Source organism: Eschrichtius robustus, chromosome 3, assembly GCF_028021215.1.
Source record: "Eschrichtius robustus isolate mEscRob2 chromosome 3, mEscRob2.pri, whole genome shotgun sequence".
NCBI lineage: Eukaryota > Metazoa > Chordata > Mammalia > Artiodactyla > Eschrichtiidae > Eschrichtius > Eschrichtius robustus.
In genome coordinates, this window is record NC_090826.1 from 40,140,410 (window position 1) to 40,407,129 (window position 266,720).

Genomic DNA, 266,720 nt, shown 5'->3' on the forward strand with positions numbered 1-266,720 from the left:
CTATTAAATAGTGCATGTGCAAAGTGAAACTCTGCAAAACTGAGCAAAGAATGATTAATACTGTTTTAGTACCAACACCAGACAAAGACACTGCAAGAAAAAAAAACTGCAGACCAATATCCCCTATGAAGATTGATGCAAAAATCCTCAACGCAATACTAGTAAACAGAATTCAGTAGCATATTAAAAGGATTATATAATATGATCAAGTGGGATTTATTCCTGGATTAAAAGGATGGTTCAATACAAAAACTTGGTCAAAATAGTATATCATATTGACAAAATGAAAGGAGAAAAACCACATGATCACCTCAACTGATGCAGAAAAATTATACGACAAAATTCAAAATACTTGCATGATAAAAACACTCAACAACTAGGAATAGAGGAAAACTGCCTCAACATAAAATATATGAAAACCCACGGTGAACATCATACTCAGTGGTGAAAGATGGAAAACCTTTCCTCTAACATCAGGAACAAGGTAAGGATGTCCACTTTTGGAACTTCTATTACACATAGTACTGAAGGTTTTAACCAGAGCAATTAGGCAAGAAAAATAAATTAAAAGCATCAGTATTGGAAAGGAAGAAATAAAATTATCTCTGTTCACAGATTATATAATCTTATATTATAGAAAACCCTAAAGATTCTACCAAAAAAAAAAAAAAAAACCGTTTGAACTAATAAGTAAATTCAGCAAAGTAGCAGAAGGCAAAATCAACACAAAAATAAGTTACATTTCTATGCACTAACAATTAACAACCTGAAAAGGAATTTTTAAAAATATTCCATTTACAACAGCATCAAAAAATATAAAATACTCAAGAATTAACCAATGAAATGAGTGACTCGTTCATTGAAAACCACAAAACATTTCTGAAAGAAATTAAAGAAGACGTAGACAATTGGAAACACACCATGTGTTCATGGACTGGAAGACTTAATATTGTTAAGATGTCAATACTACCCAAGGCAAGCTACAGATTCAATGAAATTCCTATCAAAATCCCAATGATATTTTAAAAACCCATTAAAATTCAAATGGGACCTCAAGGTATTTTGAATAGCCAAAAAAAAAAAAAAATTGAAAAAGAAGAATAAAATTGGAAGACATGCTTCATGATTTCAAAACTTACTACAAAACTATAATAATCAAAACAGAGTGATACTGGCATAAAGATAGACCAATGGAATAGAATAGAAAGCCCAGAAATAAACCCTCATATATATGGTAAAATGATCTTAGAAAGGACTGCCAAGACCACTCAATGGAAAAAGAGTCCTTTGAACAATACTGCTGGGAAAACTGGATACCCACAAGCAGAAGGATGAAGTTGGACCCTTACTTTATATCACATACAAAAGTTAATTTAAAGTGGATCAAAGACCTAAATATAAGAGCTGAAAATAGAAAACTCTTAGAGGAAAAAATGGGGAGAATTTTCATGATATTGGACTTGGCAATGATTTCTTGGATATGAAATGAAAAGCAAAGGCAAAAAAAGAAAAATAGATAAATTTGACTACATCAAAATTAAACTTCTTGCATCAAAGGACACAATTAACAGAATGAAAAGGTAACCCATAGAATGGGAGAAAATATTTGCAAATCATATACTGATAAGGATTAATATCCAGATTATGTAAAGAACTCTTAAAACTCAGTAACAAAAATAACAAGTACACTATTCAAAAATAGGCAAAAGTTGAATGGGTATTTCTTCACAGAAGATATACAAATAGCCAGTAAGCTCATGAAATGATGCTCAACATCGCTAATCATTAAGATGCAAATCAAAAAACAATGACATACCACCTCATACCCATTAAGATAGCTACTGTAAAAATTTCAGAAAATAATTTTAAAAAAAGCAAATTAATGTTGGCAAGGAAGTGGAGATACTGAAACGCTTGGGCACTGTTGGTTAAGAATGTAAAATGGTACAGCTTCTGTGGAAAACAGTATGGTGGCTCCCCAAAAAATTAAAAATAGAATTACCATAAGATCCAGCAATTTCACTTCTGGGAATATATCTGAATGAATTGAAAGCAGAATCTTGAAGAAATGTTTGGACACCTGTGTTCAAAACTGTATTATTCATAGTAGCTAAAATATAGAAGCCACCCAAGTGTCCACTGATGGAACAGTTAAGCAGAATATGGCATAGACATACAAAGCAATATTTTTCAGCCTTAAAAAAGAAGAAAATTCTGATATATGCTACAACATGGAGGAATCTTGAGGATTCTATGCTAAGTGAAATAAGCCAGTGGTAAAAAGATAAGTACTATATGATTCCACTTATATCAGGTACCTAGAGTAGTCAAATTGAAGGACATAGAACATGGAATGGTGATTGCCAGGGGCTGGTGGGAGGAGGAAATGGGATTTATTTCTTAATGGGTATAAAGTTTCAGTTTTACAAGATGAAAGGAGTTCTGGAGATGGATTGTGATGATGGCTGCACAATAACATGAATGTACTGTACACTTAGAAATGATTAAGGTAATAAATTTTATGTTACAGTATTTTATCACAATTTTTAAAATTAGAGAAAAAGACTAAAGACTTTAGCCTAAGTTAATTCAGTGTGTGGAATGATATGACAATTTCAAAGTTCATCTAACAAAAAGTTACTTTGTTTTTCATGGTAAAATTAAAATTCTAGTTGAATAAATAAAACTGTATGATGGAGAGGTCTCAAACTACAAAAATTATGCTCAGATAAATGTAATTCTCCCATTCATTTTATGCTTTCATCTTGTTATCAACCTCATTAGTCCCTTATTTACAATTTATCCCATAAATTCTGGTATGATTATTAATAGTCTTTTAATAGTTTGTATTTCTATTTTTTTAATTGATTTATTTTCTCTTTGGACTAAGATTGGAATAGGAAAGGCTTTGAGGTATTTTTTGTTTTTTCAATTTTCCAAGTTTTTACAATTTGTATATTTGTGTAGCAGTTTCTTTTTTTATGGCTTTTTATCAGCCAATTTGTTCTCCCTTTCTTCTTCAGAGAATTTAGCAAGACTTTTATTTCAGGATTAACACAGAATCAAAAATGTAGCCAATACTCAATAAATGGTAGCTATAATCATTATGAATTTTAGACAAGCTCACTTGTCACTCTGTAGGTGTTGGATTAGATGATGAGGTTGGCAAATATTTAGTTAGGGAGACTATTTACTATATAGATAGTAGGTGACTGTTACTGTAATATAGTTGAGAAGTTGTGGTACACTCAAATGCATACATGACTCCATGGTATACTCATTTTGTAAGTATTCCACAAGGTCTTTAAAAGAATAAAAATAACAACATCCAAAAATATTCAGGGCCTCCTGTTTGCCAGGTATTGTGTCCAAGGTCACACAGCCAGGAAACAGTAGAACTAGGATTAAAATTGAAGATATGTATGACTCAGTTCTGTGCTCTTTCCATAGTACCTGGCTTCCTCTTTTAAAAAAATCATACTTAAACAAATCTCTCCCCCATTTCCCCATAAATTTTTCCACAAGGTATACATACCTTTTCATCTTCTGTCCACCAACAATTAGTAAGTAACCATGGATAACACACACACACACACACACACACAAACATACATGCATGCACACATACCATTCAACACACATTTTCCCACTTAATATGTACAACTTCTGTGTAGAAGTTTTCTTTGAAATCAAGACCTCAGACAATTTATTTACTAAGGAGAAGGGGAATTTACCCAGCAACTGAAAAAATGTATCCTACTAAACAGGATATAAAACCACACTTGCAATACCTATTGGCACAAAACTATAGAAATTGTCATTCACAGTGAAAGCATTAACAAACAGATGTTAGGGTAAATCCAAGGTCTATACAGAATAAGAGACAGTACAGAGCTTAGAGTCTCAGAATCTGTTTTTGGAATCCCATCATGTGATCAGGGATAACACATTCTATCTTTGAGTCTGTTTACTTATTTTTGTAGTAGGGATATAGATATCTACCTTACAGCCAAGTCTCTATGTGCATGAAAGTACAGATCCTCACGTCCTTTTCCAGACTTACTGAACTGGAATCTCCTGAAATGGAGATGAAGGAAAGTCAAATATTTTCTTAGGAAACTAGATTCCTTAGGAAAATGGATAAAGATACAACAATCCCTGGTAATATAAAAATATGACAAGGAGGACCTTCAAGATGGTGGAGGAGTAAGACATGGAGATCACCTTCCTCCCCACAAGTACATCAGAAATACATCTACATGTGGAACAACTCCTACAGAACACCTACTGAACGCTGGCAGAAGACCTCAGACTTCCCAAAAGGCAAGAAACTCCCAACATACCTGGGTAGGGCAAAAGAAAAAAAGGAAAAACAGAGACAAAAGAATAGGGACGGGACTTGCACTTCTGGGAGGGAGCTGTGAGGGAGGAAAATTTCCACACACTAGGAAACCCTGTCACTGGTGGAGAGAGGGAGTGGGCAGGGGGGAATCTTCGAGCCATGGAGGAGAGCGCAGCAACAGGGGTTCAGAGGGCAAAGTGGAGAGATTTCCGCACAGAGGATCGATGCAGACAAGCACTCACCAGCCCGAGAGGCTTGTCTGCTCACCCGCCGGGATGGGTGGGGGCTAGGAGCTAAGGCTTGAGCTTCGGAGGTCAGACCCTAGGGAGAGGACTGGGGTTGGCTGTGTGAAAACAGCCTGAAGGGGGCTAGTGCGCCACAGCTAGCTGGGAGGGAGTCTGGGAAAAAGTCTGGAACTGCCTAAGAGTCAAGAGACCATTGTTTAGGGGTGCAGGAGGAGAGGAGATTCAGAGCACTGCCTAAACGAGCTCCAGAAAAAGGGCGTGAGCCGCAACTGTCAGTGCGGACACCAGAGACGGGCATGAAACGCTAAGGCTGCTGCTGCAGCCACCATGAATCTTGTGTGCAAGCACAGGTCACTATCCACACCTCCCCTCCCGGGATCCTGTGCAGCCCACCACTGCCAAGGTCCCATGATCCAGGGACAACTTCCCCGGGGGGAACACACGGCTCACCTCAGGCTGTTGCAACCTCACACTGGCCTCTGCCGCTGCAGGCTTGCCCCGCATTCCATACCCCTCCCTCCCCCCAGGCCTGAGTGAGCCAGAGCCCCATAATCAGCTGCTCCTTTAACCCCCTCCTGTCTGGGTGAAGAACAGACGCCAGAGGGTGACCTACGTGCCGAGGCAGGGCCAAATCCAAAGCTGGACCCCAGGAGCTGTGCGAACGAAGAAGAGAAAGGGAAAGTTCTTTGTGCAGACTCAGAAGCAGTGGATTAAATCTCCACAAAAAACTTGATGTACCCTGCATCTGTGGAATACCTGAATAGACAACGAATCATCCCAAAATAGAGGCGGTGGACATCGGGAGCAAGTAGACTTGGGGTTTGCTTTCTGTGTCTTATTTGTTTCTGGTTTTATGTTTATCTTAGTTTAGTATTTAGAGTTATTAACAATGGTAGATTTGTTTATTGATTTTGTTGCTCTCTTCCTTTCTTTTAATATACATATATATATATTTTTTCTTTTTCTCTTTTTGTGAGTGTGTAGGTGTATGCTTCTTTGTGTGATTTTGTCTGTATACATTTGCTTTTACCATTTGTCCTAGTGTTCTGTCTGTCCGGGTTTTTTTTAGTATAGTTTTTAGCACTTGTTATCATTGGTGGATTTGTTTATTTGTTTGGTTGCTATCTTCCTTTTTTTTTTTAATCACTGTTTTATTTTTTTACTTTAATAATATATATTTTTATTTTAATACGTTTATTTCATTGTATTATTTTTTTCTCTCTTTCTATTTTTTCTCCCTCCTCTTCTGAGCTGTGTGGCTGACAGGGTCTTGGTGCTCCAGCTGGGTGTCAGGCCAGTGCCTCTGAGGTGGGAGAGCCGAGTTCAGGACTGGCCCATCAGAGACCTCCCGGCCCTATGTAAAATCAATCAGTGAGAGCTCTCCCAGAGATCTCCATCTCAATGCTAAGACCCAACTCTACTAAACGACCAGCAAGCTACAGGGCTGGACAACCCAAGCTAAACAACTAGGAAGACAGGAACACAACCCCACACATTAGCAGAGAGGCTGCCTAAAATCATAATAAGGTCACAGACACTCAAAAACACACCACTGGACGTTGTCCTGCCCACCAGAAAGAAAAGATCCAGCCTCATTCACCAGAACAGAGGCACAAGTCCCCTCCACCAGGAAGCCTACACAGTCCACTGAACCAACTTTGCCCACTGGGAGCAGACACCAAAAGCAACAGGAACTACGAACATGCAGCCTGTGAAAAGGAGACCCCAAACACAGTAAGTTGAGCAAAATGAGAAGACAGAGAAATACACAGCAGATGAAGGAGCAAGGAAAAGACCACCAGACCAAACAAATGAAGAGGAAATAGGTAGTCTACCTGAAAAAGAATTCAGAGTAATGATAGTAAAGACGATCCAAAATGTTAGAAACAGAATGGAGAAAATAAAAGAAACATTTAAAAAGGAACTAGAAGAACTAAAGAGCAAACAAACAATGATGAACAACACAATAAATGAAGTTAAAAATTTTCTAGAAGGAAAAAATAGTAGAATAACTGAGGCAGAAGAACGGATAAGTGACCCGGAAGATAAAATAGTGGAAAAAACTACCACAGAGCAGAATAAAGAAAAAAGAATTAAAAGAATTGAGGACAGCCTCAGAGACCTCTGGGACAACGTTAAATGCACCAACATTCGAATTATAGGGGGTCACAGAAAAAGAAGAGTAAAAGAAAGGGACATTGAAAATATTTGAAGAGATAATAGTTGAAAACTTCCCTAGTATGAGAAAGGAAATAGTTAATCAAGTCCAGGAAGCACAGAGAGTCCCATACAGGATAAATCCAAGGAAAAACATGCCAAGACACAAATTAATCAGACTATCAAAAAATAAATATAAGGAAAAGATATTAAAAGCAGCAAGGGAAAAGCAACAAATAACATACAAGGGAAACACCATAAGGTTAAAAGCTGATCTTTCAGCAGAAACTCTGCAAGCCAGAAGGATGTGGCAGGACACATTTAAAGTGATGAAACGGAAAAACCTACAATCATGATTACTCTATGCAGCAAGGATCTCATTCAGGTTTGACAGAGAAATTAAAACCTTTACAGAAAAGCAAAAGCTAAGAGAATTCAGCACCATGAAACCAGCTTTACAACAACTGTTACAGGAACTTCTCTAGGAGGAAACACAGGAGAAGGAAAAGACCTACAATAACAAACCCAAAACAATTAAGAAAATGGTAATAGGAACATACAAATCGATAATTACCTTAAATGTAAATGGATTAAATGCTCCAACCAAAAGACATAGACTGGCTGAATGGATACAAAAACAAGAGCCATATATATGCTGTCTACAAGAGACCCACTTCAGACCTAGGGACACATACAGACTGAAAGTGATGGGACGGAAAAAGATATTCCATGCAAATGGAAATCAAAAGAAAGCTGGAGTAGCAATTCTCATATCAGACAAAATGACTTTAAAATAAGGACTATTACAAGAGACAAAGAAGGATACTACATGATGATCAAGGGATCAAGCCAAGAAGAAGATATAACAATTGTAAATATTTATGTGCCCAACATAGGAGCAACTCAGCACATAAGACATATGCTAACAGCCATTAAAGGGGAAATCGAGAGTAACACAGTCATAGTAGGTGACGTTAACACCCCACTTTCATCAATGGACAGATCATCCAAAATGAAAATTAAGGAAACACAAGTTTAAATGACACAATAAATATGATGGACTTAAATGATATTTATAGGACATACCAACCAAAACCAACAGAATACACTTTCTTCTCAAGTGCTCACGGAACATTCTCCAGGACACCTCATATCTTGGGACACAAATCAAGCATTGCTAAATTTAAGAAAATTGAAATTGTATCAAGTATCTTTTCCAACCACCACACTATGAGACAAGCTATCAATTACAGGAAAAAATCTGTAAAAAATACAAACACATGGAGACTAAACAATACACTACTAAATAACCAGAGATCACTGAAGAAACCAAAGAGGAAATCAAAAAATACCTAGAAACAAATGAAAATGAAAACATGATGACTCAAAGCCTATGGGATGCAGCAAAAACAGTTCTAAGAGGAAAGTTTATAGCAATACAATCCTAACACAAGAAAATCTCAAATAAAAAACCTAACCTTACACCTACACTAATTAGAGAAAGAAGAACCAAAAACCCCACCAAAGATAGCAGAAGGAAAGAAATCATAAAGATCAGATCAGAAGTAAATGAAAAAGAAATGAAGGAAACAATAGCAAAGTTCAATAAAACTAAAAGCTGGTTCTTTGAGAAGATAAACAAAATTGATAAACCATTAGCCAGACTCATCAAGAAAAAAAGGGAGAAGACTCAAATCAACAGAATTAGAAATGAAAAATGAGAAGTAACAACTGACACTGCAGAAATACAGAGGATCATGAGAGATTACTACAAGCAATTATGTACCAATAAAATTGATAACCTGGAAGAAATGGACAAATTCTTAGAAAAGCACATCCTTACAAGACTGAAAAAGGAAGAAATAAAAAAATAACCAGACCAATCACAAGCACTGAAATTGAGACTGTGATTAAAAATCTTCCAACAAACAAAAGCCCAGAGCAGATGGCTTTACAGGCAAATTCAATCAAACATTTAGAGAAAAGCAAACACCTATCATTCTCAAACTCTTCCAAAATATAGCAGAAGGAGGAACACTCCAAAACTCATTCGATGAGGTCACCATCAACCTGACACCAAAACAAGACAAATATGTCTCAAAAAGAGAAAACTATAGGCCAATATCACCGATGAACATAGATGCAAAAATCCTCAACCAAACACTAGCAAAGAGAATCCAATAGCACATTAAAAGGATCATACACCATGATCAAGTCAGGTTTATCCCAGGAATGCAGGGACTCTTCAATATACGCAAATCAATCAATGTGATACACTATGTTAACAAATTGAAGGAGAAAAAAACATATGATAATCTCAGTAGAGGCAGAAAAAGACTTCAACAAAATTCAACATACACTTATGATAAATAACCCCCAGAAAGTAGGTATAGAGGGAACTTACCTCAACATAATAAAGGCGACATATGACAAACCCACAGCAAACATGGTTCTCAATGGTGAAAAAGTGAAACCCTTTCCACTAAGATCAGGAACAAGACAAGATTGCCCACTCAGGAATAAGAAAAGATTGCCCATTCTCACCACTATTATTCAACATAGTTTTGGAAGTTTTAGCCACAGCAATCAGAGAAGAAAAAGAAATAAAAGGAATCCAAAGCAGAAAAGAAGTAAAACTGTCACTGTTTGCAGATGACATGATACTATACATAGAGAATCCTAAAGATGCTACCAGAAAACTACTAGAGCTTATCAATGAATTTGGTAAAGTAGCAGGATACAAAATTAATGCACAGAAATCTCTTGCATTCCTATACACTAATGATGAAAAATCTGAAAGAGAAATTAAGGAAACACTTCCATTTACCATTGCAACAAAAAGAATAGAACAGCTAGGAATAAACCTACCTAAGGAAACAGGCGACATGTATGCAGAAAACTGTAAGAAACTGATGAAAGAAATTAAAGATGCTACAAACAGATGGAGAGATATACCATGCTCTGGGTTTGGAGACTCAACATTGTGAAAATGACTATACTACCCAAAGCAATCTACAGATTCAATGCAATCCCTATCAAAGTACCAATGGCATTTTTCAGAGAACTAGGACAAAAAATTTTACAGTTTGTACAGAAACACAAAAGACCCCGAATAACCAAAGCAATTTTGAGAAAGAAAAACAGAGCTGGAGCAATCGGGCTCCCTGACTTTAGACTATACTACAAAGCTACAATAATAAAGACAGTATGGTACTGGCACAAAAACAGAAATATAGATCAATGGAACAGGATAGAAAGCCCAGAGAAAAATCCATGCACATATGGTCACCTTATCTTTGATAAAGGAGGCAAGAATATGCAATGGAGAAAAGACAGCCTCTTCAATAAGTGGCGCTAGGAAAACTGGACAGCTACGTTTACAAGAATGTAATTAGAACACACCCTAACACCATACACAAAAATAAACTCAAAATGGTTAAAGCCCTAAATTTAAGGCCAGACACTGTAAATCTCTTAGAGGAAAACATAGGCAGAACACTCTGCGACATAGATCACAGAAAGATCCTTTTTGACCCACCTCCTACAGAAAGGGAAATAAAAACAAAAATAAACGAATGGTACCTAATGAAACTTAAAAGCTTTTCCACAGCAAAGAAAACCATAAAAAAGATGAAAAGACAACCTCAGAATGGGAGAAAATATTTGCAAATGAAACAACTGACAAGGGATTAATCTCTGAAATGTACAGACAGCTCATGCAGCTCAATATCAAAAAGACAAACAACCCAATCAAAAAAATGGGCTGAAGACCTAAATAGACACTTCTCCAAAGAAGATATACAGATTGCCAACAAATGCATGAAAGGATGCTCAACATCACTCATCATTAGAGAAATGCAAATCAAAACTACAATGAGGTATCACCTCACACTGGTCAGAATGGCCATCATCAAAAAATCTACAAACAATAAATGCTGGAGAGGGTGTGGAGAAAAGGGAACCCTCTTGCACTGTTGGTGGGAATATAAATTGATACAGACACTATGGAGAACAGTATGGAGGTTCCTTAAAAAACTAAAAATAGAACTACCATACGACCCAGCAGTCCTACTACTGGGCATATACCCTGAGAAAACCATAATTCAAGAAGAGTCATGTACCACAATGTTCATTGCAGCACTATTTATAATAACCAGGACATGGAAGCAACCTAAGTGTCCATTGACAGAAGAATGGATATAGAAGATGTGGTGCATATATACAATGGAATATTACTCAGCCATAATAAGAAACGGAATTGAATTATTTGTAGTGAGGCGGATGGACCTCGAATCTGTCATACAGAGTGAAGTAAGTCAGAAAGAGAAAAACAAATACTGTCTGCTAACACATATATATGGAATATAAAAAAAAAAAGGTTCTGAAGAACCTAAGGGCAGGAGAGGAATAAAGATGCAGACATAGATAATCAACTTGAAGACACAGGGAGGGGGAAGGGTAAGCTGGGACGAAGTGAGAGAGTGACGTTGATATATATATATACTACCAAATGTAAAATAGATAGCTAGTGGGAAGCAGCCGCATAGCACAGGGAAATCGTCTCAGTGCTTTTTGACCACCTAGAGGGATGGGATAGGGAGGGTGGGAGGCAGACGCAAGAAGGAGGGTATATGGGCATATATGTGTACGTATAGCTGATTCACTTTGTTATACAGCAGAAACTAACACAACATTGTAAAGCAATTTTACTCCAATAAAGATGTTTAAAAAAAAAAAAAAGAAACGAAATTGAGTTATTTGTAGTGAGGTGGATGCACCTAGAGTCTGTCATACAGAGTGAAGTAAGTCAGAAAGAGAAAAACAAAGACCATATGCTAACACATATATATGGAATCTAAAAAAAAAAAAAAAAAAAAAAGGTTCTGAAGAACCTAGGGGCAGGACAGGAATAAAGATGCAGATATAGAGAATGGACTTGAGGACACAGGGAGGGGGAAGGGTAAGATGGGATGAAGTGAGATAGTGGCATGGACATATATACACTACCAAATGTAAAATAGATAAGTTAGTGGGAAACAGCCGCCTAGCACAGGGAGATCAGCTCGGTGCTTTGTGACCACCTAGAGGTGTGGGATAGGGAGGGTGGGAGGAAGACGCAAGAGGGAGGAGATGTGGTGATATATGTATATGTATAGCTGATTCACTTTGTTATATAGCAGAAACTAACACACCATTGTGGAGCAATTATACTCCAATAAACATGTTAAAAAAACAATAAAAAAAGAGTTAATAGTTAAGTACAAGTGCTCTTTCTCCCAAGCTTTTGACAGTAATGTTGCCTCTTGGTACTGACAAAGATTCTTTGCTTGATCAAACTTTAGTCAGGATCTTGAGCCTTTCCTAGGCCTATGTGTGCACGTCCTTGTAAAATCCAGTTTTAGCAAGAACCCTGCTAAATCAGTTAACCAGAAACCCCCAACCTCGATATGTGATATCCTCAATATCTGATGAGGTTCCTTATCCTCCACCATCCCCAATATGATGTCTGATCACTCTGACCTGTCTTCATTCAGCAAAAATCCTGTTAGTTGGTTTAGCCAGAATCCCCCTTACTCTTGATGTTTCCTCTTAGAGATTTTCCATTCACTGACTTCCATCCTGCTCCTTGTTTATAAATTCCCACTTGCCCATGTTATATTTGGAGTTGAGCCCAATCTTTCTCCTTCACTTTAAAATTCCATTCCATCCTACTGGATAGTCCTGAATAAACTCTGTCTTGCCATCTTTAAGAAGTGTCATTGAATACTTTTTCTTTAACAGTACCATGGTGGTTCCCTTGGAGAGAGAGTTTGGGACTTAATCCCAGTGGTCTTCAATATTTTGCTTACATATCCTCTAAAAGGATTTGAGTAACTCTATAATCCCTTAATCATTTATATTAATATCTAAAATTTTATACAAGTTAAAATACTTGCAAGAGGTATAATTTCTAGACTTTTATAAGTATTGATATTTTAAAATAAGGCTTCCCCAGAAGATTTTATATCAATATGAATATATTAGTTTTGAAAATTTTTTATTTATAACCCTATTATAACTTTCTGCAACAAAATTATAAATTAGTTTTATACTTATGACCATAAGATTAAAAATTCTCCTGTATTAATTTATTATTATAATTTTTATCAGAACACAGTTGATAAAACATTGAAAACATATTATCAATTTTTATAAATATTGATAATATCAAACATAGAAAGTAAAATTTTATTAGAAACATACCTTTCAATAAGATGACTAGACTGTTTTTAAAAATAAATTTATCCTTGGATTAATATTATTTATGGCTAGAATGAAACAGGGTTTGGCAGCAATTCTGTGTGTATCTGTGATGGTTGATTTTATGTGTAAGCTTAGCTAGACCAAGTTATTTGGTGAAACACCAGTTTAGAGGTTGATGTGAAGGTATTTTTTAGATGTGATTAATATTTAAATCAGTAGACTTTAAGAAAAGTAGAGTACCCTCTACAATGTGGGTGGACCTTATCCAATCAGTTGAAGAGCTTAAGAACAAAGACTAAGGTTTCCCAAAGAAGAAGCAATTCTGGCTCATGGCTGTAATGTAGAAACCCTGCTTCTCTTTCCAGTTTGCTGACCTGTCCTGCAGATTTTGGATTCAAGACTGCAATACCAACTCTTCCCTGGACCTGCAGCCTGCTGGCCTGCCTCACAGATTTTGAACTTGCCAGTCCCATGACTCATGGAAATCTCATGACTCAATTCCTCTAATACATATATTTATATACATATATTCATATATATATTTGAATAGATGACAGATAGATAGACAGACTGACCAATACATATCAAAATTAGAAATTAATATAATTACCTCTCCTTGACCCAAATAATAGAGGGATTGGGAACACTTTTCTGTCCCTGTATTAAGTAATACTGAGATCACATAAAAATAGCTCTGTTCTCAAGGAAATCTTTGCTCCTAAAATTAAGACAGTGAACCCACAAAGATAGTTTACTTAGCAAGACTAACAACTTTTTCATCAAGACTTTAAGACTCTTACCTCACTGTTCCCATCGCTCCAGAGTTCTTCTCAGACCTCACCGTTTATCACCAGGAAAGACCCACCTTAAAATCACTAAACCCAAAACCTAAAACCCTAAAAATAACCTTGTTTCATTTGCTGGATTAGCAGTTTCTCTCTCTGTTGGTCATTTGGGAACCTGAGATTGACATCTCTTACTGTATATTTACAGATATAAATGCTGATAAAAGTTTCTGAGAAATGAGCAATATCACTCAGTTTCTAAAACTCTGCTGGAGAAGATAAACTAAGCCAGAAGTTATTTCTTCAAAAAGATACAATTGACGAACCTTAGACAATACTGACCAGGAAAAAAAATAAGTACTAATCAACAATACTAAGAATGAAAATCACAATTTAATTGCAAAATCAGAGAAAAAAAAAATAAAGATAATAGGATTGAAACAATGATTGCATACCAATATATTTGAAAATAGATAAAATGAGAAAATTCATAAGCAAGAATCAACACATTATGGCAGAGACCGCAAATTTTTCTACAATATTTGTTATCCTTTTCTTCTATCTTATTAAAACCTTTGATTTTTTAGGTGAATACATAGCCAAATGGAATATAAACTGCATCGTTCAGCATCCCTTGTAGCCCTGTAGACTGATGAGACTAAGTCCCGACCAATTAAATATAAGTGTTAATGATGGTCCTGCTCCAAGGAAGTATCTACAGAGAGAGGATGTGTTCACTTTTCTTTACTTTGGTTTGGGTACTTTCATGAACCACAAGTTGGAACCCATATATTGAGAATGGAAAAAAACAAAACTGAAGAAATTACTGGTGATTGTGGCATGGACTTCCTGCATTAGTGAGAGAAAAAAAAGAAATTACCATCTTGTTTAAGCCATGATTACTTAGAGTTTACTGACTTCTGCATCTAACTCAATCCTAGAAAAACCCAAAATTGATGAATTGGATTTCATCAAAATTAAAAACTTCTTATCAACAACACCATTAAGAAACGAAATGGAAAAGACTTCAACCAGAAGAAAATATTTGCATCACACACATCTGACAAAGGGCTTATATTCAGAATATATAAATAACTTTTACAACTCAATAATAATTTTTAAAACAACCCAATTTAGAAAGATTTAAACAAATACTTCAAAAAAGAAGTTGTATGAATGGCCAATAAGTACTCTAAAATGTGAGCAACATTACTAGGTATTAGGGAATTGCAAAGTAAAACTGTATCAAGATTTCACCTCAGAGTCACTGAAATAGCTAAAATGAAAACACTGACAACACGACATGTTGCCAAGGATGTGATAACTGGAACTCCCATACACTGCTCTTGTGTCTAAGATTTGCAGTTGCTGATAAAGTATACATCTACCCAATGACCCCAAAATTCTACTCTCAGGCATTAATCCAAGAGAAATGAAAACATATCCACAAATCTCTTTGTATAAGAGTGTTCATAGTAGTTGTATGGTCAGGCCACTCAAGATGGCCGTGCTCTTGCTCTCTGTACATCCCCTGCTCCATCAGGTCCTGCTTCACCTACACCCTACTCACATGACTGACCTTCCTACCTACTTGCCCAGGCCCCAGCTAATGATTGTTCTAGCTTTAGATCAGAACTCTCCACTATGCTTATCAAAGGGGTGGTTAGGGGTATGCCCCTCTGCTGGTTTCCCTGGTAACCAATGAGCCCACCTGGTATCAATTCCCCCTATAACTGGTAATCTCCCCCTGCCCCCCGGGAGCGAAGACTGCCACCATGTCCTGCCCTGCCGTCCACAGCGCATGGTGGGGTGTGGCTCCAGGACCTTGCTTCAGACGTGTAAGCTCCCCCATCCATTAAACCACTGATGTGTCTGTTGCTGACTCCAGGCTCTTTCTTCAGTCTTGAAGCTGGGCAAGTACAGACCTTGCAGGCCTGCAGAACGCAAACCAACAGTAATCTTATTTGTAATAGACAAAAACTAGGAATAGTCCAGGTGCCCATCAACAAGCAAATGTGGTGTATTCTTAGAATGGAATACTACTCAGCAGCAACAAAGTAAAACTAATGATACTTGCAACAATGTGGGTGAATGTCAAAACATTATGCTGAATAAAAGAGGCAAGACACCAGAAAATATGTACAGTATGATTCCATGTGTATGAACTTCTAGAACAGGCAAAGCTGATCTACGTTGTAAAATGGTAGAGTGGTAGTCACTGGGGGAGTGAGGGGTTGACTAGAAGGGGTAAGAGAACTCTCTAGGATAATGGAAATGTGCTATAGGACACAATTAACAGGCATATGCATTTTTCAAAATTCATTGAACTTCACATTTTTTGTCTACTTGTTTCACTGTAGTATTAAATTGTACCTTGATTATCAACATGGGAATGATTCTACTGATTACCCCCTTTTTTCAGGGGTGGGGAAAGATAAATTAGTTGATAATCAGTTGGCTCAGAATAGGAATTTTTCCACTCCTCACTAATTTTTTCCTTCCCTTGGGGATGTTTACCTGTCTCTACGTTATGTTAGAATTGCCTTGACAATTACCAGAGCCCATATCTGAGGTATGAGTGAGAAAGATACAAAGGATAAAGGTGAAAATATTGAATAGGAGAAAGCTTAGAGAATTTTGTTTTTGAACATTGGCCAGAAGCAATAGTAAAACACGATATGTTGTTCATGTATGAAAAGATTCTCAATAAAGAAAATCCCAAGGAATTGCAAAAATAAAACAAAACAAAAAACTCCTGGAACTGATAAGCAGTTATAGCAAGGTTGTAGGATACATGGTTAATATACAGAAATCAATTGCTTTTGATTCTATCTTTGCAATTTCCTGTGAATATGTAATTATTTAAAAATAAAAATTCTTCAGTGGAAAAATTTATCTACTCTCATAAACTACAAATATCTGTAACCTTGCCTACTTTTGATAAATTAAAAGCTGATAATTCATTGAATGACATCAAGAATTGCTGCTCCACCCTATGAGACTTATTGATGGGACATAAGCCAAGAAATCCACAAAGATATCTGAAAAATAAGATAATTTATTTTAAAATTAACTTATACCGAAACACACACATCTGCAGCCCCACCTCTCAAAGAAAATTACTAGTAATGTAAGTAGCTTTTGGCAGGAAAGAGCTTTTTGCAAGAAAGAGCTCTCTACGGGAGGCCTCTTTGTCTTGTCACTAACCTTAAACCAGGCACCCCCATCTCCAGCCCTAGCACACTTTTCACATCTTTTGATCACACAATACCTTGCCTAATCTGTTGGTTCTTTCTGTAGATCAAAGAAGTAGAAATGAAGAATAAGTAATTAACAGATGACCAGATCTCTTCCCTAGCTTCCCATTCAGTAACCTGGTGAACAAATTGTATGAACAAGACAGCATCTAAAGAGAAAGTACAAGATATCAACAAGCCAGCACACAGTGGGGGATGGAGACTACGCTGACCCCCTATCTCAGTGATGAACTGAGATTACTTCCTTTTTTCCCTTTAAAAACTTTCATGGCCGAGCAGGATCTTCGGGGCTGGTTTTGGGGGGACACTGAGTCCACCATCTCCCCAGATTGCTGGCATTCTGATTAAAAGCAACTTTCCTTTCTACCAACAACTACTTCTCGGGTATTGATGTACCAGCAGCAAGCAGCCAGTCCTGATTCGGTATCCGTAACATTTTGGTATATTTTCATCCAGTATTGCGTGTGTGCTAAAAAATGAGTGCTTACAAACTTTAGCATGCATGAGAATCACCTAGAGAATTTGTTAAGACACAAACCACTGGGCTCCACCCACAGAGTTTCTGATTCAGTAGATCTAGGTAGAGTCCAAGAATCTGCATTTCTGAGACGTTCCCAGGTAACGTTGATACTATTGACATAGAGACTACACCTTTAGAATAAGTGATAAACACCATATGTATATTCTCCTAAATAAAACTAAACTAAGTGAGAAATAAAAGATTAAGGCAGATTGTGCATTAAAATGTCATCTTTATAAATCATTGGTATAAAATAAAGTTAGCATATGTGAATGGGTGGGTGGACAATCTAATGATGAATTCCAGTATTGGGCTGATTTATCTGCCCAATTACAGGCAGTGATAGCCTGCTCCCATTGAGACAGAGACTTAACTGCTAAACTTGCTTCATGGCTGAAAGCAATTGAGAACACATGTTTCCTGGGGTTTGCCTATTCCTAAGATAGATGGGAAGAAGTTTCAGGAAGACACATCTCAGTTCCTGATCCCAAATTTATACCACGGAAGCATGGTGAGTAGTAAGTGAGTGAGGAGGTAGAGAGAGGCCATGGGTATTACTCTAGTAACAGAAAAAGCTGCTTTCACAAGGAAGTAAACCTCAGTTGTTGGGAGAATCACAGCCCTTACAGCCACCACTGCCATCCCTCCTGCCCTCCCCCAATACTGTTAAACACAAGTCTTTCCAGTGGCCCATTGTTGTCAATAGGTTATAAGGATATCCACGTACATCAACTGGTATACCTGCGTCTCTGGTTATTTGGCTAGGAATAATTCCTAGAAGTGTGAAATTACTGAGCTAGTAATTTAAAGCTTTTCATACATATTGTCCAGTTGCCTTCCAGAAAGGATGCAGAGATTTACACTTCCGCCACCACTACTCATGGCACAGTACTGCGGTGTAAGCAAGAAATAAAGCTCTGTGTGTCAAACTGGTGAGACGAGAGTGGTGTTCAGTGTTTTAGAAACATTTTTTTGATGTATACTCACTGCTGCCCAGTGAAATGGAAACTATTATTAACACCACTTTACAGTGGCAAAAACAGGTTTTCAAACAGGATTGTTTGAAATCACACGGCTGGTAAGTAGCTGAGTGGACACTCAAATTTAATTTTCTCTGACTCCACTCATCATGCTTTGGATGACAATTGGGTTGAAAAGAGATTTACAGAGATTACATCATGGCTTGAAGTCACGTGAGGTATAAGAGGCATAGGGTTATGTGAGAATCCTGCTGGTGAAGAGTCCCAGCTCCTTTAGGGCTCTATGTGTTTATCCACTTATCATCTACTCATTAAGATTAAATTCCTGGGACACAGGGTAGCCTGGCAGGGGAGAACATAGTCATTGGCAGAGTAGATGGCTCCTTAGGACAGCCTGGAAACAGTCCTCCCTCCCCCTTTGCATGACACTCCAAAAGCCTTCCCACCTCCCCCACCTACTCCTTGGCCCTTTTCCAATGCCTAAGCCTTCCCAGCCATGATTCAAGGTTTCCCTCCCACCACACCCAGAGAAATTAAAAGGGAATGGAAGATCAATATGACATACTTTCCTAGAAGCAAAACCTGATAGACAGCATGAAAGTCTTTCACTCTAGAAAGAAAGTTCAGTCATTCTTTCAATAATTAGTTATTGCCTATGTGTCTGGCATTATGCTAGGGATAATATGATGAGCAGAATCAGGCCAATCCCTCCTTTGTGTAGTTTATGGGAAGAATATGAATCTATGAGAGCACAAAGCAAGGGGCGTGTACAGGAAAGTTCACTGGACAAAAGCAGCAGCATGTGCAAAGGCCCAGCAGTGGAGAGCCATAGTGCGTTGCCAGGAAACAAAAGACTACAGTGAGTGGAGAGCAAAAAGGAGGGAGTTTTGGGGCAAATGAAGCTGCAGGGTAAACCACATAGGCACCAGTGAACTGTGCTGACATTCCTGGAAAAACACTGGTAGGTTCTAAGCAGAGAGTAGGTTGCATGACATGCTCAGAGTTACATTTGGAAAGGTCTTTCTGGCTTTAGTGTGGAGAACGGATTGGAGGAGGGAGGAAAGACCAGTTCAGTGGAACTGCAAGCACTTAAGTCACTTAAAAACACTCCCTCTGGCCTGCTCCAGGACACACCCTTTGGCAGGACATAGCTGAGGTGAGGACCTGACTTCACACTCAAGCAGCTCTAGGTCTTTCCCTCTGTCCACCTGTGTCTTTGGCGCATCTGCTGCTGCTTTGGGGAGACACCCCTTGGGACTGAGCCTGATAAATAAACCCTGGCTTTCATAATCGTCTGTTCATTTCTCTAAGCAGCAATCTGCCTTTAGGGGGAAAATAGTACAGGACAATCACCTCCCCCCCACACGCCCCCTTCACATTTTATTTTTTTAACTTAAAAATCTTAAACCAGTTTTTAAAGAAACATTCTATATTTCCAGCAGAAAAGCCAGGCTACCACTGGGTTTATTCGCAGCCAGGACTCCACTTCACACCATAAGTCACTATAGATTTTGTAGTCCCCATTTAAGTAGCAAGTGTAAAAGTGATTCTATCGGCTCTGATGTGGGGAATGTATGACCAGTGAGAACAGTGGTTTATTCACCATAAAATCCCTACAGCAAGCACTAAAAAAGTTTGACTGAGACTGACATTACCAACTCGAACATTCCTTTCCTTTTCAACTTGGTTTTCCTGAGGCTAAATGCTACACTTTATAGCTCTCATAATTAAATACAATCTTGATAGAGTCAAATCAATTACAGAAGACAATAACTTCTTGGCTTTTGGTTCTCTGAATAGCAATTTAGTTCTCTTTACCAAATAGGATAACCCTTTAGCCAATGTCTTTATTTAGATCATGCAGTACATTTGTTAGGAACATGGCCAAGAAGAGAGCTGAATGGTTAAGTCGCTAGAGACCTGCCTCTAGGTTGTCATAGTAGCATCAACTATCACAAGTCCACCAAACATACCATCGTGTCTCCAAGAGATTATGGAAAATGTCTTTTTGAAATCCCAACATGAAAAACTTTGCTGATCCCACCACATATTTGATGCCAAAGAATTTGATTGTTCCATCAATAGATTCTCTTACATCTGTTGAAAATACAGGCAAAAGAGTGAGTCTAACACGACTTGAACTTCATGGTTCCCGTCATTCCCCATGTCTCTCTCCCAGTGTCCACAGTTCATCTTTAAGAAGCTGGGAGTCTCCTTTGATGTTTAAGTGTACATGGGTATATGCTTGCACTCCATGAATTTTCCCACCTCGAAGGGAGACACCCTCTCTCCCTCCCCTCCTGCCCTCCACCCTGGGCTCCACATCCCTCCAGCCCTGTTGCGGGCTCTCTAGTCTCCCTCCCAGACCAGTGGTTTTAGATGATGTTGTTCCAAGGATCACACCCTCTCAATTACCCCATAAGCACAGACTCCTCTAGTCAGGGACCAATCCCCTCTTCTTGGACTCAGCCAAACCTGTTACAAAGGAGAGGCCAAACCCACATTTTGGTTAATTACAATGTTAATGAGCAGAAAAAGCCCCCAAGATTTCTTGCCTCACTGATTAATGCTATTCTTTTGCTTGGACTCTGTCTTCTCTCCTTTTCTACTAAAACCCTACTTATTCTTCCTGCGAGCTGAAACCCAAACTCCTTTAGAAAGCTTGAATAGTATCCTCATTCGATGTGATGTAGTCCTCTTTTAAGTTCCTCATAAGCATTATACAAAGATTTTAGAGTAAGACATCCATCTAGGTTGGCACCTAAATTGTTATAAATAAACCATTTGGTCACTCTGCACCTTGGTTTCCTCATCTGCAAAATCTCATAGGGATGCCCTGAGAGCTAAATCACACTATAAAGTGTTTTGCCCCTGGTTAGGCACTCAAAAGTGGAAGCAACCATCAGTATGATTTATATTTCTTACTGTAGTAATTAGGCTTGCTTATATTATAGTGTTTATGAATTCATCTTTGCTTCCTCACCCACTTCCCACCCCTCCTCTACTGTGAGCTCCTTGGGAGACAACTTCACTAATTCATCTTAGCTCAGCCTCAGAAAGAGGCTGGGGTGGAGAGTGTTCATTCATTCCTAGATAAACTGAAGTTGTCTGGAATTCTGTGCTGTCCAAACCAGAACCCTCTACCCATATGTAGCTAAATATTTATATTCAAATTAATTACCATTAAATTAAGTTAAAAATTTTGTTCCTCAGTTGTACTAGTCACATTTCAAGTGTTCAATAGCCCTATGTGGTTAATAGCTACCATTTTGGACAGCACAGGTTTGGAATATTTCCATCATAGCTGAAAGTTCTATTGGAACACACTAGCCTAAATGCTAAATACAGAGACATATTGTCCAACAACAGCTCAGATTTCCAGCTGCCCACACAATCCCCGCCAATGCTAAACACTGCAGGCAGATGGGGTCACACATAAGATAGTGTACGAAGTGCCACCAAAGGCTTTACTCCTCATCACTAAAGGTAAACTACAGTGGAAGATGCTGAAATCTGCTCTATTGCCCCGGCTTGTGTCCAACTCTTGATATTGCACATTCAAAGTGATTCATAGTGATAAACGCCTACATTAAGAAAAAAGATCTCAAATAAAGAATCTAGCGTTATACCTCAAGTAACTAGAAAAAGAAGAACAAAATAAGCCCAAAGTTATTATAAGGAAGGAAATAACAAAGATTAGAGCAGAAATAAATGAAATAGAGACTAGAAATGCAATAGAAAAATCAACAAAACTGAGAATTGGCTTTTTGAAAAGATAACAGAATTGACAAATCTTTAGCTAGAATAACTAAGAAAAAGAGAGAGAAGACTCAAATAAATAACATCATAAGTGAAAGAGGAGACATTACAACAGATACAACAGAAATACAAAGATCATAAGAGGCTTCTATGAACAATTATATGCTAACAAATTGGATAACCTAGAAGAAATGAATAAACTCCTAGAAACATACAACCTACAAAGCCTGAATCAGGAAGAAATCAAAAAATTAGAACAGACCAATAATGAGTAAGGAGATTGAATCAATAATCAAAAATCTCCCAACAAAGAAAACACCAGAATCAAACGACTTCACTGGTGAATTCTACCAAATATTTAAAGAAGAATTGCTACCAATCCTTCTCAAACTCTTCCCAAAAACCAAAGAGAAAGGTACACTTCCAGACTCATTTTTCAAGGCTTGCATTACCCTAATACCAGAGCCAGACGAGGTCACTACAATAACAGAAAATTACAGTCTGATATCCCTGATGAACATAAATGCAAAAATCCTCAACAAAATACTAGCAAACCAAATTCAAAAGCACATTAAAAGGACCATGATCAAGTGGGATTTATCCCTGGGATGCGAGGATGATCCAATATATGCAAATCAATAAAAGTGATCCATCACATTAACAAAATAAAGGATAAAAATTATATGATTATCTCAATAGGTGCAGGAAAAGCATTTAACTAAATTCAACACCCTTTCATGATAAAAAAACAAACCTCTCAGCAAATTAAGTCTAGATAAAAATGTACCTCAACATCCTTTTGTGATAAAAATTCTCAACAAGTTAGATATAAATGAAATGCACCTCAAACAAATCAGGAAAAGATGGAATGTATTGTACCTTAACATAATAAAGACCTTGAACTTAGCCCACAGCTAACAGAAGTATTCAACAGTGAAAAGCTCAAAGCTTTTCCTCTAAGATTAGGAACAAGACAAGGATGCCCACTCTCACCACTTCTACTCAACATAGTACTGGAGTCCTAGCCAGAGCAACTAGACAGGAAAAAGAAATAAAAGACATCCAAATCAGAAAGGAAGAAGTAAAATGCCTCTGTTTGCAGATAACATGATCTTATATATGGAAAACCCTAAAGACTCCACCAAAAAATTGTTACAATAATAGATGCATTTTGTAGAGTTTCAGGTTACAAAGTCAACATGCAAATATCCATTGCATTTCTCTACACAAAAAACGAACTATCTGAAAAAATAAATTAAGAAAAAATCCCATTTATAATAGTATCAAAAATAATAAAATACTTAGGAATAAACTTAACCAAGGACGTGAAAGATCTGTACACTGGAAACTATAAAACGTTGACAGAAGATATTGAAGAAGACACAAATGGGAAAATATGCCATGTTAATAGATTGGAAGAATTAATATTGTTAAAATGTCCATACTACCCAAAGCAGTCTCTAGATTAAATGCAATTGCTATAAAAATTCTAATGGCATTTTTCACAGAAATTTTTAAAAATCCTAAAATTCATATGGAACCACAAAAGAGCCCAAATAGTTAAAGTTTTGCTCTTGAGCAAGAAGAACAAAACTGGAGGTATCACACGTCCTGATTTCAAACCATACTACAAAGCTATAGTAATGAAAACAGAGTGGTACTGGCATTAAAACAGACACACAAATAAACCCAGGCCTCAGTTTCCTACATTGTAAAGAAAGGGCAAGTGACACCTGGGTGGGTTGGAGGTGGGAGCACGTGACACAGTGGACCCTTTGCGAGGGTCAGATCAGACGCCCCCCTTCTCCCTGTGTCCCTTCCACTGGGCAAATAAACCCACACATATACAGTCAATTAATTTTTGACAGACACCAAGAACACAAGCGGGGAAAGGATAGTCTCTTCAACAGTGTTTGGAAAATTGGATATTCACATGCAAAAGAGTGAAATTGAACCCTTATCTTACATCATGCCCTTCCCAAATCAATGCAAAATTGGTTAAAGCCTTAAAGGAAAGATTTAAAATTGTAAAACTCTAGAAGAAAACAGAGACAATCTCCTTGACATTTGTCTTGGCAATTTTTTAATCTTGTTGCCGAAAGCACAGGCAATGAAAGCAAAAATAAATAATCAGGATTATATCAAAACCATTATATCCATTAAAGGGTTAATATCCAAAATGCATAAGGAAACCTTACAACTCAATAGCAAAAAACAAAACAAACAAAAAAAAAGCAAACCAGAAAAACCCAAAAAACCACAAAAACCCAATTTAAAAATGGGCAAAAGACCTCAATAGACATTTCCTTCCCCCCCCCCCCCCAAAATGGCAAAGTACCTGAATAGACATTTTTCCAAAAAAGACGTACAAAGGCCAACAGGTTTATGAAAAGATCCTCAACATCACTGATTGGAGAAATGCAAATCAAAACCACAATGAGATATCACATTACACCTGATGGGATGTCTATTATCAAAAAGACATGAGATGGTGTTGTTGAAGATGTTGAGGATATATACACCGTTAGTGGGAATGTAAATTGGTACAACCATTATGGAAAACAGTGTTGAGGTACCTCAAAAAATTAAAATTAGAGCTCCCATATGACCTAGCAATCCTACTTTGGGTATATATCTGAAGGAAACAAAATCAGTATCTCAAAAAGATATCTGCACTCCCGTGTTCCCTGCAGCATTATTCACAATAGCCAAGATATGGAAACAACCTAAGTGTCCACCAGTGGATGAATGGGTAAAGAAAATGTGATATATAGATACACCCACACACACAGACACACACACACACACACACACACATGGGAATATTGTTCTTCAAGAAAGAAGAGACTCCTACCATTTGTGACAACATGGATGAACTTGAAGGGCATTATGTTCAGTGTAATAAGCCATACAGAGAAAGACAAGTACCATATGCTATCACTTGTATGTGGAACCAAAAAGAAGTTGAACTCATAGAAATAGAGAATAGAATGGCGGTTCCCAGAGACTGGGGGATGGAGGAAATGGAGAGAGGTTTGTCAAGGCTACACACTTTCAGTTGTAAGATGCATGAGTTCTGAGTGTCTAACATAAAGTATAATGACTATAGCTAATAATACTGTGTTGTATACCTGAAGTTTGCTAAGAGAGTAGATATTAAGCGTTCTCACCAAAACAAAAGGGTAACTATGTGAGGTGATAGATGTGTTAATTAATTTGATTGTGGGACTAATTTCACAATGTATACATATATGAAATCATTGCTCTGTACACTTTAAATATAGTACAAGTTTATTTGTCAATTATACATCACTAAAGTTGGGGGGGCGGGGAAAGTACGACTAATCCTTGCAGGTCCACAGCCCCACAGAATCTGTAAAGGAAGCAATAATGTGGGCTTACACAAAGCGACTTCTTAAATGCAGCGGACTCTGAATACTTCCTTTCCATGTCAAGGGCTAATGAAACACACACATGAATCTCTCCATCCTCCGGACTCACATCTCACTTAAAGCCAGGATAGTCATGGGCGTTCACCAGGCATTTTACACTTGACTGCCTCATACAGCCGCTAGTCCTCATAACAGTCTCGAAGGCTGCAGGATTATTTTTACTGGATTAGAAAAGAGAGACTTGGAGAGGGAAAAGCAATTTGCCAAGGTCACACAGTAAGGTGAGGAATAGAGAATCAAACCCAGGTTTGACTGACTCCAAATGCCTGGCTCTTTTCTCTGGCTCCAGTTCTAGCTGAAACTTCCTGTGGGAAGGGCTCTGATCTCCACCTTCTTCGGAACCAAGACAGCTGCAGTCCGGAACTAGGAGGTGCAAATTCCTGGAGTTTAGCACAGATAGCAACTGTCTTTGTCCGATATCCACTTGCAAAATGATAACAAGCTGTTGTAGACAGATGGACTAAGAGTGTCTGAGATTCAGAGAGAATGTGTGCTGTCAAAGGGTAGAGAGGGTCAGAAAAAGACATCCACATAGAGATTTATAATTTTAGAGATTTATAGAAAGTCAGCATTTCAAGGAGTTTCAGAATATTTCAGCAAGATAGTTGGTGTCCCAAAAATTTCAGAGAGATACAGAAAACTATAGATATTTGCATATTTCAGAGATATATTGGGAGACTTGATCAGAGAATGTGAAAAAAAAAATCAGAGCAAGATTGAAAGACTTTTCTGACACACTGGCTCCTATGTGCCAGGAATGTCTCAGAGAACTTTTGACATATTACTGCAGTTGAAAAGCCCCGTGAATCCCTCATCTATCTACAGATATTGTGTGTGGAAGTTTAGCTCTGATTATAACGTGGGTGTGGAGGGAGTGAAGAAAGGATAGTCACCTACTGGATTCTCTGCCCAGAGGGACGGTGAAATGGGAGATGCTAAAATTTGTCCTATGTCTTCCCCCTGTGGCCATCCATTGTACTGCACATTCTGAAAAGTAGGATCTTTCAGGGCCCCAGTCCCAGACCCACCGGGGTCCAAATTACCTGCTCTACAAGTCTAGGCCTTAAAAGATAATTCACACATGAATATCTCCCTTCTCTGAATTCCTATCTCAATTTAAATAGTTATAGTTGTGTGCATTCATCCTGCTTTTGACACTCAACCACCAACAGAGCATTTCCTGTGGATCCAGTAGTGAGCAAAGTGTTTTCTATTCTCTCCTTTAATATTCACAACAAGCAAGCCAGGTATCCTGAGCACTGAGCCTAAAAGAGGTGAGGTCACTTGCCTACAGTCGCACAGTTAATAAGCTGAAGTGCTGTCATTCAAACCTACCTCTGTCTTACTTCAAGTCCCTCATTCTTTTCTCTGTTTCCACCTCTAATCTCTCAGCTGAATTCCCTTAAAGGAAGGCATCCAGGCTCCACTTTATTTCTGCCAGTCACAGGCCAAGCACAGGGTTGGATAGACAGTATAAACTCGGTGAACGCTGATAATTTAAAACTAATTGGTGGACTTCCCTGGTGGCGCAGTGGTTAAGAATCCGCCTGCCAGTGCAGGGGACAGGTGTTCGAGCCCTGGTCCAGGAAGATCCCACATGCCACAGAGCAACTAAGCCTGTGTGCCACAACTACTGAGCCTGTGCTCTAGATCCCGCGAGCCACAACTACTGAAACCCGCAACAAGAGAAACCATCTCAATGAGAAGCCCGTGCGCCACAACGAAGAGTCGCCCCCGCTCACTGCAACTAGAGAAAGCCCGCGTGCAGCAACGAAGACCCAACGCAGCCAAAATTAAATAAATATTAAAAAAAAAAAACCTAATTGATGATCGATTGATTGATTATTTATTTATTTATTTATTACTTATTTTTAATAGCATTTTTACCACTGGGGACTTCTATCTTATTTATTTATTATTATTATTTTTTTATATTTATTTTTGGCTGTGTTGGGTCTTCGTTTCTGTGCGAGGGCTTCCTCTAGTTGCGGCAAGCGGGGGCTACCCTTCATCGCGGTGCGTGGGCCTCTTCACTATCGCGGCCTCTCTTGTTGCGGAGCACAGGCTCCAGACGCGCAGGCTCAGTAGTTGTGGCTCACGGGCCTAGTTGCTGCGCAGCATGTGGGATCTTCCCAGACCAGGGCTCGAACCCATGTCCCCTGCATTAGCAGGCAGATTCTCAACCACTGTGCCACCAGGGAAGCCCCTGATCATTTATTGATCATTATTGATCAATGCCTAATTGGGGTCAGTGACTGCTTAGAGAGCCATCCTAAGACAAGCCAGATGGTTTTCCTGAAACCTAACAGGCTCGGTGAGGCCACTGAGATATGGTATACTTCCATTTGCTGCATGATACGAAGACAATTTTTTCCCCATCCCATTTGCCACCATCAGGATACAGAGGAGCCAGGAGCCCTACAGAAGTGGGTAAACTTCCAGAGATAATTCCTGCAGAGAAAGGAGAGGAGGGATGAATGCCACAGACTAGCCAGAGCAGAGTCTTGGCTTCATGCAACGGAGTCTAACAGAGCAAGCATTACACACATTACAAGGGGCAAATCTCTCCCTCGGTGAGACTCCCTCTCTCCAGTTGTTGAGACACGATGCCGACAGATCCTCACAGGTGATCAGGCTTCTAGCTGCAGAATAAAATCCAGGTGTGGGGGGCCTGGTCTAGCCCGGCAGGTAGTGGGCCCCAGCCAGGGTTTGGAGCAGTGGGAGTGGTCTGGAGAGCCTCCCAAAGCCCCGTGCAGGAGGAGGCCCAGCTTAGACATCAGGAGACCGCGCTCAAGTCTCACTCTGACACACACTTGCCTTGGACAGAGACTGGAACTCGCTGAGCCTCAGTTTTCTCACATGAAAAGTAGGACCGTACCTTGCTTTCCATGAAAAGAGAAGTAACGCTTTCTGATCTCAGAGCCTACACTTTTAGCTGTGCTACCACACATCCCATCAAACATAAACACCAATGTCCTTTGTCTGAGGTTTGAACTCAGCCCGCATTCTCCAACCCCATCTCTGGTTCCAGACAGAAAGTTGGAGTCTGGAAGAACCTGAAACGGAATGTCACACACCTTGAAGGATAGGCTGCCCGGGCTCTGGGGTCAGAGAGCTGCTTGTGCTGGCAACCCTCCAGCCATCACACTGTATTCTAAGACTTGTGTAAAGACAGACCATGAGGTCCTCAAGAGGGATTGGATCTGGTTTCTCTCTGAGTGCCCGGTGCTTTCTGCACACACAGCAGGTCTGCTGGATGCTTCTTGAGGGAATTGTGAGGAAGGAGCTCAAGCTCTACCATTTCCAAGAAGCCCTGGGGCAAGATGATGGAGAGGAAAGAGCATTAACCTTGTAGCTGGCAACCTTGGGTGCCCATCTCAGCCCTGCCGTAACTCACTCTGCGGCCTCGGAAAACTTGCTGACTTCTCAGAGCCTCTGTTCCTTCAATTGTGAAGTGGGGATAATGCCTCTTATCCCCGTGCCACGCAGGGCTAGTGGGTGAAGATAGTAAGAGAAGGGTGTGCCATTTAGACTATAAAGTGTGGCATGGCCGGGACTCCTAATGTCCCCCCAGCATCCATTCTTCTCTGTTAATGAGTAAAAAGACCAGACTCTTGACAGGGCACAGGCCACCCCAAATAATGATAGCATTTCCTGTCTTTCCCTGCAGCTAGATGTGATCACATGACTCAGTTCTGGGCAACAGGATATTAGCAGAAGTGTTGTGTGCCATTTCCAGGAAATGTACACTGGAATATAGAGGCAATGGTTGGAATACAGAGGCAATGGCTGGAATTCCATTTTAAACAATGAGATGGAAGATGGTAGAACAGCAAGAAAAAAGCAGTTGAGGTCTCTTAAAAAGTTATGAACCACCTTACCGGTCCTGTTTTGTGTATCTCTAGACATGAACGTGAAAAAAACTTTCTTATTTAAGCAACTTTTAAGTTGCATGTATATCACAGCCAAACTCAACCCTAGCTGATACATGTGGTGCGGCTAGTAACAACTGGCATGGTTTTGAGTTTTTGAGTTTATGAAGAGCTTGCATGGGAAAGGAGGAAACTGATGTAATATGCATCCATTCATTTATTTGATGAAAATGTAATGAGGGTCTACGGTGTGCCAGGCCCTGCGCCATGTGCTAGAGACAGAAGTGAACCCGATAAAGCCCCTGCTTTCCAGGAGTCCCCCACCAGCAGGGGGAACAGACAAGCAATTATAGCACAGTTGGTAGGAGTTATAATGGAGGGGGGGACAGGCAACCGTGGGTACCAAGTAACCCAGAATCCAGAAAAGGACATGGCGGGGGCGGGGACGGGCCGGTGGAAGGAGCATGAGCCCGGGTCCCAGGCTCTGCCTCCAGTTGCTAATCCCAGGATCCCCTGAATCTCCTTGGCCTCTTTCTCACGTGAGGCGGCAGAGGACTCACCACCTGTTTAGTCTCTCCCCAGCAAGATCCGGATGCACGCTGGCGAGCGCTCCAGAGCCTTGCTTGGGTGGCTGCAGGCTCTGCTTTCTGAGGAGGACGCGGCAAGGTGGGTGGCAGTGGCTCAGGCATGAAGCCACCCCCCGACCCCACTTGGGGCCTCTTGGGGCTCTGGAATTTGTCAGGACCAAGGACATCTCCAGGGGCCTAGCTGCTCTAGGTGAACACCAGGGCAGAGTCCCACAGAGCCATCTCGCCACACAGAGCCCAGTGCCAGAGACAGCGCTCGTGATAGAGCAGCCCTGCGCCGGCCGAGGGCTCTGTGCCTTGCACACGCTCCTGAGGCTGTATACCTCAGGATGCCTCTGCGAGGTGAACTTCGTTATCCCCGCTCTGCATACAAGGACACGGAGGCTGAGAGCACAACTCATGAGTACCAGGGCCGGGCGGGGTCCAGGGGTGCCTGGCCTAAAGCTATGGACCCGAGCCCTCACTGTTCTCCCACTTTTCAATCACAGCTCCAGCTGGATCCCACTTCCCGCAGGACTCTTAGAACCGAAAGGCTAGAGGAGACCAGGTCAATAATTTGCTTTGTAGCACTTCAGCGCTCCAAGGTCATTACAAGCGATTCCAGACATCTCGTTTCACAGGTGAGGAAAGGCCCTCGCAGTGACGTGTGCCACGTGCATCCATGCGTCAGGGGTCACCAACGTGCTGGTGGCAGAAGCAAAGCTCTCTGGCTTCCGGGCCACACCTGTTTCCTCTGCGTCACTGCTGCCTTCTGCCACTCGGGCTCTGCTGTTTGCTCTTGGATTGAGCTCCGGTTCCTCATAAAAGTGATGTCTGCAGAGAAGACAGCCGATGTCAGGCACTCACCACCCTCCCGCGGTCCTTTCCCTGAATCCTCGGGGAGCGCCCAGGCTGCTCGGGGTCTTAGCTCACAGGGACCCGTCAGAGCCACTGCCGCCCTAGCTGGGGACACAGCCAGGAACAGCCCAGTGTGGTCGGTACTGTGAAGGGGAGCACATGGCCCCCCAGCCTGGGCACCAGGAAAGGCAGCAGAGAGCAGCCAGAGGAGAGGAGGGGAGGCAAGAAATGATGTCTTGGTCAGCGGCCCCCCAGCAGCAGCAGGAAGGGCAAGGGCAGTGCAGCCAGGGCATCTCGTGTGCCGGAGCAGGGACCCTCTCTGCAGCCTTCCGGCGGGCGCTGTCCAGCTTCCACGCTCCAGACCTTGGCCTAACCCTCTGCTGGTGTCACTCCCCCTTTTGAGATGTCCCCAGCCTAGACCATTGTTTTCCTTAAGTCACCAGGCCCTTGGACACACATAAAATTCTGCCATAGACCCTCTGACACTCTTCTCTCTTGGCTTCACTAGAGGGTGAAAGGGGCCGCCTCCTCACCCTGCAGATGGGGAAGAAGAGGGGTCGCCAGGTCACTCCAACAACTTTTTGCAAAGCAATTGCCACGGGGTTCTAGTGCAGTTCTAAGAAAGTTTCGGCTGGTCCAAGGAGTGTCCTCCAGCCAAAAATGCCCGTTATGTGAGCCACACGTCCTGCAGGAAAGGGCATGCACGGCGTCAGCTGGGCTCAGCTACAGGCTCAGAGCAGCCAGGTAAGTGAGTGAGACCTCAGGGCGAGTGTTCAATACCTACGGGGTCAGCTGGGGCAGCAGGGGCCCTGGGCTTAGCCATTGCCACGGCCTCTGTGGCATGGCTCCCTGAGTGTCCGGACTCACTTTTAGAATTGGGGTAAGGGTACTAGGCACCTGTTATATTGTCCTCACCCGTTCGACCTCAGCCAAAACTGAGACAGAAAATGTCCCATTTCAACATCTCATTGCATATACTTGATCTCACTTAATAATCCCAACTCTTTAAGAGGTATGTATTATTACCCCATTTTACAGATGCAAAATCTTGGCCCTGGTGGGTTAAATGATTTTCCCATCACAGCGTAGCTAGTGAACAGGAGGGGAACCGGGACTCAAATTCCGACTCCGGGTCATGGCTCTGCTACCTCACGGACGCTGGCCGCCTCCTGGGAGCTCAGGGAACAGGGATGCCTCCTGGGTTCATTGTAATTTGCGTTGTATAAAACATTTTCACAGCCACTATTTTATCCCATCTTCCTAACTACCTATGAGATAGTCATTGTCTCCCTTTTATAGAAGAGAAAAAAGGGCCTGAGAAATGGAAAATGCTTTGCCCCCATCACCCTGCTGGTGGGCGTAGGCGCCTACATGAGCCTGGGCTTGCCTGGCTCAAAGTTCTGTGTGTTCATCCTCACTACCCCACAGCGCTTCCTAGATGAGCTACCAGTCGTGTGTGCGTGCCTGCGTGTGCGTGTGCCGGTCACACCTGTGCCTGAGCTGTGGCCCAACGCCAAGAGCTTCTTCCAAGCTCCAGACCATGCCCAAGTTTCCAGTGCCAACCCCACCCTTCCTCTTGTCTTGAGAAATGTGTTTGCCAGGTATGTGGGGACAATGGCATAGAAGCCACAGCAACTAACTCTGAGCTGTGGGCTTCTCATCTGCCCCCGGGGGCCTGGAGAGCCCTGAGCCCAGAACAAGATCTCTTTCTCAAGGACAACATCAGCTAGCAAGGACAGGTGCTGTCCCTCAGAACCTTGGGCCCAGTGGGCTGGAGTGTGATTTCCGAGCCTCCCCAGCCCCTCACCTGGGAGAGGAGCCAGGCTGGTCCACATCTTTGACTTGAGCTGTCAGAGGCCAGGCCAGAGTCACACCAGACTGGGGAGCTGCTGCCCGGAGCTGAGGCCGAGACGCCAGGCCCCGGAGGTCTGGCCCAAGCCAGGCTGCCCAGGTAGGGGTCTGGCAGGGATCTTTTAATAAGGAATGTGTTTGACTTCCTTCCTTTTCTTTCCTCTCCTTTCTCCATTTCCCGGGTCTCCGTCACCATCTTTCTCAGTCTTACCCTCCTATATAGCAATCCCTTCCTCTTGGAATTAAGCCTCCAGCCTGCCCACATGAGCCCCCATCCTACCATACTGTGTGATCTGGACCTGGGAGCAGTCCAGATGCCTTGGCCCTTTGGTGGCTGGGGCAGGAGGCCCCATGAAGAAGTGAGTGCCTCTCCTGGCCTGTGCAGACGGAGTGGTTTTCTCCTCCAGCACAGCCCCTCCTCCAGAACCAGAACTTGCTTTCCTCTCTCTGCCCAATGCAGAGAGTACAGCCACTGCTTCCCACGATGCTGGGCACAACTGACGTTATATTCTTGGGAATGGTGCCCCCTGGGGTTGTGCAACGGGACAGGCATGAAAAAGGGCCCGGCCCAGAGTGTGCTCAGTGAGTGACTGGCATCAGTTAAATGGAACTGCATTTGGATTTGACTTGAGAGGAGCATGTGAAAAAATAGCATCACCAGGCCACGTGGGCTGAGAGCTAGAGCAGTGGCAGGAACGGGGCAGAGGTGGCCAGGGAAGGAAGGGTGGCTGAGGAAGGGCAGGAGAGGGGGCTGACAGGTGTCTGGAACCAGGACCCAGACCCAGTAGGGCTCTTGTCCCCAGTCCAGCCATCTCTGTGCTCTCGCAGAGCCCCCACCGGAAGGAGCAAAATAGAGCAGATTCCTACCCACCACTGGAAGGGATATACATCCATCTCCCTCCCTGTAGACATAGGACTAGGAGAAAAGGGACGTGTGGCGTAGCACAGCTTTTAGAGTGAGTCAGGCCTGAATTCAGAACCCAAGCAAGCCATAGTTATGGGATGTCACCAATGAGCCTCAGCTTTTCACCTGCAAAATGGGAACGAGAAAACCAACCCGGGGACTCCCCTGGTGGCGCAGTGGTTAAGAATCCGCCTGCCGATGCAGGGGACACGGGTTCAATCCCTGGTCCGGGAAGATCCCACATGCTGCGGAGCAACAAAGCCCATGCACCACAACTACCGAAGCCCATGCGCCCTAGAGCTCGCGAGCAACAACTACTGAGCCCATGTGCCGCAACCACAGAAGCCCGCATACCTAGAGCCCGTGCTCCACAACAAGAGAAGCCACCGCAATGAGAAGCCCATGCATCACAACGAGGAGTAGCCCCCGCTCGCCACAACTAGAGAAAGCCCGTGTGCAGCAACGAAGACCCAACGTAGCCAAAAAATAAATAAAATTAAAAAAAAAAAAGAGTAAGACTACCAAATAGGAAAAAAAAAAACAAAACCCAACTCATTCAATTAAATAATATAACAATTGTGATTGTATTTGGGATGTGACCTACCCAAATCCCCTGCCACACACTGGTAAATATCCCTCCTTACCCCTCATTGTTCTGGGAGAGGAAGTTCTCAGCAGGAAGGCTGGCTGCTGAGAGTGGTTTTTCAGGACGAACTTGCAAGTAGCCAGGGTGGGGCCAGCCAGAGGAACGACCCAACCTGAGCTGGTTTCTTCCTGGGGCTGGGAGTACCCCAAGGAGGAGGGAATGCCCAGGCGGCGGCGTGAAAGGCGGCTCCCCTCCACATGGAAAACTCAGGTTCCATGGCATGGATGGGTGCACTCCGGGGACTGAGGTCCCCCTATGTATTGTCAGCGTTTCATCCTCATGCTCAAGAGCTCATCTTTAGGGGCTTCCCTGGTGGCGCCGTGGTTGAGAATCTGCCTGCCAGTGCAGGGGACACGGGTTCGAGCCCTGGTCCGGGAAGATCCCACATGCCGCGGAGCAACTAGGCCCGTGAGCCACAACTACTGAGCCTGCGCGTCTGGAGCCTGTGCTCCGCAACAAGAGAGGCCGCGATAGTGAGAGGCCCGCGCACCGCGATGAAGAGTGGCCCAGAGTCAGTCCCTTTGGGATTGGAAAAGACCCAGGACTGCTTCTCACTCATGGCTCCATGTCAGGGATGAGTATTTGCAGGTACTGGGAGCTGAGTGGAATGACTGCCAAGTGCTGGGGGCCCCCAACATGGAGGATCCTGGACCTTGGCATCGCAGTCAGGGCAGGGGCCCCAGGGAGAGGAAGCCATAAAGGTCTGCATGTTTCCTGTTCAGTAAGAACAGCCTGGACCCTGTCCTCTCCATCCTTTCAACTAGGTCCCCGTCTCTGCCTCAACCTCTGTGCCAGCATCATGCATGTGGCCCACACCTAGTACTCACACACACACACACACACACACACACACCCTAGGAAAACATCCACGCATTCTTTGCCCAACCCCCCGGGTGCAAGCCAATCCCACACCGACAACTCCCGTCCACCCCCATGTGGAAGAGTGGGGCGGCCACAGGCTCCTGCCCTCTATGTGATCCAGCCTGAGGCAGACCCCGTCCTCAGTGACCCCAACTGCAGGGACGCTTACCAGACTCTCCAAGTTTCCCTGCCAAAGCCCCTCTCTCCAAAATCTTGGGGCAAGTGGCAAGCAACCCCCTACACCCTTTCCCCTTCTTGCTGGGAAAACACAACAAAGATTTATCCAAAGAAATATTCACAAAATCCTTTTATATCCTCCTCATGGAGCCTTTAGAATTGTCAGTCCAGTATTTCCTATGCAGATCGGCCTCTCACTTAGCAATTTTTATGTGTGTTGTGTCTTGGTGCCTCAGTGGGAACTTCCATTTTGCTGGCCTGTTACACTTCTGTTACACATTTTTTAAGGCCTAACTCAAACCACCCCCTTCCCTAGAAGCCAGGCCCAACCTCCTCCACTGGACTTTGTTGGGGACTCTTCAGCTAAGAGGAGAGGGGTGGGTGAATGGTGACCTGCGTTGTGCAGAGGGCTCCCGGGCTGGGAAGCACTGCACGTGTGTGCTGGTGCCCGGGGCCTCCCAGGACACCCACCTCCGGTAAGAATGACAACATGACACACCCTTCCGTCTCGGGGGTTCTCTGAGAGGATTTCCTGGGTAAATGAGGCTGCTTCCTTGAATGCCAACACCTGCCTGAAACGTTAAACCGTTTTGAATGAAATTCTTCCTGCCTGGATTCATAATCTACGTCTTGAAACCCGTGGTGGGCGAGTGAAGCCTCAGCTGCCGTCAAAGAATGCCCTTGGTTGAGGGTTGATTTGCCCTATTTTCTAGGTCTGTTCACCCCGGTTTGGCCTGTGTTTTGTGGCATCCTTTCTGCTTTGCCTGTTTTTTTTTTTTTTTTCTTCTTTTTTAAATAAGGCTGAACTCTCGGAGATGTTTTTTTAATTTATTTATGGCTGGTTTTATTGACATCTGGTGCACCATGCGGCCATCAGTGGCCGTTCTCCCGGCTGTCGCTATGCAGCTCTGCCCACCTCGGGCAGCCCCTCTCCCGCTAAATTGTTGTTTCCTCTTTGCTGTGAGCTGGCGCACAAATGCCAAAGCTCTGCTGTAAAGTCGCCGGGCCCCAGGATGGGGGCTCGGGGCTCAGGCTCAGCCATACAGCAAAGTCTTGAGCTTTGAGCAGAGGCTTTACAATATCTTTTTGGGTCCTTTCACAGCCTTTTGCCCCCCTCCTGGCACTCTCTAGGCTCTGGAGGGCCATGTTGCCTGAGGAGCTAACAGATGGGTCACAGATGCCTTGGGGAGTGGCTGAAGTGAGCCCAAACCTGCTGGTTTGGGGTTGGGTAAAATGTGCAGGGTGTTGGGTCTCAGCCTCGGGCGTCTGCGATGGGCGGTTGGGGGACAGGGCACATGGACAGCAGAACCCTGAGGGCCAGGGTGGGCCCTTTGGGAGGTGGGTGTAGGAGGAAGTGCAGGCTCAGGTCATCTCCCCGCCTACACTCACCTTCCCTTCTCTGGAGGAGTGATCAGTCCAGGAGCCCTCACTGTGGTCTAGGAGCCTGAGCTCAGGCCTTTCCCTCTCTCCCTGATTAACACCCAAGGATGTGGCCAGCTTCGTAGCCATGGCCCCTCCACACAGCTCACCCCCAGAGAACACGGCGCCAACCATCTAAGGCTCCTGGTCCTTCCCATTTTCCCAATGATGCTAATGCTGTTCCCACTTCTCTTGCCCCTTTGGCTGATCTGAAAAACTCTCCTTCATCTTTAAATATGAGCATGAAGGACCCTTCCTCTGTAAAGACTTGGAGCTGATGCATCTCTGTCTTTCTGGCATCTGATGCTAATGGGCGCTGGACCCCCCTGAGCCCCCCCCCAAGCTGGGATTACCCTGGCCTTCCTCTGGGGCTCAGCATGGCCTGTGCCTGATGTTCTGGGTCAGGGGAGCCAGGGGCCCGGGGGAAAGGGGTCCCAGAGCCTAGGTTTCACTTCCCTTTCTCCAAAAGGGGAGGGAAGAGGGCCTGGCACCCCACACCCAAGCCTGGAATCCTCATAGGAGGCTGGGTGGGGTGGGGAGTGGCAGTCAGCAGGGCCCCCTGACCTGCTGTCCCGCCTGGACCCCTGGCCTGTGCGTGTGCAGCCGGATGCAGAGCAGACGCTCACAAGACTGAAATGTCCCAAATTCAGCAATTTTAGAAGGACAGTACGCGCGCGCCTGTGTGCCTGGTGCCTCGGCCCCTTGGTGGTTGGTGTCCATTTCTCGGTGTGAACCCCAAGAGCGTGCTGTCTCTCAGGGTTTGCAGAAGGCATCAGGAGTGCATCCCAGCCTCAATGGCACTTGAGGCCACGCTCAGGTGGACACCAGGCTCAGTCACTTAGCAATCTGCCCACGGTCAGCCTGCTGTTGAGCGAGATGTGCAGGGGAACTTAAAAGCAGGCTGCCCGGGGTCTCAGGCCAGGCCTGAACCCCCGTCTCCCATCTCCCTCCTCCCTGACTCAGGGCATCTGCATCTCAGGGCGGATGGTCTTCCCTGGGCCCAGGATGCCCTCTGTCCTTTTCGGGAGCACTCCTTTATCACAGCACAGGGCAGGAGTGTGGACCCAGCAGATGTGAATTCTAGCCTTGCTCTGTAGCTTGGAATAAACCATGTCCCTGCCCAGGCCTCAGTTTCCTACTTTGTAAAAAAAAGGGCAAATGACACCTGGGTGTGTTGGAGGTGGGAGCACGTGACACAGTGGACCCTTTGCGAGGGTCAGATCAGACCCTGCCTTCTCCCTGTGTCCCTTCCACTGGGCATAAGGAACGTGCATGGATCTGCCCATTAAGAAACCCCGACTCCAGGCCCAGCTCTGCCTTTACTTCCCTGCATCCCTTCCCTCCCTGGGCCTCAGTTTCCCCTCCACACCGGCAGGAGCTCGAGCACCTTGGTTCTGAAGTCCCTCCCAGTCCGGGCTGCCAAGACTCTGCTCCTTTCTTTCTGCCCTTCCCCCTGTTCCTGCTCCTCTCCGGGGTGGTAGTGTGCATGCATGCACATGTGTACACATGCATGCGTGTGTGAGTGTGCAAGGGTGTGTGTAGTGGGGTCAGGGAAGGGGAGAGAGGCCTGCAGAAGATGGAGCTGGCAGTAAGGGGAAAAGGGGGGCCAGGACTTTATGTGGCAGTGGGGCTCAGAGCTTTCTCATTGGCCAGTGGCGCTTGGGGCTGTTTAATCATTAAAGGAAAGGAATGAAACCAGGAGCGCCTCAAAGTCCAGCCTGGTGTTGACTGACTGGCAGATGAGCACGGGGCTGGCAGCAATGGGGCCTGGAGCTTCGGGAACTGGGATCAGCACGGCGACAGTTCCACGCTCAGCACTGGGTCCTGGAGTCAGCCTGCATGCCTACGACATCGCGGTCCTGGTCGTCTACTTTGTCTTCGTCATTGGCGTGGGGGTCTGGGTGAGTAGCCAGGAGGTTGGGGGTGGGCAGGGGAGGCAAAGGCAGGCTCTCATCAATGGCTGGTCATGGAGCTGGGGGCAGGGGTGGGCAGAAGGAAGGCGTGTCCAGGAAGCACAGGGGCTGATGTGGAAGGACCTTAAGGGATCATCCTCTCCAACCCCTCCTTTTAGAGATGGGCAACTGAGGCCCAGAGAGGGCTGTGACCTGCCAGAGCTCACACAGCGAGCCCCAATCTCCCGCCCGACTCCCTGACCCTGTACATCTGCTCCTTTGGCCCCACGCATGCCTGGCCTCCCCGCGTCCCATTCCTGCCCTCCTCCACACGCCAGCATCCCCAGTTCTGCGAATGCTTGACTCCTGGACCCACCACACCTTCCACCAGATGGTGCCTTGACAAGGAGCCGTGCTTTCTAAAGGAGCTGGGGTGCGTGTCTCACGGGAAGGGAGCCAGGCTGATCCCAACATGCTTCTGTTCTCCACTGCTCACCAGAGCCTCCATGCCCTGGATGGGCGCCATGCTTGGAGGTCGGGGAGCTCTGAGTTCAGATGTCAACTCCAACAGGTAGGGCCGCATGGCCCTGGGAACATACGGAGCCGTAGTTTTCTTATCTGGACAATGAGAGTATAAAGGTCTATGAGGTAAAGTGGCCCTGACCATTTAGGAGCATGACACATTTAAGGATCTGGCACAGCGCCCAGCACACAGCCTGCAGCAATAGATGACCGCTGTTATCTCTGCAGCAGTTGAGGGAAATGCCAGCACCTTTAGACTCCACTGTGAGGCAGAGAGTGATTTGAGCCCCAGGTGGTCACTTATGAGGCTGTGGCAAGGTCAAGAACCATCTCTGGGCCTCAGTCTCCTCATCTGTAAAGTGGGATGAACTGTCCCTGCTTCCCAGGGTGTGTGAGGAGGAGATGGGCAAACAGAGGCTCGCTGGCTCCCGGGAGGTGGACAGCCGTGAAAAGCAGAAACTCCTCTGTGACTTTGGACAAGTTGCTTCCCATTAGGGGACCTCCATTTCCTCACCTGTAAAGTAAATTCTTTCTGTTCTTCTGTCCTCCCCAAGGACCAGAGGTGGCACAGGAAAGTCCAAGCAAAGGCTTGACAAGCAGCAAGCCCTGCACACCAGTCACGTCCTAGTGACTAATCTGTCACTTTCTCTTGGGGGAAGAGAAGCTTCTTTCAATTTCCCTCTCCCTTCCCCTCCTTCAGGTATTTCTCTTGTCTGCAGACCCAATCAGATGCCTGGCTTCAGCATCCAATAAGGGCTTTAAGTTTATCTTCCCCAACCCGTTGCCCTGTACTCACCCCCTGCATCTGAGAGAAAGTTCTTTCATTCCCCACCCCCTTTCAGTCTTCAGAGTAATTCCTCAAACAGGCCACTACTGACCACCTCCCAGTGCGGGAAAGGGCTTGCTCCAGGGTCATGGGTGGACCTCAGTGGTGTGGTCTGACATCAGGCCGGAGCAGGAGACGCCCCCCCAGAAGAGTCCTGCCTCTGTCTGGGGCCCAAGTGCTTTGCATCCTCCCAGCCCCCCGAGTGGGAGTCTGGCTGGGTGGAGGGGACAAGGCAGTCTCCCTGCCACGGTAGCCTGAGGATGAGACCCCCAACTCATTTCCTGAAGCAACGTTTGGACGGGGACGGGGGAGCAGGATAGGACACAAGGGTGCGCAATGGCAATAATCTGTGCACATGAAACAGTGCCGTACATTCATGAGGGCGTTTCACTCACATACACACACACACGCACACACACACACACACACATACACACACCCCATTAGCTCCTTTGTTCTTCACACCAGCCCTGGGCGATGAGCACGGAGGCCGAGAGAGGGGAGCTGACGCCCCCAAAGCCACGTAGCTTAAAGATGGCGAACGCTTCAGCCTCAGTTCCCACCCCCTGTGTCCCCACAGTGCCTGCCTCGAGGGGCAGGGAATCTGGGGCAGAGGGCAGAGCCTGGGGGAGGCTCGGGAAATCCTCACTCTTGCCATTTCCTTTCCAGTCTTCCATCCGTGCCACCCGAGGGACCATTGGCGGCTACTTCCTGGCGGGAAGGTCCATGAGCTGGTGGCCAGTGAGTTGACCTTCCTCCCTCCCCTCCCCCCATCTCCCAGTTCCCGCCTCACCTACTCCTGCCTGGACCAAGGCTACAGCCCCCAAGGGGGTTCCTGGCTCTGGGCTCCTTCTCTCTGGTCCAGAGGCACCAGGCAACCTGAGAGATCTTGCAAACCCACAGCTGGGACCTGCGTGCCCTGGGCGCCTCCTAAGTGTGGGTCCCAGGTCGGACACTGGACCTACAGAGCCCACTCAGAGTGTTCCCGTCCTAGAGGAGCTCAGAGCTGAGCGGGGCAGACAGACTCATAAGCAACTTGACGGCTGCTGAGCTGGAGCGGAGCATGGGGCCTGTGAATGTTTGGGGGAGGCCTCTAACCTCCAGACAGTGGCAGTGGGATTAGGAAAGATTTTCTTGGGAAAGTGACACATAAATACTGAAGAGCAGTTAAATGAGGGAAATCCTAGAGGTAAAATCCCACCCACCACAGGAACTGATCTTTTGAACCCCAGTCCCTCCCATCAGGCCTCCCCGCTTATTCCTTTTGGTCCTCAAAGCTAACTTCCTCTTCCTGAAATAGGACGGAGGGAGGTGAGCCCTGCTTCCAAACCAACAGCGGAGTCCTCAGCCCCAGGGGCCACTGAAGCTGGGCGCAAGCCCAGGCACGCACACCTCACACATGGCGTGTGAGTGCACACACGCACACGCACACGCACACCACCGGCCCTCTGCACGTCCCTGTCTTTGTTCTCGCCTCCCTCCCTGCCCACCGCTGGCCACAGACTCACCAAAGAGCAGAGGAACCCAGGAAGCCTGCAGGGTTCTCTGGAAGGTTCAGGTGTCTGGGACAGGGAGAGGTATGGACAAAAGGAGCTTGACAGAATCCCCAGGGATGCGGGGGGCTGTGGGCCTGGCAGCTCACAGGGGCGGGGACAGGGTCGCTGGTGCCGTCAGACACCCCTCATCAGAAGGATGAAAACCCTTCGGAGGCCTTTCTGATCATCTGGTCCCCCCACCCCACCCCCAAATCACAGCCCTGGAAACGAGTCAGTGGGAGGCACAGAACTGGGACAGATCAGGTCTCCTCTGGTCCATCCAGGAGAACCAGTAGGGGGCCGGCCTGGACGGTCAGTCCTGCGGAGAGCAGAGCTCTGGGGTGTGAGGAAACCCGCGGCCTCCGAGCAGGAGGGGGTGCCCCAGAGATGGTGACGGAGTGGGACGTGGGCACGTGCACGTGGGAAGGAGGATGTGGCGGTGCCCTCCTCAGGGGGACGGGGCTGTGCGCTGAGCCGCCTGCGCTGAGAGCAGCTTCAGCCCAAGGCCGGGGCAGAACCAGCTGTGGGCGAGGGAATCTCAGTCCCACTGCCCCGCTGGAACGTGTGTGTCTGGGGTCTGTGATGATCGTCCAAGAGCTTTGCACGCTTGCCTACTCAGCCAGTCCAGAGAGGTGCCTCGTTCCCCTCCCTGTGTCCCGAGAGGAGTATGGCTGGGGGCTGAGAGCGGAAGGAACAGCAGCACCCCCGTCTCAGAGGGGCCCGTGGGGTCCCCTGCCGACCTTGTTGATGGCTCCCGGAGTGATGCACTGGGAGCCCTGGGCAACGTCCTCGAGAGCAGCCTGGGGAGCCTCTTCTTCCAAAGTAGGAGGCCCGGTGCTCTCTGCTGCGACTGAGTGATCCGGCCCAGGCTGCAGCATCCCCAGGAGCACCTAAGAGAGGGAGGGAGAGTGTGTGTGCATGTGTTGTGTGCGCACGGGGACGGAGGCGGGGCTCAAAGTCCTCAGCAACATCCGGCCAATTGTTATCTCTCTGCCTTTGCCCTGTGCTGCCCCTTCTCTGAATGTCTCGGTGCTTTTCCTCTTCTCACTTTCTACTGCCCAGCACCACAATTTTATTAAGGTGACACAGGGTACAAGACCGGCTCTTCCCCTCCAGCTCCCACTCCCACACCCCCCCCCCCCATTTAAGGATCCCATCTAACAATAAAAGATAACACTAATGAATGCTGACTAAGGCCTAGCACCCATCAAGCAGTGATTACAGGAGGCAGATGGCCAGAGTCGAAATCCTCATTTCGACTGTCACTTATCAGTTCTGGAACTTGAGCAAGTTATTTGCCTGTGCCTCAGTTTCCCCGAGTAGATTGGGGATAATAGCAGAACTTTCCTCATGGGGTTGTCGTGAGGAGTTGGTGAGTTAATGTATTTAGAACAGAAGCAGGTGCTTGGCCATGCCGTTCAAGTACTGACCGCTGTGACTGTGGGCATCATCTGTCTAACTGGCACTGCCTCCTATTGCCTCAGAGTAGTCGGCTGCCTCCTGGAGAAAAATTAACTGAGGGGCTGGCCTGGGCTGTGCTCAACCCCGCAGCTCCTCCCGCTGCCTGGCCCTGCCCTGGGACCTGCCGGAACCGGGTGGCAGAGGGCCTCCCCCATCCCTCTCGTGGGGGACTCCCCTTCTCCCTTCAGCTTCCTTCTCTCTGGAGGCCCTTAGATCCATGGCCCCAGAGCAGAGTTTTATCCTCCCTACATGGGCCCTGCTTCCTATGGCTTCTCTTCTTTCCCACTTTGCCTCTCACTCACTGGGTGGCCTGGAGCCAGTGACTTCATTTCTCCTAACATTAACTCCTTCCTCTGTAAAGTGGAAAGATTAATACCCATCCCTCCAAATATTTGTGGAGATTAAGTGTATTAGTGCCTATAAAATGCCTACCACATTGCCTGGCATACAGTAAGTGCCTAATAAATATCAGTTCCATTCCTCTTCTCATTGCTCCCCCACTGCATCTCCTCCCTCTGATCTCACGTTTCCTGAGTTCAGGTTCTGCTCTCTCTCTGCCTCTTTCCCAGATCCTGAAGCTCATAGTCCTGACTACAGATCGATTCAGATGAAAACTGACCTCTGACCCTTGGCCCCACTTGTGCCTTGCAGATCGGAGCATCTCTGATGTCCAGCAATGTGGGCAGCGGTTTGTTCATCGGCCTGGCTGGGACAGGGGCCGCTGGAGGCCTTGCTGTGGGTGGCTTTGAGTGGAATGTAAGGAAGTTGGCCTGGAGGATTCTCATGGATAAAGGGGGTCTTAACCCATCCCACCCCACCCCATCCCCAGCCTTAGTGCTAAGAGGAACCTCAGAGGTGCTTGGGGAAGCTGCATGGTGAATCGAGAACCCATTTTACAGATGAGGAGACCAAAGCCTGGAGGACCTCATCAGAGGTCACACAGGACTGAGATCAGGCCTCTGGCCCCTTACCTCCCTGCCCAGGGCTCTCCTCTGCACAGACCACCCCTCCATCCGCATCTAGAACCTGGATCCCTTTTTCTCCCCACTCTCCCAGGCAACCTGGCTGCTTCTGGCCCTCGGCTGGATCTTTGTCCCCGTGTACATAGCAGCCGGTGTGGTCACGATGCCGCAGTACCTGAAGAAGCGATTCGGGGGCCAGAGGATCCAGGTGTATATGTCTGTCCTTTCCCTCATCCTCTACATCTTCACCAAGATTTCAGTGAGTATCTGCTCCCGTGTGGCCATCATGTCTCTCTGAAAATGCTTAGGAAGGGGCACAGCTTGTTGCTGGATGGATGGATGAATGCATGGATGGTGAGAAGAGGAAGGATAATAGAAAGGGAAGATAAATCCACACCCCTTCCTCACATGCTCCCCCTCAGCAGTAGGGTAATTAGAGATGAATGATAAATGTTTGTTGAGTGAATGAGAGTCCCTCTATCCAAAGAACTCACAATCTAGAATTCATTCACTCATTTATCTTCCCATTAATTGATTCTTCATTCAGCACTGAGCATTAATTGCCTAGAATGTTACCATTAGAAAGGGCCTATTCTTCCTCTGTTGACCTAAACTCAGAAGACAAACCAAGGTCAAGCGATTTGCCCAGGTCCACACAGAGCACTAGCTCTGGGGCTGGAACTAACGTTTGGGTTCTGTGGCCCAGTTGAGGCCTCCTGAGGCTCTGTCATGTAGTAGCCCTTGTCATGGGTCACAAAACACTCATGGAAAGGGACCAGCAAGAATGCCCTGAAGGGAACTGAATCATTCAGGTTTGCCAGGTCCAGGGCTGGAAAAATTACAGCCTCTTGTTCCATCAATGCTTGTAAATAACCCTAAATCAGCTCAGGCAAAGGCTGTGACCCCAAGTCCTCCAATAAACCCAAACATGTGGGTATCCAGGACCTGTGTCATCTGCACTGGGGCGCCTGCCCGTCAGGTCAGCCATGGGCCCATCTGGCAGCTGAGTGGGCCAGTGCTCCTTCCGGGAGCAGTCAGGGACCCTCTAGGTTCCCACCCTCTCCCCCAGTGGCCTCTTCCCCCCACCCCCCGGCCCCAGCTCCTGTCTCACTTCCTCAGTGTGCCACTTCATCCCTTCCCCGCCAGCACATGACCTTGGCAGTGCTGTCAGGTCACACGGTTCTCAGGCTCAGCGTTGTCTGCGGCGCTCCTCTGCTTTACAGTCTCCACGGCTCCTCGGTGTTTGTAGGCCAAGCCCATCCTCCTGAGCATGGCACGTAAGGCTCATCTTCATCGCACCAGGAGGGCCAACAGCACCTGGTATTGCTGAGCAGGAAGGTGACATACCCCGGTGACCACACAGAGGGCCTTGGGTGACCTGGACTCCTGGGTCGCTGTCTCTGCAGACTGACATCTTCTCTGGAGCCCTCTTCATCCAGATGGCCTTGGGCTGGAACCTTTACCTCTCCACTGTGATCCTGCTGGTGGTGACGGCCGTCTACACCATCACAGGTAGGGCCGAGGGGAGGTCACGTCGGGTGCGGGTGCCAGGAGCAGAGACAGGGACAGGTGGAGAGGGAAGCGCCGGATGGCAGGGACACAGAGGCCCAGGGAGGGACAGAGCGAAAACTGACCGGGAGAGTGAGAAAGAGAAACTGGAGGGAACAGAGAGAGGCAGACAGAGATGCAGAATCAGAGGAAAAAGCGGAACGACTCAGTGCAACAGAGAAAAGGGGAGACAGGAAGGGCAGAAACAGGAGGAAACAGAGCCAGCCCGAGAGAGCCAGGGAAGGAGATACAGAGAAAGACCGACAGCAGGGAATAGGGTGGAGGTCGGGGGACTGTCACCCGGGCTAGAGTCACCACGGGCTGCTCCAGACAAGAGCCACAAGCATGCCTTCTCCCGTCTCCTCCAGAGCCCCTCACACAGCCCTGGGCTCCCGGGACTCGGGCTCCGGCAGACTTACTCCTGGCTGAGGTGGCCTGGAAAGATGGGGGAGTTTAAATGGGCATTGGGGTGGGGAGGGAGGGAGGCCTCCTGGTGGAGCTAACAGCACAGTAAAGGAAAAGACTTGGGATATTACCAAACAACAGCCGGAGGCCGTCGGGACAGAAAGAGAGGGACCTGAGGGCCTGTGACTGTACCAGCCTCTACCTTCTGGGCGGGCCCATGGAGCACGAGGGGCGGGGAAGGCAGTGGCCAGAGTCCATCCGCTGAGGGCTCCATGTGTTCTCTGGTCTCCCCAGTGTGGCCCAGCGCAGGGCGGGCACCCTGAGAGAAACCCCCTGCTGGTGCTGATGAGCCCTCTCCTTGGGTCCCCAGGGGGCCTCACGGCCGTGATCTACACAGACACTCTGCAGACGGTGATCATGGTGGGGGGAGCCCTGGTCCTCATGTTTCTGGGTAAGGAAGAGTCCTGAATACATCCCACCCTCCCCTGTAAACTCCTCTCTGATCTCTCTCTGGCTGTCACCATCTCGGTCTGATCAGAACTTTGCAGAGCACAGGGCCATGTCCCCCCTCCAGGCCAAGGCTCCCAAGGAGCAGGATTCTCTCTACTCCAAACCAGGGGTCTTGAGCCTGAGTGCCACTCCGTCTCTCATTCCCAAGTCCCATACGAGTTCCAGGCTCAGGGGTCCCACACAGGACTGGGATCCAGGGAGTTGGGGCAAGTGAGAGACCCAGTGGGGCCTCAGGGCTGTTTCACTCGCAGTGGTCTCTCCCTGCAGGCTTTCAAGAGGTGGGCTGGTATCCAGGCCTGGAGCAGAGGTACAGGCAGGCCATCCCTAATGTCACAGTTCCCAACACCACCTGTCACCTCCCCAAGCCTGACGCCTTCCACATGCTCCGGGACCCTGTGAGCGGGGACATCCCTTGGCCAGGCCTCATTTTCGGGCTCACGGTGCTGGCCACATGGTGCTGGTGCACCGACCAGGTGATGCCCTAGCCAAGCTTGGCCCAGCCCACCACAAACTGGGGTGGGTCCTGCGGGCAAACTGGGCATGTGGATGCACAGAGGGCTGGGACTGGTTCGGGAACAGGTATCGGGCACGGTCCCCACGCTGGGGCTCGCTGGAGCTGAGCGGAACCCGAGCAGGCCCGACTGGCGCTCCTGCACTGCTGTCTTTTCAGGTCATTGTGCAGAGGTCTCTCTCCGCCAAGAGTCTGTCCCACGCCAAGGGGGGCTCCGTGCTGGGGGGATACCTGAAGATCCTTCCCATGTTCTTCATCGTCATGCCTGGCATGATCAGCCGGGCCCTGTACCCAGGTAAGAGCTAGTCTCCCTCCGGGCAAAGTTGGACCAGAGCAAGGGCCACACACACTTTCTATTAAGAACACATAGTAAGGGCTTCTCTGGTGGCGCAGTGGTTAAGAATCCGCCTGCCAACGCAGGGGACATGGGTTCGAGCCCTGGTCTGGGAAGATCCCACATGCCACGGAGCAACTAAGCCCGTGCACCACAATTACTGAGCCAGTGAGCCACAGCTACTGAGCCTGTACACCACAACTACTGAAGCCCGCGCGCCTAGAGCCCATGCTCCACAACAGGAGAAGCCACCACAATGAGAAGCTCGTGCACTGCAACGAAGATTAGCCCCTGCTCACCTGCAACTAAAAAGAAAGCCTGCGCGCAGCAACGAATACCCAATGCAGCCAAAAATAAATAAATAAATAAATGTATATATAAAAAAAGAACACATAGTAAGTTCGTTAGGCTTTGTGGGCCAAACATACAGTATGCATATCAGTAGGGGAAATTTGTATCTGAATATCATTTTAACATCCTGCTTTCTCTCTATAAGGGAAAGACCAACTGAGGCATTCATGGTGCCTTGCAAGGATATTTGCCTTTTATTAAGATATAAGGCCTAAAACCCAGAGGAGTCTATCAGGTTTTGCAGGGTAGTTTGTGGCTGAGAAGTCTATCAGACACTCCTAAATCACAGGACCCAACATCCACCTGCCCTTTGACCCTCTAGACGCTGACTCCTGCCAGAGTCACCAGTGAACACTTTCCCTATGGGGTCAGAAAGCAGGTATTGGGCCAGCCAGAGAAGGCACGGGATGATTTAGCTCTGACTGCCATCACTTCTTCTGCAGATGAAGTGGGCTGCGTGGACCCTGACATCTGCCAAAGAATCTGCGGGGCCCGCGTGGGATGTTCCAACATCGCCTACCCCAAGCTGGTCATGGCTCTCATGCCCGTGGGTAAGTCCCGTCCCCCCACACCACGCTTCACACCAGCTTTCCAGCCTCATCCAATCCCCACTGCCCAAGAGGGATTGCATTAGGATGGTCGTGGATGGGAAGAGAAAATGAAAACATTCACCTCCGCACCCCCGTTCCTAATACACATACACACACACACACACACACTTTTCACTAGCATCTGTAGTGCGCTACTCTGTGCCCTGGTTCTGGAGATGCAGAGATAAAAGGCAGGCCCCTGCTCTCGGGCTCAGTGCAGTCTGCAGGGTACCCAAGCAGAGGCACAATACAATGCGACCAGTGTGGGGACACGGTGGGGCTGAGGGCACCCTAAGGAGGCACCTGACCCACTTTGGAGGAATGTGGAGGAAGGTTTCCCAGAGGAGAGGAAATGGAGCTGAGTCCCAGGGAATATCTTAGGCAGACAAAGGTGGAGGGACGTGGGAAATGTCGTTCCGGGGATGAGGGCCCGCATGTGCGAAGGCCCAGGGATGAGAGAGTGTGAAGTCTGAACTGAAAATCGCCAGTGTGGGCTCAGATGCAGCAGGAATGAAGACCGCCTTTGTGGGGAAGACTTGGCGGCCATGCCCCACTGTGCAGCGTGGCCTTTACTCTGAGGGCAGTGGAGGGTCACTGGGGGTTTCAGGCCAGCGTGCATGATTGGATGTGTGCTTTAGAAGGATCGCTCTGCACGGAGCGTTCAGCTTAGGGGGAGGCAGGGAGATAGATCCTGAGGGGTTTTCAGTGGTCAAGGCAGTAGTGGTGGCTTGGACCAGGTCAGGGTCTTTAGGGATGGACAGAAAGGGTTTAGATGATATTTGTGAGATAGAATTGGCAGGACTTGATGACTGATTGTATTTGAGGGACAAGAAAGACAGAGGGATCCAAACAGGGCTTGCAGGTCTTGAGTTTACAATGATATTGAGACTGGGGATGTAGAAAGAAAGGCAGGTATATGGAGGGAAGTTGACTTATTCCCTCCCTCCAGTAGAACAAGAAATGAATCAAAGAAATAGTGGAGATGGGGGTGGAGGCCCAGCTATGACAGAGCAGCCACAGAGGAACTGGCTGAGGGAGGTGGGGTGGGAGGAAGGCAGAGGATGGGGTCCAGAATAACTTGGAGGTGTCTTGTTAGGGACCAGAAACATATCATTAACCAAAGGAAGAAGGAGGGGCCCCAGAGGAAGATGCTGGCCTAGATTTGGGACACTTTGAGTCATCCAGGGAGGCATGCAGGAGGTGGTTAAATATTTGGACTGAGGGGAAAGAGGACTGAGGTGGGGCTGGCCAGGGATGCGTGTTTCTAGATGCTTCCTCATCAGAATCATAGAGACTTGAGATATCAGTGAGCCCCACCCTCCCTTGTTACAGGTTGAAAACAGGCCCAGAAAGGGTCAGAACTAGTCCAAAGATCACACAGCCAGTTCCTTGCAGAACCAGGAAACAAACCCATGGCTTCTGTCTGTGGAAAACAGTATGGAGGTTTCTCAAAAAACTAAAAGTGTAACTACCATAAGACCCAGCAATGCCACTCCTGTGAGTATATATCCAAAAAAACCCAAAAATACTAATTCAAAAAGATACACGCACCCCAATGTTTATAGCAGCAATATTTATAATTGCCAAGATATGGAAGTAACCTAAGTGTCCATCAACAGATGAATGAATAAAGATGGTGTATATATACACAATGGAATATTACTCAGCCATAAAAAAGAATGAAATTTTGCTATTTGCAGCAACGTGGATGGACTTGGAGGGCATTATGCTAAATGAAATAAGTCAGACAGAGAAAGACAAATACTGTGTACTATCACTTATATGTGGACTCTAAAAAAACCCAACAAACTAGTGAATATAACAAAAAAAGAAGCAGACTCAGATATAGGGAAGGAACTAGTGGTTCCTGGAGGGGAAGGACATTGGGGTGGGGGACTGAGAGGCACAAATTATTGGGTGTAAGATCGGCTCAGAGATGTACTGTACAAAATGGGGAATATGGCCAACGTGTTGTAGTAACTGAAAATGGAAAGTAACCTTTAAAATTTGTATTAAAAACTAAAATAAATAATTAATTAATTAAAATAAAACCTTCAAAAAATTCCAGGGCTTCAGCCTCCCAGGCTGGGGCTTTAGCCTGGTATCATAGCATCAGTGAAAAAGGTACAAAACACTGAAAAAAACCACTCAATAATTAATAGTCACCCTCCTCCCTACCAGGGCCCACTAACCAAGTGTCTACAAGGTTTGAAACCCAGACCAAGATGTCCAGTCTGCAGAGAACCTTAAAGATCAGCTAGTCTCACATCCCTTAATGGTGCAGACGAGGAAACTGAGGCTCAGGCAGGACAGATGACTCGCCCAAGGCCACAGGGGGCGGCAGAGGTAGATTGTGGCCAGAACCCGGCCTCTAGTGCTATGGGTCTCCAGGATTCCTGGTTGGGCACCTCATTCAACACCGCCCCCATCCCTTCCCCTCCCCTAAACTCCTGATTCTGCTGGATGCTGGCAGCCTCCGTGGTTGCTGGCAGAGCTGGCCTTAACGGGCCAGCTGTCCACAGAGACTTCATCTCTCCCCAGGTCTGCGGGGCCTGATGATCGCAGTGATCATGGCCGCCCTCATGAGCTCACTCACCTCCATCTTCAACAGCAGCAGTACCCTGTTTGCCATTGACGTGTGGCAGCGCTTCCGCAGACAGGCAACAGAGCAGGAGCTGATGGTGGTGGGCAGGTGCGCTGGCCCATCCTTCCGGAGCACCCCCATCCCTGTAGGCAAAACCCCTCTCCCCTCTCCTCCCTGCCCTGGGCCACCCCAAGGAGATACGGCTGGGTCTGGGCCCTGCACTGGCAGTCAGAGCCCCTGGTTCCTAGCGCCAACTTTCTACATGACCTCAGGTGAGTTCCTCCCCAGCTCTGGACCACTCCCCTCCCTCCAGAATAAGGAGAAAAAAATCTCTTCCCTGCCTGTTCAACTTTATCTTGGAACTGATCAAGAGGGTAAATGAGAGAAGCTGACAAAGCATTGAATCAATGAAAGATGAACTGTATAGATGGAAAGAAGTTAGCAAGCAGCTCGCCCCCAATGTCTTCCAGACCAGCTCTGGATGTCATCCCAGGATAACAGAAAGACTATTTACTCCCTCAGTCTCACCCCGAGCATGCATCCTGCATCATACCTTTGTGCTGGTGACACAGGGGCGACTCATATGGTCCTGCCCTGAGGGTGCACACAGTTTAATGAGAAAAGCAGAAACATGTAATGCAGTGAGGGGCCCGCATCGATGGAGGTGTTCATAGGAAGGTTGTCTCCAGAGGATGCAGGGCTTTGAACGCTCAGCTGAAAAATTTGAACTTTATCTATCTCATAGGTATTCATTTTATGCCTTTCAAAATATAACTTGGTGGCTATTTTTTCTTTTTCTCCCTGGGTTGGGCATTTATAGTTTACACAAAGTTAAGAGGCCCTTTCTGAAATCTTTGCTTCATAATTTAAGGCTCTATAACTCAGGTTTCTGGACTAACGTGTTCATTCTCTACTTGAGTTTAGATAACTTGCTCTTTTCCATCTCCCTGCCTTTGCATTCACTGTTCCTTCCATCACGATGCCTTCTGCCCACGGCTGCCATGGATCCCTACGGCCCCCTCATCTGTGCATCCCAGCCCTACGCACAGGGACTGACCATCAAAGGATCTGAGCGCAGGACAGATTGTACAAAGAGGTGGGGGATAAGAGGGGAGTAAACGGCAGGTAGCTCCTGCCGTTTGGCCGCTGCTCTAGTGTGGCCTGAGAGAGAGAAAATGGGAGGGAAAGGAGAGAAGAGGACAGGTGTGCAGAATCCTTTCATCTCTGCTCACCTGCCAAGTCTTACTGCCCCTGATTTCATCAGTCAGTGAGGTTTGGGCGCCATCTCCTGGCAATATGCATCATTGCACCCAACACACCCAAGAAAAGTTTTTCAACCAGAGGCCATTTACTCACGTGGGTGGTGAAGGGGAAAGGAATGGATTTCTTCCTGAAAGCAGATGGGCTACACACCTTCAAAGGGATCTAATTTAAAAATTTGGGGTTTTTTGGATTCTGTAATTCTGATATTCTGGGATTTTAAGAGTCTAACTTTCTGGAATCTTTGCGTTTGTGATCCTGTCTTCTCCGATTCAGCGACCATGCGTTCCCCTCCTTTCTCCCTTCCTGGTTCCCGTACATCACCTTCACCTGCCCCCTGCCATGCCGCTCTGAGCGCTCTTCACAGTGCCCTGTTCTCTCCTGGCAGAGTGTTTGTGGTGTTCCTGGTCGTCATCAGCATCCTCTGGGTCCCCATCATCCAAATCTCCAACAGCGGGCAGCTCTTCGACTACATCCAGTCTGTCACCAGCTACCTGGCCCCGCCCATCACTGCCCTCTTCCTGCTGGCCATCTTCTGCAAGAGGGTCACAGAACCTGTGAGTGCGGCAGTGCACCTGCCTCTCCCAGAACACCAGAGGGTCAGGAGAGCCAGTCTGTCCATAACCTGGACTGCCCCCTCCAGGCTTCCGTCTCCCCAGCCATAGCATCGGGTCTAGATTTATTCATTCACTCAGCAGACATTAATCAGTCCCACTATGGAGGCTCCAGGGATGCAATGGTTTACAAAGTTCACATAGGTCTGCCGTCACTGGGCCAGCGGGAGGAAAGAGGTTTCGATATGCAATAATAGCAAAGTATGGTAGCTGCCATGAGAGCAAAAAGCAGGAGCACCTAACCTATGGGACGCCTGGGAGGGGGGTCACACAGTGGCATCTTAGCTGAGATCTGAAGGATTAATGGGAGAGGAAAGAATCTTCCAGACATGAGGGACAGTGTGTGTAAAAGCCCAAGCAGACGGGAAGCTCTCTAACACGGTAGGGTTCTACATGTTGGCAAAATAACAGCAAAGAGATTGATGAAACAAAGTGTGAGCTTACAAGGGTGCCTGCACATGTGCCATTCATGAAACTGCACGGAAATCTAACAGACCCTGGGAGGTACCAGGGGGGTAACCTTGGTCACTCCCCAGGATGGCCTAGAAAGGACAGACCCAAATTGCTGGCTGTACCCTGGGGAGGTAAGGCGCGTCATGGACATGATTGCACAGGGGCCACGTGAGAGTCCAGGGCCATCATCAGGGAGACCATAGAAACCCCTCCTCTAGTGGAGTAGTTAAGCCGGGCCTCTGCCGGGTCTACCGTTTGCAGAGCTCGAGTCTCCCTGCTGATAACTAGAGAGCACGCCAGGACTCGGTTGAATTCTGGAGGTTTCTATTCATTCCAGAATTTTTGAAAACATAAGCCTTCTGACCCTTATACATGGGGAACAGGTAGAGGTTAGGGTCCAACAGTGCTACAGAGAAGATATAGGAGGTGCCAGAGCTTTTCTTTAAAAATAAAAAAGGAAGAGTTCTAATTCTGATTTCTGATTTATCCCAACAGAAAGCTGGGGAGGAAGATCCTGGCTTTCCCTGCTGATTACAAGAGCTAATTCCATTCTAGTTGAACATTAAGCACCTATTTTTAGTACTTATTAATTTGCTTATCATTGCATGTGAGTGAGGTCGAGTCACTGCTTCAGTCATTGTTCTGCAGTGGAGCCTAGTCTGACTCTGGAACCCATGCCTTTTCCAATAAACTGCTCTGCCTGCCTTTAGGTTAAGACAAAGCCTCGGCATTCATGCGGAACTTACTCAGGCAGACTTGCAAACACGGTGACAAACCAAACCGTGGCTTTTAGCTTCCAGGGGTTTCCCCACTGGATCCCACCCCTGGACCGCCCTCTCTCCGCAGGGAGCCTTTTGGGGCCTCATATTTGGCCTGGTGGTGGGGCTTCTGCGCATGATCCTGGAGTTCTCGTACCCAGCCCCAGCCTGTGGGGAGGCAGACCCGAGGCCGGCCGTGCTGAAAGACTTCCACTACCTCTACTTTGCACTCCTCCTCTGTGGGCTCACGGCCATTGTCATCGTTACTGTCAGCCTCTGCACAACTCCCATCCCTGAGGAAAAGGCAAGTGGAGTGTTTGGAACGAGGCCCCCCCCCCCCAAGTGTTCCCCTACCCACAGTGCCTGGAATTCCACCATCGACTTTTACTCCACTGACTTGTGGTCACAGATGGCTGGGGACGGTGAGCTCCTTGGGCTGCTAATTCCCAAGTGAAAAGTAATTCATTCAATTGGAAAATTACTCAGCGGGCACCTACTCTGTGCCAGGCACTGTACTGGGCTTACGAAGATGAATGGTCCCTGCCAGCAACTGCCCATGGGGAGCAGGGATGGGGAGGGGGAGGAGGAAGACCCCAACACCAACAGTTACTCCCCCAAGAGAAAGTACAGAAGGACCAAGCTCAAAGGGAGCGGCCGAGGGCAGGAGAGGTAGTCAGCACTGGGGGGAGGGGGAGGGTCCCCGACAATGTCACTTGAGTTGGACCTTGAAGAAACAGGTTTATGAGAAAAGAAACAGTCTAGCAGAGTAAGAGCTCGATTTGAAGCCCTCACCGCTCCCATGCTAATGGATTTACCAGTCCTCAGACACTGATGCTCAGTCTTTTGAAAGCTTTTTTCTTTAGAGCAGAATGGTATTCGTTTGCTCAGGCTGCCATAACAAAGTACAACAGGGTGAGTGGCTTAAATGACAGGAATTTATTTCCTCGCAGGTCTGGAGGCCAGAAGTCAAGGGGTTGGTCAGGTTGCTTCCTCTGAGGCCTCTCTCCTTGGCTCATAGATGGCCATCTTCTCTCTGTCTTCACGTGGTCTCTCCCCAGCGCCTGTCTGTGTCCAAATCTCCTCTTCTAAGGGCACCAGTCATATTGGTGTCCTTAAGGCCCACTCATCAGACCTCATTTAACCTTAATCACCTCTTTAAAGACCCTCTCTCCGAATACAGTTACACTCTGAAGTGGGGGGCGGGTAGGACTTCAACATATGAATTTGGGGGGAACAGTATTCAGCCCGTAAGAGAGCCCATGCCAGAAGTTGGTCCCTGAAACACTGGGTGGAAATAATTAATAACACTCCTTACCTTTAGAGTTCGCAAAATGACCTATACCCTTAGTGTCACGAATTCCTACAAACAAGCAGCGTGTTCACAGGTGAGCCAAGAGACTGACTTCCCCAGGGGCTCACTCCTGAAATGATCTCCCCGCACCGCTTGATCCTTCAGCTTCCCCGTTGTCTGCTGTCTCATTCCCACACTGAAATCCTTCCCAGTTAAAAATCCCCCCCCTGGCTCCTGTTCTCCTCCAGGTACAATTGTCTCCCTCTCTGACCCTCAACAGCAAACTTTGTGAAGAGTGGTGTCCATCGCCAGCCTGCACTTCCCTCTCATCTACTCCTCAACCCACTGAGTGGGGCTGGTGTCCCAGTGCCCTCCGGCATTGCTCACACCAACATTCCCAACAACCTTGTTACTGGTCACTTCTCCGTCTTCATCTTACGCGAATTCTGAAGAGAACCAGACACTACTGCCCACATCTCGCATCTTGGAGACCTCTCTTCTGCTCACTGTATTTTTTTCTGCCCTTCTGGCTGCTCCTCTGTCATCTTCATGGGATTTTCTTCCTGCCCCTTAAATATCATTGTTCCGTAGGGACCCGTGGACGTCTCCACTCTGAGGTCCTACAGGCTCTTCAAGCTCCTGCTGTGTGTGTGTGTGAATGACCACTCCCCCGCCCCCAGGCTTTATCCTCTCACTCCCGCCATCACCAAGCCCACTCCTCCTCCTGCCGGCTCTAGCTCCATGAGGGGCACCCCTACCCACCTGAAGGTCCAGGGCGGCCCTGAGAGCCACGGCGGCTGCTTCCAGTCAGTCACCACGGCCTGCAGATCTCACTCCTCAACCTTGGGACTGCCCCCTCCTGTGACCTCAAATGCTCATTTTTTCTGGTTTCACTTTTGCAACTGTCTCCAGGCTGGATCTCATCAGTTCGCTCCGAGAGATCTTCCTAAAGCCCAGAACTTAGCCTCTTCCCTCTGCTTCCCGCCTGCGGTGACTCTCCACTGCCTACTAGTTTCACGTAGTCTCGGCTCCTCAGCCTGACCTCGGGAGCTGCTGTTGTGGGCCGCCTGCCTCCCTGTGTCCGGCCTTGCTTCTCCCTGTCCTGTCCGTGAGCTCTGGGAGGTCAGGGGCCCAGCCTGGCCCGCGGTGTTTTCGGCCCCCGGCACGAGCCCTGTATGGAACAGGTGCAGGGAGTTCAGATTCTCCAAGGGCAGGGCAGTCAGGCCTTAGAGGCAGGCCTCGTCCTCCAGCCCTGTGCTCCTTCCTTGTTCTCCTCGCTGCTCTGCCGGCCTCCCGGGAAGGGGCGTTCTCTCTCTCTACAGCCCGACTTCCTTCCAAAGTTCCCTGAGCCGAGACTGTTTGCTCTCCTCCAGCTCGCTCGCCTGACGTGGTGGACACGGCACCATCCTCACTCTGAGCTGGAGAAGGAGGTGCAGGAGAGCACAGCAGGGACAGCAGACGTGCCATCTGGGGAGGGTCCTACAGGGGCCGGAGGGACAGAGAACCCCAGGCACGGCCAGGAACAGCCCGCAGGTAGGCTGGGGCACATGGGGGGAGCGGTGGGGACGGACACCAGGTCATGGGTCCCAAAGACCCCATCTGGGGGGTTCCCAAGATATCAACCCTCCTCCCTTCCCAGATGGCTATTAAACGAGTAAGGCAGATGAGAGCTGAAATATTGCCCTCATTACTGATATAAAGCACAGTGCAAGGATTTGGTATATATCACTGTGAAGTGCACTTCCTCATGTGGAGCCGCTTGGTCCTCATGCAGGGCACGCGCTCTGAACTGGGTTGAACTGTGTTCGCTATCCTTGCCCCTTAACACCCCTCTCCCTGCAACACAGGGATGCTTCTGCTAGATGACGGTTTGGGGGTTCAGCGTGGCGCCCCAGCTCAGCGCCCAGCCTGCGGCTTGCACCCGGGCTAAGCTGACTGTTCCCCCTGCCTCTGCCCCCTTCCGTGCGCCTCATTCCTTTCTTGGGTTTCTCACCATCTCTGTCCCGGCCCTGCTCTCTCATCATCTCCTTTCTCCAAGCTCGCCCTGCCGCTCCCCTGCCTTCCTCCCCTCTGACTTCTGTCCCTCAGCCCCACGCAGGTCCTGGGGACAGCTGCTCTGGGGCTGGCTGTGCGGGCTCTCGCGGGCCCCGGAGCGAGCGCTGAGCCCCACGGAGAAGGCCGCGCTGGAGCAGAAACTGACCAGCATCGAGGAGGAGCCACTCTGGAGAAGCGTCTGCAATGTCAACGCCATCCTCCTGCTGGCCGTCAACATCTTCCTCTGGGGCTATTTTGCGTGACTCTGCAGACCTGCTATCAGCCAAGGCCGGTTAAACACAGCCAGGCCTGGCCGGCCGGAGACAGGCTCCCTTCCCACCTCGCCGTCCACACTGAGCCCTCAGAGGCTGAGACTGCAGGAGCCCCTAAAGGGCACCTCATCCAGCCAGTACACTGACGGGTGGAGCCAGGAGGCCCAGAGAGGGCCCTGGGTCTGCTCAGGCCACACAGTAGGACTCGCACTGGGTCACCTGACTCCAACTCTTCTCCACTACCGTACCTTTCACTCCTACGTCAAAAACACTGTTTCTGCCCTCTGGTGAGTCTGTCCAGGAGCTTTTATTCTACATGTGTCATGAGGTCAAAAAAGTGGAAGATACAAGAAAAAGAATGGCAAGAAAGTTGCAAAAATCCTCATGCATCTTTGCTCACCCGTATCCCTTCCTTGTCCCCCTTCTCCCTCCTTTACTCGCTGGCTCCCAATCCCCGGTCACCTATTTCCAGTGAGAATCTCCCCAGAAAGGCCTTATACTTTCACTGATGGCTCTGCACTGGTGGCTGTCAGACCCGAAGGAGCGAGGGACCAGGGTGGAGGGTAAACATGGTGGCAGATGGCATTTGGGCAGGGAGCTCTCCTTGGCACCACTCAAATCTGCCTCTTCCTACCCTCACATCCAAACATGCACCAAGTCTCCAGGCCTCGAGGAACTTAGAGGCCAGCTGGAAAGACATGACTTGTTGGAGACAAGAGGAATCAGGCCGGGCTGCTCGGTGCTATAAGCAAGCCCTGCAGAGGGGCAACACGGACAGCCTAGGAGGCCCCACAGCTGCGCCTGTGCCCCCTCCCTCTGCCTGCCAGGCATCTGGCTACTCTGGAAAACACCATGACCTTGCCTGGGTGTCCCTCCTCCAGGAAGCTGCCCGATGCCCACAACTGGCTCAAAGTCCCATTCCTGCTCGCACAGCCTCTGGACCTGCTTCTGCGGCAGCACCGATCACTAGGCTGTGAGGTTTGCCTCCCGGACCAGACTGAGCACTCCAAGGGGGTAGGGACCAAGGACCGCATCCCAAGTGACTTTGTACCCAGAAAGTAACAGCTGTTGCTTTAGTAACAGTAAACGTTGAATTGGTAATTCTCCGAAGTCCTGGTAGCCTTTGCACTGCAGCTGGCTGGGTGGTGAGCTGGGGAACCAGTGGTGGGGAAGGAATCTCCTTCAGCTGGAGTTTACACGCTGAGTCTCAGATGTCTAGAACAAAACCACAGCTTCGTCCCATTGCCAAAGTCATCCGTGAGAATGTCCCTTCCTTTTTCTATCTTCCTGTCTAGGCTGTCCCTACTCTCATGGGATCCTCTTTAATGCTGCCTTTGATCATCACTTTATGCTAATCACTCATCATAATTGAATACAAATAAAATTCTTGTTTTGAGGGTTTCAATACATCTGAGTCTATGAACACCTCCTACTGCTGCTGCCCCCTCCACGTTTCTGTGTCCGCTGACCTTTTCTTGTTCTGTGTCAACTCACATGGCTGTGCGGTCCTCACTGTTTCCCAGTGACCCCTAATGGGAACTCAGCTATTTCCCCCAAACCATCTACATAAGGCATTTGTGTGCAACCGATTATTCTGAAGGTCTGGGGAGGGGAAGAATTGTAAACCACAGAAGCACAATTTAAGATTAAATATTGAACTCCCCTATTTCCCAGAGCTCCTCGGCAGCCTGCTCTGAGAACTTCCCACGGGTCTCGCAGTGTCCAGCCTCCCGCTCCTGGCCGTGGTCCCCAGCCCCCTCTCCCTGCAGCTCCTCCTCTCGCTGAGTCCCTCGACTCCTCTCTCTGTCGGGTGCCTCCCCCTCGGTTCCCCCTCCCTTTGTTATGCTGAGTCTCCTCTGGGCTCCAGACCTATCTGCTTTAACCCAAAGATTCACGAGCACGCTGTTGAACATAGTAGGACTTCAGGAAGGGTGGCCACTCTCCTTCCCTACCCTCTTTGCCTGGTTAATTCCTACTCATTCCTCACATCTCAGCATTAAAAGTCATGTCTCTGCAAAGGGAAGCTATGTCATCCCAGTTACGACCTTAGCTTGGCCGCCTGCATCCCAGAGTGGATAAGTCTCCAGCACCCAACATATAGTCTCATGGTCCCCGGACTTTACCTTCAAAGAAAGTGTCAGAGTGACATATTTGTATAATTATTACGTTAACATTTATCTCATCCCCTAGACTGTGAAGTCCCCATCGCCTAGAAAGGTGCCTGGCCCATGCTGGGTGCTAAAAAGTGTGCTGTGAATGATTGAAAGAATGAATTAATGAATGAGTGAAAGAGCAGCCTTAGCAGAGGAAATCAAATATTCAAAACAGAGGTGGGGAAACTCATGGCATAAGTAGGAAACAGAAAGTTGTTTACAATGTCTGGATTGGAGGGAAGATTGGGCAGGGCCACCCCTAGTCCACATGGTTTCTCTGTGCAAGCAAGCAAAAGGCACCGCCCTTCCTTTTTGTGTCTGTGACTCCTCACCAGGGCTCATGGTGGTAGCCAGAGCCCAGGCTGCCTTTCTGCCCCGACTTGACCCTTGGCCAGGTGCAGTAGTAGCAGCCCTGCCATGTTGGGGAGTGGCTGGGGAGGTGAGGGGGGATTCGTCCAGGGAGTAGGATCCCTGCTAAACTTGGGCCTTCATCATCTCTTCCCGGGGTTATTGCACCAGCCAAAATACTGTTATCTCTGTTCTCAGTCTCTCCTCGTCCAGTTCACCCTATGCACGGTGGTGAGAGTGAGCTTTGTAAAACGCAAATCTTGTGTCACCTACCTGTTTAAGGTTCTCTACAGACAATGCTTCCTAGCCTAGCGTGAGGCCCTACCAAAACTGCCAGAAATACCCCCCAGGGTTCAGCCCTTGGTCCCCCTTCTCTATTCCAGTGAAAGAGAGCTTATTCTGTGCAGTAGTTAAGAGCAGGGACCTGGAAGCCTGACCTTCTGGAACCAAATCCCAGCTATGCCATTTGCTAACTACATGATACTGGGGAAGTTGCTAATCTCTATCCTAGTTTCTATTCTACAAAATGGAGACGGTGATTGTAGCTACTTCATAGAGTTGTTGAAAGGATTAAATGAGTTAATTCACATAAATTATTTAAAACAGTGCCTGGAACAAAATTAAAGTTAATAAACATTAGCTATTATTACCACTATTATTAGTAGGTGAGATGGGCACTGCACAGTCATGTTAGGGCTGGCACGACATGCTGTCAGAGCAAAGTGGGAGAGCAATTAATTCTTCCTGAGGAATCAGGAAAGGACATAACAGAAAGTTCTTATTGGAGCTGGAGTTTGTAGGATGAATAGGAGTTTTCTAGGATGTCATACAAGGTAGAGGGACAGCATGTGCAAAGTGGGTAACATGCAAAAGTGCATGCTGGGTTCTGTAAAATAGGGATAATATTTACTCATTTGCAAGTACGAACCTGAACATTTCATCTATCCTTATAAATCATGTTTTGTTTCAGCCTCTCACCTCTAAGGCAATCAAAGTTTATTGACCGGGGACAGGAGAGAATGAGCAGTTGGCCGGTGCAGCAGAGGGTGTCACTGCCCCACGCATATCCCCTTAGGCATGTTTGCTGGGTGACTTCCATTGAAAGACCCTGCAACTCTGCTGAGGGCTTTCCCAGCTGCAGAAAAATGCTTGACCCCCTGCATAGAACAGGCTGGAAGTGCTGGGGAATTAAGAACCTGGGAGCAGGCTTCAACCAACGACAAACAAGAGTTGGTGGGCAACTGTGGAACCACCAGTTCTTTGCCCCTCCAGTGGGACAACCCTGAGGCTTGTTTTAAAGCATCTCCAGAGGTTCTCAGGGGGATTGAGCCCCAGGTGCCCGCAGAGTTAACGTGCTCATTACCACATCCCAAAAAGTTGCCTTCCCTTCCCTGTCCCATTTCCCCACTCCCCTGCTGTGTTTCCTGGGATCACCTCCTAAATAAACTACTTGCACTTGGTTTCATGTACTACTTCCGGGGAGACCAAGCTAAGAGAGTCTTTAGGTACTAGAAGGCCCTCATGTCCTGGCTTAATTTTGCTACTTGCTTTGGGACGCCCCATACCTCAGCTTCTTTGTCCTTAATAAGGGAGGTGCAAGGGTTTGAATCAGTTGAGATGAAATCTTGGGAGCCCCCTAATGCTGACATTGTGTGCTTCTGATTCAGTTTCACAAGGGTCTCCTCGGGGCGGGGGGCGGAGTGGTGAGTAGCAGTGGAGGGGGTACAGGGAAAGCAAGTCACGAGCTGGCACACTTGACTGGAAACAGCACAAAGAGAAAAACTGAAAAGCAGTTTTCAGAGAATTGAAATGGGTTTGTCATGAGCAATAATAACATTAAGAAGCAGCTTTGGACGGTGAAAGGACGATGTTTAAAAACAAATAGGTGTTAAAAATACCATGAAGAAATGTTTCTTCAAGTGATTTGCAATGGAGCTTAGATCCCAAAAGCACTCAACTTAATATGTGAGACAAGTAACTTTATGTCCCTGGGTGTGAGAGTTCACATCAGTTAGAAGGGGGTGGAAACTGCCAGAAGCCCAGGCAAAACAGTGTCAGTTTTCCATCACCCTAAGTGTCTCTCTAGACTTCCAGCCCTAAGTAAGATGACTGTAATTTCTTCTTTTCTCCAGGGTGAAAAGTTGGGAGAACTTTAAAAGCTGATATAACTATAAATCCTAGAGACCTTAATTGAGGTAGTTAAGTTTACTTTCACATTTCAAGATCAAATCTCAGCTTTAGCCAGGACTCACAAAGCAGAAATGTCAGATTTTTTTACTGTGATCTCACATAAACTCTACAACTTTCACTTAAAGAGGAAAGGAAAAAAAAAAAACACCCTTATATCTTCCCCAGAATAGAATACAAAATCCTTGGTCCATCTCTCAGGATAGTTTGTATGTAAAGTGTAGGATAATATACGTGCAGAACGGGAAGGACCCTCAGGAGTCAGCTAGTTTAGCCTCTTTCCCTCCTCAGTCCAGGTCAGAATATCTCTGACAGCTTCCCTGACAGGCAAGGTTAGCCGGCATCTGCTCGCCCGCCTCCAGTGAAGAGAAACTGAAGGCTCTCAGAGACAGAGTGTCCACTGTCAGGTGACACCGACGATAAGAAAGTTCTTTCTTTTGCTGCCTAAGCTTTGCATCCCTGAATTTCTACCATTTATACCCCAAACCAAACAATGTTAAATTACACCCCCGCTAGATGTGATTTATTCTTTTTTTTAAATTATAAATACATTTTTTAAAAATTATTTATTTATTTATTATTTATTTATTTATTTATGGCTGTGTTGGGTCTTCGTTTCTGTGCGAGGGCTTTCTCTAGTTGCGGCAAGCGGGGGCCACTCTTCATCGCGGTGCGCGGGCCTCTCACCATCGCGGCCTCTCTTGTTGCGGAGCACAGGCTCCAGACGCGCAGGCTCAGTAGTTGTGGCTCACGGGCTTAGTTGCTCCGCGGCATGTGGGATCTTCCCAGACCAGGGCTCGAACCCGTGTTCCCTGCATTGGCAGGCAGATTCCCAACCACTGCGCCACCAGGGAAGCCCCTGTGATTTATCCTTAAACAAATAATTCGCAAAACCGGGAACACCCTGCAGAAGTTCACATTTATCTGGGAGGGGAAGTACACGAAGACTAATAAAATAGGTCATTTTAAAAACCCTCATAACTATTTGGCAAAGAGCACTTTCATTTCAATCATCTCATTTAGCCCTCAATCCCACTCTAGGATGTTGAACTATTTACAACTGAAGAAACAACTCAGAGAGGTGAAGCGATGTGGCCGAGGCCTGCCGCTCAGCAGCTGCGTCGGTCCTTGAAACCAGAATTCCGTCTCCACCTTCAGGCCTCTGCCCCTTGCACTACTCACGTAGGCAGCATTCTTTGGAAATGTCACTCTAAGTTCTGGGTACGTGAAATAAATGTGCAAAAAATCTACAGCCCCAGCAGAGGTCAAACTAAAAAAAAAGGCAGACAAGTAAGTAAGTTATTGCAGTCCATTGCAATAAGGACTGAGATTAGAGGTAGGAAACAAGTACTTTGGGAAAACAGAGAAAGGAGCAACCAATTGCCTGGCAGAGTCCGGAGGGCTTCACAGACATGACACTGAACTTGGATTTTGAAGGGTGAATAGAGATTTCCGTGTGGAGAAATGGAATCAATTCTATTCCAAGCAGAAGAAACAGCACAAAGCAAGACAAGGAGGGCAAAGGGCATGGCGTATCTGGGGTAGATTGAGGTACATGGTGTGACTGAAGCATCTGGCGTGTAAGAGAATAAAGCAGATCAGCTCGGAGAAACAGGTAGATGTGATCCTGAGGACACAGAATGTCACTGTGAATTGGGTGCCTGGTATAGCCAAGAATGGCATAGGGTCAGGGAGGGCGAGTAAAGGCAATGAATAGATCCAAGGAGCATCTTATTATTTGTTTTAGAAAGAGCATTATGGCCACAGAAAGAGAATAAATTAAAGGGTCAGAGGCTGCTAAGGGAGGGAAATTTATGAGGTTATTGCAGTATCACTGAAAAGAAATAAGGAAAAGTCCATCGACAGATGAATGGACAAACAAATGTGGTGTACACGTACCCTAAAACACTATCCAGCCATAAAAAGTATGACATTTTGATGCATGCTAGGATGGGCCTTGAAAACATTATACTTGGTGACATAAGCCAGACACAGAAGGACAAATGTTGTATGATTCCACTTTATGAGGTACATAGAATAAGCAAATTCAGAGAGACACCACACAGAATAGAGGTTACAGGGTTGGGGGAGAGGCAGGAATGGGGAGATATCATTTAGTGGGTACAGAGTTTATGTTAGGGATGATGAAAAAGTCGGCATAGATAGTGGTGATGGGTACACACAGTATGTGAATGTATATAATGCCACTGAATGGTACACTTACAAATGGTTAAAATTATATGTTTTACCACAATTAAAATAATAAGGATTGGTGGATGGATATCCTAAAGCAAGTATAGTAAAATGATGGGTTTAGATTTGAGGACACTGACGTTGAGGTATCTGCAGGATAGCCCACCGGAATTGCCAAAGAACTTTTTGTATCTGTGGATCTGGAGCTTGGTGAAGAGATCAGGGCTTAAAACTTCCTTAAAATTCTTGCTTGGGAAAAATGTAACCTACCGCATAGAACTAGTATTAGATCTGTGCTTCTGTGTTGGGGGTGATAGTACTGCCTAGCGGTGTGAAATAATTTTAGGACTGTGGGTTACTTGAGACTTTATTTTGTGGGGGGAACTGGGAAAGGGAGGGGGTGGAACCTCTCTCTGTCCAGTTAGGCTTCCGGGAGCTTGTTGGTTCACATATGTTATAACAGAACGTGGAGGTGGGGGTGGGGGGGGGGGGGGACAAGGACAGGACTTGTTGCCCAGCGGCTAGCAGTTCTGGGGACAGGGAGCCCCAGCAGGGATGGCCTCAGCTGCACAGCTACCTGGCCCGGGGTCCCACCCTTCCAAGGGCAGCCCGTACCCAGTGACTAATAAGTATAAAGGCACAGCTATTTCAGCCACGTCAGCCTAACGTGAGGCAACTCTGATGGGTCATGTCGTTCCAGAGCCCCGCGCTGGGGTTGGCCAAGGCTGCTATCAGGTCTACATCACAGCTCAACCACTCCTCCCTTCCACTGGAACGGATCCAGGGCACTCCCTCATAAACACCCTGCACGTTAAACTCCGGTCTCAGAGCGTGAACCTCACCTGCAGCAGAGGTCCAAATGACTAACCCAGCTCCCTTGACTTTACCTAGTGTGGTACTCACTATAATCCCAAACTATGCGGACTAGATCCCTGAAGGCAGCCCCTAACTCTGGATTCTCCACATTTACTGGTGAGTAGCTAATGGTTGTTTTCTGTTTTATGAGATAGTGTTAACAGGCTTCAATTAATCTAGTTGGACAAGTAACAAAAAGACCATCATGTGTTCAGCAAATAATTCTATCCTGGCTGCCCCAAAGACTCCCCATAGCAAAAGCCATTAAACCTTAATGTGTTTTATTTTCTCTCCTGCACCCCTGAAGTGTTTGCTGACATTTGAAGTCTGGTAATAATCCTTGTCCTCCAGCCAGGTTTCTGAATCTTCAGGCCAATTCATGGCTGTCCCATTTTCTGAATCAGATGCTCTAATCAACATTCTAAACAGCCTTGCTCCTGGATATAAAGAAGGAAGAAAAAATAAACCTCTTTAAACTTCAGGGTCACAAAATTGCACTAGGAAAAGTCCCCAGTGGATACACTGGATAGTCACAGATTATAGGTTTTATTAATAAAAATCAATATAGTTGAGATGTTCATGCATTTGGCATGAATCAAATGAACCAAGACTGAAGACAAAAAAAAAAACAAAACTGTTCTTTCAAAACCTCTTAGAGGGATTTAATTTTTGGGGTTTTGTTTTGCTTTGGTCTTTGGTTACTTCTTTCACAATACATTTTAAAGCCCAGTAAGTGAAGCAAAGTAAATCTTGCATTGTATTTAAAATAATCTCAGGAACACATAGATTGATTAACAAGGATATATATATATACCCTTATAAAAAAAAGGGATTTCAAATGCATTCATTCTTTAAAATTGTAGCTGCCTGATTAACAGTAGCAAATGTTTATTGAGCATTGACTATGTGCAGCTACCATGCTAAAAGTTATATATGTATTGTCTTGTTTAATTCCCCTACCCACCTGAGACAGGTAGGGCCTCTGGGTACAATGTGAATGATGCCACCCGCAGTTGTACAACATGGTAGCCCCGGGGATAGGTTCATTCTCTCTTTTTCTGTTGAGGAAGTGAGGCATGGAAGCACAGAATGATTCAGCATCTTGCCACCAACTCACACAATTGGTGCATGATACTGATAGGACTCAAAACTAGGCTGATTTAACTAAGCCAGGGCTCTTACTTACTACATTACACTGTACCTTGTCCTCTGCTATGAGATACAAGAGCTCACTGTGGCAAAAGAGACAGTGTCATCTCTGTTATCACGACTTCCTCTTTGTCCTAGCTGTTCCCTTTGCCTACACTGTCCTTTTGCACAACTCTGCCTCCCAAGATCCCATGCATCTGTTAGGGTCCACAGAAAATGTCTGTAAAAATTTCCTGGACCCCCCCCCCCCTTTTCCTGTAGCAGAATTAATGACACCGTCCCTTTGTCCCCAGAGTACTCTGTACCTGAATATTTTCTGGTTTTCCAAGATAGAGTAGTAACAGCATTCAAAAATGTTTAATGAATGCAACTCTGGTATTTGTAGCACTGAGTTATTTATCTTGTTCCTTGAGACAAGAAAGGAGCATTTTCTCTTGTCCCTTTACCCACCCGCCACCCCCCACCTCTCTCTTAACTCTTCCTTTAGCCTCTAGAGTTCACAACTGGACTTGTTTATACTTACTATAGTATCTTCCTTGTTGAAGTGTAACCCACCTGTCTGTCCCTTTCTCCTTAGGACTCAATAAATCTTGCATCATAGGTTGTGTGATAACATAGTTAAAAACATGAATTCGAATCCATCTGAGGGTGGAAGGTGTATGATATAGTAAATCATCATATAAAGGAACCTCAGTGTAGCCTAAATGCACTTATGCTTCTCTCATATTAAAATTTATGTGAAATTAGAATATTAGGCCAAAGTAATTTTATCCTTAGACATTCAACTGGATTTGAAGAGACTGTTAACATTTACACTAACCTATACTCTGGACACAGCAGTTCATCCATGTGTGGATGGAGCAAGAAGCAAACAACTCCTCGTAATAGTCAAAGTTGATGACATAAGATCAGTACCTAAAAGCTCCCGAACAGGACATTTTCATTCTTGTTTTATACAATCATACCAAACTGGTAACCTGGTCCCCAAGCCTACTCTACATCATAAACAGAAAGTTTGAGGAGGAAAGAAATTCTGAAATAATGAGACAAAGTTTCAACAAGGGACGGACTAACACTAAAGCAGCATAAATGCTAAAAACTAAACAAAACAAGAGCCAGAACAGTGTGGAGGCGGTCATTGCTGGCACAAATGGCTCTCCTCTACCTTCATAGCCCTGCATTTACATTGGCTGATACAATAACTGATGTTCAGATTGGGAAGCCAAAATCATCAAGAATGCAATGAAATATATCCAGGATCCTTTGTTTTACAGAGGTTAGGAAATAATGTGAAAAATTTAGAAGATGTTCCAGTCAATAGTTAGAAGAATATTATAATTAAAGTATAACAGAACTGTTGGAAAAATTCAGATATTCAGAAACCACTCATTAGGATTCAAATAGTAGAGGTTTTCACCTTGAGGACTTTGTGCCATGGAGAATGTAAAGCCTATCCTGACCAATAGTTTTCTTTAAAGGCAAAGCGAACTTTCTAATGCCATCAGAGCTAATCCCTTTTCCAATTCGGATTCAACTTGAAACATCACTGCTTTTTAACTTAGTTCATCTCTGACTACACCTACTTTCAAGTGTAACACCAGTCATCTCAAAAACCACTTATATGGTGCAGACAATCCTGCAAAGAGACTTTCAGATGAGAGCATGATGGTGTGTGGCTGAAAAATAATCTGATTTTTTATGCTTCCTGCCCCCTCCGCACAATCTTCACATTTGGTTTAAAAAATCAATACTAAAGAATTGCAGTTTATATAATGTGTGCTCTTGCCAAGCAGCATCGAGAGTATCTTAATTGTAATTATTCACATCTGGCAAGACTTCAGATCTCACTGGACACACTTTCTTTTCATATCTTATAAACATTAGGAACTTAAGAAAGGCTACATCCTTTAGCATCATGTATAACCTAACATGTCAGAGAATATTCGGTGTTTCCAGTTTGCTAGTTTACCTCCTGACAAGTTTTGTGAAAGAGACGGGGATAAAACTAACTTGCATTACATACAAGATGCTGCCCACACAAATACCAGAAAGGGAAGCAAAATGAACAGCCAGAACATATGGCACGAGCTGACAGCATAAAGAAACTAGTTCTGCATGAGTAACAGGGAACATCTTGAAATGTACAAGACATATGTGTTTTAGGAAGAAGGCTGAAGTGTTTCATAATAAAAACAGGACAAAGTGAACCACGAGTGCTGAATAAAGTTTTAATTAAAAATGGGTTTTTAGCCTTCAATGTGAATATACAATATGCTTCGCAGATGGATTTTATATTTAAGTCTTATCCAAACCAAAAAGTAAGTGAGAAAAATAAAGCTTCTGAAAATGACACAGAGGCTAAAATGTATGTAAACAATAGAGAATTCTGGTACAAACAAACAAGAATGGAAGAACAATCCTTCTGTCACCCATTTTCTGCTTGCACATTGCATAAGTAGATCATATAACCTACCTTTGGTGCAAACATGTTTCTTCTCGGTTTAAATACATGATAGACACACACACTTAGGAAACAGCTGAAATGTCCAACCACAGAGGAATGATTAAATTAATTCATAGCACATTAGTGCAATATTAGGTAACTATTAAACATACATTTATGCATCATTTTAGAAAAATGAAGAAATGTGTATGCATTACCATTAAACTAGTAAGATACGAAATCTGTTTAAAGAAACAAATGACTTTGTAGAAATGCACAGAATATTGCAATAAAACATACAAAAATATTGCAAGTTATCTCAAGTTTTTATTGATACTTTCACGTGAGTACTTTATAAATCTTCCAATTTTTATGCAGTATTGCTTTTTAAGATCAGAAAATAATTAACATTTGATACGTCCAATTAAAGTTGCAATATTTTCCTAGAAAAATTGATATAAAAACAATGATTATAAGTTTACTGGAAAATGTTTTTATATGAATCTTGGATGTCTGACTTGTGGAACTTACCTATAGTTTTGTTCTTGGTCCAAGGCAAGAAAGAATTATCCCTAAGGTTCACTGGCTATGGGCAAACAATGAATGAAATGCAGATATCTAGCAGACAAAGACGTGACAATTATGCTCTTTGTGTACACAGGGCCAATGGCTACACTTTTCTGTTTTTTCCTTGAAAAAAAAAGTCTAAACCAAACATAAAAAGCTATCTAAAGCTCTTTCCAATGCATTTAAACAGCTGAGTTTAAGCTGGAAAATCTCTGGCAATGATTTTAGTGTTTGAAAGTATCTTAATGCCAGGAAATACTCTTCTATTACAAAATATTTATTTTTTAAAGTTCAGCTGCGGTTTGAGTTTTATGTGATATCTTTAAGATGGATCAAAAGCAAATTCAGGAATAGCCTTTCTTACGAGGTTTTCTAAAGGTTTCATTTCATTTTGAAGCTGTATTTACTTATCGTCAATGCTCCTTCCCTATGTGAAACTATCCAGGCAAGTGATCAACTTGCTGTCCTCAGACACACTTCGTGAACCCTTATTTCCACACCTTTATGCCACTGCTCAATTTTTTTCCACTTAAAGTACTTTTCTCTTTTCCTAGCTATTCTAATCCAACCCATGCTGCCGACTGAACTCGTATCCTTCCTCTGTATTCATGAAGCCTTTTCAGACAAGTGACTAGTTCTCTCCATCTTTTGAACCCTTATTACTCACTGACTCTTCAGTAATTATAGATTCCTATCTCTTTACTGTGGTCTTTTCAAGTATTTATGTCATCTGCTAAATTAGACTGAAAATTCCGTGAGAACATTTAAGAAGTATTTTTTATGTCATCCAAAGTGTTTGACATGCAAGTGCTCAATAAATATGCTGAAAGATGAAAAATGGCTGGAGAAACATAGGCTACAAAACTCTTACCTTTGGTCTTAATATGACCTTTGGGATGTCAAATATATCTGCTAATGATATTATGAGGACAAAATGGCATTACTTGAGCCCCTAAATATTTTTTTTTGGTTTGAGGACAGAATTCAAATTCTATAGTAAGGCATATGAAGAAGTGCCTTGATGTAATTTCAACATACATTTCCCCCTTACCTTGGGCCCCCATTTCACCCTACACCCTTGTACTCTAACCACAGTGAACTCCTTGCAGTTCCCTGAAGATGTGGTGCTTCTTTCATGCCCACACCAGCTCCGATGCCCTGCCCCTCCTCTTCTGATAAAATCATCCATTAAGATCAAGATGAGAGACTGATTCCTTTGTGACGCCTTCCTTCACTCATTAAGGACGTGGTTGCTTCCCTCTTCCATGCTCCTAAAGAACCCACCCAAACATCTCCTTCATAGATTTACTTGTATTATATATTTATAATATATATATTTGTTTATATATATATATATATATATATATCCACAATAAACATTTTATAACAGACCGTATTTTAATGTGTCTGTGAGAGGTCAGGACGTATTTATTTTATTTTATTTATTTTATTTGCCCAATGCCACTCACAATATTTAGTTCATAATAGGTACTTGATGTTTGCTTAATGAATGCATAAATAAATGTATGAGCTTGATAACTCTTTAGATGAAGGGAGAAAAAACCCTGGTATTTAAAGGTTAGCCACGGATACCCCCCAAGGTATATAATTCACATGGAAATCAAGAGACAGCCATAAACCTTCTTGGAGCTCAAGGTATTTTGTGCCTACAATACAAAAACATTCAGATGATGAAGAGGTTAACAAAAGGATAACATTTTAAAAGAAGGAGAAATTTAAACCAGCTGAAAAAAGGCCTTCTTTCTCCTTAATAGAGAGGAAGCCATGAAGAGGTGACAAGACTCATGGTTCACCAACCTGGGCAAACATCACAATCATCTAGAGAGGCTCAAAAACTCTTAAGGGCTCTTTAAAAAAGTTAAATTTACTGCATCAGGATCTCCAGAGGCTGAGATGAGGAAACTATTTTTAACTGCTTCCTAAGTGATTCTCATCAGTCAGGATTTGGAAATACTGAACTGGAACACAACCAAAATCTTTACCAGCTTTAGATCTGGATGCTACATAGTCATGCCTGTTCCACTAATGAGATGAACGTTACATGCGTCTCAGACACTCTACATTTGCATCCTATGCCTGGGGAAAGGTTACTTCCAAATTACGACAATTTCCAATGATTTGTGGTAACCAGATCACTGAATTCTTTAAACCCCATGGAACTCTTTATTACTAAACCTTTCTAGTAGAGCTGCTAACTAGTTATAAGCTGGCTAGTTTAATTTCCCTCACTGTTCAATGGACGGGAGGTGTGTTCCTAAGTGGGTGAATTGGCCAACAAGTAGGGACAGAGCAGGGAGAAGGAAAAACAAATGGCTGGAGCTATTTACAAACATATCAAAAAGTCTGAATAATGGAAAATAAGCCTCCTCCGTATATAGAAGTGATCAATCACTGAGAATCAAGTATCGTCTCTTAAAATCCAATATGAAATCCAATACTTAAGGAAAGTCAAGCAATAGTAGGAAAAAGTTCAATAGAATATTTATGAGGAAATACGAATATATGGGTTTAAGTCCGCATTCAGCCACTCATACCCCCCACTGTGTGACCTGCAAGAGACATTTAACCCAAATTTGAGTTTTCTCATTTGTAAAAGTGTAGATTATAACCCCGCCCTACCTAATTCGTAAACATGTACGGAGAAATACAAGCTATTATTTATCATAAAAGTTTAGTGGAAATAGTTTTTCTAAGGCTTTAAATGTTTGGTGGATAAAAATTCACTGAAGTCAAATGTTCTTTTTCTTCCATTTTCCCAACATAAACACTTGAAAATACTTTCTAATTCAAAAGCTGGTATCTTTTCTCTCATTCAGCAAAAACAATTACCCCCCCTGGGTTTCCAGTGGAACTGAAATTAGTTTGACAGTTTTTTGTTTAAGATTATCAACAAAAACCTCTCCAAATTATGCAGTTTCTATGCCAAAACACATTCTTTATGCTGCATAGCTGTAGGAATGTATCATAAGTGAACAACTGCTGGGCCACAAAGGAGAGTCAAGATAGAATATTTTTTCTATCCTCCAGGATAATGTGAAATATTTTTAACACGTTCTTCTTGAGTGGTAGATTCCTTTCAAATATAGTTTTTTATTTAGCAACAGAATATTATTATAAACAGGGGGAAAAGGGGGCTATACTAAATAACTGTTTCAGAAAACATACATGTTTCAGATGAGTCCGATAGATAATCAGTCAGCTATGTAACAATAACAACAACAATAATAATTGTAGTAAATCATATCGTTTATACGGCCCTTACCATGTTCAAGGCCTTGTTTTAAGCACTTTCTATTTGTTAACTAATTTAATATTCATAATGACCCCATGGGATTGGTAATAGTATCTTCATTTTACAGATGACAAAACCAGAAACAAAGAAATCAGGTAATTCGTCTAAGGTCACACAGTTATTAAGTGGTTGAAGTGTGATTGGAATCTAGCAGTGTGACTCCAGAGGCTGTGTATTTAACCACTAGGCTATTTTTCTGAGCAGTGAATAATTTATATGCAGTAAGATGCAATAACTAAAATATAACACTCATTAGCCAGCAATTTCCAAAAACATGTAAATATATTTTTAAATTTATTTTACGTATATCTTAGGTTGAGATCGCTAAAGAAAATTCTTGTAATTAACATTTTTTAAATTTAAGACTTCTAAAAAATTACCTGGTAAACCTTAGGCTATTTAAAAAAAGTTTTGTGTGCATGTGTATGCGTACGTAAGTGCACGCGCACACACACACACACACACACACACACACACACGCACACACACACACATATATCTCTGTGACTAGTGTCAAACAGTATAGTTTTCTGAAAAACGTGATTGCTCAATCACATTATTATAAATTCTTAAGACTTGCAGGGACGTGCATCTGGCTGAGATGATCCAGGGTTACTTCTATTGAACTAGGGTGATTTACTTTAACTTCTACCTCTAACATCCCCCAAATCAAAAGGATATGGTTAATTTACAAAACATAACTGTGCTAAATCCAAAATAAACAAAGGACAAAATAAACTTCCTACTATCAAAACTGGTTAATAGGACATACCCTCAAATTAAATTTATTTTTGTTTTAAAAGTAATACCTTGACAAGTGAGAGAAGTCACATATAAAGTTGAAGTGGACCATATTCTCAAAGACTAAAGTCATGCGTTTAGTTTCACTTGCAAAAGCTATGTAAAACCTCTTCCGAAGTGCACAACATATACAAGGTTAACAGGATTTTAAATATTATAGTAAAAATAATGATGCTAAGGTAGCTGTCTATGCCTGGGTGGATTTATGCACAAAATGATGAAACTAATGAAAGGGAAAGGGTATTAAATCAATTTTAAGCATCTACTATTTTTCAGGTACAATGCTAGTCACTTTGCATCATTTACCTAAAATGTTCTTCATAGTAACCCTTCTAGGTAGGTATCATTCTCATTTTATAAATAAAAAAATTAAGGTCTAATATCTCCAGACAGCACCGCAGTGTAGAATACAAACCCAGGTATATGACTCTTCTCATAATACTATACAACCTACATAAACTAAATAACTAGTAAATTTAAGAGCCATACCAAAAAAATCTGAATAATTTGGTCTTGGGTCTTAAAATAATTTTGAAAAAATTTTTACATTTATTCCATTTTTTTTCTCCAATCAAATCTTCAAGATCGTTCAGAATACCACCTCTATATTGACTTGGAATTTTAGTTATTACAGTCATACTTTATTGAGCACCATGCATTGTACAACATGATCCACATGCATTAACTCTTTAAATGATCACAAGAAACCTATGAAAATAGCTTCCATTTTACAAGTGAGAAAACAAGTTCAGAAAAGTTAAGTAACACAGAGGTGACAAGGAAACAGAGAAAGAAATCTGAGGTCTGTTCAACTCTACAAACAACAGTATTGCTATTATGCCAGATGGAATATTTTTCAAACTGCAAATTTCTTTTCCCAGATCACTTAAAAAAAGTAATCAGGATAGTGCCTAATATATGTAGAAGAATGTCCACATTTACTTTCCTATTTAATCCTAATGCTCTATGAGAAACGGAGGGCAGTGTTTATTAACATCCTTTTTCACAGGTAAAACAAATGAAGTTCAGAAAAGTTGTGAAGAAAGTGCTTTTTCTACCATTCAGTGTTGTTGTCAATGCCCTAGAAATAGAACTTTCTGAAAACATATATACATAAATCCTTCTTCAACATTTTATTTTGCATATATCACTAATTTTACTAAAAAACAAACAAACACACAAACAAAAACTCCAGTGAAAAATGACTTTCACTGATGAAAGTAAGCCTCTAATAGGATACACTTAATCTCAATTCTATTACATATATTCAAAGGCATTAAAGATTTTCTCTCACCTTATTTCTGAACTATATCATAAACTCAGAAAGCTAAACTTCTTTAAACTTATACTGCAACAGAAATGTAGTGATGCTTCTGACACTTAAAGTCTATTTTTCCTGATATTAGTATAGGCACCTATGCTCTCGTGTTTACTATTTGCATGGAATAGTGTTTTTCCATTCCTTCACTTTTAGCCTATGTGTGTTCTTAAATATAAAGTGAGTTTCCTGTAGACAGCATATAGTTGGATCTTGTTTTATTATCCATTCAGCTACTCTATGTCTTTTGATTGGAGAGTTTAATTAATTTATGTTTAAGGTAACCATTGATAGGAAAGGACTTACTTTTGCCATTTTGTTGTTTTCTGTTTTACATTTACTTTGTTCCTCTATTCCTCTCTTGCTGTCTTCCTTTGTGCTTTGTTGATTTTTTTATAGCGACATTCTTTGATTCCTTTCTTTTTTTATTTTCTGTATCTTCTTTATGTTTTTGTTTTTTTTTTTTTGTGGTTACCATGTGGCTTGTTAAAATGTCCACTACCCAAAGTGATATACAGATTCATTGTTATGCCCATCAAAATCCAATGACATTTTTTTATAGAAATAGAGAAAACAATCATAAAATCATATAGAACCACAAAAGACTCAGAATAACCAAAGTGATCTTAAGAAAGAACAAAAAAGCTGGAGGCATCACACTCCTGGTTTCAAACTAAGTTACAAACCCATAGTAATTAAAACAGTATGGTACTAGCATAAAGACAGACAAATAGCAATGGAACAGAATAGAGAGCTCAGAAATAAAGTAACACATACAGTCAGCTGATCTTTGACAAGGGTGCCAAGAACATACAATGGGGAAAAATTGTCTCTTCAACAAGTGGTGTTTGGAAAATTGTAGTATCCACATGCAAAAAAAAGAAAAAAAAAAAAAAAAAAGAAATTGGACCCTTACCTTGTACCATGCATAAAAATCAAGTCAATGTGGATTAAAGATTTAAACATAAGACCTGAAACTGTAAAACTCCCATAGAAAATATAGGGGTACATCTTCTTGACCTTGGTCTTGGCAGTGATTTCTTGGATATGACACCAAAAGCAAAGGTAACAAGAGCAAAAATAGACAAAGTGGAACTACATCAAATTAAAAAGGTTCTGCACAGCAAAGAAAACAGTCAACAGAATGAAAAGATGACCAATGGAATAGGAGAAAATATTTGCAAACCTTATAGCATTTCTATCTATTATAGTACTTCTCTCACCGTTAATAAGTAAATGTCAGTCTCCTCCCACAAACCAGGGTCAGGAACTAGGTTTATGTTTATCTCTAGATGTCAGTCAGTGCCTTGCAGATTGCCTGAAACTGAGTAGACCTTCAATAATATTTGTTAAATGGGAGAATAGTCACAAGTTCTGGCTGTCTAAGGAACTTCATCTAATGAAGCTCAAAGCATATCATTCAGAGATAAATAATACTCTCATAACTCAATAACAGAACGTTGGCTTTTCCCTCTTACCTCTTCATTTTGTACATACATTTCTAGCTAGGTAGATAATCTGGGCTTGGGAGGAAAATATCTTTCTTAATTTCTAAAAGGGTGGCCCTCAAACTAACTCACTACCACGAGGGCCTCAGTAGTAAGTAAAAAGCACAATTACTTGGTTTCCATTACTCTCAGGGCGCCTATTTTGGTCACATACAAATTAGGACATGAACAACATAGGGCTTTTGTTTATTTTGATCTGAATTCATTATTGTGATCTGACTTCAAAAATCCATTTTGTATTCTTGGGTTCTCCCCAAGTTCTAGATCGTTAACTGATTACTAGACATTTTCCTCAACCCCACCTCCACCCTCATAAAAGCTGATCAACACTGAGTTTATTCCATCTTGGTTTCCTGTTCACAAAAGCCCTTCCCATCTTCCAATGTCCAGCTCAAAGGTTACCACATCTAACGCTGCTCCAGGCCTGTTGTTCTCTTTGTGGTCCTCCTAACTGTCCCACCAAAGCGTTTGCAACCTTGTACACAATCTCTAGCTAAAGCCCGTGGAGTTTCCTGAACAATCATGCTCGCTCCCATTTTCACACTTTTGCAGGTTCTGTTGCATCAAGCTAGCATGCCCTATCCTCATTCTTGCATTCGTATATCACAGAAGTTACCAAACCACTGTAAATGTTGACATACACCGTTATTTGTCTCTCTCAATGGAATCTGCATGCTTGTGGAAAGATACATCTAAAAATTTTATCCTCTGTATCTAACACAGTGCTCAGTAAACATGCGATAAGTGGGTGAATGAGTGCTTGAATGTGTAACTAGCCTAAGTTCCTAAGGTAAGATAAAAATAAACCTAATAATTGTAAAATGGTTGAGTCACTTTGGAAAACAGTTTGGCAGTTCTTCAAAATGTCAAACATAGAGTTTCCATATGATCCAACAATTCCACTCCCAAGTGTATACTCAAGAGAAATAGAAAGATATGTCCTCACAAACTTCACAAATGTTAATAGTACCAGCATTTTTCATAATATCCCCAAAGTGGAGACAATGAAATGCCCACCAACTGAATGGATAAATAAAATGTGACATATCCATACAATGGATTATTTTTTAGTAATAAAAAGAAATGAAGTACTGATACATGTTACAACAGGGATGAGTCCTGAAAACATTATGCTACGTGAAAGAAGCCAGACACAAAAGTCACATATTATATAATCCCATTTATATGAAATGTCCAGAATAAGCATAGAAACAGAAAGCAGATTAGTGGTTGCCAGGAGCTGAGGGGAGAAGGGAATGAGGAGTGATTGCTAATGGGTACAGGATTTCTTGCTGTAGTGATGAAATATTTTACAAATAGCTAGTGGTTACAGTTGCACAACTCTGCGAATATATTAAAAACCACTCAACTGTATACTTTTAAAGGGAGAATTTTGTACTATATTAACTATCTCAAAAAGCCTATTATTAGAAAATGAACACGATAATGAGAATTCTCCATTTGGTCCAGATTTTTTTAATCAACGGCATAATTTTTGAAATCACAACACAACTCTGCTGCCTAGAACTTCCTAATCTTCTATATTGATCAATTACAGAATTAGAAAAATGTTGGAACATTAAAAGGTCATTCTAAATTAACCCCTTCCTCACCTTACAGGTAAGAAAACTGAGCTCCAAGAAGGATAAATGACTTAAACAAAGTTATACAAATAGTAGTGAAACCAGGGAGAACTCATTCTCAGTCCAATGACTCATCTTTTTTCTTAGTTGAATTAACATTTCCCTTCCTAAAATCCCAGGTTCTTTTTTTTTTTTTTTTTTAACTTAAAGGAAAAGTTACATTAAAAAGAAGAAGACAGACCTATTTATCTTTCATATTAAGCCTAATAACTATTACTAGATTTTAGGGGATCTTAAAAAAGATTAAAAGAAAAAACTACTGCACCTTTCTGATTCTTTCAGTGAGAAAAGGCAACTATTAGTACTTAAAGGTTTTACTCTGAAAAGATAATACAACATAAGGATCCACAGTAACAGTTAAGGATAGCAACAAAAAAAAAAAAAAAAAAAAAAACCACTCTTTCCCCTAGGGAATGGAAATAGACACTTAGCAAAGATGCTACATATGTGGAAATTTACATCCGATCCTTCAGAGAGATGTCAAATTTAATCCATAGGAAAATGTCTTTCAAAATATCACTTTCTAAAGTTCCCCTTTGAGACCCATTTTTTGGTGGCCTTTGTATGACAATGGCAAATATACGTGCAAGAAGTAATTTTTGTGATACTTATTCACTCAGGAGATTTTCTATGAGAGCAAATATTTTCTTTAAAGTTCATATTTGTTCTTTTCACCAGAAGCACCTTTTAAATGGAGGAATTTTTCATTTGTTTCTACCAAAGGGGAAAAAATACTAAGTTTCACTGAACATACGATTTTTTTAAAAAACCATCATTCAATGACCTTCAAAAGCTTATACAAAAAACATCAACATATAACTTATAGCCAGAGGGTAGCTCAGTGATTGTGTAGTCCAGTATTTCCCTGACTATGTCCACATGTACCTGCAGATGGCATTTCAGAGGAAGTATGCGGAGTTGGGGGAGCAGAATGGGAGGGGAAAGATAACCATAACAACAAATATTGTTACACACTCAATTTAGTTTAGGAAATTCTGGGTTAATTCAATAAATATGTAATGAGCACCAACTATGCGTCAGACTTTCTTCTAGATGCTAGAGCGAAACATATTTATGCCAGGATTTCTTAGAGCCTCTAACGTGCTACTGTTTACTATGACTAAGATGACCATATGTAGTTTGTCCGGGCAGCTCCAGTTTACCACTGTTTTTTCAGCATCAGTAGCACCCCTTTTCACTCCTGTCATCATACGCACGACTCTCTAAGTTTGAGGGGTGTGAATATAATGCATAGATTTTTCCTAAACTTACATGACCAATGAAATACTTGTATTTCCTATAGCCATCTCCTAGAACAGTGGTCTACAGAACATGGTTCAGGAAATGCTGACCTACTCCATTCTCTCCATTTGATAACTGAGGAAACTAAGGACCAGAGATCGAAAGCCTAGGACACCTGGCTCCTATCTCTGATGTGCTTTCCAATACCTTGCAGATTGCCACAGATAAAACACTCAAACACGAAGTAAAAAAGTCTTATTATTGGATAACAAGTATTACGTATTTTCTCCTATTACAAAAATAAATCACCCAATTTTACATGCTGATTCCAATTTAAATAGAGTTTAACTCAAGTTTTTTCTTTTAAGATCATAACTATAAAATTAACCAAAGATGGAGTCAGTGAGAAAACATTACCTTGTAGTCAACTCTTTAAGTTTATAAGCCAAGTTTACCATTTCCTATTCTCTGCTTTTCTTCCACTCACTCTGGTGAATACAAGGTAACTGATTTCTTCATATCTTCAAAGCCTCACTTGCCTCACAGGTGTGTCTGGGGCGTGGGGGAGAAGCTAATTTTATCAACTAACAACTTTCTAGTACAAAGAGTTTCGCTCTAATATTTTCCTCCCCTTTATGGTTCCAAGTGTCCTTTAAAGTAAGGATGCTACTTTCTTGGGCTATTTGATACCTATGAAAACTCTCAAGAGATGAAATTACAATATAAGTCCCTTATTCTTTCTGAGTCTCTACAGGCTTATTAACAAAGGCTATTTTCTGATTCTGGATGCACCAAAGATACGGCTCTAGAAGAAAATCATGCAAAAAATTCTGTCTTTAAAAATCAGTTATTCACATTGTGGATCACCCATGGCCATTCCTATTTCTAGCTAACTGTTAAGCATTTTAAGTAACTTAGGTAGTTCTTTTTAAAAAGAGGGAGTGAATGATTATAGAAACTTTAAAAAGAAAGCTGTATCTTAGGAGCTAAGACATATCAATAACACTTTCTGAGGGAGCAAACGGTAGAAAATACTAGTTAAAACAGGGTTTAAACTCCTGGGAAATTCATCTTTGTACAGTATATCTTTTTGCTCATGACCAAGAAAAGGGAGTTAATAATAATAATTAAATCTTAGACAAGATAACCGATCAAGTAGGTGAAAAGAAAATTACAAGGTGATTAAGGCAGAAGAACATTTCTAGAGAGAATCTGTGTTTGGATTTGTAGCTGGTGATATGAGGGAGATGTGACAGAACAGCCTTCTCAGAATCAGAATGGAGGTTGTGATTGTGTTGCAGAGCTTTGACTTTTAGAATATAGCATTCTTTACTGTGATTGGAAAAAGAAGGCTTGCCCATGATAATTTATCATTTGAAGTAATAAACTTATTCAAGTCTAACTACTGTACTCAATTAGAACCACCTGCTTAAAAGAAAAGGAATACAGATACTGATCACATCAAATGTTTTCATTGAGAAGTTGACAAGGACACTCATACAGTTTATCACCACTGGTCTCAGCAGCTTTCCTGTGTACGAGAAACAGAACTACCGGCCTTTTTGTATAAGTTCCTGTACATCTTGTCCATGCTGTTCTCAAAGATGGGTCGGTGGGATTTTCCTTTATAAGAGGCTGCCTTGTTGGACCAGTATTCGCCATCATCCAAATGGAGAGTGCCACGTGGCTGCTGACATGAGCTATAAAAAAGGATATAAAAGATTAAAACAATGAGGAAACAAAATGAGAGGTAGTACTATATAAATCAAATATTTACTAAGTACTTTATAGGTGTGTGGTACTCTGGGCTTTGAGATATAAAATATGACAAGGCTTATGCCTTCAAAGAGTGACACTATCTGCATGCAACAATTACAAAACAATAAAATGAAAATGGTATGTGAGAGTTAAAAAGAAGTTCTGAGAAGAGAGAGAGGTGTGGCAAGGTAAAAGCAGGGCACAGATGGTATGGTATGGCCAGTTATGAGAGTGCTTGGTCTCTAAAGTCAGGCAGACCTGGAACTGACTTCCAGCTCCGTCTCTGTAAGCTGTGGGAACCTGGGCGATTTATTCAATTGTCCAGGGTCTCAGCTTCCTTTACTGTATTTTTGCAGTATTGTTGTAAAAATCAAAGAGAATATATGTAAAGTGCATAGTACAGTGCTTACCTGGCACACAAAAGTTATTAAATATAAGGCATTAAACTACTAGGTACTTTATATATATCTATACATATTTATAAAAAATCTTACAACCCTCTGAAGTTGGTAACTGTGGAAACTGAGACTCAGTGAAGTCAAGTGACTTGCCTAAGACTATTCACGTAGTAAGCGGCAGAATGGAAAAGGATACCATTTCTGTGGCTCTAATGTCCTTTCCACTGTGGCATGCTATCGTCCTCAAGGAGCAGTAGAAAATTAGACTGAATATGAATCACTTTTAGAAAACGGAAGACAAGGTGGAAGAGTCTGTATTTGAAGCGATAGAGAAATACTGTTATTTTGAGGGTGTTGAAGAAAAAAGAGAGAGAACAGATAGAAGCTATAAAATAGACCAGGACTTGGCTCGTTGTAATGGGAATGGAGAAGAAAAGGCAACTCTTTCTGAAGGCTTGATAGTGCTTTTTTTTATTTGCTAGAAATAAAACACTGACTTTGTAAAAGACTGAGTTTGTTTTATTTTTTAAACAAATAATGAACCCACCTTAATAAATTAAGTGCTTGTTACAGATAAGACCTCTCAGGCATGTTAGAGATTATGGAGTTTGTGACATATAAAACTGTATGTCCTTGCCATTAAATGTTACAAATATCGTCTTCATATATTTGGAATCTCACTCCACACAAAACAAACAATTTCCTCCCTGACTTATCAGTCCCATGATGTTACTTGCGAATTGTGAAATAGGAACTCTCGGAGCTGGATATCTGTAAAAAGAATTTGCTATTTCACCTGAAGTCAATCTACCACCTGAACTCAATAAAAGTGGTCACAAAAAAAGGCACAAAGTGGCTGTGTTATCATTCTTAGAGCTTGCCACAGTGTCGCTGAGGATGTAAAGTAATGAGAACACTTACATACTTACTTTGTAAAACCGTTTGGCATGAGTCAGTAAGGTTAAATATGCAACTTCAACCCAACCACCTGGCTCCTAGGTACCCTGGCAAAATTCTTGCATATGTGTACCAGGAGACATGTACAAACATGTTCATAATCACACTCTTCATAACAGAGCTAAGAATTGCAAGCAACCTAAATATCCATCTACATTAGAACAAATAAATCAAGTTGTAGTGAATGCATACAACGGTATAGTATACAGCAGAGAAAATTAACGATCTATAGCTACATGCATCAATATAGATGAAACTGAAAAATCAACTGAGTGGAAAAAAAGGAAACACAATACACAGTTATAATTACATTTATATAGAATAGTTTAAAACAAGGAAAATTAAATAATTTATTGCTTAAGGATAGATACATGTGTGGTGTAACTATAAAGAAAAAAAAAGAGAAGGGTTATCAGAAGAGTCACAATAACAGTTATCTCTGTGGAAAGGGATGCAATTGGTTAGGGGCATAGGTGGCTTTATTGGTATAGGTTATGTTCTATTTCTTAAGCTGGATGATGAGTGAATGGATATTCATTTTATTGTTGTTATTTAGGACACACAAATCTTAAGTATATTCCTCTGTTACAGTTGATATATTTTATAATAATATGAAAAAATTCACTTCTGTGAATCATGACAATAGGTCTATTTCCTGATGGCTTTGCTAAAATGGGATTCTACTTCATACTTTCCAGCAATATTACTAGATCCTATCAAACTTTCTTTACACCTGGTACCATCTCTTTCACACTGGAAAATTCTGAAACTAACAAACATGATTATCCTTACTTTTACTTTGTTCATTCAGCTTCAGAGAGGTGATTAACACAATTTCTAATAATGTTAGTATAATCTTTAAAATTTTTCAAAAGGCCTTAGCCAAGTCTCAAGGCTATTGCTTTCATATAGTTTCCACCTTTCTTTCATTAGCTGTGCTTAAGAAATAGTCTAGGGGCTTCCCTGGTGGCGCAGTGGTTGAGAATCTGCCTGCCAATGCAGGGGACACGGGTTCGAGCCCTGGTCTGGGAAGATCCCACATGCCGCGGAGCAACTAGGCCCGTGAGCCACAACTACTGAGCCTGCGCGTCTGGAGCCTGTGCTCCACAACAAGAGAGGCCGCGACAGTGACAGGCCCGCGCACCGCGATGAAGAGTGGCCCCCACTTGCCACAACTAGAGAAAACCCTCGCACGGAAACTAAGACCCAACACAGCCAAAAATAAATAAATAAATTAATAAATTAAAAAAAAAAAAAAAAAAAGAAATAGTCTAGCCAACTGAATACAATTTCTTTCATACAATTTCTCACCAAGCCCTACTCCTGCCTAAAACAGTCACTCAAAACAGTTTTTTGGACGATTTGAGCCAAGTGATAGAGAAATCACACACACAAAACATTAATAGAACTTCTTCTGCATGTACTTTGTACTTCTGCAAGTATATCTACCAGCCTAAGTCCCCACAGTTGCCTCTGTTCCCTCATACTGCTTCAGGAGTCCCACACCTTGTGTTTTGTTTGTTTAGCTGCATTTGGTTTATTTGTTGCTTTCTTCGTTTTATGTCAAGTCATGCACTAATTAATATTTCACAAAACACAGATCTGTCCCTAATCTCCCTGTTGTCCACAGTCATCAACTTTACTGCATACTGATGGTCAGATGATAATATTCTTTTCTGAACTCTATATTTTCCTGGGCTAGTTCTACCACAATAAACCTAGACAACAGAAATTTGAATTTTTATTAAGCTACTACCCAAATCTCAGAAAGGTAAGCAATAGTAGGGCTGCTAACTTTAAAAATCATTGTGTAGGTTTTTCTGAGATTGTAAATCAAATTCCTAATCCCTATCATAAATTATCATATGAATGAATAAAGGAATAAACAAAATTCAGAAATCTTTTTAGGAGCAACTGTGAACCTGATAAGGATCTGTAAAAAAGAGCTAAAGTGGCCAAAACAGACATCCTAATGCTTTTAAAATCTTGCAAATTTTGACAGGAAGTTTATTTCTATTTAAAATTGCAAAATTTTCAATTTAGTAAACAGTACTGTAGTCCTCTGGAGAGAATTTGGGAATTGGCTCATCCTAGAAGTCTGAATTGCAAAACAGAGGTGTTTGCAAAACAGAGGTGTTTGCAGAACAGGTTCTAATACACATGGACAGGTGCAAACAACGAGTAGTAGAATCTTAAAAGCAACATTTACTTCTAGACATGGAAGTATTTGGCTATCTAACTAATAAACTGTGAACATATTGAGTCAGTTCTGATTTTCCATTATTGGGAATATTAATAAGTTTACAATGTGTAAGCAACACTTAAAAAGTCTTATTATAGTAATAGACTTTTAAAGACTACACTTCTGTATTTTACCATGAGTATCTCCAGCATTCATTCATTCAAAGCATTCAAAGTTCCTACTCTACAAAACACCGCATTAGTGCTATATAACATAAAATGGTTATCTTTAAAGCAGGGATAAAGTTGCTGTTTTATTAAATGCAGTACATTTTTTGGCAATTTACTCTTGCTACTTGAATAGGGAGCCCTCTATTTAATAATGACAAAGCTATTAAGAAAAAAAAAAAGACAAGAAAGAACAGAGACCAGGATAATATCTGAGAACCGAGCACTTTCAAATCTTAAATGTTGCTAAGGTATAAATTATAAATTTATTTTTTAAGGCCTAGCATATATACAGAGAAGAGAAAGGTCTCAGGCAGCTTAACATGGAGTAGGATACTAGTATTTTGCTTACAGAAGGGTAAACTCACTTGAAACCCTGACAGTGTTTTCTATATCAGTATGAAATGAAGACCGGGTACATACTACTTTACACATAGTTTTCAGATAAAATATCTATAAGGTGATATACATGAAAACGAAGGTCAGAGGGTAAGATGGATATGCCACGCAAATAATATTAATTCTAATAAATAACTGGAAGGTCGTGAGAATAAAAAAGTTGGCCATTTGCCATTTGTACTCAAACTTGTGATCTAAGATTCAATATAAAGACATAATATGAGATGAATTCCTTCCCATAATACTCTATAAAGGTTCCTAGCAAGCAAAACTTTGACAAAACATGTAGAATAGTATTGAGGATGTGATGTATGCTCTATAGACATTGAATGGATGGATGATGGACGGATTGACGGATGGATGGATGGATGGAATGTAGGAAGGAATATACTCAAAATCTTGGAGTTCAGAATAGATGATAGGGAGAGACTATACTGTGGTCTAATAAAATCTGTAAAGCATTTTGTATCTTTAAATATACCACACAAAGATAAAATGTCATTAAAGACATCAAAATCTACTGATAAATTATAGCAGTAGTTCTCAAACTTTAATACACATCAGAGTCATCTGGAGGGCTTATTACAACTCGCATTACTGAGCCTCACCCCCAGAGTTACTAACTGAGGATGTCTGAGATGGGGTCCAAGAATTTGGATTTCTAACAAGTACCAGGGTCAAGCTGATGCTGCTGGTCTAGGAACTACACATTAGAAAGCACTAAATTAGTGGCTTTTCTATAAAATTTTAAAAGCTTTGGGAAAAAAATTGCATGTTGCCATTCATCTTCTTCTATTATTTGCAGAAACTATACAGTAAACATTAACAGAAGTCTATTCAAATGAATATACTGAAGACTGGTTACTTATACGTTATTTACTTCCCTTCTCTGAGTAAGTATGTGCAGAAATGAGCCACTGACAACAAATAAGGTCTAACAGCTTTCATCATTATTAATTCCACTGTTGATTCCTTATCTAGAGATGTTATTAAATATCACAACCATAATATGTGATATTTAATAATAAAGAGTTTCAGCAAATGCAACTGATCATTATTAATAAAAGACTCAGTTTTAATATTTGAACTGTTTTTTTTAAATTGAGCTCCTAGTACATGTCAGAGACGTTGATGGGCAGTCAAAAAACAAAGGTAAGCAAAACATTTGTGCCTCACACTTAACAGAAGGGGGCAAAACAGACATATAATGAAATGATCACTGTGAGATAAATATTGCTAATTGAAATTATATATGTGAGAGGAAGTGGCAGGATAAAGGAGAAAATGACTAACAGTCTGCTGAGGTCATAAAAGGTATCTCAGAAGAGGGAATAACTTGAATTTAGTCCTAAAGAATGAGTAGGCATTCACTAGATAAACAAGAAAACATTGGTTATCCCAGACATCATACGGTAACAGAACCAAGGCCCAAATTAGTCTGAAATATCAACAAAAACACCAGGTAACACAAAATCCAAAGAATTCAAATGAGATTTGAGCAACATTTTCTCACTTAAAACTGAAAGCTTCTTCTTAGTTATTCAAGAGACTTTAAGTCTATATATTATTTAGACTTTTTTTCTTTCATTTATTAGTACTAAAGACATCTTGGTAAACTCATCAAGTTAGTCAGATAGCGAGCAATGGGCAGGAAATGAAAGCTATAGTCAATCTGTGTTATTCAAAAATATACAGTCAAAGTTTAAATTACTCAGTTTGAGATTCTGTTATAAACAACTTCATAATTAAAGCATTTATATTGAGCATATTCCTGCTGTTAATAACCTGCAAAACATGCACAATAGAAAACAGTTTATATCAATAGCTAGTTCCGTAAAAGAACAACACAGCTAAGAATTTGGGGCAGTAGTCATAAACGGCCAAGTCATGCTCTAAACATGAAATTAAAATCATTTTTATCTTCTCCTCTCTTTTTGTGGCCAAATCCCATCTACGTGAAGCATCATCTCATGTCTGGTCTTTAGTTAGGACTAATGCTCAAACTGAATAATGATGCCAGAAGTGTACTACGATACAGAGAAATTTCAACATCCTGAAAACTGAAGAAATTTGAAAAATATATAGAAGGTACTAAAAGGAGAAAGAGCATCCCAGGGCCCTGGAAACTGGCAAGGCTACCATAGCAAATGTCTAAACTTTTCTGAAACATAGGCAATACGAAAGTTGAAAAGGACGTCTTCATGGGTAGTAAATTCTCTCCCCAATCCAGCTCTCAAATCCCAAATTACTGGACGTAAAAGGTCACTTAATGACTCCTTGATAAGAGATTTCTTTCAAGGGAATTTCATTCCCAAAGGTGATGGAAGACACAGGACAGCTAGCATGGATAGGCTGATGCCGGGAAGATGAAATAACAAGCACTCTAATTTGCCATTCTGCTCTGCCCGCAGAAAACATGGAACATCTGCTGTACTCCTTGGCTGACAGTCACAATGTATATCTAGATCATAAGATAAAGGATTGAGTCCTGGGCATAGTTTTTCCTGGGAAAAATATGAAAGAAAATCATTTCTATCTCTTCATGAATATTCTCTATTGGACTGTCATTATACTTCTCTTTAGTTCTTTAAACATAGCTGCTACATCCCCAGGGCTGCCTCAGGAGGTTTCTAGTAACTCATTTTTCATGTGTATAGATCACACTTTACGGTTTCTTTGCATGTCTCATAATTTTTTGTTGAAAACAACAATTTAGATAAAAATTGTAGCAACTCTGGGTTTTCACTCCTTACACCAAGTTGTTTTTGATTATTTGTTTAGTGACTTGCCTGGACCTATGCTGTGGAGTCTGTTTCCCTTGCACTGTGTAGTTGCTGGTGTCTCTTCATTTTTTTTTTTCAATTATTGTTTCTATTTTTAAGCCTGGCCTTCTAGGGGTTGCCCCTGCGTCAACATAGCTTGATGACCAACAAATGATTGGTCAGAGTCAATAATCCTATAACGTTTCCATCTTTTGCCCGTGGACCTATGTGTGGCTTAGGGAATACATTCGAAGTTTATCTGGTTGATAAATCTGCCCTGGAATTTGCTTTCTGCCTTCATAAGGCCTCACGCTCAGCCGTGGAGTAGTGGCTCCCTAACATGCTCTCTGGTCTCTCCTGAACATGTTTACAGCCTTACACATACACATAATGTTCTAGACTACCAGGGATACGTAGAACTTTATCAAGGACAACTGTGGCTATCTTGTCCTAGGATTTTTGTTGTCTGCCCCGGTAAGCAGTAAGTAAGACCTCAAGCCCTCCCTTATTGTTTGCCAGTGGGATCATTATTGTTTCCATTAATCCCCCCACACATGAAATTTCCTATGCTATGCGCCATATAAAGTCAGTCCCCTCTGGCAGCAGAGCTGCCTGTCTTTTGGCGTGACTGCCCCAGTAGAACTTTTGTGCTGAGGAGCTGGGGGTTGGGGGTTGGGGACTGAAGCTCCAGGCAAGATGCCACAGACTCCTACTGCTCTTATTGAGCTTCAGTAGATTTTCTTGATAAACGCTTCTCAATTTGTTTTATATTCCTTTGGTCAATTTCCAGAGTCCTTAAATTGTTGTTTTTGACAATTCTGTTCAATTTTGTTGCTTTTGGAGGAGAGGATTTGCTGAGCTCCTCACTCAGCCATTCCAGAGGTCCGTGCAGACTTCCTCTTGACCCCTGTGTCAATGGATGTCTGCAGAGGGGTAATTTTTAGCCAAGATCTCAAGTTCCCTCTTGATTTCTGCTGATAGAAGCCTTAAGGCAAGCAAGTGGGTGACTACTTTGAGGGTGGGTTCTCTCATCTTTGAGATGGAAAGTAGAATGGGGTGACTTCTTGGCCTACTATATAATATGACTTGGGGATAAAACTAAAATAATACCCTGATCAGTTCAGTAGCTTCTGGAGCTAATATCAAAGATACTCTTATAAAATGTCTTGAGGCACTGACCACTGTGTCCTATTGGTCCAAGTATGTCCTACTGGTCCCAGAGAAGCAGCAAGGAATATAAAGGAAACTCAGAAATGTGTAAGCAGAACTTTCCTGATGCTCTGCTTAACTCTCTCACTTGAGAGGTTCTAAAACAGTCTCAGGTGACCAAAAGCTTAGCCATTAACATTGCTTGGTGAACTGGAAAAAGAACCAATACTAAGGTTTATGGCAAACTTTAAATAGAAACCAGTGTTTTTCAAACTATGGTCCTTATATTACCTTCACTAGAATCATTCATGATATTTTTTAAAATGCAGATTTCTAGGTCACACCTCTGTATGTTAGGAACCAGAATCTATGGAGGTAGAAAGTAGAAATCTATATTTTTAAGAAGCATATTATACATACAAAAGTTTGAAAATCAGACCCTTTGCTTTATCAACCCTACTCACTTCTTATCCCAATTAGAATTAATTACGTGGATACAGAACCCAAAATTGGGATGCTAATGCATGTAACAGAAATCTAAGAATTAGAAGTTTAAGTAACAACAATAAAGGGTACAAATTCTTCCTCAAGGTATGCACTTTCTTGGCCCTTCCTTTTCCCATCTGGATTGCTTCTTCTTCAGACTCATTTAAAATACACTACTTTCCTTCATGAGAGACCCAGGTTTCCTCAAGGATGGGAGGCAGTAACTTTGGACAGGAGTTCACACTTATACTCTGTGTAAGGGACAAAAGGAAAAGTCCTCACATGTTCGCGGAATGCCTAGCCTAGCTTACCAGGGCAAAGATCAGAGATTTCAGTCCAAAACACCAGTTAGCAATAAAACATATTCCATTATCTGGAGCTTTTTTCTTACACTTGTTGTTTAGGAAACTCAGGAAGGTGGAAGCCATATAGTAATCAGTGGTATAGCATCAAAGGCCTCAGAGAAACTTTAGTTATATAAACTCACAATTTACATTCAGTTTTTAATACCACACTTAATGGCAATTAACACAAAGTTTTCAAAAGCCTTCACGAGATTTGCTAGTATAATTTTGCAAAAATTGTATTATTACTAACATTTCTGAAATTTTAGGGTACAAGAACTGAATTTCTCTTATGTTATTAAAAAAGGCTTACTCATGATCTAAATTATGAAACCTGCTGTTTCCTCATTTATTCAGGATGAGAATAAATACACTCTGAAATAAGTCCTGGATATGTGGATTTGCAAGGCAGCCAAATACACTAGAAATCTTAAGTAGGATGAAAGGCACCACCATTAATTGACTATATTTGTTTTCACTGAAAATTTTCAGTAAGGCAAACATTAAAATACTGTAATAGGATTTTATATAGTTAAAATAAAATATAAATAAATAAATAAATATTGAGTCTAAATTTGCCACAAATCCTGCAGATTAAAAACCAGGTTATTTTTATACTAACTATGAGAAGATCTCTATACACTGCATTAATCAAGTTCATACCTATCCTCTGGGTCACTGTCATAGGCAGAGTCTCTATATAAAAGACCTCTTTTCAGTTCCAGTTCATCTTCTTTCTCTGGGTCTCTCTCATCCTGAAAAATTTAAAGGTTTCCATTAATTTACTTTATAATTAAAATGACACCCATGTTTCTGTGGTAATTGTTCTCCCCCTCCCCCAATGTAAGGAATTGAATTAAATGCTGGATTTCTTAGGAAAGAAACAAAAGGGTAAGTGAGAATTTACTATTCTGTTCAATAAAACTAATACAGTTTTATTATAGTATCACTAATACTGCTTATCAAAGACTAGACACACAGTAGATGTTTCTTGAATCAATGAATAAATAGGAATGGATACTGTGTCAAGATATGTAATAAGATGTGTAGTAAGTAATAGCTTACACATTGTTATGTGGACTCCTAAAAGATTATACCTGCACTCTGAAAAATAAGTATTTGGGAAAACTATGTAAATCTAAGCATCTTAACACATACCTATGACTTACAAAGGAAGTGATTTAGAATTATTACTCGTATACCAAAATGCAGTAACAAGCCACAAGAAGTAAAAATGAAAGGCAGGGTAGTTGGAATCAAAACACATGGCTCCTCCTCCTTCTATGGGCAGCCTGTTCTTTACTTCTGAGAGATCAACTCAAGGGCATAAGAAATAGAATTCTAAAGAGATAGCTTTGTAAACTATGTCATTCACACAAGGATGTTCTTACATATGGTAATTTTATATAATTTAGTATCAAATATCTTTCTCAACTACTAGCTAATACCCTTGTTCTGCAGTCAAACAGGAACAGAAATAAAGAGAACTGATGGTAAAAGGAACCAGTAAACCCAAACAGATCGCTGTAGGGATTAGTATTAATAAGGTGGTCATTCACTTTATGTAAGAAATCAGCTGAACAAAGATTATCAAGAAAAATGATTTTAAAAATTTGGTGATGGCATGAAATTAGGAAGAGAGCACTCAGTTAAAAAATGTAAGCAATAAATAATAGAGCAAGTTTAAAAATCACAGAAAATGTGAATATATATTTAGAATTATTATAACTTCTAGGTGAATTGAGCCCTTTTACCATTATGAAGAAACCCCATTTATTTCTATTAATGCTTTTTCCCTTAACATTTTTTTGGTCTGCTATTAATATAGCTACAATAACTTTCCTTCAGTCAGTGCTTGGATGATATATATTTGTACTTTTATTTTTAACTTTTCCTTATTATTATGTTTACATCTTTTTCTCAAATAGTATATAGATGGATGTTGCTTATTTTTGCCCAGTCTGATAAGCCAATGAAGTAGAGCATTTACTCTATTAATATCACAGAAAATGTAATCACCTGTAATGAGTACAAAAGACACTGCAAAGGAAAGTGTAAGAAATAAGACACTATGTTAATATGTTTTCAATCTTCAGAAATAGAATATATTGCAAGAAAAACTGAATGAAAGAGATGTAAATGACGTTGAATTTTAAAATTCTATCCTTGGAAGAAATATTAATTTCTAGATTATATGATAAGTGATATCAGACATAAACATAAATCAATATTCCTTGTTTAATTTTGTCAATACAGTTGAAAAAAATAATTTTTGACCGGGAGTAATAAAAAATGTAGACTAAATTTTAAAAGTTTATATATGAAAAAAATACAAAAGGGCCTTAAAAATCTGAACCTCAATTATTCATTGAATAATACCCCTATTTTGAGCTGGGTACTTACTATCCTAGACTCTGAGGATAGAAAGATGACTAAGACATGATTCCTGCACACATGTGGAATAAAGTTTGTCTATTCTGTGAATCTCTATGAGTAGAATGGATCAACAGGTAGAATTATTATGAGATCTAATAAAGGACAAAATGAGGAAGAACTTCCTAATTAATAGAGCATTCTAAAAACAGAATGACTGCCTTAAGAGGGAGTAAGATCACAATCACTAAAGCCATTCATACAGAGCACTAATATCTATCTAGAATCAAGGAGTTCAGGGAGGGAAATTCCGCCCCAAGAAACAAAAAGGACTATATGGACTTCATGGTTATTCTCTTCAAATTTTAAGACTATTTTGTGACATTTATATATATTCAAACACATACATATCTCTTATAAGCATCCTTGTATAAGCTTTTTTTTTAAAAGATCAAGTTATACAAAAGCAGAGAGGCAACAAACATCATACCTTATCATAAGCCATTAACTATGACTAAAACAAGTATTAGAAGAGATATATCATTCCCATTAGTGCCAGAAAAATATATTTCCGGAGCATAGGGAAGTGATTCCCCTCTTATTTCTCACCAACATTCCCATTTGTCCACATGTAAACACAGGAAAAGATGCATGACACCAATATTTGTTCAGTTCCTTCAAGGTATCTAGGACTGAGTTAGGTACTTCTTAAATGAATATCTTGTAAGCCTTCAATAACCTTATGAAAAAGGCACTGCAACCTGGAAAAATTAACAACGTGCCCAAAGATACAAGTTATTAAGTGGCAGAGCTGGAACTTAAACCCAGATCTAACTTTATTTACATTATACTGCCTCCTGCAATGAAAATAAGCTGGACTATAAAATCAAAATCTCCATTCCAAACCATTAGATTATTCTCCAGTATGAAAATTAAGCTCAAACTCTTTCAGCTAATATCTATTCAGTTAGTTTTTTATGAGGGTATTCTGAAATAATTTAGCCCAGAAGAAACTTTTTCAGGATTTCCATGAAGAAACATTTTTCTTTCAGAGAAAGTCATTAATAAAATGACGTATTATTAAAAGAAGCTGTGGGCTCTCCTTCCCTGAAAGTGGCAGTAAGTTAAATGTTCTCTTAAGATTCCTGTCATCAACGATCACCATCTTACACATGTAACTGACATCATTCTTAGAACACCCCTGGAACAAAGAAATAAAAGATACCCATACATGCTGGCAAACTGAAAAATTTAGGACAAAAGTGATTCAATAGTCTATGATAAAGCAAGAACTAAAAGGTAGTCATCTCACTAATTAAATAGTACTTAATAAAACATACACCTGTCATTCTCAAATGGAATTCTCATATATAGTTAAAAAACCTATAAGATGTGCTTCATTGCTATCAAATTCAAAACTTTACAATGAAGTGTGTACAAGGACAAGAATTCCAATAGAATTTAACCACTAGTTCTAATTTGCATTATCACCCTGGACAATTAATGCTTCAGTTTCCTAAATCATAATGTAGAGAAAATTTAGAGTTGTTCAAAGTCACAAAGACAAGAAGTTGCAGAGCTGGCCTTGAACCAGGTTTTTCTAATTCTATAAACTGATTTATATTGTAAGTATAATAGAGGATAATAAAGTTTAAAGGGAAGACCACTTAAAGAACACTTAAATGCTAATTTTTACAAACTTCTGGAGGCAGAGTGCGGAAAAGCATGTGTGATGGTTAATTTCATGTGTCAGCTTGGCTTAGCCATGGTACCCAGACATTTGGTTAAACATTATAACGGATAGTTCTGTGGTGCTTTTATGGATGAGATTAACATTTAAGTGACTGGATTCTGAATAAAGCAGATTGCCTTCCAGAATGTGGGTGGGCCTCATCTAGTCAGTTGGAGGCCTTAATAGAACAAAGACTGATCTCTCCCCAGGAAGAAGGAATTCTGCCAGCAGACTGCCTTTTTTTTTTTTTAACTTTTTATTTTATATTGGAGTATAGTTGACTAACAATGTTGTGATAGTTTCAGGTGTAGAGCAAAGCGATTCAGTTATACATATACATGTATCTATTCTTTTTCAAATTCTTTTCGTGTTTAGGTTTTACATAATACTGAGCAGAGTTCCCTGTGCTATACAGTAGGTCCTTGCTGGTTATCCATTTTAAATATAGCAGTGTGTACATGTCAATCCCCAACTCCCCAAACTATCCCTTCCCCCCACTCTTCCCCCCTGGTAACCATAAGTTTGTTCTCTAAGTCTGTGTTCGTTTTCAGTTTCTGTTTGTAAATGTTCATTTGAATCATTTCTTTTTAGATCTCACATATAAGGGACATTACACTATATTTCTCTTTCTCTGTCTGACCTACCTCACTCAGTATGACAATCTCTAGGTCCATCCATGTTGCCGCAAATGGCATTATTTCATTCTTTTTAATGGCTGAGTAATATTCCATTGTACATATGTACCACCTCTTCTTTATCCATTCCTTTGTCGATTGCATTTAGGTTGCTTCCATGTCCTGTCTATTGTAAACAGTGCTGCAATGAACACTGGGGTGCATGTATTGTTTTGGACCATGTTTTTCTCCAGATATATGCCCAGGAGTGGGATTGCAAGATAATATGGTAGCTCAATTTTTAGTTTTTTAAGGAATCTCCATACTGTTCTCCATAGTGGCTGTACCAATTTACATTCCAACCAACAGTGTAGGAGGGTTCCCTTCTCTCCACACACTCTCCAGCATTTATTGTTCATGGATTTTTTGATGATAGCCACTTTGACTGGTGTGAAGTGATATCTCATTGTAGTTTTGATTTGTGTTTCTCTAATAATTTGGCATGTTGAACATCTTTTCATGTGCCTCTCGGTTATCTGTATGTCTTCTTTGGAGAAATGTCTACTTAGGTCTTCTGCCCATTTTTTGATTTGGTTGTTTGTTTTGAAGATATTAAGCTGTATGAGCTGTTTGTAAATTTTGGAGACTAATCCCTTGTTGGTCATTTGCACTTCATTTGCAAATATTTTCTCCTAATCTGTGGGTTGTCTTTTCGTTTTGTTTATGATTTCCCTTGCTGTGCAAAAGCTTTTGAGTTTAATTAGGTCCAATTTGTTTTATTTTGTTTTTATTTCCATTACTCTGGGAGACAGATCAAAAAAGATACTGCTGCAATTTATGTCAGAGAGTAGTCTGCCTATGTTTTCCTCTCTTGACACTTTTATTCAACATAGTTTTGGAAGTCCTAGCTATGGCAAACAGAGAAGAAAAAGGAAAAAAAGGAATCCAAATTGGAAAAGAAGAAGTTGAACTGTCACTGGAGATGATATGATACTATACATAGAAAATCCTAAAGACACTACCAGAAAACTACTAGAGCTCATCAGTGAATTTGGTAAAGTTGCAGGTTATAAAATTAATACACAGAAATCTGTTGCATTTCTATACATTAGCAATGAAAGATCAGAAAGAGAAATTTAAGAAACAATCCCATTTACCATCGCATCAAAAATAATAAAATACCTAGGAATACACCTACCTAAGGAGACAAAAGACCTGTATTCCAAAAACTATAAGACACTGATGAAAGAAATCGAAGACAACACAAACAGATGGAAAGATATACCATGTTCTTGGATTGGAAGAATCAATATTGTCAAAATGACTATAATACCCAAGGCAACCTACAGATTCAATGCAATCCCTATCAAATTACCAATGGCATTTTTCACAGAACTAGAACAAAAAATCTTAAAAATTTGTATGGAGACATAAAAGACCCCGAATAGCCAAAGCAATCTTGAGAAAGAAAAACGGAGCTAGAAGAATCAGGCTCCCTGACTTCAGACTATACTACAAAGCTATAGTCATCAAAATACTATGGTACTGGCACAAAAATAGAAATATAGATCAATGGAACAGGACAGAAAGCCCATAAATAAACCCACGCACCTATGGTTAATTAATCTACAACAAAGGAGGCAAGACTATACATGGTGGAAAGACAGTCTCTTCAACAAATGGTGCTGGGAAAACTGGACAGCTACATGTAAAAAAATGAAATTAGAACATTCTTTAATACCATACACAAAAACAAGCTCAAAATGGATTAAAGACCTAAATGTGAGACTGGACACTGTAAAACGCTTAGCAGACTGCCTTTGGATTTGAACTACAACTCTCTCCTGAGTAACCAGCCTGCACATCAGATTTTGGACTCACTAAGCCTCTGCAATCACATAAGCCAGTTCTTTAAAATTTCTTTCTCTCTGTCTCTGTTATACACATGCACACACACACACACACACACACACATCCTGTTTCTTCTGTTTCTCTGGAGAACTCTAATACAGCATGAGAATGAGAAACTCCTGCCACATATTAGGTAGAGCCTTCAGTACCTCACTTTCACCAATGGATAGAACAATCAGAAGATCAACAAATAAACAGAAGACTTGAACAACACTATAAACCAATGAGACCTAACAGGCACCTACTGAACACTCTATCAGACAACAGCAGAATATACATTCTTCTCAAGTACACATGGGAAACTCTCCAGAAGAGACCATATTATGTTAGATCATAAAATGAGGCTCAATAAATTTAAAAGGACTAAAATCATACAAAGGTGTTTCCTGGCCACAGTAAAATGAAATTAGCAAATTAAATCCACTACTGAAAACTGTCAAAGATGGGCTTACTTAAAACATTTAAGAAATAAATAATCTTACACAAACTCTTGCAGAGAATAATTGGGAATATTTTCCAACTCATTTGTACGAGCCCAGCCAAAACCGGAGAAGGACATCACAAGATAGGAAACTTAACGTACCAATCACTATCATTAACTTAGATGTAAAAATCCTAGGAAAGATATTAGCAAATTGAAACCAGTGATACATTTTTAAAAAATTATGACCAAGAATTTTGTTCCAAGTATGCAAGTATGGTTTAACATTTGAAAATTAAGTAATTTACCACATTAAAATAAGGAGAAAAAGCATATAATCACCTCAATAGATGCAATGTGATAAAACTCATACATTTATAATTTTTTTAAAATGCTTAGAAGATAAGGAATATAAGAAACTTCTGTAATCAGGAAAAGAATGCCCACAAAAAATCTACAGAAATCATCATACTTAATGTTGAATTATAAAAAGCTTTCTTCTTTGGATGGCAAACAGGACAAGATGTCCTTTCTATAACCACTTCTATTGGATATTGGAAACCCTGGATAGTGTAATAAGGCAAAATAAATAAATAAATAAAAGGCATAAAGATTAAAGAGGAAGAAATAAAAACGTCATTATTTACAGATGTTATGATTACATATGTAAATACCCCAAAATTAACATTAATATGTGAATATAAGGAGGTCACTGGACACAAGGTCACTATACAAAAAACTATTCTAAGAAGTCATCATACCAAGAACAAACAGACGACAGAATTTTAAAAGATACAATTTATAATAGCATAACAAATATCAAACATCTAGGATTAAATCTACCGAAATACATGCAAGCCTTCTAAAATAAAAACTGTGACATAATTGGAAGAAATTAAAGATCTAAATTAATTTTAAAAGTCACCATTTTTATGGATTGAAAGACTCAATGCTGGTAAGATATCAGTTCTCCCCTAATCAAAGCACAGATTTAATGTAATCCCAATCAAAATCCTAGCAGGGTTTTTAAAACTGAAAAGTTGACTCTGGAATGCAGATAAAAATACAAAGAACCAAGAATAATCACAGCAATCTGCAAGCAAGAATAAAGTTGAAGGACTTATGCCATGGTATAAGAAGAGTTATTATAAACCTACAGCAATTGAGAAAGTATGGTATTAATACAAAATTAGACAATTAAACCAATGAAATAGAAGAAAATTCAGAAACAGACTCATGTATCTAAACTCCCAATCGAACAGAACAGAATCCAGGACTATCTCCATGTAAATACAGTGAGGAAAAGAACGGCTGTTTGGAGAAAGATGCTGGATCTTAATCATATGGGGATAAAATGAATCTTGAGCCAAATCTCACATTATATATACAAATCAAATCCACATGCATTGTTGATTTAATGCGAAAGGCAACACGATTAAAGATTTTTTTGAGAATATTTTTAGAACCATGGTTAGCCAAAGTTTTCTTACATGGGGTAAAGAAAGTGCTAACCAAAGTACTAACCAAAAGAACCAAAGTAACCAAAGAACCAAAGTAACCAAAAGTAACTGAGTTACATTAAATTAAGAACTTGTATTCACAAAAGGACTCTTGTTAAAAAAACAAATATGCAAGTCACAGTTTGAAATATATTCATAATATAAAACATGCCCATCAGAAAATGCCCAGGAATGAAAATAAAAGACCTTAAGAGACATATGGCACACAGAGACCAAGTCTAATGTGTGCTTTTTGAGAAGCACTATAAATGTCAAACTGAATAAATACAAAGAAAACCACACCTAAGTGTATAATATTTAACTGCTGAAAATATATGACAAAGAAAAAAAAATCTTTTAACAATTGCCAGAGAAGGGTATTCCAGGAAGATGTTAGTGGCATTGTGGTGGGCAGAATAACGGTTCTCAATGGTGTCCATGCCTTAATTCCCAGAACAGTGAATATGTTACCTCACGTGGCAGCAGGGGATTTTGCAGATTTGATTAAGGTTAAGGATATTGATAAGAGGAGACTACCTTGGATTATTTGGGTGGGCCCAATCTAATCAAATGAGTTCTTTAAGGCAGAGAAACCTTTTGTGGCTGTGGTTAGACAGAGGGAGATGTGACTAAGAATAAGAGTTAGGGAGATGCAATGTTGCTGGCTTTGCAAATGGAGGGAAGTGGCCACAAGCCAAGAAATGTGGGCGGTTGCCAGAAGCTGGAAAAAGCAAGGAAATGGATCCGCCCCTGGAAACACTAAGTAGAAAACAGACACCTTGATTTTAGCCCAGTGAGACACAGGTTGAAACTCAGGTCTACTGAAATGTAAGATAATTAATTTGAGTCACCAAATTTATGGTAATTTGTTATGGCAGCAATAAAAAACAAACACACAGAAGTACAAATCTCCTCATAAAACATACAGAAATTTTTTTTAGGTTAGGTGAAATAATTCATGGCAGACCAATGCTCTTGCTAAAAACTAGAAAAGCCAAAAAAAAATTTATATTGTTTAAGTTATTAGAAAGGCGCAGACAAGCGGGCTAATGATATGCACTTTTGTTTCTCCTCAAAGCATTTGTACATTCTGAGTGTGGACAAGAGGCTGAGAACCAGGGCTTGGATTAGGACAAGGGTCACTGCTGTGACACAGAGAAGCTAACAAAGCTTTTGATGGTTGTAGGAGAGTGGGGTGATGAAACTAGAGTTTTATGAGGCCTTAGATATACAACCAGTCTCTCAATCATGACACTTATTGATTTATGAAGCTGCGTGGGACTACTAGGTAGATAACTCAAAAGTATCTGAAAAGTAGAGCAGATATTAGCATTATGGTGCTTAAGAAATAAAGATCTGCCAGGGCAAGAGGCCTTGAAAACACAAGAAGCAAAAACCCTAGAAGTAATATTGACACTTAAGGAACTGTACTTTTAAACTGAAGACTCTTAACAATCTGGACTAGCTAAGCTAAAAAACTTGGTCTTGGCTCAGGCAAAGCTTATTTCTGGGGACAGAGCACCCAGCAGAATTTTTTTGTGGATCACACTAGGCTAGAGAGGTAAAACTGAAGACTAGAAGAGCCTCAAACACATAAAAAGTCCTTATCAAGATATTTGCTAAATTTTGAAGGTGTGCCAGGTTGGGGCCAAAAAGTTAATCCAAAAATAACTGAAAAGCAAAAGAACTATCTCATATAATCAGATGGTACTTAAAAGACAAACATCCATCAGGAAGAAAGACTTTGATAACACAGCAGGTGAGAGTTGAAAGCTCTGGAAAGTAGCAAATTGACAGTTGACCATTTGCAATCACATTTTCCCTGAGGACACCTATTTCTGAGAATAGCTGGAACTAGCCATAAAGCTGGTGCTGGTGGACAGAGAAACCAGCAGACATCTTGGTGACTATGCAGAACTGGTGTCACAAAAACAGAGACTAGAGGGGACTCAAATACATTAATAATTTCTGAAGCTCCCTGCTGTAGAAATGTAAGGAACTAAGCCTAAAACCTCTGACAAGCAGGATGGAAACTCTCTCAGTTTCTTGGTACTGAGAAGACAAAGACATGAAAGGCTCTAAATTGAAAACACTGGAGGCCCATGCCTAAAAAAGAAGGCTGAACTGAGATTCAGAAAAAGTCTGATTAAAGGTAAACTGAGATTTACCAAAACATCAACATAGCCTCAACCCAATTCAGTCTCTTTTAAATCAAGGTTATCGGCCTATGATGCTACCTGGCTAGTAGAGGAAAGAGGGAACCATTTCATCACCTGGAAAAATCTGAACTTGTTTTAAACATAATATCTAAAATTAATTATAAAATAAGTGGTACATAAAGAGTCAGAACAACGTGACTAGTAAGCAAAAGTAAAAAGACAAAGGAAGCAGATCACAAATTTAATCCAGGTATTGGAGTCAGGAAACAAGCACTTTAAAATAATTATGATCAACATGTTTAAGAAAATAAATGAAAATTTGGACAAAATAGAAATAAAGATTAAGGAGTTCAATAAATTGGCATCTATAAAAATATATCAGAGCCATTTTATATCTAAAAATTAAGTAGCTGAAATTAAAAAAAACTTAATAGATGGGTGAACAGCATATTGGAAACAGCAGAAGACAACATCAGTGAACTTGAAGATAGGTTCCCAGGAAACATTCACAATAAAAGACAAAACAGAACGATAAATACAGAAAGGAATGCAAAACACATGTGGGAGACAATCAAAAGGTATAACAGATGTAACCGGACACACAAAAAGTAAGGAATAAAGGAGCAGTCATACAACATATATGAAGAGATAACAGGCTAGAATTTCCCAAACTAATTTATGTCAGGAATTTATGTATTCAAAAAGCTCTGAGCATCCTGAGCAGAGTTAATACATAAAACCAAATTTTTGAAAACAAAGGCAAGAGAAAATATTAAAAGAAGCCAGAGATAAAGGACATTACCTTCAACGTAGCAGGGGTGAGACTGACAACTGACTTCTCAAGGAAATGATAAAGCCATAAGATAACAGAATGACATTTTTAAAGTACAGGAAGAAAAACATCTGCCAACAATCTTTCACAGATTTAGTAGATATGTAAATAAATAATTAATAAATAATAAGTAAATGGAAATAAGCAAATTTTCCAACAGTAGGCCTGCATCAAAAACACTAAAGAGAATTCTTCAGGCAAATGGGAAATGATCCAAATTAAAAAAAGAATCCAAAAATAAAGAGCAACAAAAAAGACGAGTATGTAGATCAATATAAATATTACTATAAAAAACAATATAGAGACAAATATAAATGAACATTACTGTGTATCAATACTACCAATGCATTGTGGGATCTAAAATGCATGGCAACAATAACTTTAAAGGGGAAAGTGATGTAAATGGGGTGTAAGTGTTCTAAAATTCTAGCATTATCAGGAAACTGGAAAAATAAAAAACTTAGACTATAATAAAGGATAGATGTATTTTATAGTACAACTATTAAAATAATAATAAGCAAATATATACCCTAAAATTAAAGGGAAAAAAGGGAATAAAAAATCTGCTTGTTAAAGGAGGCACGAAGGAGATAAAAGCCCAACAATATCAGTAAATTAAATGATGACACCAAATAAAGCAGGGGAAAACTGAATAATAAAAAACCCAACTATATAAGACACATACCTTAAATGTAAGGACAGAGAAAGGGTGAAAGTAAAAGGATGAAAAATACAAAGCAACATTAACAAAAAGAAACTTGGTTGGCTATAATAAGTCAGATAAACTCTATTTGAAGGCAAAAGCTTTCCTAGAGATAAAGACATTTTACAACAATGAACAGGTCTATCAGTCAGAGCAAAAACACACTCTAAACCTGTATGCACCCAATAATAGTTTTAGAATATGCAAAACAAAACCATGAAACATTATCAATTCATACCCTCAGGAATAGCTATAATGACAACAAACAAACAAACAAAAAAACCTAGAAAGTACAGTGAATTAGCAAGGATATGTAGAAATTAGAACTCTCAATCACTGATACTGGAACACTTTGAAAATCTCTTTGTCAGTGTCTTCTAGAGAAGAATATGCACATTCCTTATGATTTAGCAATTCCATTTCAGGTATATAATGAACAGGAATATGTACACATATGTTCATCAAAGAACATATACAATAATGTTGATAACAGCACTGTTAGTATTAGCCCCAAATAAAAAGTAGAATAAATTGATAAATTATGGTATTCTTATTAGAATACTATTAAAACAGGGGCTGACAAACTATTCTTCTGAAGGACCAGATAGTATATATGTTTTGTACGTTATGTGGTCTCTATCACAGTTACTCAACTCTGCTGTTGTAGCTTGAGAACAGCCATAGATAACATATAAATAAATGAGCCTACCAATGTTCCAATAAAATTTTAAATGAAATTTAAACCTTTGAAATTTGCCTATAGGCCATAGTTTGCTGACTCCTGCTATATAGCAATAAAAATGAAGTATATGCATGTCACAAACATAATGATCAACCAAAGAAACCAGATCCAAAAGAAAAAATACTGTGTGATTCCATTTACGAAATGTTCAAAACCACACAAAACTAATCTATACGTGGTTGGATATTAGAACAGTGGGGCACATAATGACTGAAACAAGGCACCAGAGGCACTTCTGGGGTGTTAGTAATGTCGTGTCTCTGACTCAGATGCTGTTCACACATGGGTTCACTTTGTGAGAACCTATGCTGTAGAATTTAGGGTTAAAGTATGTTATACTGAAATTTTTAAAAAGTTAAGGACCTAGAATATAGTACTTTAAAAAAATCCATGGAAAACATCTGCAACAAAATGAAGTGACAAGATATTCACATGAACCCCAAAATATGAGATGAGAACAAACCACAGTTGTTAAAAGAGACATTTTGGTAACATTATCTCTGGAGGAGAAATCAGAGGAAAGCATTGAGGCATCTGATAAATCAGGTAACTTCAAAATAACAAAAGAGAGTTTCACTCAAAAGCTCAGAAGTGGGGAAAAAAACCCTCAGTAGGCCAATTTAAGAAGAGCAACGGGAAGAAGTTTGCCTGCTTCCATAGTGATGAGTATGAAGGGTTTACAGGAAATTCTGAAGGAGCTAGAGCAGTCTGGGACCCATTAACTCTCAAAATTAACATGCCAAACTTACCTTTCAAGGTAAAACTTTACACTGAATAAAAACATCTGAGAAAAGAATCCAAATTGATCAGGGAAGCAAAATTAAAAGAAGAAAAATTCTATATAAAAGTTGGGAAGAAAAAGCAAGCCAGGAAATCTCTAAGTTGCCATATTTAGGAACAAATGACAAAAACAGAAGAAAAGAGCTCTCAAGCTACAAAGTTAGAAAAGTAAATCTAAATCATATGTCCCTTCCAAAAGTTCAGGAAAAAAAAAATTCACACACACACAAATCATCATACGTGGGTAAACTTCATAAAAAGTTTTAGGAGGGGAAAAAAAGACAAAAAATCTTCATTATGAAAACTAGAAAAGAGATCATTTATTTTATTTCTCAAATATGGACGGTGTCACAGAGGAAACAAACAGATGAAGCAGTTTCTCTTTTTAGAAGTATTCTAGAAAATAAAGAATGGATGTCAAAGCTGTAATAGTACCAGTTTTGTAAGTCCTATGCAATGCATCTTGGAATTGGAATTGCTATGAAGAGACAGAGAGACATAGAGATAGAGATAGAGAGAGAGAGAGAGAATATGAATGAATATGAATGGATCAGGCATTATATGGTCAATGATGAAAGACACAGCATGACTCTTGAAAATAAAAACTGAATCTGATTAAGCTTCTAGATACCCTGACCAATTTAAAGGTAATACTGAAGACAAAAGAACATGTTTAACAACACCAAGGGAATGATATCAGCAAAATCTTATGGGAAATTCAACAGGACAAATGATACAGTTCTTTCAATAAATAAAATATGCCAGAGAAAAATACAGTGCAGAACAAAAGAGAAATAGAGAAGGAACCTATGGACTAACAGAAAATTAAAAGATACATTAAAAGAGGAACCAAGATGGTGGAGTAGAAGGACGTGCTCTCACTCCCTCTTGTGAGAACACCAGAATCACAACTAGCTGCTGGACAATCATCGACAGGAAGACACTGGAACTCACCAAAAAAGATACCCCACATCCAAAGACAAAGGAGAAGCTACAATGAGATGGTAGGAGGGGCGCAATCACAGTAAAATCAAATCCCATAACTGCTGGGTGGGTGACTCACAGACTGGAGAACACTTACACCACAGAAGTCCACCCACTGGAGTGAAGGTTCTGAGCCACACGTCAGGCTTCCCAACCAGGGGGTCAGGCAACGGGAGGAGGAATTCCTAGAGAATCAGACTTTGAAGCCTGATGGGATTTGATTGCAGGACTTCGACAGGACTGGGGGAAACAGAGACTCCACTCTTGGAGGGCACACACAAAGTAGTGTGCATATTGGGACACAGGGGAAGGAGCAGTGACCCCAGGGGAGACTGAACCAGACCTACCTGCTAGTGTTGGAGGGTCTCCTGCAGAGACGGGGGGGGGGGTGGTGGCTGTGGCTCACCCAGGGGACAAGGACACTGGCAGCAGGAGTTCTGGAAAGTATTCCTTGGTGTGTGCCCTCCCAGAGTCTGTCATTAGCCCCACCAAAGAGCCCAGGTAGGCTCCAGTGTTGGGTTGCCTCAGGCCAAACAACCAACAGGGAGGGAACCCAGCCCCACCCATCAACAGTCAAGCGGATTAAAGTTATACTGAGCTCTGCCCACCAGAGCAACAGTCAGCTCTGCCCACCACCAGTCCCTCCCATCAGGAAACTTACACAAGGCTCTTAGATAGCCTCATCCACCAGAGGGCAGACAGCAGAAGCAAGAACTACAATCCTGCAGCCTGTGGAACAAAAACCACATTCACAGAAAGATAGACAAGATGAAAAGGCAGAGGGCTATGTACCAGATGAAGGAAAGAGATAAAACCACAGAAAAACAACTTAATGAAGTGGAGATAGATAGGCAACCTTCCAGAAAAAGAATTCAGAATAATGATAGTGAAGATGATCCAGGACCTCGGAAAAAGAATGGAGGCAAAGATGGAGAAGATGCAAGAAATGTTTAACAAAGACCTAGAAAATTAAAGAACAAACAAACAGAGATGAACAATACAATAACTGAAATGAAAACTACACTAGAAGGAATCAATAGCAGAATAACTGAGGCAGAAGAACGGATAAGCGACCTGGAAGACAGAATGGTGGAATTCACTGCTGCGGATCAGAATAGAGAAAAAAGAATGAAAAGAAATGAAGACAGCCTAAGAGACCACTGCGACAATATTAAATGCAACAACATCCACATTATAGGGGTCCCAGAAGGCGAAGAGAGAGAGAAAGGACCTGAGAAAATATTTGAAGAGATTATAGACGAAAACTTCCCTAACATGGGAAAGGAAATAGCCACCCAAATCCAGGAAGGGCATCGAGTCCCATACAGAATAAACCGAAGGAGAAACACGCCGAGACACATAGTAATCAAACTGGCAAAAATTAAAGACAAAGAAAAATTATTGAAAGCAGCAAGGGAAAAACAACAAATAACATACAAGGGAACTCCCATAAGGTTAACAGCTGATTTCTCAGCAGAAACTCTACAAGCCAGAAGGGAGTGCCATGATATACTTAAAGTGATGAAAGGGAAGAACCTACAACCAAGATTACTCTACCCGGCAAGGAACTCATTCAGATTCGAAGGAGAAATCAAAAGCTTTACAGACAAGCAAAACTAAGAGAATTCAGCACCACAAAACTAGCTCTACAACAAATGCTAAAGGAACTTCTCTAAGTGGGAAACACAAAAGAAAAAAAGGAACTACAATAACAAACCCAAAACAATTAAGAAAATGGTAATAGGAACATACATATCGATAATTACCTTAAACACGAATGGATTAAACGCTCCAACCAAAAGACACAGGCTTGCTGAATGGATACAAAAACAAGACCCATATATATATGCTGTCTATAAGAGACCCACTTCAGACCTAGGGACACATACAGACTGAAAGTGAGGGGCTAGAAAAAGATATTCCATGCAAATGGAAATCAAAAGAAAGCTGGAGTAGCAATACTCATATCAGATAAAAGAGACTTTAAAATAAAGAATGTTACAAGAGACAAGAAAGGACACTACATAATGATCAAGGGATCAATCCAAGAAGAAGAGATGACAATTATAAATATATATACACCCAACATAGGAGCACCTCAATACATAAGGCAACTGCTAACAGCTATAAAAGAGGAAATCGACAGTAACACAGTAATAGTGGGGGACTTCAACACCTCACTTACACCAATGGACAGATCATCCAAAATGAAAATAAATAAGGAAACAGAAGCTCTAAATGACACAATAGACCAGATAGATATACTTGATCTTTATAGGACATTCCATCCAAAAACAGCAGATTACACTTTCTTCTCAAGTGCACACGGACATTCTCCAGGATAGATCGCATCTTGGGTCACAAATCAAGCCTCAGTAAATTTAAGAAAATTGAAATCATATCAAGCATCTTTTCTGACCACAACGCTACGAGATCAGAAGTGAATTACAGGGGAAAAAAACGTAAAAAACACAAACACATGGAGGCTACACAATACGTTATTAAATAACCAAGAGATCACTGAAGAAATCAAAGAGGAAATCAAAAAATACCTAGAGACAAATGACAGTGAAAACACGATGATACAAAACCTATGAGATGCAGCAAAAGCAGTTCTAAGAGGGAAGTTTATAGCTATACCAGCCTATCTCAAGAAACAAGAAAAATCTCAAATAAACAATCTAACCTTACACCTAAAGGAACTAGAGAAAGAAGAACAAACAAAACCCAAAGTTAGCAGAAGGAAAGAAATCATAAACATCAGAGCAGAAATAAATGAAATAGAAACAAAGAAAACAATAGCAAAGATCAATCAAACTGGTTCTTTGAAAAGATAAACCATTAGCCAGACTCATCAAGAAAAAGAGGGAGAGGACTCAAATCAATAAAATCAGAAATGAAAAAGGAGAAGTTACAACAGACACTGCAGAAATACAAAGCATCCTAAGAGACTACAACAAGCAACTCTATGCCAATAAAATGGACAAACTGGAAGAAATGGACAAATTCTTAGAAAGGTATAACCTTCCAAGACTAAACCAGGAAGAAATAGAAAATATGAACAGACCAATCACAAGTAATGAAATTGAAACTGTGATTAAAAATCTTCCAAAAAACAACAGTCCAGGACCAGATGGCTTCACGGGTGAATTCTATCAAACATTTAGAGAAGAGCTAACACCCATCCTTCTCAAACTCTTCCAAAAATTGCAGAGGAAGGAACACTCCCAAACTCATTCTATGAGGCCACCATCATCCTGATACCAAAACCAGACAAAGATACTACCAAAAAAAAAAAAAAATTACAGACCAATATCACTGATGAATATAGATGCAGAAATCCTCAACAAAATACTAGCAAATAGAATCCAACAACACATTAAAAGGATCATACACCATGATCAAGTGGCATTTATCCCAGAGATGCAAGGATTCTTCAATATAAGTAAATCAATGAATGTGATACACTATATTAACAAATTGAAGAATAAAAACCATATGATCGTCTCAATAGATGCAGAAAAAGCTTTTGACAAAATTCAACACCCATTTATGATAAAAACTCTCCAGAAAGTGGGCATAGAGGGAACCTACCTCAACATAATAAAGGCCATATATGACAAACCCACAGCAAACATCATTCTCAATGGTGAAAAACTAAAAGCATTTCCTCTAAGATCAGGAACAAGACAAGGATGTCCACTCTCACCAGTATTATTCATAGTTTTGGAAGTCCTAGCCACGGCAATCAGAGAAGAAAAAGAAATAAAAGGAATACAAACTGGAAAAGAAGTAAAACTGTCACTGTTTGCAGATGACATGACACTAATTCATAGAGAATCCTAAAAATGCCACCAGAGAACTACTAGAGCTAATCAATGAATTTGGTAAAGTTGCAGGATACAAAATTAACGCACAGAAATCTCTTGCATTCCTATACACTAATGATGAAAAACCTGAAAGAGAAATTAAGGAAACACTCCCATTTACCATTGCAACAAAAAGAATAAAATACCTAGGAATAAACCTACCTAGGGAGACAAAAGACCTGTATGCAGAAAACTATAAGACACTGATGAAAGAAATTAAAGATGATACAAACAGATGGAGAGATATACCGTGTTCTTAGTTTGGAAGAATCAATATTGTGAAAATGACTATACTACCCAAAGCAATCTACAGATTCAATGCAATCCCTATCAAATTACCAATGGCATTTTTTACGGAGCTAGAACAAATCATCTTAAAATTTGTATGGAGACACAAAAGACCCCAAATCGCCAAAGCAGTTTTGAGAGACAAAAATGGAGATGGAGGAATCAGACTCCCTGACTTTAGACTATACTACAAAGGTACAGTAATCAAGACAATATGGTACTGGCAAAAAAACAGACACATAGATCAATGGAACAAGATAGAAAGCCCAGAGATAAACCCATGCACCTATGGTCAACTAATCTATGACAAAGGAGGCAAGGATATACAATGGAGAAAAGACAGCCTCTTCAATAAGTGGTGCTGGGAAAACTGGAAAGCTACATGTAAAAGAATGAAATTAGAACACTCCCTAACACCATACACAAAAATAAACTCAAAATGGATTAAAGACCTAAATGTAAGACCGGACACTATAAAACCCTTAGAGGAAAACATAGGAAGAACACTCTTTGACATAAATCACAGCAAGATCTTTTTTAATCCACCTCCTAGAGTAATGGAAATAAAAACACAAATAAACAAATGGGACTTAATGAAACTTAAAAGCATTTTCACAGCAACGGAAACCATAAACAAGACGAAAAGACAGCCCTCAGAATGGGAGAAAATATTTCCAAATGAATCAACGGACAAAGGATTAATCTCCAAAATATATAAACAGCTCATGCAGCTCAATATTAAACAAACAAACAACCCAATCCAAAAATGGGCAGAAGACCTAAATAGACATTTCTCCACAGAAGACATACAGATGGCCAAGAAGCACATGAAAAGCTGTGCAACATCACTAATTATTAGAGAAATGCAAATCAAAACTACAGTGAGGTATCACCTCACACCAGTTAGAATGGGCATCATCAGGAAATCTACAAACAACAAATGCTGGAGAGGGTGTGGAGAAAAGGGAACCCTCTTTCACTGTTGGTGGGAATGTACATTATTGATACAGCCACTATGGAGAATAGTATGGAGGTTCTTCAAAAAAGTAAAAATAGAATTACCATATGACCCAGCAATCCCACTACTGGGCATATACCCAGAGAAAACCATAATTCAAAAAGATACATGTACCCCAATGTTCATTACAGCACTATTTACAATAGCCAGGTCATGGAAGCAACCTAAATTCGTCGACAGACGAATGGATAAAGAAGTTGTGGTACATATATACAATGGAATATTACTCAGCCATAAAAAGGAAAGAAATTGAGTCATTTGTTGAGATGTGGATGGATCTAGAGACTGTCATACAGAGTGAAGTAAGTCAGAAAGAGAAAAACAAATATCGTATATTGACGCATAGATGTGGAACCTAGAAGAATGGTACAGATGAACCGGTTTGCAGGGCAGAAATTGAGACACAGATGTAGAGAACAAGCGTATGGACACCAAGGGGGGAAAGCTGCGGGCGGGGGGGGATGGTGGTGTGCTGAATTGGACGATTGGGATTGACATGTATACACTGATGTGTATAAAATTGATGAGTAATAAGAACCTGCTGTATAAAAAAATAAATAAAATTGAATTAAAAAATTTAAAAAAAAACTAATACTAAACTTTCTTTGGGTTATTTGTATGGAAATATGTTAATATAAATGTTTCAGACATTACATGAAATTCCTACAAATCTTATATGTTCTGGTATAATGTTATAAGTCATAATTGTAGTTATTACTTTAAAATGTATATCTCAGAAATAACGAAATTTCCTTGTCAATTGCATTATTATGCACTTTCATCAAATCTTTAACCGTGGTCATTTTAAACTTAAAAGCTTCTGCACAGCAAAGGAAACCATCAACAAAACAACAAGACAACCTACTGAATGGGAGGAGAAAATATTTGCAAATGATATGACGGATAAGGGATTAATATCCAACAGATATGAACAGCTCATACAACTCAACACACACACACACACACACACACACACACAAATCCAATTAAAAAATGGGCAGAAGAACTGAATAGACATTTTTCCAAAGAGGAAATACAGATGGCCAACATGCACATGTCAACATCGCTAATCGTCAGAAAATGCAAATCAAAACCACAATGAGTTATCACCTCACAACTCTCAGAATGCCTATCATCAAAAAGAACACAAATAACAAGTGTTGGTGAGGATGTGGAGAAAAGGGAACCTTCTACACTGTTGGTGGGTATGTAAATTGGTGTAGCCACTGTGGAAAACAGTACGGAGGTGTCTCAAAAAACTAAAAATAGAACTACCATATGACCCAGCAATTCCACTCCTGGGTATAAATCTGAAAGAAAAAGGAAAATCAAAAAGATACATGCACCACAATATTCATAGCAGCATTATTTACAATTGCCAAGATATGGAAGCAACGTAAGTAGTCATCAAGAAGTGGCCATAAAGAAGATGTGGGGGCTTCCCTGGTGGCGCAGTGGTTGAGAATCTGCCTGCTAACGCAGGGGACGCGAGTTCGAGCCCTGGTCTGGGAAGATCCCACATGCCGCGGAGCAGCTGGGCCCGTGAGCCACAATTACTGAGCCTGCGTGTCTGGAGCCTGTGCTCCGCAACAAGAGAGGCCGCGATAGTGAGAGGCCCGCGCACAGCGATGAAGAGTGGCTCCCACTTGCCACAACTAGAGAAAGCCCTCGCACAGAAACGAAGACCCAACATAGCCATAAATTAAAAATAAATAAATAAATAAATAAAAATTAAAAAAAAAAAAAAAAAAAAAAAAAGAAGATGTGGTATAGATATATACAATGGAATACTACTCAGCCATAAAAAAGAATGAAATTTTGCCATTTGCAACAACATGGATGGACTTGGAGGGCATTATGCTAAGTGAAATAAGTCAGACAGAGAAAGAGTAACACTATATGATATCACTTACATGTGGAACCTAAAAAATACAACAAACCAGTGACTATAACAAAAAAGAAGCAGACTCGCAGATATAGAGAACAAACGAGTGATTTCCAATGAGGGGAAGGGCAATATAGGTATGGGAGAGAGGGATGTACAAACTACTGGGTGTAAGATAGGATACAAGGATGTATTGTACAATACAGGGAATATAGCCAATATTTTATAATAACTGTAAATGAAGTGTAGCCTTTAAAAACTGTATTAAAATTTTTTTTTAAAAAGAAAGAAATGCTCACTTGGGGGATAATATTAATAAAGTAAATAAATAATTTCCATAAAAATCAGGATACTGGATTGTTCTTATGGATGAGGGAGGGTTGTGATTTTAAGGGACTACAGAGAGGGCTATTGGGATGGCTGGCTAGATTCTATATCCTGATGGGGCAGGTGGTTAAGAATGCTCATCTTGGAAAAAATCATCTAGCAACATATATCTTATGCAATTTTCTGTATTTGAGTTACAGTTATCAGTTTTAAAAGCATAAAAATTAAAAATGACGTGTTCAGGACTTCCCTGGTGGTCCACTGGCTAAGACTCTGTGCTTCCAATGCAGGGGACCCGGGTTCGATCCCTGGTCACAGAACTAGATCTCACGTGCCACAACTAAGAGTTCGCATGCCTCAACTAAAAGATCCCGCATGCTGCAACTAAGACCCGGCACAGCCAAATAAATAAATAAATAAATGTTTTTTAAAAAAAAATGACATGATCAAAGTAGCAACAATACGACCAATAAGTTTACCAAAACAATAGAATGATAGCTTGAAAGTGCTGAAAGAAAATAACTGCCAACTTATAATTCCATAACCAGATAAAAGCATCTTCCATAAACTGAGTTAAAAGAAACTTTCAAACAAAAGAAAAAACAAAACAATAAACCTGGGAGAATTCATCTGCAATAATGAATTGCAGGCTAAAGGAAATACTAGAATTCAATAATGAATTGCACAATAAAGGAAATAACTAGAGTATTATGAAAGAGGAAGCCTGGAGATGCAGTGCAGAATGAAGAGCCACAAAATGGTAAAATATGATTACATCTAAATGAGCATCACCTATATAAAATGTAATGATGCGATATGATGCTTAAAATATACAAACAATAAAAACAGGATAATAACAGTATGTTAAGTGAGGAGGGAAATAATAAAATTAATATGTTCATTTATATTCAACTTTAAAAAAATACTTGTTTTAATCTTTAATGTAACCATCAAAAGAATAAAAAAAGAAAGCACAAGTTAATGTGGTAGAAAATTAAATATTACATGCTCAAGCCAAAAGGAGGCAAAATAGAAGGAAATACAGAATATAGAATGGGTAGAATGAATAGAAAACAGCAGATTTATATCCAAATATATCAGTAGGTATGTTTAATATGAACAGACTAAATACTACAATTAAAACACAATGATTGCCACATTGTATAAAAATGTCAATATATGCTATTTAAATTTATTTATTTTTTTTAGTTTTTTTTATTTTTTGGCTGTGTTGGGTCTTTGTTTCTGTGCGAGGGTTTTCTCTAGTTGCGACAAGTGGGGGCCACTCTTCATCGCGGTGCACGGGCCTCTCACTATTGCGGCCTCTCTTGTTGCAGAGCACAGGCTCCACATGCGCAGGCTCAGTAGTTGTGGCTCACGGGCCTAGTTGCTCCGCGGCATGTGGGATCTTCCCAGACCAGGGTTCGAACCCATGTCCCCTGCACTGGCAGGCAGATTCTCAACCACTGCGCCACCAGGGAAGCCCTAGTATATGCTATTTAAAAAATCCCCTTAAATAGCAACAGAAAGGTTCAAAGTGTAAGAATGAAAAAATATATTTTCATTCCTCTAAAACACTAAGCATATAAAGCTATTTTAGCTATAGCAATATCAAATAAAGCAGACCTAAAGAAACATTATTACTAGAAATAAAGACTTAAATTAATACTATAATTCCATTTATATGCATCTAATCACATAGCTCCAAAATATACAAAGCTTAAACTGTTAGAACAGGGAAATTAAAACAGGCGAATTATATTGGGAGATTTTAAAGAACTGTCTCTCAGTATCCAATAGAATTGGCAGACAAGAAAAAGTCAGTAAGGATAAAGAAAAACCACCACATTAGCAAACGTGACCTAGTTGTCAAGCACACTAAACTAAACAAAAACAGATATCATGTGTTTTTTCTTAAGTGTACTTGGAATAAAAAATGACCATATCCTGGGCATAAATAAGGTCTCAAAAATTTCAGAAGACTGAAAAATCAAGTGTTCTCAAGACACAGCAGAATAAAGCAAAAAATTTTTTAAAAAAGAAAAAATAAAATTCCCCCACCCAAAGAATGTTTGGAAATCTACCAGTACACTTTTAAATAACCCAAAGGTAAAAGAAAAATTACAATGGAAATTAGAAATAGTAGTGAAAATATGACACTACTTAGAAAGAAATCTACAGTCTTAAATACATGTATACACTAGGAGAAAGCCTAAATTTAATGATGTGAATAGTCACCAAAAGTTTTTAAGAGAAAGATCAGCAAATTAATTCCAAAGAAAGGAGAAGAAAAGAAATGATATAGACCAAAAATTAATAATGTAGGAAAAGTACATACAACAGAGAAATAAAACCAAAAGTTGTTTTTTCAGGGGAAAAAAGTAATAAATCTCATAATTCCTTTGTGAGACTTATAATAATTTCCCTTTTATTACCATCATAGATAAGTGATTTAAAAAAAAAAAAACAAGAGCAAACATTTATTAAACAGTTTCTATATGCCAGTGTCATTCTAAGTATGTTACATATACTAATTCTACTAATACAAGAAACCTATCAGGAAACTGTTAACAGAGAAGTAATTTGTTGAACAAACTGGTTCCAGACAGAGCCTTCATAAAACAGCACACAGCTGGTATGTAGTAGCAACTCAATACATCTCAGCTAAACTTACTAATCAACTTCAAACTATTAAAATTTAAACCATACTATTCCCTGGCAAATCACGTACCCTAGCCTTCCTGATTTATTCTTTCATTATATTATTTTGGCAAATTTATATAAAAATCAGTACTTTTAAAAATAATTGGAAGATCTGGCAACACTGTGCCTGAATTCCTATATGGCAACACTTAACTAGGGCTGAGTAGTGGCTTTCTCCTCCAGAGAGGTCATAGACTTACTTTCTCTATTGGTCACAGTACTCAACACCTACCCTAACTTTTGAATGCATCTGACTTCGTGACTTCCTGGATTTCAGGATAAAGTCTATGCTTCCTATTCTGTTTTTTCCACGATTTGGCCCAACAAGAAGCTTCTGCTTTAACTGGATTATACCTACCAATTTCCAGAATGAGTTTTATATAAAAACATGAATTTCTAGACAGTATAGGCTTATAGGATTAAGTCACATTCTCTTTATTTCTGTCAAAAGGCACCAGAAACTGGGGTTCAGATGTGATAGCAAAAGGACCGGGGTCTTTGTTGAAATGATCTTAGAATTTCTTGAATTAAGTCAAAATGCTGAGTGTTTTCTCCTTATTCGACTGGGTTTTATTTTCAGTAGGACCTTTTGTGATCACTGACTTCCATTAGCTTGTTTGAGGTGGGTTCTCTTCATTTATAAATGATTGTCAAACTATGTTTCACCTTCTCTGTACTAATCAAATATTTAATGATTTTTGAAGGACTTTTTCACTGTCCCAGAAGAGGCTGATATTTAAATTCTTTGTGAAATAAAAATACCTTTTTACTTTTAAAAATTCTTTGTGACATAATTTTAAAAAACCTAATGTTTATATTTAATAAGGTCTACCTTTGTCTGTGAGTATCCTTCAAGTAGGACCAACATGGACTTTGGTCTGACCTGTGTCTAGGGAGTGTGTTTCAGTGTACAGCTCACAATGTGTGTCTCTGGTATGTTACTGTTTGTTTCTGAACATGGATCTTGTTTTCACATGTTTAGGTTTAGGCATATTATTACGCTTATATGTATCAGATTGTACTTTGTGGGTTTATCTCTGTAGAGCTTAGTGGTTAAGATCAAAGAGTATTAATCTGGATTCAAATCTTGGCTCCAACCAACCTAAGTAGACATGTGACCTTATACAGAAGTCACAACTTTTCTGAGGCTCAGTTCCTCATCTTCGAAATAGTACTTCTTAATAGTACTTACTTTGTAAAATTATTGTGAGGATAAAATGGAATAATAAATACATGCATAGTGCCTGGCCTATAGTGAATGTTTAATAAAGTTATTATTCCTATATAATCAATTTCAGTTTTTCTCTGGAAGAACAATAACATTTCCTACTTATGCTTTTTATTCTTATACTTAATCGTACACTGTGCCACACTGTTTTAATCTTTCACACTCATTTTTTAGATTACAAAATAATCATTGGATTATACAAGTTCCTTATGGAAAATCTGATTTCATGAAAATATCCCCAGTGCTTTGCATAGCACAAGGTACAGAGCATGTAGATATTTGATGAAAAATGTTCAATATATACTTAAAGAAAGAACATAGGCAAAAAAAAAAAATGGCTAATTTGAAGAGTTTGTGTTCAGGCTGCTCTTAATGTAAAACCATTTAAGATACTGAGATTTAGTGTCCAGTGTAAGCCAACATGAGCCACCTTACTGCCTTCCATTCGAGAAAGGCAGGTCAGGGACAAAACAAATTAAGGTAATTAAAAGAAGTGATGTGAATGCCTTTCACTTCTGAGTAGGACGGGGTTGTTTGTGTGTGTGTGTGTACATGTATACTTATATCTGTATTGGTTTTTTGTCTTTGTTTTTTTAAGGCATTAGAAAGCTGCTTAAACAACAGTACTAGTGATGCCAAGATTCTTGAGGGGAGAGGTGAGTTAATAGGCTGCAGGTGTTATTTTCCTGGGGTCATTTGTGGATTCTGAGAATAGAACAAAATGTTGAGAATCTATGCTTTGTCACAGGTCCACTGCCGGAGGACAGATAAACCAGCAGTGTTTTGGCAGTCTTACTATGCTAGATGGACAAAATTAAAAATCTGAGAGGCCAAAACCCAATGAGACACGATGGGTGCAAAACTGAGCTGATGGGTCCCTCAAGACACTCGCAGCATGTCTGAAACTATGCACAGTGAAGGCACAAAAAAAAGCTCAGCAAAAGCCTCTGAAAAGCAGAAGGGATTTTCAGCTATGAGAAGGAAGGGGCCTAGAACCACACCAACTCTCAGGTAAAAGCCCAAAAGGCTGAAAATTAAGAACTCGACAGTTTTGGGGTTTTTTTTTTTTTTTTTTAATATTCAGGATTTAGAGAAAAGCTGCAAAGATAAAGAGTTCCTGTACACAGGAACTTCACCCTTCACCCAGCTTCTCTTAATGTTAACATCTCATATAACCACAGTAAATTTTGCAAAACCAAGAAATTAACATTGGTACAATACTATTACCTAAACTGCAGACTTTATTTGGATTTCACCAGTTTTTCCAATAATGTACTTTTTCTGTTCCAGGATCCAATACAGGATACCATGTTGCATTTAGTCATCATTTCTCCTTAGTCTCCTCCAATCTGTGACAAGTTTCTGTTCTCCCTGTTTCTCATGATCTTGACATATTGGTCAGGTATTTTGTAAAAAGCTTCTCAATTTGGTTTTGTCTGAGTATTCTCATGTTTAGACTAAGGTTATGGGTTTGGGGGAACAATATGACACAGACGTGCCCTTCACATCCCCTGATATCAAAGGATACATGCTATCAACATGAGTTATCACTAGTGATGTTAATCTTGATCACTTTGATAATAAGGTGGTGTCATTTGCCAGATTTCTCCAGCTAAATTACTATTTCTTTTTTCCATGCTCTATTCTTAGACATAAATCAAGTCCAGCCCACCCTCAAGAGGAGAAGAATTAAGCTCTATCTCCTGGAGTGGGCGATATCAACAATTATTATTTAGGATTCTTCTGGAAGGAAGATTGGTCCATTCTCACCGTTGGTCATTCATTGTTTCGCTTACATCAGTGTGGACTCACGGATATTTATTTTATTGTTTGGATTATAATCGATACTAATGCTATTTATTTCGTTGCTCAAATTATTCCAGAAATGGCCACTGGGGCTCATTCAGGTTGCTCCTGTGTCCTTTTTTTTTTTTGAATTTTTATTTATTTTTTTATACAGCAGGTTCTTATTAGTTATCTATTTTATACATTAGTGTATAGATGCCAATCCCAATCTCCCAATTCATCACACCACCACCACCACCACCACCCCCCGCTTTCCCCTCTTGGGGTCCATACGTTTGTTCTCTACATCTATGTCTCTATTTTGATATGCCCCTATTCCCCTCACCTTTTTTGAACAATTCCTCACTTTCCACACTGCAAGATGTTCTGTGCTAATCTTCTGTTTTCCCTGCTCCACCCCGAGAATTAGCTATTGCTCCAAGAAAAAAGCCCTGGTAACTTTCATAGAAAATAGGTATTTAGAAATACGTGATAGGTATTAGATCTGGGAGCTGGGTGTCCTTGTTGCTATTGGGTGGTCACTCCTTCTAGGCCCTTTCAGAGGGCAAAGACAGGAAATAATGTGTGTATACTAACCCACGTATACTCATATTTCTATATCTCTGAATTAATCTATCTGTATATATTAAAATAAACATGAATTAAAACTGTCATCTCAGACTCTAATCCAACTTCACAGGGTTCATTCTAGCTTTTTCCCATCTTGTTTCTTTATAACTTTTTTCTGACAATAAGAAACCTGGTTGTTTTATCCACAATTTATTTACTTATTTATCCAACTCTCACATACATGTATTTTCAGAATTGTTAGTCCATATCCCTGTGTGAAACACATTTATTTACTAGAGCAGGGGTTGGCAAACAGCTCCCAGGGCAATTCTGGCCCTTTGCCTGTTTTGGTACCGCTGACAGCTGAGAGTAATTTCTACATTTTTAAATGACTGGGGGGAAAAAACAGATATTTCATGAAAATTACATGAAATTCACATTTTAGTGCACATGGATTAAAGTTTTATTGAAACACAGTCATGCTCATTTGTTTATGTGTTGTCTACGACTGCTTTCGTGCCATATCAACAGAGCTGAGTAGTTGTGACAGGGACCCTATGGCACACAGACACAACGAAATATTTACTATCTGGCTCTTTCCAGAAAAAGTTTGGTGACCCCTAAACAAGAATATAGTGATCATGTAGTTCTTTTTGGCTTTAGTGTTACAGTATCCAGCCAAAATACCATATTCCAAAGTAATTTAGATAAACTAATTTAAAGATAAGTCTCGTATTTTTAATACTGCTAGTTTATTATAATCTACATTAAATCTTCAGAAGACCCAACATCACACTTTTAATTTTTTTTTTTTAATTTTATTTATTTATTTATCTATCCATGGCTGTGTTGGGTCTTCGTTTCTGTGCGAGGGCTTTCTCTAGTTGCGGCGAGCGGGGGCCACTCTTCATCGCAGTGCACGGGCCTCTCATTATCGTGGCCTCTCTTGTTGCGGAGCACAGGCTCCAGACGCGTAGGCTCAGTAGTTGTGGCTCACGGGCCCAGTTGCTCCGCGGCATGTGGGATCTTCCCAGACCAGGGCTCGAACCCGTGTCCCCTGCATTGGCAGGCAGACTCTCAACCACTGCGCCACCAGGGAAGCCACACTTTTAATTTTTAATACAATAAATTTAACTCTTTCTAATGTACATTTTTCTAGGAGTTTTGGCAAATGCATAAAATTATGTATCAGTCACACCAGTATATCAGGCAGTTCCTGTACCCTAAAAATTCTCCTGTGAGGCTGGTTTCTTTGTAGTCGACAGCTTCTGCATCTCCTAACTTTTGCTATTTTAACAATGTCATATAAATAAAATCATACAGTGTGTAGCTTTGGGGTTCTGGCTTCTTTCATTTAGCAAACTAAATTTAAGATTCATCATGTTGTAGCATACATTAATAGCTCATTCTTTTTTATTGCTGAATTATATTCGATTGAATGGCTATACCATAGTTTGTTCACCATTCACAATTAAAGTGCATCTTCTTTGCTTCTAGTTTTTGGTAATGATGAATAAAGTTTCTATAAACATTCATGTACAGGTTTCTGTGTGAAGATATGCTTTCAATTCACTTGGGTAAACAGCTAAGAAAAGGATTGCTGGGTCATATAAGTGTATGTTTAAACTTATACAAAACTACCTTCAAACTGTCCTCAGAAGTGGCTGTACCTCTGAGCATTCCCACCAGCATTGAATGAGAAGTCCTGTTGTTCCATATCCTTGACAGCATTTGCTACTGCAAGTTTTGCAGGGTTTCTTTGCCGGGCTGGGGTGGGGGGATGTTTTTGTTTAACAAATTCTAATATGTGTGTAGTGGCATCTCAGGTAGTTTTAATTTGCATTTCTGTAATGACTATTGAGCATCTTTTCATATGTTAATTGGATAAAAATATCTGTTCAGATCATGTGCCCATTTTTAATTGGGTTATTTATTTTCTTGTTGTTGAGTCTGAAGAGTTGTTTTTATATATTTTAATTATGGATATAAGTCCTTAATTATATATGTGATTTGCAAATATTTTCATTCAGACAAGCGCTCGTCTTTCTATTCTCTTAACAGTGTCTTTCACAGAGCAAAAGTTTTTAATTTCAATGAAGTTTAATTTATCAATAATTTTGCTTTTCCTTTATGGATCATGTGTTTGGTGTCGTATCTAAAGTCATTGCTCAATATAAATTAAATGGATTTTCCACTGTTTTAGGTCTATGATATATTTTGAATTATTTGTCAAGGAGTTTGTTTTTGTTTTCGTTCATCGACAACCATGTGTTAAAAAGACAACAAATGCAAAGACTCCATTTAATTGACTTTGTACTTTTGTCAAAACTCAATATTTGTGTGGGTCTATTTCCAGAGTATCTCTTCTATTCCTTGATATCTGTGTCTATAATTTAGTCAATATCACAGTCTTCATTGTTATGCTTTACAGTAAGTCTTAAAATTAGGTAGTGGGTCCTCGAACTTTGTTCTTTTCAGAACTGTTTTGGTTTTTCAAGTTCCTGTGCTTTTCTATACATCCTAGAATCAGCTTGTCAATATCTATTTAAAAGCTTGATGGAGTTTTATGATTTCATTGAATCTAGAGTTCAAACTGGGGAAAACTGACATCTTAATATGGAGTCCTCCAATCCATGAATATGGTATATCTCTGTTTAGTTCTATCTTCTTTGATTTCTTTCAACGGTGTTTTGTAGTTCTCAGAATGCAGATCCTGCATTAGGTATAATCCTGTTACAATTATACCTAAGCACTTCAATTTCTGGTGCTATTGTAAACTGTATGGGTTTTCTAAATTAAAATTCCAATTGTTCATTGCTGGTATATAGGAAATATTACTTTCTTTGTATTTTGTGACATTGCTAAACTCACTTATTAGGAACTTTTCTGTAGGTTGTTTGGAATTTTCTACGTAGATAACCATATCCTTTGCAAATACAGTTTTGTTTCTTCCCTTCTAACCTTTATGCCTTTTATTTATTTTTCTTGCCTGTCTGCATTATCTAAGACTCTCAGTATGATGTTAAAGGAATGGTGAGAGAGGGCATGCTTGCCTTGCTTCTGAGCTTAGGGGGAAAGCATTCAGTCTTTCACCACTAAGTATAATGTTAGCTGTAGGTTTTTCAAAGATGCTCTTTATTAAGTTAAGGAAGTATCCTTCTACCGCAACTTTACTAAGAGTGTTTAACATGAATAGAGTTGAATTTTGTTGGATACTTTTTCTGCCTATTGAAATGACACTGAGAACAAATATGTGTTCAATCTGTTAATAGGACGAATTTACACTGCATTTCTGGAATAAGCCCACATGATTATGATGTATTTTCATTTTCATATACTGCTGGTTCTCATTTGCTAATATGTTGTTAGGGATTTTTACATATATGTTCATGAAGGATTTTGGTCTGTATTTTTCATTGTCTGGTTTTGGCATCGGAAGAAATGTTGATATATAAGATGACCTGGGGAGTATTCTTTCTTCTATTTTCAGGAATGTGTAAAACTGGCATTATGTTTTCCATAAAGGTTTGGTAGAATTCACTAGAGAAAGCCTCTGGGCTTAGGGTTTTCTTTTATGGAAGATTCCTAACTTTAAATTTCTTTAATAGGTATACAACCATTGCAATTATCTATTTCTTTTTGAGTTAGCCTTGGTAGTTTATGTCTTTCAAGATGTTCTTGAAAGTTATGTCTTTCAAGAAGTTTCAAATAGTTTTAACAGCAATGTAAACAGAGCAGAAGACAGGATTAGCAAACTAGAGGACATTTCAAAAGAAAGTATCTAAACTAGAAAGAGAGAGAAAAAAAGAATTAAAAACATCAAAATAAGCATAAGATACATATGATATACAGTCTGAAGACCTTATATAAATGTAATTGGAAATTCCAGAGGGACAGTAAATAGATATTGGGGCAGAAGCAATGTTTAAAGAAAGCATGAGTGGGTTTTCCAAAACTGATGAAAGATATCAACCTAAAAATTTAAGAAGCTCTGCAAACTTAATGTAGAATTGATCCAAGAAAATTACATCTAGGTATATCACAGTACAATTACTAAACACAAAGTTGAAGAGCAAATCTTAATTGCAACAGAGGGGGGAAACCCCACATTACTGCAAAGGAATGACAGCTGACTTTTCAACTGACACAAATGAATGGCTTCTTTAAAGTGCCCAAGGAGGGAATTCCCTGGCAGTGCAGTGGTTAGGACTCCACTTTCACTGCCGAGGGCACAGGTTCAATCCCTGGTCAGAAAACTAAGATCCCATAAGCCATGCGGTGTGGCCAAGAAAAAAAAAAAAAAAAGTGCCAAAGGAAGTAACCACCAACCTAGAACTTTATAACTTTATATCTAGTACACCCTACATAGAAGTAAAACCATGATGTTTTCAAACAAACAAAACTGGAATTCAAAGCCAGGATAATAACATGAAAGAAAGTACTAAAGGGAGTTTTTTGGGCAGGAGGAAAATGACTCAAAAATCCAAATGGGAATATCGAATTGCAGGAAAGGATGAAGAATAATAGAAAGGGTAAATATGTGATTAAAATGAATAAACATTACTATGCAAACAAAATTAATTTCTTGTGTGTTTTATATATGTAGAATCAAAATTCATGATAATAGATGTTCAAAAGAAGATGTGGGTTAAAAAAAGAGTTAAATGTTTTTAGGTACCAACATTACTGGGGAGGTCAACAAAGAAATAATTTGTTATATATGCAAGTTGAAATCTCTAGGGAAATGAATAACAGAATAATAAAAAAATGTATAACAAGTTAATAAAAAGGAAATGGATAATTTAAAAGTTACTAATCCAAATAAAAGCTGCATCAATCTACATAAAAATTCTAGATTTTCATTATTGGAAAAAAAATCTCATGTGCTATTCACAAGATACGCACTTTAAATATATTGATAAAAAGCAAAGGATGGAAAAATATACACCATGCATATACTAGGGAAAAGAAAGCTGCTATAACTATACAACTAGTAGACAAAACATACCGTGAAACAAGAGATATTACTAGAAACAAAAAGGGAACCTTCACATAAGAGGTTTGTATCGTAGTCTGAAATCTGTATCCAACTAACAATTTGGCTTCAAAATACATAAAATAAAATTAACAGAACTAGAAAGAAAAACAGACATATTCACAATCATAAAACTTTAAGCTTTCATGAAATTTGACACCTACCTACCACTATACAGAAAAAAATAATTCCAACAAAAAGGCTTTAGAAGAAAACATATGATAGAATCTTGAACTAGACTGATGGAAGAAATTTTCGCATATTGAGGTATGGGGAATCATTCTGGCTTGTACATCATTTGGCTTGGACTTTATGCTAACTAGAGCCAGCAGTCTTATGGTCTGTCAAATGTACATTGTACAATTGTTTTAACTAAAAACAACAACAACAACAAACAACAAAAATGCACTTTGCACTTACCAGACTGTTTAGAATGTCCACTTGGAAGATAGGGATAAATGTGGGCCCTTTCTATGACACTAATGCTAGTACTCCTTCGAAGATGTGGTTCCCTTCTCAGACACTGTGGTCATGCTGACTCGCTGTGTATGTGCTAATCAGTCTCTTTTGAAACTTTGAAGGACTGTACCCCTGTCATGTCTGATGTTTGTTCTTTGTTCTGACAAGATATGAAACTGCGGTTCAGGCATCGAAAATGGAGCCAGGTGGTCACCGTGGATGTGGTTTCAGACATGTTCCTGCATCACTAAGACCTTGAAATTTTCTTAACTGTATCAAACTCAAGGATACCAGCCAGCTGCAACCTTAAGGTCTCAAGGTCTCCCCCGTGACTCTACAGCCATTTCGGACCCTAACCAATCCTTACTTAACTCATCTATCTAACTGTAACTCTCCGGTTTTTGCTGATATAAGCCTCCTCCTCCACTTTGTAGTCTGGCAGAGCACAATTCAAGTGCTTCTCCTTCACAATTCAAGTGTCCTCGGCTATAGTCTTCAGTCTGGTTCTAATAAAACTCTTTTCTATTCCTATTTTGGATTGTTTATTATTTCTGTTGACAAGACAAAAATTGTAAAAATGCTAATAAAAAAAGATAAATTTGATTCATTGTACTTAAGAACTTCTTTTCATCAAAAGATACCATTAAGAGAATGAAAAGGCAAGGCACAGAGTGGAAAAAGAAAATTGCAGAACATATATCTGACATATCAAAAATCAATATGGAACTTTAACAAAACAAAAAAAGAGACAACTCAGTACAAAAATGGGCAAATAACTTGAACAAGTATTCACAAAAGAGGATATCCAAATAGCCAATAAACATATGTACTAGTCATCAGGAAACAGCAAATTAAAACCATGATGTGATAAAACAAAACTACTTCTCACTATCAAAATGCCAAAATTAAAATACACACACACACACACACACACACACACACACACAACCCATCAGTAGTAGTGAGGACAAACTGAACTCACACATGCTGGTAGTGGGAGTGCAAACCTAAAATCACTTGGAAAAGTCTTTGGCGGTATCTAGTAAAGCTTAATGTTTACACGCTCTATGAGCAATTCCACTGGTAGGGACATACCCAAATAAAATGTATACAATGTTACCCAAGGATACATAAGCTGTTCATAGCAGTTCTAAAATAGCTCAAACCAGAAACAACCCAAATGTCCATAAATAGAGGAATGCATAAATCAATGGTAGTATTTTCACACAATGAAACACCACGCAGCAGCAAGAGTGCAGAACTATATAACAAATGTCTGTATTGCAAAAATGTCTGAATTGACAAAACACAAAATAAAATAACTAAGAAAATAACTAAGAAAAAAAGGGAAAAGACATTTGGTTGGATGTCATTTGTATAAAGATCAAAAATATGCAATACTAATCCTGCTATTAGAAGTTAGGATAATGTTAACCCTGGGAGTGACAGTCACTGGGACTATCTATATTACACTTTGAAAACAAATTTAATTTAAAATCAATATGCATACAGAAACTTTCAACAGTACAAACTGATGTCAATGCCACATAATCCAGTTATATCCCCAGGACTAAGCCTGGTGTCCAACATGACTCATGATAAACAACTGTTTTTAAATTACTGACTGAAACAAGAAATCAAACACAAAAAGAATAATATACTGTAATTATTTCCCAGCTGTTGTTCATATATATGTTTATTTGCCTTATATCAGGAAGTATTCTTATACTGATCTTCTCTAATATTAAACCTGATAAACCTGACCTCTTCTTTCCCTCTTTTAAGTTTTAATTAACATAAAAATCAGCTGGGAAACTTCTCGAAAATACATATGTCTCATCCCATCTCTCGTTCTACCATTTAATCAAATCTGTTTGCAGGAAATGGAATTGCTTTATTCTGGGCCACAAAACAAGGGTTCCCATATATTGAAGGCTGTGAAAAAATGATCATAAAGTCACTACTTACTGACTCTTTATGAGATAGTTATCACTAACATTTTTTATAGTTCACATGATCTGTGTCAAACATTTTGCATAATGACTCAGGTCAAGCAGGAAGTTAGATACATTGCCTTTAGCAAAACCACTGACTTCCATTAAATGGAGGTTGTATCTTTTCTATTCCTTCCCAGTGACTAAACTTTGTGAGCTTTAAGCATCTCGGGTGGTTTTCATGCCTAATTATAAAAAGCCTTCAAAAGAAAAATTTAGAAACTAACATATAAATGTCTCTGATGAGCTTGATGTGATTTCAAGACATTCTTTACCCGGTCATGGATCTCATCGAAGTTTGAAGGTGAACACCAATCAGAATGGAATCTGTAGGCATAAAAAACAAAGGTGACTTGTAGCCAGAGGGAGAGAAAAGTAAATCTTTCCAAATGCCAGACACAGAAAGTTATTTTTTCTTATCTCTATGTGATAACATAAAAAGATTAAAATAAGATATTTTCTTTCTTTGACCGAGGACGAGAGGCGGATATAAAATCAGGTACTAATTCTCAACTGTAGTATTAAGTCCTCACAATATGTTCAATTAACAGTCTTAATAATAAAGTTTGACATGCTTTGGGGAGAGCACATCTATATATCTGACCATTTTAACAATTTCCATACATAATTCTTTAGAGGTTTATCTTTAAATAAAGATATAAATTTTTATATTAGAGCAATAACTCCACCTATAGTGCCTTTAAAATTAGTTCTTATTTTCCAGTCTTGGAATTAAACATGTCAAAGAAGAAGGAAAGCTACTATTCCTCTTTCTCATGCCCTTCCCAAACTCAAAACTGGCACTTGTATAATTAAGCTACTTTATTTGTTTTATACAAGTAATAATGAAAATTTCCACATCCATCTGATTATAATGCATCTATATGACATATTCTTGATAATTCCTTTATAAAGGAATGAGTACTAAAATGTTAATAGGTCGCTTAAAACTTTCTAGCTCCCAGTTTGTTCTTACAAAGTTATAATTTTATGTGTTTACACAAAGTATAAACTGTTAAGCAGGATAAATGATTTACATAATCTGTTTTAAAGAATGCAATCAATAATGGATGATCAACTATATATAAATTTTAATCTCCTGCATTTGTAATAGGAAGTATTGCTGCATTTATGGAAATATATTGGCAGACCTTGCTATTTGCTACATATGTAACACATCTTGAAAATCAGAGACCCAAATATGCACTCCAAGAGGATCTCTTCAACGATACTATGAGAGGATCCACTAGTCTGTGCTGTGGTATAAGAAATGATTACCTAGCAATCTAACTCCATTTACAAAAAGCAAAACCTTTAGCATGATTAAAAAGAATATCAGCTCCTTTTAAATTAGATTTGCTATTATTTCTTAGTCTGATTTTAGCAATAACTCTACAAGCTAATATAAATTATGTCATAATACTAATATTTATACTTTAAGGAGAAAACTGCTTCTGAAATGTAACACTTATAATCAAAATTGAAACCCTTGTATGGTGTGCTAACCCTATTGGAGATATTCTTTAAATAGGCTTAAAGCAAAAAGGACTTTCACTATAAATAAATTCATTTGCTTAGAGTCACTGATAAAGTTTTCAAAAGTCTGTTTATACATATACATGATTAAGGAGTCAGCTTTTTACAGCAAGCTTAGAGGAAAACTTATTTAATTTTAATGACTATTTACCCAGATAAACTAGAGTTGTATGTTCTGTCATATTCCCAATTTTGCCTGGGACATAAAATCTACATTTACATCAGTTTAAATTGTTTATTGATTCCAATGGATTGTATAAACATAGTATATTTCTTGGTGACCTAAAAGCCAGATCAGAGAATGTCTTATATTTAAAGATGTGGTACTGAGTGTGCTAAAAAGAACAAAATGTTTTTGTTCCTAGTAATGTCTTAAAGACATATTGTTTGACATATTTTACTTTCTTCTATAGACTAGATCTAGATCTTTTTCAGAAAATACACTCAAAGTAGAGGTGTTCTACGTTAGTGAAAGTGAAAAAGTTTATTTACCCTAGAAAGTACCCCAATAAAATTTTATTAACTTATTTAGATGTATTCAAACTAAATTGCCATTATATTCTTTTATTTTAAAAGTACCTCAAATTTCCTCAAGTCATAAGTAAAATACGTAATGTTTAATATTTGAATCACTGATATCCTTCTGGCAAAGAACTTATTTATCTATATCTACCCTCCAACATCAACATAAATGTGTAAATGCTGTTACCTACTCTAAACCATCCCCTGCATTGAAATATGAAAAAGGGACAGTTGACTTTGGCTACCTTCAATAAAGAATTTTTGAAAATAGCCTCAGTGAAGAATTTATCAACCTGGCTTCAAAAGCTGGGACAATTATATACAAGGATAAAATAACACAAGACTAAAATTGATATTTTACTATAGTAGTAGACAACTGGAGAGTTCTGCAAAATATGCAAAAAGGTAGAAAAATAAATCAATATTTATAAAAACATATCCAAGGAGATACAGGTAAAAAAATTCTTGAAAACCTATAGATATGGCAAAGAACCTAATCAAGAAAACCACAAGTGCTTAATTCTAAAAGTAGGGAAAAAGAGTGTAGCACCAACTGAATATCTGAACATCTGAGAAGACATGGAAATCAAAGAAAGTCCCTGATAACTTGAGACGCAAGTTACCAGACTTCAGTAGAAAAACCTCTCTTCAAGAGCTTCTCTTGAACTTTTAAAGCCTATAGATACACAGACATATATCTCCCTATGCAAATATACAGATGTATCTATCTATCTATCTATCTATCTATCTATCTATCTATCTATCTATCTATGTATCTATCTATCTATTTATCTATCTACCTGCCTACCTACCTACCTATCTATCTGAACTTGATCTCCATAGGCATAATTCTAATACACTTGAAGCAACATTTATCAAAATTCCCTATCTCAGGATGAGGGTCTCTAGCATACCTTCATATACCCATTTCGAATGCTTACAGGGCTAATGAGGAAACAGATAAATCTATCTGTTCAAGACAGAGATGTTTTAATACAGTTTCCAAACTGATATACTCTTGTTTGAATCATCAGTTTTGAGATGAACTTTTGATAGACTCTCTACAGCTAATTTAAACTTTCTTATTTATGCCTGACAGCCCTAAGTACGCTGTAGGAATTTGGTGTGCTACTTTAGCTTTTTGATACCATTTGTAAAGATAGGTTTTATTTCTATGTGTTGAAGGTATATCTCTTAGGTTTTCAAATTTCTATAAAATTTCTTAAATACCCAGGGTTGGGTTTTTGGTTTTGTTTTTTTAATTTATGACAACTCTTGTTTTCTATGTTACCGTGAGGGAGGCAAGGAATTTCCAATTTGGATTCAACAACAACAAAAACAGATGAAGAGGAGTTATTTCTTTCACATTCAAATTATAACAAGTGTCTAACTTTGTTTGCCAAAGCATTTTTAGAGGGAGAACTAGAATCTTTACATAAGGTTAAGATAGATAGATGATTAAGATTCTCTTGGCAAGTTGGGGGTAGGTAATTTGAGGAAAATAGGCGCCATGTACCAATAATATATAGTATCATCATTATCACTAAAAGGAAAATATAACCTATGCTATTTTTGTACATAAGCCATGACTATAATATTAAATCTCTATGAATCTACTAAAAACAAACTATCATATACTCTATTTTTCACTTTGGGAACTACAAAATTTAATTAGGGTTAAAGTGACCCTAATTAATAAACTCACTAATAGTTAATAAACTCACTTTGAGAGAACTGGGCTGGGGAGGAGTATCTAACATTGTATAATATGCAATATGTTCTAAACAAAAACAATTTAAAGTAAGTCTCTTAAAATCAGATGATCCCTTTACGAATAATCACATCACATACATAATTACTGCCTGCTCTTTTCTAATGATGATTATTCAAAAATTTAGTACAGAAATAGAGACCAAGCATTACCTTTCCCTGAGAGAAGCACGATTTAACACAGGGCTTGGAGAATGCTTCGGCATTGTAGAGGGTGCTGAATGAACGAGTAAGGTCCTGGATGAATGCTGGGGCTTGCTACATGACCTTGAACTCAAATAGTCATCACATCTTTCCAAAGAGTCATCGAAGTCTCTCCCATGAGGTGTTCTGATGACCTGTTTAAAAATTTTTTATATATATACATATATACATATATATATATATATATATATACACACACACACACACACATACACACAGGATATATATAGTGACATTATACACACACACACCCTTTGTAAAAGTAAAAAAATCAAATACAATGCCACAGCTATATTTGAAGGTAAATTTCATAATGTAGCAATCATTACTACCACTATATGACTAGACATTAACTACATCTGATTATTCATTCCACATGCCCAAAATCTACAGAACTTTATCAATTCCAATGGCTTTTGGGTAGGAATAGGGTAAAGGTAGGGATGTATATATAAAACAAAGGACAAATACACATGAACTAATGATAGTCTAGTTTATCTATGAGGCCAAACAAAACAGAATTCTAGTCCTCATACTCATTCATTGCTTCATAATAAATCAGGGTAGATAAATGAATAAATTCCTACCCTTGTAGAACTTATATTCTAGCAAAATTTACATTCTAGTAAGGAGAGAGAGATTTAAAAACACACACCTGGAGTCTGTCATACAGAGTAAAGTAAGTCAGAAAGAGAAAAACAAATACCGTATGCTAACACATATGTATGGAATCTAAAGAAAGTAAAATAAAATAAAAATGGTTCTGAAGAACCTAGGGGCAGGACAGGAATAAAGACGGAGAAGTAGAGAATGGACTTGAGGACATGGGGAGGGGGAAGGGTAAGCTGGGACGAAGTGAGAGTGGCATGGACTTATACATACTACCAAATGTAAAATATAGCTAGTGGAAAGCAGCTGCATAGCACAGGGAGATCAGCTGTGTGCTTTGTGACCACATAGAGTGGTGGGATAGGGAGGGTGGGAGGGAGATGCAAGAGGGAGGAGATAAGGGGATATATGTATATGTATAGCTGATTCACTTTGTTATACAGCAGAAACTAACACACCATTGTAAAGCAATTATACTCCAATAAAGGTGTTAAAACACACACACACACACACACACACACACACCTGCCCAACCAAAATAAATAGGTAAAATATACAGTATATCGAAGGATGGTAAATACAATGGGAAGAAAATAAAGTAGATAAGAAGTGCTGCTGGGTGGAGTGGCAGGGGTATGTAGGGCAGGAGCTGTAATTTTAAATAGAGTAGTCAATGGGGACCTCACAGAGAAGACTGTCCTAGTAAAGATCTAGGGAGTAAAGGCCTGAAGACCCTAGTGAAGCCATAAGTCAGGGCGACATTTGTGAGAAGAACATTCCAGAAAGAGAGAAAAATAAACACGAAGATCCTGTGGATGGGGTAGGGTGCATGCCTGATAGTTAGAAATAGCAAGGAAGCCAACAGGGCTAGACAGAATAGTAGGAAATAAAGTAAAAAAGGTAAATTTTAAGGATTTAGCCTTCCATTCTAAACAGAGGAAAAATAAGCTCTTTTTTTTTTTTTTTTTTTTTTTTTTTTTAAATAAGATCTCCTCGGCTACTGTGTCGAGAACAGACCATAGTGGGCCCAAGGGCAGAGGCAAGGAAATCAGTTAAGAAACTATTGCAACAAAGTATAGAAAGAATGCTGGCTTGATTCTGAGTGATAGCAGTGGAGGCAAAAAGCGATCAGATTCAGAAGTCATCTGGAAGATACAGCCAACAGGATTTGCACAGACTGACTGTCAATGATAACATCAAAGTTTTCTGGTGAAATCAACTGGAAGAGTTGAGTTCGTATGAATTAGCTATACCCTTCCAACTGGATAGGTGGAAGAGTAAGATATTAGGAGTCTGGTTTTGGACACGTTGAGCTTCACACATCTATTAATCATCCAAACTATTAGAGCAGAGGTTCAGGAGTCCAGGAAAAACGTACAAGCTGGTAATTTCCAGAGTCTAAATGGCATTTAAAAGTATGGCACTAGGTGATATAACCAAGGAAGTGAGCATAAATAGGAAACACCTGAAAACTGAGCCCCGGGAAGACTCCATTGTTTAGAGGCTGGGAAGATGAGAAGGAAACAAACTGAGGAAGGGCCAGGGAAGAAGTGGAAGAAAGAAGTGGAGAATGTGTTATTCTGGAAGTCAATTAAATAATGTATTTCAAGGAAGAGGAGTAACTAGCTCGGTCAAGTACTGCTGACAGGTCAAGGCAGAAAAGGCTAGGAATGAACTTCTGGATTTTAGCAGCAGGGGGGTCATAAATAATATTAATAAGAGTAGCTTTGGTGGGGGCTTCCCTGGTGGCGCAGTATAACTGATATAACTGTATAACTGATTCACTTTGTTATAAAGCAGAAACTAACACACCATTGTAAAGCAATTATACTCCAATAAAGATGGTAAAAAAAAAAAAAAAAGACATTAGGTAAATACCAAGGAAATCTGAGTAAATTAAGGACTTTAGTTAATAATAATATATCTATATTGATCCATTAATTATAACAAATGTACCATACTAAATAAGATGATAATAATATGAGAAACTGGGTATGGAGTATATGAGAACTCTCTGTACTATCTTTGTGTTTTTTATGTAAATATAAAACTGCTCTAAAAAAAAAAAAAGAACTGCCATTTAAAAAAAAAATTAGAATTAAGCTATGCCAGGTAAAATTTTAAAATTTTAACTTGCCCTTTTTCTTACATTTATTTTCTTTATGCTTCCAATCCACCAATGTTCTTTTTGTTACATTTTTGTCTTATGGTTTTATCCCATAGTTCAGGTATTGTTTTATAATGCACATCCCTACTACATCATGTACATATCACAGAGAAAGTGGATTAGTTGTGTTGTAACACACAAAAACATCACCCTTGGGCAGACTTTTCATACCAGGCACATCTCATAGCCCCATCCTTTGTTGGTTGCCTTTGGGTTCCTATTCCTGACCCAATGGTGTCTGGATGATAGTGCTGACGTAACCCAAAACATGGTGACACATGGTTGCATTTTCACTAGAGGCCCCAGAGATATGGCAGTTATCTGGTAAACCTAACCATCCTAGATCCTGATTAGGGTAGACTTCAAACCCTCTTTTGTATTGACCCAGCTTTCTTATCTCTTCTCTGGCATATATTCCCTGCAAATACTATGCCAATGTACCCAAGACACTAAATGCTTCTAGAAAAAAAAATTAAATTAACCATATAGATTGGTTAGTTTTATTATGAATTTATTATTGTCAGTATGATATGGCCACTCAAATTACTTTGACATTCTCTAATGCCAGCATCCTCATTGGAATTAATACATCCTTCCCATAATGTTCTTTAAATCCTCTGACACACTGTCACACAGATGTTTCTAACATGCTACCTCTGCTCTCCTGTGAATCTACTGAGTCCACACATGTATGCTCCCTTCTATCTAATCTCAGAAGTTTCTTCGATCCAAGAATAACACCTACCTCCATCTGTGCTTCATCCCCATTCTTTTTCACGTCCTTTGAACTTCCCTCCATTAATTATTAGCATGCTATCTGTATTTCCACCTTCTTCACTTCAACTGGCTCCCAACTTTTAATGCAATTCATGCCTGATCTCTCCCATTTTTATCTCTCTTCTTTTGTACATTAAGAAAAACTCATTGAAGGTGCAGACTAAACATATTGCTGCTATTTTGCTACCTTTCCTGTACTTATAATGTTTCATCAAAACCTACTCTTCCACAACTTATTTTATAAATCCTGTCCTTTCCTCCCAGTTCTCATACTACTTGGCCTCTGCAGCGTTTGTCACTGGTCAGTCCTCTTTTAGTCTTCTCTCCTGAATTTCTCCTCCTCTGTTTCCTTAGTCACCTGTTTTCATGGTCCAGTGGACATTCTTCATCCTTCATCTCATCACTGAAATCAGTGGCTGTTCTCCAATGTCACACTTTCTGCCCCTGTCTCATGTACCTTCTCTTTGGTTGATTTCCTTTGCTTCTATTATCAAGTGTATAGTAATCTCTGAAACACTTATCTCTGGACAAGACTTAGCTTTCCAAGACTTATCTCTGGAAATCCAGATCTGAATACCCATTTCTCTGTTAGGCAGCTCTATTTGGATTTTCCACATGTAACCAAAACTCAGTAAATTTAAAATTTTTATCTCCACCATGCTCTTACCTCTGCTATTCCAGATTTCATCATTATCTTAGACCTACGCTAAAAATCTATAATTCATATTTCCACAACACCAAGTATGGTCCACCTCTTTATTCACTCCAGAGCAAGCTATTTATGGGCAACATACATTTTAGAATTCTGCTGTCTTGAAATGTCAATTCTATCAATGAAAAAAAAAAGAAAACTGAGATGACTGATTGAAAATTTAGGGGACTTGTCAGATCAAATGAAAGAATTGAATAAATTAATAACTCTATAATATCATTTAAACGGAATTAGACATAGGAAAAAGTAAAATTGGCACTGGCTTTATCAAATTGACAACGTAACGTGCATAGTTTTGAACTTTCCCAAAATATAGTGAAAGAGTTAAAAATTCTCAGAGTAGAAAAATTATTGAAAGACAAAATAGAAGAAAAACTTCCCTGAACTAATGAGATACATCACGGGGGCTATTATGAACTAGCAACATTAATTAAAAGAACAAAAACACCACAAAAAAAAAAAAGAGAGAGAGAGAATGAGAGAGAGGAACTGAATTTATTTAATGAATATTTAACTTCCAGTCACCATGTTAAATGTTGGGATTACAACAGCGAACACAACGAAGTCCCTGCCTTTATGAGCTTATGTCCTAGCAGTTACTATCAAGGAAATATTTGACCTTTTAAGAAGGTCAATTTGACCTTTAATCTTTCTCAGACTCATTTCCCTTGTATGTAAAACAGGGTTAATAACAGCTACTTTATAGATCTTCAGTCATTTATTTAAAGTATCTTGCAGAATGCCTAGGTGTGTGAATTAGTTATACAACAAATATAAGTCCTTTATTATCAAGATACCACTCCAACACGGCTTCTTACTTCAACACTACCACAATTTTCACTGTTCTCCAGAATTACAGCAACATATGGTGAGCCAGCAGACAGCTGAGAGAATCAAGCTTTCATCCCAGAACCAAACAGCATGTAATTCAAATGACTCAGTCACAGTCCCAAATAACTGACCAAGAAATATGTGATCCAGATTGAATAAAATAAAAAACTGAAAAGTGCTCTATTGTTAGCTGTTCACAGAGACAAAGTAAAAACACAGTGAATGTCAAAAACAAGATCAAAGAGGTCCATGACCAACAAATACAAGTATATATATTAAGAGACTGATAGAAAGTGCTATAATGCTATTTCTAGAATTATATCCAAATATGAGCCACTTGGCTTATAGTAGAGAGATTATTTTCTCTTCATTAATTTCAATGCCATTTGAGTCATGCTGTCTGGCAGACCATTTCATTTTTTGTTTACTAAAATTTCTCCACAAACTAGTCAGCAACGCTTTAAATAAAGCCTCTTCTAGGTGACTACAACTGACTTTTTTTCTCTTTATCAGAATATTCACTGAGAATCTCTTGAACAACATGTTAGCTAACACACAGATCTAGAGAGGTACAGGGATTTGAACTCACAAACCAGATGAGACAGGGTATTAACACAAAGAAAACTGACAGTGAGATATGCTAGGTGGCAAATACATCCTAACGACAATATCTGTAGAAGGACATTTATAGACTTCTAATGGTCTAAATGGTGGAGGTCTCATGGAGGAGGTGAATTGGAATCAAGGCCGTAAGTAGAGAAAAGGGGGAGATAGGGCATTCCAAGTAGAGGAAAAGGCACAAGGAAAGATAAACAATGAGTACAGTCACTTGGCTAGTTCTGTAGGAAAGTAATCAGAGAGAATATCACAGAGGTGGAGAAGGGCCCACTGTAGAGAACCTTGAACGCTGCAACTCAATACTATCCGACATTTATTAAGCATCTTCTATGTATCAAGTACTGAACAAGGTAGGAGACAGTAGTCACAGGTAAATATAACAGGAGACTTCAAAGATATTACAATCCAGAATGAGAGACATGAAAAAACAAGTAATGGTAAAACAATGAGGAAGGAAATTAGAACTAAATAGGTATACAATAAGTAATTGTGCAGTAGGGACACAGCTGGGATGTATTCCTTCCATGGAATTAGAATAAATATTTGTTTTGGAAAATTATTTATCTAAATGGGGAATGGAAGGTATAATAAGGGGGTAAATCTTTGATAAGAATCCACTTCAAATCTTCAACCTTAAAACTCAGCTTAAGAAACGTTTTCGTAGCTCTTGTGAGTTTTCCATAGGTTGCTTATTCACTTCCAAAAACCAAATGGAATGTTATCTCTTTGGCTCATAACAGAAGAGTTACATTTCTTGGATGACTCTTCAAGAACCCTGCCTTAGAGTGTTCAAAGAACAGGGTTCAAATCCCTGCTTGTTATGTGACCCTGAGCAAGTCATGTACTCTAAGTTTTCATTTCCTTCTCTATAAACTGGGGAAATTATCTTACAGGTTTGCTACAGAAAATAAAGGAGACAAAATTAGTACAAACACAAAGCAGAGGGCTCGAGTTATGAAAGACAACAGTATTTATTTCCTCTGTTGATAGCAACCTTCATATTTCAGCATAAACAGTTTTTTTTTTTTGTTTTACATTTACGGAAATAGCTCTTTAAATGCCATTTCTAAGATCTCAGAAATGTAATAATTCCAATATTGCAAATGTTGCAATGTATCAAGATAAAATCTAATATTTTTAAACCAATCTGAAATTGTCACAGGTAGAAAAGAAAATTTCATACACCAAACTCATAATTATATAAATGTAATGTAATTAAATGACATACTTTTCAAATATGCGATACATAATGGTTTGGTTATACCATACTTATGAAATAAGGTTCCTGAAAAGTTGTTTACACAATAAGTTCATAAGTTAAATAATATTTATGCCCATGAAAATTTTATATTTATAGGAACTTCAAGGTCAAATTAATGGAAGAGAGAACTACTAAGTATAAATAGGAACCAGGAAATTCACTTATCCAACAAATATTTGTTGAAAGCCCATTTAGTGCCTGGTACTACACACCATGCTTTAAAATTTCTCCTTTGTCATGGGACATAAAACTTAAGAAATAAATAAAAATAATTCCAATGGAATTTGCTGGGAAGTAGTTGAGAATGAAGACTACAGGAAAGAAGTGCAGTTGAGGTACTATTTTCAGGATAGTAAGAACAAAGCACAGTTCCGATTCAAAAGGGAGAGAAGCAGATATTGGCAACTGAGACCAGTTTCTCAATTTTGCTGAAAACATTCCTTTTGAATCCTACTGAAGGGAATGATCCATTCCTACCTTATCCGATTTAAAAATACATATGCTCAACTATCTGGTTTGGTTTAAGGAAAATGTACTTTCTTTACACTGAAGAAAAATTTAGAAGAAATTCCAAAATAATGCAATGAAAATGATAAGTAATTCCTAAGTATGTCCATCTTTAGGGGGTAGGGGGAAATTCCTCCCTTCTTAGAACACTCTTCGATGCACCTATATAAATAACTTGTTTAATCCTCACAACGACCCTATGTGGTGTTTTTATTACCTACACTTTACAAGAGAGGAAACTGAAGCAAAGTCAAACAGCTATTAAGTGGTAGGGGTCCCAGGCCAGTGAACTATGAGAGATCCACGGCAGAAAAAAGTGGAAAATTCCCACAGCCCAGGCCTCACAGGATGCCTATGAGGGAAGTTCCACAGAAGATGCGCTAACAATCTGATTTACTAACAACCCAATAAAAAGATCCAAGGGACAAACAGACAAACTGTTCCCAAGGAAGAAATAAAATATCCCCCAATTAATTTTATGATGTGATCATAACATTGCTACCAAACCACTCAAGAAAAGTAGAAGAAAGGTAATTAGAGACCACTCTTACTAGTGAGCATATGTGAGAAAATACCTTAAATAAAATATTAACAAATTAAATTTAGTGATGTTCAAAAAAAGAATACAACATGATTACATGACACATTTGTACATTCAAAGAATACAAGAATGGGTTATCAATAGAAAATCTATTAATTCACTATAGAAAAATCATTATCAACTCAATAGATGCTGAAAAAATTATTCAATAACATCCAACATCCACTCATAATTAAAAAACATACATACTTTGCAAACAAGGAATTTCAAAGGGAACTTCCTTAACTTGCTAAAGGATATCTAACAAAAATCTACTGCAAATAACATTCATAGGTGTGAAAGCTTCGACATGATCTTATCAAAGACAGGATCAAGACAACACAGTATTAGTTCATGCTGCAGCATATCAGGCTGCATTGCAAGAGCAAATTAAGTTTGAAACTTAGTGGCTTAACATAATAAAGGTTCATTTTTCCCTGTGCTTTATGGTAATATAGGTTAGCAAGAGAATCACACTTCACAAAATTGCCCAAGGACCCGGGCTGATGAGACAGGCTGAACAACTTATAGCTGTACCATCTAGAACATGAGACCTCATTATCACTATAACAAGAGAGAGTTCATATCGATTCTTCTATGCTGCACCCTGGAAGGGATCCACATAATTTACATGTAGAGTCCATTGGCTGGAACTAGGCCCCATACACCTGCAAGAGGGCTTGAAAATATGGGAGAGGACATGAATAGCCATAAGCAATAAATGTCTCTGCCACATCCTGATCACCACTTTTATTTAAGAATGTATTGAAAATCCTAGTAAGTCAAGACAAATAAATAATTTGAAAGGCAGAAATAAAATTCATTGTTTGTTGAGGATATGGTTTCCTCTATTAAAAAAATTCAAGAATATCTAAGACAAGAATGTTATACAAAAATGTATTGCAGACCCATACATCAGTAAAACACATAAAAATGTAATTTTACATAAAAGACCACTTACAATGGAAACCAAAACTATAAGGTTTCTCGGAATAAATCTACCAATGTGTTAACACATTAGTGGAAAAGTGTATGTAACCTTAGTAAGACATGTAAGAACTGAGACCACCTACATTCACATGGCTTAGCTAACAGAACAAAAAAACTGAGGCCCACCCACCTCAGCATGACTTTATCATGAGTTCCGGGAAATTCTTGCCAGGAAAATAATGCTATAAACCAGTAAATAGCTTCATTATTTGCTTCAGGACCTTCCCATAAATCATTTGCCTGAACAGCAGTCTGCTCAGTCATCAATCAGCTCCCTTCTCAAAACAACAGATTCTTAATCTGGGCAAACAGTCCCCTTCTCAGGACAAATCACTCAATAGGACAAATCCCTTCCCTATCAAATACCTGTTTATTTACCAAGACTTGCTTTAAGACTCTAACCTCTGTGTCCATTAATCCTAGACTTTTATATCACAAACTCTGCTAATTAGATTCCCTCATTAAAAGCCCTACCTTAAACTACTGAAGCCCAGACCCCAAAACTCTATAAATATCTACCGTTAACCTTTCAGAGATACTACAAAGACTGTAAAGGTGGTGCTCTCCCTTACTGCATAATCATAAACTCTGCTTTGCTTGGTATCAACAGATCATTCAGTTATCATGGTGGTCCTTTGGTGAGTTGGCAGTTGACAACCCTGGAAGTCCAATAAGATCCAAACAGACCCTCCTGGCTGCCACATCTAAGACGCTCAACTTAAATAGAAATAGCTTTTTCCTCTGAGACACTTGGGCCTCCCTCCTGGGGGTCTCTCTAACTACAATGGTGCTGTAAGTGAATCTTCCTGTTGAAGCTGGACTCTGCTCTCCTTTTGTTAAGGCTCCCAAATGCTGAGTTACTTTGTCTTGTAGGAATGCAGAGCCCTTGTCATTATTTGGTCAAATTTGACAACTTGTAACCCAGGCGGAAATCTATCTTATTACTAACAATACTAATATGTCTCTCTCTCTTTGCCACTTTTTGCTCTGAGTCTGTAAGAGGAAGTTCATAGAGAAGTAACAGGCATTAGCTACTAAAGCTATCCTGGAGCCAGACCTAAGGATTGACAGGTTCAGATGTTCTCATTATACCATTTTAAAATCCTTAGTAGAAACTTTGCCCTGGGCCACTTGTCAGAATATCATAAAAACTATCCTCAGTTTCGTCTTTTTTTTTTTTTTTTGCCATGGGAGAAAACGCCTCTGAGAGAAATCACTACCAAACCTTCCATCTTCCTAGAATTACAGATTTATCAGGTCTCCAATTTAAGAAACCAACCACTAAGTTGGGGCCCAAGACATAAGGTGTACAAGCAACATACTGACCGACACTGCCAGACTCTTATACCTGTGTTTCAGGTTAGGCCCATGCCCCCTCCAAGTTAGATTCAAATTTTCCATCATCTTACATATATTTATACTATAATTTAAAATTTTACACTTATTGTTCCAAATAGCATAATTTCACTAAGCATATTTTAGAATTACAGTGGCCACTTTGGACGGTTTTTTATATGAACAAAACTGTTCATGTGAAAGATGCATTAGAATAAAAGGGAGCAAAATCCTACACATCCAATGGTCTGCACTTCTTAACTGGCCTAACAAAACTTCCAAAATATTTTTGGGTCCACGAATTGCTTCCATAAAAGATTTGCTGGCCAAGGTAAATTTTTAAAAATGTGAAAATGTAAAACTATGTCTTGTTTAGATACCCTCACATCCCATTGAGAGAAATGGCTTTTATCCCACTATTTCTTATTTCCTGTCCTATGCTCCTCCATTACCTCAGATCTCTATCCTTCTTTCTGTCTGCTTGCATTCCCATCTGACCTGCCAGAAACAAAAGCTCAATGACTTCTTAAAATTAAATCCCCTTCAGAATACATCAAGTGCCATATGGTTGATTTTTAAGCTCTGGTCTGTTTCTGAGCTGAATAGTCAGACACTCTCCAGCATCTAAACAAGATAACCAGGAATTTGCAGCAGAATTTAGAGTTCTGTGAACTTTAAACTAGCCTTTGCACGTTTCCTATCCCAATAAATGGTGTCATCAAACACTGAGTTGTGAAAATTAGAAATATAAGAGTCATTCTTAACATTGCATGGCTAAGCCCCTTCCAATGCTCTCTGCTTTCAAAGTTTTCCTGCCTATTTTTGCCTAGTTCCTGAAATTAAAAAAAAAAAATGCCTGGAGATATTTTTATTGAGATTTTGTTAATTTTTGAATTACCCTACATAGAAGACTATCTCTATGATATTGACACTCTTTCTCTAGGAGAACATAGTATATCTTTTCCATTTGTCAAGTCTACTTTTCTGTCAACATTAATCCTAAATGTCTGTGTAATATCTCCACTGCAATCGACCTCCATTACTATCACCCCAATCCAAACCATCATCGTTTCTCACATTGACTATTCAATAGCCTACTAACTTGTATATTACTATCCATTCTTTTCCTAGTCCATACTACAATCAAGAGTAATATTTGCAAAGTACAAATCCAACTGTATCATCTTGTTGTTTAAAATTATTCCATTTGCTTCCCATTGTACCTAGGATAACTATCAAAATTCCTAACATGGCGAAAAAGATGTGATCCCTATCTACTACTCCAGCCTCAATTTATATCCTGCACCTACCCATGTCTTTCACTCCTAGCAACACTGGTCTTTTAGTTGCCTAGCCACTGAACCTTTATAAATGCTACTTCCCCTTTTCCCTTGCACATGTCCTTCCCTCCTTTTCACACAGTAAATTCTTATTCACTTTCAGAGCTCAAGAGCAATCACCAGTCCTCAAGATCCTTTTTCCATTCTCCTTCACCAGATCAAATCCTCCTAATATATAACTAGTACAAGCTAGCATGCATGTCCCCCATGATATTTATCACAGTTCCAAGTATATATTGATTTTTGTGATTTTATTATTACCTATCTCCCTCATCATCATGAAATATCCATGAATTCAGGCAGAGATAGTTTCTAGTTTTGCTAATTTTTTATTTCTAGCATAACAGAGTTTCAGTCATATCATCTTTCCTAACAGTAAGAGAGAAGTTGGGAGTGGAGAGGGACAAGGCATTCTAGATGTGACAGAAGAAATGACTAGCTTTCCATCACAATTCATCTTTCCCTCCTCCAGAGCAGAATTACTGCTGAGAAGCAATCCCTGCATCTAGGTGTGGCCATCTGATTAGTTCTTGGCAAACGGAGTGTAGGTAAAAATGTTATGTGTCAATTCCAGGCCAAGGTTTTTAAGAAAGAGATATGCCTCTTCAGGTTCTCCTTCATTTTCCACCATGTGAAGAGGACAGCAAAGCTCTAGAGTAAGGCAAAGGCACAGAATGGGGTCACTGCACGGAAAAATAGTATGCAGATTAGAGGCACCCTAAATTAACTATTATGTGAATAAAAACTAAATTTCTATTATATTAACCTTCTGAAGTTTGTAGGTTTATTTCTATAGCAAATAGCATTACCCCAAACAATTCAGAAATCAGTATCTTACTGTACTGGTCTTAACATAGACCTAAATATGCACTGGCCTGGAAGTCAGGAGCAGGAAGCAAGGGAATAGATACTTGAGGATTGAAAATTTAAGATCCAGTAATGCAGTAGCAAAATAAAACTGTGGCCTGCAACAGCTTGGAAGATAGACCACATAACTTTCAAGCTTATTACCTCTAGGAAAATAGCTGCAAAGGGCAAGAGATGTAGTGTGTGTTGACTTTTACTTATACTGAGCAAGGGATTTCAAGAATGACGAGCTCAGGAGAGATTGGTTTGAGAGCAGAAATGAAATAGTATAGAAAGATTTTAGTAATCGAGGGCCTCTCAGGGCCAGGAAAAGTGAGTGTCAACTGCGTGTGGACACAAAATGTAGAAGGTTAAGACAGAAAAAGGCTTTGAGCTTTGAACAAAGGGCCATTAAAACTTTTTAAACAGAGAAACGAAATCCTAAGACAAAAATCAGATTGAGGAGGTTGCTTCCCATCTCAGCCTACTTCAAAGGGCCTCAAGGTAAGCCATTAAAAGGCATAAGAACTAAAGAAATAAATCAGACTTTAGAATTATATTTAGAGGGAAAAAAACAACTTTGTGTGTATTTACTGAAACATTAAACTGTCTGGAAGCAAATAAATGAGAAGTTGATACTTGCCTAAGTCTATATTGCCTAAGAAATCAAGAACCTGGCCTTTAAGAGCCTAAGTCTATAAAATAGCTCTCAGGCCCCAAAACTTTTAACAGCAGGAAGTGGGCTAGAAAACTATGCAGTCCCAAGAGATCAAATCCTCCCAACCCATTTCAGAGAGGATAGCTCACTGCCATGTAGGATAATAAATGGACATGGAAAAACCAGCTGCAGGGTAGAGTCAGGGACCATGGAGAGTAAAGTCTAAGAAAGGACATTCCTCTACTATCAGGGCAGCGGGGCACCTGCCTGTTAGGTTCACAAAGCTTGCCCAGCAGCATTTATCATTGCTGTAGACTAGTAACTGCTCCTCATTCTCTATTTCTCCCTTTTGCAAATAAGAGCACCATTTTTTTTTTCCAGTTATCCTATCCCTGCTCTAACAAAACATACCAGAAATGAGGTTCAGGTAGAGTGAGAAGGTGAGGGAGGGGAGAAGTAACTTGTCTTGGTTCACAGGTCACTGGATCACAGGGAGTCTATCTGGATCTGGCTTATCCAGCACTCAAAGATCCTGAACTTCAAGCTAGATTCAAGTGGAACTTGAATGATGGAACTTCAAGTGATTTTCCTGGAAGAGGACAAGAGTATGTTCTGTGTGAGGGAAGAAAGGGATATTTGGTGGCCAGACGGGCAGACTATGACAGATATGGTCGGTGGTCTACTAAAATCTATGGCCCCTCTTCAGCGGGAAACAGCTGCCTAACTAGGATCTCTATTTGCTAGCCACCTTCCTCATCTTGCTTCTAGATGGGACTAGTTCTTGTCAATGGAATATAAGAAGTGACTTAATTCACTTCCAGGCTTTTTTTTTTTTTTTTTTTTTTAATTAATTAATTTTTGGCTGCGTTGGGTCATTCATTTGAATGTCTAGCAATGAAAGGACAAAGAAACAGGGAACAATAAAGATATAGGGAGGCAGGTTGAGAGGTGTGCTCTTTTTCTGGGAACTTTGTATTTATAGAACAGCTGATTATAATGCATCCAGGGTGAAGAGAGGTGACTTTGGCCAAAAGAACAGCTAATGACCAAGTAACTAGAAATCTTAAAGAGGGAGGCAGCAGATATAATAGGTATGAAGAAGTAGGAAAAATAGAAAATAAACATGTTAAATAGCCATTATCTCTCAATATATGCCCTCCACTCAAGCCAGACCAGTAGTTTCCCCCCTGCCTCCAGGACAATGTACTTATTGTAAACTCCAAGGCTTTTTCATGTTGTTTTCCTTCTAAGACATTCTTCTCTCTCTTCCCTTGCCTCTGCAGAATATATTTCTCAACAGAACTCAGGCCAAGTCCCACTTTTCTAAAAAATTTTTGCAAGCACTCCTAGTTTCATAACTCTTCTCCTTGTAGAAATCCTATAGTGTTCCACTACCGGTTACTATATGCCTATAAGAAAATAGCCCTTTATTTTTTTCATAGAAAAGACAGCACTGTTCAGTGCTGCATATGTATTTCTGTGAAAATCTACCTCTTCAGTACACAAATAATCCTGTGAGCTCACTTACCACCCACAGCTTTACAAAGGTAGTATGAATGATCAACTTCTACTCTAACTCTAAAAGTGAAGAATACAGAGGTGAGGGTGGGCGGATGTTAAAGATGAATAGAAGTGAAGCTCTTTTAAAGAATTCATTTAGAAAAGAGGATTCTAAATATATCACCTACCTTTAAATGGACCAGTCAATGTAGAAGTGGATTACAGTTACCTTAGGATAAAGATTAGTGTCCTATAAACTTTACACCTTTCTCTCCATTCTATACTTTTGTATGTTTGGTTTACTTGTTTTCTCTTCATAATCCACTCACACAACACACATATTTTAGGAATCCACACTGTATATCAGACAATATGTAGCAATTGTCAATAAGCAAGATCAATAAGATCCTTGCCATTCTGGAACTTACAGATTAGTAAAAAAAAACAAAGATGCAAATAAAGAAGAAAATAAATAAAACTTGTGAAACATGACTTGAAGATAGGCTTGTCCCGTAGGTATTACAACTAAGGTAGCTTCCCTGGGCCCCATGCAAGACAACAAAAATTATGCTTCTTGACACGTGTGTGTGCGTGTGCATGCATGCACATATATATTACACAGATCAGTACCCATGTATGTGTTTGAATAAATTCCACATAATAGGGTAGGTCTGCACCAGGGGAATTATGCCAGGCCCACACTCCTCTAGGGACAGCCTTAAGCAAGGGCACGACCCTATACAAACGCTATACAAGGAACAGTTCTATTCAAGTGCTATATCCACATCTATACTAGTAGTTCTCAAATGCCAATCCTTGGATAGACGGCAAAAGAGTTGCATAAGAATCACCTGGAAACTTGTTTAAAATAAACATTTCTAGTCTACAGTCTCAACAATTTTAATTTAGTAGGCCTGGAATAAACTTTTATAAAGTTCCACCTCGATGATTCTGACACTCTGGTAGATCTGGCCCCTTAGTCACATGGTGCCTTGGCTTGTTACTTAACTGTTCCATACTTCTTTTATCACAATCGAAGCATGGCAAAGAGTTATGCTGTTCAGTGCCAGTAAGCATGGGATAAATTGTTTCCAAGTAAATAAACAAAGGTATTATAAGGAAAGCTATGTTTTTTGTTTTGTTTTGTTTTCCCAACTATGATGCCTCTTCTTATTAAGAAGCTTACACTTAGGGACAGAAAAGAAAAACTCTGGGGCAGTACTTCTCAAAATGTAGAACATGAACTACTAGTGGTATAGCAGATAACTTAGTATGGTACCCAAAATGAATTTAGATGATACACAAGATTATTTTACATAGCACATGGACATACACTAAAAGGTACTGAATTCCCAAAGAAAAAATATATTTTCTTTTCAATTCGCTTTCAATCAGAAATCTTCGGTTAGCTATTGGTATGTCTCCTATACCTGTCTATCATTGCTTATCTCATTTTAAGAAAAAGAGAACATGTCTCAGAGCCTTTGGAAAACAATAGTTTTCTAGCCAGAATTTAGTAATGTTGTTTTGTTTTTGCTGTACTTTTAAGGCTATCATCCATTTAAAGTATATGATGCTGATTTTTCATTTACACTGGTGAAATAAATAAAAACAAGGTGAATTTTTAAAAGACAGCATAAATTACACGCAGGTATTGTAAAACTTATGAGGATGCTCTACGAATGACTGAAATTTAGAAATACTACTGTGTGAGGTATCACTAAAAGTAGCAACCAATTTCTCTCTGTCTCTGTCTCTCTCTCACAGACACACACACACACATATACACATACACAAACAAGTAATGAACAATCAAAAGTCACAAAACATTTGTAGCAAGACACTCAATGAAAAGTCTATCTTACCACCTGACAACATAGACAAAATAATGGCATTCCATAATATGACAATTATTGTTTGTAAATTTCTTGACTAAATGAATATGATAATATCTGACCATACATATAAGAAATTTACTAATGTTCTAATCTGAAAGCCAGGATAATTATTGTTCTGCAATTTATACTACATACCTTATAATCCTTGGGTCGGTAGCAGCCAAGATGAGAATGATCTAAAAAAGGATGTACAAAAGAAACTATAAATATTTCCTATCAAAAAGGAGAAATTTGTCTTCATCTTTGATTTTTCCTACAATCACTCTGTTTCTACGATTATAATTCATACAGCAGTTTTCAGAAATATCTTAAAAATCCTTCAATAATGTTACAAAGATGATAAGCAACAAGTTAAAATCTGTATCAGTTCTTCAGCAATTAAGTGATTTCAAATAGTATTTTCATTAGAGTAGGAGATAACTGATACAGGCCAGATTAATTATTAGTTGATAAACCAATTTGTCTACATGAAATGGATAATTTTTAGTTGACAAACTAGTTTATGATGAAATGTAATTTGAATATATAGATTTGATAGATACTGCCAAACTACCTGTGTTCCTAATCTTGGAGTCCATGCTTGAATTAAGTGAGTGTAATGGAAACAGGACCAGCTTTAGAGGGCGGGAGCATACTGTCCCGTAGTGTACAGATCCTGCTGACAAATAGATGTGCATTACAGTTCAGGCTCCAGCACTTCCAATATGGCCCTGGGCACATTATCTAATCTTTCTAAGTCTCAGATTCCTCAATTTTCTAATGCAGGTGTCCCCAGGCCCCAGGCCACAGACTGGTACCGGTCCTTGGACTGTTAGGAACCAGGCCGCACAGCAGGAGAGGTGAGCAGCGGGTGAGTGAGCAAAGCTTCATCTGCCACTCCCTATTGCTCCCCATTACCGCCTGAACCATCCCCCTTCCCCACCCCCCCACCCCGGTGGAAAAACTGTCTTCCACGAAACCAGTCCCTGGTGCCAAAAAGGCTGGGGACCACTGGTCTAATGTACCTCTTTCGTAATATTGTTTTAAAGATTACATTAGATATTACATGTAAGGCAATACAATAAATGTTAACTATTATTACTAACAGCATTATCAACATCATTACTATTGAAATCTAAGTCAAACAAGGCCAGGTTCAACTTCCACCACTTATCATACATGTTAGTTTGGTCAAGTTATACAATTAATCTGTTTTTCATTCCTCATTTTAAGAGTATGAAGACAATGCTTACCTTACCTCAGAGAGTTATAGTGATGATTAAATTATACAATTTATAAAAGTACCTAGCATAGCATCTACAACAGTGGACTATAAAGCTATTCCAAATCTCTCCCTAAGACAAAGACCACTATATTGTAGATGCAGATTTGGGGTTTTACTCATTACTTGAAGGAGTCAAGTTTTAAGTATTATAATCTCTGTTATATTGATAGATAAGAAAATCAGAACCATAATTTGCAATTCTACTTCTTTACTAATACATTCCAGTCAAAAACATTCTAACATTCTATATTTTACCTTCCCAAACCACCTTGTACAGAAAAAAAAAAAAATGCTACATGGATAGAGACCCAGGATAGTCTATATTTAGTCAATTAGCTTTCATTTATAGCACAAGATGTTTGTTCTCCAAGTGTCCTGAGCCATTATAAGAGGGTAGCTGAAACGTTAATGTCTTTCACACAAGGTCAACTTCACCATTTAATTCAGTAAGATCCAACTTACTTCAACTGCTTTTCAAAATTCAAAATAAAAGTAACTCCCAACCTAACTCCTCTTCTGTAAAGTCTAATGTACAACATGGCCACAAGTAGCAGAAGAAATAAAAGAATGATAAGGACACACTGAGTCTAATTCTCCAAACATGCTAACTTTGAAAATTAAGGTAATAATTTCTATACATAATATATATTCTTTCTGGTAGCTAATATAATATTCAAAATATCAATATATTAAAACACAGGAATGTCTTCTGCTCTCCACAAACGATTTATAAACTTATCCTAATTCAGACAAATTTATATAATTTTCTTTCACTTTTATAAATTAAGCTATTACTTTGATCTGAGGTTTCCTAATGTTCACATTTAATCACCTTTACCAACAATTAGGTACTTAACTATATTCTAAATGCAGGAGATAGAGGAGATAAAAGCCACGACCCATGGTTGTGAAGTGTTTATAATTTACTTTAGTTAAGTTATAGGAAGTTGAATAACAGCAGCATAAAAGAACAGGCTAAATCAGAATGGTATAGGCAATCAATGCTATTAAAAAGTCATATCAGAGATCGATCTCTCAAAGTTGAAGGCCATCAGGAAAAACTTCCTAAAGGACGAAAAAGTTGAGCTGGGTCTTAATGAATGGGTTACACTTAAGAAAAGTATGAAGATAAAGAGCTAATTTAGATCGTGTGTGTGTGTGTGTGTGTGTGTGTGTGTGTGCGTGCGCACGCGCGTGCACGACCTTGAACAACTTACTCTACTTCCTTAAATCTCAGATTTCTTTACCTGTAAAATGAGGATAAATAATAGCATCTAAAATTCTTGAGGTGACTATGAGTAATTAATCAATGAAATATTAAGCATTTAGAATAGTGGCTAGCAGAAAACACAATAATATTAGTTATTATTTGATTCTCCAATAGTCTCATGAAATCAGTGTCACAAACTGAATATTTGTGTCCTCCCAAAATTCATATGTTGAGGCCCTACCCCTCAAAGTGATGGTATTTGGAAATGAGACCCTTAGGTGGTAATTAGGGTTAGATGAGGTCATGAGGATGGGGCCGCATAATGGAAAGAGTGCCCTTATAAGAAGAGACAGTCAGATCTTGCACTTGAGCTCTGGTGTGCTCACTCATTCACTCATGCTCTCTCTCCCTTTTTATTCTAAAAATAGATATTAGTGATTTCACAACTGTGCAAATTTATTAAAAATTATTTAATTGTAAACTTATAACAAGTGAATTTTATGATATATAAATTATACCTCAATAAAGCTGTTAAAAATGTTTTATAAATAATAGAGAATTAAAGAAACTAAAAAAGGAGTTCCTAAAACTGATACTCTGTAAAACAAGGAGGCACACAAACAAATGAGATATTTTGCTGATAAGTATATACATGATGACTACATGCGTTTTATTCAGAAAAGATGAAGATATTACCATTTATTGCTATCTACTCAAGATATGACCTATTAGGATTTGGGATGTTATTTCCAATTTATTTGACATAAAAATAATAACCGTCAAGCAAAGGGACTAGTGGAAGCTCATAAAAGATTACAATCTTGTATAGAATTGAAACTCACGACAGAATCTTCAAATGAAGAGAATAAGAGACGTTTCCTCCAAGGGGGAGACAGAGTCTAATATCGTTCCTAAATCCTAAGCAAATTTTAAAAAGGCCAGGATGTTGCTATTGATTTCCTCTTTAAAATGCACAAATGACTGAATAAAGCTTCCATATATTCTTGAGGTGTAAGAGATACTGAGTTTCTTCAAAAGGACTGCACAAATTACAATTAGAATTATATATCAAGGAAATTCCAGACAGAGAAAATTTGAAATTTTTATTTAAAAAAATACACCTAAATGAAAGTAGGAAAAGTGGTAGGAGAATGGTGGAAAAGAAAGGAAGTTGGGGTTAGAAGACCTGGGTTCTACACTGTACACGGCTATTCTGTAGCTCTCCAACATATCACGTAACCTCTCCAAGCCTCTGTCACTCTTCCTGATCAAATATAGTTACATCCATCTTCACATTATTATGAGGACTAAATAAATCAATGCTGGTGAAAATGGTAACCTATAGGAACTTAAGAATTATTAGGCAAGACAATTTGGTAAGAAAATGTTCAAGAAGAATTTTCATTAAAGATAGTCATAAGTGAAAATTCACTATGTGTAAGACATTCTATCATAAGAAATTCACATATGTATTTAAATAGCTGATAAGAACCCAAAGCACAATTGCTCAACTGCCAACCAGAAAAAGAAAAAAAAAAAAAAAGTAGTCCAAAGAATAGGGGCATTAAAATTAGAGAAATGAGAAGGGAAAACTCTTTATAGTAAAAGGCAAATAATAAATGTATAAAGAAAAATGGAATTTTAAAAAATATTTGGTAAACATCACTGTAATAAATTGTTTCAGGCAAGAATCATCAATGTATGCTAAAGGGGTTGAAGTCGAAGAGTATTACATAGTCTCAATCTTCCCATAATTACAAAGGGAAGGAAGAAAATAGCACCTTCATGCTGGAGAAACTGAGCAGACCCCATCTTAATCAAGTGAGCAAATTAACATCACCAGTAACAAAGCAACATCACATACATCCTGACATGATGCACTGAGAGTAATACATCACTTCTGTTGTATTCTGGGGGAAAATGAATAAATCTAATCATGAGGAGAAAAAAATCAAACAAATCCAAATTGAGGGAGATCTATTAAAAAACTGGCCTTTATTCTTCAAAATTATCACATCATTAAACACAAAGAAAGACTAAGAAACTGATCCATATTAAAGAAAACTAAAGAGACATGGCAACTGAACCTTATGTATGTTGTGGACTTTCTTTTGCTATAAAGATATTATTAGAACAAGTGGCAAAATATGACTTAGGTTTATAGCTTAGTTAACATTATATCATTAATTTCCTGTTTTGATACTTGCATCACATAAGAAAACAACTGTATTAGTTTCCTCAGGCTGTCATCTACCATAAACTAGGTGGCTTAAACCACAGACATTTATTTCTCATAGTTCTAGAGGCTGGAAGTCTGAGATGTGGGTGCCAGCACAGCCAGGTTCAAGTGAGAGCTCTCATTCTGGCTTGAGGATGGCTGCCTTTTGGCTGTGTCCTTACATGACAGAGAGAGAAAGCAAGACCTCTGGTGTCTCTTCTTATAAGGGCACTGATCCTATCATGAGGACCCCACTCCATAAACTCATCTACACCTAATTACCTCCCAAAGGTAATGACCCGTCTCCAGATACCATCACTGGGGGGTTAGAGTTTCAACATATGAACTTTGAGGGACACAATTCAGCCCACGGCAATGTCCTTGTCAAGAAAAGTTTATACACAGACACTCATACAGAGATGGAGGCAGGGAGGAGAAAGAGAGAGAGGAACAGGGAAAAGCAAATATTGATATTTGTGGACTCTGAGTAAAAGGTGTAGGGGAATTCTTTGTACTATCTCAACTCCCTATAAGTCTGAAATTATGTCAAATTAAAAAGAAAAAAAAAGTACCTCATTACTGACCTCTCTGATTGTACCTCTACACAGGCAGCTGGCTGTTTTGAGTAGAAGTTACTAGAAACTATAACAGTTCTGCTGGCAAATACATAATAATTGTCAAGGGAAATCAGACATTTAAGTGCATTCTAAAAACATCTTCCAAAGAAATGCCTATACTGAAGCTATTTTCAATTTTCTGGTTCTGAAAGCTTATTTACTCTATGTCTATAAATTTAGTCCAAGAGGGGAAACATCTGTTGGATGGGGAACATCCCTTGGAGGGGAAAGTCCAAGAGTATAACATCTGTTCCTAATTTCATATAATCTGCTATTCTGAGTATGAAAGACTTATTGATCACCCCATTTATCTCCCAGTTAGGGCTAAAAAAGCAAAATAAGTGAGTACAAACTGTTCACGTTCTCACATAAGAATGTTTCATATCCCAATCTTTAAAAACAGACAGATTATACACTGGCGTTTAGAAACAAAAAGAGACGGAGCTCGCTACATGTTGATTGTATTTTTTCACTCTCACTTTTCTATGCCTTTTTTTTAGTGTGCAGTAAATTAACTTAAAGGCTGCTGGTGAATACTTGGTGAACTGACTAGCTAATGTCTACAGATATTAACACTTACATATCTCTAATTATAAAATACTATTTAATCTTCTTCATAAAAATCATCTTCATATTGAACTTAAGAAACAACTTATCTAACCATCAGGACCAGGCCTAAAAATGAAAAAAAAATATTATAAACTAAACCTAAAGGATGTTATCTTTCCAGAAATATAAATAATAAGTATTTTGACAGCTGATATTTATTAAGTATCCTGTGTGCTAGAGCATTTTACATGGTAATATTTATCATGTTATCTTCATTCTTCAATAAATTAACTGATTATCAGAGTAGTTAAAGTGATTTGTTCAAGAATGCCCAGTTTAAAAAAAAAAAAAAAAATGAATGTCCAGTTTATAAATAAGTGGTAGAGAAGGTATTCAAACATATGTGTAAATGTATGTCCAAAACCTATAAACGTGAACTCTTTTTACAACGGTGTTTCCCAAAGCCTGTTCCATAAACTAAGTAATGTATGTTAAGGAGAGGAAAAGGTTTCATGGTCAAATAAATTTAGAAATTGTTGAGCAAAACAAAATAAAACGTTTTTTTTTTTTACTAAAAGGTATCATAGTCTTTAATATGCTAATATGTGCTTTGAATCTCAAAGATGAAGATGGTTTATAGCAGCACAGAAATTCTATTATTTTTAGAGAGTACCGACATGGGTGTCCCACAAGTTGTAAAAAGTGGCATTATACCATATTTTCCAATGCCGCAAAGATTCTGTTTTTATTAATTGATGCCAAGATAAAGACTTGCATGCAGCCAAGAGAACTAAAACAGATGAAGAGAGATAACTTGTAGCTTACCATTGTGCAGCCTGGACCATCCATCTCTTTCACAGTCTCTGCCAGAAGATCCAAATAAAGCATCAGCCCTGGGACTTGGGGGATCAACCTAGAATAAGGAAGATTTCAATGTAAAAAAGAGCTTAAATATTTTTTTCAGTCTCATGGTGTCAGAAAATCAATTGAAGCACATAGATCACATATCATCAAGTTAACATGATACTGCCTATACAGTTCAAGGATGTTCCAAGATCAGAGCTTAGCCGAGTATTTTGCTGTTTGTTTTCAAATAAAATTTAAGGTAAACTCCTGAAATTTTAAATTATATTTTGAATCCACTCTAAAATGAACAGATTTACAGTTGAAATGGCCATTATTTTATTGCCTAGCTTGCTTCCTATTACAAAGTTAAAAAAAGGGAAATCTTACTTTGCCACATTTAAAAAACAAGTTTAGCCATTTACTAATTATCTCCTTAGCATATAGATTTTGAATTTAGTGTCTTTACTTGGCTGTGTTCAGGAGTCAGCATTCTGAGTATAGTAATAAAAGATATTAACAGTTATCCACATTTTCTAACAAAAAAAAAGTCAGAATGATATAAATCTGTGCAAAAAAGACAGCTCTACTTACCAAAATTAAAAACTTTGTACATAAAAGGACAATATCAAAAAAGTGAAAAGGCAATCCATGTAGTAGGAGAAAATATTTGCAAATCACTATCAGAAAAGGCATTAATATCCAGAATATATAAAGAAACATCTAAAACTCAATCTAAAAAACTCAATTAAAAGTTGGGCAAAGGACTTAAGAAGACATTTCTCCAAAAGATATACAAATGACCAATAAGCACATGGAAAACCATTCAACATCACTAATCATAAAGGAAGTACAAATCAAAATTCTAGTTTACCCCCATCAGGATGGCCATTATCAAAAAGCAGAAAATAACAAGTGTTGACAAGGATATGGAGAAATTGAACTGCTTGTGCACTCTTGGTAGGAATGTAAATTGGTGCAGCCACTATGGAAAACGGCATAGTGGCTCCTCAAAAAACTCAAAATAGGATTGTCATATGATCCGGCAATTCCACTCCTGGGTATATACCCAAAAGAATTGAAAGCAGGGCCCTGAATAGATATTTCTGTACTATTTTCACAGTAGTATTATTCACAACAGCCAAAAGGTAGAAGCAACCTGTGTCCATCAACAGATGAATTAATAAACAAAATATGGTATACACATGTAAAAGATCATGCAGCCGTAATAAGGAAGAAAATTCTGACACATGCTGGAACATGAGTTAACCTTGATGACTTTATGCTAAGTGAAACAAGCAATTCACAAATTGACAAATATTGTATATACTAGGTAGCACTTATATGAGGTACCCAAAATAGTCAAATTCATAGAGACAAAAAGTAGAATGGTAGCTGCCAGGGGCTGAAGGGAAAGAGGAATGGGGAGTTATTGTTTAACAGGTACAGAGTTTCAGTTTAGCAAGATGAAAAATGTTCTGGAGATAGACGGTGGTGATGATTACACAACGTGAATGTACTTAATGTGTACACTTTAAAATGTACACTTAAAAATGGTTAAAATAGTAAGTTTTATATTGTGCATATTTTACCACAATTTTTTAAAATTTAACTTTAAAAAAAGGAATGTGAGAAGACAAGCCACGGAATGAGAAAAAATATTTGCATATCATATAACTGATAAGGATCTAGAATCCTAAATATATAACAGAAAACTTACAACTGAATTCAACAAAAAGGCAAACAACTCAATTAAAAATGGGCAAAGGACTTGAACAGACATTTCTCCAAAGAAGATATGCAAACGGCAACAAGCACATGAAAAGATGCTCAGCATCATTAGTCATCAGGGAAATGCAAATCAAAACCATAATGAGATACCACTCCACACCCCTCAGGATGGCTACAATAAAAATAAAACAAAACAAAATGAGAATGTGGTGAGAATGTTAGCGAGAATGTGGATAAATTGGAACCACCACACATTGCTGGTGGAAACAAAATGGAGCAACCACTGTGGGAAGCAGTTTGGCAATTCCTCAAGAAGTTAAACACAGAATTACCATATGGCTCACCAATTCCACTCCTAGGTATCAAAGCAGTTGGGAATTAAAACAGGTATTCAAACAAAAACTTGTGTATGAATGTTCATAGAATTACTATTCACATAACTAATAGTTGAAAACCCAAATGTCCATCAACAGATTAATGGATAAACGAAATGTACAATGGATTATTCAGTCATAAAAAGAATCAAGTACTGATACATGCTACAACATGGATGAAGCTAGAAAACACTGTGCTAAATGAAAAAAGACACAAAAAGCCAAACACTGTACGTCCATAGAGATAGTGAGCAGATTAGTGGCTGCCAGGGGCTGGGGAAAGAAATGGGGAGTGAATGCTTAATGAGCATGGGGTTTCCACTTAGGGTGATGAAAAAGTTCTGGAACTAGATAGTGGTGACAGTTGCACCACAATATGAATATACTTGATGTCACTGAATCATACACTTTAAGATGGTTGAAATGGTAAATTTTATGTTATGAGTATTTTACCACAATAGAAAAAAATCCTATTCTGCATAAATAAAAAAGCAAAGAATGCAGTTTAACTCTTATAGGATGGTTGTGCCAGTTTGGGAGACTACTAGTTAGATTCTTGAAACGGCTTCTTATTCTTCAAGATTACTTTTTATACAGTGTTTATAAAATTAGAATGTCTTTCCTAAACGTATTACATTTTGCATATTCATGTATCAAATTAAAATTTTGTTTGGTTACCAATTTTGTTAAGTGCTTTTAAAATCATGAATGCCTATGGGGCCAAGAGAGGCATACATTTATAAATACAGTTGGAAAAAATCTAGTCCTATACAATAACGTAAGCAATTTTCTAACTATAAGCTTAGAAGTATGTATTTCTTTCTGTTCAATGGAAAGCTGAAGGGGAAATCATTTAAATAAAAATGTGAAGATTTATACCAAGCATTATTAAAATTATTCTATTTTGAACAGTGACATGAAAATAATAATAAACATTTTAAGAGCAGTTATTTCCCTAAGCAACTTTTATGTGGCTAACACTCAAAATATTCCTGGTTATCTTTGTACATTGGCGTTTTAATTAAAATGCTAATATTCCTTCAGATGAGAATTTAGCATGTCCTTTCTTTTCAATTTAATTTGCAATTATGAGCAAACAGGATTAAAGGCATTCTGAAACTGCCATCAAACAAGCAGGTAAACATATCTGGATGTTGTTCAAACAACAAAAAACTGTGACCAGAACCCATAAACAAGTTCTATAGGAATAAGACAAGTATAATCACAATAATCTCAATAAAATATTATCATTTAAAAGTGTCCATTATGTTATAAATTTTCTTTTTTACAATAAAAAATCTATTACTTAGGCAAAAATAATAAAGGATTCATAGTCGAAATATGAAAATGGAATGAAATATTGCTTAAGGCCCAGCTAAATTTTTTAAAAAAGGTATCACAAAGAAAATCTGAACTTTTAGGTGGTGTATGTTAAAAAAGCTATTCGACCATCAAAGGAGCATGTTTACATGTTTGTATTGATATTTACGTTTTAAAGTTTGGAAAAAAATGCATTAGAGACATTAAAGTCAGAAAGTGTTTTACAGACATCCCAAAAAGTTGTTTTGCTTCTATAGGCACTTAAATCTTCAAGTTCATTATTATATAAAGCAATTTTATTAATTTGCAAGCTTGGCTTAAAGAAATACTTTCAAGGTAAAATATTTTGATAAAAATTAAAGAAATTATGAAGATTCTGAGAAAGTCTTTTATTAAGTATTCTGATTATAGACCCTTAAGATTAGCCAGAGTCTATTTGACTATCATATGGACACAAGCTCTAAACTCAAACCATATCAAAACAGGCTTCCATATAGAAAGATTAGAAACTATGTTACCCTTGAAGTTCACTTGCTTTCAAAGGCCTTCCTCTTCCCATCAAATAAAGATTTACTTCAAAGATCCATTATATAAGGTTTATCCAAGGGACATAATTTCAAGAGAAACTGACTTTTCCATTATAATTTTTTAAAAGGCTGGGGGAGGAGGGTGTCTTCCTTTCCACAAAGAAAACTTGGTCCTCTTTTAATTCCCTACTCTGCCATTTTAGAACTAACGTCAGTCACATCTCAGTTCAATTTGTAAAGTTATTACACGGTCCACTGTATGAGAGGAAACGAAATGGCTACTGAGAGGATTTAACATGGCATTCACAATGGAGCTTGATCTCTGTCAGGTTTAAAGGCTGCAAAAGAATGTTCTTTTATCAAGTTAATTTTCCACTTTAGATTGCTAGGCTAACAGTTCAGGAAAGAAAAGTATTAATATAAGCTAGAAGTTGGAAGAAATTTGAGAATAATATTTTAGTGGAAGAACAGACTAGATCAGTTTCAAATGGAAATGTTTCAGAGAACACATACATGTCTAATCACAAATGGAGGTTTATCGGTTTCTTTTTTGAATTCATAGGGGCCCAGACTTAAATGGGCCAGCCGCCGCCTAGTGTCTTCAGATAGCTCACACATGCGTCTTTTTGTGTAAGGAGACGGAGAGTGTGATTTTGAAGAAATTGTAGGCTGTTCGTAGTTTTTTGCATTTATGCAATATTTATTTCTCTCAGGTGACTTGGATTTTTTCTTTTGTGACCTTGGTGTTCTGGTTTGCAGTCTGCCGTGTGATTTTTCAACTGGAGCCGTATGGTGAATAAATGTATCCTAAACATAAAAAATAAAAATTCATTTGGTCAGGAGAAATATATTTTATACATATTATGACCCTTGGGTAAACCATATACATATATATATGTATATATGTAACTACAGGTATAAAAAAACCTTAAAAAGTAATTTAAGGCACATATCTATCAAAGCCAACTAGATCAGTCTCTCTTATCCACGTAGATCCTGAGGGAAGTCAAATCCATATCCTCCTAAATAACTCTGTCTAGTAGTTAATAAAATATACTGTACCATACTTCTTAAGTATAACAAGTACTTTAAGAAAGTTAAAGCCCAATATTTAATCATTTGAAAAATCTAAGAAAAAAGTAAAAAAACATATTTTTCAGTATACTGAAAAACTAATGCAAACATTGGTTTATCATTTATAATTATGTATTGAAATAATTGGCTATATAATTTAAGAGGGTTTGTTTAGTAATCTTAGCAACACACATGTCTAATTAGTTGATTATAAAATCTTTATGGAGAAAACTATACGTTTCAGTCATACTATTATGATTACATACATTTGCACAATGTGAAAATCTGAAGAAAAGCTTTATACGTATTTTCATAAAATGTATAACTTGGATTATACAAGGTGATTAGGATTTTTTTAAGATCTCTTCCAAACTAAAACTTTACAATTCAATGACAGATAACCATAACATCTTAATTCTGTATTTTTATAAAAGTAAAAATGTATAAAAGACACATTACAAACTTTAATGACTAGTACTCTGTCTTCTAGGAAAACTGGCTAACACTCTAAAATTTTAAAAACAAATGATATTTCTAAATTTTTTGTGTTATTAGGATACTTTATTCAAATAGTCTCTGCCTTAAAAAAGCTGGATTACAAGTAAATAATTTAAGACCTCTTCAAGCTTTGTCTAGATTTATAAGCTTTCCAATATTAGAGAAAATGGACAGTTGAGAATCTTTGAATGTCCTCCTAACTTTATCACATTAAAAACCCACCAGTCCTACCTCCCCTCTTCTCTACTTTCTCAATGCCCCTCTCTACTTGCTAAGGGTATCTATTTCTTAGTAAATAAAATACAAATGTGAAATAGGAGAAGAGTCAAATATTTTTTAAAGTAGATAAACAGGAAAGAAAATAGGAAAACAAGAAAACATATTTTCCTGATTAGAAAAATAAGTCCACAAGTTTCATACAGACCAGCAGCATCAGATTATTTCATCATCTTTCTTTCTTCTCTAGCTCTTGTTATGCTCCTGGACCTTCTCCCACCTTATTCAATGACTTCAACATTGAATTTTTCATCCCATTTCACCCATCTCTATGACATCACACTGACTCACAGAAGCAGCATTATTAACACATGAAAAGAACCTTTGAGGTTTAATAAAATGTTCAAGCAATGAATCTTTCCAAGAACTTAGACTTAGACTTTCTATTTCTGAGCTTTAACTGTCTTTTTCTACTTCATCTTAGATTTTATCACTATACAGATCCATTGCACCCTAAACTCTGAAAACCCCTTGCTGACCAAACCTTTTCCTCAACCTACTTCTTTTATTTTCACTGAATCTGTTACTTGTCCTCCTCATCTCCCCCAGCCCCTAGATCTCTTTCCCCCAGATCTTCATACATCTTTAGGATCTCTTACCTTTAGACCCAGATGAACCCATCATCACCTATTTCAGCAATGCTGTAAAGTTCCTTCTTGACCACCTCTTGTTTATACCAAACTGAAAGGAACTCCATCTTCTTTTTTGATTACAGCTTTTGAATGCTGAATACCACTAGAGGAAGTTAGAAACGGTGCTGTATCCACCACAGATTCATACTTTCTAACCTAATCAATCCTTAATGCATCCTATTAATGCCCAATAAAACTTAAAATAGTGGCTGTTTCATACTGTTTTACACAAAATGGCTCCCTACATTGGCCACGAGGACAATAGCACTTGTGACAAAAGGAGACTTGAAAAGTGCTAGTCTTCTTTTACTCCAGAAAACCTTCCTGCCACATGTGAATGAGCTGAAATTAGCCTGCTAGATGATGAGAGTCTGTGGCCATCACCCCAGCTGAAATCAAGCCAAACACCAGGAATATAAAGTCCCTCTCACACCAAGAAGTCAGCCAGCTGCCAGACATGCAAATGAAGCCCTCCTAGACCACTCAGCCCTAGCCTAGGCAGCCCAGACCAAAAGAATCACCCAGCTGATCCACACAACTGTGAGAAACATCTTATTTTAAGTTACTAAGTTAGTGTGGCTTGTTACACAGCAAAAGCTACCTGATATAGATTATCAAACATATTAATAAAGTTACTAGTAATATTTAACTATTTACTAATAAGTTCTACTTTGCAGTAGGTAAAAGAGACTACATAGAAAACTAGATATATTCCAGAAAATCCCAATAATATATTTATTTTTTTCAGTCCATTCAACTGGTGGCAAAACATCAATTGTGACAAAAAATTTGAAAATAATGTGCCAAAAGGAATAAAGATCATTATAAATATTTATAAACCTAAATGATTTTAAAGAGTTTATTTCACTCACTCCTCTCTTAAAAACCAAAAATGGTTTGTCTAATTCTTAAACTGTATTTGAACCTGAAAATGCTGTTTTATAGCCATTAAAATTTTAATTGTAACTAATATCCACTTGGAAAAAAAGTGGATTTAGCATGTTCTCAAATAAGATCACATAAGATTAAAATCCTGGCTGTTACCATTCAGAATTTTAATGTAAAAGTGTATACTCTGTTGTGCCTACCAGACAATGTCTTCATCTTATATTTCATCTATGCCTTCTATATCTCAATTATCCTAATTAACAAACTAATAACCTAACAGCCACAAAATTTATTAATTACATGTTATGTGCAGACACATATATTCTCTAATTTAATCTTTAAACCAGTCTTTTGAGGAACTTGAACCCAAATCTGTCTGATTCTCAAGAATGTTTTCTTAATAACACCAAAGCCTATTCTCTCACATCTCTGTTCAACAAAAAACAAATGACAAACATTGAAATAGCAAGTTAGCCAAAAGCTTACAGTGGAAAATGCTAGTCCAATGAAACTACTAGTGGGGTGGCAGTTCTACATTTAGTAAGGAATCGTCCACCAAGCTGTACACTTAGAATGTGTGTACTCTTCTGTGTGTATGCTACACTCCTGACAAAAAAAGAAATTTCTACCCACCCAGTAAAGGCATACCCCAGTGTGGAGAGGAAACTTTTGTGAGTCCAGAGGAAGCATTTCTGACAATTCACAAATGTGCACAGTGCATATCTCCAAACAAGTCAGTAAACCCAGCTCTGCATTTGGCAAGTATGGATCATTAGATCTCTAGTAGCAGTGTTTCGGCTTGCATTTAAAAGGTAAATAATTAGGCCAAACTCTAACATACCAAATGTCTTGCTAAACAAAATAAGAAAGATCCCCTTGATAATCTTACAATTATATTTTACCTTTGTTAGCTTGTCAAGTTACCACCCTGAGCAAATTCACTCTGAAGCTGATAATGCAGGAGATTAACATTCTACTTTTTCCACCAGAGGTCCAGTTCTGCCCTGTTTGGGTCCTCTAGGATTTATATATTACTGGCTCATCATCACAGGATGGCCATTGTTACCTGGTCATAATGCAGTCACATATGTATGACTGATGCCTAGACATTATTAGATAACCTGTGGTCAGGGTAGCAAGATGATCCTGGTGACTCAGTAGGAAGTTAGACCAGAATGTAATATTAGATCCAGATATCTGAGTTTACTGAAGGCAGTTTTTACAAACATAGAAGGTACTTCTTAGGCTGAAGTATCGAAGCTTCTCTTGATCTGATAACACTAGAACAGCCACCAAACTAAGCAATAGTCCCTTAAGGAATTACAGACACTCAAGAAGCTATACCCACTAACCACCTATATCCCAGCCTGAGAACCTCTGGTCCCATTTGCTAAAAAGGTATCCTTTGAACTTTAACTTCTTTAAGATTCATAGAAGCCTCCAATCAAGTTCTCTGTGGAACTTCTTGAAACCAACATCTTTCAGGAAGCCTGATTTCTTTCCATTAAAAAAAAAAAAGTACCATCTACCATGTATATGTATACCAAGCTTTTCACTTCCACACTTATTAACATGTAACCAAACTGCTAAATACCTATGATAATGGTTTTACTTAAACTAGAGATTGATCAAAAAAATGCGAAAAGAGTTGTAGGCAAAATAAAAGAATAATGCTTGCCAAATGCCCAGTAAATACGAACAAATAAATTAAACCATCAGATATTTTAAATAAATGATTTTAACCTGAGTGTGGCACTTCCTTGAACTTATCAGACATTCGGTAATCACTGAGGTTGTAGAAAATTCCAGCTTTGGAGCAATTCCCTGAGGAAGAAAGAGAGGGTATTAGACATTTTAATTTTTAAAAAGCTAATTATTACTGGTGAAAACACGACCTACAGTAACAAACACTTACCAAGGTTCAGCTGCTTTATTTGTTAGTTTGAATTTCTTATTAAGGATAAAGACAACAAACGAATGTTAAATGTTATCAAGAAACAGTTTCATTGCTGATGATTCACTTACAAGTGATTATATCACTTTTATGGAAAAATTCAGATATTTTTCATTTTCAAGTATTTCCCTGTCAATTTTTTAAAGATTTTTAATAATATTAAAGTCCTAAATATATGAAAATACTTAATGGATTCTGGCTCTTTTTACTTTTACAGATTAAGATGTACTTAACTACATAATCCAGAAATACTTTGCATAGTCTCCACATGTCAAAAAAAAAAAAAAAAATCACAGCTCGTGGGTATGCAGTTCTTGAAAACAGAAGAGAGATTAAGTCTCTACCAATTCTTCCAACAGTTTTTCCCATAATGTAGCTTACATTCAGATATATGAATGAATGAATCTGGTTTCTATTTCTTGCAACATTTCAATCATCAGCTTAAACACTGTTTTGAGATAAGCAGAGACAAACAGTAAAATTCAAAGGAACACTCAGAAAGCACCTGAGAAGATACTTGGAAGCACACAAGTTACATATTCACCAAAACACTAAAAGATACAGTATTGTCTGTGCCCAGGGCAGCTTCACTCTAATATATTGGAGGTCAGATATCTTACCCAGTCTTTGACCTACTAACTTTAAAGTTTCAAACATTACACACTACAAAAAGGTTAAATATGAGTTACCTATGAATTAAATGGATGACTGTTTTTCTGCAAACATACTTTTATTGATAATGTCCTCTATGCTTACTTGTTAGTTATCCATTGCTGCAGAGCATATTACTTAGCAGTTTAAAACATCAGTACATACTATCTCACATAGTTCCTAAAGGTCAGGAATCTGGCAGAGGCTGAACTAGTTGGTTCTGGCTTGAAATCTCTCATGAGATTGCAGTCAAGATGTTGTTTGGGCTGTAGTTTTCTGAAAGCTTGACTGAGGCTGGAGGATCTGCTTCCTGAGATTCACACAGCTGTTGGCTGGAGGACTCAGTTCTTTTCTGTCTTTTAGCAAGAGAACTCAGCTCTTTATCACACAAACCTCTCCATAGGACTGCCTGAGTGTCCTCATGACATGTTAACTAGTTCTCCCAAAGCAAAGCAAGGAGGAAGACGTAATCCTTTTTATGACTTATTTCAGAAGTCTAACACTGTCACTTCTGTCACATTTTATTCATTAGAGCCCCTAAGTACAGCCCATGTTCTAGGACAAAGGAAACTACCTTTTTAGCAGAGGAGCATCAAAAATTTGGGGGACATGATTTTAAACCCCACAGTTCACTCTCTGACCACAAATTAAATTCCTCTCATGTGTAAACTAAACTCATGCCCTACTGAAGAAAAAGGAAAAGGAAAAGGAAAAGGAAAAGGAAAGGAAAAGGGAAAAGTCTCATCCTTTTATAACTTCAGCTTGAAATCCAGGATATTGGCATCTAAATCAAATTGTTATTCAGCTGTCTCAGGTATGGTTCTTTAAATACAGTTTCCAGGATACGGTTCCTCACAATTAGAAGACCTATGAACTAAAGAAGCAAGTTATGTGCCCCACATATATTCAAGGTACACATGTGCAGCAGGCAGAGGATAATCACTATAGACATTCCTATTCAAAAAAAGAGAATACAAGAGGCAAATAGAAATCACTGGTCCACAGCAATTCTGAAAGCAGCCAGGAAAATGTTAGAAGTTTCCCACTTAGAAGTGTAGTCCTATTTCTGCTCAGAAATAACTATCCATAGTTTTTGGCTCCACTCTCTGGGCTCTTGCTTCCATCCTTTGAATTATCATTCCTTTGCAACAAGAGGTAGACAATGTTTAGAGCTATACAGTGTTCTGAGCTTGGGTCCTGTCAATAGAATTTTGGGGGTCCAAAAGCCTTTTCATTTTGTAAGGTCTCTCTCAATTTCAGACCACGCTGGTGGTGCTTGTGCCAATATAATGCTCTTAAAATTTTATTTGGTTCTCATGTGAACATAATTGGAGTTCACTTCCTTAGACAAAAGCCACACCCACCTCTACAGGGCTTCTGCTGGTCTTCAATCATCTTCAAGAACATATGTTGAAGCAGCATTATTTACAACTGCCAAGATATGTAAGCAACCTGAGGGTCCATCAACAGATGAATGGATAAAAAACATGTGGTATATACATATATATATACACACACACACAATACACTACTACTCAGCCATAAAAAAGAACAAAACTTTGCTATTAGCAGCAACATGGATGGACTTGTAGGGCATTATGCTAAGTGAAATAAGTCAGACAGAGAAAGACAAATATTGTATGATATCACTTATATGTGGAATCTAAAAAAATACAACAAACTAGTGAATATAACAAAAAAGAAGCAGACTCACAGATACAGAGAATAAACTAGTGGTTACCACGGAAAGGGGGGAGGGCCAATATAGGCGTGGGGAAGTGGGAAGTACAAACTACTAGGTGTAAGATAGGCTCAAGGATGTATTATACGACACAGGGAATATACCCAATATTTTGTAATAACTATAAGTGGAAAGTAACCTTTAAAAATGTGATAAAATTCTACATCTTTTTATGATAAAAACTCTGCCAGAAAGTGGGCATAGAGGGAACATACCTCGACATAATAAAGGTCATATATGACAAAGCCACAGCTAACATCATCCTCAACGGTGAAAAGGAATGCTGAAAGCATTCCCCCTAAGATCAGGAATGAAACAAGGATGCCCACTCTCATCACTTTTATTCAACATAGTTTTGGAAGTCCTAGCCACAGCAATCAGAGAAGAAAAACAAATAAAAGGAATCCAAATAGGAAGGAAGAAGTAAAACTCTCACTATTTGCAGATAACATGATACTATACATAGAAAATCTTAAAGACACACGAGAAAACTACCAGAGCCCATCAATAAATTTGGTAAAGTTGCAGGATACAAAATTAATATACAAAAATCTGATGCATTTCTATACATGAACAACAAACTATCAGAGAGGGAAATTAAGGAACCAATCCCATTTACCACTGCGTCAAAAAGAATAAAACACCTAGGAATAAAACCTACCTAAGGAGGCAAAAGACCTGTACTCTGAAAACTATAAAACACTGTTGAAAGAAATTGAAGACAACACAAACAGATGGAAATATATACCATGTTCTTGGATTGGAAGAATCAATATTGCTAAAATGACCATACTACCAAGGCAATCTACAGATTTGATGCAATCCCTATCAAATTACCATTGGCATTTTTCACAGAACTATAACAAATAATTTTAAAATTTGTATGGAAACACAAAAGACCCAGAATAACCAAAACAATCTTGAGAAAGAAGAATGGAGCTGGAGGAATCACACTCTCTGACTTCTGACTATCCTACAAAGCTACAGTAATCAGTACAGTGTGATACTGGCATAAAAACAGACATATAGATCAATGGAACAGGATAGAAAGCCCAGAAATAAACCCATGCACTCAAGGTCAATTAATCTATGACAAAGGAGGCAAAAATATACAATGGAGAAAAGAGTGTCTTCAATAAGTGGTGCTAGGAAAAATGGACAGCTACATGTAAAAGAATGAAATTATAACATTCTCTAACACCATATACAAAAATAAACTCAAAATGGATTAAAGACCTAAATGTAAGACCAGATACTATAAAACTCCTATAGGAAAAACATAGGCAGAACACTCTTACATAAATCACAGCAATTATTTTTTTGGATCCATCTCCTAGAGTAATGGAAATAAAGGCAAAAAAACACAAATGGGACCCAATTAAACTTAAAAGCTTTTGTATGGCAAAGGAAACCATAAACAAATGAAAAGACAATGTACAGAATGGGATAAAACATTTGCAAACAATGTGACCAACAAGGGCTCATACAGCTCAATATAGCTCAATATCAAAAAACAAACAACCCAATCAAAAAATTGGCATAAGATCTAAACAGACTTAAACTGCCATCTGTATGTCATCCAAAGATGACACAGATGGCCATCAGGCACATGAAAGTATGCTCAACATCACTAATTATTAAAGAAATGCAAATCAGAACTACAATGAGGTATCACCTCACACTGGTCAGAACTCCCAAATTAGGAGTTTGGGATTAGCAGATACACACTACTATACATATAATAGATAAACAACAAGGACCTACTGTATAGTACACGGAACCTATAATAATCTATAATGGAAAAGAATCTGAAATAGATATATATATATATATATATATATGTAGATATATAACTAAATCACATTGCTGTACACCTGAAACTAACACAACACTGTAAATCAACTATACTTCAATTATAAAAGTTGTATGAAAATTTTTTAAAATTAAAAATTTTTTTTAATGTAAAAAATAAAGTAAAATAAAACCTATGTTTAATTAAATTATTTTCTGAGGCAACATCTTGGATCTTTTGGAGATCTTAATAAAGGATTTTACAGTCACACCCTTGGTTTCAACATCAGACCAAAATTTCCTGAACATACCCTAGAATGATTTTTGCTCATAAGTCATTCTTTAATTTCAACATTATTTGCCATTGGGGAAGGCTGAGAATCCTCAAAAACAGTAAGTTCCAACTCCTTTTTGTGTTATTAACAGGCTTTCCTTTTGCTTCCCTCTCCTCTTATATTTTGCTATAAGCAATCAAAAGAAACCAGACAGCCCCTCTAATACTCTGTCCGAAAGTCTCCTTACTAAGACCACCCGTTTCATCAGGTATTTTTTTCTATATCCCACATTCCAGCTAAACTTTACACCATTACATAACAAGGGCTCCTTTCTCCCCTAATTTCCAATAACATTTGCCTCATTTTCCTCCAAACACTCATCTGACAGTTTCTTCAAGGCTCTTCAAGCTTTCATACACACTCCAGCAAAGCTGTCCCAGCTTCTGCCCTCTCCAGAGGCTTGAGTGTCCTCACACATGGCAGCTGGCTTCCCCAGGAGTGAGTGATATAAGAGTGAGAGCAAGGAGGAAGCCACAGTGCATTTAATGACCTGGTCTCAAAAGTCTAAAACTGTCACTTCACCACAGTGTATCTGTTAGAGTCACTAAGTAGAGTCCATACTTAAGAAACTCTGCCTTTGGAAGAGAGGAGTGTCAAATCATCTGTGGACATATTTTATAAGTACCACAGCCTGGACTGCAACTTATCACTTTACCCCTCCCCATATATTGCTGGTCATATAGTAAATACTCAGAGTTTTAGCCATTATTTTTAGATCTTTCAAAACCCATGTGTATCAATTGGGGTTTCAGGGAAACAGAACTAACAGAATATATACACAGAGAGATATTTCTTTTAAGGAATTGGTACATGCAATTGTGAGAGTGACAAGTCCCAAATCCACAGGGAAAGCTGGCAGGCTGGAAACTCAGGCAAAGTTGATACTGTAGTCTTGAGTGTGAAATACGTAAGCAAGCCAGCAGGCTGGAAACTCAAGATTTCTATATTACGGTCTTGAGGCAGAATTCCTTATTCTTTTGGAAACTTCAGTTTTTGCTCTTCAGGTCTTCAATTAATTGGATGAGGTCTACCTACATTATCAAGGGTAATCTCCTACACTTAAAGTCAAGTGATTGGAAATATTAGTCAAATCTACACAATACCTTCACAGTAACATCTAGCCACAACCTAACCAAAATAAATTTAATCATCACACATCGGAAATGTCAGTTTCCTCTATGAAGTCTACAATAAGATGTAATTCGTTCAATTCAATCAAGAGTCATTTAAGTACATACAAAGATCTGTGCTAAGAGGTAAGATCAAAGATGAGAAAGTCACAGATTCTGATTAACATCACTGCCACCAACAACAGCACCTTGTCATGACCTCCACGGCCATCATCGTATCACTAACATTTACTGATCATTCTCTATGTGCCAGGTACTAAAATAACCATTTACAAGTTTTCATTAATCCACCAAACAACGTTATCTCCATAGTATAGTGATAGTAGTAGCCTGTGATAGTGCCAGGATTTAACCCCAGATGTGACTTGAATCCTTGCCACAGTGATGGCTTCAGGAAGACAGCCTAAGACTCAGATGTCTATGCAGAATCATCTGAATTCTGAGGAAGGGTGCATTGTTGCCTGCCAGGACAGCAAACTACTGATTGGAGTGTGTTGTCCACTCACATTTAAATACAATAACTGATATGATTGAATTTACAACTGCTATTTTGCTGTTCAATTTATATCTATGTCATGTCTTTTTATTCTTGTATTTGTTCTAGTGGTCTCATCTGAGTATGCATAGCTTAGTGGTCATCCAATGAACCTGTAAGGGTTTCACTCTTTGTTGATTATCTGTGGTGTGGGTTGGGGAATGCACTCAAAGGTACAGCAGGTCTCTAGTCTCCCTTGGCTTTCACTTTTTTGCTGGACTCCCACCGTCTCCCCTGAACGTGCATAGTTTCAGTCAGCCAGGAATGAGTGGAAAGCTCATCTCAGCCCTTTTATTGCTCCCTTACTTCCAGGGTCTCTTGTCAACTTTCTGGCAGGTGTGCTGCTCACTCTGATTGGAACTGCAATCGGCCTAGCAAAGCTGTGGGTTTTTCTCATGCGCTTCTAACTGAATCCACCACATTTAGCTGGCAAAGACACAATATTTGCCCCTATGATTGTGACACCAATTCCAATGTGTGGGTTTTCCAACACCACCAAGAAAAGTCTCTGCGACACCATTTGGGTGTCCTGCAATTTAACTCAGCTCTGACACTACCTGGAGATAGTGTCAGATCCCACAGGTTAAGGGCTCAGTTCCACAAGACTGCTCCTATCTGACTTCAGATGCTAATCACAAGTCCAGGTTGTCACTCACAGGCTACAAATAAGAGGTTCCCACGACCCACTCCTTGGGTTTGATCAATTTGCTACAGCTGCTCAAAGAACTCAGGAGACAGTTTACTTACTTTACCAGTTTATATAAAAGGATATGATGACATCCAGATGGAAGGGATGTCTAGGGTGAGATATGTGGGAAGCGGGAGAAGTGTCTGTGCCCTCACCAGGTCAGCCACTCTCCCAGTACCTCCACGTGTTCACCAACATGGAAGCTCTCCAAACTCCATCCTTTGGGTTTTAGAGCCGCTTCATTACACAGGCGTGACATTAAATCACTGGCCATTGGTGACTGAACTCAATCTCCAGCCCCTCTACTTCTCAGGGGTGGGGCTGAAAGTTCCAACCCTCTAATCACCTGGTTGGTTCCCCTGGCATCAAGCCCCCATCCTTAGGTTCCCAAGGAGCTTTCCAAAAGTCTCCTCATTAACATAACAAAAGACACCTTTATAGCTCTTAAACACAGGAAATTCCAAAGGTTTTTTGAGCTCTGTGCCAAGAATGGGGCAAGAAGACCAAATGTATGTTTCTTATTACAAATCACAGTATTACTGCCCAAAATTGATTCTGACCTCTCTGGTAGCAAAGCTACTAATTTTTGCAACTTGCCCCAGGCTTAGTGAAGCTACAATTCTCACTGGCTATGCAGGGTATGAGAGTTGTCCTAGGCAAGATGACCACATACTTCTGCCATTTTTACCCAAAGTTTTAGCAGCTATTCAAGCACGTATACTTCTTAATTTGTCTTAATTGTCTTAACTGTGATCAGTTTCCAGTGCCCTAAAACTACGGCTTGTGACAATTTTGTCCAGTTTTATACTTGTGTGGAGAGAGTAATTGACAGCCCCTTCACACCATCATCACCAGAAGTCTCACTTTTTATACTGTTAAAAACAACAGGCCCCAAATTGAGTTGCTTACGCTAAGCTCCATGAAACCAAACAGATTTAAATTAATTACAGTTTCGGCTCTCCCAGAAATGGAATTTTAAACCAGTCAATCAGGAATTGCCTGATTAGCACTCACTAGGTAATCCATCTGATTAGACCCTCTGCCATCCCCTAAATGGCACCTTGCAATAATCAACACACTTTTTGGTCTAGTATAATTTCCTTGTTCCTGCTCCCTTCTGGATATAAAAATCTTTCATTTTGCACAGCTCCTTGGAGCTTCTTTCTGTCTGCTAGATTGGATGCTGCTTGAATCAAATCAATTTTTGCTCAAATAAACTCAAAATTTTTAATACGTCCCAATTTATCTTTTAACAATATATATAGACTTTTTGCCTTAGTAATCCAAACTTTTTTGATACATGTGAAAGTAACTCAAATTCAATAAAGAAAAATACCTGTTAATGGTCCATATTCTTATGTTTATATTGCCAATTTGGTATAATACAGCATTTTAAATTACTTTTAAAAAAACTTTAATTTTAAAATCAGATTTTCTTCATTGCAGGCTTCTAGAAAGTCCCTGAAACATTCTTGGAAGACTTTTTGGGCTAATGGACACTGAAAATATCCCAAAGGAGGTATATTTTAACAGATTTGCTAGTCAACTTTTATACTTTCAGCAAGCTGAAATTTGCTATTTCCTACAGGAAATAGAGGAGAAGTTACTTAATTCACCATATTGGCTCATGTAGCACCCCAATTTCCTTACTGCTCTAATATCTCCTAAAGTTAGTGAAAAATATTTGTCCAAATAGTTTCAACCTAGACAACTTTCACTTTTTTCTTCTTTGAAACAGCAGGGGCTTCACTCAGTCTCTCTAGGCAGAAGGCATTTTCAGGAATAAAAATATTATTAATTATCCAATAAAACTGAAGAAGTTGCAGGAAAAGATGAGAGCTGGCTATCACTTAATGCAGCTTTCACTTTTAGGTGTATGGATACGTATTTCCATTACATGAACATATAATAATTATTCTATCCAAACTCCTACTAATGGACATCTCAATTATTTCCATTTTTCATTATTATGAACAATGCTACAAACAAACATTCCTAAGAAGGGTCTTAGTATGCCAGACAGAATACATCTTAAAGCTATATACCTAGAAGGTCATAGGCTATGAGAATCTTGGCCTTCACTAGATAATCCTGGATTGTGGTTGTTCCAATTTACATGACATAGCAACATATACAAGCTTCCATTTTTCCATGCTTTTGACATTTGTCAGATTTATTAAATTTTACCAATCTTATGGCTATAAAAATGAAATCATATGATTGTTTTAATCTGAATTTTCCTAAATGCTAATGGGATTGTGCATGTTTTCAAATATTTATTGGCCATTCTTTTGGGAGAAAAATAAAGAGAAGAGAGACAAAGACATAGGGACAGTGGGGAGGGGAGGAAAGGGGGAGAAGAAGAGGAGAGAAATCTGAAGAATATAAGGCAAAATAATGCTTGTTAATTTTGGAAGGTAGATGCATGCATTTTGGTAAAGTATTTTCATTTAGGTTTCAGTAAGTTTCAAATAACATCATAATTTCATAAAGCAATTATGTTTTAAACTAAATTAAACTTTGAATTAGGTCTTCACATTTCAGATATTGAGGGCTATGTGGTGGTTTTTGACAATGATCCTGCATCACGATTTGATTCAGAAAATAGTAAGCACTTACGCGAAGGCAAGAAATCCTCCTCATGGTAACTTGGCGGTTTGAGTCATGGTGTCCAGAAATTTGATTTGGACCCGGGAACATGAAATCTCGTGTATTCTCATCATATGTAGACAGTGTTTCACCCACTACAAGAAAGATATCCTATGATTCAAATTATAACAAAATATGCTATTTAGAAACAATATCATCAAGTACAAATATATAATGCCTGATGCCTTAATGAAATACCTGCTTCAGGGTCATGGACTTAATTTTTTTTCTATGAAAGGGAAATTAAAATAAAGTTATGTTAAACGAATTAACACATTTCCTTATTCAGAAATGTCATACATACTACTAATTCTCCCTCCCCCTTTTGTAGAAAGGGGATGTTCATGTAAACTTTTTAAGTACATATGAGTTCCTAGAAAAGAAAATCCTTTTAAACATATCAAACTGACATAACATTTATACATATAAAACTTAATTACCATCTCCAGAATTTTTTTTTTTCTATCTTCCATTCTTTTCTACCTGCCATTATGAGATATTAGGTTACATATTGAAAAAAATATAGACATTTTATAGAATTTGTGGTTACCGGAATTAGGTATATACGTGATATTCAAAAATTTTAGACTACTAGCTTTCAACAAAATATAGTTCCCTATTTCTCACATAAAATAAGGATTTAAGATAGAGTCTTCTATAATCATAGAAATCAATAATAAAAATAAAACTATCCTTCAGATTTTAACTCTACCTACTGCAGGGAGCTGTACTGTTTATTAAATAGGTACAGTTTTAATTCCCCTACGTTCCCAATAAAAGTTAATACACAAAAACAAAGATAATGAACTACTTTATCAGCAAAAGCATATTGGTTTAGAAAAATCACAAAAACTTAAAGAAGTTAATTTTTATGAATGTCACAAAATATGCTAGGATCATATCAGGTTATTTCCCACTTAAAATTATGACTATTCAATTTTAGAACAATGTGTTCAAATATAATTTATGTCAATCTTTCTGTATATATTATTTTGGCCTACTGACATTTTACACATAGTAGACCAATGCTAGAGACTCAACATTGCTCTTAATTTGGGAAGAAGGGGAAAAGATGAGATTTTTTAAAAAGCATTTCATTGAAATGAGTTCAGATGTCAATTACCTTATCAAAATACAATACAGTACCTGGCGGAACTAGCTGAATCAACTCAAACAATGCCGTATCATCTGAAAGTTTAAAGAAAAATTTCCTTAAACAAATTTATAATAAACAATAACTAATTACTTTACCACAGAAGTACCTAAAAGCCAAAGTAATTGCTCAGTAGACTACATATATGTTTATATCTTAGTATACTGTGTATATTTTTTGGTTGCTATGTATCTTGTGCATTTATTAATCTCTGGTAGAAATTAATCTTTATAGGTTTTTTTCTGATTTTTTTAAGACCTTGTTTTTTTAGAGCAGTTTTATTTACATTGACAACAAAATTGAGAGGGAGGTACGGAGATTTCCCCTATGTCCCCTGCCCCCCAAAACATGCATAGCCTCCCCACTATCAACATCATTCACAGGAATGGTACATTTTTTACCAAGGATGAACCTACACTGACAAATCATAATCACCCAAAGTCCACAGTTTACCTTAGGGTTCACTCTTGGTGATGTACATTCTGTGGGTTTAGACGAATGTATAATGACATTGTCCATCTTTATAGTATCGTATAAAGTATTTTCACTGCCCTGCTCCTCTGCTCTCTCGTTATTTATCTCTCTCCTCCCTACAACCCACCCTCTGCCCACCACAACCACTGTCTTTTTATTGTCTCCATAGTTTTGCCTTCTCCAGAATGTCATATACTTGAAATCATACAGTATATAGCCTTTTCAGATTGGCTTCTTTCACTCAGTAATATGCATTTAAAGTTCCTCCATGTGTTTTTATGGCTTGATAGCTCATTTCTTTTTAGTGCTGAATAATATTCCATTGTCTGGTTATTCCACAGTTTATTTACCCATTTACCTACTGAAAGACATTGGTTGCTTCCAAGTTTTGGCAATTATGAACAGAGCTGCTATAAACATCCACGTGCAGGTTTTTGTGTAGACATAAATTTTCAACTCTTTGCATAAATACCAAAGAGCAGTACTGCTGGATCATATGGAAAGAGTATGTTCAGTTTTGGAAGAAACCGCCAAACTGTCTTCCAAAGCGGCTGTGCCATTTCGCATTCCCGCCAGCAGTAAGTGAGAGTTCCTGTTGCTCTGCATCCTCACCAGCATTTGATTCTGTCACTGCTCCAGATTGTGGCAATTCTAGGAATGTACAGGTATCTCCTTTTAATTTGCGTTTCCCTAATGACATATGATGTGAAGTATCTTTTCATGTGCTTATCTGCCATCTGTATATCTTCTTTGGTGAGGTGTCTGTTAAGGTCTTTAGCCCATTTTTTAAAAGGGGTGTTTGTTTTCTTATGGTTGAATTTTAAGAGTTCTTTTCATATTTTAGATAATAGTCCTTTACCAGATGTGATTTTGCAAATACTTTTTTTCCAACCTGTGGCTGGTCTTCTAATTCTCTTGATTTTGTCTTTCACAGAGCAAAAGTTTTTAACTTAACTGCAATCCAGTTTATCAATTATTTTTTTCATAGTTTCTTTCAAAGATGACACTATGGTGTCTTTGGTGTTGTATCGAAAAAGGCATCACCATACCCAAGATCATCTAGGTTTTCTCCTATGCTATCTTCTAGGAGTTTTACAGTTTTGCATTTTCCAGTTAGGTCTATGATCCATTTAGAGTTAATTTTTGTGAAGGGTGTATGGTCTGTATCTGGATTCACTTTTTTTTTTTTTTTTGCATGTGGATGTCCAATTGTTCTAGCACCATTTACTGAAGAAACTATCTTTGTTCCATTGTATTGCCTTTGCTCCTTTGTCAAAGATCAGTTGACTAGATTTATAGAGGTATATTTCTGGGCTCTCTGTATATTTTTATAAAAATAAATGATGTCTATTTCTTAAGCAGAGTGATGAGTACAGCTAAGTAGATTACATAACTCACACTTTTAATATGTCTGAAGTACTTTATAATAAATTTTTAAAATAAAAATAAAATATAAATTATGCGCTTTCTACCTTCTAAGAACCCATGAATATAATCTTTTTCCTTCTTTAAATTCTGCTATTTTCATCCAAGGGAAATCTCAGTCATTTAACCCAATACTTATATGTCCAGTTTTTGAAGAAATATTAAATATTCCTTGTAGCTTATCATTCGGGGCTGTAATAAGAAAAAAAAACTGATAACAGTCCTATTCCTCAAGCACCTGACATTGTGTTGAAAAGGCAAACATTAAATGAAATAAAGACACAAATAAATATATAATTATAAACTACAAGTACAATAAAGACATTCAGGTAGTGCTATAAGTGAGTATAACAAGATAATCTTGTCAGGGAGTCAGTGAAGGCTGAGGAAGAGCTCTTCAGGACTTGACCCATAGCATGAATAGGTGTAAACTAGGAGTTAGGGGGGTGGGAAACTAGAGGTTTTCAAGCAGGAGAAACAGGATGTATGAAGGCTCTAAATGGAACATAGCAGGGTAATCTGAGAGATTAGAAGGTTCAAAAACAAACCTCCTGCTAAAATCGACTTGAAAAGGTAGATAACTAAAAAATCTGCTTGAAGGCAGGAGAAACCTAACAAGGTAGTAAAAAAATTACAAGTCTGAAACTCAGTATATGAAGTAAACACAGGACTTCTCTGGTGACGGAGTGGTTAAGAATCTGTGTGCGGACTTCCCGGGTGGCGCAGTGGTTGAGAATCTGCCTGCCAATGCAGGGGACGCGGGTTCGAGCCCTGGTCTGGGAAGATCCCACATGCCGCGGAGCAACTGGGCCCGTGAGCCACAATTGCTGAGCGTGCGCGTCTGGAGCCTGTGCTCTGCAACAAGAGAGGCCGCGATAGTGAGAGGCCTGCGCACCGCGATGAAGAGTGGCCCCCACTTGCTGCAACTAGAGAAAGCCCTCGGACAGAAACAAAGACCCAACACAGCCATAAATAAATAAATAAATAAATAAAATTAAAAAAAAAAAATCTGTGTGCCAATGCAGGGGACGCGGGTTCGATCCCTGGTCTGGGATGATCCCACATGCCATGGGGCAACTAAGCCCATGCGCCACAACTACTGAGCCCGCGTACCGCAACTACTGGAGCCCCCGCACTCTAGGGCCCACATGCCGCAACTACTGAGCCTGTGTGCTGCAACTACTGAAGCCCGTGTGCCCAGAGCCCATGCTCCGCAACAAGAGAAGCCACTGCAATGAGAAGCCCGCGCACCACAATGAAGAGTAGCCCGTGCACCACAATGAAGAGTAGCCCCCGCTCGCCACAACTAGAGAAAGCCCATGTGCAGCAAAGAAGACCAAACGCAGCCAAAAATATATATATATAATTAAAAAAAAATTATCTGTATTATTTAAAAAGAAAGAAGTAAACACAGAGAGATAAGCCTGGTATTTGAGGTTACTTTTCCTTTTGGGTATCTGACAGTTCTGACAGAGGTAGCTAAGAGGCTAAGAAGCTGAGTATAGCTTTTGATAAGCTCATACAAAAATTGGAGTATCATGACCTTGGGAAGAGATGAGAATGGAGGTCTGCAGGTAAGAGAAAATGGCCTGATAAAATGGCTAGGCTATAGGACTGAATCTTGAAAAGGTAAACCAATTCAAAAAGACACATGCACCCCAATGTTCATTACAGCACTATTTACAATAGCCAGGACATGGAAGCAACCTAAATATCCAGTGACAGAGGAATGGATAACGAAGATGTGGTACATATATACAATGGAATATTAGCCATAAAAAGGAATGAAATTGGGTCATTTGTAGAGACATGGATGGACCTAGAGACTGTCATACAGAGTGAAGTAAGTCAGAAATAGAAAAACAAATATCATATATTAATGCATATATGTGGAATCTGAAAAAATTGGTATAGACAATCTTATTTACAAAGCAGAAATAGAGACACAGATGTAGAGAACAAACATATGGATACCAAGGGAGAAAGGGGGATGTGGGATGAATTGGGAGATTGGGATTGACATATATACACTATTGACACTATGTATAAAATAGATAACTAATATGAACCTACTGTATAGCACAGGGAACTCTACTCAGTGCTCTATGGTGACCTGAGAAGGAAATCCAAAAAAGAGGGGAAATATGTGTACATATAGCTGATTCACTTTGCTGTACAGTATAAACTAACACAATATTGTAAAGCAACTATACTCTAATAAAAAAAAAAAAGTTAAAAAAAAGAGAGTAAAGAGTAAACTAAAAATAGATAACCAATGCTATACACTGAATATCTGTATCCCCTCAAAATTCGTATGTGGAAACTATAACCCCCCAATGTGATATTTAGAGTTAGGGCTTTGGGGAGGTTATTAGGGCAAAGCCTTCATTAAAGAGATTAGTGCCCATTAGTGTCACTGGTGCCCAAAAGACCCCAGAGAACTTCCTTGCCCTTTCTGCCACATGAGGACACAGAGAGAAAATGGCATTCTATGAACAGAAAGGCGACCCTCACCAGACACCAAATCTGCTGGCTCCTTGATCTGGGATTTCCCAGCCTTCAGAAGTATGAGAAATAAACTTCTATTATTTATAAGCCACCCAGTCTATGGTATTTTGTTATACCAGCCCAAATGGACTAAGACAGCCAACTAAGAACTTAGGCTTAAATCTGAATCATCCCAAATCCTGTCTAAATTAAGTTGATCCAGAATTGCTAGTGCCCTCTAGAAACAATCATAAATCTTGTCTGCAGGAAAATATCTTCATCTAAGGTTTCAAATTATTTCTAAAATTCTTACATACAAAATCTGACATTTAATGAAAATCGACCAGGTATACAGGAAAAAAAGACCATTGGGATCAAAACACAAGAGAAATACAGGAAATAAAAACAGATCAACAAGAGATCCAGAAAAATTAGTTATCAGACTGCAACTTAAAATATGCTTAATATGCTCAAGAAAATAAAATATAAGATTGAGAATGTCAGCAGAGAACTAGAAACTGCTGCAAAGAACCAAGTGGAAATTTTTTAGCTAACAAATAACCAAAAATTAACCACAACAAACGGATTTACCAGCAGATTACAAATGACCCAAGAGAGAATTATGGAATTGGAAGACAAAAATAAATATCTTGAGAGAGGCACAGAAAGCCCAAAGGTTGGAGTAACAAAAAAAAGAAAAAAAAAAAAAAAAAAGGATAGAGTAAGAGGATCTAACAATGTGCAATTGGATTTGTAAAAGGAGAGAAGAGAAAAGGGCAAAAGAAATATTTGAAAAGTTAATATCTCAGAATTTATCTGAAGAAAGATACCAAGATACAAACATCAAGCAGAACAAATTTTTAAAACACACACACACACAGAGTTGGGCACATCAAAGTTAAACTACAGGAAAACAAAGACATAAGAGAATATGCTAAAAGAAGCCAGCAGAAAATGACAAAATACCTTCAAAGAAGTAACAATAAAATTAACAGATGATTTCTCAACAGAAACTAAGGGAGCAAAAAGACAATGGAATAGTATTTTCTAAGGGCTGGAAGACAGTTATACCAATATTCAGCAAAAATATACTTCAAAAAAGGTAAAATAAAGACATTTTCAGATAAATAAAAATCAAGATATCTATCATCAAAAGACTATAAGAAAGGAATTATGAAAGGATATTCTTCAGAAAGACACAATAAACTGAGAAGCTCAAAAAATGAAAGGAAATAAAGAGCAACCAAAAAGGTAAAATACAGTTGTAAAGTGAAATGAATGATGCCTATACAATAATAGCAATAATATTGTGTAGTCTCATTGCACACTAAGTTAAAATGCATAACAAAAAATAACATATAATCTAGAAGTTAAGTAGTTGTAGGTTCTTCACTGTCCTAGAAGAGGTTAAAATAAAAATATGTACACAACTCTGAAAACTCAAGCATGCATGCTGTAATCTCTATACTAACCACTAAAAGAACAAAGTAGTTAAAGAACATGTACCCTCAAGCTAATAAAAGTGTAGAAATGAAAAAGCAAAAAATAGTTAATTCAAAGAAAAGTAGAGGACTTCCCTGGTGGTCCAGTGGCTAAGACGCCGTGCTCGGGTTCTTTCCCTAGTCAGGGAACTAAATCCCACATGCTGCAACTAACAGTTTGCATGCCACAACTGAAGATCCCGCATGCTGCAACTAAGGATCACAAGTGCCACAACTAAGACCTGGTGCAACCAAATAAATAAATAAATATTTTTCTAAAACTATTAAAAAAAAAACAAAGAAAAGTAGAAAAAGAAAAGCACTAATATTCAACAATCCAAACAAATAAAAAGTAGATATCAACATGGCAGATTTACACCAAAATATATCAGTAAAAACATTTTTTTAATTTAACATTTTTAGATAATGAGGATTCACAACAAATTGTCAGAATACGGAGATCCCATATACCCTTTATCCAGCTTCCCCCAGTGGTAACACCTTGCAAAACTATAATAAAATATATCACAACCACTGTGACACTGATACAATCTACTTATTTTATCCAGATTAAAAGTTTTAATTGTACTCATTTGTATGTGAATGTGTATGTCTATATTTAGTTCTATACACTTTTATCAGGTGTGTAGGTTTGTGTATTCACCACCACAGCCAGGATACAGAATAGCTCCACCACCACATAATCTCTTATGTTGCCCTTTTGTAACCACATCTATCTCCCTCCCCAACCCATCCCTAATCCCTGATAACCACTAATCCCTATAATTATATCATGCATTTTTAGAAATACGCTAAATGGTCCAATTAAAAGACAGATTAGATTAAAACAAAACAAAACAAAAACCTCTCTCCAAGTACTACACATAAGATACATGTAAAATGTAAGAATACAGAAAAACAGAAAACAAAAATATAGACAAATATATAACATGTGACAACTAAAAGAAAGCTGGTTTGGCTATACTATAAAAGATAAAGTCATCATTAAAGCAAAGGCATCAAAATAATAAAAGGTTCAATTCACCAGTTGATAAATGCCTGGCAAGACTGGTCAAGAGAAAAGACACAAATTACTAATATCAGGAATGAAAAGAAAGACATAGAGATATTTTAAAATCTTAAGGCATTACAAATAATTTCATGCTACAAATGTATTGAATGTGTCTTATCTGAATCACTGTCAAACAAAATATGATTAAACAATTATAGAACAATTGGGGAAATGTGAACTGAGTGGATATTTGATGATACTAAGAAACTGTTAATTTTTAGGTGTTCCTTTATTTTAGATATCCATATCTATAAATGAAAGGATATATGATATCTGAGATTTACTTCAAAATAATCTGATATATTAAAAAAATCAAGTTCCTACAAAAAGGAAACTTAAAACTTATGCAGATATAGAAAAAATTGAATAGTTGTGTATATATGTGTGTATATACAGATATATGTGTAGGTGCACACACACATACACAATCCATTATTTAAAACCTTACAACAAAGAAAACACTAAGACAGATGACTTCATTGGTGAATTTTCAAACTTTTAAGGAAGGAAATAATGCTGATTACATGCATACTCTTTTGCAGACCAGTAAAAGAAGGAACACTTCTCAACTTACTTTATGAGCCCAGCAAAACCTTGATACTAAAACCTGACAAGAACCTTACAAGAAAGGAAAATGACAGGCAATCTATTTCATAAACAGAAATGTAAAAATCCTATATAAAATATTATCTAATCAAATCCATCAATATATTAATATGGTTTAATATTAAAAACTAAAGCAACATAATTCACCACCTGAACAGAATAAAGAAGTATTTCATAAAAGCTAATAATCATTCATTTTCAAATAAAAACTTAGCAAACTAGAAATAGAAAAGAATTTTTTAATCTAATAAAGGCTGTCTACCAAAAACCTAAAACAAACATCATACCAAGTGATGAAATGTTGAAGCTTCTCTCTGAGATCAGGAATGAGACATTCTCTTCATTCACTGCTATCACTACTATCATTCACTTCAACATTTTTTTGGAGTCCTGAACCAGTGAAAGCATAATAAAGCAATAAAAAGAAATAAAAATATAACTATAACAAAAGAGAAACTATAATTCTCATCATTTACAAGGTGATTGTGTACATAAAAAGTCCAAAGGAATCTAAAGACATTTTTTAAATCAATACATATAGTGAGGTTGCTGGAAACAAGGTAAATATGCCAAATAATATATTTTTTTATATATCAGCAACAGTTAGAAATGACATTATAATCTTGTTTAAAAGTGTGAAATACCTAGAAAAATAATGAATTAAAGATATTAAAGACGGCTACACAAAAGAAAAAAATTAACAGAGGAATATACATGCTTGAGAGACATCAACCATTCATAATGTATGGACCTTATCTTTATCCCAATTCAAACAAAAGATTTATTTTTTAAGTTATAAGATAGTTGAGGAAACGTGAACTGAATTGATATTTAATATTAAGAAATTGTTCATTTTTAGGTATGATATGGTACTGTTCCTATATTTTAGATATTGATATCTAATAGATAAAAGCATATGATGTCTGAGAGTTGCTTCAAAATAATCTGGAAAAGGGTGATGAAGTAGAGAGATACAGTTAAAACAACATTAGCCATGAGTTGATAATTATTGAGCTGAGTGATGAGTACAAGGGGGTTCATTATTCTCTTTTAGTGTCCACTTTTGTATATTTATAAAATTTTCTCTAAAAAAGTTTTTTTTGTGTTTTTGATTAGAGGAAGTTGTGTGCGTGTGCTCTAATAGCCTCACCGTGAGAGCTCCCATTATGCTGTTTTTTGTTAAAGTTCTCTCTTGCCTTTTCCATCAGAAATTCTAAAATAAGAGACACACATTCTACATGTTCAACTTCACAGTCCTCCTTCAAATGTTATTTAGTTATCTAAATAAAATCAGTTTAAAATTTTCAGAATTCCTCCATATTTCCTATAATTTGTAAACTGAACATATATTAATTTTTCTTTAAAATAACAATAATAAAAGTTTTAAAAAGAGGATAGTAGAAGCACTAGGCTCTTAACAAGAAGTTAATCCTCTCCTTTTAGTCTCATGCCATCTGATTTTGTCAACTGCTCATCCTCCTTCTCACTACAATCTCTTAACTTCAAGGTCCCTACTACTTTTTCACCGAAGATAAAACAGGCTTATCTTCCTCTCAAACCTAAGACTTGCCATAATTTTGAACAACGTCAACTTCCGTGTGAATGTTGTATCCAACAGTTCTCTGACCTCCTCAAATCCAGTGCACATATACAAGGATTCTGATTATTTATTTACATGTCTGATCCTTATTTTATTAAGATGGATACTCATTTGAACAAACGGCCTATATTTTATTCACTTCTGAATCCCCTATATTCTCTCACAGTGACTGAATCTGCACAGGCAATCAAAAAGTTTAAAAAAAAAATTTTATCATAAGCCAGTGGATAAGCAACTTTTGTTTTGGAAGACTTTTCTATCACCCCTTGAATCACACAGCATATTCCATGAATACATCATGCTGTTTCTCATTCTATTATCAATAAATGGAAGAACAGAGAAGATCTAATGCTAAAGATGATACTGAAATAAGAGACTGGCATTTAAGAAACTTGGTCTATTGCACTTACAATAATTATAATATCTGATCACAAAGTAAAACCCTATCCTTTAGAAAATATCTGAACATAAAATTTTATTAGAAATCAAACAAATTAAACAAACTTAGGATAAACATACTAACACTATATTTTTTCTGATGTCACTTATTCTGTAATCTCAACTATTTGAAAAACATTATTACAAAGCAGAAAACTACATTTTTTAAAAAGGGATATGGGTAGTCAAAATAATAGTATTTACTACCATTTAGAGAACATCTTCTGTGTGTCAGGACTGACTGAGTTCCTATGAGCTTCAAACAAATCCCTAAAACAACCCTAACAAGCCATTATTTCCATTTTACAGATAAGAAATAAAGACTAACAGTTAAGGTTACCAAACATAAATTCCTGAGCTGAGATTTGACCTCAGACTGCACTGTTTTCATTAACAACTCTACTAGAACTAGAAAGCAGTAATTTACAAAATATACAGTGAGGTAAGGAAGTTATACTTTGAATGAGGAGTAGAATAAAGAGATAGGATAGTAGCTAAATGAGGGTGAGGATGAAGACAGGAAATATCTTTTAAAGATGTAAACATACAACATATTTATACAGTGTGAGGGTTAGCAAGAGAGACACTGCAAACACAGAGGGAAAAAAATCTAATGATCAAGATACTAGAGATGGCACGAGGAGATGAATAAGAGGGACAAGTAGAATAATCTTGAGCAGAATGCAGAAACCTCATCCTCCAGGACCAGGAGAAAGGCAATAAGAATGAGAAACGATGTAGATGACTTTTAGGACAAGGGAGCAGTAAACTGAAGTGATTCACTAACATGGCCTCAATTTTAGTCAGTGAAGTAAGAAGTAGTCATCTGTTCATCTTAAGAAGGCTGGAATTTAAACAGAGACATCTAATAAGAGAAATAAATATGTTTAAAATATCTACAAGATAAATTTAAAAGGAAGTTCTCCAAGAAGTAAAAGGATTGAAAGGTAGCACTGAGAAATAACTTGTGTTAGCATCAATCTGAAGTTATGAGAGCCCATCAGCAATACCAAATTAACCTAGTATAAAAAGCCAGGAAGGCAAGTTATAGCACTGACCCACAAATGGACATTTATTAAGAATCTCCTACATGTCAGCTTTGATGTAATACCTGACATAATGAAATAAATAAGTTAAAGTAAGATATAGAAAGTTTCAAATGTTTTTACCAACACAAAAAGGATATACCTTTTTAAGCAACCATGTCATGATTATATTTGATTCCTATCCCAGATGCTCAGGGAAAACATCAATAAATTCCAAGAAGCAGTAATATTATAGGCTACATGCTCTGATTGAAAGACAAATTAACAATATTTTTTAACATTTAAACTAATCATGGATAAATATTTGAAATAAACTGAAAAGATATTAGCAGTCTTCAATATGAAGGTTCAGCAAAATGACTGGATACACAATAAATATTTTTATCACTTTCTTGTGTATCAACCATAAAAAAAGGGAAAAAAGGAAAATTAGGTGAAGAACCTTATTCTCTAAAGCCACAAAATATATAACAGTTAGAAATAAACATAATAAGAAATGTATGGCAAGTATACGTATACACACACACACACACACACTCACACACACTCACACACATACCCCAAAACCTTGGTAATATGTTGAAAGAAAGCATAAATTTAGTAAATCAATATACATCACCTATCTACATGGGAAGAATGAAAAATGTAAAAATGCCAATTCTCCCAAAATATAATTAAAATTAAAATTCAAAGAGGTTTATCTTAGACCTTAAAAAATGATTTTAAGTTCATCTAGAAAAATAAACATGTAGGAATATAAATGTGTGTTTATTAAATGAAAAGAACATGGACTATATAAAGCTGTGATAATTAACTGTGCACTACTAGCCCAAATACAGATACTTAGAATAATTAAACAGATATAATGGGGGGGGGACAAATGCGAGAGTACACAGAGACAGGATGAGGGTAGAAATGATATTAAGGGGGAACAGATTTCTGCCTCAGATAATGGCAATTTACATAAAGTAGACCAATCATCTTACTAGGCAGACTAAGAAAATCAGGTCAAGTTATTTTTTAAAATCCGCTTGAAGGCACAGAGAAGGTAACACGGCAGTGAAGAATTACAGGGCCAAGTTCTAGGAGAAGAAAGAAAAGCCAGGGAGATGAGCCAAACATTGGAGCTGCTTTCTCCCCAAGGGCATCTGCTAATTCCAGAAATGGCAAATGCAGGATTGATAAATTTAGCTGAGATTTTGATGGTCTCACAGACCTAGAAGCAAAGTATCACTACAGGGGCTATACCAAGAAGGACAGGTCTTCATAAATTCTCCACAGTTTGGATAGAGCCCGTAAAAGACAACATCACAGGAATAAGGATGAACTGGAAATACCCTGGTGCTGTACATGGATTGAAACCCAGCGTCAAATCATCTTAATCTCTGACATTAGATTGACATGATTGAGGATTCTTATTATCACTAGCAGCCTACCGAAGGGAAATAAAAGTCAAACATAAAGCCTACCTGGAGAATGACAGCATGATGTTATGCCTCCAATTACTTCTATAATTTTTCACATACAATGTTCAGTACTCAAAAGGAATTGTACAATTATTTTTAGGGAACTGTTCAGCGGTATCAACAAAAGCTAAGTATACACCTATTCTATGACCCAGAAATTCCACTCCAAGAGAACTAGTATAAATGTTTACCAAAAGATATTTATAAGAATATTCATAATAAGCCAAGACTAAAAACCATCCTCATTAACAAGAAATGAATAAAGTACAGTACATTGATATAATGGAATACTAAAGAGCAATAAAAAAGAATGGACTACTGAAATACAACAACATAGGTGACTCTCACAGACATTTGGCTGAGTCAAAAAAAAGCCATATTCAAAGGAATACATATTTATGATTTAATTTATATGAAGTCCAAAACCAGACAAAAGTAATCAATGCTGACAAAAGTCAGAATAGTGATTATCTTGAGGGGGGTTGTGACTGGTAGAGGCACAAGGAAACCTTTTTGGATGCTGGAAATGTTCTCTATCTTGATGAATGGTGCTTATGGATGTACACAAATGTGAATAATCATTGAAGGGTACATTAAGGATTAAAATTAGTATACTTTAGACACTAAGAACAGCTAAGAAAGTCTTCAAAAAGAATAAACCTGGGATAAACAACAAAGTCCTAACGTATAGCACAGGGAACTATATTCAATATCTTGTCATAAACCACAATGGAAAAGAATATTTAAAAAAAAGAATGTATATATGTGTATAACTGAGTCCCTCTACTGTACAGCAGAGATTGGCACACCAATGTAAATCAACTATACTTCAATAAAAAAATAATAAATAAGTAAAAGTGAAAAAAAAAAAAAGAATAAACCTGGAGGGCTTAAACTACCAGATACCAAAACTGAAGCTCCAGTAATTAAGAAAGCATAATATTTATGCAAGGACCATGAAACAAAATAGAAGATCTATTTTAAAAAATCCACATGTATGTAGGCACTTAATTTGTGATAAAGTTAACATTACAGAGCAATGGGAATAAAAGTTTCTTCACCAAATGGTATTGCCCAATTAGATATACATAAAATAAAAATAAAATGTTATCCCTTCTTCATACCATATATAAAAATAAGAGCCAAGAGGACTGTAAATCTGAATGTATATGGTAAAGAAATAAGGTTTCTAGAAAATTATATAGAATATCTTCATAACTTGGGGTAGGGAAAAAAAATTCTTCAACATGACCCAAGAAAAGCACTAAACATAAAGGAAAAGATTAATAAATCAAACTACATTATTAAGTCAGACTATATTAGAAATAAACTTGTTCACCCTTTAAAGAACAAGAATCACTAATGGATTAAAATGCAAGCCACAGTGAGAAGCTACTTGCAACACATATAACTGACATAAAGCTTATTAACTAGAAAATATAGAGAAGTCCTACAAATTACTAAGAAAGTAATAAACAACCAAAAGGAGAAATGAGCAGAAGACAAGCATTTCCCACACAAATACAAAAAGATGTCCAAAAAAGATGATGTCATGTATCTTCACGGAAATGCAAAATGAAACCACTGTTCACTCACCATAATGACTAAAATGAAAAAGTCTGGCAATGCCAGGAGTTGGCAAGGATGTGGAGAACAGAACTTTCATCAGTGGCAGAGTGTATATTGATAGAGAAACACTGGAAAACTGTTTGGCATTGTCTACTCATACTGACCCTAAGACTCAGCAATTCCACTTCTGTATATATACCAAATAGGCGTGCATGCTCATGAACATCAAGGCATGTAATCAAGAATGTTCATAGCAACTTTATTCATAACAGCAAAAACTAGAAATAACCTAAATGCCCATTAACATCTGTAAATAACAATAAATGAATTGGAGTAGAGTCACATAATGAAGATATTATATAGCAATAAAGATAAATGAATTAGTTATCAAAACACAAATCAATTTCTCAGCAAAATGCTGAGCAAAAGAAGCCAGGAACAAAAGAATTTGCACATTACAATTCCATTTATTTAGTGTTCAAAAATAGGCAAAACTAAACGACAATATTAGACATTAAAATGGAAATCCCTTTGTGGAACACAGAGGAAATAGAGATTAGGAGGTGGTATAAGGAAGGCTTTCTGAAGTTTTGCAAATGTTCTAATTCTTGACCTAGGTTGTAGTTACACGGGTATTCACACTGTAATATTTCAGTGAGCTACAAATGAATGCTTCCAGTTAGAGATAGTAGGTTAAATGTATGCATTAGCTTTTGTTCCCTTCTGAACCCTCACTAAAAGAATAAAAGGATTAAACACACACACATACCAACTCACAATGACAAAACTAAAGAGAAAACAGTTTGAACAAAAGCGGTAACTGAGTTAACAGCCTGGAGAAAGAATCTTAAGCCAATAGAGAGGAAAGCTTAGAAGCAAACCATTTTATACTAAGGAACTCCTAAGAGACGTAGCAATTGGTGGTGCTAGGTACCTCTGGAAATGACAGAATCAGTGGGGCTAAAAACCAGAGTAATAATTGAAAGTTGAAGAAGCAGTCAAACCCCAGATCCTTCTTCCAATTTACACCGCTAGGAAACTGCCCTTCCCCATTCCCAGGCAGGTGACTGGAAGTTATTCTCTAGAGAGCTGGAGGAGAGGTGGGAGGGAGGGGGGGGAATGGAAGTTGATTAGAGGAAGGAGAGGGAAGAAGAGGGTTAGGAGGAAGAGAAGGAGGAGAAGTAGTAGTAGTAGTAGTTGTTGTCTTCACTGGAATGGAAACAGCAGGTACAACTGACAGCAGGGGTAATACCATACGAAAACAGGTAGATTAAGAGTCTGGGCTATACAACGAGATTTTACTACAGCTTCTTCCACTACAAGGTTCTATAAATAGGTCGCCAAGTATATAGCCTCTAGGAGAAATATGTGAATGATTCTTCTACTGAATATGACCAGCTGAAGAGAAACGACATAAAAAGATAGTGACATAATTTCCAATAATATGACCCAGAGAAATCACCTACAATAAAGTACACATTGACAATCTGCATCCAGGAGGAACCCCAACAGACTTAGCAATTAGTGGTACCAGGCACCTCTGGCACATAACTTCCAAAAGCATTTCAGTCTTCTACTCTTAAATATGAACAGATGGCCAATAATTTGATGAAATATGAAAGGCAGAATATGAAAGGCAGAAGCAAAAACACAAAACACAAAATAAAAGCGAAGACAAGAGTTTTCAAGTCTCTCCAAACCTCCCTTCCATAAAAACATATGCAGCAATTACACAGCAGAAAACTACAGACAACATTTACAATAAAATAAGATGACAAGATATCTCCACAAACCCTAAGATAAATCAGATGATGGCAAACCACCAACAACTACAAAACCTGTGAGGTATCAGCATCTATCTATGCAGCAGAAGCAGAAGAAAGTAAGGGAGTACCTAAAGGACCTGGGAAGAGATACCCTAAATACCCAACTGGTACTCAGTAGGAAGCAGTAGATCAATCTGAGAAAAGCAGTGGAAATTGGAAGGGTGTTTGCCCATTCCAGTAGCAGGTGAGTTCAAAAGAGTACAGTAAGGTCCAAAGGTGGTAAAGCAGTCTGGTAGCCTGTAAGAACTATAGAAACTGAACACCCAGGGTTCCTGGACAGGATGGGGCACAAGAAACCAGGAAAAACTGTAGAGAACAGAGTGCAAAATAGACAGGATAAAAACGTAGAAAGAGAAAACCCAGAAAAAGAAACAACAGCAGAAGAAAACTAACAAAAGTGGAATGGAACAACGGCAGAAAATTCCAGAAAGCAAGCCACCATACTTTGAACACTACAGAAGGGAGCTTGGTGAAGCTGTAAAAAATTATCCTAAATCATGCTTCCTTCTAAGAATTCACGGGAAAAAATCTAAATTAAGAATGAGCAAAGAAAAGGATCACAGTCAAACACATACCAAGTTCTTGTTTAAAAGATAATAATAGTGAGCAAAGAAAAAAGTTCCTACAGTGAAAGCATCCAAAAGACATGCTTGCAAAATAAATAAAAACTATAATCTACTACTTGAAAATGAAGGAAGTAATATAAGATATTAAGCAACTACATAAATCAAATTTAGAAAAACACAGAAGAAAGATGGTATAACTTAGGAAAGAAGCAGAAATAGAGAAGGAAGTTGTTTCAGAAATGAAGATTAAACTAAAACAAAAGCAAATAATCACAACAGATAGTATCTTAAAAGAAATAAAAGAACAAAAAGTTTTTTTAATCAAAAAGAAACAAAAGGATTTTAAAATACGAGTAAAAATAACAAATACTAAACATGCAAAAAATATCCAACATAGACCCTGATGAAAAACACTAAGGCAAAGAAAGAAAACAAATATTAAACGGTATATATAGTTCATGAAACTTTACAGAAATGAAAAAAGATTACAAACTACAAATGAAGGAGAATGCACTGTACCTAAGAGTACCAAGCCATAAAAAGCAACTTCAGGACATATTCTAGTAAAATCACTAGACTTTAAAAATACATAAAAAAATTTTAGGCCTCTAGGCAAAAACACAAAAATGATTCATAAGTGAAAGAACATTAAACTGTGAGAATATAATGTAAATACCTGAGGGAGAATTGGGGTTAAGTTAAGCAAAAACAAAAAAACTAAAACTATAAAACTAAGCAAAGGAGAGAAAGTAATTATTAGTTCAAGTGAAAACAAAATCCTTGCAGAAAATGTATGATAGTATATATACCACATGGTTCAGCTATAATACTTTTTACATGATCTTAACAATATAATCTAAAATTATGATATAACTGTATTAAGAGAAGAGAAAGACAGAAAATGGGCATGTATATATATATTTTGAGAGCAAAGAGAGAACATATGAAAAGTATTTAAATCCTCATTTTCCATAAGGGAAAGTAGAAATAATGTCCAATATTTAAAAATCAAACGTTTCAAATGCAGTATAAGCATGTTGGAGACACGGAGGTGAATACAAAGTAAAACAATTTTTAAAAAAAGAAAAGCAGTCCTTAGGGGAGTAGGAAATGATGGAGGATAGGGATGTTACAGGACTGCTGTTTGCAATCAGCAATGTAGACTATATGTAACTCTGCTATGAAGAAAAATAAAATAATTCTATAACCAATTAAAAATATAATTTCAATATAAGTAAAAGCCAGACTTAAGGTAAGACATTAATATTTACATATATGCATATATATGTATGTATATACCTTGTCTGAGAGCAAGTCCTACAGAATAATAAAATTAATTGCCTGGTAGTTCTCTGGGTGAAAAGTTCTAACACCATGTGCACAATGTGCTTACCCTTTCCAGTCTGAAGAACTTGCCTTGCTTTGACGCTGCAAATTCAGTACTTGTAAATTGGACAGAAGAAAAAGTTCCACTTTCTTTTCAAATAAATAAATAAATATTAAAAACAAAAACCATTTCATAAAGGAAAGTAAAAGGCTAAAAATAAAGCCAAAGAAGGAAATAGCCCTTTTAGAAGGGATATAAGTGAAACAAAAGTACCCCACACTAGCCAGAATCATTCTGGAAGGGGCCAAACACAAGCAGAATATAGCCAATAAAACGTCCATCAAAATATTACATGGGTGTTTAGTATTGCCAGGTATTATTTCTGTGAACAATTTACAGTGAAGAAAGAAAAATAAACACAGCTGCTAACAAAATATATTTCCAAATATAGTTTTTAATTCCAATAAGTTTGCTAAAGGTATCAGTGGTCTCAGAAGTATCAGTGATCTCAAGAAGAGTATAAAGTTTAAAAACAAAGGGTTTAAATAGAAAACAAATTTAAGATTTGTGTCAATATACTATATACCTTCTGAATCTACCATTGACACAATGAATCACTGCCACACAAAGTGAAGTAATGAAATAAACAATACAGGTAGAATTGTTATTGAAACTCCTCAACTGTAAAGAAGTGGCCTGAAAAATAATTGCTTGGGTTTAATTAGTTTATATTTTATCACAAGAACATAGATTAACTTCTAAAGAGAAAATTATTTCCTAATTTCTATAAACAATTTTCTATTCTTTTATATTTAAAAATATGTATTTTGGCAAAAATACTTCAAAAAGAAAAGACCTTAAACTATTAATGGAAAAGTTTTTAGAGAACTAATGTTCCTGGAAACCAAATAGTAGGTTCATGTAAATTACATCTCCTGGAACATACAGTATAATTAATCCCATTTTACAGTTGTTCCTTCTTATAACTAATGACAATTTCCCTCCTTCTTCTGTAAAAATTGTCATTTTCACATGTACTTTCAACGCAAGTTACGAAGGAAATGTACTACAGTACTCCAGAAATCTTAGTCACATGGAGCAAATCAAAAGCTACCATAAACACCTTGAGAGAGAGTGCCAGAATGCCATTAACACTCTGTACCAGCAAGAGTAATTGCTATAACAATTTCCAGTAAATGCCTATTTACTTGCCCTAACTGCAAGGGCGAACTTCTGGGAATGCATTTGCCATCATGGATTTAAAATATGAATCCTGAGTCCTACAAGCTCTCCTGACCACTGAGGCAGGGACTCTCTCATTCACAGACACTGAAGGATTTATTCTCAGCCTTCAAATCTTCACCTGAAAGCATTTTGAATACCCCAGACACCAGGTAAGCACTAATTCCCAGAAGCTGAAAAGCAGGGGCTATAATGAAACGGCTATTTTTCCCTACAGGCGAGAGAAAACAATAGGGAGAGCTAGTAATCTACTGCAATATAAATAAAGATCGTATCTTCTCTTTATCCAAACGTTGAAGAGAATGAAGCCAGAGCAGCTATCATTATATTACAAATTTTCAAATACAAAATACATTTCCTAATCAAAGGATTATATACTACAGACAGGTATCTCGCAATAGGACAGTTCCAACACTCATGAAAACAGTAATGAGAGGCAGTTATACGATGCATTTATGATATTTTATTTAACTCCTTGAACATCAAATACCTAGTATGTGCCAAGTATTGTCATATGCACACAGCAGCTACAAAAAAAGAAAAGTCAATGCTCTTATGAAATTATCATTCTAATGAGAGAGAAAATAAAAAATAAATAATATATCAGTGCTAGGAAGAAAAACAGGAGGACCGTTCATCCCTATTTGCCCTGAGCAGTACCCTTTTCACAGCTGTTGCCTTGGTGGAAATACTAAAAACACACTCTTTTACTCTCAAAGTATTCTGGTGTAGAAGATATAATAACCTTAAAGATAATGGGATAGAGATTGAGATATTGACCAAAAGGGGGAGCTATTTTTAAATACTTTGGTGAGAAAAGATCTCTCATTATAATGATAAATTTGAGGAGTGACTTGGAGAGAAGTGAGGGAGCAGGCAAATCCATATCTGTAGGAAGAGCTTTTCAGGCAGTGTATTTGTGGCAGTATGTAGCTGACCCCTGAACAATGCAGAGGCTAGGGGTGACCATCCTCCTGCAGTTGAAATCCGCATATAGATTATAGTCGGCCCTCCATATAAATGGTTCCTCCATATCTGCAGTTCCTCCGAATCTGCAGTTCAGCATCCACGGGTTCAACCAACCACAGATCATGTACTGTAGTATTTACTATTGAAAAAAATCCATGTATAAGTGGACCTGCACAGCTCAAACCCACATTGTTCAAGGGTCGAGTGTACTGTGTACATGTGACAGAGTATGTTTGTGTGTGTGTGTGTCTGTAGAAGAAAATCTACAAACCCTCAGTGAGAAAGGATGAAAATCCAGTTTCAATAGAGTAGTCTATAAAGTAGAAAACTTTTCATTCTCTTTCTTGCCTAAAAATGGTTCCCAGGAAATGGCTTTAGTCATAATTAATTTTAGTCTGGTAGATTCCAGGATTAAAACCATTTCCCTAAAGAGAATGCCTTCTCTATGAATGTAAAATAGCCCTATCTGGCTTTTAATGTCATTGGCCCTTAATATCACTTTATATTTATATATTTCCCCAGAAGCTTGGTGATTCTGGGGTGCAGATACGGTATGAATGGAACTTGGCAGTTCCCCAATATTAAGAGTAATAATAATAACACACCACCAATAAAAATAAACAAGGGACATTTTAAGTGTTTACTGTGTGCCAAGGACTGTTGTAAGCATTTTATCTGAGGTTACTCAAGTATCTGACCATTTATCAGACTGCCCAATTAAGGGGGTCCTTGAATCTCCTTGAGCATTTGTACCATCTACCAAATAAAAACTAGATCCTTACCTCTCAACATACACAAAAATTAACTCAAAGTGGACCATTGGCCTAAATGTAAGGGATAAGACTATAAAATTTGTAGAAGAAAAGAGAAAAATTTTGTGACCTTGGGTAAGGCAAAGACTTCGCCAAAAACATGATACATAAAAGAAAAAAACTGATAACCTGGACTTTATAACTTTTGTTCTTCAGAACACACCATTAAAAGAATGAAAAAAACAAGCCACAGACTGGGAGAAAATATTTACTAATCATATATCTGATAAAGAACTTATATTTAGAATATTTTTAAAAACAAAAAAAACTTACAACTCAGTAAGAAGACAAACTACCCAGTTCAAAAATGGGCAAAATATCTGTATAAGCATTTTATAAGAAAAGTTACATGAATAGCTCATCTGCACTTGGAAAGATGCTCAACATTATTAGTCAGTATTAAAATGCAAATTAAAAATACATTGAGATACCACTACACATCTATATATTCCAAAAAGACTAACAATATCAAGCCTTGGGGATGATATGGAAAATCTTCATACGTTGCTGGTGGTAATGTAAAATGGTACAGTAACTTTAGAAAACAGGCTGACAGTTTCTTAAAATGTTAAACATATACTTAGGATACAACCCAGCATTATCCATATACTCATAGCAACATTGCTCATAATAGCCAAAAACTTGAAACAATCCAAATGTTCATCAAATGGTGAATGGAAGGGGAAAAAAAATTCCATACAAGATGAATATTATTCATAAACAAAAAAGAATGAACTACTAATATGTAGAACAACATGGATAAACCTCAAAGACATTATTCCAAGTAAAAGAAGCCAGGCACAAAGGACTAAATGTTATAAGAATCCACTTATATAAAATTTCTAGAAAAGAAAAATATACAAAGATAGAAAATAGATCAGTGGTTGTGGGGACTGGAAGTGGGCATAGAGATTGAGTACAAGTAGGCGTCAGAACTTTTGGGGTGATGGAAACATGCTAAATTGGATTGTGATGACGGCTCATGACTATATACATTTTCTAGAAATCACTTAACTACAGTTACAATGAGTAAATTTTGTGATATGTAAGTTATACCTCACTAAAGCTTTTAAAGTAAGGAAAGGAAAGATGACACTACCTTTCCTATAAGAACAGTATTTCAGGGTCATCACATTGCTGATAAGGAAAATAACTTTTACAGAAAAATTCCAGCTAACACATATAGAAAAAATTAACAGTATTAGAAAAATCACATTTGGTAACCCCTAATGAAAAGACGGGTGTCAAGGAATGCTGAAGCTGTTCGATGAAAGGCTGTAGAGGAGGTTTATCATGGAGGAATCAGGGTGATGCTGTCTGGAGCCGAAAGATAAATCTTAATATCACTAAACTTAAGACAATCAGACACTATATGCCACTTGATATGATGCAATAATAAGTTCAGAGCACCAATTATGAAGGATTCTTGCCAAAAAAATGAAATAAGCCTGAATCGAACCAAACCTTTAGGTCTAATTATCAGTTTACATAAAAGAAGTGATGAATAAGCTAAACAACACTTTAAGGAAGCAGCAGCCAAATCCAAACTGTAGGACATTCTAAAGGACCTGATTTTTCTAACAAATTCACAGCATTAGGAAAACAAAAAGTGAGGGACACTACTACAGAAAAAAATAAACTTAAAAGCTAAACAGCCATATACATATGTGAAACATACCTTGATGGGATCCTGATTTTTAACAAACCAACTGTATAAAGACATTTTGGTGGCAACTGGAGAAACCTACATAATGACTAAGTATTCGATGTTATTAAGGAATTATTATTAATTTTGTTAGGTATGATACCAATATAGTGGTTATATCTTTTTCAAAAAAGCCTTTATCAATTAGAGGTCATGCCAGAATATTTGCAGTGAAATAATGTATGTATAGAATTTGCTTTTAAATATTTCAACATTTTTTTAAGTGGCAGGGTAAACATATAATACAATGGGCAAAATGTCAAAAACTGTTGAAGCTGACAGGTATATGAGACTTCATCATTCCATCTTTTCCACTTTTAGTATAGTTTTAAGTTTTCATATTAATAAGGTTAGGGGATAACAAAAAACTGCAAAGCTGAGGGGAAAATAAAAGTAAAAGAAAAGGGGCCCAAAGCTTACAAGAGAGATCAGGGATAAAGACTGCTGTGGAAGTCATCAGAAGATAGGTAAAACATGAAGCCAAGTCTTTGGAGAATATCATATAAGGAGAGAGTAGAAACTAAGTAAAAAGAGATCAGAGAAGTGAAGCCAGAGGAATTTGAGAAAGATACCAAGAAGTGGAATGTCAGTGATGAAGGAGGAAACCTAAGAGAAAAACTGAATCAGGGAAATCAAGACAAGAAAGATTCCAAATAATAACAACCACCAAGTACTCTTAGGGACCCTAAATTTCAAATAAAATAGGAAAAATTATGTTTTTTAACAAAAGAATTTCAGAATGATAAGGGAAATAATTATCTTCATATTTTCTAAGATACACAATTTCCCAGATACTGAACAAGATGTTCAAGAAAATTAAAAGTCATTACGCACTGGCACCAAGTTGCCACCTCACTAGTCTGCCATAGTGGAAGACAGAATACCAAGTGCAAGAACAGTTATAAAAAATAAATACGATATTGACATTAGCCATAAAGAGTTCTTTAAACTATTAACTCCCTGAAGGTAAAACAATGAGCCAGCCTTATTTCTACCCATATGCCCAGATTCTAGCATGGTTCCAGGCTGCATGTTTCTATATTGCTAGAGTCCCAACGGGGTGCAAAAGGTATGGAAGGGACAGTTGACATTGACGATGCTCAATATTGTTGGCGTTTTGAGCCACAATTATATATTAGACCAATATGGTAATCCCTAATCCCTTTCTGATTACAAGGATAAATAACAGAGCTTTTCATTTCATACTCAGAGCTCGAATAACGTATTCCCAAACGTATACCTTTGCATTGCTGCTCTCACAAAAAATTGGATCTCTTTATAGTTGATCCCTAGTACTTTGAAGAATTTACTGTTAACCACAGCCTTGAATACGTCACTTTCAAATAATTTATTAACATATTGCATATAATACAAAATGCAAAAGCATATATATTTTAAGCTACTATTACTTCAATCTTCTATTATTTACTCTCTTGATTTGCAACACAGTGAGGTTAAAGACACATTTTTGTTTGCAGGGCCAAATCCCACCTAACATGAATCTCAGTTCTTACATCATTAACAGCCCATATCATTTTAATCAATAAATAGTTCAGGTAAGTCTTTTTGTTATTCACAGATCAAACACAGAAAAAGGAAAAATTCCCCACCTCTCTGCAGCACACGTATTTTTTATTATTTCCAGGTATATTCCAAAATTCTAAAAAGTGTAAAAAAATTCTCACCTCAAGATTTTTGAAGTTCTTGTTAGACCCTTTTTGACTTTTATCTAACTCAGGATTAAAGAGCATGATTCTAAAATCTCTTAGAATCAGAAATCAGAAGTTAAAAACTTACATTCAAGCTGTGCAACCACATCTCCAGGGTCTATTGCTTCAGGGAACACCTATAGTGAGAGAAGGCAGAGGGAAGCAGGATATAAAAGAGAATGTAAAAGGAAGACATATATGAAATAGTTTTTGTGTTTTCCTTCTCATTCCCAAAATATTCCTTTCCCAACCAAGAAACTTCTGACATTATTGAGAACTGTCACTTCCTCTCTGCTTCCCATGATCACTATACAAGATTTTACCAACAAACAAAAATTACAGCTGGCTCTGCCTCCCTCTCCAATTTGATCTGCTAGCACTCCTCCCTTTGTTACCATGGTCATACTTGCCTTCTTGGTGTTCCTCCAGCTCATCAAGCTTATTCCCAACAAGACACCTTTATATTTTCTGTTCCTCTGCTTAGAATGTTTTTACCCTAGACCTTTAAATAACAGATACTGTCTCATAATTCAGGCTCAGTTTCAATGTTATTGCCTTCTCTGACCACCCTTTAAAATAAACAATCCCCTTAATCCTTCTGTCCCCTTACCCTCCCTTTATTCTCTTCATGACACTTACTATTTACTTGATTATTGTCTGTTTCACCTATTACAATGAAAGCTCCAAGAGGGGAGCATGTTTGTTTTGTTTACCCAGTGCCTAGAACAGTGCATGAAACAGAGCAGGTACTCAGTAATTATCTGTGGAGAAGAGGAAGGAGAAAAAGGAAGGAAGGAGGGAAGGAGGAAAGAAAGAAAGGAGGGAAGGAAGGAAGGAAAGAGGGAAGTAGACAAGGAGAGAAGGAAAGAAAAAAGTGAGAAATACAATTGGTAATAATTACCCAAAAGCATCAGATTCAGGGGGAAAAAAGAAAGACTTATAGAAAGAAGCACCACATGACAGCCATAAGCAAAATATGACCTAGTCTTACCTATTAATAGCTCCTCCCCTCTCTTTTATGAAAATGATTACTTAGAATTCAAGGTGCTATATTTTACATAAAGATCACTAAGACAATTTTAGAAGTAAACTGATCCATCATGAAAAAGAGGCGACTGATTCAATGTATAATATAATGCATATTTATCTTCAAGCTTCCAGATTTAAGTTGCAAATCTCCTTTTGAATTAAATCAAAGTGCATAGTCAACAATAGTAATACGTGTTATTCAAAATTTGGAAGCACTTCAATTTTTTATTTGTTAACATTTGATTGGATATTTGAACTAACCTTTTCAAACACCATTCTGGCATTGAAGACCAGTGGAAAATTGGCTGGGACACATTGTGTCTTTTTGTATTGGCCAAACACACAGATGCTAAGATAGATGTCCTCCTTGTCTTTCAGCACCACTCCTGGGCAAGTTACCTGAAAGAAATTAGACAGATGAATGTGACTGCTTCATGAATTCCCTGAACTACTGTACTAAAATAACTTACCAAACGTTACATAAAAACACTAGTCTGCTAAGCTAATAAAAACATGCACAAGTTAAAAAAAAAAAAAAGAGAGATTCTAGTGTTTACAGAGTTAAATGAAATGCCTTTATAACTTCCATCCCTCTGAGAAATCTATGATTTTCCACTTGGTTATTTGTGCCACATTGGAAGCTCTATGTACTGGCTCTTGGGACAGACACTAATAGTTTTAAACAGTAAGCCTCAGGCTCCCACTTTATGTAGAATGCTGACATAAACTTATTCAGCATCATTTAATCACAAAGGATTAAGACTCAGCAGAAATAAAGCACTATACTAGAGGACAAAAAAAATACCAAAAAAAGCACGTATCTGACCTGTATCACCCTAAGTCGCAGCCCATACACACCATCATCAAAAGAAATATGACAAACTTTCAAAGCAAGTGAACTGTAAGTTTCTAGCCCAATGAAATATTTTTTAAATATAAAACTGCACTTAACTATTCTCAGGACTGACACAAAGTACAGGCATAAGATGTAGGGTTTCTAAAAAATACATAGCACAGTCTCTCCAGTTCCTGCCATATTTCATTGTCAGTGATCAACCATATCCTTAGTAGGCTATTGAAGATTCTCCAAGATTTGAATCCAACTTATCACATAGCAGTATTACTTGACACCTCCTAAAAATACAATCAAAGTATATTTGTTATCGTTTTCTGAACACACACATTACTTTCTTGCCTCGCATTCTTCCATTATCTGGAGTACTACTCATTTCTACTCCATGCCATCTCCTCCTCATCTACTTCTACCTCCCAAGGCTTACATTAACTGCCATCCCATACACAAAACTTCTCTTGATTCACCAACTATCACTAGTTAATTCAATCTAATTCAAACATTTATTGTGAATTTATTATATTCAAGTAAATAGTTTTAAATTCTCACAACATTTTATAGTTCTCTTAAGGCCCTAATTATTGTCTCTATGCATTTTAATGAAGTGGGTACACCTCACCTCTTTTATTTGATTATAAATTCTCTGAGAACAGAAATTCTAATTTCCTCATCAATGTATCCAAAAACACAGACTTTCCATATTAAGAAGCAGCTTAGAAATTATCTAGTACAGCTTCGAATTTTTTATATAGGGAAACAATAGAGCCCCAGTAAAGTGAAGGTGATTTACTTACTTAGAGTCACGCAATAAATGAGTCAATACAATACATTCAAAGTGCTTAGAACAGTGCCTGACAGTGCATTAAATAAATACTAGTGGGCTTCCCTGGTGGCGCACAGGTTAAGAATCCACCTGCCAATGAAGGGGATACGGGTTCGGGCCCTGGTCCGGGAAGATCCTCCATGCCACAGAGCAACTAAGCCCGTGCACCACAACTACTGAAGCCTGCACGCCTAGAGCCCATGCTCTGCAACAAGAGAAACCACTGCAATGAGAAGCCCGTGCACCGCAAAGAGGAGTAACCCCCACTCGCCACAACTAGAGAAAGCCCACGCACAGCAACAAAGACCCAACGTAGCCAAAAATAAATAAATAAATAAATAAAAAGGTATAAAAAAAATAAAATAAAAAAATAAATACTAGCTATAGTTATTATCAGAATGAAAACCACTATCATCTACCATCTTAATATAGACTATTGCACTGAATAAATGACTAAGACTTCATGTCCCTCTGTATACAGCAGTTAAGGTTATTTTCTATGCTAGCTATTTTGACTCCATCTACCCCTTATTCTATTTTCTACTTTTGTCCTAATAATTCACTATTGATTATTAAAATCAAGGCCCTCAGAAATCTCATTCTGTCCATCAGCTTCATTTTCTACTCTGCCTCATTTAAACCAAACCTGTTAGAGTCCCTCTAAGTCTGTGTTATGTCTACAGATGTGGCTGGTCCAAATTGAGCTGGACAGTTAGTGTAAAATACAAGATTTTGAAGATTTTTGAAGACTTGTTCAAAAATATTTTAAAGAATTTTTACAAAAAAAGTGTAAAAATCTCATTAACAACTTTTACATTAATTACATGTTGAAAGGACAGTACTTATACTGACTTAAATAAAATTCCTGTTAAAATTAATTTTATCACTTCTTTTAATTATTTAATGTAGCTAGGGGAAATTTTTAAATTATATCCTTGGCTCAAATTATACTTCTATCGGACAGCACAGCTCTAACTGTCCTCACTGGAAAATACTGAGTCTCTTTCCAATTTGTAGTATATTTAAGAAGACATGACATTTTTCCTTATCCACAGTTCTATAAATTCTGCCATTCCTTAAAGGAATACCATGGAAAGTTCCAAAAAGAAGGCATTAAAAGAAGGGTTAAAGAAAATTTGACGGAACAAATATAAAATAAATAGCAAACTGGTTGGCTTAAGCCAATCATATGGATAATTACATGAATGTAAATGTCTTAAGTAATGTAACTAGAAGGCAGAAATTATTAGACTGGATAAAAAAGCAAAACACAATATGCTAGTCTGCAAAAATACAATTTTAAAGATTAAGGCATACATAGAAAAAGTATTTTCATAATAGCAAATATCTCCAAAATCAGCCCCTCCACAGAGAAGCTGAATAGACATTTTTCCAAAGAAGATATATAGATGGCCAACAGGCACATGAAAAGATGTTCAACATCACTAATTGTCAGAGAAATGCAAATCAAGACGACAATGAGATACCACCTCACACTCCACAGAATGGTTATTACCAAAAAGACAAGAAACAACAAGTGTTGGTGAAGATGTGGAAAAAAGGGAACTCTCACACACTGTTGGTGGGAATGTCAACTGGTGCAGCCATTATGGAAAACAGTATATCGGAGGTTCCTCACAGAACTAAAATAGAACCACTTATAGGATCCAGCAATTCCACTCCTGGGTATTTATCTGAAAAAAAAAAGAAAATACTAATTTGAAAAGATATATGGGGACTTCCCTGGTGGCGCAGTGGTTAAGAATCCTCCTGCCAATGCAGGGGACACGGGTTCGAGCCCTGGTCCAGGAAGATTCCACATGCCATGGAGCAACTAAGCCCATGAGCCACAACTACTGAGCCTGTGCTCTGGAACCTGTGAGCCACAACTACTGAGCCCATGTGCCACAACTACTGAAGCCTGCGCACCTAGACCCATGCTCCACAACAAGAAAAGCCACCGCAATGAGAAGCCTGTGCACCACAACGAAGAGTAGCCCCCCCATCACAACTAGAGAAAGCCCATGCACAACAACGAAGACCCAACGCAGCCACAAATAAATAAATATAAATAAATAAATAAAATTTTTTTTAAATAAATATTTTTTAAAAAGAAAAGATATATGTACCATGTTCATTGCAGCACTATTTATAATAGCAAGATATGAAAGCAACCTAAATATCCATCAATAGATGAATGCATAAAGAAGGTGTGATACACACAAACACATCCCCCCGCCCCCCCACACACAGGGATATTACTCAGCCATAAAAAAGAATACAACATTGCCATTTGCAAGAACATGGATGGACCTAGAGGATATTATGCTAAGTGAAATAAGTCAGATACAGAAGGAAAAATACCATAAAAAAAAACAAAACAAATGAACAAAACAGAGACACATAGATACAGAACTGAACTGGTGGTTGCCAGAGGGGAGGCGGGGGCGGGAGGACAGACAAAGTGGGTGAAGGGGATTAAGAGGTACAAACTTCCAGCTATTAAGTAAATAAGTAATGGAATTAATGTGCAGCATAGGGAATATAGTCAATAATATTATAATAACTCCATATGGTGACAGATGGTAACTAGACTTATCCTGGTGATCATTTCATAATGTATAAAAATATTGAATCACTATGTTATACACCAGAAACTAATATTGTATGTCAATTATAATAAAAAAATTATTGTAACAAATGGTGAATATTTACTATGAGCCCTAAATTAGACACTATTGTTGTATAAATGCTAAATTTATTGTGTGGGGGAATTGTATTATAATTTATATAGGAGAATGTCCTTGTTCTTAGGAGATTTACCCTAAAATATTTAGTGGTAAAGTGTCTGAATGTAAGCAACTTCAAATGTTTCATCAATATATTTTTATGTCTATATCTCTACTCGTATCATAGAGAGAGATAAATAAATCAGATGTGAAACAAACAAAAAATCGGCCCTCTGTAAAAGCTATGAGAACACCAACAAAAACTGTCAAAATCAACTTTTTAGAGGTCTAGAAATTAACAAGAAGTTTGCAACAATCTGAGGAGCATTTATTCAAGAAAAATAGCTGAATTTTGGTAAAAACAGTGATACTGTGGTGTTTTAACATACTTTATTCCCAATCTCCTCTACTCAGGTCTGCTATAGCCTTGACAACCAAGACCCTTACAATCATGGTAGCCATGAAAACTAGCAGCCCTACAGCCACTGTAGGAAATCAGGTATAAAGCTACCCAAGAGCCCTACGCCTAAGGAATTGTCAACCCCCATTCACAGGGCTTCTCTTTATTTGACTTGAACCAGAGCTTAGTCACAACAAACATCCTTTACCTCCAAGGCATTTGTCAAAAAAAAAAAAAAAAAAGCAGCTATTGTTTAACATCATGGATGCCTGAGGCAGTGCCAGTTGGAGCAAACAATAAGTGACCAAAACACTTAAAAGGCAAAGCTGGAGAACTGTGTGTGTGTGTGTGTGTGTGTGTGTGTGTGTGTGTGTGTTGGGGGGCTGTCTTTGACAAGCTATGATACATTCTTGGCAATTTAGAAGGTCATGCACGTGTGCAGGGCTATGAGCATACCTATAAATTACTTAAGGAAGCCCTAATCTCTCACCTCTGGTTGACCTTGAGGCTTTGAAAATGTTGGAAGTGAAGACTAAGACAGAGTTGTACATTACCTACAGGGCATAGAAAGCATGTCCCAACATACACAGCAATAGAGATACTCAGCAAAGACTGGGGGACTCACTGGTTCAAAGCATTTAAGGAAATATAAGTCCTGTCATTAGAGGGCCATAAAGCTAACTGAGCAGAGACTTCAGTGGCCACACACAACAAAGAACACAGACTTTACAGAATATAGACATTGCCTCAGGAAAGTAAATAAACAAACAAAAAGCAACAACAACAGCAAGAAAACAATAAACTCTGGGAAATAGAGTAAGTCTGATTTACACAGTTCCATATTATATTATTTCAAATGTCCAGTTTTCAACAAAAATTATGACATGTAAAGAAACAAGAGTATGACGTATACATGGAGGAAAAGGCAGTCAGCAGAAAATGTCCTTCAGGAAGCCCAGAAGTTGGGCTTACTAAACAAGAGCTTTAAATCATCTATTATAAATATGTACAAAGGACTACAGGAAAACTTATCTAAAGATCTAAAGAAAAGTATGGCGATGTGGCAAAGACGTCTCATCAAATAAGGAATATCAATAGATAGACATTATTTTAAAAAATAGAAATTTTAGAGTTGAAAAGTACAAAACAAATGAAAATTTCACTAGAGAAACTCAAGAGCAGATATAAGGTAGCAGAAGAAAGAATAAGTGAACCTGAAAATTTGTCAATTGAGATTATCCAGTCTGAGGTACAGAAAGAAAAAAGAAAAATGAATAGTCTCAGAGACTTGTAGGAAACCATCAAGCACAGCAACATAGATATAATGGGAGCCCTAAAGTAGAGGAGAAACGGCCAGAAAGAATGTTTGCAGAAATAATGGATGAAAACTTCTGAAATTTAAAGAAAAACAATCTATACATCCAACAAACTCCAATAACTCCAAATCACACACATTGTAAACAGACTGTTCAAAGACAAAGATGAAGACAGAATCTTGAAAGCAGCAAAAGTAAAATGATTCAGTAGGTACCAGAAATCCTCAACAGGAATAACAGCCAATTTCTCATCAGAAATATGAAGCCAAAAGAAAGTGGAATGACTTATCCAAAGTACTTGAAGAAGACTTTCAATAGTTCAATATCCAGGCAATTCTCCTTCAAAAAGACGGAAAATTAAGACTTTCTCAAACAAAAACAGATAATCCATCACTAACAGAACTTCCCTATAAGAATTATTAAAGAGAATCCTTCAGAGACCTTCAAAATGGCGGAGGAGTAAGCTATGGAGATCACCTTCCGCCCCACAAATACATCAGAAATACATCTACATGTGGAAGAACTCCTACAGAACACCTACAGAACGCTGGCAGAAGACCTCAGACTTCCCAAAACGCAAGAAACTCCCCCACGTACCTGGGTATGGCAAAAGAAAAAAGAAAAAACAGAGACAAAAGAATAAGGATGGGACCAGCACCTCTGGGAGGGAGCTGTGAAGGAGGAAAAGTTTCCACACAATAGGAAGCCCCTTCACTGGCAGAGATGGGGGTGGCAGCAGGGAAGCTTCAGAGCCATGGAGGAGAGCACAGCAACAGGGGTGCAAAGGGCAAAGCAGAGAGATTTCCGCACAGAGGATCAGTGCCAATCAGTACTCACCAGCCTGAGAGGCTTGTCTGCTCTCAGTGGGTGGGGGCTGAGAGCTGAGGCCTCAGCTTCGGAGGTCAGATCATCCCAGGGAGAGGACTGGGGATGGCCACAAGAACACAGCCTGAAGGGGGCTAGTGTGCCACAGCTAGCTGAGAGGGAGTCCAAAAAAGTCTGGAACTGGATAAGAGGCAAGAGACCACTGTTTCGGGGTGCGTGAGGAGAGGGGATTCAGAGCACCGCCTAAGCGAGCTCCAGAGACAGGTGCGAGCCGTGGCTATCAGCATGGACACCAGAGACAGGCATGAAATGCTAAGGCTACTGCTGCAGCCACCAAGAAGCCTGTGTGTAAGCACAGGTCACTATCCACACCTCCCCTCCTGGGAACCTGTGCAGCCCGCCACTGCTAGTCCCGTGACCCAGGGACAACTTCCCTGGGAGAACACACAGCGCACCTCAGGCTCTTGCAACGTCACCGTGGCCTCTGCCGCCGCAGGCTGGCCCTGCATTCCATGCCCCTCCCTCCCCATGGCCTGAGTGAGCCAAAGCCCCCTAATCAGCTGCTACTTTAACCCCGTCATGTCTGAGCGAAGAACAGACACCCTCAGGCGACCTACACGCAGAGGCAGGGCCAAATCCAAAGCTGAACCCCATGAGCTGTGCAAACAAGGAAGAGAAAGGGAAATTTCTCCCAGAGCCTCAGGAGGAGCAGATTAAATCTCCACAATCAACTTGATGTACCCTGCATCTCTGGAATACCTGAACAGAAAACGAATCATCCCAAAGTTGAGGAGATGGACCTTGTGTGATTTTCTCTGTATAGCTTTGCTTTTACCATTTGTCGAAGGGTTCTGTCTGTCCATTTTTTAGTTTTTTAGTATACTTTTTTAGCTCTTGTTATCATTGGTGGATTTGTTTTTTGGTTTGCTTGCTCTTTCTTTTTTTTAAATTATTTTTCAATATATTTTTTATTTTTAATAATTTTTTAATTTTTTAATTTTAATAACTTTATTTAATTTCCCTACCTTCCTCTCTCTCTCTCTCTCTCTCTCTCTCTCTCTCTCTCTCTTTCTCTCTTTCTCTCTTTCTTTCTTTCTCCCTTTTCTTCTGACCCTTGTGGCTGACAGGGGTCTAGAGCTCTGGCCGGGTGTCAGGTCTGTGCCTCTGAGGTGGGAGAGCTGAGTTTAGGACATTGGTCCACCAGAGACCTCCCGGCTCCATGTAATATCAAACAGCGAGAGCTCTCCCACAGACCTCCCTCTCAATGCTAAGACCCAGCTCCACTCAACGACCAGCAAGCTACAGTGCTGGACACCTGACGCCAAACACCTAGCAAGACAGAAACACAACACCACCCATTAGAATATAGGCTGCCTAAAATCATAATAAGGTCACTGACACCCCAAAACATACCACCAGATGCTGTCCTGCCCACCAGAAAGACAAGATCCACCCTCACCCACCAGAACACAGGCACCAGTCCCCTCCACCAGGAAGCCTACACAACCCACTGAACCAACCTTACGCACTGGGGGCAGACACCAAAAACAGTGGGAACTACGAACCTGCAGCCTGTGAAAAGGAGACCCCAACCACAGTAAGTTAAGCAAAATGAGAAAACAGAGAAACATACAGCAGATGAAGGAGCAAGGTAAAAACCCACCAGACCAAACAAATGAAGAAGAAATAGGCAATCTACCTGAAAAAGAATTCAGAATAATGATAGTAAAGATGATCCAAAATCTTGGAAATAGAATGGAGAAACATACAAGAAACTTTTAACAAGGACCTAGAAGAACTAAAGAACAAACAAACAACGATGAACAACACAATAAATGAAATTAAAAATTCTCTATAAGGAATCAATGGCAGAATAACTGAGGCAGAAGAACGGATAAGTGACCTGGAAGATAAAATAGTGGAAATAACTACTGCAGAGCAGAATAAAGAAAAAAGAATGAAAAGAATTGAGGACAGTCTCAGAGACCTCTGGGACAACATGAAATGCACCAACATTCGAATTATAGGGGTCCCAGAAGAAGAAGAGAAACAGAAAGGGAGTGAGAAAATATTTGAAGAGATTATAGTTGAAAATTTCCCAAATATGGGAAAGGAAATAGTCAATCAAGTCCAGGAAGCACAGAGAGTCCCATACAGGATAAATCCAAGGAGAAACATGCCAAGACACATATTAATCAAACTGTCAAAAATTAAATACAAAGAAAAAATATTAAAAGCAGCAAGGGAAAAACAAGAAATAACATACAAGGGAATCCCCATAAGGTTAACAGCTGATCTTTCAGCAAAACTCTGCAAGCCAGAAGGGAATGGCAGGACATATTTAAAGTGATGAAAGGGAAAACCCTACAACAAAGATTGCTCTATCCAGCAAGGATCTCATTCAGATTTGACGGAGAAATCAAAACCTTTACAGACAAACAAAAGCTAAGAGAATTCAGCACCAACAAACCAGCTTTACAACAAATGCTAAAGGAACTTCTCTAGGCAGGAAACACAAGAGAAGGAAAAGACCTACAATAACAAACCCAAAACAATTTAGTAAATGGTAATAGGAACAAACATATTGATAACTACCTTAAATGTAAATGGATTAAATGCTCCAACCAAAAGACACAGACTGGCTGAATGGATACAAAAAAAAGACCCATACATATGCTGTCTACAAAGGACCCACTTCAGACCTAGGTACACATACAGACTGAAAATGAGGGGATGGAAAAAGATATTCCATGCAAATGGAAATCAAAAGAAACCTGGAGTAGCAATTCTTGTATCAGACAAAATAGGCTTTAAAATAAAGACTATTACAAGAGACAAAGAAGGACACTACATAATGATCAAGGGATCAATCCAAGAAGAAGATATAACAATTGCAAATATTTATGCACCCAAAATAGGAGTACCGCAATACATAAGGCAAATGCTAATAGCCATAAAAGGGGAAATCAACAGTTATACAATCATAGTAGGCGGCTTTAACACCCCACTTTCCCCAATGGACAGATCAACCATCATGAAAATAAATAAGGAAACACAAGCTTTAAATGATACATTAAACAAGATGGAATTAATTGATATTTATAGGACATTCCATCCAAAAACAACAGAAAACACTTTCTTCTCAAGTGCTCATGGAACATTTTCCAGGATAGATCATATCTTGGGTCACAAATCAAGCCTCAGTAAATTTAAGAAAATTGAAATTGTATCAACTATCTTTTCCGACCACAACCCTATGAGACTAGATATCAATTACAGGAAAAAAATATGTAAAAAATACAAACACATGGAGGCTAAACAATACACTACTAAATAACCAAGAGATCTCTGAAGATATCAAAGAGGAAATAAAAAAATACCTACAAACAAATGACAATGAAAACACGTTGACTCAAAACCTATGAGATGCAGCAAAAGCAGCTCTAAGAAGGAAGTTTATAGCAATGCACTCCTACTTCAAGAAACAAGAAACATCTTAAATAAACAACCTAACCTTACACCTAAAGCAATTAGAGAAAGGAGAACAAAATACCCAAAGTTAGCAGAAGAAATCATAAAGATCAGATCAGAAATAAATGGGAAAAAAATGAAGGAAATGATAGCAAAGATCAATAAAACTAAAAGCTGGTTCTTTGAGAAGGTAAACAAAATTGATAATAACCATTAGCCAGACTCATCAAGAAAAAAAAGGGAGAGGACTCAAAACAACTGAACTAGAAATAAAAAAGGAGAAGTAACAACTGACACTGCAGAAATACAAAGGATCATGAGAGATTACTACAAGCAACTATATGCCAATAAAATGGACAACCTGCAAGAAATGGACAAATTCTTAGGAAAGCACAACCTTCTGTGACTGAACCAGGAAGGAATAGAAAATATAAACAGACCAATCACAAGCACTGATATTGAAACTGTGATTAAAAATCTTCCAACAAACAAAAGCCCAGGACCAGATGGCTTCACAGGTGAATTCTGTCAAACATTTAGAGAACAGCTAACACCTATCCTTCTCAAACTCTTCCAAAATATAGCAGAGGGAGGAACACTCCCAAACTCATTCTACGAGGCCACCATCATGCTTATACCAAAACCAGACAAAGATGTCACAAAAAAAGGAAAAACTACAGGAAACACAAAAGACCCCGAATAGCCAAAACAATCTTGAGAAAGAAAAACGGAGCTGGAGGAATCAGGTGCCCAGACTTCAGACTATACTACAAAGCTACAGTAATCAAGACAGTATGGTACTGGCACAACAACAGAAATGTAGATCAATGGAACAGGATAGAAAGCCCAGAGATAAACCTACACACATGTGGTCATCTTACTTTTGATAAAGGAGGCAAGTACATACAATGGAGAAAAGAGAGCCTCTTCAATAAGTGGTGCTGGGAAAACTTGACAGCTACAGGTAAAAGAATGAAATTAGAACACTCCCTAACACCATACACACAAAAAAACTCAGAATGGATTAAAGACCTAAATGTAAGGCCAGACACTATCAAACTCTTAGAGGAAAACATAGGCAGAACACTCTATGACATAAATCACAGCAAGATCCTTTTTGACCCACCTCCTAGAGAGATGGAAATAAAAACAAAAATAAACAAATGGGACCTAATGAAACGTAAAAGCTTTTGCACAGCAAAGGAAAAAAATAAACAAGATGAAAAGACAACCCTCAGAATGCGAGAAAATATTTGCAAATGAAGCAACTGACAAAGGATTAATCTCCAAAATTGACAAGCAGCTCATGCAGCTCCATATAAAAAAGGAAACAACCCAATCCAAAAATGGGCAGAAGACCTACATAGACATTTCTCCAAAGAAGATATACAGATTGCCAACAAACACATGAAAGGATGCTCATCTTCACTAATCATTAGAGAAATGCAAATCAAAACTACAATGAGGTATCACCTCACACTGGTCAGAATGGCCATCATCAAAAAATCTACAAACAATAAATGCTGGAGAGGGTGTGGAGAAAATTGAACCCTCTTGCACTGTTGGTGGGAATGTAAATTGATATAGCCATTATGGAGAACAGTATGGAGGTTCCTTAAGAAACTAAAAATGGAACTACCATATGACCCAGCAGTCCCACTACTGGGCATATACCCTGACAAAGCCATAATTCAAAAGGGTCATGTACCACAATGTTCACTGCAGCTCTATTTACAATAGCCAGGACATGGAAGCAACCTAAGTGTCCATTGACAGATGAATGGATAAAGAAGATGTGGCACATATATACAATGGAATATTACTCAGCCATAAGAAGAAACGAAATTGAGTTATCTGTAGTGAGGTGGATGGACCTAGAGTCTCTCATACAGAGTGAAGTAAGTCAGAAAGAGAAAAACAAATACCATATGCTAACACATATATATGGAATCTTAAAAAAAAAAAAAAAAGGTTCTGAAGAACCTAGGGGCAGGACAGGAATAAAGACGCAGACATAGAGAATGGACTTGAGGACACGGGGAGGGGGAAGGGTAAGCGGGGACGAAGTGAGAGAGTGGCACTGACATATATACACTATGAAATGTAAAATAGATAGCTAGTGGGAAGCAGCCACATAGCACAGGGAGATCAGCTCAGGGCTTTGTGACCACCTAGAGGGGTGGGATAGGGAGGGTGGGAGGGAGGGAGATGCAAGAGGGAAGAGATATGGGGACATACGTATATGTATAACTGATTCACTTTGTTATAAAGCAGAAACTAACACCATTGTAAAGCAATTATACTCCAATAAAGATGTTAAAACAAACAAAAAAAGAGAATTCTTCATATTAAAATGAAAGGACACTAGACAGTAGCTAAAATACACATGAAAAAATAAAGAACACCAATAAGGGAACTACACTGGTAAACCTAAGACAGTATAAATGTATTTTCTCTCATTTAACCATTCTTATTTAAAATAAAATTACATAAAGCAACAATTATTAAACTGTGTTGAAGGGTGTATATGTATATAGATGTCATCTGTATGATAATAAAATTATAAAGAAGAGGAGAGAGAACAGAACTAAATAAAAGCAAAGTTTTATGTATTATTCAAATTAAATTGGTATTAATCCATACTATACTGTTAAAAATTAAAATGTTAATTGTGAACCCCAGAACCATTACTAAGAAAATAACTCAAAAAATATAGTAATAGAAACAAGGGAATTAAAATGGTCCACTTGATAATAGTTAACACAAAAGAAGTCACTAATGCAGAAACAGAGAAACAAAAAAGACATTAAGACAGAGAAGACAGCAAAATGACAGAGGTAAATCCTACTTTATCTTACATTAAATGTAAATTGACTAAACACTCCAATCAAAAGGTAGAGTTCAGGAGAATGGATTACAAACTATAATCCAATTATATGTTGTCTACAAGAGACACACTTTAGATTCAAAGACACACATGGGAAAAAAATAATCTATGCAAGAAGTAACCAAAGGAGAGTTGCAGTGGTTATCCTAACATCAGACACACTAGACATTAAAACAAAAATTGATACTAGAAGCAAAGAAGGACATTTTATAATGATGTAACAATTAGAAACATAGGTAAATATATTCCAAGAAGACACAACAATATAACCATATATGTACTTAAATGAGCCCCAAAATACATGATGCAAAAACAAACAGGCATCTCTCTAAAGAAGATTCACAAATGGCCAAAAAGCACACGAAAATACGTTCAACATCATTAGTCATTATGGAAATATAAATCAAAATCACAATGAGATAGCTCTTCATACTCACTAGGATGGCTATAAATAAAAAGATGGACAAAACAAGTGTTGGGGAGGATGCCAAAAAATTGGAACCCTCCTACTGTGCTGGTGGAAATGTAAAATGGTGTAGTCACTGTGGTAAAAAGTTTGGTAGTTCCTCAAGAAAAGTAAACAGTTACCACAAGAACCAGCAACTTGCTAGGTATATACCCAAGAGCACTGAAAACATACGTTCACACAAAAATAGGTACAAGAGTATAACAGCGTTATTCATAATAACCAAAAAGTGGATACAACCCAAATGTCCATCAACTGATGAATAAGCAAGATATGGTATATCCATACAATGGAATATTACTTGGCCATAAAAAGAAATAAAGTACTGATGTATACTATAACATGGATGAATTTTAAAAACATTATGCTAAGTGAAAGAAGCCAGACACGGAAGGCCACATATTGCATAATTCCACTTATAGAAATGTCCAGAGTAGGCAAATCCATAGACCTAGAAACTAGATTAGTGGTAGCCAGGGGCTGGGGGGAGAGGGAGATGACAGTAATAGGTATGGGATTTCTTCATGGGGTGATGAAAATGTTCTGGAATTACTGGTGATTGTTGCACAACTTTGTGAATATATAAAAATTTATTGAACTGTACACTTTAAAAGAGTGGATTTTATGATATGTGAATTATATCTCAATTTTTTTAAAACTTAAAAATTCAGGACTAAAGTAAACTTAGAGAAAACGATACACCATGCATTCACTAATCATAAGAAAGCTGGGGTGGCTATCTTGATATAAAGTAGACTTCAGAAAAAGAAAGATTACCAAGGTTAATGTGGAACATTTCATATCGATTAAAAATTTGATTTATGAAAAGATATATAAAATTAAATTGTATGCACCTAATAATACAATGTCAAAGTAATGAAGCAAAAAAATATATAACTGAATTTTGACACTTCCCTGTCAATAACTGATAAAATAAGCAGTCAAAAATCATAAAGGGTATAGATGTGGACAACAGCATTCAAGTAATTTGACCTAACTGACATTTACATAATACTCCATCCAACAACAGAAGGATACACATTTTTTTCCAAGTGCACATGAAAACATTCGTCAAGATAGATGATATCATGAACCATAAAACAAGTCTCAATAAACAAAAGGATATAGGGTCAATAGGCAAAAAAATCAACTTTATTTCTATATATTAGCACATTTTAAAACATTTAATACCATTTATAGTATCATTAAAATCTTAGACATGTACTACCTAGGTATAAATTTAACAAAATATGTCTAAGACATGTATTCTGAAAACTACAAACATCATTGAAAGAACCGGAAAACCTAAACAGATGGAAAAATATAGCAGTTAATGAATTGAAAGGTTCATTGTTAATTCTCCCAAAAGTGGTCCATAATCTCAGTGAAATCCCAAGCACTAAGAAAACCAACAAAATTGACAATCAGGAGATAAATCCACTTTACATGAAAATTAATTTACACAATCTGAAAATAATTTTAAAATAAGTATTTAGAATCTTTCATCTAATAAGGGGAGAAAACTCCATAAAAAACAAAATTTATGAAATTAAAACAGGTAAAAATGTAAATATTTGGCATATGTTTAAAAAGAGACACTAAATGAGAAATCTTGGAATATGTAGTCAATGAAGTTAAAAATCTCAATAGAGAAAATTTTAAAATTTAATTTAATAAGTAAATTAGAATATAATACTGAAGAATTCTCCCAGAACAGGAGGATATAAAAATATTACACCAAAAAAAGCACTTAAGAAAGCAGAATAGATAAAAGTTCCAATATATGTCTAATAGCACTGTCAGAAGAAAAGAAAGAACAGCAGAAAAACAATATTCAAAGATATAAAAGCTAAGAATTTCCCCAAACTGCAGAATTCCATAAATTCTCAGATGGAAAGTACAAACTCAGTGGAAAACAATAAACAGAAATGAATCTATAGTTCTATAATCATAGTGTACTAGAATACAACAAGGATAAAATGAAAATACATTATGATAGTAAAGATTTTAATATCTCCATTACAATCTGGTAGAGGTTGCATGCAGACAAAAAATTTAATATGGAACTGAAGATATTTCAGAGAAAATAAATTTGATCTCATAATGGCAGATAGAGCCCTACAGCCAACAAATAAATTTATATATTATTTTCAAGTAAATAGAGAACATTCACAATAATTGGATTATTCATAAATATAATATATATATAATAATTGGATAATAACACATAGGAAATCACCAACAAAAATAATCAATATCGCACAGACTTCATTCAATACCCCTAATGCAATTAAATTAAAATACTACAATAAAAGAGTGTATGTATGTGTATGTATGTATGTATGGCGGGAAGGCGAGGGGGAAAAAGAGTATATACACACATATAAATCCTATATATCTTGAAATTAAAACAAACTCCTAAATAGCTCATAAGTTAAAGTAAAAAGCATAAAATAAATTTTATAAAAATTATAAAATATCTAGAACCAAATAATTTTAAAACAGTTTCATCAATCCCCTTAGAATGCCAGTTAAGCAGCACTTGCAAGTAAATCCAATGCCTTAAAGACAGATATTAAAACGAGAAAAGCAATGAAAAATAGGGAGAATAACACAAAATTCAGAGTAGTGACCAGCCAAAGGAAGAAGGGAGGAGGGATTCTATTAGAGAGAGAGATACAGGAGACATAACTTTTTGTATGTCTGAAATATTTCAAAATAAATGTTTTAATAATAAAAACCAAAAGCTAAATAAGTATTTGACTTATAGAGCTAATATCTCATCTATGAACACAAATGAAAGATGCTAAATATAAAATTATGAATCAAATCCAACAAAATATAGTAAAAATAATACATCCTGACTAAAAAGAATCTATCATAGGAATGGAGAAGGTGCAACATCACAAAATGTGTCCCTTCTATAGAACATGGGAGCAATGTTATAGAATAATCTCATTAGACTGAGGGAAAAGCATTCAATATAATTCAAAGCTCAGGATATTTTAAAAATTAGGGGGAATTCTCTGGCAGTCCAGTGGTTAAGACTCCGCACTCTCACTGCCGAGGGCCCAGGTTCAATCCCTGGGCGGGAACTGAGATCCCATGTCCCACAAGCCACGGGTGCAGCCATTAAAAAAAAAAAAAGGAATAGAAGGGGACTTCCTTAACTCAATAAATGAAAATCCTACAGCCAATATTATATTAGGTTGAAATATATGAAATTGTCATTGTTTTTTATTTTTTCATCAAAAAATGGCCCATCGTTAGCAATTTCATAAGATTCAATCTAATACTGGTGAAACTTCAGCGGGATAACTTAAAATAATGACAAGTATATGTACTATTATTCCCACTATTTAACATTATACTGGGGATTCTAATCAAGGACATAAGTAATAAAAAGGGGAAAAAAAGAAAAAACATTGTACAAGAGAAGTCAAAACTGACTTTATTTACAAACATGATTTCCCACATAGAAAATCCAAATAACTTATATGAGATTTCAGCAATGTTGCTGAATACAAAATATGCAACAAAGACATGTACGAAAATGTTCACAGGAGCACAATTTGTAATATCCCAATACTGGAAAAAAAATGAAAATGTCATCAACAATAGAAATGGATACAGAGGAACAGAATAGTTTTCCAAGGAAGACATACAAATAGCCAACAGGTACATGAAAAGATGCTCAACATCGCTAATCATCAGGGAAATGCAAATCAAACCCACAATTAGATATCACCTCACACAAGTCAGAGTAACTATCATGCAAAAGACAAGAGAGAACAAGTGTTGGTGAGGATCTGAAGAAAAGGGAACCCTAAGACATTTCTGGTGGGAATGTAAATTGAGCATAGCCACTATGGAAAACAGTATGGAGGTTCCTCGAAAAATCTGAAATAGAATGACCATATGCTCCAGCAATCCCACTTCTGGATATTTGCTGTGATAGAAGCAAAGAGAAGGATCTCATATCTGCACTCCCATGTTCACAATGGCATTACTCACAACAGCCAAGATATGAAAACAACCTAAGTGTCCGTCAATGGATAATGGATGAATGGATAAAGAGCATGTGATATATATGTACCAATATTATTCAGCCATCAGGAAAAAGGAAATCCTGCCATTTGTGACAACTTGGATGGACCCTGAGGGCATTACGTTAAGTGAAACAAGTCAGAGAAAAACAAATAACTGTAAGATATCACTTATATGTGGAATCTACAAAAGATAAACTCAGAGAAACAGAGACTAGGATGGTGTTTACCAAGGATTCAGGAGGTGGGGGAAATGGGGAGATATTTGTGAAAGGGTATAAACTTCCAGTTATAAGATTAACAAGTCTGGGTACTTAATGTACAGCATGGTGACGATAACTAATAACACTGTATATATACTTGAATGTTGCTGAGAGAGTAGATCTTAATTGTTTTCACCACAAAAAAGAAATGGCAACTATGTGACAGGATGGAGATGGTAGCTAATACTATGGTAGTAATCATTTTGTGATTTATAAACATATCAAATCAACATACTGTACACTTTAAACTTATACAATGCTATCTGTCAATTATATATCAGTAAAGCTGGGGGGGGAACAATAGAAAGGATAAAGAATTACTGCTTCACATAACAGCATGGATGAATTCTCACAAAGAAGTTATACGTAAAAGTGGAAGGAGGGAGGGAGGGGACGGAGGAAGGGAGGGAGAAAGAAAGAGGCTGACTTCAAAAGTTCAAAATTTGCTGTGATAGAAGTCAAGATAGTGGTTACCTCTGGGAGTGGAAGGGGGGCAGGTGGAGTGGCTGGAAGGGATGGAGCACAAGGAAGCAAACTGGGGTGCTGATAATATTCTAATTATCCATTTGGGTGGTAATTACACACTTTGGATTTGTGCACTTTCTGAATATATGCTATAGTTCTGTAAAAAGTTAACTTAAAGACTCAGCATTCTTTGTTTACCAGCAACAATAACAACAAAAAATAGAAAATAAAAACAAAAGGCATTACTAAAAAGAGCAAAAACAAAGTGAAAAAATAAGCTTCAACTAGAAGATCTTTGACATTTACATTACATATAACCAACAAAGGTTGGTGGTGTTCAAAATATATTTAACAAGAAAAAAATACTCTTATGTTCCTAAAGGGCAAAGGATATGAACTGGCTATTCACAGAAAAGGAAACCTCTAGGATTGGAGTTTGGAGTTATGCAGCCACATTCTGGAAATGCCTGGAGACACTAAAAGCTAGAAGAACAAGGAAGGGTCTTCCCCAAGAGCCTTCTAAGGGAGCGCTGCCCTGCCAATACCTTTGTTTTAACTTCTGGGCTCCAGTAAATGTGAGAGAATAAATTTCTGTCCTTTAAGACTCCAAGTTTGAGGAAATTTGTTATGGAAGCCCTAGGAAATTAAACCAATTCCCTAAGACTCGGTAGTTCCATTTCTAAATCTATTCCCTAGAGCATTGGGTCTCTACAAGATCCAACACCCTCCTTTTAAATTTTTTTTTTTTTTTTAACTTTGGGTTTATTTATTTATTTATGGCTGTGCTGGGTCTTCGCTTCTGTGCAAGGGCTTTCTCTAGTTGCGGCAAGTGGGGGCCACCCCTCATCGCGGTGCGCAGGCCTCTCATTATCGCGGCCTTGTTGCGGAGTACAGGCTCCAGACGCGCAGGCTCAGCAATTGTGGCCCACGGGCCCAGTTGCTCTGCGGCATGTGGGATCCTCCCAGACCAGGGCTCGAACCCGTGTCCCCTGCATTGGCAGGCAGGCTCTCAACCACTGCACCACCAGGGAAGCCCCAACACCCTCCTTTTACAGCTAATATTTTGCCATTCACCCATACACATAACTAAAAAATAAACCAATGCCATAACTGAAAAAAATACAGAAATAATTTATAATAAATTATATATTTCTATGTGTAAACGCTCAGGCAGCATTAAGCTAGAAGATACAATATTTGCACCTATTCACAGAATCAACATGAACTGGTCTGTTTCAAAAGCAGAATGATAGGTGTCACGTACTGGCAGCTCAAACACAAGCAGAGTTGCCACTGATGCCATGATTTTCTGAAAGAGTAAACTCTTACCAGTTCCGAACAAAACAAAGTACACTCTTTCCTCAATTTACATGGTAACTGCATTACTGGACAATTCACTGTATTTAAAACATCTTTTTTTCCAAAAACAAAAGAAACAGACTTTGTGTTTATACATAAAACAGAGTTAGGTTCTTAATCTCTAATAATTATAAACAGGTTTTCATATACATATTCAATGGGACAGTCAAGTCATGCAGAATACCAGATAATCAACACCAATAGGAACCCCTAACCACTATGGCAAACAAGGTAGCCCACAAATTTCTAGAATGCTCCCTAGGGCACAATACCTGCCCTTGAGAAAAACTGACTCATGGACACCAGAAGGTATGTTCAAATATTCTCATTGCAACATTGTTTGTAATATTAAAAAAGAGGAAAACTGGTATTTAAAAGTCCATCAATAGGGGAATAAGAATTAAATCACTGTCATATAAATATACAGCATTACATAACAATTAAGGAAATTAACTAGATCTGTAAGAATCAACACTGACAAATTTCAGAAACAGTGAAGTGGAAAAAACAGATCTGCAGAAGGATACCTACAGTATGATACCATTTGTGTAAAGTTTTAAAACAGAACAATAGTATACGTAGTACGTAGGAGTACACAAATATGTAGTAAGCTTACAAAAACCTGAATGAAAAGAATACACTCCAACTTCAGGATACTGATTATGTTACCTCTAGGAAGGGACGGAGGAAAATTGGCCTCAGCATGAGGTGCAAAGGGGCCTTAACTTCATCTGTAACATTTTATTTCTTAAAAACAAAAATCTGCAGGAAACATGTAAAATGAGGATTTATTAAATCAGGGTGGGGGGAGATCACAGTGTTTAGGTTTTCTTTTTCTGTAAGTTTGAAGTACTTTAAAGTTTTAACAAGTCTGTATTCCAGGGAAATTTACCACCAACTGCAGGATAACCGAGTAAGGAAACCAGAAAACGATCACGAATGTTCAGATGAACTGTGATTGAAAAGTACCTAGATCTCTTTGCCTCAATGCTATCAATAATTTGAGTGAGGTAACGAGGTGAGGTGAGTATAGAGAAGAAAAATGGGAATTATACAATACAGACTAACCCAAAACTGACACTATTCAGGTAAAGCAAATTGGCTGATTTTATTGCCCAGGCATTGGGCTTTACTCTTGTACCTCCAATTTCTTCCTTCTATATTCCTAAAAAAACTCATGAAAACTTCACTACTGAATAAGAAGAAGAAGGTAGAGAGAAGCAGCAGCAAATATAGTTTTTCATATCAAAGATAAGATGCTTCAAATATTAAAAGTGTAAGTGATGGGAAATATAATTTTTGGCTGCTCTTTAAAAACAAGTTACTTTGGCATATTACATCATTCTCCCAAGATTCCTTGAGAAAAGTCACACTTTCTTCCCAGCAACATATTTTCTCTCAAAGCACGGCTCTGCTGAGCAACACAAAGTATTGTGTTATACACCAAAACCTTTCATGTTTACTATGTTTTTGCTCTCATATTACCACAGTATTAAACATGAGATACCACAAATACAAGACTGCAGCAGAAAAATAAACATGGAAAGGGGAGAATGGAATGAAGTGCCACACTTCCAATAGGCAGGTAGAAATAAAACACCTAATTTCCAGTTTAGAAGAACAAATTAAATATCACCACGATGGGAAAAAATTCAGACAATAACACAACATGGGATATTCTGTATCCGAGCCTGGTCTGAATGTTCATAGTAGCTTTATCCATGACAACCATAACCTGGTAACAACCCAAATAATCAACAATAAAGAGAATGGGTAAACATGTTGTGGTGTACGATAGAACATGATACAAATCATATGATAGAATGCTACCCCACAATATAAAGGAACTACCGATAGGCACAGCACATGAATGAGTCTCAAAAATACGATGAACAAAAGAAGCCCACACAAAATATTACACACTATATAGCTCATTTAATATGATGTTCAAGTACTGGCAAACTAATCTTCACTGATAGAAATCAGAAGAGGAGTTCCCTCTGCGTGGGGCTTAAAAGGGGGAACAAGGGAATTTACTGTGGCAATGGAAGTGTTCTAAATCTTGATCCAAATAATGGTTGTATGAGTGTATGAATTTATCTAAATCCACAGGGGGGGAAAACATTGTGGGAATGAAAAAGTAGAACTGCTGTATGTTAAAATGGACTAAAACAACCTAACGACCAAATGCAACATGTAAACTCTGAATGGATCCTGGTCTGAAAAAGTTAACTATACAAGCCATTTTTGTGACAACTAGGAAAACTTGAAAATGGACTAGATACTAAGAAATTATGGATAATTATCTTAGGTGTGATAATAGTACTGTGGTTATTTAGAACAATGTCCTTATTTTTAGAAGATATATGCTGAAGTATTTAGGAGTCTCATGGCAAAAATTTACTTTCACATTTTTAGTAAAAAATATTTATTATTATAGATATACAAATATACAGATATATCAAATTAATGTACATAGGTCATGGAATATATTCATTATACTATTCTCCCAACTACTCTGTATGTTTGAAAAATGTCAATAAAAAGTTGAGGGAAGGGCTTCCCTGGGTGGCGCAGTGGTCGAGAATCTGCCTGCTAATGCAGGGGACACGGGTTCGTGCCCTGGTCTGGGAAGATCCCACATGCCGCGGAGCAACTAGGCCCGTGAGCCACAACTACTGAGCCTGCGTGTCTGGAGCCTGTGCTCCGCAACAAGAGAGGCCACGATAGTGAGAGGCCCGCGCACCGCGATGAAGAGTGGCCCCCGCTTGCTGCAACTAGAGAAAGCCCTCGCACAGAAACGAAGACCCAACATAGCAATCAATCAATCAATAAATCTTTAAAAAAAAAAAAAAAAAATTGCTATACAGAACATCTTTAAAAAAAAAAAAAAAAAAGTTGAGGGAAAAGAAGATGCCAACTTACCTAGAGTGATCTTCAGGATACGTTAAGGAAAGAAAACAAGCAAAGTGCAGACTAGCTTATATAATATGCTACCTATTGTGAAGGAAAGTAAAAAAATATATATGGGAGGGGAGGAGTGTACAGTGTGTGTGTGTGTATCTATTTGATTATATTACAAAGGGAAATACTAGAAGAATAAATCAGACACCAATAAAAATGGTTACCTACAGCAGATGAAAATAGATGGAAAATAGGTTTGAAAAGGGCTGGAAATGAGACTTCTCAGAGTGTATCATTTTATACAGTTTTGACTTTTATACCCCATAAATGTAAAGAATTAAATTGAAAAAAATGAAATTGAAAAAAAAAATGAAATTGAAAAGATGTTTAAAATATCTATGCTCACATTAATTCCTCTATTCAATCAAAGCCAAATCAATCAAGCTTGTTTAATGTGTATGGTTATTAACGGTCTTTTTTGCTCCTTCTGAGCATCAGCGTCATTTAATGGGGTTTTTGCTGGTCAGAAAACTTAGCATCTTGCTGCAGATCTGCCCCTAAATAGTTGCGCAAACCTAGAAAAATATTTAGTCAAGCTAAGCCTCAATTTTCTCACCCATAAAAAGAAATTCAATCCAATGAAAGCTAAGATTTCTTAGAACTGTAAAATTCTGTGATTCAAATGTCCGTTGAAAAAAATGAAATAGGAATGTTTCCACCTGCATAATTTCGATGAACAACAAAGCTCCATTATACAGCCATTCACTTTCCGCCTGACAACTAATACTGGGGAGAAAGGGTAGTGAAGTAACTTTTCTCTCTCTGACCCCTTCAGGCAGTAGTCAGTTACCACGAAGTGCTTGCTCTAAGCAGGTCTGGACTGGCCAAGGAAGGAAAGCGACATCCGGCCTGTCAGGCAGCTGCTCTCACCAGGCTGCTAAACTGCATTGGTTAGCAGAAGAGGAAGAAGCAGCCGGTAACAAAGTCTAAAGAGGCTGAACTTAGGAGTTTTACTAACTGTCCCGGGCGCAGCGGTTCAGGAAGCTTAGTGTATTCTTTTGCCAAATGAATCCAGCCTTTACAAAAAGGCTGCCAAGCTTTGGCAGCTGTGGGATGAAAAAAACATCTGAAGCCAAAACTGTAGAGTTTCTGACAGTGCAGTGAGTAAAATCTCTGCAGCCTTAAAGATAAAGCGACAGTGCCAGAAACTTTCTTCTCCACGCCTGCCTCACCCTCTGCCCTACCCGGCCTTCCTTTCTTTAAGACCTAGCCAAAGACCTAAAACAGTCCTGTGACTTCCCTGGAGGTTTCAGGGACTCTGCTACAGCGGCCTCATTGTAATGTGAGGAAAGACAGCAAGGAAAGCAGAGGATGCTTTGGGGTGGGGGGATGGACAGCCTTGACTGCAGGGCGTGCAGGAAGGAAGTGGGGAGGGCTACTCTATGCAGCACCCAGAGGAATGGTGTTGGCTATTTAAGCACACACACGTGCACACACACACACACAGTTTTGCTGGGAGATGAAAGAGATGAGAAATAAAAAGATTTAGAGAAGTGGAAAAAGAAAAAAGGACTGAAGGAGGAATTTTGTTTCCAAACTGCCTGCAGGTCTAAAATGGAAGTATGGAAAGACTTTTGGGGTGATTTCCTCTAGAAGAGAGAGGCTGGAGATTTCATCTGAAGAGGAGAATGAGAGGGTCCTGTAAAGAATGAGGGGGAAGGAGATCAAAACCCCTTGGAAGGGTCTTGTGAGATTATTCAGAGGGATGGCCTTTGCTCATGGCATGGAGAGGTCCAAGGCCCTTCACTTGAGGAAGGGCAGGGGGTCCTCTGCCTCAGCTGGATTTCCACAGCAAGCTGGGGGACACTATCCTCTTCGGCATGTCTGGAGAGTGACTGGGTGGGGCTGAAGGTCCTCTGGAGCAAGTTTAGAGAATTAGTAGTGTCTCTCTAAAAGCTCGTGCCTTTCTTGGAGTGAAGGGAAGGATAGGGGTTCCTTCTCAATATCGGGAGAGTTTGGGGGCTGGAGGGACCTGAAATGGTTTCCGAGGTATTGGCCCTGGGGTAGATGGCAAGGTGCTGTGTGCAATGATGACATCTTTCGGTTGTGGGGTGTGGGGACTCTACTTTGAGAGGAAAGGCCCCTTCACTAATCAGAAGCTTGTTAATCTGTCTGAAAGAATCCGCCAGCCGTGATCTGGGAGGAAAACCACCCCACCCCGCCCCCGAAGACTGGGGAAAAGTCGGGCCAGTAATACTCTCACTAAAAGAACCGGAGCAGAGAAGAGGAATTTTAAAAGAAGCCTCTTGCCCCACCCCAATTCACTGGAAAGTTAAGAGAGGAGAGAGGAGGACTTTCTAAAGTGGTTTGGAAAGGATTTGAAGGAACGCGAACTGGAAGCTGGGAGGAAGCTAGGGGAGCTGAGATGGAGGGGTTCGGTGGGGGGCGTCAGGCCTCTGTGTGGCTGGAAGGGGAGGGCGTTCGTGATTTTGAGGTTGGGGAAGAGCCAAGTGACACGGGATCAAAGCTCCATAGGGATGATTCGGGGGTTGGAGAAGGTTTCGCGGTGACCCGGGGTTCTCGGAAGTGAACGGAGGCGGCGTCCCGAGTAAATTCCGGGGGCTGACGACACCCAGGCGGCGGCGATGGGGGCGCGACCGGTACTCACAGAGCGGATCTCCAGCGCCAGGGCGCACTGCAGCGCCTTCACCTTCGGCATCCGCGCAGGGCTTGGGCGGCGGGGCGGGACCCCGGCCGCGGACCCGAGGGAGGCGAGGAGACGCGGGTCGGGGCGGGGACGTGGAGAAGACGAGGTGGCGGCGGCGGTAGCAGCTGTTCCCCCAGGCCGGGGCCCGCGGTCCAGCCTGGGTCCCGCCCGAGCAGCAGCCGTGCGCGGGGCGCGGACTCGTTGTCATGGCAGCCGGGAGGGGCGGGGCCGGAAGAGAAGCTAGCGGGGACGCGCCGGAGCTGCCGCTCGAGGGCGAGCGCCTGGGGGCGGGACTCAGCGAACGCCGGGCGGGGCGGGGCCGCTCGAGGAGGCGGGGCTTTCGAAGGGGCGGGGCGAGGCGGGGTGGGGAGGGGCATTTCGTCTGTGACGTCAAACTATGGGCCCAAAGCCAGAAGAAAATAGCTGTATAAAAGGACAGTGCGCAGGTCAGGGTGCTGGACTTAGGAGCCCTGAGTTCCAACGTGGCAGTGGCAACTTGAGCTAGTGGCGTCCCCCTGCGGCCTCAATTCCCCAACTGTAAAGAATAATAACGATTATTCGTTCTCTTATTTGAATTTCCTTACAGTGTTCAAAGCCAGCATGAGAAAACAGGATTGGAGAAGAGACGTGCTCAATTCAAAGGCAGAACCAGGACTAGACCTCAGGAGCTCTCAAGTAAAACTCAGGTTGCCTCCCTGAGAAGAGGGGCCTCAATCAAATCACCTTCCTCTTCCAAGTCTCCTATTATGCGATTCTTTGTTAGTGCGTCGCCCCCCTCCCTTCAAGGTTTCACGTCTAATCACCTGTGTATGCATCTCAGTGTATATTGTTTTAAGTTGAACTGTCAATGAGGGGCCAAAAATAGGTCCAGTTGCAAAGTGGCTGGGCCATAGACCATCGATGATTAAGGAAATCTAAGAGATTGCCCAAGCCAATCGTTTTAAAAATCATTTTTAGTGCGAAATACATTACACATACAGAAGTATATAAAACAATTTCATCTTAAACAATAATAACAATAAAGCAAATACCTGTGCAACTAGCACCCAGCTTAAGAAATAGAAATGCTTTCTATTGGAGTTTTTGTCTTTCTTACAAGAACTCTTCTGTACTCTAGTTATGTATCTCTTGTCAGTTTCAGACATGCAAATATCTTCTCCCTTTTTCATCTGTTTATAAACTTTATCGCAGGGTGTACTTCAGTTAATAGAAATACCTAAATCAATCAATCATTTTTGCCTTACATTTTGTGTTTGTGTTTCTGACATTTTAAGAAGTCTTCCTTATTCCTAGGTGACAGAAATATGTCCTATATTTTCTTGTATCAACTTCATAGTTTTACTTTTCACATTTTGATGTTTAATCCATCAAGCCTCAATTCTTGTACATGGTGTTAGGAATCCAGGATCCAGGTTTTATTTTGTTTTGTTTTTCCCGCTAGAGAGTAAGCTAGATTTCCCAACAATACCTACAAAACATTCTATACTTCCTCTCATTTATTTGTGGCAGCACCTGTATCATATATTAACTACGTAAAGTTCTGTCTTAAAGCTTCCTATTCTGTCCCTGTGTTCTATTTGTCTTTCTTGCAGCAATATCACACTGCTTTATTACTGGACTTGATATCCTGTTCCGCAAGTTTCTCTCTCTCTCTCTCTCTCTCACTTTTTCTCTCTTGATTGTTTAGTTATTTGTGATCCTCTATTGCTTCTTTTTATTTTAGAGTAAGTTTATTAAGTTTCTCAAGCAGCCCAACTGGAATTTTTATCGTGATACATTAAATTTATAGAATAATTCGGGGAATTGACAGCTTTGTAATATTGCATCATCCCATCCAAGAACATAAAATGTTTCTCTATCAGTGTCTCTTCTATGTTCTTTACTAGAGTTTTCAAGTTTTCTGCATAAAGGTCCTACTTAATTCCTAGGTGTTTAATTATAGTTTTTTCTTTCTACTATTGAAAACAGTTTCTTATTTTTCATTATATTTGCTAGTTATTGCAACTGTAGAGAAAATTTTATTTTTATAAGTTTATCTGTCAAACCTATTAAACTCTTACTGTTTGTAATATTTTCTTTTTGTTTCATTGTTATTATTGATTTTTTTCTTACAGAGATGATATGCACTGTATTGGGTTTCTATTCCCGCCATAACAAATTACTACAAACTTGGAGGCTGAAAACAACCCAAATTTATTATCTTACTGTTCTGTAGGTCAGAAGTCTGACACAGGTCTCACTGGGCTAAAAATCAAAGGATCAGCTGGGTTCCTTTCCGGAGGCTGTAGGGGAGAATCTGTTTCCTTTTCAGCTTCCAGATGCCACCAACATCCCTTGGCTCATAATCCCCTTCCTCCATCTTCAAAGCCAGCAAAGAAGAGTCAAGTTCTTCTCACAGTGCATCACTCTGACCTACTCTTCTACCTCTCTCCTTCCACTTTTAAGGACTCTTGTGATTACCTTGAGCCCACCCAGATAATTGCCTTTTCTCAAGCTCATGTGATTAACAATTCTAATTGCATATGTAACCTTAACTCTCCCTTTGCCATTTAAGATAATACATTCACAGATCCAGGGATTAGGATACAGGCATCTTTGGGGGATTATTATTCTGCCTACCACAAGCACCAAAAGGAATGATAACTGTATTGCATCAAAACACATCAGATGTGTTGAAAATCCGTGAGGTGGTAAAGTTACTCAAAGGGGCAAAAAAGCATGAGTCAGCTTTGGGTAATTTAAGAACCAACTCATTCTGAAATCTGATAAATAAAAAGAAAGAATCAAGCATTCATACTGAATTTCTTGTTGGAACTATACCTCAGGGTGACCAAAGAGTTGATGAGTTTTCTTTATAGAAAACTCCCAGCGGTAAATGAACAGGAAGAATAAAGAATAAGAATATTCATGGCTATTAAAACCATCAGTGAAAAGCTGATGAGGATTTTTATCATGGGTAGGTCAGTCTGACAACACTTAAACACACTGACCAATCGTAACATCACAAAAAGAGAGATAATCAGACGTTATGCCCCTTCTGGGGTAATGCAATAAAATACCACCTTTCAAGCCAAAAAAAATCAAACTTGAATCTGACCAAGCATCCAAATAAATCACCAATGTACAGGAAATACAACATTTAACTAACTTGTTAAACAAAATAGGGATATAAGCAGCAAAATGAAGACAATATGGTTTTTTTTTCAACAAATTGCAAAGGAAAAACAAAAATAAAAACAAGAAGGGAGACCCTGTGGACCCTGTGTATTAAAAGAGACTAAAGAGGGCTTCCCTGGTGGCGCAGTGGTTGAGAATCTGCCTGCCAATGCAGGGGACACGGGTTCGAGCCCTGGTCTGGGTAGATCCCACATGCCGCGGAGCAACTAAGCCCGTGAGCCACAACTACTGAGCCTGCACGTCTGGAGCCTGTGCTCCGCAGTGGGAGAGGCCGCGACAGTGAGAGGCCTGTGCACTGTGATGAAGCGTGGTCCCCGCTTGCCACAACTAGAGAAAGCCCTCGCACAGAAACGAAGACCCAACACAGCCAAAAATAAATAAATAAATAAACCCAAAGTTAAAAAAAAAAAACTATGTTATTTATAAAAAAAAAAAAAAAAGAGACTAAAGAGACATAACCTAATATAAAGTATTTATGAAGCAAGAGGGGAAACTTGAATGCTCACTGGATATATGAAGATCTTAAAGAATTTTTGATAATTTCTTTAGGAATGATAAGAGTGCCCAGGGTCTGGTTCTTAAAAAAAAAAAGGAGCCCTTATCTTTTATAAAGTCATACACACTGAAGTATTTATGGATGAAATATGATGTCTGGGATTTGCTTTAAAAACCTCCAGTGGAGGTGGAAGTTGTTAGTGATGGACAGTGGGTGAAGGTATGGATAAAACAAATCAGCCATGTAATTGTTGATGGCAGGTATGTTGGAGTTCATTATACTATTTTTTCTTTTTTTTTTTTTTTTTGTATATACTTAGTTCTATATTAATTCATACAAAAGAAAGTAGGTTGTGAACAGTGTCAAATGCTTTTTCTACACTGATTATTGAGATAATCATATGGGCTTTCAACTTTAGCCTATGTGTGAAATGAATTACATTGATAGTTTTCTGATATTGTACCTTCCTTGTTGTCTTACACTTTGTTATTTTGTGAATATGCTTTTGTATTATGTTAGCTAATATTTTATTTAGGTTTTTGCATATATGTTCATAAGAAACTTGGACCTATAATTTTCCTTTCTTTGTTGTCTTGTCCTGGTTTGGGAATCTGGATTATAAAATAAGCATATATTAGACTGCATACTCTTGTCCACAGATCTCTGATGTTCTCTTCATTTTCTTCAATCTTTTTTTTTCAGATCCTTTAGATTGTACAATTTCTGTTGATCTGTCTTCAAGGTAACTGACTATTCTGCCATCCCTATTCTGATGTTAAGCCCATCCAGTAAAATTTTCATTTCAGTTAATGTGTTACTCAGTTCTAAAATTTCCATTTAGTCTTTTTTTTTTTTACTTTCCACATGTCTGCTGAGATTTCTTGCTCACTCATTAGGACCATATTTTCCTTTACTCCCTGAACATATTTTCCTTTAATTCTTTGAACATATTTACAATAGCTGCTTTAAAGTTGTGGTATGCTATATCTGACATCTGACATCTGACATCTATACCATGTCGAGTTCTGTTTATATTAGCTGCATGTTTTCAAGACTATGAATCACATTTTCTTGTTTCTTTGTGTGTCTAGTGATTTTTTTAATTGAATACTGGTTATTTTGAATAACACATTGTAAGACCCTGGATTCTGGGTTATCTATTATCTTTCCTCTGAAGAGTGTTGACTCTTGTTTTAGCAGGCAGTTTAATTACTGGCTGATTGCCTTAATCTGGTGGAGACTTAGCGATACACTTTGTTACTGCAGGTATGTGGAAAGCCCAAGATGTTTCTATAGCCCCTCTAACTCGGTAGGACCCAAATTTCCAAACTCTGTCTCTCCTATGGGTTTTGCCAGGCTTGGTTATAGACTTTGTTAAGGCAGGTCTAGTGTGGGCCTTACTATAGGACATGGTCCTTTCTTCTAAAGTGCAGCCTTTCTGGTGTATCAGCTGGATTCCAGGAGTATTAACAAAGTGTTAAAAAAGATCTCTTGATAACGGAAGGTTCAGAAATCCAGTGTCCTCTAGCACTGCTTGATCTCAAGTATCTCTCTTCTGCTCCCAACCCTGTAGCAGCTGCTAAGTGGCGAGCCTCAGGTGGTCTCACCCGTGCATGTAAAGCTCATCCCTCAGCCTTGAAGTTTTGGGGAAACCCCTCATCAGTTTCTGGGCTCTCTCTGCACAGCTCCTGTCTTAGTTCAGGCTGCTAGAACAGAACACCATAGATCGGGTTGCTTATAAACCACAGAAATTTATTTCTTACGGTTCTCGAGGCCAGAAGTCTGGTCAGAAGTCAAGATCAGCGTGCCAGCACAGTTGGGTTCTGGTGAAAGCCCTTTTCTGGGCTTCACATGGCCATTTTCTCGTTGTATCCTCATGTGGCAAAGAGGGTGAGAGAGCTCGCTGGGGTCTCTTTTATAAGAACCCTAATCACATTAATGAGGGCTCCATTCTCATGACCTAGTTACCTCTCAGAGGCTCCAACCACAAATACCATCGCACTGGGGGTTAGGACTTCAACACGTGTACTGGGGAGAGGACACAAATGTTCAGCCTATAGTGACTAGTTGGAAGGTGTTGCCTCTGTCACAGCCTTCAAGTTTCAGCCTCATACAAAAATTCAGCTGCCAATTTCTAAGCCCCACGTGTAGAATTTTTGGTGAAAATTCTAGCAGGACTGAATAGCAGCATTGTGAATGGCACCACTGTAATTAATGGTATCTCAGGAAGATGTATAACTGCAGGTAGCAGATAAAACAGAAATAGTACCACTTCTACACTTCCTCTCATCCTCTATGAAATTTTATGGGAAGTAAGTCCAATAAAAAATGTAAGCTCTTAATCTTTCCCAGAGATCCTACCTCATTTGATGAATACTTGGTGGGAATAGATTAGAACATTTTTTTCCTTTTATATAGTCAACTTTGCATTTATGAAGTGAGAATGGTAACTTAGACTCCCTGGCTAAATGGTCAGAAGGTCAGAGACATTTTTAAAGACCTCTGTTATCTTTCATTCATGTTCAGTCTCCATAAAAGAATTGATTTAGTGGCAACAAAGTCAGTGTCTTCATTAGTTATAAGCCTAATAACAATAAGAATAGCCATAATAACCATTCAGTGATGGTTCATTATATACAGGCATTGTACAAGGTACTTTATATACATAATTATATATCCCACACATCTGTACAAGGTATTTGAATCCTCATTTAACAAACGAGGAGCAAAATCAGAGTAAATACTTGCCCACGCTCACACAGATAGTACCTGGCCCAGCAGGAATGTAAACTTTAGTCTGCCCTATTCCAAAGGCAGCCTTCTTTCTGCTATAAAATGCTGGCTCTCATTATTTATTAGTTTAATATTATCAATAGCAAACATGCCACTTAGTTTAAGATACAATACAACCAGGTAATCATGATGACAACAGTAACTGTTATATTAATAGAATATGTTACATATGTTATTATTATCTTGCGTCTGAATATAAATTTGTGTTTCTGAAAGTACATTTCTATCACTTAAGCTGATTCTCAAAATGGTTCTGTGTATTTTAAAGTAGAACTATTTCTAAACCTCTAATGCTGGACTGTGGGCTTATTTATCACTGAGAATGGTATGGAAGGTTTACGAGAAACAAGACTTTTAAAATTTCTGATGGAGTTTGAAATGAAAAGATAAAGCAGGAATCATTCTGTGGTAAGAATTTTCTTATATAGAACAGTATGAATTGTACCCCTTGGAAAAATGTGTTTTGTCTTGATATGTATTATGCAGCTATAATAATACATACCCAAAAGAATACTTTGTTTTATTAAGCTTGTCTCCCCATGAAAGATATGCCAGTTCAGCCAATACTAATTAGATTGCCATTCCCCTGACTGAGTTTTAGAAAGTAACAAGCCAATGAGGAATCACTTCCCATTTCTCATATAACAGCCTTAGAGAAAATGGCCACGTAACAGGCCAGCTTACTTTAGAAAAGCAAGAAGTGGGAGTGGGAAGAGACACTGTAAAAGTTCTGAGCCCTAGTCACAAACTGGGTCTGCTGGAATTGGGATTACTTCCAACCTGGGGGGCAGCCTCCTGAGACTCAACTGTACTGGCTCCACTGGCTCCATTGCAGGAAAGATAAGGACCTGGGTACCCGTATGAAGGTCCCCAAATAGCTAGGAGCATTGCATTGATGGTAAGCCACATCCATCTTACAGAAGACTTTCTGAACAAGGAAGGGTCCTCTTGTGATGTTGGAGCTAGGTAGTTGTTGGGGGAAGGAGGAGATTCTGATGTAGGTATCATTTGGTTTTGTCCACAGCTACCAAGTTTTAACCTCCTGGAACACTGAGTCCTGGTGGTAAACTGAATAATGGCCTCCCAAAGACATCTACGTACGAATCCCTAGAACCTATGAATGTTGCGTCCTATGGCAAAGGACTTTGTAGATGTGATCAAGTTAATGACATTGAGATGGGGAGATTATGCTGCATTATCCCGGTGGGGCTTATGTAATCACAAGGGAACCAGGAGGAGTCAGAGTCAGAAAGAGGGCCATGTGATAATGGAAGCAGAGGGGAAAAAGGTGATACAGGACCATGAGCTAAGAAATGAGGACAGCCTTTAGGAACTGGAACCAGAGGTATCAGATCTGTCAACACCTTGATTTTACCCAACTCATTTCAGACTTATGACCTCCAGAACTGTAAGATAATAAATTTGTGTTGTTTTAAGCCACTAAATTTGTGGTAGTTTGTTACAGCAGCAGTAGGAAACTAATGCAGTACTTGATTTAGTCAAATTGCAGGTGGATAGGGAATTCCCTGGCAGTCCAGTGGTTAGGACTGGGCATTTTCACTGCCAGGGCCCTGGGTTCGGGGAAAAAAAATTGCAGGTGGACTAAAAGTTAAAAAGGCTGACTGTGAATTTCTTAAACGAATCCAGAATTAATTTTGCAACAGAAATTACAAATTTAAAAATCATGACACAAATAGTGACCTCAGGGGACTTTTCAAGTCCTGCTCTCAGGAAACAAATAACTCCTGGGCAGTGTCTGTTGCAGGTGGTTTCCTAGCACATGAGGTGATAAGCAGCCCCTTCCAGTCCTTCCTAGGCAACCTGCAAGTTTCAACAAAATGTAAGTCTAACACCAGTCCCAGAAAATAAATCCGGCCTATTAATTGAGAGTGTAGACAGAAAACATAAGGCCATATTGGCACCAAATGACTGCCCTCCTACCCTGTGCACCCCTGGGCATTCCATTTTGGATATTCTTTCTCAAACGAATGTGGCTGCCAATGCCTCTGGGCGTCTTCATTTCCCCTTGTTCTTATAAGAAAGAAGAGTGGAGATGAGTTGGGTCTCTCCCCATTTCCTGAACAAGAATATGCAGCCTGACCCCTACACTGAAGACACCTTTTTATACTGCTCCTCCCTCAGTGTCTACCCATCAGAACAAGCCTGGCTTCTCACTTCTCCCTCAAAATTCTGGGGATTTTTAAAAATAAATAAAGTTGGTTTAACCAACTCTCACTTAGAGAAATAATGGTTGACAATATGTAAAAATATATATCTGGTCCCACCCTGACTCATTAAATCAGCACCTTTGGGAGCAAGGTTTAGGCATCTATAGTTTTAAAATTTCTCCAGGTGATTATAGTTAGGATTCAGAACCACTGATCTAAGCCAATCATGAACACCCTATTCCTGGCCAAATTTTAGTCACCAGTATTATGGGCTGAATTGTGTTTCCTAAGATTCATAGGTTGAAGTCTTAACCCCCAGTACCTCAAAATGTGACTGTATTTGGAGAGAGGGTCTTTAAAGAGGTAATTAAGGTTAAATGAGGTTGTTGGGATGAGCCCTAATCCAATGGTGTCCTTCTAAGAAGAGGATTTTAGGACACAGACACACACAGAGGAAAGACCATGTGAAGACACAGAAAAAAGATGGTCATCTACAAGCCAAAGAGAGAGTCTCAGAAGAAACCAATCCTGCTGACACCTTGACCCTGGACTTCTAGCCTCCAGAACTATGAGAAAATAAATTTCTGTTGTCTAAGCCTCTCAGTCTGTGGTACTTTGTTATGACAGCCCTAGCAAGCTGCAATCAGTAAAAAAAATGGATCTCAAATCCATTGTACATTGTCATTCTAGTAACACTCATTTTCTGAACTCTGAATGTTAGCATGGGCTATACTTCTCTTATTTTCAATCATAATAGCCTTCGTCCTAAGAAAATACCAAATAAGTAAATTGCTTTTACTTGCAAATAACGGAAAACTCAATTATCATTGGCTTACAGAATAAAGATATTTAAGAATTTCAAATAACAAGAAGTCTGGAGGTGGTCAGGAGAGGGATGTTGCAGATACTTACCTGGTTTGAAAACTCAGGCCTATCTTTCCCTTTCACTGTCTTTAGCACATTTTTGTGGATATCGTTGATGCTGTTTGAATTGTTTATTTCCTTCATGCTGGCTGTCTTCAGGCTGGTTGTACAAAGCCACACCAGGAAAAAGGAGAAAGGGCAGCACCCATGAACCAGAATGTCATGCCTGTCCCTTTTTATAGGAAAATAAAAGCTTTTCCAGAAGGATCCCAACAGACCTCCGTTTGCTAGGTCACATGGCTTCCTCAAGCTGTACAGGAGGCTAGAGCGGAACAGCTCACAAATGGGAAAAGAATGTTACTGTCAGAGAACCAGTGGGTCTTAATCCTGACTGGAATCACCTGGGGGAATATTTAAACTATAGATGCCTGGTCTTCGGTCGCAAAGGTTCTGATTATATATATTATACATATATATATAAGTAAATTAAGTTATACATAATATAAATATTACAAATATATATAATTCTACTTAAAATTTGCATAAATATTGAAATAAACGTGTAATGTAAATATACAAAATATAATGTTCACAAATATATAAATGTAATAATATTCATAAATTTAATACAAATATTAATATAAATATACAAACATAATTTATATAAATATTAATATAAAAGTATAATATTAATAAATGTATAAAGAAATATAATGTTAATATTTATAACATTTATATAAATGTGAAATATAAATATATATACAATTTTATATAAATTTCTATAAATATATACAATTTTATATAAATTTCTATAAATATGTATAATTTTTAACTCTACAGCTGATTCTACGGTGTAGCCAGGTTGAGAACCACTGGCATAGACCAATTATTGTTCATCCCATGGTACCACCTGGAACAAAATTGGGACTCAAATAGCAAGCAGGCAAGACAGGAAAATAACTGGATAGGAATTAACATCTTGTGGCAGACCCAACTAGAAATTATTTGCTCATAAAACAGGGAAGATGCAGCTGGGTTTGGGCATATTTAGGTACTATAAGACTAAAATGATCAATCAATCTCTTTCTCTGCTCTCTCTCTTCCTCTTTCATCTCCCTTCCTTTTCATCTCTCCTCCCTTCCATCTTCCTCTCTCTCCATCTCTCTCCCTCCCACTCCATTGTTTCTTCCCTTCATCTCCCTCTCCCTCTATCTCTAGTACGTCTTCATAGCCAAGTTAGATCATTGTAAGCAGGATTTTAAAAAATATTCCCTAAAGAACTAAAACAGATCATCCAGTCATTGGCTGAATGCTCCCAGTGACAGAAAGCTCCCTGCCTTCCACGGAGTTAGTATATAAGACGGTTTGAATTATGCTCTGCACGAGGGCACCTGCCCAAAGTAGTGAGTGAGCGCTGAGTGCCATTGTGTCAGGCTTCAACCTGCTACAGAAAGAAGCACCTTTCTCTAATTCACATGAAGATGCCACAGAGGTTAGCAGAGGCCCTGGTGTTATGAGGCTACCCTTTCCACTGCTACATGGCTGTGACCTTTATGAAGTCCTCTTACAATGAGGCAAAACCTCCCTCTTCAGACAGTCCACTCAATAATCCATTTAATAGCTTGGAGCTGCTAAGAATACATTTGCTTCTTCCTCTCCAGTCTCCATGACATCTTTTCTTCTCCAGGTTTCTCAGCCCCTGTTCCTCCTCCTGCTTTAACATGGCTCAGATTTCCTGCCCCCGCCCATCATCTCCCCTCGCTCTTCTTTGGATACACTGTTGAGTGGTTAGTGGCCCTCTAAGCCGCAGCACCCTGGCCTGACCATTGTAACAGGGAGAGTCTGCCCACAGATGGGGTGACTTCATCGCTCTTGAAGGGGAGAAAGTGCAGGTGGAAAATCAGTGCCTCATTCACAGAGATCACCTTGCTGCTAGCCGTGAAGGAGGTAGACCTGGGAGGCACAAGAACAAGCAGCAGTTTTAGTGGAAGCCAATCGAGGAAAGGGTTTCAGGGATGGGGTGAGGACCATCAGTGCCCGTGCTGTTAGGAGTTTGGTAAAGTGAGTAAAGAAAGGGCTTAGTGGATGTGGAAACTGGTCATCAGTGACCTTCATTAGATAAGTTCCAGTTAATGGATAAATGCCAAATAAGGCAGTAGAGACAGCTCGTGCAGCAGAATGGAGAGCTTGTAGATGGCAGTTACAGGGGGGATATAGTCCAGAAGGTGGAGGGCAGCGGGTGTGTGTATGTGCTTAAGGATGGGTGAGGTCTGAGTGTGGTTATAGGATAAGCAAAGAGAGGCAGCAGAGAGTTGGAGAGAGGCTGAAACTGGGAGCAGGAAGATGATTATTGGAGCTATGCCTGGAGGACTCAGGAGAGTCTGAGGTCAAGGGCACAGGTGGAGGGACTGGCCCTGAACAGGTGGACTAACACATGTTCCTTAGAGCCTGAGGGAAGGAGAAATAATGTGCACATAGAAAAGGGGGAGACTTCTTTGAAATGAAGACACAGAAAGGATTACTTTTACAAGACAAAGAATCTCAGTGCCAGTGTGTCCCTCAGTCTCTCTCTTCTCCCTTCATCAAATATTTATTGAATCCCTGCCCCCCAGAATTATGGATACAGAGAAAAACAAGACAAAGCCTTTGTCCTTGCAGAGCTCCCAGTCTGGATAGGGACGGCCCTGCTCTTCACTTGTCGTTCTTCACCAAAGGGACCCAGCCCAGCACTGCGCTTGGGCCACTTTCCGCAGTGCCCAAGACATCTTATTTCCTGTAAGTCTCTCTAGATGCTCTTGATTTCCTAATCGTTTTGTCAAAGCTGTGCAGGAGAGAACACAGTTCGCTGAGATGGCCGGACGAGGGAAGAGGAAAAAGTCAGGGACAGACCAAGTGGGGAAGAAATAAAATGTTATTTTAAAGCTGATGGCCTAAGTCCCCTTCTGGAGAGAACTGTGTGTGTTTGGAAAAATAATTTCAAGACCTCTCTGCAGGTTTGAAAAGGGAAACCCAGAGGACACACGCAGGATAGTCTAGCACAGTGAAAAGAGGACAGAAGTGCTTTAGACAGGAAGTGGGATGAGTTCTGAGGCTTGGGTGTGGGGAGGAGGGGCCTGAGAACGCCTCAGGTGTGGGGGGGGGGGAAGGGAGGGATGGAAGCACCTTGAGAGTAAGGTCTGTGAGCTCCTAAAAATTCATATCTGAATAGAAAAACAAGCAGAGTGCATTGAGGGTTGGAAGTGAGGTAAAGACCCTGAACTTCCTGGTGACACTCTGTGTAATTGTTGGTTTGTGTATAAGGCTGGTCCAGTGACCTGGGAGACCCTCGAAGTCAAGGGCCAGGTCTTGGCTATTTTATGTGCAGTAGTTATTACTGAGTCTGAGTGGTTCGGGGTTTTTTGGACCCTGAAGCTTATATAATTTGGAGGTCCCTTTAAGAAAAAGAATACAAAATTTATAATGAAAACTAAGAAAGTGAATATTTATTCAAAATGAGGGAACAAATCACAGACTTTTTTAAAATTTCAAAATCCAGAAAAATCACATTATTTTTATTAGTTGTCTGATATACCTCTAGACTACCTTTCTCCAGTATTTCTTGGATTTTCCCTTTGATCATCTCTTCATATGACAACAATTTTTGTAAAATGATTTTCCTTTCAGAGAACAGAAAGATAATATGGTCTTTCTTCTAGCATGATTGATCAAAATTGGATTTTTATTTTCCAGAATTCAGAAGAGTTCATTTTAGCTTTGGAACTCCTTATTTGTCATGTTTTGTAGAATTTTCAGACAGTTGCTTTAGAAACCTCTATTGAATTTCTTGTATTAGGTGCTATAAGAATTCAGGGCATCTTGCATTGCCTTGTGCAGTCCTAATCTGCACACTCTCTAGATTGACAGCACTCACTCATCACGTGGTTGCCAATGTCTTTGTTCTTGAGGCCCTGCACCTTTGGTGACAACGTTTAGTGAGTCGGTCCCGTGGGCAGTGGCAGTATTCCTGGAAGTCATTCCTACACTGGGGATGGCTAACAATAACTGAACAGTTCACGGGGAGTGGCTGTGAATCACATAGACATAACCCACTAACCCAAACTTCAACCTGACTTCCTAAAATGCCTACGGCTACCTCATTGCCTCCGTATGTGAAGGCAAGTGAGGCGAAGGGGAAATTGGAGTGGAAGAGACAATGGTCTTAGAAGACTGCTGTTAAAATCCTCATGCAATTTACAAAAACGTATCCTCAGGTGAACACAGAACAGGGGAAGGGTCTAGTGCTTCTTGAACATACAATAAATCTCTGGGTCTGGCACATAGTGGACAGGTGTTCAATGAGTGAATAAACATGAAAGGGAGGGAAAGGAGGAAGAAGAGGCTTGAACAGGAGCAATAGCGCTGATGCCTGAAAGGAAGGGGACGCCCGATACAGTTGATTGTGGGTGAGGCGTCATCGGTACCCTGCCTGACCTCAGCCGGGACGTTGGCTTTGCTTGTCCACTGGGGCTTCTGACCTCCTGGGTAAGCTGCCCGTGTTCCTCCCCTCCCTCCTCTTCACCCCTTCTGCTTTGGCCACACAGAGGGCTATATTCTTATCCCTGTGACAGGAAGTTTGCCAGTCACCAAGGCCCCTGTGTACCTTTTTGATTTGCAACATTTAAAGGGCATGAAGAGATGCATTCAGAGGCAGGCTTTTAAATCTGAGGTTACCCTAGTGTGAGTCCCAGCTGAAACATCCTCGCTGGCAGGCACCGCTGAGCTCAGCTGGACGGATGGCAGCATTTGCCCTATAAAACATTGGATGCTTTGCCAATAAACTGTAAAGAAGAAAAGAAAGCCCCTGTCTAGTTTGAAGTTACAGGGCTGCCTTGGAATGCGCTGACAGAAGCAAAATGTGCTGCTTGCTCCGTCACATCAAAGTCCCCCTTCCCTGCTGATGAAAAGGAATATAGTTACCAGTAATGCAGGCCTCTGACTCAAGCCCCCACTCAGCAAAGCCACCGGGACTCCGGAGCCTGCCCCAGATCTCTCCCTTCCCCACTGAGGCTGGGTGGTTTAGGGTGCCCTCAGGAACTGCTGAAGCTGTTCAGTCTTGGATACCACAGTTGCTCTCCACTCCACCTCTTTGTGGCCTTGTTTGTCAACTGGAGCTACTACCACCACAATAAAGAATGGCGACCGGAACCTCTGCGGCCATTACTGTCATTCTTTTAGAGCTGTTTCTTCACTTGTACCCTTGTTTTTCTGTTTTCCCTGTAACAATGGTCTTTGAAGGGGAAGTCTCTCCAGCCAGTGAAAACCCCCTCAGTCAGACTTCAGAGGGTCTGGCAATCTACTGAAAACAGCTTTTTATAAAGTTTACCAAAGGTTAATGCCCTTTCTGATTTTCATATCTATTCTTGATCAGTGTGGGTCATGTTATCCAGGGTCCGGTTGGAAGACAGTTAAATGGTAGCATCCAGTATCAAGTGCAAAACACCATTCCTCCCAGCCAACCCACAAACTACAAACATTCCAAGGCAGGAGCCATTGGTCTCCTACTTTAGGATGAATTCCTTGAGAACCTGAGCATTCTGCTGGAGGGCACCCTGTGAGATCCAGTTCACATGAGGATTCAAGTGTCAGGAATCTGGGCTCAGCCATGGGGTTCAAGTCTCAGTCACTGTTTCTCCCCAGGAGACCTAAGAGAACTTATGTAAAAAGGATTCCCGGAAGCATTGTTCTCCCAGTGTTCCTGTCTTAGTTTGGGTTCCCCAAGAACCATCAGACAATTATTTGAGTATAAGTAGTTTATTGAGGGGGTGATCCCAGGAAACTAACCAGAGAAGGAAGGAGGCCAATAAAGGGTATGTTTTCAAGCAGGTTCCCATCATGGGCTACTGGGGTTAAAGCCCACTCAGAGCCAGTGTACAGTATACATCTTAGAGTTATCCTGTCCTAGGGGTGAAGAATCTGAGGTCTTTATCTATCCATTCCCATCAGCCATTGGTTCAGAGTGTTAATTCCAGCCCTTCTGGCCTGCCATGAGGGTTGAGTAGGCTCCAGCCACTGGAAAAAGCAGAGAATCACAGGTGTTGGCAGTTGAAAATCTGGCCAGTGAGCATAGACATGGTGCATACGAGGTCATAGGGGTGGGACACTGACATGTTCCCAAGGTGGACATGCAGGACCTCTCATGATCCATAAAGAAGACCGCAATCAAGGAAAGGGAGTTTTCATGATCTTCAGAGTGTGATGATTGTCTGGATGAGACTCTTGAGTAATCTATTCAGGAAGGAACAGCTAAGAATATAGGAACTGGATCAACCCTACATCCCTAGGCCACTGTACACTGATAAGAGTAAGGTGGGGAGCTGGGTTCAGGATAGAAATCCTAGTTCAAAGAGGCATTGGGATCAGAAGGAAGAGAAACTGAGGTATCAATCTGCATTGCTCTAGATGAGTGGTTCTTCATGAAGATGATATCACCCTGTAGGTATTTCAGAAATATGTGGGTCTTTTAAAAATGGCTATCACAATAATTGGGGGGGGGGGTTACTCCTGACACTTAGTGGGAAATATTCAGAAATGTCAGGTAGTCCTACACACTGAAGAATTGTCCAGCATCCCCAAATCCTATCCCCCCACATATTCTTAGAAGTGAAAAACTGATTTATAAATATCTAGAGTTTACAGCCCAACTTCATTTCACATGTAAAATCGAAGTCTTTTTTGCATGATTTAAATACAGAGCAGTTTTTCCCTAACCCTAACCCTGGGATAATGTGACTTCCTTTTAAATCAAGAGAAAACTACATTCTGTTCAGAACTCTATTGAGAGTTGTACAAAAGTTTAGAAAAGCACATCATTCTCAGTTAGTGGTAATATTTCAATCACCAATTCAACATACCTGCCTGAGTCAGTTTGCATTTGTAGGTCTGACATTAATGTAATTTTATAAAGAGATGAAGGCATATGCTCCTTTATTATATCTTTTTTGTAGTCCTGACAGAGTATTTACATATGGAAAGACATCTTATTCTGTTTTACGTTACTCCTCTTTTATTTCTACTTTATAGTATGGTTAGAATAATATTTCTATTTTTAAAAGTTGTACATGTAGGCAAGTTTTATTTTCTGTGAATTTCGTATAGATAAGAAAGTGATCAAATATTTGTTATAAAAAAGGAGTGTGGGGTCTGGTAGGGCTGAGATGCACTGCTCTTAGCTAAATACCAGGAAGAGCAAGAGTAGCTTCAGACGCCCCCTGCTGGTGGGGAAGCAGCAGCTGCTGCCATCTTCACCCTGCATTGTGCTGACAGATTCTGGAATTTGTCTTCAGATTTTGGTATTTGCTTTAAAAAGGCTGATCAACAAATCTGATAACTTCCAGATAAGAGTGGCTAAGGTGTCAATGGATCTGAAAAACTTACCTTAAAAAAAAAAAAAAAAAAGTGGTTGCCAGGGATTGAAGACATTTACCTTGGAAATGTGATTCAGGAATGAGCAAAGGTGGAATGAGGGACCTAAATCCTATCATTTAATCTCTGAAGGGCTGAGATGGACAAACTGATTCCGAGTTGGGGGGATAGGGGAAAGATAAGACTAGTGGTCCTATGACTGGAACAAATTCTTCCAAAATATTAGGGTGAAAATATGGTCAGTTTTTTTTAAATTAAATCATCAAATTCTCCTTTCCCTCTCCCCTTAGATGAGTTATTTTCTGGAAGTCCAGTATGTCTTTCCTGAGTCTTCCCTTCATTCGTCTGCTTGTCTAAGTATAAACTTCAGAGATTGGTTCAAGATGGCGGAGTAGAAGGCCGTGCGCTCCCTCCCTCTTGCGAGAGCACCGGAATCACAACTAACTGCTCAACAGTCATCGACAGGAAGATACTGGAACTCACCAAAAAAGATACCCCACATCCAAAGACAAAGGAGAAGCCACAGTGAGACGGTAGGAGGGGCGCAATCACAGTAAAATCAGATCCCATAACTGCTGGGTGGGTGACTCACGAACTGGGAGAACACTTATACCACAGAAGTCCACCCACTGGCATGAAGGTTCTGAGCCCTACATCAGGCTTCCCAACCTGGGGGTCCGGCAACGGGAGGAGGAATTCCTAGAGAATCGGACTTTGAAACCTAGGGGGATTTGATTGCAGGACTTCAACAGGACTGGGGGAGACAGAGACTCTACTCTTGGAGGACACACACAAAGTAGTGTGCACATCAGGACCCAGGGGAAGGAGCAGTGACCCAACAGGAGACTGAACCAGACCTACCTGCTAGTGTTGGAGTATCTCCTGCAGAGGCAGGGGGTGGCTGTGGTTCACTGTGGGGACAAGGACACTGGCAGCAGAAGTTCTGGGAAGTACTCCTTGGCGTGAGCCCTCCCAGAGTCCGCCATTAGCCCCACCAAAGAGCCCGGGTAGGCTCCAGTGTTGGGTCACCTCAGGCCAAACAACCAAAAGGGAGGGAATCCAGCCCCACCCATCAGCAGACAAGCAGATTAAACTTTTACTGAGCTCTGCCCACCAGAGCAACAGCCAGCTCTACCCACCACCAGTCCCTCCCATCAGGAAACTTGCACAAGCCTCTTAGAGAGCCTCATCCACCAGAGGGCAGACAGCAGAAGCAAGAAGAACTACAATCCTGCAGCCTATGGAACAAAAACCACATTCACAGAAAGATAGACAAGATGAAAAGGCACAGGGCTATGTACCAGATGAAGGAATAAGATAAAACCCCAGAAAAACAACTAAACGAAGTGGAGATAGGCAAGCTTGCAGAAAAAGAATTCAGAATAATGATAGTGAAAATAATCCAGGACCTCGGAAAAAGAATGGAGGCAAAGATCAAGAAGATGCAAGAAACGTTTAACAAAGACCTAGAAGAATTAAAGAACAAACACGTAGAAAAATTAAAGAGCAAACAAACAGGGCTTCCCTGGTGGAGCCAGTGGTTAAGAATCCGCCTGCCAATACAGCGGGCACGGGTTCGAGCCCTGGTCTGGGAAGATCCCACATGCCGTGGAGCAAGTAAGCCTGTGTGCCACAACTACTCGGCCTGTGCTCTAGAGCCTGCGAGCAACAACTACTTAGCCCAAGTGCTGCAACTACTAAAACCTGTGTGCCTAGAGCCCATGCTCAACAGCAAGAGAAGCCACCGGAATGAAGAGCCTGCACACCGCAGCGAAGAGTAGCCCCCGCTCCCTGCAACTAGAGAAAGCCCACGCGCAGCAACGAAGACCCAACACAGCCAAAAATAAATAAATAAATAAATAATTTTTAAAAAAAGAACAAAGAAACACAGATGAACAATACAATAACTGAAATGAAAAATACACTACAAGGAATCAATAGCAGAATAACTGAGGCAGAAGAATGGATAAGTGACCTAGAAGACAGAATGGTGGAATTCACTGCCACAGAACAGAATAAAGAAAAAAGAATGAAGACAGCCTAAGAGACCTCTGGGACAACATTAAATGCAACAACAGTTGCATTATAGGGGTCCCAGAAGGAGAAGAGAGAGAGAAGGGACCAGAGAAAATATTTGAAGAGATTATAGTCGAAAATTTCCCAAACATGAGAAAGGAAATAGCCACCCAAGTCCAGGAAGTGCAGAGAGTCCCAGGCAGGATAAACCCAGGGAGAAACACACCAAGACACATAGTAATCAAACTGACAAAAATTAAAGACAAAGAAAAATTATTGAAAGCAACAAGGGAAAAATGACAAATAACATACAAGGGAACTCCCATAAGGTGAACAGCTGATTTCTCAGCAGAAACTCTACAAGCCACAAGGGAGTGGCATGATATATTTAAAGTGATGAAAGGGAAGAACCTACAACCAAGATTACTCTACCCGGCAAGGATCTCATTCAGACTCTACAGAGAAATCAAAAGCTTTACAGACAAGCAAAACTAAGAGAATTCAGCACAACCAAACCAGCTCTACAACAAATGCTAAAGGAACTTCTCTAAGTGGGAAACACAAGAGAAGAAAAGGACCTACAATAACAAACCAATAACAATTAAGAAAATGGTAATAGGAACATACATATTGATAATTACCTTAAACGTGAATGGATTAAATGCTCCAACCAAAAGACACAAGCTTGCTGAATGGATACAAAACAAGACCCATATATATGCTGTCTACAAGAGACCCACTTCAGACCTAGGGACACATACAGACTGAAAGTGAGGGGATGGAAAAAGATATTCCATGCAAATGGAAATCAAAAGAAAGCTGGAGTAGCAATACTCATATCAGATAAAAGAGACTTTAAAATAAAGAATGTTACAAGAGACAAGAAAGGACACTACATAATGATCAAGGGATCAATCCAAGAAGAAGATATAACAATTATAAATATATATGCACCCAACACAGGAGCACCTCAATACATAAGGCAACTGCTAACAGCTATAAAAGAGGAAATCGATAGTAACACAATAATAGTAGGGGACTTTAACACCTCACTTACCCCAATGGACAGATCATCCAAACAGAAAATTAATAAGGAAACACAAGCTTTAAATGACACAATAGACCACATAGATTTAATTGATATTTGGACATTCCATCCAAAAACAGCAGATTACACTTTCTTCTCAAGCACTCATGGAACATTTTCTAGGACAGTTCACATCTTGGGTCACAAATCAAGCCTCAGTAAATTTAAGAAAATTGAAATCATATCAAGCATCTTTTCTGACCACAATGCTATGAGATTAGAAATCAATTACAGGGGAAATAAACCGTAAAAACACAAACACATGGAGGATAAACAACACGTTTCTAAATAACCAAGAGATCACTGAGGAAATCAAAGAGGAAATCAAAATATACCTAGAGACAAATGACAATGAAAACACGACAATCCAAAGCTATGGAATGCAGCAAAAGCAGTTCTAAGAAGGAAGTTTATAGCAATACAATCCTACCTCAAGAAACAAGAAAAATCTCAAGAAAAAATCTAACCTTACACTTAAAGGAACTAGAGAAAGAAGAAAAAACAAAACCCAAAGTTAGGAGAAGGAAAGAAATCATAAAGATCAGAGCAGAAACAAATGAAATAGAAACAAAGAAAACAATAGCAAAGATCAATAAAACTAAAAGCTGGTTCTTTGAGAAGATAAACAAAAATGATAGACCATTAGCCAGACTCATCAAGAAAAAGAGGGAGAGGACTCAAATCAATAAAATCAGAAATGAAAAAGGAGAAGTTACAACAGACACCGCAGAAATACAAAGAATCCTAAGAGACTACTACAAGCAACTTTATGCCAATAAAATGGACAACCTGGAAGAAATGGACAAACTCTTAGAAAGGTATAACTTTCCAAGACTGAACCAGGAAGAAATAGAAAATATGAACAGACCAATCACAAGTAATGAAATTGAAACTGTGATTAAAAATCTTCCAACAAACAAAAGTCCAGGACCAGATGGCTTCACGGGTGAATTGTATCAAACATTTAGAGAAGAGCTGACGCCCATCCTTCTCAAACTCTTCCCAAAAATTGCAGAGGAAGGAACACTCCCAAACTCATTCTATGAGGCCACCACCACCCTGATACCGAAACCAGACAAAGATACTACAAACAAAGAAAATTACAGACCAATACCACTCATGAATATAGATGCACAAATCCTCAACAAAATAGTAGCAAACAGAATCCAACAGCACATTAAAAGGATCCTACACCATGACCAAGTGGGGTTTGTCCCAGGGATGCAAGGATTCTTCAATATACGCAAATCAATCAACGTGATACACCAGATCAGCAAACTGAAGGAAAAAACCATATGATCATCTCAATAGCTGCAGAGAAATTTTTGACAAAATTCAACACCCATTTATGAGAAAAACTCTCCAGAAAATGGGCATAGAGGGAACTTACCTCAACATAATAAAGGCCATATACAACAAACCCACAGCAAACGTCATTCTCGATGGTGAAAAACTGAAAGCATTTCCTCTAAGCTCAGGAACGAGACAAGGATGTCCACTCTCACCACTATTATTCAACATAGTCTTGGAAGTCCTAGCCATGACAGTCAGAGAAGAAAAATAAATAAAAGGAATCCAAACTGGAAAAGAGAAAGTAAAACTGTCACTGTTTGCAGATGACATGATATCATATATACAGAATCCTAAAGATGCCACCAGAAAACTACTAGAGCTAATCAATGAATTTGGTAAAGTTGCAGGATACAAAATTAATGCACAGAAATCTCTTGCATTCCTATACACTAATGATGAAAAATCGGAAAGAGAAATTAAGGAAACACTCCAATTTACCATTGCAACAAGAAGAATAAAATACCCAGGAATAAACCTACCTAGGGATACAAAAGACCTGCATGCAAGAAACTATAAGACACTGATGAAAGAAATTAAAGATGATACAAACAGATGGAGAGATATACCATGTCCTTGAATTAGAAGAATCAATATTGTGAAAATGAATATACTACCCAAAGCAATGTACAGATTCAATGCAATCCCTATCAAATTACCAATGGCATTTTTTACAGAACTAGAAGAAAAAATCTTAAAATCTGTATGGAGAAACAAAAGAACCCGAATAGCAAAAGCAGTCTTGAGCGAAAAAAACGGAGCTGGAGGAATCAGACTCCCTGACTTCAGACTATACTACAAAGCTACAGTGATCAAGACAATATGGTACTGGCACAAAAACAGAAATATGGATCAATGGAACAGGATGGAAATCCCAGAGATAAACCCATGTATCTATGGTCAACTAATGTATGACAAAGGAGGCAAGGATATACAATGGAGAAAAGACAGCCGCTTCAATAAGTGGTGCTTGGAAAACTGGACAGCTACATGTAAAAGAATGAAATTAGAACACTCCCTAACACCATGCACAAAAATAAACTCAAAATGGATAGAGACCTAAATGTAAGACTGGACACTATAAAACTCTTAGAGGAAAACATAGGAAGAACACTCTTTGACATAAATCACAGCCAGATCTTTTGTGAGCCACCTCCTAGAGTAATGGAAATAAAAACAAAAATAAACAAATGGGACCTAATGAAACTTAAAAGCTTTTACACAGCAAAGGAAACTACAAAGACAAAAAGACAACCCTCAGAATGGGAGAAAATATTTGCAAATGAATCAATGGACAAAGGATTAATCTCTAAAATATATAAACAGCTCATGCAGCTCAATATTAAAAAAAACAAACAACCCAATCAAAAAATGGGCAGAACACCTAAATAGACATTTCTCCAAAGAAGACATACAGATGGCCAAGAAGCACATGAAAAGCTGCTCAACATCACTAATCATTAGAGAAATGCCAATCAAAACTACGAGGTATCACCTCACACCAGTTAGAATGGGCATCATCAGAAAATCTACAAACAACAAATGCTGGAATGGGTGTGGAGAAAAGGGAATCCTCTTGCACTGTTGGTCGGAATGTAAATTGATACAGCCACTATGGAGAACAGTATGGAGTTTCCTTAAAAAACTAAAAATAGAATTACCATATGACCCAGAAATCCCACTACTGGGCATATACCCAGAGAAAACCATAATTCAAAAAGACACATTCACCCCAATGTTCATTGCAGCACTATTTACAATAGCCAGGTCATGGAAGCAACCTAAATGCCCATCAACAGGCGAATGGATAAAGAAGTCGTGGTACATATATACAATGGAATATTACTCAGCCATAAAAAGGAACGAAATTGTGTCATTTGTAGAGACGTGGATGGATCTAGAGACTGTCATACAGAGTGAAATAAGTCAGAAATAGGAAAACAAATATCATGTATTAACACATATATGTGCAACCTAGAAAAATGGTACAGATGAACCGGTTTGCAGGGCAGAAATTGAGACACAGATGTAGAGAACAAACGTATGGACACCAGGGGGGGAAAGCGGCGGGGGTGGGGGTGGTGGTGTGATGAATTGGGAGGTTGGGATTGACATGTATACACTGATGTGTATAAAATGGATGACTGATAAGAACCTGCTGTATAAAAAAATAAATTTAATTTAATTTAAAAATTAAAAAAAAAAAAAAAAAAAAAAAGAATCAACTTCAAACTAGGGTCTGTTATGCTTTCTCAACCAAAGCGGGACAGAACCTGGCCGGGTATTCCGGTACTGCTGTGCGTCTTGCTCCCACGTGGTGGCGCTGTTGAAGACAACCGAAGGGAGTACAAAAGACATGTCAGTTTCGTTGCAGCGTTGACCGCAATGATTGCCCTGGTTTTCTGAGGAAAGATAACCTTCACCTAAAGTAACCCCATACTTCGGCCCTGAAGTTTTCAGTTCATAGTACTTGCTCTTTCGGATGAAATGCCCATTCCCGCTTTCAAGGAACAAGCCAGCCCTATTTGCACTGTGACTGTGGTGTCTGGCTCTTCAGACCCAAACTTCTATCCCTTCCCCAGCCCTAGTTTTCACCCTGGCTGTATGGCAGCTTTTCCCCTTGAACGCTCAGAATAAGAGTCTCATTCTCCCCATTTCTCAGAACATTTGCTATCCCTTCAACGGTTCCCAGCTCATTTCTATTCCTGCCTATTGTGTGCTATCAGTTTCTCTTAATACATGATTATGGTTATATAATAATTATACCTCTGGCGAAACATCATCTCTAGCTGGCACCTACCACAATTGATTCAAGGAGGGGGCAGATTTTAACTTAAGAAAGAACTTTTAAAATCCAGAGCTCTATAATGTCTGCCTCAAGAGGTAGTGAGCAACTCCTCCAGAGATACTTAAAAGAGGCTGTTTGAGCATCCCTCCAGACCAATATCCCAACAGGCAGGCAAAACAGAGTCACCCGCCATCATGATGCTGCCTGTGGCCCAGAGAGGACAAGGCTGGCCTATAATAACTGTCAAATGCCCCAGCCCCCTAAATGTGTCTACTATCACAGTTTCACCCCTCTTTTGTCGAAACTAATAAGTCACGATTCAAGTAATGTTTTTCTATGGCTCCAAAACCATTTTGCTTAATGAGGTACTAAGTCTTCATAATTAGGCCCAGAAGGGAACGAGGACATGGGCCTTAAGAGTAATAATTATTTCAGTTATTTATGGTAATAAAAAATTGAAAATAGGAATTCTTCCTCACAATGCGACTATTTATTCTTTTACATATTGCCTCACAGGCAATTACCCTATTAAGGCTGCACTTTGTTGCTAAAGACAATTAATTGCAATGTAAATTAAATGTAAATCAGCTAATTAAACCGATAGGTAATGAACTTGCCGGGCTGGCCTCTCTGATCAGATGCATTTCACTAATGAACAAGCATTGCAGCTGGCCCAACGAGCGGCTGGGGCCAAGGGTGCCTGTGCTGTTCCCCACCAGACACTCTGGTGAGGAAGGGAGGGTCTGCATTACCCAGATCTTCAGGAAGAAAGGGGAACAGTTCAGTCAGGCCCTCGGAAATATGTTTTCCTTCCGATACCACTCCGTGGCCTCTCTTTTGTGTGGTTTCAGATGCGATGCTTTCAGATGCAATAGCTAGAGAATTCAACTCAAGCTGAGTCAGGTAAATGGAACAGCCAGCAGTAGGGTGAGTTTGGATTGGCTCCTTCAAGAATGTAGCTCCATTCCTCTCTCTTGCAGCTGTGCAGTCCCTGTGTTGGCTTCATCTTTAGGTTGGTATCTTCATAGACTACATGCTTATCACATGCAGTGGAAGGGCAGGGTGTTGTTTATACAATGACTGAAGGAAAAGATTGTCTTGTGCCTATTAAACCAGGGCAGCTTTGCAGCTGGCATGCACTGGTACAGCTGTTCCGGTTGTTAAAATAGTGAAACACTTCCCTACGGTTGGTAAACAGCTACTTCCCCCAACAGCTGCTTGCCCCTTAATGGTCTCTCCCTTTCCCTGGTGTCTCCAGCTTCTCCCCCAGAACCCTTCAGCAAGAAAAGGATTAGGGCCCTCAGAAACCTGCTCTGGAGCCACATCTGGCGCCTATTCTGATTGGTTGATGCCCTTGCTCTGCTGCCCGTTAGATATTTGGGAAAATTTTCCATACTGGATCACTCCTAAACCAATCCCTGTGATTAGGGAAATTCCATTTACTGCCCAGCTACACCCCTGAATTTCACACTGTGGCAACAGGAAGAATTGTCCTTGATGACTCTAGACTCTAGAGCAACCTTGAATGTGTACCAGAATCACGTGGAAGACTCATAAAAATGCAGACTACTGAGCCCCGCCCCCAGAGTTTCTGATTCAGGAGTGGGTCCTGAGACTTTACCTTTCTGTCAAGTCCTCAGGTGCTGCTGAGGCCGTAGGACTGAAGACCACACTTTGGGAACCACGGCTCTGGGTCTTGCCATCCTCAGGAGAATTGAGAGCAAGGTCATTCAAATCATTTTCTGTGTTGGGTCGTTCAAACGAGGAACCCGGTTGACAAAAGCTGTTCTAGTCTAGGCAGTCAGAAAACTATGGGCACAGGCCAAATCCCCCCTATCCCATGTTTTTGTAAACAAAGTTGTTTCGGAACACATTCCAAAACATATTCATTTGTGTAGGGATTGTCTCTAGTTACTTCTGTGCTGTGGTGGCAGAGCTGAGACAGAGATCTTATGGCCTGCAAAGTTTAGAATGTTTACTAACTGCCTCTCTCAGAAAAAAGTTTGCCAACCCCTGCTTTGGACTAATCAAGGTCCACCTCTGCAGTTGAAAGTGAAGGGTACATCTCATCCGTTAGTCTGGCTGCTACACAGCTGAAGACAAGTAAAATGGATGGAAAGAGAACAAGCCATGTCCACCATACTCCTCATCGGCCAAGTGGGTATGACAACCCTCGCTGTAAAGAAGGTTTATTTTGCAATCAGATGATCAAATTTACACAAGTATGAGCAGAGGCAAACAGAAAGGATTCTGTAGCATCAGGGATATGGGTATGAGGCATAGTATGACTTACTTTAGCACAGTTCCCTAGCTAGCTCAGAGACCCATTCACCAGCAGACCTGGACTCTCGGCTCTGTCTGCAAATCTAGCACCCCACAGGTCTGGGGAACCTAAGAACTTCCCTCAGACTTCTTCTACATACCATGTTCTGGGGAGGGAGGCATAAATGGTTCCCATCAAGACAAGACATATCTGAAAACATTCTTTTATTTAACAAATGTTTACTGAACACCTACCTGCTTTACGGAAAAACTGTTGAAGGGACGAGGGATTCAGCAGTGAACAAAATGGATAACCCTGCAGTAAAGTTCACAGGCGGTTGAGCTTTGCCCAGGTCCACAGAGCTTCCAAGCAATCTTTTAGTGATTACCCTTTTTAAATCTCATGTTTAGAACATAAAATGTAAGACATCCTGGTAAAGAAATAGAACATTTCCGGCATCCCAGGATCAGCCTTCAATACCTCCTACCCCTGTGACCCTTCCTTCCAACATTATCCTCTCCTTGGAGGTAACCACTATCCTGACTTTTATGAAATTACTTTCTTGCTTTGTTTTATACTTCTACCACCTAAGTGCGTATGCCTAAATGATTCAATTTCGTTTTCCCTGTTTTGTAACTTCATGTAAATATGATCGCACATTATATGCTTTTTTGTCTTATTATTTGCAGTCAGCAATGTATTAAGATTCATCCGTATTTTGTGAGTGGCAACATTATCGTTTTTGAATAGCATTTCATCATGTGGATCTGCCACACTGCGGACATCCATTCTGCAGGTGGGATGTTTGCAGTGTGAGGCTATTGCAAATGGTGCTGCTATAAGCATGCTTGTGCATGCCTCCTGGACACTTGGGCATGGGTTTCTCTAGGGTATATACCCAGGAGTGCAATTGCTGGGTCACAGTGTAGCAATATCCTCAACTGTATTAGGTAATGCAAATTGTTTTCCAGTCTTACCAATTGACATACTTACTTAACAGTGGAAGAGTGCTCCCATTGTTCCATATTCTTGCCAACACTAGATACCATCAGACTTTTAAATTCTTGCTAATCTGTGTGTTTAGAGTCACCCCATGTGGTTTTAATGAGCATCTCCCTGATTACAAAGGAAGTTCACCTTTTCGTATGAGTTTTGGCCATTTGGGTTTCCTTTTTATGAACTGCTATTTAAGTCTTTTGGCCATTTGTCTAATGGGCTGGGATGCTGGATGTCTTTCACTTGCCCCTCCAGATCCACTCACAACTTCTTCACTCTGCTCTATGTCCTTGGGGGCGACCCAGATGGATTGCAGCCATGGGTTCCTGATCCTCCGACGTCAGCACTGGAGCACTGGAGAGCATTGGAGGGAGAGACAGAGGGAGGGAGGGAGGGAGAGAGGGAGGGAGGAAAGGGGGGAGGTGTGGGGGGTTGGGTATTTAGTTCCTCAATTCTCTCTCTGCTGAGTCACGAGGGGCTGACTCTATCCTTTGATCCAAGGTCACAGCTCCTGGCAGGCAGCTCTCTCCAACAGCTCTTTCTGTTTCTGAGTTCTAGGAACTGTTACCTCTCCTTGTCCTTTTAGACTTAGAGGGTTAATCTTGTGATATCCCTACACAATACTCTCAGCTTTGTAGATTGTCTATTTATAAGGCTTTCCACAAATTTGCCAATATGACTTTGCCAGCTGTTTGCTGATACAGTTGATTACCATTTTGTAATGAATTTTCAGGAGTCCTTTATTGTGTTTGGGATATACTGCTTTGTTGGTTAGATGTGTATAAGTATCTTCTCCCACTCAAATCACTTTCTTCATAGTGGCTTAAAAAAACTTTTTATTGTAAAATAAAATGCAGGTATAGAAAATCACATGAAACAAAGAATAGCTTAATGGATTGTTTTAAGGCAGACACCCTTGTAAATACCAGTTGATGTCAAGTAATAGAACTTCGCCAGCTAACTCAAAAGCCCTCCATGTACTCCATCCCAATTACAGCCTCCTCCTTCCCTCTCAAAGTAACCATTATCTTTCATTTTTATAGTTTTTCACTCCTTTGCATTTCTTCAGAGGTTTATCATTTAGGGCGAATCCCTAAATAATTCAGATTAGTTTTGCCTGTTTTGTGTGTTTCACTAGTCTCTTCAAACTAAAACGTCTCCCTCTGCCCCCACCTTTTGACTTGCAATTTATTTGTGAAAGAACCTAGGTTATTTGGCTTTTAGGTGACCTACGTCTGGATTTTTACCTGCTTCCTCATGGTACAAGTTAATATGTTCCTCTGTCCTCTGTATTTCATGAAAATTGGTAGTTGAATCTAGAGGCTTGATCAAATTCAGGTTAATTAAAAAAAAAAATATATATATATATATATAAAAAACAGAAGGTACATAATGTCTAATTTTCTCTCTTTTTGGTGTTAGCACATTTCCTAGTTTGCACAGGAAAGGCAGGTTAAATTTTTCATTCTTTCCCTCTATTTACCAGTTTTTGAGATAATGAGTTTTCTGAGATAATGAGATTTCCTACCTTTCTACAAAATTGAACTAATTTTTTTATGAACTAATAATGTATTTAAACATACTTGGTGTTTTCCAGCCAGTATAGTTGTTATTATCCTAAGTGAAGCCCATTCATGAGGGCTCCAGCCTCATGACCTCAGCACCTCCCAAGGCCCCACCTCCTAATATTATTCTGCTGGGCATTAGGTTTCAAAACATGATTTTGGGGAGATGCAAACATTCAATCTGTAGCAGATGATATGATTTATGATTTTTTTAAAAGAGGGCTTTGGGGAAGGTAGACTGCAGGGGAATGAAGGTGAAAGCAGGATCCTTAGGGGAAGGTGTTGCATTCACACAGGTTGGCGATGGTGGTGGCTTGCTCTGAAGTGGCTGTAGAGGAGACGGAGAGAGGTGGATGGATTTCGGGTGTATTTTGTAGGACTGTTAATGTACTAGATATGAAGGATCAAAAGGGAAGTATCAAGAATAACAACAAAATATTTGGCCTGGGCAACCAGATGGTATTGCCTTTTGCATGGATAAGAAAGACAGAGGAGGTGATTTGGGGAAGGGATAAAAAAATACCTGGAAATCAAAAATTCTGTGTAAGGCTGAGATAGCTGGTGATCCTCTGACTATATGAATCTGAATTTCTGCGGATAGTCTTAGGCTATAGATGAGAATCTGGAATTGGCACAATTCATGGGTTTGAAAGCTGGGGAACATCTAGATGGGTGGAGGTGTTATCATGGTGTCAAAGTGCTTGGGCTTTGAAGCCAGACTGAAGTATGTTTGAATCCTCCCTTTACCACTTAGTAGCGTTGTGGCCCTGGGCGTTACTTTTCGTTTCTCCGACTCCTCATCTACAAGATGGGGACTGTATACCTTCCTCTCAGCGTTGTTGGGAAGATTAAGAATGCATGTAGGGCTTCCCTGGTGGCACAGTTGTTAAGAATCCACCTGCCAATGCAGGGGACACAGGTTCGAGCCCTGGTCCGGGAAGATCCCACGTGCTGCAGAGCAACTAAGCCCAGGGCACAACAACTGCTGAGCCTGCGCTCTAGAGCCCGCGAGCCACAACTACTGAGCCCGCTAGCCACAACTACAGAAGCCCACGCTCCTAGAGCCCGTGCTCCACAACAAGGAGAAGCCACCACAATGAGAAGCCCGCACACCGCAATGAAGAGTAGCCCCCTCTCTCCACAACTAGGGAAAGCCTGCGCGTAGCAACGAAGACCCAACGCAGCCAAAAATAAAACAAATAAGATTAATAAAGTTATTTTAAAAGAAAGAATGCATGTAAATCTCCTGGCATTAGTAGTAGAAGATGGAGGCATTGGCACCATCACTCACCTGGTGAAAGCTACTTGAATTATAGCCATAGTGCCTAGAAGTAAGTAAACATGCTAGTTTGTCAAACCCAAATTTTTGAAATATTAACTCATGCTCCATACTACCAAAATAAAATCTAGATAAATGCTTACACAGGCCTGGACTAGGGTGGGGCAGGGTGTAGGAATCGGTGTAGATAGCTACCACTTAAGAATTTTTCTGTGCAGCTAATTCACACTTGCCTTCCGGTGGTTGGTAAAGCTGTAAAATATCGACAGGAGAGAACACAGGGGAGAACAGTCTTATAGAATAAATATGGATTTTGAAGTCAGCCAGACCAGGGTTCAATCTCCAGTTTGCTTGACCTTACCCTTAAATGTGAACTTCAGTCGGCGGGGAAGGGCTGCAGAAATACTGACTTCCTATTGGTAACCTCCTTGGCATGACCAGCCTATATCGGCCCCTTCAGGAGCCACATATTTATTAAATATGTCAATTGGCATCTTTGTCATTTTTACTCTAATGCAGCTCGTCAGAATCTTAACATTGAGGAGCCCTTGAATTTGAAGCTTATGGAGCAATTAAACTTCCTGCTGGGAGAATCCAGACCTGGAGACTGTCAGTGCATAGAGATAAGCAATTGTGTATTCATCTCCCTCTTGCCAGAAAAATGGACTGCTCCAAAGTTCATCAAGGACTTATATTTTAATGAGCTGTATGTACATTGCATTCTATGTAATTAATCTAGAAAACTACTCAGCTAATAAACTCAGGGAACCAGCCCATCTTCTATTAATTTCCTTTAGTTAGCTATATCATCAGGAGAGCACTGAATGTCTGCCTGAAGTGATTCCTACCCACCTGATGGGAATGGTCAGTAATGCTGAACCAACCTTGGCCTTGCTGATAAGCAAGGTGCTGACACATCCATGCTGTCGTCTCATGACAGTGCTTTGAGTCAGATGTGGCAGAGAGCATTATTCCCATCAGATCCTGGAGCTCAGAGAGATGAAGAGACTTGCCCAAGGTCACAGGGAGGTTTCGTGAATCTGTAAAGCCAGGTCATTAAAAGTATGGGCTCTGGACTTAGGTACATCTGTGTTCAAATCCCAGCTCTGATGGTTACTAGCTATGTGACAGACCTTAGTGGCCCCGGTCAGCACCCATCCTTACCCCCTTGCCCTCATCACTGCAGGGAATGCTGCCCAACTGCTGACTGCCAGCCCCTGCATCTATGTGGCCTCCGGAGACTGCCTTGCTCCCTCCTCCAGCAGCCTAGAAGTGACAGGGAATTCAGGCTCCTTGGGAGTAGCCTCAACCAAGACTGACTGGAGTTGGTGAAAAATACCCAGCTCTCTCACCCCTGGAGTGGGATAATCCTGAGACATGTGTACACTGGCTCCCCGAGCTTCCCCAGCAGGGTTAGGCTCTGGTTATCCACGGTGGCAACTTGCTCGCTAATGACCAGTTCATTGGCTGCCCACCCTCCTCATCTCATTTTCCATTTCTCTACTGTTTTTTCTTGAGATCCCTTCTTAAATAAATCCCTTGTACTTGGGTCCTTACCCCAGGGCCTGTTTTAGGGTAACCTGAACTGAGTAACCTTTAACAAATCATTCAACTCCTCTCAGATCCTCAGTTTCCTAATCTGTAAAAAAGGAATCTGTAAAGTACTCACCTCATAGGTTTGTAGGGAAGTTTAAAGGACACATTGCATATGAAGGGTTTTGTACATGTGTGTTCACACCAGCAACATTTTAACATTAAAAAAATGGGAAATGACCTAAATGTCTAACAAGAGAGAATGCAAAAATAAATTAGGTTTTACCCATACGATAGAAGATCACATAATCAGTAAAAATTATTTTCAATGAATATTCAATGACATGGAGAACTGTATATGAAAATTATATATTACGCAATCCAACTGGGGAGCTCAATGGGGGGAAATGTCTACAACTGTTAATATAAAATTATCTAAATGTTGTTAAAATATATTTAAAATACATTGAGTTATCTATCTCTTGGTGGTGGTAAGTTATTTTCTTTAGGCTTTTTCCTATTTTTCAAATGTCAAAGTTTTCCAAACAAGCAGTATTATGTTCATAATCAGGATAAAGGAAATGTTACTTATAGAAACTGATCAAGATTTCAACTATAATAAAAAATAAAGATGCCTACAAAATATATAATATCCCAACACTTTGTTTTTATTTTCCTTTTCCCCGGTCAAATGCACTAATTACTAAAAGGAAATTCAGCTTTCATGCAATATCAAAGTGGACGGTAAGTAAGGGCAAGGCTGTGCAAAGGCCTAAGGAGTGTCTAAATCTGAGGTCCTTTGAGTCCAAGCTTCAGGCTACTGCCCTTCCCTGCCACCCCCCCACCCAACACACACACGCAGTCTCTCCCTCTTTTGATCCTGCCCTGAGACTACTTTTCTTCACAATTTCATTTCAGCCACTCTTCTGGCTACCATTTGTGGTGTGGATTCCAACCTGAAGTATCAGGTTGAGGCAACTTCGTCAACAGGCCCAGCATCAATGATGACCCATTTGGTGCAGCTCGCTTGACCCAGCTCTAGATTTATTTCTTCTGAGGACCCCTTGACCTACCTGCCCATGCCCCATGCTGATCACCCCGGTACATCAAACTCTATCTGCATCCCACCTCCCCCAGCCTCCATTTACCCCCTACATTGTAGGTAGAAATTACTCTTACAAAGGAGAAAGTCCCTCTGTCCATCCATATGCCCAGCTATCCATCCATCTATCCATCCATACATACATACCTATATACATACATCCTTTCACTCAGCACATAATCACTGGGTATGCAGTGCTGTGCAGACACTTGTTAGATTCTTGGGATACAGAGTTGACTCAGACACTGTCCCTACCAAACTTACCAGCCGTGGGATAGCAAAGTCAATGCACTCAGGCTTCTCTCGACCTTCTTGTGCCCATGTGTGGCAGATGCCTGTGCTGCCCGCTTCACATCTCCTCAGTTCACCTGATTTCAGCACAGCCGTGGTGGACAGTTCCATGCACTTGGAACTGGGCCAGGGCTGCCTCAGGGATCAGCCTTACAGAGGAGCAACTAGGCAGTGAAGGGGAATTTACACCCAAGGGGGCAACCCTCAGTTGTTTCCCTGTCTTCTAGGGAGACAGCTCTGGGGAGTGCCTTTATACCAGTTCCAAGAAAGTTCCTGGAGGGATTGAGGCCCTTTCCCCTCAGTGGTAATTAGCTCATGAATACACACTTTACTGGGTTTTCTCCCTGCTCTGTCTCACTTTTGCCTCTCCCTTACATCTACTTCCAGGTATCACCTGGTGAACAAGCTGCTTGCTCTCAGTTTCTTGTCCAGGTCTCTGCTTTTGAAAGAACCCAAACTAAGATACCATGGCAGGCATTATGAATGGAAGGAAGGAAGGAAGGAAGGAAGGAAGGAAGGAAGGAAGGAAGGAAGGAAGGAAGGAAGGAAGGGAGGGAGGGAGGGAGGAAGGGAGGGAGGGAGGGAGGGAGGGAGGGAGGAAGGAAGGGATGGAGGAAGGAAGGAAGGAAGGAAGGAAGGGAGGGAGGGAGGGAGGGAGGAAAGAAGAAAGAAAGAAAGAGAGAGAGAAAGAAAGAAAGGGAAAGAAAGGAAGATTGATGGTATTATAGTGAGAGGAGAGAAGGACACTGTTGGAGGTGGACGAATGACCACCTGCTGTTGATGAAGGAAGACCCTGTCACCTCAGTATCCATTCACGATAAGGGACTGTATCTTCTCTTGTGTGTGCCAGCCTGTTGGCTGGACTGATTATCTTAGAAATACTGAGCCTAAGAGTCATGTGAATGTGACTAATAATAATAGTTACCATCGAAGGACACTTCCATTTACCAGGGACTTTATTTACATCATGTCATTTATCCTTCACAAACCTCCTGTGACCCAGGCACTAATTAATCCCATTTTATAAGTGAGGAACCTGCAGTTCACAGAGGTGGCTCAAGGTCACACAATGGCAGAGCAGATCTCAGCTGGGTCTGTCAGATACCAGAGGCCATAGTCCTGTGCCCCCCTTTCTATATGAGTCTATTACAGCATCCAGTCAGGGTCCCAATTCTCCAGCTGCTTGGCAAGCAATTTATAACGCACGCTCTTGAAATGCAGGTGTGCCTTCTCACAGGGTCTAGGGCAGCCTTAGTAGGGCTGTGCAGTGAAGTGCAGTAAATAAAGCACAAGTCCATTTGTTACTCACCGTTAACCAACACTTAAGATAAAACTTTGCTTTATTTATTCTCTCTGGCAGCTCAAACACTCTCCATGGTATCTATTACATGGTGATGTTAATTAAGTCCACAGCACCGCACCTTCTGTATGCAAGGTTCGCCGTGTCACCCGCTGGTCTCATCTCTCCAGAGGCCTCTGGTTCAGCATCAGGTCTGAGGACAGAAAGAATCTTTGGGAGGTCCGCCTCACCACCAGTGTTGCTGAGCTGAGTATGAAAGTTTACTACCTACACATCCTGCCCAAGCATTGGTCTAGAAACCTGACATGGATTTCAAGGTCGATATGAGATCATCTTTCAGGGTGGGCAACTGGATTGAAGGGGTCCTAGAACTCCCAAAATGGCAGAATTGTAGGAGCCTTTAGGGATTGCCTAATTCAACAGGCTCATTTTATAGATGTGCGAACTGAGGTTGGGAGAGGGAGACTTACTTTTCTAAAGTTGCATAAATGCTAGTAGACTGGGATTTGATTCCAGATATTTTTGCTTCCGGTTCAAGCTCTTTCTAATGGATCATTTTGAGATCCCCTTGCCCTCACTCCCCTGCCCTTGTGTGGCTGTAGAATGGATGCATGTGGAGAAGGTTAGTTCCTTCTCCCCACTAAGTCCACTTCCCCTGAAGTTCCTTAAAGCAATCCCATGGATTAGGCAGAACACTCGTTTTTAATTCCATTCTGCAGGGGAGATTGAGATTCAGAGGGAAGAAGACAGCAGCTGAATCAGGCTTAAATCCAAGCCTCTGAGTTAGCGCTCTTTCTAATAATCACATGGTCTCCTTAAGGATGAATGAATGAGTGAACAAGAGAAGGAATGAATGGATGCTAGATGTGCTAAAGAATGAATTTAGCTATGCACAATGAATAAGGCTTAACATTTGAAAGTCCCCATCCTGTGTATTTGCATTTCAGCGAAGTCAAAGTCTCAGGGCCCCTGGAGCTGCTCCGTGGAGCAACGAAGTGTATATTCACAGTGGCGCACCCTCCACCAGGACTCAGCTACGTTAGGGCAGGCCCTCAGCGAGTGCATCTAAAATTGAACAGAAGAGAACGTTCTGGAATCGTGGCTCTGAACCATTCAGTTCTCCAGGAGCAGCTTGGAGAGGTATTGGGGTATTAAGGAGAGCAGCTTCTCCCTTCCCAACACCACGCCACAGTTGTGTTTTCAACCTTCAGTCGAGGCTGGACTGAAGAATGAGAAAGAGAAAAACAGGCAGAAGCACGAAGAAGGCTGACATAGAGGAAAGACCCATCAACACGAGGCCACCCACTGACGGGGTTAGGAAAGGGGCTCTTGGTGAGCTTCTTACCCTGAGGGACTGGTCTGGCTGGAACCCGCATCAGCCTTCCCTGGGACTGGGAAGGAGGAGAGTTGGCCCTGACATCCTCTGGGTACAGTCTCTGGGAGGCTGGGCAGAGGGGATGACCCAATAATATGGATGAAATGTCAAGAGATTAGATAGAATTTCAAACAGAAACTTATCCCAGGACCTCAAACTAGGAGGCAATATAAAAATGTGCTTAGAATTGACAATGATCTATAATCTAATAGTTATGCAAACATACATTCACAACTACACAAACCCATGTGTCACAAACTCAGATATAAGGAGGTTACTCATAAAAGCCTCACACACAATGCAAACATACCAGTACACACATACACACACACACACACTCATGCACTAACATCCATCACAGTCACTTTATCTTTTCCACCTCGCCCAGCCCGTCCCCATCCCTCTCCTTTCTTTTTTCTCTCCCATGAATGCTCTTAGCCTTAAAGTTTGACAGCTTTCTATATGGGCCTGTAAGCTAGGTTTGCTCCACTTTTCCTAGAAATCTAAGGAGTTGTCCTTATTTATGAACTTCTGGAGGGAAGGGGGTGTGGGAAGATGGAAGGAGGAGCATCAGCCTCGCAGAAATGTTCTGCTCAGAGCAGGCATCTCATCTTCATGCCCATCATCATCATTATCGTCAGCAGCTGCAGCAGCAGCAATACCTGCCAATTCTCAGTGACTGGTTACTCTCTGCAGGGGCTTGTTCTGGGCCCCGGGACCTGAGCAATGAGTAAGACTGGTTTTGCCATCTCTAATCATCTCACCCCAAGGACAAGGCAAAGTAGAGTGGGGAAGATAGAGCTGATAAACAGGAGAAGTGAAATACCAAAGCCATTGCTAAGGGCCAGTGGAAGGTTTAGACAATAGTTCTCTAGAAGCTCAGAGGATGAGTTAGCCCTGAGGGCTGGGAGGTCAGGGAGGACTTCCTGGAGGAGGGGTCTTGAAGGACAGGTAGAAATCAGGGCAGCAGACAGAAATGAGAAGTGGCTGGCAAACACAGGTGTTTAATACATTTTGCTGGACGAATTAACGACAGAACAATCCAGGTCAAAGGCAAGGCATGGACCAGGTAGGGGACCTTTATGAGGTCTCAGAAAGAGGGGAGAAAATACTGCGAAAGACTTGTCAAAATCCTGTACTTTCCCAGTTATCCTCTCTTTGGATCCTCACAATACTCTTGAGAGTAGGTTGGTTGAAGATTATGTCACCATTTTAAAGAGTAAGAACAGGAAAGCAGCCGAAGCTCTGGGGTAACTCCAGACAGGGCAAGAGGTTTTTTTTTTTTTTTTAATGTCATACAGCCAGGCAGTATCAGAGCTGGGAGCAGAACCCTGTATCCCAGTGGCTACATTTCTAAATCCTTCTCCCTTTACAATTTGAATCCTGGGGGCAGGAAGTGGTTTGCAGTGGAGGAAGAGGAAGTCTGTAGGATATTTAGTGGGGAAACTCCCGCTAGCATCTGCTTTTCAATGCAGGAGGTGGGTTAACAGAGGCTTCCTCTGCATTACCCTATCCTGACCTCCTGGCAAAACCTCCCTCTTGTCGTTAGAACTCTAAGGGTAGTGCCAGCTCTGCCTGTAAGACAATCGTTTCTCAGCAGTTGTTTCAAAGGCAGAGACTCAGGCACGGAGGACGTGCAGGGACAGACATCTAGCTGCAGAGGAGAACGCCTAGAGCCAGGCTCAGGGGAATAAGACAAAATGAGGTCGTACACAGGAAGGAAGATGAACGGGTGAGCTCCCTGAGGCAGAGGCTTTTTATAACCATCAATACATATGTATCGTTTTGTCAGTCTTAGGACTGTACACATAAAGGCGGAGGGGAAAATGGAAAGAAAGTAAGTCCTGGGGGTCTGGTGACAACCAGGCTCCTCTACTTAGGAGTTGTGTGACTTTGGACAGTTTCCTTAACCTCTCTGAGCTTCTGTTTCCTTCTCAGGGAGCAACACCTGCTTCATAGGGTTGCTGTGAGGATTACATGTAAAACAAAGCAACCCGGAGTGCAGGGCCTGGAGCTGAGCAGGCACTCAGCTAGGGCAGAGAAGCAGCAGCAGCAGCAGTAGTAGTAATAGTAGCAGCAGTAGTAACAGCAGCACCAACAGTAATAGCGGTAGCAGTAGTAGTAGCAGTAATAGTAGTAGTAGCAGTGGTAGTAGCAGATTAATAATAATAATAGTAGCAGTAGCAGCATCAGCACCAATAGTGATAGTGGAAGCAGCAGTAGTAGCAGCAGAAATAGCAGTAGTAGAATAGCAGTAGTAGTCAGAGCGGCACCAATAGTAGTAGTGGTAGCAGCAGTAGTAGTAGTAGTAGAATAGCAGTAGTAGTCAGAGCGGCACCAATAGTAGTAGTGGTAGCAGCAGTAGTAGTAGCAGTAATAGTAGTAGAAGAATAGCAGTAGTAGTCAGAGCGGCACCAATAGTAGTAGTGGTAGCAGCAGTAGTAGTAGCAGTAATAGTAGTAGAAGAATAGCAGTAGTAGTCAGAGCGGCACCAACAGTAGTAGTGGTAGCAGCAGTAGTAGTAGTAGTAGAATAGCAGTAGTAGTCAGAGCGGCACCAATAGTAGTAGTGGTAGCAGCAGTAGTAGTAGCAGTAATAGTAGTAGAAGAATAGCAGTAGTAGTCAGAGCGGCACCAATAGTAGTAGTGGTAGCAACAGTAGTAGTAGCAGTAATAGTAGCAGAAGAATAGCAGTAGTAGTCAGAGCGGCACCAATAGTAGTAGTGGTAGCAGCAGTAGTAGTAGCAGTAATAATAGTAGAAGAATAGCAGTAGTAGTCAGAGCGGCACCAATAGTAGTAGTGGTAGCAGCAGTAGTAGTAGCAGTAATAGTAGCAGAAGAATAGCAGTAGTAGTCAGAGCGGCACCAATAGTAGTAGTGGTAGCAGCAGTAGTAGTAGCAGTAATAGTAGCAGTAGAATAGCAGTAGTAGTCAGAGCGGCACCAATAGTAGTAGTGGTAGCAACAGTAGTAGTAGCAGTAATAGTAGCAGAAGAATAGCAGTAGTAGTCAGAGTGGCACCAATAGTAGTAGTGGTAGCAGCAGTAGTAGTAGCAGTAATAGTAGTAGAAGAATAGCAGTAGTAGTCAGAGCGGCACCAATAGTAGTAGTGGTAGCAGCAGTAGTAGTAGCAGTAATAGTAGTAGAAGAATAGCAGTAGTAGTCAGAGCGGCACCAACAGTAGTAGTGGTAGCAGCAGTAGTAGTAGTAGTAGAATAGCAGTAGTAGTCAGAGCGGCACCAATAGTAGTAGTGGTAGCAGCAGTAGTAGTAGCAGTAATAGTAGTAGTAGAATAGCAGTAGTAGTCAGAGCGGCACCAATAGTAGTAGTGGTAGCAGCAGTAGTAGTAGCAGTAATAGTAGTAGTAGAATAGCAGTAGTAGTCAGAGCGGCACCAATAGTAGTAGTGGTAGCAACAGTAGTAGTAGCAGTAATAGTAGCAGAAGAATAGCAGTAGTAGTCAGAGCGGCACCAATAGTAGTAGTGGTAGCAGCAGTAGTAGTAGCAGTAATAATAGTAGAAGAATAGCAGTAGTAGTCAGAGCGGCACCAATAGTAGTAGTGGTAGCAGCAGTAGTAGTAGCAGTAATAGTAGCAGAAGAATAGCAGTAGTAGTCAGAGCGGCACCAATAGTAGTAGTGGTAGCAGCAGTAGTAGTAGCAGTAATAGTAGCAGTAGAATAGCAGTAGTAGTCAGAGCGGCACCAATAGTAGTAGTGGTAGCAACAGTAGTAGTAGCAGTAATAGTAGCAGAAGAATAGCAGTAGTAGTCAGAGCAGCACCAATAGTAGTAGTGGTAGCAGCAGTAGTAGTAGCAGTAATAGTAGTAGTAGAATAGCAGTAGTAGACATAGCGGCACCAATAGTAGTAGTGGTAGCAGCAGTAGTAGTAGCAGTAATAGTAGTAGTAGAATAGCAGTAGTAGTCATAGCGGCACCAATAGTAGTAGTGGTAGCAGCAGTAGTAGTAGCAGTAATAGTAGTAGTAGAATAGCAGTAGTAGTCATAGCGGCACCAATAGTAGTAGTGGTAGCAGCAGTAGTAGTAGCAGTAATAGTAGTAGTAGAATAGCAGTAGTAGTCAGAGCGGCACCAATAGTAGTAGTGGTAGCAGCAGTAGTAGTAGCAGTAATAGTAGTAGTAGAATAGCAGTAGTAGTCAGAGCGGCACCAATAGTAGTAGTGGTAGCAGCAGTAGTAGTAGCAGTAATAGTAGTAGAAGAATAGCAGTAGTAGTCAGAGCGGCACCAATAGTAGTAGTGGTAGCAGCAGTAGTAGTAGCAGTAATAGTAGTAGAAGAATAGCAGTAGTAGTCAGAGCGGCACCAACAGTAGTAGTGGTAGCAGCAGTAGTAGTTGTAGTAGAATAGCAGTAGTAGTCAGAGCGGCACCAATAGTAGTAGTGGTAGCAGCAGTAGTAGTAGTAGTAGAATAGCAGTAGCAGTCAGAGCGGCACCAATAGTAGTAGTGGTAGCAGCAGTAGTAGTAGTAGTAGAACAGCAGTAGTAGTCAGAGCGGCACCAATAGTAGTAGTGGTAGCAGCAGTAGTAGTAGTAGTAGAATAGCAGTAGTAGTCAGAGCGGCACCAATAGTAGTAGTGGTAGCAGCAGTAGTAGTAGTAGAATAGCAGTAGTAGTCAGAGCGGCACCAATAGTAGTAGTGGTAGCAGCAGTAGTAGTAGTAGAATAGCAGTAGTAGTCAGAGCGGCACCAATAGTAGTAGTGGTAGCAGCAGTAGTAGTAGTAGAATAGCAGTAGTAGTCAGAGCGGCACCAATAGTAGTAGTGGTAGCAGCAGTAGTAGTAGCAGTAATAGTAGTAGAAGAATAGCAGTAGTAGTCAGAGCGGCACCAATAGTAGTAGTGGTAGCAGCAGTAGTAGTAGCAGTAATAGTAGTAGAAGAATAGCAGTAGTAGTCAGAGCGGCACCAATAGTAGTAGTGGTAGCAGCAGTAGTAGTAGTAGTAGAACAGCAGTAGTAGTCAGAGCGGCACCAATAGTAGTAGTGGTAGCAGCAGTAGTAGTAGTAGTAGAATAGCAGTAGTAGTCAGAGCGGCACCAATAGTAGTAGTGGTAGCAGTAGTAGTAGTAGTAGAATAGCAGTAGTAGTCAGAGCGGCACCAATAGTAGTAGTGGTAGCAGCAGTAGTAGTAGTAGTAGAATAGCAGTAGTAGTCAGAGCGGCACCAATAGTAGTAGTGGTAGCAGCAGTAGTAGTAGTAGTAGAATAGCAGTAGTAGTCAGAGCGGCACCAATAGTAGTAGTGGTAGCAGCAGTAGTAGTAGTAGAATAGCAGTAGTAGTCAGAGCGGCACCAATAGTAGTAGTGGTAGCAGCAGTAGTAGTAGTAGTAGAATAGCAGTAGTAGTCAGAGCGGCACCAATAGTAGTAGTGGTAGCAGCAGTAGTAGTAGCAGTAATAGTAGTAGTAGCAGTGGTAGTAGCAGATTAATAATAATAATAGTAGCAGTAGCAGCATCAGCACCAATAGTGATAGTGGAAGCAGTAGTAGAGCAGCAGAAATAGCAGTAGTAGAATAGCAGTAGTAGTCAGAGTGGCACCAATAGTAGTAGTGGTAGCAGCAGTAGTAGTAGTAGAATAGCAGTAGTAGTCAGAGCGGCACCAATAGTAGTAGTGGTAGCAGCAGTAGTAGTAGTAGAATAGCAGTAGTAGTCAGAGCGGCACCAATAGTAGTAGTGGTAGCAGCAGTAGTAGTAGTAGAATAGCAGTAGTAGTCAGAGCGGCACCAATAGTAGTAGTGGTAGCAGCAGTAGTAGTAGTAGAATAGCAGTAGTAGTCAGAGCGGCACCAATAGTAGTAGTGGTAGCAGCAGTAATAGTAGTAGAATAGCAGTAGTAGTCAGAGCGGCACCAATAGTAGTAGTGGTAGCAGCAGTAGTAGTAGCAGTAATAGTAGTAGAAGAATAGCAGTAGTAGTCATAGCGGCACCAATAGTAGTAGTGGTAGCAGCAGCAGTAGTAGCAGTAATAGTAGTAGTAGAATAGCAGTAGTAGTCAGAGCGGCACCAATAGTAGTAGTGGTAGCAGCAGTAGTAGTAGCAGTAATAGTAGTAGTAGAATAGCAGTAGTAGTCAGAGCGGCACCAATAGTAGTAGTGGTAGCAGCAGTAGTAGTAGCAGTAATAGTAGTAGTAGAATAGCAGTAGTAGTCAGAGCGGCACCAATAGTGGTAGTGGTAGCAGCAGTAGTAGCAGCAGTAATAATAGTAGTAGAATAGCAGTAGTAGTCAGAGCGGCACCAATAGTGGTAGTGGTAGCAGCAGTAGTAGTAGCAGTAATAGTAGTAGAAGAATAGCAGTAGTAGTCAGAGCGGCACCAATAGTGGTAGTGGTAGCAGCAGTAGTAGTAGCAGTAATAGTAGTAGTAGAATAGCAGTAGTAGACATAGCGGCACCAATAGTAGTAGTGGTAGCAGCAGTAGTAGTAGCAGTAATAGTAGCAGAAGAATAGCAGTAGTAGTCATAGCGGCACCAATAGTAGTAGTGGTAGCAGCAGTAGTAGTAGCAGTAATAATAGTAGAAGAATAGCAGTAGTAGTCAGAGCGGCACCAATAGTAGTAGTGGTAGCAGCAGTAGTAGTAGCAGTAATAGTAGCAGAAGAATAGCAGTAGTAGTCAGAGCGGCACCAATAGTAGTAGTGGTAGCAGCAGTAGTAGTAGCAGTAATAGTAGCAGTAGAATAGCAGTAGTAGTCAGAGCGGCACCAATAGTAGTAGTGGTAGCAGCAGTAGTAATAGCAGTAATAGTAGCAGAAGAATAGCAGTAGTAGTCAGAGCGGCACCAATAGTAGTAGTGGTAGCAGCAGTAGTAGTAGCAGTAATAGTAGCAGTAGAATAGCAGTAGTAGACATAGCGGCACCAATAGTAGTAGTGGTAGCAGCAGTAGTAGTAGCAGTAATAGTAGCAGTAGAATAGCAGTAGTAGACATAGCGGCACCAATAGTAGTAGTGGTAGCAGCAGTAGTAGTAGCAGTAATAGTAGCAGTAGAATAGCAGTAGTAGTCATAGCGGCACCAATAGTAGTAGTGGTAGCAGCAGTAGTAGTAGCAGTAATAGTAGTAGTAGAATAGCAGTAGTAGTCAGAGTGGCACCAATAGTAGTAGTGGTAGCAGCAGTAGTAGTAGCAGTAATAGTAGTAGTAGAATAGCAGTAGTAGTCAGAGCGGCACCAGTAGTAGTAGTGGTAGCAGCAGTAGTAGTAGTAGTGGTGCTGACAGTACTGGTGGTGGTGGTAGTAGTAGTAGCAGCAGTAGAAGTAGTAGTAGCAGCACCAGCAGTAGTAGCAGTAGCCACAGAAGCAGCAACGATA

The 266,720-nt window shown here is 39.3% G+C and overlaps 2 protein-coding genes across 4 annotated transcripts; one reads left to right on the plus strand and one right to left on the minus strand.

Annotated features, from left to right (window-relative positions):
• The first annotated feature begins 38,633 nt into the window (after positions 1-38,633).
• SLC5A9 (solute carrier family 5 member 9) lies at positions 38,634-58,717 on the plus strand. The gene is made up of 14 exons (XM_068537956.1): positions 38,634-38,795; positions 40,804-40,875; positions 43,782-43,886; positions 44,187-44,351; positions 45,499-45,604; positions 46,416-46,496; positions 46,823-47,028; positions 47,226-47,361; positions 48,195-48,302; positions 50,883-51,033; positions 52,574-52,742; positions 54,099-54,314; positions 56,675-56,834; positions 57,390-58,717. The coding sequence occupies exons 1-14, from the start codon at positions 38,634-38,636 to the stop codon at positions 57,596-57,598; spliced, it is 2,046 nt and encodes a 681-aa protein (XP_068394057.1). The 3' UTR covers positions 57,599-58,717.
• Positions 58,718-74,235: 15,518 nt separating this feature from the next.
• Positions 74,236-223,806, minus strand: SPATA6 (spermatogenesis associated 6). Of its 3 annotated transcripts, XM_068539847.1 has the most exons (14): positions 223,534-223,806; positions 201,308-201,428; positions 198,320-198,457; positions 197,118-197,166; positions 173,203-173,244; positions 172,027-172,151; positions 162,326-162,406; positions 157,728-158,021; positions 153,245-153,332; positions 146,697-146,737; positions 129,882-130,066; positions 126,128-126,227; positions 90,653-90,744; positions 74,236-81,027 (listed from the first exon to the last, which is right to left on the minus strand). In XM_068539847.1, exons 3-14 carry the CDS (start codon positions 198,332-198,334, stop codon positions 80,847-80,849), a joined length of 1,293 nt encoding a protein of 430 aa, XP_068395948.1. In that variant the 5' UTR covers positions 198,335-198,457; positions 201,308-201,428; positions 223,534-223,806; the 3' UTR covers positions 74,236-80,846. The 3 variants fall into 3 exon arrangements, with proteins under 3 accessions (XP_068395948.1, XP_068395947.1, XP_068395946.1); XM_068539846.1 differs by lacking the exon at positions 201,308-201,428 and having other exon boundaries at positions 126,176-126,227; XM_068539845.1 differs by lacking the exon at positions 201,308-201,428.
• Between the last annotated feature and the right edge of the window lie 42,914 nt (positions 223,807-266,720).

Bases quoted from the DNA above. Each gene is read 5' to 3' on its own strand.
- SLC5A9 (XM_068537956.1), top strand. From the start codon at position 38,634: ATGAGCACGGGGCTGGCAGCAATGGGGCCTGGAGCTTCGGGAACTGGG. The intron at 44,352-45,498 runs GTGAGTATCTGC...CTGTCTCTGCAG, and splicing joins ACATCTTCACCAAGATTTCA to ACTGACATCTTCTCTGGAGC. The intron at 56,835-57,389 runs GTAGGCTGGGGC...TCTGTCCCTCAG, and splicing joins CGGCCAGGAACAGCCCGCAG to CCCCACGCAGGTCCTGGGGA.
- SPATA6 (XM_068539845.1), bottom strand. From the start codon at position 223,584: ATGCCGAAGGTGAAGGCGCTGCAGTGCGCCCTGGCGCTGGAGATCCGC. The intron at 162,407-172,026 runs GTAAGTGCTTAC...TTTCTTCCTCAG, and splicing joins GGAGGATTTCTTGCCTTCGC to GGAATTGCTCCAAAGCTGGA. The intron at 146,738-153,244 runs GTAAGCTACAAG...ATCCTTTTTTAG, and splicing joins ATGGTCCAGGCTGCACAATG to ATCATTCTCATCTTGGCTGC.